We start from the raw sequence: 288,358 nt of genomic DNA, 5'->3' as shown, positions 1-288,358 counted from the left end.
CAATACAACAATTAGGATTTTATTTTAATTCAGTTTACTTTACATTTTTAGATTTCGCAAGAAAAGAAGTGCCACCTAAAGCAGCATGTGCAAGGAGCGGCTCATAAGGCTAAAGCTCAGCAGAAAAATCAACTGCAACAAACTTTACTAACACAGCCTACTTCATCCAATCTCAGCAGCAATTTCTATGCTGATTTAACCAGAGCGTTTGTTGCTGCTAACATTCCCTGGAATGCAATTGAAAATCCGGTTTTAAGACAGTTTTTACAAAAATACTGCAAACAAAATATCCCATCTGAGTCGACCCTAAGAAAAAATTACTTAGACAGAATATACAATGAAACTTTAGCTTCCATTCGGGAGGATATAGGTGATTCTTACATATGGGTCTCTGTGGATGAAACCTCAGATCCTATGAATAGGTATATAGCAAATATGGTAGTAGGAAAACTTAGTCCTCATGGACCTTCGATTCCACACCTCGTATGTGTTAAGGAACTTTCGAAAGTGAATAGCCAAGCCATTGCTTATTTTGTAAATAAAGGCCTACAGTCTTTATACTCAGGTAATATAGACGATTCTAAAGTTCTGTTGTTTTGTACTGATGCTGCCTCATACATGGTTGCTGCAGCTCCACTTCTTAAAACATTTTATCCTAACCTCACGCATGTAACCTCTCTAGCACATGGCCTTCACAGGGTTTCTGAAACAATCCGGAATGAATTTCCTCTTGTCAATTCGTTTATTTCTAACACAAAAAAATGTTTTTTTAAAGCCCCATCCAGGATTTCAATATTCAGAGAGAACTTTCCAGATATCCCACTCCCACCTCAGCCGGTTGTTACACGATGGGGAACCTGGATTCAGTCAGTGGTGTATTATTCTAAGTATTTTAAATAAGTGGTCACAGTTATTGATAAATTACCTGAAACTGATAGTGCAGCGTGTGTGAAAGCAGTGAAAGATTGTCTGAATGACTCACGAGTGAAAAACGATATTGCCTACATAACATCAAACTTTTCTTTCATACCTGCAAGCATTGAACAATTAGAACGTGAAAAACAATCTCTTTGTAGCCAAATAGCAATAGTAAAGGAAGTTGAAGTGAACATACATTCTGCTTTGGGCGAAACTGGGAAAAAAGTTAAAAATAAGTGGGACAACGTATTAAATAAGAATGTAGGATTTTCATTGTTGGAAAAAGTATCAAGAGTGATATCGGGGGAAAGTGTAAATGTTCCAGTAAGTATTGATGTTTCTATTGTACCTAATTTAAAATTTGCGCCTCTCACATCAGTTTCGGTTGAAAGAAGTTTTTCTGCTTTCAAAATGATTCTCAGTGACAAAAGGCAAAGGTTAACTGTGGAGAATTTAGAAAAAATTCTGGTGGTGTACTGTGCAGATAATTATAATAAAGCCTGAGCATGGAACTGAATTTCAATATCTTAAAATGAGTAATCTTGATATCAATAATCATTATTTCATTAGTTTCAATATATTAAATGTGTGCAGCTCTGTTTATAAATATAATATAGTATTCTTTTTTAATGTTTAAACATACTTTTTTGTGCGTATTTTAGTGTATAACTAAAAATTTCAGTGAAAGAAATAAGTATGATACCTTGATGTGCCTAAAATGCCTATTTTCATTAAAATAGAGCCTAATTTTACAAATTTTGAGCTTATTTTAGGCGCCTAAAACTGCAATTTTTAGTGCCTAAAAATCCGATGTCTATTTATGACTTATGAGGGAAACGTTTCATCACTACACAGTCAACTGCCACCATTTTGAACTTTGATAAAAATGTATAAACATTGTTTTTTTTAAAATCGTAAACAAATTTTTTTCCATATAGCAGAAGGACAGTGTTTTACACATACCCGTTTTCATTATTGTACATGATACAGTAATGGAGGAAAAAAAAATGTTAAATAATTCCAAAAATGTTACTGCTGTAAGTTATATCTAACCCCTTAAGATACATTTATTAGATATTGTTGAAACGCGTGTATTAAAAGCTAGAGTCCAGAAGTTCAATATTTTAATGCGTTCGTTGTTTTTTTTTTTTTTTCATTTAAAAGCTTGTTCATACGTGGATGCATATTCCTGACACACACAAGCAAAATCAGTTTCAAGCGATTAAATTTAGTTTCCAATGGTACCTTAGTTGAAAAACATAGGTAAGGCATGGCGAAAGAGATTAATATTTTAAAAATCCTGGAACTAAATTTCCGTATTCACTTCTACGGCCAAGCAAAGACTTGCCTAAATGTTCCAATGTAAACGACAGATAAATTAAAACTACAATTTTAATATGTTATCAGTTCATATTCCGGTAAGTTTTATGAGTTTTAACTGGTATCTTTGCGGCTGCAACAACGTTTTCAGAAAATTGAGATTTATAGGGTGGTCAAGAAGTATTAATTTGGGGGGGGGGGGAGGTAGCGCGGCCAAAGCGTTTGAGAAACACTTTAATAGATGTTTAAACCAATGCGGCTTAGACCTACTTGTTAAATTTTATTTCTCAGGTCTATCTCTTTACTTCTGGTTTCTAGCAAATAATTATGTAGTAGTCTATTAGTTCTTGTGAACTATACGACTAATCATATCTTGTCCTATTGTCCATTTCTGTAACCTTCAGTATGAATCTTGTGTACTACTCCATATGTGCTTTTGAGCCACCGATGTACGGTGAACATTTTTGAGGGAATTAAAAAATAATCATTTAATACAAATCTAGCTTTCAAGTAAAGCTTTCTGTGAAGCAGACTTCAATAAATTAAAGGAAAAAATTGTTTCGAGGCCGGGTATCGATCCAGAGACCTTTTGCTTAGCGCACAAACCCTCTTCGATTGAGCTATCCAGTAACTTCACCCGACACCATCTCAAAAAAAAAAAAAAAAAAAAGGAAAAGTTGAGACGGTGTCGGGTAAAGTTACTGGGTAGCTCGGTTGGTAGAGCGGGCTGGTGCGCTAAGCCAATTTTTCCCTTGAATTTATTCATACCATTTAATACGTTTTTAATGTGAATATAAAGAGCATACACAAACATTGCAATTTATATACAGCTTTACGGTGATACATTTCTCAAACTTATTAATTTGCAGGATGATTAAACTTCGCTTTTTTCCTTCGAAAACAATTTATACAGAGATGTCCTGGTGAATATTCAGAAGTGATAAGCTGGTAAATGGATGTTACCCCAAGTGTTTCTGAGATAACTTTTGAGCCTCATCAATGAAGAGAAACTTCGTTCAATTTCTGATTTGAGGTCCAATAAAAAGCCCTTCTTTCAATTTTGATTAAGCCTATGTTAACTGTGGAAATACGCAAATCCACTACCGTCCTTGTTGAGTGTCTTAAAAAAAATTCTTCATCAGCCCAAGTTTTATGTGTAAGGGAGGAAGAAGAATCTTATTATCCTGAACCAATGATGTTTCTTTTACATTACTTTCTCCCGGAACATATGCCTGCCGCTTGTCACACTGTTGTATCACATAATGTTTCTCCGTAGCACGGCTGTCCCACAAACTCAAAAAACAACAATATTTTGTGAAGCCCCCTTGCAAACCAAATACTTTAAGGTCACCACACATCTTCCAACAATGAGCCTCATATTTTAAAACACGCACAATCTTAGCCATACTTTCATAACTTTCTTTAAGACCTACAGAATTGAAAGCCGGAACAGATGGAAAGTCCACACCTGTGGAGTAACGGTCAGCGCGTCTGGCTGCGAAACCAGGTGGCCCGGGTTCGAATCCCGGTCGGGGCAAGTTACCTGGTTGAGGTTTTTTCCGGGGTTTTCCCTCAACCCAACACGAGCAAATGCTGGGTAACTTTCGGTGTTGGACCCCGGACTCATTTCACCGGCATTATCACCTTCGTATCATTCAGACGCTAAATTACCTAGATGTTGGTACAGCGTCGTAAAATAACCCATTAAAAAAACAGATGGAAATTCATTATAATTATGAAGTAACACTGCTTTTAAGCTAAACTTGGATGAATTTATAAACAAGTGCCAGTCATCTGGGTTATACTTAACCCCTAGTTCACTCATTAAACCATTAACGTCTACATAGAAACACATATTCTCCTACATAGCAAAATATTTTTCAAATGTCTGATGTGTATTTCGGAACTCTGTAATTTTTGTATCAGGTGCAAGTAATTTCCATTGTTGTAGCCTAGAACCTAGAAGTTCAGATTCTTCTTTCGACAAATTTAAATCACGTGCCAAATTATTATTTGCTCTACAAAATATCTTTCACTTTCAGAATTATCTGGTTGAAAGTCATGATCTTTTGAAGTAGAGGCCTTTTGCTCAGGGGACAACTCAGACCGGGGTACACTATTTCCTTCACCATTAATATCACTACTCCATGTCTTAGGAGGTACAGATAGAGGCAGTTCCTCGCTATGTGGAACAGATCGCATGGCAGAAAGTAGCTATATCTGGATACTGAATAACGTGTTTACTTTCTCTAGCCAGATATATTTGTCATGCAGAAGTAACAACCATTAATATGATTTGTTGGCTCTCGCCAAATTATACGTACAGGAAATGGGAACGCTTTTAGTTTGCCATGCAATCACAATCTAAGATTTGTCGTACAAGTGATACAACATTGATGAGGTGACCATTGTTTTTCCTGGTCACCAATTTTACACCCAAAGTATAAGGAATATGCATGTTTATTAATCTTATAATTTTTTCCCTCTGATTTTTGGAAGTCCACAAACGTAACAAAAATTATCCGGATTATTTCTGCACTTCCAATGCGAACTAGCCCTTTGCATTGCACCACTAAAAAAAATACACTAAGTGAAAAAGAAGCTTCACAATATACTACAATGCTGTTAACACATCCACAATGAAACTGACAGTTCGTTTAACAGGTGGAATACGCGTATTTTTAACTAGTAGGCGACATCACCACCCAAGGCAGTATATTCAACCTCCGACTAACATAATGTATTGTCCTGAAAGAATAAGATAAACTATTTTAATTTACCGACAAATTTCCGGTTCTGTTTTTAGTAAGCAGAAATGCGAATAACATAAGTTATAACAGTTCTTTGCGGGAAATAATATTACTTTACAACCCGATTAGAAATATCAGACCGGTCACTACCTGGGTTATTCTCTTTGAAGTGTCTACTTCTAGAAGAAAAGACAAATTTATTACCGATATCCTGATATGTGATGGTATAACAAATAACACATTTTCATCTTTACATTTTGTAAGTATGTAAGTAATCGTGTAGGACAGGGGTAGCCAACATGACGCATGTTACCAGGTGGCACGCGAAGTAGTTTTCGATATAGAATATTTAAAATATCTAAAAATTGTGACGTGATGTGACATTTTAAGCATTGTTTTCAGAATCTACGGTTGAAAATGGACTAAAAATATGTATTACGGTTACGGAGATAAATTTCATGCTGGGTGGTGTTATTGTTAATACATCACCAATGTTTTGACAAGATTCTGCAAAGTCATAGTTAACTTTAGATCTTTATGAAGTACAGCGTACAAGAAAATACTTTCTCAGTGACGATGATACCTCTAATTAGAAGGGTAAGAGAAAGCAGAAAAAGAGATATTCAGGTAGAAATGTTGAACACTCCACTTGATGATAATAAGGGATCTCATAGGAAATCTCAACATTTTTCTGCCAACTGTTATTCATCATGCTGGATTATTTGTAACATTACGGTTAGTGCATGTTTTTCGTTGTATTTATTCACCTTTCTTACCCTTCAGTTATTGACATACAGACAACGGTAGTTGATGTCCTGAGTTCGATGTGTCTAGATTAGAAACCTCTTCTTAATTTTTCCAGTAGGCTCTATATGATGAATAATTGATATATAGTTCCCTAAATCGTATCAGGTATTATGTTTTGCAAAGTCATTGTTTCACGAAAACACATAATTTTCACATAACTCTTTCCTGGAATATTGTGTACGTAAGAATACAATTTTTAAGGACATCATTCTTTGAGTGAGACATTAAAGGAACGTCCTATATTCAGAATCCTAAAGAGACAATTTCGAACAGCGCTTCAACGAATAGGAATGTACTAGATTTAGATACAAGATGGGCACTGATATACTCTTACAGAGCTAAAGGACACTTTTCTCTCACATGAAGTTCTACACCAGTCTTGCGATGGAGACTAATAATTGCGAGCGAGAGCTATTTTATGTCCGCTGCGCGCGCGCGGAGCTCTTTACCTGTAAACATTGCTAAAGGATGTACAGATCTTAGAACACAGCGCATCATGACGGAACGGAAGCGCTTGAAGCTTTCAAGGAAGAGTGGCAGATACAATATTTATGCTTCGAACATGGTGATGAAGTCCAGTGTTTGTTGTGTAAAAAAAAATATCATTTGCAAAAAAAGTAACATAAAACGGCATGATGAGACGCAACATGAAAAAAATGTAGGTATTATTCAGGAGAAAAGAGAAATAAATTCATTTCGGAATTGACATCGAAGATAAATTAATTTACATTTGGGTCAGTAGATAGTACCTAGATTCCTTTTATTTCTTTATTTTAAATGTATTGTTGATGTTTTATTTGTTGCTTGTTTCTGGATATTTGCTTTTATTAGACTACGTGTTTCTTTAATTTAGAAATAATATTTTATCTTTGATTGCACTTTAACTTATACTATTACTAAACTCAAAATGTTAATTCACTTTTATTCCAATAACTATTTTCAGGATTTTTAGAAATATGAACTAAACATTTTGAAAACTTTGATGCAAGGAGCTTTTTTAGTAACGTCAATATAAAATATACTTAAAAATATAATTTCAAAACTATTAGACCTAATTCCACCAAATTTTGTACAGATGATATTATTATAGATCTGTTTATATAGTTTAAATTTCACCAATTTTGGCCGAAATTGTGGAAGTTTTAAAAGTCGTACATATCCCCTTAAATGATTGACCCCAAAAATTACGATGGCTCTCAGTATCTTAACTTAATCAATTTGTTTTTTTTCGTGTTATGTGCATCTCACAAATCACTCTAAGAAAACTCATTACATAATCACGACTGGCGAGTAAGGACTACATTTTCACAATCACACAATCAATATACTCTATTTCAATCAATATTGTCATTATTATTTTTTCAACAAATACTCAAAAGTGCTTAGAGATCATACACGTCGAGCAGGTAGACCCTATTAGTTGCTCCTAACCAATGAAGTGAAGTATTTACATAATAAATAATTGCTTTTAACAATAAAATGGTTTACATACAATTAACTTTTCCTGTTTCTCTTTTTGTTTCTAAAAAACACTTCCCTTTGCAATTTGTTTATAAATGTACATATATATTAAATAACTGAGTAATTAGCCGTATTACATAGCCAGAAATTTAGTAATAATTGAGGGCTTTGCCGGAAGAAGGGAGGATAGACCTATACCCCCTTCTTCGGGAAAACGGTTTAAAATGTAGTGAATAATTATAGTAGCGAAATTTTGTTTTGATTGTACTGTACATACCTGCAGGACAGGGCTGCTTGCGTATATAAAATTTTATTCAGGTGCGTTTTAAAATCTTAGATTGGATGTTTCTCAATTCGCCATATTGACGTATACGCCCTTCTTCCGGCAAACCCCTCAATTGTAATAATTGCTGCCTTTATTCGCTGCATGTGCATGTACATCCCTATTGTCTACGTTACAGTGGATGCGCTATGCGCTCGCGATCAAGGTCGAGCTCTTCTACCATGATTGGGAGCTAATATCGTCTCATCCCTGTTCTACACCATACGCCACCTCATGAAACTGCACCATCACTAATGATTTTATTATTATTAACTTTCCTTGAAAGCTTTTCCTTGTTGAATTGACAATAAAATGCAACCGTAGCCTACTCTGTCTGTACAGGTCTTCCTTCAACCACAAATTTTTAATGTGTTCATGTATTTCTCGAAGTTAAGTAAATAACTAAATCTTGTTCTTCCCGATGGCTTTCGTTCAAGTGTTAATTTTTCCAGAAACTTATTGATTTTGTTTCCTTTTGAGGTGTTTACTTGAAACGCATTCCACTTAGCCTTACTTTAATTTTTTCATCTATGTCGGGCATCCTGTAGGGAGTATCAACTTCTTTATTTGTTAATCTTCTCCATTGTACAATGAATAGGCCAAATAATGTACCAAACATTTCCCTAAAAAAATATACGTTTCAGTACTCTTAGATTCTGTTTACTTCTTTTATAATTTCCGAAATTTCAGAAGCGTAAATCAGTATAGGAGCTATCAGCGTTTTATGTATAGACTAATTGAATTTTCAATCTCTTGAAACTTATTTACTCTTCAGTTAAGACTCAGTGAAGCATAACAGCATCGATTTCCATTTTGCATTCTAATGCCAATTTCTTCTCTTACGCCTATAATGGAATGTATTTACACTCCTATTTATGAAAAATGTTCAGTTATTTGAAATTTATTTGTGTTCAAGTGTAGGTGAGTGCAGTAAGGAGGATTCCAGCAAACTGTTGCATATTTTGTCTTGCCAGTATTCATTTGAAAACCAGTTGTAGTTATAGCATTGTAGAGGCTTATAGTCAGAACTCTGACGTTATATTCACTTTCTCCCAACAACATTTAATCATCAGCATAATTAAGCTAACAGTAATGTATAAATTTTAATTTATAATTTTACTCCAGTATTATAATTCTTATTTGATCAAATTATTTTTTTTTCTAATTTTATGTTGAACGGTACAAGAAACAATGTGTCTCCTTTTTTAATTCCTGAATTTATGTAAAAATTATCATAGATTGACTCCCATTTTACTTCAAATTTTGTATAGATTACACATATCGTTGTTAAGCCAAATATTTTCTCTGGAATCCTAAATTAATTAGCTGTTGGTCATACGCATTTCTTATCAGTACGGTAGATTTCTATGTTAAAGTGAATAAATATCATGTGAAAATTCGTATTTGTTCTCTGATATAATTCTGATTTCAAAGATGTTGTCTATTGTAGATCGATCTTGTAAATCCTTACTAAACATCACCAAAGATATCCTCTGTGTACGGCGAAAATCGTATCATTTTCCAATATAACATACCGAGTTAACTAATGGAAATCGTCTACAAATATCAAATTGATGAATTTCTCCATTTTTATGAATAAATACATTATAACACCTTCACATTCTGTTGGTAACTTCTTTTCTTTCATTTTTTGCAAATAAGCCTATGGATTTTGCAAATGATTCTAGGGTTATTAAGTTTTCATATCCCTGATGATAAGGAATCACTTCCAGGAGCTTTGTAATTTTTAAACATTTTTATTCTATATTAGTTTCCATGTTTTAAGTCGACGAAACTGGAAGTAGTTCTATGAGTACGGACTAGTGAGGTAGCTTGTAGGCCTACAGCTTTGCCACATTGTATGAGAACGTATATTTTCACTGGAATTTATAATGCAAACATTCGTCTGCTAGCGAGAAACTGACAATACCAATGAGCTACAAAAACAACATAGAGAGGCTGTCTACGAGTTACAGCGCTCCGGGTGGCAGCAATGAACATTATTGGCCGCTATGTTTTCTAACGTTATACAGCAAACACTGTTAAAGTACGTGTATTTATGACAGAATTACGACTGAAAGTATTATTTATTGTACATCTTGCCCAGTGCATGTTCAACGTACAATTGTAATAATCAGATTGGTAAAACAAATGACATCATATTTTAGGTAATTATCAGGAATGTTTTCATTTAAGATATTTGGATCTTCAGATGTCAACCATTTTGTTTTTGTCCAGAGTTTTACTATGAAAATGTGGTAGAATACATTTCTGGATGTGTTATTAGGCAAATATCTATAGTACATTATGCAACGAGCCTATAATTACCATTATAGGCGAGTTTCATACGACTTTTTATGCTCGACCATATTTCTAATTTGAAATTATTCATTTTACTTGTATCTAACTTACCTTGAGGAATACCTCGTAAATTGTGAGATGTGCGCAGACGCGAAAGTATTGATTTTTTCCGAGGAACAGATGTCCACATTGACCTTGATAGCCTATAAGAACCTACAGAGTAAACTAAATATTAACTTTGATATAACATTGAAATTAAATTAGACATTGAAAAACGAGGTGACAAATTGAATTTATTTGAATATTATTTACAATTAACGCTAATTATTATAGTAACAGAACATACCCTTCTGCGACAGTATTGGATTTCCAGCCTCCGTGATTTTTCGCTAATTCTCATTCGATTGCATATCCGAGAATAATCGATACTTGCGGTTTTATAACGGTACAAAGCTGACTTGTCATTGGCTGAGGTTTTATAACGGTACAAAGCTGACTTGTCATTGGCTGAACACCTGTACTTTAATGAGTAGGTGTACTTTTATGACATGCATTAAAGGACTGCTGCCAGGTGTATAATTACTACATTTCGGCATGGTCGAGCATAAAAAACTTAAGTGTTTAGGTTGTTTATAAGTTCTCCTGTCTCGTCAAACTGAAAGAAAAACAGGATTAATTAAAACAAAAGATGTTAAAAAGTCTGTACAGCCCAGCTGAAGATATAGTCATCATCATCATCATCATCATCATCATCATCATCCTTCACGAATTAGGCCTCTGTAGACCTGTTTCGGCCCCATCTAGCAGTCTTCTAAAAGGTCTTCCTGGTCGACGATGTCCTCTAGGTTTATATTGCATCATAATTTTTGGGATTCTTGAATTTTCCATTCTTCTTACATGATCTAGCCAATTTAATTTGTATCTGTTGATATTTTCGTCTACTGACTCTACTTCTAATTGTTCTAATATTCCTTCATTCCTTTTCGGTCTAAAAGAGTATATCTTGCTAACCTCCAGAAAAATTTCATTTCCGTTGCTTTGATTCTGTTCATGTCTTTTTTTCTTTAATGTCCAAATCTCGCTTCCGTATAAAAGGGAGGGTAATGCTAGTGTATTATATATTTTTATTCTTGTAGATTTTTGTACTAATTTAGCTTTTAATGTATTGTTTATTATTCCTAGAATTTGTGTAAGTTTGGTAATTTTCTTGTTCACATCTTTCTCATTTTGATAAGATATTTCACAACCCAGATAATTGAAATTTTGTACTTGTTCGAGGCATTGGTTATTGTGTATTATCTTACTTCTGACTGGGTCTTGTCCTAAAAATGCCATTACTTTTGATTTTTGTGCTGAATTTTCCATCCCAAATTCTTTTAATATTTTATTTAATGTATATAATCCTCTTTGTAAATTATCTTCTGAAGATAGAGTAAAGTTGTTTAAAGTGGCAGCGAGGGTGTTAAGGAATAATAAATGACATGTTGATAGGGAAGAAGAATTTGCTCTTGAAATTCTATGTAGATGTTTTGAGAATGTTGGCACATATGGCTGTTTTCTTTACTGGAGTTGACCACCTAATGGTTTCATCAGAGTATGGGGAGGAATCTCATTATAATAAAGACGTTGTTAAGGCATTGTTTTAATTGTAGGTTGCATCATTTGTGCAGAACTAAATCAATGGAAGGAAGAGGGAAACAAATTAGACATAGGCATACAAAGTTATTTTCGTTTAAAGACCAATTAATGTTTTGCAGGCTCAGTTGAGTCGAAAACGTTCAACATTCATAAAAAATGTGTTCAAATAATGTTTAGGTGAGGGGTTTGGACTTTTTCCATTGCTGGTTGTCATAATCAAAAAATTAAGACACAACATGTTCAAATAACTTTTAGTTAATTGTTCCTAATTAGATAAGCATAGACGATCCCTTATGTTTAACTTAATAAGAGAGCTTATCGGATACTCACTATGGCTTTTAAATTTAATCATCACCTCGGCACAACCTATCATCCCTTTGAGTATTTATTTATTTATTTATTTATTTATTTATTTATTTATTTATTTATTTATTTATTTATTTATTTATTTATTTATTTATTTATTTATTTATTTATTCTTTCTTTCTTTTTCCTCTCCTTTTCTTTTCTTTTCTTTTCTGTCTGTCTTTCTTTTTTTCTTTCTTTCTTTCTTTCTTTCTTTCTTTCTTTCTTTCTTTCTTTCTTTCTTTCTTTCTTTCTTTCACAGATTGATAGCTACTGCCCAGCCATAATAAAATCCATTTTTCATGCATATTATATGTTCAGAATCCATTCGGCGGATAGACATAAAAGCTTCAGACTTTGCACTTTCTCGGTAATTCGAAGTTCATAACAATCCTGAATTTATTATAGGCCGCTGCAGTATTTTACATAATAACAATAAACTTATAATTCCTGCAAGACGACATCGAAATGTAATTAAGATGACAATTAAAACAAACGTGCTGCCGTAATTACGTCTTAAAAAAAGAACACAGATCAAATAAGCGCAATTGCGAGTTTCTCGAGGAAAAAAAAGAGCACTTGTCACCGATTTGTCGTTTAATTTTGCTGCAGTTACTGGGATAGTTATTGCACCTATAAAACACACGACAAGTCCGCGGTCGTGTTGTCATCAAGCTAATGAGATTACGCTCCTAACTGGGACAGCGGTCTTGAGTTACTCCTCTGACAGGGGCATGAAGTACAGAGCTCTGTCTCGACAATAAAACGCGGCTTCCGACCGATGAGAACAACAATGACACAACCATCTTCGCACCATATACCGGGGAATGCTGTTTTTTATCTTTTAAATAAATGCAGACATTTTTCTTTGTAGAGAAGTAGACAACATTTCACTGAATTGACTTTACTTATTTTATGCACAAGAAAATAGGTTACAACTAATAGTATGAAGCTATTGTTAGCTAAATTGGATTGTTCCATAATACATTATAATTTTAAACTCTCATAAGAACATGCATGCAGTAGGTATTCTAATGCTTAAGTAACCCTTAGTTTTTTAATTATTATTGTTTTACTTAAAAGGCCCGTTAACATCCATGGCACCCTTATCATGTTGTTTTGTATTACGGAATATTGTATGTATGTATGTATGTATGTATGTATGTATGTATGTATGTATGTATGTATGTATGTATGTATGTATGTATGTATGTATGTATGTATGTATGTATGTATGTATGTATGTATTTATGTATTTATTTATTCACACTGCAATGGGTATATACCCGGTGGCAGTGGTAACTAATTACACTCAATAATGACAATAATAAACTTATTAATTAAAAATACAGTTAATAATAATACCAATAATTAATACAAATAATTAATACTAACAATAATTTATAATAATAATAATAATAATAATAATAATAATAATAATAATAATAATAATAGGCAATATCCAAAATTAAATGAAGCACGATCACTTAAAATAACATTTAAAATAAATCTAATTTTTAAAATATATCTAATTTTTAAAATAAATCTAATTTGTAAAAGAGATGAGTTGAGCTCAGGTTCGAAACTGTGACCCCTTACATTAAAGTCATTCACCTTACCACAACGCTACAGAGAGCTATTGATAACAGAACAGTAATTTTACTGGAAAATTGATTACAAAGGCTTTAAAATGACAAAATAATTATTTATAAAATAACAAAATTAAAATTAACAGTGATAAAGTTCGAAATAAATTCAAAATATCAATTAGGTACATGTAAGTAAAAATTAACACAAAATATAAGGAAAAAAAAATGTAGAGTCGGTACCGGGTACATAAAAATAATAAATGAAAATGTAGAACGTAAGGGATCCCGGGTTAAGGTTTTAAAAATATTCTCTAGGCGCTTTTTTCTGGGAAAAAAATTACGGTTATTAAAAATACGTATCTTCCAGACAAATATGTATTAGAGATTGATAAATGGGCAACTTACTAGTGTTATATATTTAAGCACGTGGGCTTACAGTTGTTTCGGTATATACACCATCGTCAGAACCTACTGGATCATAGCGTCATCTTGACATCGCTGCCTGTTGTAAGGGTGTGTTTGTGTGTTGTAATGTGGCGTCAAATATTGAGTGTGTTCTGAAATTGATCTGTGTGTTAAGAATTTGATTTTGGTGTGTCTTAGTGTGTCTGTATATTTCATATTGTTCTAGTGTGTTGAGTTTTTGGTTTTTGGGTTGAATGTGTAGGATTTCCATTCTGTACTTATGTTATTGTATGTATGGTTATATTAGTTATGTGTTCGGCATATGTAGATGTATTGTGTCCCCTTGATATTTCTTTAATGTGTTCTTTGTAGCGTGTTTGGAAAGATCTGTCTGTCTGTCCAATGTAGAACTTGTCACAATTATGACATGTGAGTTTTTATACGCCTGTGTGGTTGTATTTATTTGTTTGTGTGTTGAGGTGTCTTTGTAGTATGTTGTATTTCTGCTTTCTGAATAAGGATGCGATCTTATGTGGTTTTTTGTTTTCGTATGTTAGTGTGATGTATTTCTTGTGTTCTTGTGTTTGTGTTGTGTTTTTGTGTTAAGTTTTTGTTTTGTCTTTCTTATGATATTGTCTATTATATTTGGATTGTAACCGTTTTCTTGTGCTATGTATTTGATTGTGTTCACTTCTTCATTGTAGTGTTGTTGACTCATGGGTATGTTAAGTAATCTGTGTACCATTGTCCTGAATGCAGCATATTTGTGTTGTATGGGGTGATTAGATGTGTTGTGTACGTGTGTGGTGATGGTGGTTGAGTTTATGTATATTTTGAAATTGTGTTTGTTGTCAACTTTTGTTATGGTGATGTCTAGGAAATTTATGGAGTTATTGTTTTCAAGTTCCAGTGTGTATTGAAGTTTTGGGTGTATTTTGTTTATGTATTGGTGTACTTTGTGTATTTGTCGTTTATTTCCTTTGTATATTATAAGTATGTCATCTCCGTATCTGTGCTAGTGTATTATGTTGTCTGCATATTTGTTGTGGTTGTTGTTGAGTATGTGTGTTTGTTCTATGTTGTGTAAACATATCTCTGCTAGTATGTTATAAATAGGTGATCCCATGGGCAAGCCTTCGGTTTGGGTGTAGTTTACCCATGGAATCACCCATTTCTAGCATACTAGCAGAGATATTTTTACAAAACATAGAACAAACATCATACTTCTTATCTTCTCCCTTTACCCTAGTAAGCTGGATCGTTAGTCCATACAGTAAAATATTCGAAAAGTAAGTGTGACAATTCTTCTGCTCTTTATTTATTTAAACAATCACTGTAAGCACAATTTTATAGTTTTCTGGCGCAAGAACGTCTCCCTAATATGTATTTGTGAAGTGGGTAGATACCATTCTGTGGCTGAGTGGTCACGCAGACGGTCCGGATTCGAATTCCGGTCAGGCATGAGATTTTTCAACGTTGCAGTTGAGTTTTTCTCAGGTACTCTCGTTTCCCCACATTAGGCATATACATCATTCCGTCACCATTTCTCCATTTCCATTTCGTTATTATTACAGCATTCCCCAAACACCGGCTGGCGACGCACGGAGAAGGCTGGCCTAGGGACGAATGGAGTTACCTGCTCGAAACCTGGGTACTCAGCGAACGCTAGTGTATTCAGCCGATGTGTATTTGGGGATGCGCCTAGCTTGAGGTTAGAACATTAGATTTTGAAAGGTCGTAATGCTCTCCGTCTCGAAATTCATTTTCATTTCAGCGGGGGTGGATGAATTGTGCATAATTTGGATACATAAGGAACTATAGAAATTACCGTATTTTCAGCCGGAATTAAAACTGTTAGGCTATGTGGCTCTTATATTTAATCGGGAATAGCTCATGAATTACAGATGTCATACATATTTATCTGGTTTGATTGTTCTGGCTCTCAAGTCCATCCTTCAGGTTTAATACTTTCTTTTGTGTCTGTCTTCTTATATGGAACTGTATGATTTTTACGTTTCCACTTGACCTGCAACTAGACGAACACATGCTGCCACTTCCACGAAGTGAGACCAGAACAACTCCTGTGTCCATCTATGGCAGCTATGTCAAATTGATGTCCACATTCGCCAGATCGCGCTTTAGAGCTCCGAATGGCCAGAGCTATTATCAGAAAAAAAGGAAGAGAAAGGCAAGTGAGTTAGTGAACTCTGCACAGGTTTATGCAGAGTTATACAACGCGTACATTATGGATGAAGATAAGGAAAAGGATACGTTCAGTGAGTTTAATCCAGACTATAGCATTTTACTTTTGTGTAAGGGAAATGTTGGGGACACCCAGTGCATATTATTTAAAAACAATCAGTAAAAATTGTGACGTCAAAAGACATTGTGAAGCGCAACATGAAGAGAATTGTGAAGTTATGAGATATCTTATGATATGATCCCCTCCTGAGCACGAGTCTTACTCATTCAGGAGTGGAATAGTTTATCTCACATTGTATTAACTTGTACTCATTTCAAACTTACTAGCAATAAATGAATGAATGAATAAATAAATAAATAAATAAATAAATTAATTAATTAATTAATTAAGTAAATAAATAAATCAATCAATCAGTCAATGAAAGAAAGAAATAATTGATTAAATAAATAAATAATTTATTTACTAATAAATAAATTAATTCATTCATTAATTTGCACAGTAGTTAGTTACGATGTGCCTTCAAAATTTTTAAGAAATATCGTTTCTGTCATAGATCTTGCATGAAGGACTGTATTACAGATGCTGTGGCCAAGATATTTCTCACTTGATGTAAGTAAATAGTATGAAAAAAATACGTTTGTCAAGAAATTCTACAGCCAATAGACTACGAGAACTAGCAGAAGAACTAAGAACAAACGGATGCCTATAGTAGGATACGGAATAAATTTGTTTTGTGAGTATCTTGAATAGAGCACGAATGTGATACTTTACAGCTTGTAGGTTTTATTAGTGATGTAAATAAATACCTCGTGGTTACAGAAGAACTTTCACATTTAATTCTCTTATAAGAAACAACATCAAAGGACATTTTTGCATAGTTACGTATTGCATGGGAAAATGGGGTTATCTGTGAGAATGGAGTAGCTATGGTTGGTAGGTCAAAAGATTCGAAAGTTTGCTAAAAAAAATGGAAATACAGTGGATTTTTTTAATTTTATTGGGTTATTTTACAACGCTGTATCAACATCTAGGTTATTTAGCGTCTGAATGAAATGAAGGTGATAATGCCGGTGAAATGAGTCCAGGGTCCAGCACCAAAAGTTACCCAGCATTTGCTCGTATTGGGTTGAGGGAAAACCCCGGAAAAAATCTCAACCAGGTAACTTGTCCCGACCGGGATTCGAACCCGGGCGACCTGGTTTCGCAACCAGACGCGCTGACCGTTACTCCACAGGTGTGGACGAAATACAGTGGACTCTTCTAAGTTCGACAAAACAAAATTGAAAGTTCAGTCCAATAAGTGTATTGGGTGTGGCAGGTGAATTGAATACAAATTCTTATTGGTTATCCATCAACGAATACAGTACTGTACTTGCATTTCCTGCCCGCCCCCAGACTTGTGCATGCGCTTCTAGTACCACAGTGAGTTTCGACAGTTCCGTCTCACAAACGGCACAATTCTGAAATGGAAAAAGAAGAGTTCATTAATTTAAAATCAGTGATTATTATGGATGTCCTAATCAATAAAATATTCTGTTTTCCTGTGACAAAAGTATCACTACAATACACAGAACCAATTCCCATTCAAATGCAAACCCATTTCTTAGTGCCCGTATAGGGGCATGTCTAATTCTCCTACGAACTATAGGATGTCGAACTTGATTTCTGTCAAACATACAAGCTTCCACTGTACCTAAGGCTATACGTATGTGGAAATGACAAAAAAAAACTCTATATACTTGTCGTATTCATTAAGATACTCTTCAGTAAGACTTTCAAAATAAATGTTTCCGATATCATGGCTAAATGAGTCATTTTCATGAGATCTTATACTCTGAACAATATAACATTTGAGAAACTCATGACATCGGTGAATACTGAATTTACAGACATATCTTATAGTTGTGACGTCCATTGGCTGAGTTGCGGGAAAGCAATGAAGAGATTTGTCTATGTGAGAATGTTGCTGAAATCATATCAAGAAAAAGTGAAATTACTCTATTATTCATTGATGTTACGTAGTTAAAAGATCTAGCATTTGTTGTGATATTTATAAGCCATCTTAAAACACAAACTGCAAAGATACGCTTATTTGCTATTTGAATAATAGCGGTGTAATTTTCAGTTCAAGCTTTGAAGTCATATTGAAAATAGTAAAGGAACAGCTTGTTGCTTAGTATTAGGAAAGCACAAGTTGTTTCGAAGCAAACTATATGCTACATCCCACAATCATATTCCCTTAATATTAGTGTTGAAGTTAATATATCATATTTTGAATGCTCTCTTAAAGGAGTTCATTACAAGATTTACGAACTAGAGTTTACTTAAACATGGGCTACATTTTTTACATGCTTCATTTTGCCGATCCCGAAACTATCCTAGTTGAACTTAAATTACCATTGGCAGATTTATGCTGTGATTCAGGCTTTAAAATAGTACTAACTAATAATAGTCGTTTTAGTTTTCAAGTTCCTAATTCACGGAAGTACTCAGAATTTCGCGAATTTTCTGCAAGGATAGTGTGCATATTCATCATTACCTACATCTATGAACAATTCTGTTCGTTATTGAAACTGACCCTCCTCTCAAAGCGAGGTTAACTGACAATAATTTTTATGTCAGTGTTAACATTCAAATATGAGAAATTGGTGGAAAAACTACAACATAGATAATATTAGTATAGGCTATAGCTACGTTTTGTACTTTAAAATTATTGTTATTTATTTGTTTATTTTTCATTTGAAAGTACACAGATACTGTATGTTGTCCATAAAGGCACATGTTTTCGTATAAATAAATAACTTTATTATAGAAATAAGTACTAAATATAAACAAAACACATTTCCTAGCGTAGAATTTATAATATGTACAATGAGAAATCAGACTGTAACACCAGAGAAAAGTAAGTACTTAATTAGGCATGTTAGAATAACCTTCTTTTTTAATTCATCATCTCTAACACCACTCAGAATTTATAATACATAATTATTTTATTTTATGGGGTAGGACTTGCGTGGTTACTTTGGATTTCACTAGAATGATTAAAGTAGGATCAATATTACTTGAAATTTGTGACGTTTCGAAGAGTTTTAAATATGGAATATGAATTCGTGTGTAAAAGAATATATTTCTCTATATTATACATTCTTGTTCTGTAAGGTTGTGAAACTTGGACTCTCACTTTGAGAGAGGAACAGAGATTAAGGGTGTTTGAGAATAAGGATCTTAGGAAAATATTTGGGGCTAAGAGGGATGAAGTTACAGGAGAATGGAGGAAGTTACACAACACAAATATGCACGGATTCTATTCTTTACCTGACATAATTAGGAACATTAAATCCAGACGTTTGACATGGCAGGGCATGTAGCAGGTATGGGCGAATCCAGGAATGCATATAGATTGTTAGTTGGGAGACTGGAGGGAAAAAGACCTTTGGGGAGGCCGACACATAGATGGGAAGATAATATTAAAATGGATTTGAGGGAGGTGGGATATGATGATAGAGACTGGATTAATCTTGCTCAGGATAGGGACCAATGGCGGGCTTATGTGAGGGCGGCAATGAATCTCCGGGTTCCTTAAAAGTCAGTAAGTAAGTAAGTAAGTATATTATATATTCATTCTGAAGTACAAGTGCAAAATTACACAAATATGTGGATACTTGTAACTCTTCACGTAAGTTATATGTTATTAATGTAAAACACAACAGTAATGTCATGTCTACAAAACTGATACAGTATAAATACTTGATCTTGTACATGCAATATAAAACGAACAAGAAGAATAAAAATGTAAGAAAATTAGTTTATATTCACTTTCCGTTCACAGTTTGTGCTTTCCTAATACTACTGCAACAAGCTGTTCCTTTACTATTTTGAATATGACCCAAGTTTTTAGTCTAGCCTCAGGCCCGCAAATGATTTCAAAGTCATAAAATGCTCTTGCTATTACATCGCTGACCTGACGTGACACAGGACATCTCATTAATAATAAATAGATCCATTACCATAGATTAGATTCGAACCGTTGACATAGTCTCTACGTGTAGTTAAAACATCAGTGGTTTACTGTAAAAAAATACTGGACAGCGACGAATAACATTTTCAGACTTCAACCGTCGGTTATTTTGGACAATTATCAACTTCCGCAGACAACATTGCAACATCTGTCTTGGATTATTGAAAAAACTTGTAGCTTCACAGCGAACACTCCGTTGGTCATGTGGTTATTTGGTTGAACTATTGATTTTCCTATCTCTACAATGCACTGAGCTATTTGCCTCCAATCGCAAATAAATATTGAATCTCTTCAGGGCCAGTTCTTGGAAGTAACAGCCACGCCTTTCTTTCTACGTCGTTAAATTAACTTGACTGGCAAACCTCATACCTACCGTTTTTATGGGTTTTCGATATTGTAAAATTTGCACTTCCTTTACGATGACATATAATTTCATGAAAAAACTATAATCACTCTCCCTTTATTTATTTATTTATTTATTTATTTATTTATTTATTTATTTGTTTATTTATTTATTTATTTATTTATTTATTTATTTATTTATTTATTTATTTACTTATTTATTTAGTTACTTATTTACGTATTTATTTATTCATTTATTTATTTATTTAACTAGCTAGTGAGTACAAATTAAAATTCTAAAACAAAAATGTTTCTAGCCACTATCGTAACAGCCAGGCTTGTGTACGGTGTGGTCTTAGTCAATAATATAACATAAAATTTACAAGGACAGTTTACTAAATACAGTAAGTAACTGAATTCAGACCAATAAATAGCACAAAAGAGCAAAGAAGAAGAAGAAGAAGAAGAAGAAGAAAGATAAAAAGACACATTTAATATAAACTGACAATCAGACAGAAGACAGTGATATTTAATATTAGTACATTATGCAACGAGCCTATAATGGTAGTAATTAAGACGCGAGTATGTTTGGTTATGAAACGAGCGCAAGCGAGTTTCATAATTTTCATACGAGCGTCTTAATTACCATTATAGGCAAGTTTCATACGACCTTTTATGCTCGATCATATTTCTAACTTGAAATTATTCATAAGTATTCATGTTATGGTTATCTAAGTGAAGAGCGGAAATGACCTTCTAAATTGTGAGATGTGCGCAGACGCGAAAGTATTGATTTTTTCCGAGGGACGAATGTCATTGACCTAGATATAATCTAGAGAATAACATGAACATTAATATTGATATAACCTGGTAATTGATTTAGAATTGGAAAACGAGATGACAAATTGAAATTATTTGAATATTATTTACAGTTAACGCTAATTATTATAGTAACAGAACATAACCTTCTGCGACAGTACTGGATTTCCAGCCTCCGTGACGTTTCGCTAAATGTCTTTCGATTGAATATCCGAGAATAATCGATACCTGCGGTTTTATAATGGTACAATGGTGATTTCTCATTGGCTGAACAACTGAACTATAATGAATAGGTGTACTTTAATGAAGTGCATTAAAGGGCTACTACCAGGTGTATAATTACTACATTTCGGCATGGTCGAGCATAAAAACTTGAATACAGTCGACAGAAATAAAATGTAAAAAAATACACACATTTGTTAACATTATATATCATGAATAATTTTATAAATTTCTTTTTTGAAAGCTTCAATTTTAAAATATTTCAAATTTGGAAAATGGTTTGTAATTTTATTATAAAGTCTTGGGCCGAAACTAACGCCATGCTTAAGAGCTGCACTTGTATGACATTTAGGCTCAATTAATGGGAAAGTAGACTTTTGTCTTCGAGTAAGATAGTCATGTCGATTAGATTTATGTTTTATTTGCTTTCTGTGGTAGTAAGTTAGTAAACTATATTTTTAAATTTCATGAGTATGCAATACTTTAAAATCTGTATAAATTAAATTTGTTGTGTAATCCATATTTTTGATCAGACAAATTTTTATTAATCTTCTGTGTAATAAAATTAATGGATTAAGTACAGATGATGCTACTCCACCGCAATTTATTATACCGTATTGTATTAATGATTGTGGGCCTACTAAAGCAAAAATATTATTCTCAATGCCTTCTTAGTGATAAAATTTCGAGTTATTATGAATTTATAAATTGTCTTTCTTATACTTGTACACATAAAATCAATTTTTTTATCCCAACGTAAATGCTGATCTATAATAAATCCTACATATTTGACTTGTGTGGAAGGTGTTAGATGTGGGCAATTACAATAATTATTTGTTAATTCATTACATGAAATGTTATGTATTACTAAGTGATAATTATTCATAGGTGGAGGTAAACCTTTCGTTGTTAAAGAAAAGGAATAGGTGTAAATTGACCATTATTTGAATGCACGTGACAAATAAACACTAATGTCAGGTTTCACAAAGCTTTTTTAAATCAGCACAAACAAATTATCAACAAACGGTTCGTTTAATTTTAACGGGATCTTTAAAAGTGTTAATTTCGTACTGGTATCTTGCATGTTATATTTCTCATACGACCGCGGCTTCGAAATTCGAATTTAATTGGTTACATATATTAGGTCGACTTTTTTTTTTGCATGAAGGAGGAAACAACCTCAGCGGTAGTTTAGCCCAACAGATTATTCTCGGTTTAAGATTTTATCTTACGGGAAGTTTTGAAATAGTAATTGGTGGTATGAACGGGGTGTCAAAAGCTATTTTGTCTATGACACCGATAAGGCATCACTCATGCGTCAACTAAGCCACGTGATAATATGGTACGGTGACGAGTTCCTTTCCCCTTCCATTCCATACATCGCTGATTAGTAATATATTATACTAATCAGACTTCCGATTTATACAAATAAATAATTATTCTCAGCCATAACCTCAATCAGACGTAATTCCATAAAAAAGTAGGTTAAGAAACTGACTTGTGAGTCTTCAGTAACGGTCATCAACGGACACCAGATCGGAAAAGGAATCAGCCCTGTAAAGCATAGTGTCTCGCTAACTAGGCACCGCCGACTCTGATCGGTACATTATTGTGAGACACTTGTAACAGGATAACTTACTGTAGTCTAAGCGCCAACTCTGAAATCGTGTCGGAGGAAGTGGGGAGCGGGAGGACGTGACTTAGCAAGTACTATAGTGCTACAGCCCATACCGCGTTCCTGCCGCGGTTTCAGAGCTGGCGCTCAAATTAGCCATTTTGATGTTGTATCGCTTAAGCTAAGCTCTTGTTGCATATAGTGCAATATGAAGTGAAATGATGTCTAATAGAGTTAAATGAAAATTATTTATGGACTGGACTTCGTAAAATTGAGGGAAAGGAGAAAAGTCCTGAATAACCCTTCTCTTATGACCTCCGTGTTCACAAGTTTATATTTGAATGGCGAGATTAGAAAAAACACATATGGATGCGAGTATAGTATATGGTACTGATCAATCATAGACGTTAATATTTCCAACATAATTAGTCTCCCTTAATTAGAGGGAACGAGCTGGGGGATGACCACACGTAGCCCGCTTGGGTGGGCCTATTGTACTACTCAGAATAGAGAGTGTACCAACTGCGCGCGAAAAGGTTTACTGTTTGCCCAACTGCGCGAGAGCATGTTTAGCATTACCTCAGCAAACAGGTTGACTGCGCGAGATGAGGAGTATGCTGTAAATAAGTCGACTGCGCTCGAGTGTTTTATTTGCGACTTGGTAATGTTTGCACAAAACTGTTGGCAACACTGTTATCATTAGTCAGGTTTTGTGAGAGTAACAAAATTTTTGTTGACGGTACCTTCGACTACTGCTGTAAATTTTTTTTGTCAGTTATTTACAATTCATATTTCAAACAATGGTCAGTATAATCCTTTAGTATTTTGTTTGTTGCCAAACAAAACAGCAGTTTTACGTACGAAAAAGTATTAACTCAAATCGTAAATGCTTGTGGTGATGTGAATATTAAGTTTCAACAATCAATCATTGTGTTTGAATTCGAAGTAGCTATACACAAAGCAGTTAGTCAGGTGCGGCCATTTTCATCAATAGTAGGTTGTAGATTTCATTTGACGCAGGCCTGGTGGAGGAAAATTCAGGCGTTAGGGCTATCTTCCGATTATAAAGATAACAACACTGATATAGCTAAATGGTTACACTGGGTGTTTGGTTTGGTTTCTCTCGTTCCCGACAAAGTTGGGGATGCTTTTGTTGAAGATTTAATGAACATTAAACCCGACAGTGAAAATGTTACCTGTTTTGCTGATTATTTGACAACGAACTTCATAAATTCAGACTATGGGTTTCCGCCCCAAATTTGGGCTTCCAGTACTATAAGTTCTGAAAAAACAACCAATGCTTGTGAGGCATTCCACAGGGCTTTCGGCCTTAATTTTCACAGTATACACACACACACACACACACACACACACACACACACACACACACACACACACACACACACACACACACACACTCTCTCTCTCTCTCTCAAAATTTTGTTGACACTATCATTCAAACTCAGAGAACCACCTACATTAAAATGAATGATACAGATAGACCTCACCGATCTAACAATAAACTTGAAATATGCAGTATATACAGGAATTGATGTTAAAGTACAGAAATGGAGCTACAACACTTTTGAATTTTTTTTAAATGCGTTTCTTCTTCTTCTTCTTCTTCTTCTTCTTCTTCTTATTATTATTATTATTATTATTATTATTATTATCATCATCATCATCATCATAAGAAATGAAAATAGTTTCCGTGTCTTTTTAAATACCTTGACGAGTGCCCCATTATGGGCACGAATATATGACGAAGCATTTTTAACCATACCTATGACTGGTTTAGCTTAGCAGTCGTAGAGAGTCTTAAGTCTCTGAAAATGGGAAGAAAGTGCTGTACTGCGAACTTAACTTGTGTTTTCCTCCGCGCGCAGTTGACTTCACTCAAAAATTCACCACCGCGCGCAGTTGAAACATTTCGAAATGTGACCGCGCGCGCAGTTGACTACTTCAGAGCGGGTAAAATTTTGGGTCTGCGCGCAGTCGAACTCCCCTACAGCTTGCAGATATCCTTTTACCTTTCCAAGTAGATATCACCGCGGTCCTTCAACCCCGGCCCCATGGGTTTCCATGAGCCCAGGGCAGAGCACACGGTACATAGCACTATCACCAGCAATTAACAATCGCATGCCACGGGCTCCAAGTTCGGTGTGGCTCGCAGCCGATTCTACAACGAAACAATCCCGAAATATGGGTTAGAAACTGAGAAGATGATGATGATGATGATGATGATGATGATGATGATGATGATGATGATGAAAGAGGGAAATGTAATTAAATTGTAATTGCGAAATGAGTCCGAGGTACAACGCCGAAAGTTACCGAGCAATTCTGCTTCAATTGGTTAAAGGAAAACCTCACATAGAACCTCAACCAGGTAACTTGTCTCAACCAGGATTTCAACCCGGACCACTAGTTTCACGATCAGGCATGCCTAACCGTTACTCCACAGCGGTGGGTTCAGTGTAATACTTCTTATTAATGTACATAATACTTCAATGCAGTCGAGCTCATCGGAAGTGTATAATAGGAATAATATTACATAAAATTCCGGTGTGTTCAAATGGCATCTGGAGAATCGGATAGAACCATGAATTATACAGAGTGTTAAAAAAGTATTCAGTATTTTTGGAGATGTTAGTATGCATCAAAACAAGAAAAAAAGTCCACAAACATGTGTCCTACAACACAGTTTCTGAGATCTAAACATCTTGTTCATAGGAGGTGCTCAATGTGACGTCAATTCATGGCAGTGCATTCCTCTGCCTTCGACGTAAGGAATCACGCACTCTTTGAAATTGATCTGGTTGTTCTTGATAACCAAAAGTCTAGGGGATTTAGATTTAAGGAACGAGCAGGCCAAGGTGTGGGGCCTCCCCAGTCAATCCAGCGGTCCTGAAATATCAGCGTCAGGTGTTCACGCTCATTGCGGAAAAAATGTGCTGGTGTGCCATCATGCATGAACCACATCTGTAGTCTTTGCTGACATAGCACATACTCCAGCAAGGTAGGCAATAATAAGAAAGTCGTGATAATGAGCCCCAGTTAATCTCTGGTAGCACGTATGGCCCTTAATCTATCGCCAAGAACGTCTGCCCATACGTTGAATGAGAATCGGTGCTGATGCCTTGTTTCTTCCATTATATGGGAATTTCCATTAGCCCACACATGCTGATTACGAAAATTCACAATACCATCTCTGCTGAACCCCGCTCATATCCGCAAACAAACTTTTCTTTTCGGTATTTCTTGCCAGAGTTGTTAACTACGGTATGGTTATCTGGTAGTTTGCTGTATTGTAGGGCAGAAAAATGCATTCCCTTAAATGGACGTCACATTGAGGACCTCTTATGAACAAGTGTTCAGATCTCAGAAAGTATGTGTTGTTGGACCCATGTTCACTAGACATTTTTTCTTATTTTGATGCATAGGGTACTATCACCTCTTAAAATATTGGATACTTTTTTAACACTCTGTATACCTTGTATGATGATGTGGCATTGTCAAACTTATTTACGCATCAGGAGATTACAATGGGGTGGACACCTCGTTAGAATGGAAGAGGGACGAATACCAAAGAAAGTTCTGGAAGGACACTTTGCAGAGAAGTGATTGGTTGGAAGACCCAGAACCCGATGGGAAGACATGGTTGGAAAGGACGCTGTGATCCTGTTCCATATAAAGAAGTGGAAAGCAAGAAATAGAGAAGAACGGAGGAAAACAGTTGGGGAGGTCATGGCCCGAAAACGAACCGAAGCGCCATTGATTGATTGGTTGATTGATTGATTACATTAAGAGGTTAGGTACAGCTTACAGCAGTAAAATTTTTGGAAATATTCAACATTTTTTTCTTCCATTACTGTATCTTGTACAATAATGAAAATTGGTATGTGTAAAACACTGTCCTTCTGCTATATGAAATATATATTACGATTTAAAAAAATATATTTATATATATATTTTTTTCAAAATTCAAAATGGTGGCAGTTTGCTGTGCAGTGATGAAGCGTTTCCCTCATAACTCATAAACTTGTTAACTTTTTCATGTTCTCTCTCTTATTTTATTGCTGAAGCCCATGTTTACAATATCATGTTCTTTCAACTACATTCCTTAATAAATAATATATTTTTTTTAATTTGTGTTAGAAGAAAATACTGATATCTGACCATTTTTAAATGAATTTATTTTTTTATCAGACAATCTGTCAAAGGTAGAAAAGTGAGCTGGCATCATAGTGTAGATATGAAATGCATAAATACGCACAAAAAGTTTAATCACAGAATATTGTTTAGTTTTTGAGTTATGTGAGAAACATTTCATCGCTGCACAGTGAACTGAATTTTGAAAAAAAAAAAAAAAAAAAGTAAATAATTTTTTTTAAATCGTAAAAAAAAAAAAAAAAATTTTTTCATAGAGCAGAAGGACAGTGTTTTACACATACTAATATTCATTATTTTACAAGATACAGTAATTGGAGGGAAAAAATGTTGAATGTTTCCAAAATGTTACTGCTGTAAGCTGTACGTAATCCATTAAATGAATTGCGAAATTTTCACAGCAGTATACATTTTGAGCATTTGTGATTAAAAAAACTGTCTGTCTCTGTTAAATTGTTAATCATAAGCGATAAAATTTATTGACTAAATAAGACTTCAACATTTGCTGAACCGTTCGCTATAAATTAGGCAGGAAGTGTTAATTCACTTACTTCGCTAGGACGTGAAGTATTTATTCCTAAACAGGTCGGCTGACATGACAAGCTAACTAACCTCTCTCACTAGGATGGCATGTCAGCGTTTCTTTCTTATTTGGGTGTTCCGCGTGCTTCTGCCGTGAATCACACGGCCGTGATCCTCTTGCAAGCAGGTATTGACCACGTGTGACCTCGAGGAGACGAAAGCTGCTACGATTTAACTCTATAACGAATATTCTAATAAATTATATAATGATGTCATACAATATAAGTAGCCGTGACAGCAGCTAATGGACCACCTGTCTACGAACTCTATTACAAGCTATCTATAAATTTAGTCATAGGGTCAGTTCTAAGACATTTATCTGCCCGCAGCAAAATAGCAAGAGTGATACATCGTACAACGAAACAAAATGACTAACAACGTCAGAGACTTATAAGAACATATCTTCATATTTACATAATAATAATAATAATAATAATAATAATAATAATAATAATAATAATAATAATAATAATCCGTGGCGCCACAGACCAACCGGCTGCTGGCCTCACGTCCACTTCCACGTCCATATAATATGATATGCGAAAAGTAATCACTTTGTGATTTAAGACGGCGCTTATTCCGTCGGATCCCGGCCACTTAGTCACTCATAATGAGTGCACCTCTGCACATGTGTGGACATTGTGCCACTGTCATACATCTGTGACGCAGTGCATGAGGGTAGGCCACTAGAGGGAACCCAAGAGGTGGAACTTAAACTAAGAGGATTCGATCCGACATCGGCATGGGAATCCGGTGTGGCTTAGTGGATAGGGCATCAGCACGTAAAGCTGAAAACTCGAGTTCAAATCCCGGTGCCGGAGAGAATTTTTTTCTTTTCCACTCATCCATCATCATTTTGACATTTATGTTGAGAACTTTGGAACAATGTATTTCTAGTTCTTTGATTTTATACATATTTGTTACTTTAATATTGTAAAGGAAATAATCTATTTCAACATGTTTGGTTTTGTTTCAAAATTCATTTAGATATTAAATACAGAAAATGATATATAAATATATATTTATTCCAATTTAAGGGATAGCATTCCTAACATGATGAGCTTTCGGTGCTGGATCCCGGACTCATTTCACCGGCATTATCACCTTCATCTCATTCAGACGCTAAATAACCTGAGATGTTGATAAAGCGTCGTAAAACAACCTACTAAAAACATGATGAGTTGATCAGTTATAATTGCTAATAGTACTTACAAAATACAATAAAATAACGAAGAAGAAGTGCAACAAATATTTGTAGTTTTCTTAATATAAAATTAAAAGTTCGCCACTGCAACTCTTCATACTCGCGGCGTGAAGGAAAGAAGTACACAGTCCACACGAGCGCTCTTGATGCTCCACAAGTGCAGGCGAGATGAGCGTCGCTGCTCTTTTTAATACAACTGCAGTAAGAGAACACAAATCTGTTTGGCAATTACGACGCATGTACATATAAAACACACATTTCCATTCGTGTTAGTCGATACTGTAGTTAATAAAATTCATTCATTCGTTCATTCATTCGTTCATTCATTGATTCATTCATTCATTCATTCATTCATTCATTCATTCATTCCTTCGTCCGTTCGTCCGTTTGTTTGTTTGTTTATTTATTCTGGTGGAATTAAGGCCATGAGACCCCCTCTTTTAACACCATCAGAAATATATTACGACTACAAGAAAAAATGTACACTATAATTTATTACAGTATATGCAGGTTCGATTAGTGATATCACGGCAGTAAAGAAATCCAGTAACATTCATAATGCTAAGTACCTATTGCTTTCTCCATTTTAAAGTGCGTAAAAAGTTCATTTGGTTTCTTTATCACTCTTAGTTCTCCGATTTTTTCTGTTACTTCATTGGTTAAACGTTTATTAAATACACGTTCAATTTCTGGATTATCATGCAACCTTTGACCGGGAAAAAATACAACTGTTCACCTGGAATTCTGAAAACCTAATCTCTTTCAAAGTAAATTTGAAAGACATGGTGAGGACCGATAAGCTAATACAGTGAAATTAGGAATGGTCAGGGTCCGTCAGTGCTTATCTGCTTAACAAATATTAATTATTAGAATACTTATCACATTATTTATTCAGTTTAACGTTTTCGGCTTAAATATTCAGAAGAAATTATGCTTAAAAATACATGAATAGAATTGGTACATGCGTGTGTATAGTACAGTATGGATAAATTAGTTAATTATGAGTCTCTACCGTGACAATAGTGAACTTAAATTAATTATATGAGCCATGGCTCATAATAATCTATGACCTTGGCTCATATAGCCCTTGTTTTAACATTTTAATCCATTTAAGTTCACTATTGTCACGGTAGAGACTCATAATTAACTAATTTATCCATATTGTACTATACACACATGTACCAATTCTGTTCATGTATTTTTAGGCATAATTTCCTCTGAAGATGGCTTATTTAAGCCCAAAACGTTGAACTGAATAAATAATGTGACAAGTATTCTAATAATTAATATTTGCTAAGCAGATAAGCACAGACGGACCCTGACCATTCCTAATTTCTTTTAAAGTAGTCTTCTTGGGACTACACACACTTCTCCCAGCGGTTCCTCCACTGTTGGAAACATTTCATATGATGATATAACGTAAGCCTACTACGACATTACATGTAAAGTAGCCACGTTCAATTAGTAGGCTAGCGGTGTCAAAGAGGACGGAAGCTTTGTAGTTTCAATAATTTTAATTATGTCGCGCTGTCCATTGTCGTCGTCAAGTCTTTTGAAGGCCGCTCCAATACTCCACGCGGAGTGTACAAACCAGAGTTGCAAATTTTAGCAGTGTGTCTTGTTCTAGGTCACAGTGAAAATTAATTATATTACAGTTCTTTAAATAATTAATTTAAAATAAATAATCTAAATAATATAAATAATCTTCAAATTAACTCATGCTTTGAGCAATTAAGCCTAGCCCATATCCATGTTATATTAATATATAGCAGCAACAAACAAGACGTGACGTGACAACGTCGCATTTTCATTTTATTATCGGTGCATGCAATAAAGACCTACAAATCTTAAAAGGAATGCCGCTGCCTAATAATTAAACGAGGCAACTATACAGTATGTTATCTGCAAACGTCAGCGATAATGTGAAAACCGATGTATATTCGATATTTCCAATTAGAGCATTGTAATTACCAGGCGTGCGTACGTCTCCTCCGCAGTTTAGCTAGTGGTTGCCCTTCGTTCCACTAGATACGAAATTCGCGATTCCAACCGCGGCTGAAGATGATAAAATCCTTAAAAAGTCTTCTTTCGGAAGCAACATAAATTTGGAAGTGCCATGTTGTAGATTCGTGGCACGTAAGACACCCTGTCTATGATAAGGGGCTCAGGAATAATTTTCAGACTAATTCTTACCAGATAAAGAATATAATGAGGCAATGAGGGAAGAACTGAACATGTTTAATTTAAATAATAAAAGCATATCAAGAAAATTATTATGATCATGTGTCACGGATGCCAGATTCCCGTATTCCCGAAAAGATGTAACAATATAAGCCTAAAGACAGAAGAGAGAGAGGAAGATCTATGAAGAGATGGATGGATCAATTTCTTTGAGAGGACTGAACAGGTCGAAACTTGGGTGAGCAGCGAACCTTAGTAAAGTCAGCCGGTGTGGATTTGGGAATGTGCCTAGCTTGAGGGTTAGCGCAAAACATGGTAACAGGTCGCAGTGCCGAGCCATAGTATCCTCCTCCCGTAAATTCCATTCCATTTACCAGAAATATTATTTGGTGAATATTTCTACCTTTCTTGTTCAAAAATTTGCTCAAAATGATTCATACGTCACTATTTGTCGTGGCGAATACCCTATCTGTAACAGTTTCCAATGTATCAGCAATTAATTTTTCTCCTTGCGATGTTAAAACGGTGGAGTGAGCTGAATTTCCTGGGTAATCATCCCATATTTTGTATACAAAGATAGTTCAGTTTATGTTATATATAGACAGTGGATGCGGGATGACTTAAGGGAAAGTGAATTTTTTTCGTATCAGAGTATATGGCACGTGCCGCGCCGTCCGTCCTCTGTGTACCTGGCGAGTACAGCAGCGTACAAAACGAAGTTCATAGTAACATTGCAATGCAATGTGTGCAGCTGTGTTATCCTGCCCAAGTATTTAGTATGCGTTGAATATGTTGTGCGATCCATTCATAATAGAAAAACGTTAAATTCGCTCAGAGATAATAAATACAATTAAGAAGTATGAGAGTGACATTTTATGTATTAACGAAGACAATATCGTGTGTAATGTATGTAAAATTGAAATAAAAACCAGAACAACTCAGGCTATAGAGAAACATTGCAACAGTACATCGCACAGGAAATGCGTTGAAATGAAATCTGAGGAACCATCTACATCATCATCATCATCATCGTCATCATCATCATCATCATCATCATTTAGTTGTGCGGGTCTAACGACACGTGCAACATGATGCTCAGTACAAATATTCCTCTAAAGAAATTGAGTGATCTCCATTTTAGAGGTTTTCTTCAGAAATTCTCTCGATACAAAAACTGTTTAAGCGATAGGCGAAGACGATTCTTCAGCTTCGACAACTTACGAGAATATATCGTCGTTTACTGCAACGCTGGTAATTGCATCAATGATGACGAGGACTGAACCTTGCAAGGTATGTACTACAGTACTACAGTACGTTTTTTTCTTTCCCTTCTGACTGTACGGAGATACAGTAGCATGTTCAGCCAATGGTCTGAATGAAAAAAATGTAATATATAGTAAATGTGCACTTACTTTCAGCGATAAGTCATCCCGCATCCACTGTCTAGTTATATATTTCCGCCGCCTTCATTACTTATTTCCTACAGCCTTTAAAGCTTCATCGAAACTTTCCCTAGTAGGCCTATAGGTTTTGTATCCTCAACTTCCAGGCTTACTTTTATAATATCGAACCACTGTAATTTGGGAAGACGTTTCTGTTAACTTATTTATTCAATGAAACTCGACCTAAAATCAGCATGTCAATATAATATTGGAAACAATAGCAAAGACCCCAACTGCCGATATAATTACGCACAATAATAACCAAAGCTCGGAACTTGGGGACTTCTGTCTTTGAACGTGGCTAAGCGACCGGACTTCAACGTCAACAAACTCCCGCTTCCAGCACAGAGGTACTGTCAGGTCTGCTATAAAAGTGGTTCCTGGCTGGAACAACATAATGATAATATTATGGTAGGTTGAAACAAGTAATTTTAAGCATATATATAAACAAACATGCAAAATACATCAAATTTACAGTTCTGCTCTGTATATTTTATTACAGTGTATGACTACATGCATTCGAAGATTTTCGAACCCATAAATTCTTCGTCTGTTAATTAAACATGATTTGAAACGAAGGAAACTCATTTCCACGTCACATGAAGTGACTTTAATTTTTTGTTTTATTTATTTTAACTAGCTACCTAGTGAGTACAAATTGCATTTATAAAATAAAAATGTTTCTAGCCACTACCGTAAGAGCCAGGCTCGTGTACGGTGTGGTCTTAGTCAATAATATAACATAAAATTTACAAGGACAGTTTACTAAATGCAGTAAGTAACTTAATTCAAACCAATAAATACAACACAAGAGCAAGAATAAAGCAGAAAGAGAAAAAGACAGAAAAATACACATTTAATATAAGTTGACAATCCGACAGAAGCCAGTAATATTCAATAAAAACATGAATATAGTCGATAGAAATAAAAGGTAAAAAAAGTACATTTGTTACTAGTATATATCATGGATAATTTTACAAATTTCTTTTTTAAAAGTTTCAATTTTAAAAAATTGAAAATTTGGAAAATGGTTTGAAATTTTATTATAAAGTCTTGGGCCTAAATAAAATACTGAATATTTTCACTGTCACTGTTTCCTGTTCGATTTTCAGCAGATCTCGTATCTGAGAAATATAAGTATATCCTAAATTTTTCTCGCAAATAGTTTTCAATTAGTATATCACTACTAGGGAAGGTCCCTCTACGACTTGTTCCATGGCTATGGACAAATTTTCCATCAATTTAAAGGACTGTAATGTCTTTCAATGAATGCCCGTTTCCAGCTCTAGTTTATGTGTGGCACAACTTACAAAATATAAACTCTGCATTAGAAGAAAATAATGTATCTCCTCAGAATTCCTCCACGAAATTCTGTATCTGAAATTTAAGAAATGTATTTTCAAACTTCCATAACACCCATTCGAATAACACGTATTTTCTCATTCCTTAGACAGACCATTTACCTGTAATTCTCTTAATGTCATTGACTTCGACATGACACAGTTTCTTCGTTCGTCTTCTTGCCATTCGATGTGACCACTTTCTTAGTACATACGACTGTCCCTGAGCACTTGCAGCTTGAGCTTTGTATACGTTGTACCTGTAACCTTACTCATGCGCACGACACACAAGTCCCCAAGTTCCGAGCTTTGATAATAACATACGGGTAACCTACTCGTATAAGATAACTATTATTCCAGAAGTTGACAGTTATTCGCATACTGCACCAACAGCACTATATTAGCAATAAAGACAATATTTGATAAGCACAGTGTCAAAGTAACTCCGAAAACTGTCAAAGTAACCCGAAAACCAAAGTAGCCCTGGTTTACCGTGCTTCCGAGAGATGCACGGCAGACACGAAAACTTATAACTATGGTTTGGTGTCTTTATTCAGCTATTTATCCACATCTCAAGAATTTCGTTTTCTAGAATTCAGAAACATCTAGTAGCATCGGAAGAGGCATTGCGTTATAAAATTTCATATAGAATATGTATTCATGTTATACATGTTTCATGAAAACAGCATGTTTGTAATGAGTTTCATATTAAGTGACTCGGAAGGACTTTCCGGCTCCTGATATAATCTGTGGCTATTTGTGCAGGTGTTGTAATTCCATGTAATTGCTTCTATGTAAATGATAAATTATAAATTGTACATTACTTTGAGCTCTTGAATATGATGATGCATTATGAATATATGAAGGAATAACAGAAAATATATATGAACTTGTTCCAACCCTGCTTTTATTCACGAATTGAACATGGTACCACCGGCGCGGAAAAGCGATGTTCTATCCGTTCGGATAACGTGAGCCCGACATGCGGAAAATGGATCAAATAATTTCTGCTAGTGACAGGTGGATAGAATGAGCTAAATTTTCACTGTACTATGTATATTTTGGTTCATTGTCTTGTTTAAAATATCATGCTAACATGACTGATAAAATTTCCTATATGAAAAGAGAGCAATAATATCGTTCACAGAGTTTGCTCTTTCTTCTTCTCTTCCTTGATGTCGAAGATAGAAGTCTTCGTTCTGCTTTTCATCCTGCAGTTTTCTTCCGTTTCCAGCCACCTTTTGTTTATTCTAATTTATTTGTTTGTTTACTTATTTATTTACTTATTCATTCATTAATTTACTTATTATTTATTTATTCATTCACTCATTAATTAATTAATTAATTAATTAATTTATTTATTTATTTATTTTTATACTTTCGAAATATATTTGATCATTTTTTTTTGTAGAGAGGTAAAATTGAAAACTACTTGTAAAGATTAGATCTTGTTCTCTACGAGCCAGAAGGAAAACGCCTCTTATTCCCAAGTAAAATATACAGAATGTTAAAAAAAGTGTCCAATATTTTAGGAGGTGATAGTATGCATCAAAACAAGTACAAATGTTCCACAACACATGCTTTCTGAAATCTGAACACTTATACATAGGAGGTTCTCAATGTGACGTCCATTTATGGCAGTGCATTTTTTGTCTTAAAATACAGCAGACTACCATATCGTAGTTGATGGAATACTGATACATCGCAAGGAATATTGAAAAAAAAAGTTTCGTTTCAGATATAAGCGGGATTCAGCAGAGATGGTGTTGTGAATTTTCGTAACCAGCATGTGTGGGCTGATGAAAATTCCCATGCACTTGAAGAACCAAGGCATCAGCACCGATTCTCATTCAACGATGGGTAGGCGTTCTTGGCGATAGATTAAGAGCCATACGTGCTACCACAGAGATTAACTGGGGCTCGTTATCATGACATTCTTATTAACGTATTGCCTACCTTGCTGGAGTATGTGCCATGTCAGCAAAGACTACAGATGATTGCACACCAGCACATTTTCTCCGCAATGTGCGTGAACACCTGACGCTGACATTTCAGGACCGCTGGATTGATGGGGAGGCCCCACACCTTGGCCTCTTCGTTCCCCAAACCTAAATCCCCTAAACTTTTGGTTATCAAGAACAACCAGGTCAATTTCAAAAGGTGCGTGATTGCTTACGCCGAAGGTCGGAGGAATGCATTGCCATGAATGGACATCACATTGAGCACCTCCTACGAATAAGTGTTCAGATCTCAGAAAGTATGTGTTGTAGGACCGCTGTTTATTAGACATTATTTTCTTGTTTTGATACATACTAAAACCTCCTAAAATAGTGGATACCTTTTTTAACACCCTGTATATTAAAGAAGGGATCAGTGTAATATTTCAAAACGAAATTTGGAAACTACCTAACAACAGGAATTAGTGAAAGTTGGTTCACTGAAATTCAAAACTGTTTTCAATGCATGTAGTAAATCAGATTCGTTACTGACAATGACTACCATATTCGAGACCTCCATAGGCTGAATATCTTCTCTTCTCCCAATTTCATCCTGTGTGATAGTGAAGAGAAAATGAATGCTGACATATGTGACGTCATCTTAGAAAATTACTGCATCGAAAAACTGGAAGGCACGACCATTTATGATTTTTTTAAATCCAATTTAATAAACCCTATTTCACTCTGAGGTATATTAGGGTTATAGTTGGCATCAAAATACATATTTTATAACCAATAAACAATAGTAAAGCTATAATATAAAATAGTGGTCACAGTTACAATTCACATGAATTATGTATAAGAATGCATCTTCATGAAAGAATGGATCCTGTTAAAGAGTAATGAGATGTTTTAGGAATAATCAATATAAAAGGTACACAAGAATGTCTAACCGTTTCAGAGTAAATACATGACCTTAAAAATATAATCAACAGTAGATTAATATAACAAAGTTTGACTTTCACTTTCAAATTAATACTTAATTCATGAACAATGGAACAGTTGAGAGTAATGAAGGGATATTACAAGCAATGATTTACGGTTACAAGTTACATACGTGATTCAGGAACAAGTACAATAATCAAAATAATAAGACAATTAATGACTTAAACTAACGAATAACGAAATTCTTGAAGGGCAAAATACATATAATAGTAGGGGCAATACAAAAGATTTAGAAACAAATGTAAACAGTAAAGGAATAGTAGAAAAATTGACTTAAAATTACAAGTTAAACACGTTATTTTTAAAGCAATAGGTAACAACAAAGAGATACTAATAACAATACACTGACTGTAGTTACAGATTAAACACATTATTTTAAAAACACACAGGCAACGGATCAATAGCTATTTTTAGGCTTTATATACAGTAGCATGCAAATTAATCCGAACAACGTAATTACTTATGCAAAAACACTCAAACGGGATAAAAAAAAAGGATCTAAGACATACCTCAGTAATCTATGTGGCCTCCCTTGTTCCTAATAACAGTTCTGACACGATTTGGCATGGATTCCACTAATTTCCCACAAATATTCTTCATTTCTTCATCTCGAAACCATACACCAATGAGGGCAGAAATCATCTTCTCCTTTGTAGAACAATCCATTTTTTGCATTCTTCTTTTGCAAATTGGCACAAGTTCTCAATGGGGTTGATGTCGGGTGAGTTGCCTGGCCAGGGGAGTACCTGAATATCCTTCTTGTTGAAGAATTCTGTAGTTTTTCGAGACGTATGGCATGGTGCCAGGTCTTGTTGGAACACACCTCTGCCATCCGGAAATGATTTTTGCAGCTGGGGTACGATTCTGGTTTCCAATAAGTGAATATATTTGTCAGAATTCATCATTCCCTTGATAGGTATTAATGCTCCAGGCCCTTCATGTGTAAAACAACCCCAAAACATTACTTTAGGGGGGTATTTGGGTGCTTGTTGGAGATGAACTGCTGTTACTTTTTCTGATCCTTTCCGTACGTAAGAAACACGGTGGTTGTGGACCTCGAAATGAGACTCATTGGAAAAAAGTACATTCTTCCAGTCATTCACTGTCCAGTGTTGATGTAATTTTGCCCACATTAAGCGTTTTTTGCACATAACAGGGGTTAGCAGTTGCTTCTTAATAGGCTTACGAGCCCTTCGTCCAGCTTCCAAAAGCCTACGCCGCACTGTTGTGACGTGAATATTCGCCCCAGTGGTAGCCATTAACTCGCGGGTTAAGTCGACAGCAGTTAGTCTAGGATTTAATTTACTTTTCCTGACAATTAAACGTTCATCTGCAGGTGAAGTCTTCCTTTTCCGGCCACAGTTTCCTTTTTTCTGGGGTGTGATGGATCCAGTCTCCCTGTATCGTTTTATGATCGAATTAACAGTAGCCAAACCGATGTGACATTCTGCAGCAATTTGCCTCTGTGTCATAGAAGAATGCTCTGCTAATGTTATAATTTTAGACCGTTTTCGTGGAGTTGTATCCATTTGTGAAGACGACAGAATGTACACAGGATTGCAGTATTAAGTCTTCAACACAACCTGTAATGGTTATAGGAAGAAATATATATAAATAAAAATAAAATAGCTATTAAACACATTATTTTAGAAGCAATAAATACATAGCTAGCCTATACTAAGATATGACTAAAAAAATTTACGATTTCAACATGCAATGCACCTGCCCACATCTTACTGTCACTATGCTCAAGCGATTTTTCTGAGAGTGATTTAATTGTCCATTTACGATATATTTTATAGCCTATATTGAAACATTGCGCTTCCGCGAAACAGGTTCAGGAATTAAGTCTCGCCCTATTCACCCCGACGTTGTTGATTGATCTATGGTGCGAATTACAGAGAGACTTTCCTCCTGATTAGTCACCTTCAACTGATATCACGAGGATCATCGCGGGTCACTCTGTTTCATAATTATGCTGAAATGATAAGAAATCAAAACAAAGGCAGGATTAAATGGCGATGAAATGTACGACGTGGAGAGGATTGAGAGAACCTCAAGGAAAAGAAAATCATAATTCGTTCTTATTCATCACAACTATAGGCCTAACTTCAGTCAACGCCTAATACAAAGAGAGGGTTGGGAAAAAGGGTAGGTTTATAATCTGCAGAGAGGGCTGCATCATAGAGGAATGGGATGGGTGTGGGATAGAGGTGATAATAACAGGAGGAATATATGGCGTAATGTGAAGATGCGATTAATTGATATCGAGAGGCAAGAGATTGAGCTCCAATGTTCGGAAAAGTCCTCACTAAATTTACAATCAGATCTCATGCTTAACTGGGGAAGGTGTGACTACATAAATTCTTGTAACAAAGACAGTAGTGCAGGTTTAGCGTGGCTAAGATTGGGGGCATGGAAGGGTAATAAAATTGTCAACGAAGAAGCAGAGCGCCTTTGTCCCCTTTGCAGAGAAAAGGACTCTTACAGACATATTTTATTAGTGTGTCGAATTGGAACAAGTACGGAGAAAATATCTACCATCCTCGATGCTAAGTCAGAATAGGAGTTCGCTTGCATGTCTTGACCTCATGGGGAATAGAGAATACGAACAAAAGAATGGATTGTTTCTCTTGAAGGCGAGACAGGTTAGAAATGCAGTAGTGGAAGTTCGTGATACGAACTGACGAAGGGATGATGGTATCTACCGAATTATACATTTGCATGTCTGTTTTAGGTTAGGATATATTATGTAATGTGTTTTGTTGTGCCATTTTAATTTTAATATGTATGTTCTCTTAGAGAGTGATTGTATATAATCATAGGTGAGGGGAGTGAAACCTACAAAGTACGACTTGTTTTAGGTACAAAGCACGTAACGTCGGAAGACCCGTGCAGTGTATTTTAGAGAAAATCACGATAATATAACATCTGTATAATATTACTCAATAAATCCATCTATCTATCTAAAATATCGAACCAGAGTTCTAGCACTGAGTTACCTAGGGACAGATAGCCGAAAATGACAACTTTTATTTCAATGGTTTTGTTGCTTCGGTAGGAGGTACGGCATTCGGCATAGTTGGTGTTCATTTGTTCTGTTTTTATAATATAGGGTCATTTGGGAACATCTCGACAAGCTAAGAAAAGATGTTAATTTTGGGAACAATGTATGACAATTTAATTATAATTATTCCCCTAACATGTATGAACATGTTTTCCGTACATTTTACATATCTGGTGCCAATGAATTCATTTTACATCACTATATTAAAAATATATATAAATCAATACCGAAGTGTCTGCTTCTCCCATAATGGGAGTGATTTCGACATAGTATGACAAATATAGGAAACACTTTAAAACCCAACATTTACAACACAAATTTTGCTCTTGAAACATTTCTGAATATTTTATAGTACTATTACTCGCGTTGGTCACATGTGAATTTTTCATCGGTGACATTTTCCACACATGCCTTGTCAAACTTTTTTTGGGTTTCTCCAACACACTGCACACAAAGTTCTCTAGTATTGTCAATGTAGTAATACCCATTACAGCTCGATTCCACGATCTTGGCCCTTGTCCTTGCTTATTAGAATAGTGAGCGAGCTATGTTTTGCATCACAAGGAAGAAATTTAATCACAAACGTGCATAAGAGGGGAAGAGGAAAGAGAGAGAATGAAAATAATATGTGCTCATAGCTGTAGGACACTCCATGTCAAGAAAATATAAGTCATTATGACATTGTTTAGTCAACAGACGTAGTTGTTAGTAATGGGACGCTTGAAAGAATATTGTTTTTTTTTTTTAAGACGGAGTGTACCGCGACATGATCAGACAGTGTTTTGGATGTTATGACTGTGCGGCCAGACCTGTGCGACCCAGTTCGCCAGTAGTGATGAGTAACTCGCTCTTAGTCTATCTACTTACTTTTTGCAAGGGCCAAAATCCATGAATCAAGCTGTACAAGCGGCACAATATGTTTTTTTTTGTTTGTTTGTCTATTCAGATTGTTTTATGAACTAGCTCCCTTCCCCTACACGACGAGTATTACGATGGCTTTCTTCTGTGGGAAGACCTAAGTATTCTTTGCTATTTAGCCTCCTTCAACTGTTTCCTATAGTTTTCGGACGTTATTACGTCTGAGTCTTGCAGTTTTCTTACTATTTTCCACCAGAGAGAAATGTCAGCAGCGCAACTGGCGACAGTTCCTCAATGAAAGTGTCAGTAGATGAGGAATTAGGCAAGCCTAAATGTCCTTGTGCAGATGGTGTCTGCGGAGTTCTTAGGGAAGTGGTAATGTCTTCAACGCAAATTTCACATCAATTTTCGGCTAGAACCAAATCGTATTCAAACGTGTTATCCTGCAGCACGACAATATGTCAATTCTCTTAAGTCATTAATTAATTCATATAGCCTTTAGAATCAAGGCGAAAAATATGCTGAACTTACTGATCTTCCGTCTTTCTATCGAGAGTTTTTGCCTTTTCCTATTTGTCCTTTATCAATGAAAATTAATATATAACATTTAATTGAGATTGGTTCAATTGAAGATGAGTACTTTCATGCATATAGGCACAGAGAGAGAGAGAGAGATGTACAAAATGGACCTAAAGAGCTCTATGAAGAATTGAAAACTTTCCTGAAACCAGAAACACAAAACAATCTAAGAAGGACCACAAGCAAAATCCACAAAACCTTCATTCAAAAGATGACAGTACACCCGAAAAAAATAATTTGAGGATATATACGTTGGAGCCTTTATTAACCTGTAAAATGCATACACAGTAATTTGTGCATCTCTGATATCACGAACATCCACTTACAGTACAATAAACTAAAGATGGTATATTATATTTCATGACCGAAAAGAAAAGGATAACTCACATTCATTGTGTTTATTCTCTCTGTGAACGTAAAACCTGTCTCGTATATACAGTCTCGAAGCTCAATACGTAGTAAATATGCATCCATAGGTAGTTGCCAACCACTAGGATCGCTACTATCACCTCATTACAGACAATACGAAATAGTACCTGCACAGTCTATTGTTCCTAGTACCCTCCAGATTCAAGCTTCGTGACTGTTTATGCAGGGACATCATTTTATTGTTACTTCAATTCTTATTGTACCTGAGTTTTTAAATGTACTTCACTCCCACCCCTTATACTAATGAAGTTCAACCGTCCTCCACACAGATCCAAGACTGCATATACAATCATAGTAGCCAGTAAACAGTACGTTCCAAAAATATGTTCGCGTTTTCCAGTGACGAAAGAGCTTTCAATATTGAATCATTTTCGCACAGGTACTGTCATCCATTTGCCTACGTCATTCATTCATTCATTCATTCATTCATTCATTCATTCATTCATTCATTCATTTTATTCCATAGATCTTACATGAGCAATGAAGCTTTAAGATGTGGAACATGTCAACATTTTACAATATTACAATTACAATTTTTACAAATTTTTATAGTTTTACAATTTAATAATTTTCTACAATTTTTACAATTTTGTACAATTTTTTTTACATTTTGGCGAGATGTAGTGAGATGAGATGAGGTCCGAGGATTCGCCAAAATATTACCCGGCATTTGCCTTTTCGGTGGGGGAAACCTCGGAAAAACCCAACCAGGTAATCAAATCAAAGGGGGTAATCAAATCAAAGGGGTTGATGCCAAGGACTCGCCATAGACCATCCGGCTTCAGTCCCACGGCTGGGGAAAACCTCCGTACCCCGGTTTCCCCCAGCAGCTTTTATTCGCCAGCTAGTGGCAGGGCTGTCTTAGCTCTTTTCTGAGAACATTAATTCCTGTTAGAAATTGGACGTCTACGTAATATTATGTAATATTATACAACTGTTTAAAATAACTTAAGTAAAAGGGCCTCGTTAAGTAATTAACTGTCACGTGATTTCCCTCCTTTCTACGATCCTACGACATAACCGCTTGGACGGACAGTAGATAGTACGTCTGAGTAATTTTATCTTTTCGGATCGAGCGGAAGTGAAGATTGAATTTACAGTGCGTACTCTTTTGTAGAGTAAGTACAGAGTTATTTCAACATGAGTTACTAATACGAAGGACGAAACTGGTAATTGGGATTAGGTACAATAGTTTATAGTGCGATAATATGCACATTAGAACTGAAGCCTGTATTGAAATGAACGGCCACCATTTAAAAAAATGTGTTTAAATATCCATATTATGATTATTTTTCAATTTAACTTCATTCTCTATATTGTACGCTAATGTGCTGTAGACAGTATAATATACACTGCATAACGAATAGGTCCACATGGACAGCTCAGTTGGTGAGTAAAAACACTCATTGTTAATACTATACTGTATTTTGATTAAACAAAAACCTAATGAAAATGATCAAACTCAACAGCGCAGTATTTCCTATTTTACGTAAATGGATGAACTGCTTTTCTTCCCTCCTATACCTAGTAAAGTGATTTGTATGTATATTACGCCAGTATCATCGAACTCCAGTCGTGGAAGGGGGGTAGCAAATGGCGTTGATTCAGAGGTATACGCAAGTTAATATTACAAATGTTAGTAAAAATAAAATGATGTCCCTGTACTAGACTGTGGTAAAACACAAATTGAAGCCACGAGATTACTTACACAGAGATTAAAAACACAGTCAACACAGATCTCGTATAGTTCCAACTTTTTCCGTTACCAACAATGGCTACTTTTCATAAAAGTATCGAGGTCTCCCAAAACGACCCTAATGGTATCTCTATCTTATATGACATCTAAATTGTAGACATCTTTATTTATATTATTTTGATGGTGTTCCATATAGAATAGTGGTTTTCATTAATGTGTGCAATAAGAATATGAATAAAAATAAGAATAGCCTGTTGTGTCCCATTAAGGACAAAGGCCTCCCCGAGGGGGTAGTAGCTGTTTAGTAACTCACGCGGTGAGCTATTCCACGTAAAGGATACGTCTTAGAATATGACAGTTGCTTCACCATAATCTGTGTACTGTTTTGGTACACCGACAGATTTTTTTTCAATGCTTAACAATATATATATATATATATATATATATATATATATATATAGAGAGAGAGAGAGAGAGAGAGAGAGAGAGATGGAGACAAGAGCTGTCAGGTATTTCATACCGAAATCTGACTTAAAGCGTATGAAATGTGCACCGGCCTTTGCATTTTGATGCATGTCAACAGGATAAAATGAAAAAGATATAGTACCTATAACTGCACAAATGAACGAAATTATGAGAAGGCTCGACATTGTCCTTTGCTTCAATTCCAAGTTCTACTTACACCGAACTCTGTGAGAAAGTAGGCCTAAATAATACACAATTCAGTGTTATTCTTTAGTCTTGTTACAGACACGTGTTCCACTGTTGCATTGCAAGTGTAGATTCACGTGTGAACCCAACTTAAGCCCCATATACGTACGCGACTAAATAATTCTATTGTTCATCCGCTCCATAGCGTCAGAGACATAAGCTGCGGCACGTACAATTTTATTCTTTATTATTCAAATTTATCCAGGCGCTAAAGCCGTGTTAATCCCCAACATGATTACATTTTTTGTCTCCAAATTTGGCCGGTTGTAAATGTCCCATGATCTCAGCCGAGCCCGGGTTCCGTGTAGTGTCATGTAATGGAAGCATGGCAGACCAAACGTGACACCTTCCTACCATTTATACGCCACCTGTTTTAAATAATGCATGGTTTGTTTAAAGTGCATGTAAGCACTCACAGAGGTTGCATCTGGTTGACCAACCATGCATAGAAGGGTCGGTGTTCCACTCAGAGGCACAAATGAATTGTTATAACGGCAGTAATCAAGTTTCATTCAGGGAATTCTGCTGGCCAGCCTACATTCCTGACTGGATGTGGATTCAAGAGTCTCTTGATACGTGACCTCTACGCTGTGCTGTCCAGGGACGAAACCGTTGGCGTTGCTTAGAACTGTTCGTTCATGTTTCAAGTTCCGGCGGTCATCTGTTACATTGATATTTTTAATCCTCCTACCAACGCTTCGTCGAATTTGTCTCCTCGTGCTTTCCTCCCATAGAGACTTGCTCCGCCGTGAATATTTTGACGTCATTGAAAACCACAAACATGAGGATATCGAGAGCATAATGCCAGAAGGGCGTATCAACAGAACGGCAAGCTTAGATTAAAGCCATTTAAATATAGAATAAATTTTTATATCCTTGTCTACTTAAATCTGATTCTTCCTCATGCCCATTCTAATTCTCAAGCGTTTCTTTTCAAACATATTATATAGGTTCCATTAAAATAATTTCAATAACATTGCATTTGTTGAGATACGCTCTTCTGGTATGATCCCTCCATATATTAGACTCAGTCTAGTCGCATCCTGTATTTATAAGAGTGCATGGGAACCTTCATGACATAAGTTGAAATAATCAGGAGGCTTAGGAACAAAAATACCCCGAAAGGAATTAAAATTACAGGATTAAATACTACCAAGTGTTAAGTGAATAAAACGGCGTTCTCATTTAATAATAATAATAATAATAATAATAATAATAATAATAATAATAATGATAATGATAATGATAATGATAATAATGATAATGATAATGATAATAATAATAATGATAATGATAATAATAATAATGATAATAATACTGTAATAATAATAATCCATCATCATCATAATCATCATCATCATCATCATCAAATGCTCTTCGAATTAGGCCGCTGGGCCTGTTCCGTCTCCTGGATTCAGCTGGTCCCTCCAACGCTTCTTCGGTCTGCCGAGTTTCTCCTTCCTCTTGGTGTGTAGTTTAGGATATTTTGTGCTATTCTTTCTGGGGGCATTCTGATCACATGGTCGTACCAACTTCTTCTGTATGTATCTACAGTAGAATTGTAGTTACGTTTTGTATTTTTAATATGTTGTGAATGTCTTTGTTTCTTTGGTGGTCAAGAAGTGTATAACCTGCTAGTGGCCTTAAGAGTCGCATCTCTACTGCTAATAATAATAATAATAATATTATTAATAATAATAATAATAATAATTTTTGATCAACTGTCTGAAGACAGGTTTGAACCTCATAATTGACACCAATAAGACATCACTCATGAGGCAACTAAGCAAGGAGATAATGAGTTTGGGTGGTTAGTTCCTTTCCCCCGCCTTTACATACATCGCTGACTACTTACATATTACACTAATCAGACTTCAGATGCATTCAAACAATTGTTCTTCCTCTGATACATATCGTCAAGTGAGGTGTACTGCCTAATAATAGATGTACAGATCAATCAGAGGTATAATAATAATAATAATAATAATAATAATAATAATAATAATAATAATAATAATAATAATAATAATAATAATAATAATAATAATAATAATGATGATAATAATAATAATAATAATGCGTGCCGCTACAGCCCACGGAGGGCCAAGATCGACCAGCCGGCTGCTGGTCTCACGGCCACATGCCGAAGCAGAGGTGGACGATCATCCAACCAGAATGGAGGTATCGTGTGGTTAGCACGATGAACCACCCCCCCAGCCACTATAGCTGGCTTGCGTAACCGGATTTCACTACCTATTGTAGCTCCCCAAGTGCATCACGATGCTGGATGAGCACCGGTCCCATACAGTGGCCGAAATTTCATGAGAAAATTTCTTCCCCCATGAGGACTCGAACCAGCGCGCATTCCGTGACGCGAGTCGTAGGCAGGAAGCCTTAGTTCACGACGCCACGGCGCGAGATATGATAATAATATTAATAATATTAATATTATTATTTTATTAGTATTATTATTATACTTACTTACTTACTTACAAATGGCTTTTAAGGAACCCGAAGGTTCATTGCCGCCCTCACATAAGCCCGCCAGCGGTCCCTATCCTGTGCAAGATTAATCCAGTCTCTATCATCATATCCCACCTCCCTCAAATCCATTTTAATATTATCCTCCCATCTACGTCTCGGCCTCCCTAAAGGTCTTTTTCCCTCCGGTCTCCCAACTAACACTCTATATGCATTTCTGGATTCGCCCATACGTGCTACATGCCCTGCCCATCTCAAACGTCTGGATTTAATGTTCCTAATTATGTCAGGTGAAGAATACAATGCGTGCAGTTCTGTGTTGTGTAACTTTCTCCATTCTCCTGTAACTTCATCCCGCTTAGCCCCAAATATTTTCCTAAGCACCTTATTCTCAAACACCCTGAACCTATGTTCCTCTCTCAGAGTGAGAGTCCAAGTTTCACAATCATACAGAACAACCGGTAATATAACTGTTTTATAAATTCTAACTTTCAGATTTTTGGACAGCAGACTGGATGATAAGAGCTTCTCAACCGAATAATAACACGCATTTCCCATATTTATTCTGCGTTTGATTTCCTCCCGAGTGTCATTTATATTTGTTACTGTTGCTCCAAGATATTTGAATTTTTCCACCTCTTCGAAGGATAAATCTCCAATTTTTATATTTCCATTTCGTACAATATTCTGGTCACGAGACATAATCATATACTTTGTCTTTTCGGGATTTACTTCCAAACCGATCGCTCTACTTGCTTCAAGTAAAATTTCCGTGTTTTCCCTAATCGTTTGTGTATTTTCTCCTAACATATTCATGTCATCCGCATAGACAAGAAGCTGATGTAACCCGTTCAATTCCAAACCCTGCCTGTTATCATGAACTTTCCTAATAGCATATTCAAGCGCGAAGTTAAAAAGTAAAGGTGATAGTGCATCTCCCTGCTTTAGCCCGCAGTGAATTGGAAAAGCATCAGATAGAAACTGACCTATACGGACTCTGCTGTATGTTTCACTGAGACACATTTTAATTAATCGAACTAGTTTCTTGGGAATACCAAATTCAATAAGAATATCATATAATACTTCCCTCTTAACCGAGTCATATGCCTTTTTGAAATCTATGAATAACTGATGTACTGTACCCTTATACTCCCATTTTTTCTCCATTATCTGTCGAATACAAAAAATCTGATCAATAGTCGATCTATTACGTCGAAAACCGCACTGATGATCCCCAATAATTTCATCTACGTACGGAGTTAATCTTCTCAAAAGAATATTGGACAAAATTTTGTACGACGTCAACAAAAGTGATATTCCTCGAAAGTTACCACAGTTGGTTTTGTCCCCCTTTTTAAAAATAGGCACAATTATGGACTCCTTCCATTGTTCTGGTACAATTTCCTTTTCCCAAATAGCAAGTACAAGTTTATAAATTTCGCTATATAATGCACTTCCACCCTCTTGTATTAATTCTGCTGGAATTTGATCGATACCTGGAGACTTGTACTTTTTCAGATTTTCTATCGCAATTTCGACTTCTGAAAGTGTGGGTTCGGGTATAAATGGCTCAGCAGTTTGTATTTCAATTTCGTCCCGATCATTTCTATTTGGCCTATGTACATTTAGTAGTTGCGCAAAATAGTTTTTCCATCTGTTTAGGATTGATGGAGAGTCTGCAAGCAAGTCACCATTCTCATCCTTGATCACGTTTACCCTTGGCTGATATCCGTTCTTAAATTCCTTTATACCCTTATATAAATCTCGAATGTTTTTATTCTTACTATTTGTTTCTACCTCATTCAGTTTTTCCTTCAAGTAACCTCTCTTTTTATTCCTAAGTGTACGACTTGCTTCCCGTCTTTCATTGAAATAATTATCTCTCTTCTTCTCAACTGGATCCTGTAAGAATTTCAATTTTGCCTGTTTCCTTCTTTCTACTACCATGCAACAATCTTCATCAAACCACGGTTTCTTTTTCTTAGTTTCATAATAACCTATGCTCTGCTCAGCTGCAATTTTGATACTATCTCTGATATTTTCCCACACGCTATTAACATCTAATTCTTTCTCAACTTCGTCGGAACTTTCTAAAGTGGCAAACCTATTCGAAATTTCGAACTGATAATTTTGCTTAGCTTCCTCGTCCTTTAATTTCAAAATATTGAATTTAGTAATATTAACTTGCTGCTCTACTCGCTTGGCTACTGATAATCTTTCTCTTAATTCTCCAATCACCAAATAATGGTCAGAATTACAGTCTGCACCCCTGAAAGTTCGAATATCTACTATACTAGTATGTCTCCGTTTATCTATCAAGATGTGATCTATTTGGTTGTGTGTCAATCCATCTGGAGAAGTCCAAGTATATTTATGTATATCCTTATGGGGGAATGTTGTACTTTTGACAATTAAATTTTTCGATGTGGCAAAGTTGACTAATCTAACTCCATTGTCACTACTAATTGCGTGTAGGCTCTCTTTTCCAATAGTTGGTCTAAAAATATCCTCCCGTCCTACTTTAGCATTGAAATCCCCCAATAAAATTTTCATGTGATATCTAGGGAACTGATCAAAAGTATGTTCCAATTCCTCATAGAAACTATTCTTTATATGGTCGTCTTTCTCTTCTGTAGGGGCGTGAGCATTTATAACTATGATGTCGCACCATCTACCCTTAAGTACTAAATATGATAACCTGTCACTGATAAATTCGACCTTTTTTACTGCTGATTTTATTCTTTTATGAACAAAGAATCCTGTTCCTAATTGGTGATTATTGTTTCCTTCCCCATAATACAACAAGTAATCTCCTATTTGTGATATGCCATTCCCATCTAACCTAACCTCTTGTACTCCTACGAAGTCTATTCTATATCTAGCTAGTTCTTTTGCTACTAATGTTACCCCTCCTGTTCTATAAAGACTAGTTACGTTCCAAGTGCCAAATCTCAAAACCTTATTTCTTTGCTGTGGTCGTGCCAGAGAATCAGTCCTATTCCGAGGCTTATTATAGGGATACGTAACAAGCTGTTTTTTACGGTGATGGGTTGTTAGCCCTTCGCCCAACCCCCAAGCTGGAGGACCACCCCTTATCGGCTGTCCACGACTGCTTATTCAATATATTCGCAGCTACCCTCCATATCTGGAGGCCGTCTCCTCTATCCGCAACCTGAGGACGCGCCATGCCGTGGTGATAGGGACCCACATTACATGGAGTATTATTATATTATTATTATTATTATTATTATTATTATATACACAGATTTCTAATGTTTACACATCTTTCTGTGCCTAAAGTCTGAAACTCTTATTCTTGTTCTCCACTCTTCTCTATCCATCCAATCCATGTCGTTCAGTCTGCAGTCTCTCATCCCTGTTCTGATCTCTTGTAATCATGAATTTCGAGGTCTCCCTTTCCTTCTTCTCCCAGGCGGACATAATTCCAGCATCATTATAGGTAACCTTTCTTCTGGCATTCTTCTCACACGCCCATACCAGGTCAACTACTTATATCTCACATAATCCAAAAGATAATGTTGATTGTTCATTTCATCTCGTATAACTGTATTTATAATTTTTTTTGTTCTAATTTTGAATGTCTCGCGGATCATCTTAAAAAATCCAATTCCTTTGTCATGAGTTTTGATGCTAACTTTTTATTAAATTCTCATGTTTCAGCACCATATGTAACAGTACTTTTGACTATTGAATTATATATTTGCAATTTATTTTCCCTTGTTATATGTCTGTCCCATAGAATACCATTCAACATTGATGTTACTGTTCCTAATAACAGCTTTTTGTCTATCTTCTTTACCTATTCGAACCCCCAAATACTCAAATTTTTCACAGCCTTTAATACAACCTTTTGGATCTTCCATATTAAATCCCCACTTTTTATTCCACATTCCATATAAAATGTTTTTTTTTTTCAAACCCCATTTATCGTATTCTTCTAATATAACTTCTCGAAACATAATTTCCATGTCTTTATATTCTTGTGCAGTTACCACCAGATCGTCTGCAAATAATAATGTATACAACGTATTTATTGATTCATCTACAAAAGGTATTCTCAATCTTGAACATTTCATGGTCCAGTTTGACAATGCTCTCTGTAGAAATATATTAAATAATGTAGGTGACGTACTACACCCTTGACGAAGGCCCTTTGTTACTCTAATTTATTTTGACATAGACTTCCCTGTTTTCACTGTAGATACAACATTTTTATATACATTTTTATTTAATTAATAATTCTTGTGTCAGTTTCTATATTAACTAATTTTTCCCATAATTTTTTTAGTGGTACAATGTCATAAGCCTCTTCTAAATTTACGAATGTAAAATGAACCTGTTGTCCCACATTAATAATAATAATAATAATAATAATAATAATAATAATAATAATAATAATAATAATGGAACGGTAGTTATCTACCATACCTACAGCTAATTGTTGCAATATTTTGTTTTAACGTGACTGTTAGTTAAAATAAAAAAAATAAATAAATTATGTACTTATCCATATTATTCCTCTAGTTTTAAAATCATAAATTTAATTTTTGCCACCAAACATAAAAACATATCACACAATTGTATCCTTAACTTATTTGTCAAAGTAAATTATTAATTTTAATCTTGTTTTATCATGTAGCCCTCTGTACAATCATTTTTTCTGTTTGTATTATGTTATAAATGGTCACTTCGATATGAATTCATTTGTTTAATAGTATAATATTTCAGTAGTTATAATTTACAAGTCTTTTTGAAGGCGCAATAAGCGTTGTAGATTTTAAAAGATTGATGGATACATCAAGATTCTAATATTATTGGACACAATGACATTCGTCAAGGAAGTTCTTGCCGTGATGCGTATTTTACGTTGAAATTAATAATCCAAAATCACAGAGAGTTAAATATTATGGAAACATATAGTTTTAGGAAATTTTAAAAAGGTTTTTATATATGTGATCGTAGCTAATTCTTGCAGGTATTTGCAAAATATCAAGTAACACAACAAATTATAAGAGACATTTTATAACATCTACGAGTTTAAAACCAATTTGAAGTAATACTCTCAGAAAATTTATAGTGAACTAGGACAAGGGTGTGGCCTTTCAACAATTCTGTTGATTATATACGAGTTTGTAACATGTGATTTTGCCAGGAAGTCAAAAAGAGGATAGCAATGAGAAACGAAGTTCTGAATAGAAAAAAAGAGCATCTTCTGAGGATCTCTGATAAAGGAAGAGACTAGTGAAGTGCATTATATGGAGTGTAGGCTTGTATGTGGGCAGAAACACATTACGACGAAGTGGAGATAAACAACTAGAAGCATTTGAAATGTGAATATGGAGAAGAATGGAGCGTGTGAAATGGACATACAGAATAAAAAACGAAGCTGTGTTGGAAAGAGTGGGTGAAGGAAGAATAATACTGAAACTGATCAGGAAAAGAAAAAGGAATTTGCTGAGTCACTGGCTGAGAAGACACTGCCTACTAAAGGATGCACTGATAGGAATGGTGAACGGGAGAAGAGTTCGTGGCAGATAGACGACATTAAGATATATGGATCATATGCGGAGACTAAAAGGAAGGCAGAAAATATGAACGACTGGAGAATGCTGAGTTTGCAGTGTAAAACCTACTCATGGGAGAACACTATGAATGAATGAATGAATGAATGATTGAATATACGAGTTTACGAGCACGATTATTCAGCAATGCAAGCAATTCACGAATTCATCTCAATCAATAGAAACTTACAGCCTAGATCATATATGTAACAGATAGGTCATCGCTATGTTAAAATCGTTTGCACTTTGAAGAGAACAACCGCCAGGATCGCCACCCGTCCGCCGTAAACGAACACGAGATGGCAGTACAGTCGCTAATGCAATTCAAATGGGAATTATGACGTGACTCCTTATGTAACAACTAGATGGTAGCGTAGTACACCTGACAAAAGTTGTTAACGTCAAAGCCTACAAGGCCGACCTATCTGAGGTATATATGATCTAGGCTTACAGATTAACACTTTTCTGTTTGTAAGTGATCTTCCCGTAGCTCTTATTGTGTCTATTGAATGTGATGCTTAGTATTCAGTGTACAATTTAAATATTGTTGGTGAATAATATGGTATGGAAATAAATACGGAAAGAAATTATGGAACATTTATGAGCTATAGCCTATGTTGTTTTAAATAGCTTTGCGTAAAATAAGTAATAAGAGTAAATGATTTCATAGTACATATCTCGGATATAAATTACAATTTTTGATGGATTAGATATTTCTCATAAAATTTATAAATACAGTAAAGCAGGCATGCTCACAAGCAAACAGTAGGGGAAGTATCTGGTGCCCCCAACCCTTCTTAGGCCTATATTACACTATCAAATTTCTGTGTCACAAAAGTTTGATCAAATATATATGATAAAATCTTTTACAGTGTAATATAGCATCTTTGATCACATCTAGTTGTGACATAGTTCTGTGATAAAAGTTATGGTCATCGTCATACCTTTGATAAAATCTTTGACTAAGAAGAAATAAAATGGTGGACATTAAGTAAATATGGTCTGTGTGACAGAAATGTGAATGGCCATCAGCCACTTGGGATGCTGTGCTTAATGACAATAAATCATAGATCATATCATATCATATGTATCATATCATATATCATATCATATATCATATCATATCATATCATATCATCATATCATATCATATCATATATCATATCATATCATATCATATATCATATCATATACTATATGGTCTGTGAAATCACATGACTTTTAACATCACATCATGAGTCACATGAAATGTTACGTCATCCATTCTTAAATACTGAATATAGGATTTTACATCTTCACACTGAAGTTCTCTCAATAGAGTTTGATGGATTCCATTTGTATCTCTTCTCCCTGCCCAATCTCTAACCCAAATATGTTTTTTTCTTTTATTTATTCTCCAGTATTAATGCAATAACCATTACTGCACTTAGAGTTGCAACATGCATAGAACTGTCGTGGATTGATTGTTAGAACTGTGATGAAAGATATGATAAAAGCTTTGATATAGTGTAATATACCCAAAATCAGACATTTAATCCTATATATTTGATCAAAAATGTTATCATATTCTGTGACACAGAAATTTGATAGTGTAATATAGGCCTTATACGTAGCAAAGCAGCCGCTTACTACTTGAAGAAGACGACGTAGCTATCAGTGGCGGAACTTTGGCTATAGGTTTAACATGCACAATTTTTCTTTTAAGGTACATAAGTATAAATAACTTCAAGACAACAAATAATAGTTTAATCTTTCAAACTCAAACAGATGATGAATTGATTATAAATTTAATTTCTGCATGATTTATATTTTTGTCGTAAAATTTGTAGAGTATCATTTTTTTCAACGTTCAGATAGCATATCAGTGAAGAAGGTCATTCTGGATCACTAGCAAGCTACGTTCTCACACTCAAGTAAGCACTGGACATTTTATATAATCTGTAAACAACAGCGTGAGTAAATTCAGAGAAACTCCTCCTTTGAAGCCGACGGGAGGTAAATGGAGCTTGTATTTTGTGCGCGTAAATAGTTCGCCTTATTGGCCGTAGAGGTACTCAGATCACCACTGGGACGTGAACTTCGAGGCAGTGTTATTACGCATCGCACAGCAGCTCTGTGTCTGTTTTGTGCTCGGAGGTCACAACTTGTACAACTACGATGTCAGTTTGTCTCGGAACCCTTCTGCCATTATGATTCCCGAGATAGGTTTCAGAAATAGCCAGTATAATTATTTGACAATTGGGAATATTGTAGCATGACCTCTACTATCTGTGGGCTTCGATGTTTTTGTATACCACTTCACTCAGCCTACATACTGAATGCGATGGACACACGGTGGAAATCCCGTTTTGTAGGACAGTCTCAAAGCAGGGCCTTTAAGCCACCGGTGTAGCTCAGGCGGTGCTGCTCTTCCTGCTGATCTGGAGTTGCGCTCGGGCGTGATGGCTTCGAATCTCGCTTAGGCTGATTACCAGGTTGATTTTTTCCGAGGTTTTCCCCAACGGTGAGGCGAATGTCAGGTAATCTATCGGCTTCATCTCGCCAGATACCATTTCGTTATCACCAGTTTCATCGACACTATCAATTCATAGTGTTCTGCCCAAGGGCAGGTATTTCACGGCGAACCGATCTTGTATGGGTAAATATGCTTTGAGTTTGCAGATGTGAAGAAAGTTTGTGATATTTATGGGCTAAAGAAGATGGATCAAGTGTAGAAAAAAACTACACTTCTGACATATTCTTCTGTTTGAGTTTAAGGGGAGACAGAGGTGAATATTTCAAAATCCACCAAATTTATCCGATTTGTTTTAAATTGATCATGGATACTAAATATGTTATTAGTAATGGACATACCAAGTTTCAACTTCCTAAGTACAATAGTTCTGTAAATATTAATAATTTTATAAAACTTTATATCGTTTGATATAATATGCTCCATGCACCATATTGTAAGAAATTTTCAATATTTCTTTTTATTTATATGTTCAGAGAAGGTATATAAATAATGATAAGTATTAGTTTATTATGGGAATAATAAAGTAGTACAGTTATCTTGGTTTTAATTTCATACTTTAAACGGAACAAAATCAAAAACTAACATCGGAATATGAAAATATAGTGTATAAAAATAATAAAAATGGAAAAAACCAAATTGTCTTCAGTTTTGTTAAAAATTTCACCTCTGCCTCCCCTTAATAAAGGAGCAAAGGCAGCGGAGGCGGCTCGAAACATTTGTGCCGTGTATGGGGAGAATGCCGTCGGAGAAAGCACTGCAAGAAAATAGTGATTTTGTTTCAACACACAACTCCCAGAACAAAAATTACTGTCCACCCACGGAAGATGATGTTATGCGACTCGTGAGATAAATAAGGCGTCGTGTATTGCTAGTTACTTCCCAGGAATGTAACCATAACTGCTGACATTTATTACCAACAACTCAGACGCCTTGCGGCCGTAATTGAAGAAAAACGACCGGGAAGGCTGCAACAAGTGCTGCTGCAACGCGATAATGCTCGCTCGCACTCTGACAACAGGTGACAAGGAATCTCCCTGTTTAACTGCAGTAGTAACATTGAAATTGTTGGGCATACAATTCTGTATTTTGACTTTATAGTTGGAATTTGCTATAGACCTACACAATTTCAGTAACTATATATAAGGTGTACAATCTTACAAGTGAAAGAACAGAACTTTAGTTAAAGTCGTATTTTAATACCCATCTGAAAAATAAAGACAGATAAAACCAAAGTCAGCTTATGTTTTAAAAAAAGTCTAAGTAACCACTATCGAAAAGTGATCGAAATATTAGGTCTAGCCTTTGTGATTCATAAATTCGTCAGTTCAATGTCGTACACAAAACATGATGCCGAATTAAATTAAAGATCCGAAAGAATCACTTATGTATAGTTCTCAAGAATGTAGAACTTGAAAATTCAGCGGTTTGATGGTTTAAATCAGGCGTCTCAAGGCCAACGCATAAAAATTGTTACAGAGAGCAAGTGTAGATAGCGTAGTCAGCTAAAGAGATGAGCGCAATACCCTAAGATAGCCGATCGCTGATTCATGTCACACGCAAGAGCGAGCTAAGTTGCAACTGTCGCGGGAGAAATTCCACAAAGCTGCACTTTTGAGTTGTACTGTCATAATAGATAGTTGTTTTCGGAAGGAATAAAATTTCTTAAGTAGTTTGCAGTAATAATAATAATAATAATAATAATAATAATAGCCTAATAGTAAGGATAATGATAATAATAATAATAATAAATTTATTTTCTAATTATATATTAATGAGTAAAAAGAAATCTGAAGCATGAACAACCATACATGTTACGTAATTAATTAAGCACAAGGAACTGGCAACCTTACCACATTATCTCTTGGCCTAGTTGCCTCATAACTGGTGTCTTGTTGGTATCACTTGTGAGGTTCGGACCTTTCTTCGGACAGTTGACTAAATAACAACAATACTTCATTTCTAGTAAATGGTTATTGGTATGCCTTTTTTTTAAGTTTATACTTTATTTATTAAAATAAAATTAAATTTAATAGTAATAATAAAATTACAATTAAACATGTTGGTTGTTAAGGTACATATTCTTACGATACGTCAATATCAATATAATAATTACAATAATAGTTAAATAATATGTTTCGTAATGTATTCAATAATTAACAATAACCAAAACATCTTAGAAATTCACAATTATTTTAAATTAGAACTATTCAAATCTTAAATCTGGTCTCACATTCTTTTCTCAAGTCCTTCAGTACTTCATTATATTTGTTACTGGTCTTGATTCAAAATAGGTAACAATTAGATTAATTAAGTGGTAAATTGACTCCCACAATTTCACTTTCTGTATGAAAGCTTTTATTTTTTCATATATTTGCGGTAATTAGGACATTCTTTCTCGGAGATGGAGACAACATCGTAGAGGTTGCAGATGTCTATTCAAACGTCGCGGTCAATGACGTCATCCGGAGATACACGAACTGTTCCCACATCTTGTTCCACTCTTATATTAAAAAAGAGAGAGAGGAGGAAGTGCTCCGAGACGGCCCTATTGAGACGTCTGGTTAAAATAATTTTAACAGTTAAAATTCGGTTGTATTTTGGAAAATGATGTGTTAACTGTGTTAGTCTTACTTATGTAGGTATGAATAAACATACCGGTAACTCATACACCAAAAACAGAAAGATGTTTTACCGTTATTACGAAAACACTTCTGAAGTAAATGTGTTAATTTTGTTATCGTGGTTAATTTGATTTACTTTCACCTAAAGGAAGAGCGGACTTTAAACTTTCAGTTTCATATGAGGAAAATACTTAAAAATGTGCTAAAGGGCGAGGTTTCAAAAGGGTGTGAGGCACAAAGTAATTATGTTAAAAACGTGTACTCAGTGGTAATGTAGCCACTGCGTTAACAGCCTGGTGTGGAATACGTGTATGGGCTTTAACATTTTATGTCCACAAAGTAGTAATGTCAGAGGATGTAAATGAACTTCAGAATGTGAGAGCGACACTCGACTTGGGTCGTCACGTCTTCTCTCAGACTCCAATTGTAGTTTTAAAGCCGACGTTCGACTGGCTTTGTTAAGTTTGAGCTTTGTGCTTTACGTTTGCGCGATATTGAAGTTTCTTCTTGTAGTCACTGACTCCAAATGTTGAAACTTCCTAAATTATGTATTAGACAGATAAGTTTCTTAATCAATTATTGATAAGGTTACAAATAACATGCATTGTGAGGCGTAGTGGGATTAATTTCAATGAATACGATTAACAATAATAATAATAATAATAATAATAATAATAATAATAATAATAATACTTACTTACGTAGCATATTATGCAAATAACAAGGAAAATTTTCCTTGTTATTTGCATAATATACTATTATAGGTCCAGATAACATGTTTTGTTATATCTGAAGATGCCCTAAACGGCGAAAACGTTCATATATTGTTATTAAATAGCAAATAAACATTTGCAAGTTTATATGCCTTAAGATTGAAATTCATTAAATACTTATTAATAATTTACCAGGCATATTGATATATTAAAATGAATTGTTCTATATCAGGCCTGCACAAGGTTTGCGCTCTCCGAGCCGGCTCACAGCTCATGAGCGGAATGCAGATATTAGCTGCGCTCTGTATAGGGTGCACTGGAAGAAGGGGTGATCTCGTTCAAAATATACACAAAGGCAAGTACTATTACGAGGTTCATGAAATGAATTCCCGTTCAGTGTTTGCAAAACTATCTTGGACTTATTAATTAATACAGAAATATTTATTTTGCAGAAATAATAGAAATTTTATATCTACTTAAATGTACAATATCATTTTGTTATATTTTTATTAATCAGTACATGAAAACGGGGTTTTATGCTGTTGGCAGCTGAAAGAAACAGTAGCCTACTGATCGTAATGAAACATCAGTTACAGATGTTCGATGCCTGCCTTTCTTAATGTTGATTATAGAAAACAGTTACTCACAAATATAAATGTTGAGCCAAACATAGCAATCATTTTCACAGTCAACCTGTGTAGTCGTGGATACTATTGCTAATGTTTAGTCTTGTAAAACTCAACCAGGCTAGTAGTATTATTCAAACGATCTTTAGCCCTTAGGCCACATTGAAGATCAATAAGTCCGAGCTCTAAATCGTTAAATGTTATGTTTTATTTAACGACTCTCGCAACTGCCGAGGTTATATGAGCACACTGAAATGCAATCGACCTGGCCCGGAATCGAACCCGCAACCTTGGGCATAGAAGGCCAGCGCTATACCAACTGCGCCAACCAGGCCCACCTGTAACTTATATGACACTGTTTCAACTGGTGTTGAAGGAATTTATTATGATAATTTTAAACTTCTTTCCAATTAAGACAAGATTTTTAATAGGTTATTTTACGACGCTTTAAGAATACCTTATGTTATTTAGCGTCTGAATGAGAAGGTGATAATGCCGGTGAAATGAGTCTGGGGTCCAACACCGAAAGTTACTCAGCGTTTGCTCATATTGGGTTGAAGGAAAACCCCGGAAAAACCTCAACCAGGGAATTTGCCCCGACCGGGAATCGAACCCGGGCCACCTGCTTTCGCGGCTAGACGCTCTAATCGTTACTCCACAGGTGTGGACCTTAAGAAAAGATCTTGGAACCTAGAATTAAATTCATTTTGAATTTCAATTCATATTTGCACATAATCGTTTAACATGGCTTAATCACGAGCAGTTTCTATCGTTCGAAAGTAAGCCATATTACCTTCCCGAAACTTACTTACGAAAATTGTAGGTTTACGACTGAAATCCCGTAATTTATTCAACATATCAACACTGAGCTGGCCTTTGCCTGAAGAGAGTTGTTGTTGAATATTAATATCTTTAGTATCTTTACGTCTGGACTCGTAATGACGCATTATGTTATGTTTCTTTCTACCTTTCAAAATGTTGTGGCAAATAAAGCACTGAGTATTTACTCCAGCAGCTATGAAAAAATAAGCATTTTCCCCTGCAACATTGAAAGAATTTGCCTGATCACCACTTTTCCGTCTTTTAGATTCCTCCATACTGTACTATAGCAGTAGGTAAGCAACGTGAAACAGTTACTGAGAATACGCACTGCACTCCACTAGATAGCTGAGTGGTCGTTTCCCTCTCTACCTACAGCAAGTCTATGTCATTCTGACGTATCTTCCTCTTCGATTCGGCGAGCGGTAAACACAGCTCTCCCGCTCCGAATGAGCGCGCGCGCTCGTTGAGCGCTGTTTGTGCAGGTATGCTATATATGCATTTCTGGATTCGCCCATACGTGCTACATGTCCTGCCCATCTCAAACGTCTGGATTTAATGTTCCTAATTATATCAGGTGAAGAATACAATGCGTGCAGTTCTGCGTTGTGTAACTTTCTCCATTCTCCTGTAACTTCATCCCTCTTAGCTCCAAATATTTTCCTAAGAACCTCATTCTCAAACAACCTCATTCTCTCTTCCTCTCTCAAAGTGAGAGTCCAAGTTTCACGGCCATACAGAACAACCGATAATATAGGCCTAACTGTTTTATAAATCCTAACTTTAAGATTTTTTGACAACAGACTAGATGACAAAAGCTTCTCAACCGAATAATAACACGCATTTCCCATATTTATTCTGCGTTTAATTTCCTCCCGAGTGTCGTTTATATTTGTTACTGTTGCGCCAAAATATTTGAATTTTTCCACCTCTTCGAAGGATAAATCTCCAACTTTTATAGTTCCATTTCGTACAATATTCTGATCATGAGACATAATCATATAAGCTTACTTAGTCTTTTCGGGATTTACTTTCAACCCTATCCCCTTACTTGCTTCAAGTAGAATTTCCGCGTTTTCCCTAATCGTTTGTGGATTTTCTCCTAACATATTCACGTCGTCCGCGTACACAAGAAGCTGATGTAACCCGTTCAATTCCAAACCCTCTGTGTTATCCTGAACTTTCATAATGGCATATTCTAGAGCGAAGTTAAAAAGTAAAGGTGATAGTGCATCTCCCTGCTTTAGCCCACAGTGAATTGGAAAAGCATCAGATAGAAACTGGCCTATACGGACTCACTAAGCTTCACTAAGACACATTTTAATTAATCGAACTAGTTTCTTGGGAATACCAAATTCAATAAGAATATTATATAAAACTTCTCTCTTAACCGAGTCATATGCCTTTTTGAAATGTATGAATAACTGATGTACTGCACCCTTATACTCCAATTGTTTCTCCAATATCTATCGAATACAAAAAATCTGATCAATAGTCGATCTATTACGCCTGAAACCACACTGATGATCCCCAATAATGTCATCTACATATGGAGTTAATCTTCTCAAAAGGATATTCGACAAAATAATAATAATAATAATAATAATAATAATAATAATAATAATAATAATATTCATCATCATCATCATCACAACCAGCGCTTATACTGAAAACACAAACAACATAACCTGAATGTATTAAATATATAATAAGGAATTATTTTTTATTTCAGTCAGCAACTTATGATTAATACAGAAAACAATTTCTGTAAGTTTCACATCATTTTACCCACAAATATTTTCGATTTTTAAAAAATCACCATCAGGTGGAGATACAAAATATACCAATTGATCATAGGTGAAGTACAGAATATATAAATATACACACATTATTAATAAAGCTGTTTAAAACTAACATGATATAAAATTTGTTTCCAAAGCATTTCTATATAATGAAACATTTCATAAAATTTCAAGGTAAAAAATCATTCAAAGTGATAAACACACTATTTGCATCTCTTGATGTTATAAGATAAGTTTCAAATATAAAATATGTGTGTTGATAATTAAAATTTAAAATTTCAAAGCCATTAGTGATGCTGTGTTCAGACGAAGGTTACAAATTTTGGTGTTCTATAAGTTTATTAGTCACTCGAATCGATGAGGTGAGTGTGACATGATGTTAAGAGGAAGACACAGAGTCAAATGTCGAGCTCATCTGATCGAAATACCACCAATCACCGAAAGTACTCCCCCCCATCGAGACTACTATATATATAGGAGCTCGCAGACTATCTCCTTAGCCACTGCTCTGAAGATGACCACAACACAGCGGTCGAAACGTCAGCCACCAACACCAAGACAACGCGGTAGAAGCCCCGAAGATTATCCACAGACCATGTACACCAGCCACGGAAGCCTACGCGAACACTTACTATTTTTGTCATTGTTTCATTGCGTATTTCACTTCTGGTAGTGTGGAAGAGACGTAACTCCACCAGAATTAAATAAATAAATAAATAAATAAATAAATAAACATAATAACACATTCGTTACTGGAGGTACGTTAACAGAAAGCCACAATTTAAGTCACACAAGTATTTGTGTGCACTCATAGTTGAGTTCTGGCGTCTTGTCAGCTCATGTGAGTTTTGTGGATACAAAGGAAAAATTGTGACGGTGTCGTGTATAGTTCCTGGGGTAGCTCAGTCGGAAGAGCGTTCGCGCGCTATGCGAAGGGTCCCGGGATCGATACCCGGCCCGGAACAATTTTTCCTTGAAATTATTCAAATAAACATCATAATTGGTAACATTATTGAAAACAGAAAACATGGGATAAGCGAAAGAAAAAATTGTGTGAATTATTGAACATTCAGTGTGTGCACTGCGAGACACAGAAATCAAAATAATTCTTAAGATGGTTTTATAATGTGTGTGCACCTTTTCATTCATTTCTTGGAACAGCTTACAAATTCATGCGATTGTTGACAGTTTTCGTGTGTTATTAAGCTATTATTAATTAAGCATTGGAAGACTATAAGATTAAACACAATACCACAAATATTTTACAAGTTTAATCTGTAATGGAAACAATTAAATTATGTTTTATTTAACGACGCTCGCAATTGCCGAGGTTATATCAGCGTCGCCGGTGTGCCGGAATTTTGTCCCGCAGGAGTTTTTACAAGTCAGTAAATTTACAGACATGAACTTATCGCATTTCAGCATCGACCTGGGCCGGGATCGAACCCACGACCTCGGGCATAGAATGCCAGCACTATACCGACTGCGCCACCCAGGCCGACAATGCGTAATGGATTGCTGGTTTAAACGTCATCATAATAGAGACGAAGATATGCTTAGAGATTGTTTTCCAGTTTTTATTTCTGGCACAATGTGACTTCAAAATCAGCATGGAGACTAAAGGTGGAAGATTAACTTGATGGGTTATCTTGTGGCACTGTTTGGAAAAACGTTTGAATATCAACTTTTTGTTTTTTTTTGGCTGAAAGTTCATTCCGATGAACATACTTTAATTCACCGGATAGTTATTGCAGGAAGAATTTAATTCATGTGGATTATATCGACATGAATTAACGGTATTTGAAACATTGGACGTTCATATTACAGACATTTTCCAGTGGACATTTTGACACCGTCAGCGCCATCATCTTCAAAGTGGTTGGTAGCATAAGATCTCTCTCTCTCTCTCTCTCTCACAACATTTGTTGTACCGAGCGAGTTGGATCAGACGGTAGCGTTTGTGACTCGTATTCCGGAGGTTCCGTGGTCGACTAATCTGACTGAGTTTCCCTCAGCCAAGAAGGCAATTGCCGGATTGGAAATTTACATATCATGATTCATCACCGCCTGAATCACCATTATCATAAACATTAATAAAATTATAACATCAGTTACATCAACACAAGCCATCAGCAACACACAACAGAAAACAGTAGTTCAACAATAGTCAAAATTGTCTACTGGTATACCCACAGATCCTAACACGCGATATGACCACAGATGTTAAAGCTTCGATAAATAAGCTTGAAAATAAAAAAAAGGTAAATCTATTCAGTCTATACATTTTAGACCCCGTAATCGTTTTCTGCAATTTTTACCAAATCCGTAAATTTCTCCGCTGGAAAACACGCATGATTTGTCAGTTTAAAGAAATTCATATTCAAATAAATAAATTAACCCAAAGAATTATATCCGAGTTCATAAGGATGGATTAAAAAATCTCTATAATTTATTGTTTTATAAAATTATTAAACTTTTAAAAATTCATACTTGTAAAAACTAATAAGGTTTCTGTAGTTAAACAGGAACATCTGGTATTTCACAAATTTGTTTCAAGTCATCCGATTTAATCAATTAGATATGTTAATAGAGAGCATTATTATTTGAAATAACATTCTTTGGAAATTCAACCCATAATGAATGTTTGCTAAAATAAACCGTCTCAGGACTATAAATGTTAAAATTTATAGCTTTTCTGTTCCGAATGATTTAACAGAAAAGAGACGAGGGACTGAAATGGTATGTTATTTCATCGAAGTAAATAAAAATTGATAGAAAAAAAAAGGAGATTGTATTTACAACAATGTAGGAAATAATTCGATGGCAGTTACCACAAATATAATGTTCCTGTTGAAATTAACTGTCAGCTGTTCCTTATTGATCTTTATGGTCATAGTCGCGATTCCATTTAACTCGTTACGGGAAAAAATTTGTTCTCTTTACTCTCCTAACACAAAATAATTGTCAGCTATGGAAATATTACAGTAGAACCTACAGCCTTTATCCACATTTTAAATTAACACTATATAAGTATAATTTATTTTCAAAATAATATAGGCTATATTTGGAAACTATTTATGAAAGATCAAGGTGAAAATGCTTGATCTTTCCTCTGTATTTATTAATATAATATAATGTAGACTAACTGTAGTTAAAACTCTCTAAAATGATATTATATAACTTATTGATATAGTATTTTTAAGAACAATTAGGTGATTACACTGGATTTGAAGTCAAATTACAATATTTTTAATATTAAAATACCACATAAGTTTAAAAATTAGATTTCATGGATATAGTGTGCATCAAAGTACTCATTTAGGTATTAATAAGCGTTCAGTAGAAAAAGTCAGTCAATTTAATTATATGTGATTTAGAAGTCACCCATAAAAAAAACTTTAGGATACAAAGAATTGACGCATTTCAGTACTAAAGGGAAATATCTCAAAATTTAAAGTTTTAAGAAAACTGTATTTCAAAGTTTCATATTGCTATGAAAAATTCAACAAACATTTAATTTACTCCACATTCTGTTAATGATGTTTATTATGCACTATAAGTTCCAGTTACAATGATGTTCATTGGATTTCTCATTGCAATATGGAACTTTAAAAGTAAGTTATATAAAACTTTGCATTTTGAGTTTTTTCCCTTTTGAACTGATACGTCGGTATACCAATATGACGGGTACTAAGTAAGAAAGTAGTTTTTTTTTTAATTTATAGGTTAATGAAAATTATTGTATTGGTTCATAAGTGACAGAATAATGAAAAAAGAAACAATTTGAGCACACAAAATATTTGCGACGTCCATGAGAAAGTACACACCCAAGTGGCAAGAGTATAGTAGAGGAGACAAGACTGTCCTGTGACCGCACCGTAGCCAGATCACCAGTCAGTGGGTTCATTAATTCATATTTTTCTGCGCAACAGTAGGTCTTTCACTGCAAACTCATCTTTCTCCAATCATTCCTATTTTCCGCCTTCCTCTTTGTATCCGCATATGATCCATTTAGCCTATCTTAATGTCGTCTATCATCAGATATCTTATTCTGGTCCAAACTCAACTCCAGTTCACCATTCCTTCCGGTGTATCCTTCAGTAGGCAGTTTATTCTCAGCCAGTGACCCAGCCAATTCCTTTTTCTCTTTCTGATCAGTTTCAGCATCATTCTTTCTTCACCCACTCTTTTCAACACAACTTCGTTTCCTATTCTGTCTGTCCATTTCAAACGCTCCATTCTTCTTCATATCCACATTTCAAGTACTTCTAGTCGTTTCTCTTTACTTCGTCCTAATGTCCATGTTTCTGTTCCATACAATGCCACATTCTTACTTCTTTTTCCAGAGACTCGCAGAAGATATTTCAGGTTCTATTAAAAGCTTCCTTTGCCATTGCTATCCTTCTTTTGACTTCCTGGTAGCGGCTCATCTTGCTGCTTATAGTACACCCCAAGTATCTGAAGCTGTCCATTTGCTCTACTGCCTCATATAGAATTCGCACGTTTACTTTCTTTATTTTTCTTCATATGACCATTATCCTCAGCTTGTTTGCATTTATCTTCAGCCCATACTGCTGACAGCTGGCATTTTGCTCCACTAGCATAAGGTAAATCACGCAAATATAAGCATCATAAGGGATTTTACTCTGTATCTTGCACTTGTGTAATGATAACACCTTGAAAACCTAAAACATTTTAGAGTATATCTATTTTAAAAGGTATAACTCATTCAAATGTTAAAATTATTTTTTATGTCGCATATGTGCTTTTTACAAAAACTTACTAGTGCCCATATTGTCTGTACTGTAAGTATATTATGGACACATATGTTGGTAATTTGGTCAATATAGGAATTAAATGCATTTTAAAGTATCAAGCATATATTTAATACAAAATACATGTATTTAATGCTTTATACACTAACCATTCATAGAACAACATTATTGGTGAAGTAACTGAACACTGAGTAAATGGAAAAAATAATAAATAAACACTGTGACTACATTAAAAAAGTTCATTTAACACATTCAATGAAGAAGAAAGACTATGAAAAATACTTTAAGTAGTGACAAATGTTATTTCAAATGGTATAAATCTCTAAAAGACTAAGAATAAAAGCAAAAATAACCAAAACAATGTTCTAAATTTATTTCATGAAGTCATCGTAGAAAAATGAATCACTTTCCATCTCAATACATTCTTCATTGTACTATACCATAAAGCGCATGATCCTTCACACTGTACTCACGTTTCTCCATTTTTCTTAGTATAAAAATATCCTCCACATGCGGAACAAGTACGAGAAGCATTCGTTGAAGAAGATGCGATCGTATTCAAGCAACTTCAAGTTGCTAATTTTCTAAATTTATTGAATCCTGTTGCCACTCTTTTGGTAACTTCAGACAAACAAATGAAAACAAAGAAAAATATTCTAGCTTTTATAAACTAAATTTTGTTATAGCAGTGAACATAAACAATTATTATACGGCTGTCCTGGAATTGAGAAGGAAGTTATAAAATCATCGAATGTTATTTTTTTTTAAATTGGAATGAAAAGTTAAAGTAGGACTTAGTATTTGACAATAATTTAGATAATTAAGAGTATACGAGTAAATTTCAATTATATAAATTACATACTGTACCTCTTAAAATTTAATTCTATAGAAAAATATTAATGATCTATTTAAAAAATAGCATTCAATGCTATTGCTCATAATACCCTGAATGACAGTGCTTATATTTGCCTTAGTGTATTATTTCAACAGATGGCCAGTCTGTCCAGCGAGTATATGCTTCAGAACCTCCACCATATGGATTACTGTTTTGTTTAAATCTACTATTCCTGTCTGTAAAGTTTTTCGGTACTACTCACACATTTGTGGCAGTCATTCCTAAAGTAAATCATGTAAAAATCAACAACAGCACTATTTTTGCTATGCTTCAAAGTGTACTCACATACATAATTGTATTTCTAGCGTTCACATGTACAGCAGCGTCAACACCATTCACACTACGGTTCGTCACCTTAATTCAGGTTTACCAACATACTATCTGATGCTTCGTAACTCACGAAGTATTAGGGTAACGTGGGAATTACCTTAAAAGTGCCCATATTATCCGAATGCCTATATTTTTCTGATTTACCCTATCCCTTATTATGATCTCCTCTTCTGCTAACAACGCCATATCATCAGAAAATCTTATGCACTTTATTCTTCAACCTCCTACAGTACTATCACATCTCCCATGTTCTGAAAACAGTCACCAGTGGGTATGAAAGGAGAAAATAACCTTATTGAATTGAATTTCCGTGTAGGTATATTCGTGTAATATTAACCAAACTGAAACAAACTTTCTTCTGACCTCCCATCCTTTCTCCACTCGCGTAGCTCACATGCCAGGTTTCGCCTCTTGGTCTGTACATACTAACAACTGAAAGATCACATTACTAAAAGTGGTAATGAATAGAAAGCTAAAGACGTTGAACTCTTGACTCCCAAAAAAAAAAAAAAAAAAAAAAAAAAAAACTGAGCAATCATATTTATTTACTGTGATAAACCTTCGAACGTAATACAATATGTGTATTTATGTATTTATTCACACTACAAACGGGTATATACCCGGTGGCAGTGGTAACTAATTACACTAAATAATGACAATTAATAATAAGGATAGGGTAAATTAGGGTCTGTTGGACAGTCGGGCATGTTGGACACTTTGTACTTTAACATGTTACCTCGCCACTTGTGGGCACCACATTATGCTAGAAGTTAATGACAGAAGTAGCCCCACTCGTGGCTACTCCGTCATGGACTTCTAGCAGAATGTGGTGCCCACAAGTGGCGAGATAACACGTTAAAGTACAAAGTGTCCAACATGCCCGACTGTCCAACAGACCCTAATTTACCCTAATTAATAAAAAATACAATTAATAATAAATTAGTAATGATAATAGTAATAATAATAATAATAATAATAATAATAATAATAATGATGATGATGATGATGATGATGATACAGGGAGCATCCTAAATTAAATGAAGGACGATCACTTAAAATAACATTTAAAATAAATATAATTTGTATCTTAACCCTGAGTTCGAACTAAAACCCGCGAGTATGATATGTTCATACCTCCGCAAGTACCTTTCAACACTACACTCATTTCGCCGACAACTCACACACTGCACTCGAACTACGATGCATTTCACTGATTCTATCCTGATTTCACTATACTTTGCACTGCCACTATAACCTATAAAACTTCACTGACAGAAACACATTTCACTTACACAACACACTTCACTGACACAACACACTTCTTCACTGATACAAAACTTCAAATAACAAAATATCAATTACACCCTTTAAATAGCATGTAATATACTACCATCTATTAGTAAAATCCTTAAGCCTATTTTTAAATACATTTTTGGTATTGGTAAAGCCTTTAGTAAGTCTGCAGGTAAAGCATTCCAGTCCCTGATATATGTTTATCACCAAGATATAATAATCGATTGTTTATTTCTGGCCGTATGTACCTGAACGGTGTACCGAAACCTTATGTAGGCAGAAATAGTGTATTTAATAGGACCTTACAGCACACGCGAGATTCATCTGCATCGGTTAAACATAACACAATTTATGATTACGTCATGGAGTAAATTTTACACCTAAGTTCTTTTAATATTTCCGCAACATTCTACATTACGTTTAATAACGGTAATGCATGGCACCTCAATTTTTCTAAAATTATATTGAAATTATGACTGTTCATAAAAAAACAGCTCTTTCAAAGCACTCGCAGAAATAAATCGTTACATTAAACGCTGCAGTTCGTAATTGAATCAGTAATTTCTGCAAGGAATTCACTATTTTATTAATAACTTATGGATGAATGTTTTAAACATATAACAATTAAGTAAATATTAAAAAACTCAAAACAAGTCGTCAGATGTACGCTTGATGGAAGAAATTTCTTTTAAATTGTCCCATGAGTATCAGCTTATTGTATTAACACTTAACGGCTTCCCATCAACAGCACCAGTAGACAGTTATAATTCGTGAGCAACTTGCGAGATGAGTCCGAGGATTCTCTTTAGGGTTATCAGACGTTTGACTTCTAGTCTGAAGAAAACCCAAGTAGATAATTAGCAAAGTGGAATTCGAAACGACGCGACGCGTCGTGACGTACGACCACAGGACTGTCGCAATATGAACATTAAAAAAATTACTACTACTACTACTACTACTACTACTACTACTACTACTACTACTACTACTACTACTACTACTACTACTACTACTACTACTACTATTATTATTATTATTATTATTATTATTATTACTATTATCATCATCATCTTATCTTTTATTATCTATTTGTTCTATTTTGTTTTGTATGCTTTGTCTAATGGCAGCCTCTAATTTGAGGAAGCTCTGGTAAATAAATAAATACATCTCTATAGCTTACATTAAACAAACTATACTGAACCTAACATCACATTATTATATGGCGAAGATTTTTAAGTCCAAAAACATTCGATAGTTTATCTGTGTATAAGCAGATCTTTGTGAAACAAAGTTAAGTTGACAACAGTCCATTGCACAATAGTCACTGTTTTTCCCCGCAGTAAGATGTATATACATTCAATATATTGTATGTGCTTGTGATCAAATAAAGAGTTATTTTGAAAATGCCCTGAATATCGTACAATGTTCGCATTTATAAATCTCTGAAAACATGCACATGCTATGGTGCGAGTTAATAATAGTAGTATTATTACTTACTTATGACTTTTAGAAAACCCGGAGGTTCAATGCCGCCCTCACATAAGCTCGCCATCGGTCCCTATCCTGAGCAAGATTAATCCACTCTCTATCATCATATCCCACCTCCCTCAAATCCATTTTAATATTATCCTCCCATCTACGTCTCGGCCTCCCCAAAAGTATTTTTCCTTCGGCCTCCCAACTAACACTCTATATGCATTTCTGGATTCTCTCATACGTGCTACATGCCCTACTCATCTCAAACGTCTGGATTTAATGTTATTAATTATGTCAGGTGAAGAATACAAAGCATACATTTCTGTGTTGTGTAACTTTCTCCATTCTCCTGCAACTTCACTCCTCTTGGCCCCAAATATTTTCCTAAGCACCTTATTCTCAAACACCCTTAACCTCTGTAACTTTCTCAAAGTGAGAGTCCAGTTTCACAACCATACAGAACAACTGCTAATATAACTGTTTTATAAATCCTAACTTTCATCATTTTTCGAGAGTAGACTGGATGACAAAAACTTCTCTTGAATAATAACAGGCATTTCCCATATTTATTCTGCGTTTAATTTCCTCCTGAGTGTCATTTATATTTGTTACTTTTGCTCCAAGATATTTGAATTTTTCCACATCTTCAAAGGATAAATTTACAATTTTTATATTTCCATTTCGTACTATATTCTGGTCACTAACATAATCATATACATTGTCTTTCCGGGATTGACTTCCAAACCTATCTCTTTACTTGCTTCAAGTAAAATTCCTGTGTTTTTCGTAATAGTTTGTGGATTTTCTCCTAACATATTCACGTCATCCGCATAGACAAGCAGCTGATGTAACCAGCTAAATTCCAAACCCTCTCGGTTTGTTAGTGGGTTATTTTACGTCGCTGTATCAGCATCTCAGGTTACTTAGCGTCTGGATGAAGTGAAGATGATAATGCCGGTGAAATGAGTTCAGGTCCAGCACCGATAGTTACCCAGCATTAGCTCGTATTGGGTTGACTGAAAACCACGGTAGAAACCCCAACCAGGTAACTTGCCCGGACCGGAATTCGAACCCGGGCCACCTGGTTTCGGTGCCAGACGCGCTAGCCCTTACTCCACAGGTGTGAACCCCTCTCTGTTATCCTGGACTTTCCTAATGGTATATTCTATAGCAAAGTTAAAAAGTAAAGGTGATAATGCATCTGCTTCCTTTAGTCCGCAGTGAATCCGACAAACTAACCTATACGGACACTGCTGTACGTTTCACTGAGACACATTTTAATTAATCGAACTACTCGTATTTTCTTGGGAATACCAAATTCAATAAGAATATTATATAAAACTTCTCTTTTAACCGAATCATATGCCTTTTTTAAATCTACCACCCAACACAACACAAACAAGCTGCATTCCGAACAATAGTACACAGACTACTCAACATACCAATGAACCAACAAGATTAGAACGAAGAACTAAACACAATCAAATACATAGCACAAGAAAACGGATGCAGTCCTAACATAATAGACAACATAATACGTAAGACAAAACATAATCACAAAAAACATAAGAATACAACAAAAACACAAGAACACAAAAAATACATCACACTAACGTACGAAAACAAAAAAACACACAAAATTGCAACCTCATTCAAGAAATTAAATTACAACATCGCATACAGAACAAATAACACTCTACAAAAACATCTCAACACACAAACAACACAAACAAACAAATACAACTACACAGGCGTATACAAACTCAAATATAACACCTGCAACAACTTCTACATAGGACAGACAGGCAGATCATTTCAAACACGTTACAAAGAACACATCACAGCCATAACAAAATTACAAAACACCTCCACATATGCAGAACACATCACAAATGCTAACCACACCCACAGAGACATCAATACAGACATGGAAATACTACACATCCAACCAAAAAGCCAGAAACTAAACACACTAGAACAATATGAAATATACAGACACACGTAAAAAAACACCCCAACGAAATTCTCAACACACAATTCAATTTCAGAACACACACACACACTCTTTGACTCTACATTATACCACTCGAACACACCCTCACAGGAAACAAAACAAGAGGCGCCAAGACCAACAACGACCAGTTCTGAGGATCACCCACAAATAGGTCGACACATGTAAACAAGGTACGTTAGAATTTAACACAAGAAGTGATATTCCGAAGTGATACAGTGTTAAAAGTTGTGTAATCAAGATGTATCTATGAATAACTGATGTACTGTTCCCTTAAACTCCCACTTGTTTCTCCTATACCTGTCGAATATAGAAAATCTGATCAATAGTTGATCTATTACGCATAAAACCACACTGATGATCCCAAATAATTTCATCTGTAGTTTATTATCGTAATGAATTGTTTGTAGGAATGAGGGAACTGTGACATCATCTACTGTTGCACTTCATACCAGGCATCGGATTAATGACCGTCGTGGCCGTCATCTGCCACCATGTGATATTTCTTGTGCAAACATGTGCTCAGCTTGCTCAGGTGCCAGTTGTCAATGCTTGTCAAGATCCCGCACACAGAGAACATAAATTATTTATAGCTGGACTATTTTATTAGCAAGTTGTTCCAAGGAGAAAAGTTGTAGGCGAAAATTTTCCCAGTTGCTACTTCCTTTATTAATGGTGGTTGCAAGTTATAGAAGCCATTCATGAAGTGATGATGTGGCGATATTGGTAGAATAGTTAACAAGCAAAGCTCGGAACTTGGGGACTTGTGTGTCGTGTGCATGAGTAAGGTTACAGGTACAACGTACACAAAGCTCACCCTGCAAGTGCTCAGGGACAGTCGTGTGTACTAAGAAAGTGGTCACATCGAATGACAGGAAGGCGGATGAGGAAACTGTGTCGTGTCGAAGCCAATGACATTCAGATAATTAATTAGAGGTAAACGGTCTGTTTGAAAATAAGAAAATACATATTATTCGAAGGGGTATTGTATACGTTTTAAAATATATTTCTTAAAATTTAGGTACAGAATTTCGTGGAGGAATTCTGAGGAGATACATTATTTTCTTCGAATGGAGAGTTTATATTTTGTAACTTGTGTCAAACACAAACTAGAGATTGGAAACGGGCATTCATTGAAATACATTGCAGTCCCTTAAATCGGTGGAAAATTTGTCCATAGCCATGAATCAACTAGTAGTGGAACCTTCCCTAGTAGTGACATAGAAATTGAAAACTATTTTCGAGACAAATTTAGGATACTTATCTTTCTCAGATACGAGATCAGCTAGCAACTACTGAAAATTGAACAGGAAACAGTGACAGTGAAAACATTCAATACTTTATTTCGGCCTAAGATTTATAATACAATTACAAACTATTTTCCAAATTTGAAATTTTTTAAAATTGAAGCTTTTAAAAAATAAATTTTTAAAATTATCCACAATATAATATTAACAAATGTTTTTTTTACCTTTTATTTCTCTCTACTATATTCATGTTTTTATTGAATATCACTGGCTTCTGTCGAATTGTCAATTTATATTAAATGTGTATTTTTCTCTCTTTTTCTCTTTCTTCTTTATTCTTGCTCTTGTGTTGCATTTATTGGTTTGAATTAAGTTACTTACTGTATTTAGTAAAGTGTCCTTGTAAATTTTATGTTATATTATTGACTAAGACCACACCGTGCACGAGCCTGGCTCTTACGGTAGTGGCTAGAAACATTTTTGTTTTATAAATGTAATTTGTATTCAGTAGGTAGCTAGTTAAAATAAATAAAATAAAAAAATTAATTTTGCTCCCGTCACTTCATGTGACGTGGAAATAAGTTTCCTTCGTTTCAAATCATGTTTAACTAACAGACGAAGAAGGTATGGGTTCGAAAAATATTCGAATGTATGTAGTCATACACTAATAAAATGTACAGAGCAGAACTGTAAATTTGATATATTTTGCATGTTTATTTATATATATGCTATAAAATTACTTATTTCAACCTACCATAATATTATCATTATGTTGTTCCAGCCAGGAACCACTTTTATAGCAGACCTTACAGTACCTCTGTGCTGGAAGCGGGAGTTTGTTGACATTTAAGTCCGGTCGCTTAGCCACGTTCAAAGACACAAGTCCCCAAGTTCCGAGCTTTGTTAATAAGGCAGTATAAGAGGAAACCCAAAATGAAACTAATGACTACAGTGCTGGATTTATAGCCCTGTGAATCCGGGTTCAATCCGTGGCGCACTCCCGATTTATAACTAGTATTGGGCAAGCCTGTGGTCCAGGTAGCACAGGGATTTCCTCCGGGAGCTCTCTATCATAAGCTCGTCTCGTCACGAATTAGCGTAGGCCAGCCTGCTGTAGCGCACCCTGGGCATTGACTCTGTCTGTAAATTGGTTAGACAACGGGCTTCGTATGGATGAATGCCGAAAAGTCAAGTACTAGCCATTATACAAATATATTAATTTTTGCATATTTGAAATATGCATTACGTTTTGTTTGTAAAAATTATTTCATTCTTATCACTGATTAATCTTTTAAATATTTATGAAATTGAGACAGGGAGATCAAAAACCCAGTAACTCCAATTTTTGACAAATTGAGTTATGAACTGGATGATGCTGTTTAGTTTGTCCCGCATGCGTGGAAGGCAAGAATACACTAATATCGACATTCATCTGCATTCTGGGGGCTGTTTTAAAACTCGTGGAAGTCAGAACTCCACTTACTCCATGGAATAAGAGAGTTTTTGCATTCCAAGCTTAATTTCCCTGTAGGTGGCAACATTATCGCTCAACCAGCTGAGTAAAGTGATACGATACCATATTCAGAATGTCACAAAAATCTATGAAATCCATGTAAGACTATTAAAGGCACAATATCGAGTCGATTAACTTCCAGAAACCCAATACAGATGCATCATTCCCGAGTCAATTAAAGTACAATTCGGCATTTCCATTGAAAGAAGAAAGCAAAAGGACTTGCAAAATTTAATGCAGTTTATTTCTGAGGAAAGTAGGATGAATTACCAAACTCTGTTTGCGGACAGTAATAATCTAGAATCTAGGTGCACAGGAAGAACATGAGAGTGAGAGAAAAGAACAGAATCTGTAACATGAATGAGACTGTGTTAACATTTTAATATTGTTTGTGGTTTTATTTGTGTATTTTGATGTGCTTTATGGTAATTTATGATTTTCTGTCTCATATATTTGAAATTTTAAAAACATGTAGCAATGTTAATCTTAATAATAAACTTCCATTTTCTCGCTTATTCCAATATTTCATAAGAGAATTATGATATACTTATATTTATTTCTTCACATGGCTCATATTTATTCACTTTTCTTAATTCATACACTGTGGAAGTCAGAAGACCACAACTCCAGCAGTGTTTATTTCAAATTGTAGCGTAAGATAATGTAAAAATTTAGGTTTTCAAGTATTTAATTAATAAAGAATGTAATTTTACACAATATTAATAGATGAATGTATAATATTTAAAGTTAGTAAGAGAAATAATACGTTTTTTTCTCTCTCCTGTAAAATTTGGTTTATTGGAGTTGGGGAGTTTTTGATTTCCCTGTCTCAATTGCTTTTGATAAGCCATAACCCGTATACGAGTAGGTTGTATTAATGTTAAATGAGGCATTAAACTAAGTAGGACATTAATATGAACACAAAATATATCAATATGAACATTGTGCATTGTGCATTCATGACTTTCCTCACAATAAAGGAAATTATAGTAATGTCAATTATGAATGGTGATGGAGAGAGAATGAGGAACAACAAAGTGCATAGCCTGTGCTTTATTTAATAAAGCACACCCAGACAGACATAATACAATCAACGATTCGAAAATTCATATTACCATTTGTTACCATCGTCCTTGTTACAATTTTCGAACTGGGTATGGCATTGAAAGGAGTTGTAACTTCATTTAAACGCACTTAAAGAATTTGAGGATTTCGACGGTTCAGATTATTGACGTTCGGATTATTGACACTCTACTTAATTTTTGTATTAAAGCATAATAAGATATAGTATTTTATGTACTTGAACTTTATTTATTTTCTTTAGTACTTTCTGGAAAAAAAATTGAATTGACTGGACAAGTGAGGGTTTCTGCAATTTACGACCAGTAACAATCATTTAAGCTATTTTTAGGTGAAGAATACGGAGAAGGACTATTATTTTTTATCTTATAAAGAACTTTAAATGTATATTTAATCCAATAAATTGAAAAAAGTACATAAACATATGAAAATGCAAAATTATGTAAATAGCACATTTAATATTATTCAAAAGCTTAAAATTCCTTTAATTCTATAAAAAGAAAAACAAAGACAAGCAAACTCAATATCTTTCAGTTTCTAAAAAATTCCACATGCCTTGGATTTGCGGTGAATGTTTCTACAATTTCCTATAATTCTGTGTCACTTATTGCTGCTGTGAAATATACACTGAGCACTGGACGTGTGGGATTTCTGGACCACTTGAAAGACCTACATATGTATGAATTAGAGATGAACAAAACCAGCCTCTCGCTCGCTGTATTCGTTGCACTTGTCTTTCGAGTCTCGTCTCGTAACTCTTGTGCTCTTCGAGTCTCGCTCATCATTCTCGAAATAGCATTTGGTCCATTTGGAAAGATTTCATAACTTTGAATAATATGCATAATTGAAATAAATAGCATTAGAGATGTTTAACTGATATAAAAAGACAAAAGAAAACAGTATCACAGTTGTCAAAATATTCTTGTTGTATTATCAGATATTACGTATGGTTATATGAATAAAAAAAATTCTCAAATAAATTTTAATGTCTAAGAAATATAAAACATAGCGTTAAATAAAGGTTTTTTTTTTTACTTGCGATTGTATACTTGATCTCAAACATATGAAAAAAATGTCCTAGTCTTTCAATCAGGGCCAAGTAAATAAAGATTGGGGAACGGATTACGAAACTGAAAGGTAGAGATGATGTTCCAAATAGGCTTCTTGACTCTTTATACATATATAACAGTTCCTAAAATAGATAAAAGTTCAGTCTGGTATAAACAACTGTGACGATTCAAGGCTGCTTGACATTTGAAAGTTGATCACTCCCGAAGTTCCGATGTTTTGAACGATTGCTTACAGTCAACAACAGGAAATGTTGTCGTGCGGGTTTTCGGCTTTGCGGGCACTGTTAGTCTTGCATTCTCGCTCGTTGTTCATCTCTAGTATGAATATTACAATCATAAGAAAGGTGAATTTGAGAAAGATTGTGACATGTGGTGTTTCTTCAATTCACGATTCAACTGGCCCTAGGTATTTTAGCCTAATCTTATATGTTGTCCACACTTGTGGAGTAACGGTTAGCACGTCTGATCGTGAAACTAGGTGGGCTGGGTTCGATTCCTGGTCGGTGCAAGAGGTTTTTTCCGGTGTTTTCCCTCAACCCAATATGAGCAAGCAATTAGTAATAGAAACCGTACTGGGACCAAGATGGTGGATACTTCTTAGGTTAGTTGTAGCAGTAACCGTGTGTAAAGATAATTTATATTAAAGACGTTGCGGTTGAAGTAAGTGCGTTTTGAATTTTGTATGAAGTGTATTAAATTGTGTTATACGTGCGGTATTGTTCAGAATTCATAGACAGTTTTCCCTTTATCTGTTTTGAGAAAATATAAAGTCAGTTTCCATGGCTTGTTCAATATGAACCCACTCTCCCTCTTCTGGAACGTACATTAATTTCAACGGCCCCTCTAATTACACGTTCGCAATTGCCTAACTATCTAACTACACATAGTAGTGGTTTTATTAAACAAAATTCGGGATTCCCAACTGATGCTGTGTTCCATTGCAGCCCGGGTAATACAACCTAATTTATCGAGAGAATTCCTTTTACGTCTTCCAATACTACGACCCTGCGACCTTCACTACATTCAACGACATTTGATAAATTCTATAAATGTCCGTTATTTTGAGTACTATTCTGTGTCTCACGGATTTTAAAAAATGTCTTATTTTCTATGTGGATATGTAATTCAGGCAGGTGATGAATTATTTTCTCTGAAAGGGTAACTAGATTATAGGAAAGTGTTTCTAGATCAAAGGTCTCCAAAACGCGTATCGACATTCGATTCTGCCCGCCGAACACAGTGTGCTGTAAGGCTAGAGAAGGGGGAGAGACTCGTACCTCAACAGATGGGAGCGATCATTGGGGGATCGCGGCAACGGTCTGCTTATGGTTACAAATAATAACATCAAAAGAATAAGAAATATCATACGTTTGTATATTATTTCGACATATATGAAGCTGGAGCCCTTCTGTTGCTATTGACACAAGCCATTGCAAATTCAACCTCTTCTGTTCTATGGTGCTTTCAGTACCTGGAAAAGATCTTCTCCAGTTGTATTTTGTAATTACATCTAGAAGACAATCAGACACAGAAAATGTTCATTAACTCCTCGGATGAAAATAGCTAGGTGAGCTTTGTCATTTCTATCTGTGCTTTCGTCCAGTGCAAGTGAGTAAGCTACAAACTGATTAAATGTGGTTTCGACTTCAGATTCAATTACATTTACAATCTTGAAATTCCTTCTCTGAACTGTAATTGGAAACAATTAAATTTTCTTAAACGTTGACTTTGTTCTGGACACAATATTTTAGTAACGTCCTGTATGCACGATTTTACAAATGATGCTTCTGTAATGGGCATCATTGATTTTCCAATATTCCAAGCTAGAACATAGCTATCGTGAAGCTTTTCTTTGTGTGATTTGTGTTTATATTTTCTTGTTTTATAGTTATCAAAATATTTTTAGGCCTATGCATTTCACCTAAAATTAAACTAAAAGCTATATGTTTTTCATGCGGAACTGCGTGTAAACGTTTTGTAATATACTGATTATTATGTATAACCAACAGTCATACAGATAGCCCCAAAATAAATTATTTTCACATGTCTAACATGCCTGTAATTGTATGATATTCTTTGTGAAGAGTCGAGTATTGTCGTCGCATGTTGAATTTTAACACACCCTTAAGAATTTTCGAACAAATTAAGCATTTCACATTCTCCCCACTAACACAAAAAATTTTCTCATCTTAGTCATCCTTGAATGTACTACGTCCATGATTAGAAGACATTGTGAAACGGTGGAACACTCCGATCAACACAATGATAATGGCAGTCCACCACTGCTCTTCGTTTGCGCATAAACATTGAGTACAGTACAGGTGGGGACGGGTGAGACGGAGCGCGCTCATTACGTACGGGCTTCGGTTCCGTTCAGGGGCTTACTCGCGAGTACGCCTTTGGTGACATCTGTTCTAGATGAAGCAGACTGATTGGTTAGGTATTTATGAATACTACAGTTATTTCTCCTGCTAGTAGCCTCCCACTAATACTTCATTTTCAACATAATGTCATCTCGTCGATGAAAGGTTACTTCAGTAATGTAAAAGAACCGTAAAATAGAAAATGAGCATTCTGTACACAACGGCAGACGCGCAAGATTAACGTTCATTACACGACACTACCTCTGACTGCGCGAGCGAGTCAAACTATTCTAATATTGAAAATAATAAATTCTTTAGTATGTGTAATTTAATTAAATTCTAGATTACTGAATGACACTATAAATGAAATTATAATTGACTATTGATAAATTCACGCTAGGGGAGGTCCACAAATGTGTCATTGTCTAGCATGTCTCTACAAAATCGTACCGGCCTCCCCTACAGACATTTGTATGTAAAGCCTGTAACAGGGGAGATTAAACGGTTAATAAAAGAAAGTGTGTTAGTACAATATAAGAAATTACAAAGAAATTTCTGTAGTAACAAATGTTTTCTGTAAGATATAGGACTGGAAATATATAATTATTAGAGAAGATTTTCATGTTTTATTAAATGCACGTAGTTCTTCCTTAAACCCTCGTATTTCTCGCGCACACTATGCAAATGAACCATCTCGTAAAATTTATGTTTACCGTACATAAAAAAGCTAGACTCATGGACAGAGAGACGATATGTTAGAAGGTACTTTTTATTATAAGGATGCTAAAAACGTGCATTTCTGTGAAAGATTCGAATTTCCTCTTTTAGCATCCACATAACTTCTGTATACTTCCTACAAGTGTATAGTAAATAGGTGAAAAACTATTTTCTTGACATTTAGAACCAGAAAACTTTGAAACATAAAGGAAACTATTCTGAGGAATCCCTTAGTGGAACCGTTGCGAAAATGTGATCGTGCGCCGAGCCACTGTGTAACCTGCAACGTGCATAGCACCTATGGAAGGAGGCGGACACCCGAAGGGGAAGTGAAGCAACTGTCGGACTTATTAACGGATTTCATTTTCCTTATGTCAAGCACTTAAATATAATTATATACAGTACAAGGTTACAAACTGATGTTTAGTACGTGTAACAAAAAGAAATGAACAAGAAAACATATGACACATTATCACAACCTAAAGTTAACTGTCTTCAGAATGTCTCTGCGACAGAGTTTCAAAATCAGAAATTATATCACTTAGTATCAGTCGTAGTTGATCACGAAGGTATTTATCTGTCAGTCGTGATCTAAATTTGGTTTTTACTATTTTCATTGTTGAAAATAATTTTTCACAAACGTAAGTTGTAGTGAATATGGCTTCAACAGATCTAGCGAAAGAAGGAAGCTTCGGGTATTTATTTTCTGGGAAAGATTTGAAAAGTTCAACATTTGTCAAGTCCTTACATCTAGCTTTCATTTAACATCACATTGTAAATCTATGAGTTTAAATTGAAGATCTAACCGGATTATTCGTACATCTGCTGAAAAAGGATCGACGTACAGAAATAATAATAATAATAATAATAATAATAGTAATAATAATAATAATAATAATAATAATAATAATAATACTTAGCCATTTAATGTTTCATGAGTGACATGTAGTGTATGCCGTTTTATGTTATACAACCGTTTTCCTCATAATACTTGTGAATAAATCATACATTTAATATTCTCATCATATTGGGAGCAAAAAAATGCGTCCTCCCTTCTACTTGAAACTTCGAGAGAGACTGCGACGATACGAGACTCTCAGGTCAGAGACAAATAGAAATGGAACGGAGTTTGATTCCAGTGAGTGAGAGGGTGGGATTGGAGGAGGTAGGAAGCAAGAGAAATGCATAGCTATCATTGCGAGCCACAATGTTCTCGCGAGTCACATTTTCGCCACGGCTGCCTTAGTGAAATAATAATAGTGTTAGTGGTAACAATACTAATGACAGTAGCAATGACGAGCAGTGACCCAAATTGTAGGTGAAGAAATTGCCTAGACTATTAGGCCTATTATTATTATTATTATTATTATTATTATTATTATTATTAACATCTTTTATATATTATATAACTACTACTGTTATTACTACTACTTTATTTCATATTAATAGCAACTGTTTGTTTGAGTGACAAAAATTGACTCAACTGTGCTGCAGTATCAGTTCTATCAGCAGTTGAACTCCATCGTTCTTTCTTGCGATGCTAAGACAGTGATGACTTTATCAAAGAAATCTTGAGTATTTTTCATGTTCTCCAGCAAACTAGATTCTGTTGAAATGATCGCTAAATATTCAAGTCTCTTTTCTCCTGTACAATTGGCTGTTGCGCGCTTGTCTCTATTCTTTTCAGCGCCGGAAGACTTTTCTGCAGTCGCTGTGCCCAAGAGAATCGTACACACTAACCAACAGCATTAGTTGTGGAAAACTGGCACTGAATGAAATAAAAATAAGATTTCTCTTCCGCTCTCGTAGTTATTAAATTAGGATATTAACTTCGGCTTCACTTCCGCACTGTTTGACACAAAAACAAAAACTGAGAGCATTTTTCTAATTTTCTTAGATTTTAGAATGCAATTTTGGATGGGTATGGAAGAGGTGACAGATTTATAATAGGAAACACAAGGTTTATTGCTTCCCATCCTGTTCAAGCCTTCCTCCTAAGCTGATAAATGTAGTGAGGGCAGTGTAATTTCCTACCAGTCGCTAGCTTCACTTGAGTATTCAAAACTACCAGTGTAAGCCCCTATTTCTCCTTCTCTTTCTCGGCTTCTGTGTTCCCTTTCTCATTCATAGAATGCCTGCTAGGACACTCATGTGAATCGACCTTGAGTAGCAATGTGAAGACGCAGATCTTAATTAATAACTAGGGCTAGGAAGTTAATGTCCTAAAACCTACTAAATATGCATGCAAGTATGCCTTCAATATACCAATAAATATGCACTAATAAAATTCTATATTTCTTGATATCACTAATAAATAAATAAATAAGTAATAATAATAATAATAATAATAATAATAATAATAATAAATGCAATAACCTTATAGGTCAAACTAGACGAGATTAAACTTATATTTATTGTTGAGAGCGGCACACTACTGTGGCGTGAGATTCGCTAGGTGTGCCGTGAAACTTTCAATACTTATCTGGTAAAAATAAAATTGCACTCAATACCAGTTTTAAAAAATAGAATATGATGCTTTTATTTTAAAAATCCAAACTATGCGTTTTTATGCACCGCTTTAACCCTTTCTTACCTATAGATACCATATGGCAATAATTAACTTTATAGCATTTATATACTTGTGTGTTACATAAGAAGGTAAATTTTGCTGGATAACTTCTATTTCAATACATTTTCATCAATATAGTTTTGTTTCAAGTGTTGCCACTCCCGTAACTTGGTCACTGAATTGGTCCTAATACAGCTATTTGTTTCAACATGGATTGCTTGTAAATTTAATTTGGGTTAGAAAGGGTTAATGAGCTTAAACCTACGCATTACTCTGTGAAAAGATTTATTAAATCTACATACTTAGACTTCAACAAACAAAATTTGATAACAGAATCTCAAAGGAAAAAATGGAACTCTCTGTATCATAATCCACAGTTAATTCCCGACTTACCACGCAAATCCTCTGTAGCTGCATTTAGATTGACAACAGGCCATGACTGTTTGGCCAAGTACCTGCATAGAATTGGAATATAACAATCCCCTAAGAGCCCATTGTGCAATTCAAATCAAGAAATGGATTCGGAACACCTCAAAATCTGTGCTTCAGTGGCTGACCATGACAATATCTTTGAAAAATACTGGAGTGAAAGAGATCAAATGACTTTATTGTTAAACGCCTGGCATTAGAAAACAACAACAAGAGCTTAAACGCGAAAATATGCCAAAGTAATATAAATATCATGAAATATTATGCATTTATAAAAAATGCCAAAATTCAGATATATGCAACATAAAATTTGGTTTGACAAGCTTAAATGTTGTTAATGCGTGAAGATAATTAATCAGTAATTAATTACAGCCAATGGAAAAATATATGCAAATGCATGAACTTCCTGGCCCTATTAATAACCAGTAGCTACGCGCAGTTTCAAATATACAGGGTGATCCGTTTGGATATGGATAAAATAATAACACTGTTTAAACATTTACTACTGAACTTTATTTGTTGAAACTTTGTATATACAGCATTGAAAGATGAGACATTTCTCAGAACTCTACATGACCCTTATTGCGCACAACTAATAACGGTGATTCAATTCAGCCCATTCCCGTTGTAACATTAGAGGGGTGATTTGTTGGAAAGTTTGAGTAATTTTTATCCTCAGATCATCAATATTCCTGGGTTTCTGTTAATTGATAGTCTATTTAACAAAACCCTATACGAAGAAGAGTCAGTGGGTGTTAGATCTGGAGAGTTTGGGGGCCAAAAAATTGGTCCATCACGACCACATCACATACTATTGAAAATGATGAACCTTTCATGCCCAGTGAGGAGTGCAACATCTTGCTGGAATACAGTGTTCATATTGTTGTCTTCTTCGAGTTGTGGCAACAAACAACTGCAACATATCCAAGTAAGATCGATAGCGTATTGTCTTTTCTGCAAAGAAGAACGGTCCACACACTTTATTGCGGCACACTCCACACCATACTTTAGCTTTTGGACTTTATCTTTCAAGCTCATAGAAGACATGCAATTGTGTGTGTTTCCCTCTCGCTGACTTGAAAAGTCGCTTCATTTGTAAATAGCCATTTGTTTAAGAAGTCAACTTCTGCAATTTTTTGGCACACCATGGATGCAAAATTTAAACTAGATGTACGTTTTTTTAACACAGAATCACAACATTATGGAATCGTATTTAGGTACATTACGCATACCATACTCACGTCGAAATTCTCTTTGAACTCTTTTAAAACTCTCAAAATTGTGGCATAACAAAGAACACATTGTGACCGCTATTGATTATTTGTGATAGCCATTTTAAATCGTTTACGATTTTCATTTCACATTGTGCATTGTTGATTTAAATTTTTGCCATATATGGAAACTACCATCTTTTGAACATAATATTACCAGCAAGAAATGTTTCATACTATCATAATATCTTTACAATATAAATTAATATTATCCATGCCCAAACGGATCAACCTTAGGAGAAACTCGGCAAATTCCGCAGTACGGGTAATTCCGCAGTAGTGCATATATGATTTTACTGCGGCTTTACAATAGCGTGGACTTAAGTTTTGAGAGGCTGTCAACAGGGGGCATGTCCTCTGCAGTGCTATAGAAAAAAAACCAAGGATATTGGTCGACACCTCTGTCGGCAATACAGTGAAACATCGAAAGTTGGCTGTTTTTCGTGTTTTGCTACATAGCTGTGAAGAAAGTGACCATTGCTATATATAAATTGTTCCTTTTATGTTACTTTCATAATGTATTTCATTATTATTTACTGCTGCAGAATTAGCTAATTCCTATTGCAGATTTATCCGCACTGTTGCGGAATTACCCGAGTTCTTTTTCAGCTGTAACGTATGTACAACTAAATATATTTGCATTTTAATTGGTGTCTTTATCTCATTTGGTAATGAAAAGTTTCGTCTGTCTACTCGTAGACATTTCGTTTTTCAGCATTAACTTCCCATGATTGTACGAGATTTCGAAGAGAACGGCAGTTACGTAGACCTTCGGCCCCCCTACTACCAATAATGCATAGCACAATGTCAATACGGCGGTTGCTGTCGCCTGCGATACATCGAACTTTTCCGTTGATTTTCGAGTTCGTCATTTTTTTTCTGGTTATTATATGCTTATTTAAATTGTGTTAACTCTCGCTAGTGGTTTTATATTTTATTCTATCCGTGTTAGTATTTATTTTATTATTGTAAATATTTTTGTTTTATTATTATTATTATTATTATTATTATTATTATTATTATTATTATTATTATTGGTACTATTATTTCTATCATCAACATTATCATTGATCTCTGTAAAATGTATGTAGACTACTGGATTGTACCCGAGCACGAGCATATGCTCATTTCGGGTATATATTCATATGTATAATTTCAAGTGTAAATTGTGAATAAATTTGAATTTGAATTTGAATTTGAATGTCTACATACCTTGATAATATTTTTCAATAAACATTTTGATAAAAATAATACAGTATATATTTACTTCTTAATATTGCAGAATTAGCCGAGTTCTTTTTCAACTGTAATGTATGTTTCATTATTATTATTATTATTATTATTATTATTATTGGTACTATTATTTCTATCATCAACATTATCATTGATCTCTGTAAAATTTATGTAGACTACTGGACTGTACCCGAGCACGAGCATATGCTCATTTCGGGTATACATTCAAATTGTGTAAATTGTGAATAAATTTGAATTTGAATTTGAATTTGAATGTCTACATACCTTGATAATATTTTTCAATAAACATTTTGGTAAAAATAATACAGTATATATTTACTTCTTAATATTGCAGAATTAGCCGAGTTCTTTTTCAACTGTAATGTATGTACTACTAAATATATTTGCATTTTAATAAGTATCTTTGTCTCATTTCGTAATGAAAGGTTTCGTACATGTCTACATACCTTGATAATATTTTTCAACAAACATTTTGATAAAAATATTATAGATTTACTGTTTAATATTGCGGAATTAGCCGAGTCTCCCCTATATAAAGTAGCTTTTGACAATGTTTTTAGTATTTAATTTATGTATTTAGCAGCAAATATAGTGAAACAATGGCTTCATCCGAGTGCTCACTAGTGGGTAGTAGTAACAGCAGCAGCAGTAGTAGTGATGGTGACAATATCATTTATTTAACTACGATTTCAACTCGTACATAGGTTACTCATCATCCAACTTAAATATGGACGACAAACGGGTAATAAATTTTGCCTCAGAGCTATGAGTGGCAAAGTTACTTTACGTGCCGTAAATCTAGGACATAGAACCCACAGCTACATTTGCTTTTCAGAGGAAACCATGCTAAAATATTTATCTCGCTTTAAAATATTCATCACCGGGCTTGAACTCGCGAAACTCGATCCGACGGCTAGTATGCTAACCACAACATCGAGGACGACTCCGTTGGTATAGCTGAATCGAGTTCCTTTTCGTCGTCAGATATTCCTCATTTATACCTCAGACTTACTGCTTTTATACGTGCAGGTGAATGTTCAAAATTTAATTTTCACTTTCGAAATTTCAGTTTGAATTGTTTACTTTCACAGTACTGTTGACTATTCACAAAGTAATGTAATTAGAACATAATTTAAAAGTACTCGTAAGTTACTTTTAATATTTTTGGTATTTTGAGAACAAATATAATTAATAATGTCTTATTAGCAGTTAGCAGTTAATGAACCGTAAGTAATGTTATTAATTTCAGGGGGTTGTCATTTTAGATATTTGAAACAAAAAAGTTTAATACAATTTTTCTTGTTTTTGCTTCTTTTCGGAATAAAAAGTGTTTTATGTGAAATATTCCACAGCGTGTTTTGGGAAAGCCATTGATTTAATTCCCAATATGCTCAGTCAATTTAAGAGACCAAAGTATTATGATATGATTGAAGGAATTTTAGTTCTATCCTTTAAATACGCAGAAATTTGACCAGAACAAACATAACTTTTTGTTCTGAAAAGGATATTTGAAACCTTATATTTATTCGGATCAAATTTCTGCATATTTAAAGAACAAAACTAAAACTCTTTCAATCATTTAACATCATAACACACTGTTCTCTTAACCTGACTGATAATATTGAGAATTATGTCAATGGCTTTTCCAAAACACGCTAAGAAATGTTTCATATAAAACAATTTTTATCTCGGAAAGGAAGCGAAAACGAACAAAATAGTAGGCCTATTATAGTGTTTTGTTTCAAATATCTCAAAGAATAGCACCCTGAAATTATTGACCATTACTCCCGGTCATTCTGTATAACTTTCTATTAATTCGTTTAAAATCAATTACGTGGGCCCAAATATTATTAGTATGGTTTTTCATATTTATATCTAAATATTATGTTTTTAAAATCATTGAAACTCAATTACGCATCTTAATGTAACATTTGACGACTGTTAACGAAAGAACCCATTCACTGAAACTTAGTTACTGCAAAGCGATAGTGTAATTCAAATTTATCCAGGCACAGATTTAGCCTATAGAATATAGTTGGATACCTGTATGGTCGTGAAACTTGGTCTCTCTCCTTGAGAGAGGAACAGGAATTAAGAGTGTTTGAGAATAAGGTTCGTAGGAAAATATTTGGGACAAAGAGGGATGAAGTTACAGGAGAATGAAGTTATACACAACTGCACGCATTGTGTTCTTCACCTGACATAATTAGGAACATTAAATCCAGACGTTTGAGATGGGCAGGGCAAGTAGCACGTATGGGCGAATCCAGAAATGCATATAGTGTGTTAGTTGGGGACCGGAGAGAAAAAGACTTGTGGGGAGGCCGAGACGTAGATGAGAGAATAATATTAAAATTAATTTGAGGGAAATGGGATATGATGATAGAGACTGGATTCATCTTGCACAGAATAAGGACCGATGGCGGGCTTATGTGAGAACGGCAATTAACCTCCGGGTCCCTTAAAAGTTGTAAGTAAGTAAGTAAGTAAGTAATATATTTGCAGAAAGTGTGCTATAATTTATTTTTACAGTTGACGAGTAAAGTTTCCTTGGTTCCTTGAAGTTTCTTTTTCTTTCTTTTTTTTTTTTCAGAAATCACTGCAATTTTGATACTATTTTCATTCAGGATATTATCTAATTCTTCTTTCTCACCTAAGCCTCTAATGTTCCATGTAGCATATTTGTAACGTGAAACCATATTCCTTGCTTTCTCGTCAACTGAAGACCCGCTCGGCTTTTTATTTTGAGATTTACAGTAATTTGCCAGTATTTTCAAATGACCAAATTCTCATCTCCATTTCTGAAGATAATTTACAAAAATCAACATACAAACTTAACAAATTAATACAAGAATATAATTTAAGAATGTCGATACAAAAAAAAACAATGGCATTTAAAGGCCAAATACCAGTAAGAAGTAAAATTGTCCTAAACAACCAAATCATTGAACAAGTGAATAAATTTAGATATTTAGGTAACATTTCATACGAAAATGAATTGGATATAATGACAAGTAAAATAACTTTATTAAGATTACTGGCGTAATAAATAATAGGCCTATATTTAATCCAAAACAAACTTCAACTGAAAGCCGAATAAGATTATACAACGTGTTAGCTCTTCCGACCTTATTATATGGTTGTGAGAATTAGAGAATCAAAACCAAAGATAAATCTAAATAACTGTAGCTGAAATTAGATGTAGAGTGAATCGGGGGGAGATGACTATCGGGGGAAGATGCTTATTTCTTTGTAGTTTCACATTCTTCCAAGAGAGAACGCCACGCGCATGTCTTCATGATCACTGAGATAGTTGAATGTCTGTAGAGTGGAAGCTAACTCATTTTGCCACGTGTTCTTGTTGTGAGAAGAAGAAAAGCAAGAAAACAGCTCATTTTTCTGCTATAAAATAATTTCAAAGGTATGTTTAAAATTTAATACATCCTTGAATTCGTAATAACTGTCAAAAGTTTGTAATGGATATTGTAGTTAGTAAAGATTCTAAAGTTTGTACTGTTAACAACCAACGACCTTGTTCCGCCATCTTAGGTTGCGTCACAGCACTAGGCATATTCCCCCGATACTTGGGAAAGATGATCACTTTTTTTCGAGGTAAGATGATAACTTGTTGCAAGAGTTTTATTTTTTTTTTTTGTTTTATTGCAGGGAATGTGTAGACATTACGTCAGATTCCCTGATAGAAGTCAACTTGCGATGGAACATGTTATAACAGAGAGTATGAACTGTTTTAAAGCATTGCAAATATACGTTATTCCTTACCGTACCCATAAACGCCGCCTAAAAAAGATTGATGACAAAAAATGTACTGGATTGAATTCATTGTGTGCAAGAAGTGATTTCACGGGTCTTGCACACGGCAATAAAATCTGTGCAATGACTGTGTTGCTAAGTAGTTATAAACGAGTGAGAAAGTATCCATGAGCTTTACATTAAGTCAATTTTGTTATAGACATGTATCAAACCAAGTTCAGGTAAAATACGCATATCAGTAAATGTGTTAATTTTATTTGCCATCTTACCCGACTATCGGGGAAAGATACCTACAGTGCAGGCAAGAAGAAAACCTGTATCTATAAACAATGAAATTAACGTTTTCTGTTTTGTACTAAAAATATAGTTTCAAAATAGCTTTCAGACTTTGATATTTCAATATGAAATTCAAAACTAAATGAACAGTATCTTAAATGTTCAATCGAAGAAAAAGTCAGGTATCTTCCCCCGATCCACTCTATGAGAAAAACATTAGGTTATAACTGGTATGAATTTAAAACAAATACATACATTTTAGAAGAATTAGGAGTATACCCAGTTCTCGAAAAAATCCGAAATTAGAAATCCCGATGGATACAAGATTTGAACAGAATGTCCACAATAGATTGCCTATATTACTTAAAAATTACATCTCATCAGGCACAAGAAACCAAAGAAGACCAATGAAGGGAGACTTCGATATCTGATTTGAGATCGGAAAAGTGGCCTAACACCTTGAAAGCTACATGATGGTGATGATGATGATGATGATGATGATGATGATGCCGATGACGATGACGAGTAAAGTTAAACGTTAAATGTTGTTATATAGCTATACTATTTTCTTCGGCATGTTTTTCTCAATAGTACATTTTTATAGAACCATCATTAATGAATGTACCCACCCACTGCGTGGTTGATACAACATGGAGGTCTGAATTATGTCAAACTTAATTAGTACCGACGGAAATTAATATGACCTCTCTTATTTTCCAATTCAAACTTTTTAAAGGGTGTTTGTTCCATTAAAGAGTAGAATAAAAACATCATAACGGGTGATTACTTAATAATAGAGTCAAGGGTGTTTCCGCCTCTGATTAAATAATTTGTTTTGAGACACGTAATCGCATAATTGCTGTTCTCACAGCATCTTGAAAACATTTTCACGGAATAGAGGGAGCCCGAAGTTACAAGCAAGAATTCAAATCTGGTTTCAAAATAGTAGTTATCGCACTTCAGGTGATTGGGGAAATTATGTGTAAATTATGGCCTACAGTAAATTCAGAGAAATATCACACACAAATACTCGTACCGTTCTTTTAATTGTTGTGAGGTAATATGAGACAAAATGCATATTTTCAAAAATATTCTGTCACGTCACATAATGAGAAACCTCCTTTTATCATTTAAGTTGTAGATAGTTCACAAGACCGTACAGTGTTGGACTTTTATATGTGGAGTTCTCTATTTTTATGAGTCTAGAAGAATAACCCTCACACTGTAGACGAAATTAGAGACAATATAAAAGAATAATTCTGTGGTGTTTGGGTAAAGGGAGATAAGTCATAAAAATGAGTTCGGAGATAAATGAAAATTAAACTTTGGAACCCTTATTACAAATAATTTTCTATACAAATAAAACACATCAACTGCTAGTATTCTTTGATTTTTGCACACCCACTTGTATATTTTAACTTGTGTGTTCATCTGGGGAGCAAAATTCCACCTGGACAAAAAATGACTTATACCCCTTTACCCGAACACCACAGAATTACGGAAGGAGAACTTTTGCGGGTGAATTATAATTTTATCAAAATATGTTAGGAATGTGTGAGTTCAGGCGGACTCCACGAAGAACTCCTGTAACACAGATCAGTACTCACCATGAAATAAAATGTAATTGTATGCATTGTGTTGTTAATCAAGCTTACATGACTGGAAATATGCCGGACGTTATGGATCGATAATGTCTGAAATCTGACTGGAGGTAACGTTTTTCATGTAAAATCGCTTTTTTTTTACGTCATATTGTCAACACAAAATGTTACGCTCTTGGTTGCATGTAGTGAGTTCGAAGAAATCCTTACAAAAGTGCCCTTAGAAAATAATGACTTTTGACCATATTTTTTCTTGTGAACCCAAATATTATATGAAACCTCTAGATTCAAAACTCCATAAGAGCATTTCGTCTATAATTGAGTTATGCCCACATATTGCTTGCTAAGAATGAATTCAAATGATTTATATAGTTTGAATTCGAAACGTTTATTAAGGGGTTAGGTACAACTTACAGCAGTAAAATTTTTGGAAATATTCAACATTATTTCCCTCCATTACTGTATCTTGTGCAATAATGAAAAGTGGTTTGTGTAAAATACTGTCCTTCTGCTATATGAAAAAAAAAATAGTTTTTACGATTTAAAAAAAATACTTGTATTTCTTTTCTCAAAATTAAAAATGGTGGCAGTTCGCTGTACAGTGATGAAGCTTTTCCCCCATAACTCATGAACTTGTTAACTTTTTCATGTTCTCTCTCTTTTATTTTATTACTGAAACTCGTATTTACAATATAATGCTCTTTCAACTACATTAATTAATAAATAATATTTTTTTTATTTTGTGTTAGAAGGTAATACTGATATTTGACCATTTTTAAACGAATATTATTTTGTATCAGACAATCTATCAAAGGTAGTGGAATGATCTTGCATCATATTTTTGATATGAAATGTATAAATACAAAAATTCATCACAGAATGTTGGATAGTTTTTGAGTTATGTGGGAAATGCTTCATCACTGCACAGTGGACTTAATTTTGAAAAAAAAAATGTAAATAATTTTTTTTGAAATTTTAAAAATATTTTTTTCATATAGCAGAAGGACAGTGTTTTAAACATACCAATTTTCATTATTGTACAAGATACAGTAATGGAGAAAAAAAATGTTGAATGTTTCCAAAATTTTACTGCTGTAAGCTGTATCTAACCCCTTAAAAATTAACATTAGGTTGAAAATTCCCAATATTTGCTACCAGTTACCTTAAAAATTCTTCCATTCATGAAAGTGGACATGGGGATTTTCAATCTAAAGCATCCAAATCTTGAATCCTAATGAGGTAAAAAAAGTTATGTAATTGTTAGAGCATATAAAGTCTTAGAAAGACCTGCACACCTCTACGGAAGCAAGGTTGGACAGTAAAATCTAATGTAGGAGAGAGCTGAAAGAACATAAATTACATTTTTACAACGGGCAAATGACCTTCGATTAGTAAATAATGAAGCCCAAGCAAACAAAGAAACAACTTAAAATAAATTAAATAGTAAATTGAACCTAACGCTACAGAGCAGACTAAATAACCACATCAACAAAATGCAGCCTTCAAGGTTATCCAGAAGCCATAAATATACATTACTCTAATAATTAGAAGACAAGTTTCGGCTCCCTGAAAAATGAATAAGGCCAGAATAGGAAGTTTTGTCTAAATCCTTCACTGGGTGACTGTTGAAGTATTACAACAATGCAACATCATTAATTAGAACATAACAACTATCACGTACTACAATATCAATTGAATTTGACAATTCTGTGATTTTCCTCACAGAGTATAGAGCTTGCATTGGATATTGCAAGGCCAGTAACTCCTAATTTATTGGGAATTGATCGTAAAATAGCATATACAAATAGGAAATATCATTCAGGTTTATATGTTAATTCTAAATTTTTAGTTTCGAACCTATAGGTATTCTTAACTTTATGATTTACATTTGACATTTCGGTGAATGGTAACCTATATGGAAATTGAATAAGATGTAGATCTTTGCAATTTTAGTTTGCATGATTTATTATTTATCTAAGAGAATGGCTGTTGTTGACAACAATATTTGGGTATTTCTATTTTTATCCTAAGTGTATTTCAACTGAATAAAGAGATAATTTGGCATTGAAAATCAATTAAAGTACTAATTATAAAGTTTCGTTCAAAAAGCATGAAATAATTATTTCGAATGTCTTATGTAATTCAGTCCCACTTAATAAGTCTTACAACATCGATCTGAAAATTGTAATACATTTTACTTCTTACAAATGGCTTTTAGAGAACCCGGAAGTTCATTGCCGCCCTCACATAAGCCAGCCATCGGTCCCTATCCTGATTAAGATTAATCTAGTCACTAGCATCATATTCCACCTCATTCAGATCAATTTTTATACTATTCTCTCATCTACGTCTCGGCCTCTCAAAGTGTATTTTCCCCTCAGGTCTTCCAACTAACACTCTATATGCATTTCTGGATTCGTCCATATGTGCTACATACCTTGCCCATCTCAAACGTCTGAATTTAATGTTTCTTAAGTATTCTAATTTTCTTGTAAGTGAGAAGTGAATATGATATATAGTGCACAAACAAACTGTTAGCTCTGTTCTCTAAAAATTATAAAATTTTCTGCGAAATTCTGAAATTTTATGAAGTCCTTAAACACTCTTCTATAAAACCCGGCTTGAGTTTCTTAAAACTTAAAATTTGGGATTTCATTGTATATGTATAAGTTTGCTTAAAATTTGTTCAAGCATATTTAGAGTATATAATTTGTTGTAAAATGAGTTCAGAACTATCCGCCTGATATAGACTACACTCGGCAAAGATTTTCCTGCAAATATTGAATCGAAGTTTATATTCTAAGATGGAAGGAGAGTTGAAAGAAGAACAGTTTGGCTTCAGGAAGGGGAAAGGTACAAGAGATACAATTGGACTGCTACGAACAATCGGCGAAAGATATCTAGAGAAAAATAAAGAAGGGTATGTAGTATTTGTGGACCTGGAAATGACTTTGACAGACTGGATTGAAATAAATTGATGGGGATCTTAATGAAAATAGGTATGGATTGTGAAGAGAGGAGGCTATTCAGTAACCTTTGTATGAAGCAACGAATCAAAGTTAGGATGGGAAAGAAATGTCAGAGGGAAGTAGAATAGGGAGAGGAGTACAGGAAGGATCCCCTTTATAACCTACTCTGTTCAACATCTACTTCGAAGATTTAGTAGACAGTAGGAGGAAGAAGAATAAAGCGCATAAGAATTTCTGATGATATGGCGTTGGTAGCAGAAAAGGAGACGCTACTAAGACCATACGGAGCAGAAACATGAACATTTCGACGGAGTAAAGAGAAATGGCTAGAAGCATTTGAAATATGGATATGGAGAAAAATGGAAGTTGTGAAATAGAATAAGAAACGAAGCTATGTTGGAAAGAGTGAGTGAGAAAGAATGATGCTGAAACTGATCAGGAAGAGGAAAAGGAATTGGCTGTGTCACTGCCTAAAAAGGAACTACATACTGAAGGATGCACTGGAAGAAATAGTGACTGTGATAAAAGTTATTGACAAAAATATAAAATGATAGACAAGATTAATGAACATGGATTATATGCGGAGACTAAAAGAAAGGCTGAAAATTTAAAGATTAAAAAATTCTGGGTTTGCAGTGAAGGACCTTCTCTTGGGAGGAACACTGTGAATGAATGAAAATACATAGTGGTTTCTTTCCTTTTCGAAGAGCAAACCAATGCACCGTGTAATTCTGAGCTAGCACTGTATAGCATATATGTTAAAACATATGATGGTTAGATCTAATCACATTTCCAAGGTACTTAACTGGGTGTATGGCTATTGCCGCATGTTACATATTCTTTCATTATAAGCCATATTGGTTCTGCTAATAGCTGTTGCCTTGAAGCTCATGTGTTGAGCGGAACAATGGATTAAATGTTCTCGACCTCATATGGTGGAATCCATTGTTATTAGAGTACCGTAATGATAAACACAGTAACTGCATTGTCCATACGTGGCTCGTTATAAAGATTTCGGTTGTATAATAGAGATGTATGACTATAAGAGACTCTTTCCACAGTCGTTTGAACTCTTCAATCAAAGGAAAACAATGGCGGGAGTAACCGGAAAGACTCCTATTGTGAGTTTGCTAGCCCGATAAAAAGCACTTGATTATTTTATGCACGAGTATAGGATGGGTATACTTTCAAGTACATATTGTGTTAGTGATAACGCTAAAACACAGTAGGAGTGTAAGTATCGTAAACTGACTTAGTATGCATTTGCGAAAACTGGCATTAATATGGATACACTAGTCACAGATATTCCATTTACTGGAACAACTAACTATTCATATTAAATTTCTTGAATTTAGTCTCATTCGTTATGTTCTGAAACCAAAAGCCTAGTAATAGATTAATCTTCATCACTTAGGTATTTGGGGTCTCTTCCTATGTTCCAATTTCTTTATAAAGGTTTTGTTATACTATCATCACAGTCTAGTATATACAGTCACGAAGCTCAATACAAACAGCTTATTCCGAATCTCACCGGACCGGTGGACAACAATGACGTCACGCTGCAGCGAAATAGGAACAAAACTGCTGGAAGGATCGATGGCTGTCATGGCGGCTGTACAAGTTGTTGTTGTGCTACGCTAGCAAAATTTTGCAAAATTTCTGTACTGCAATCTCGTTCAAAGAAAAGAGAGCATAAACAATTTATTTCTTGAACCGGTAGTAATAACTGGTCCGTTGACATGTTCGCTCATAAGTCATTAGCATATTGTTTCACGTTGAGCTCGTTATAAACAATACAGCAGAACTAAAGCAGAACACACCGCCATGACAAAACAGTGCACGATGTCATTCGTCTGCTAATTCCCGCTCTATGCAAGAACCAATCAGATTCACTGATGGCAGTTGATGGGGACTGCCACCACCTCTGCAAGCTGATGGCACCGGTGCGACACCGGTGGAGCATCAGTGAAGCCATCGGTGAAATTCGGAACACCGTGATGCCATCAGATAGCTAGTGCTGAGATTCGGAATACGCTCATAGTAAATATGCATCCGTTAATAGTTGCTAACTACTAGGATCGCTACTATCGCCTCATTACAGACAATGCGAAATAGTATATTGTTCCTAGCACCCTCACAACTCAAGCTTGGTGACTGTATATACTAGACTGTGCTATAATGTCATAATGTAACAATTGCCTATCTGTTTATAGAATTGAATGACATATTTTTGTTGCACTGAAATAAAACAATTGAAGATGAGTGCGGCGAAGTAAGTTTGCATAAATACTTTTCGGCACTAGGATACATTGCAGCATTGCTTTTTAAAATACTGTATACACAAAATGACATTTTACACAATTTTAGTGCAGTCAGATTACAGAACTTGGATAAGCCTATATCAAAATTATGACTAAAATTTAGCGATCATTTTAACATTGAATAAATGGACCATAAATTTTATTAATTTAGATTTTTCTAGGAAATACGTCAACAGAAAATGTTATGTTGGCGCATTTCCTACAATAATCTTTTATTCCTTGACCAAACTATGAACAATTGATATTCTGTGTAATTTTGTTGTCTAGATTTTTCAGGAAGAAATTTATTTCTCACAATCTCCGCTCCTTGAGCGATATCGGGTGGAATTCAAATTATTATTATTATTTTTTTTTTCGTTTATCGTTTTCTGCATTGTCGTTCTGTGGGCAGGTCACCGTACATCTATTCCTTTATGGTGTGTAGTCGAATCATACTAAAGTTCTAAATTTTAATTCAAATGGACAGAATAATGCTTACTTGTAAATTAACCTATTTGTTTTCGAAATGTAGTTAGCCAGGATACATAGGCTATCGGTACCTTTAAGAAATTAACAATACGAATATTAAATAAATAACATTTTAAACAGATGAATAACAGGAATATTTATGCCCACCTTTAATTTCATTACCATCTATGTTCTTTAATCTACAATATTACTATACTCTGCTTCTTGGGAAATGAAGTACGGAGTCTGGCGTCTTTTCCAAGACACGTGGTCAACAGAACAGTGTTCATCATCGTCATCATCATCATCATCATCATCATCACTTGCCCTACAGCCCGAGGTGAGCCTTGGCATCTTCAACAATTCTTCTCCATGTCTCTCGCTCCTGTGCTTTCCTTCTCCAATTCCGAATTCCGATCCTCACCAAATCTTCCGTCACTTCGTCCAACATCTAAGTCTCGGTCTTCTTCGTTTTCTGTATCCCCCTGCTTCATTTCATAAAAGTTTTTTGGGTGTTTCTCTTCCATCCATCCTCATAACATGTTCCAGCCATCTTATTCTTGAGGATTTTATGATGGCAATTATATCATGGTCTAAAAACATTTCGTATAGTTCGTAATTATATCTCCTTCTCCAGTTACCTCTATCATTAACTGGGCCATAAATTCGTCTAAGTATTTTTCTTTCAAAAGATGCAAGAGAATTTTCATCAGATTTTAACGTCGTCCAAGTTTCTGCACCATAAGTCAATAGGCCTACTGGACGAATCAAGGTTTTATACAAGCTGATTTTGATGTTCCGCGAAAGGAGTCTCGATTTTATAAGTTTTAACAACCCAAAATAACTTTTATTTGCTGCTATCAGTCTTGCATTTATTTCCGGGGAGATGCTATTATTCTGTGAGATAATAGATCCAAGATACTTAAACTGGCTTACACTCTGAAAGGTGTATCTCTGAATTACTATCTTTTCGGGCATTGGAGTTCTCGTTTTACCGGGAAACATACTTTGTCTTATTCTCGTTAATTGCCAGGCCCATTCTACCTGCTGCTTCCTCTAATAAAATGAAATTCTCTTTCATTGCTGACATGGTTCTACTGATGATTGCAACGTCTTCGGCAAATGCCAAAATCTGGGTTGATCTATAAAATATAATGTTACTGGTTTGAGTCCCAGGAGACAAGCCAATGGATCACCTTGTCTTAATCCCTTGTTAGTTTCAAATGGCTCTGGAACTTCAGCATCAATTTTCACCGGACTTACATTGCTTTCCATTGTTTGTTTGACTAGTCTTATTAGTTTAATTGGTATTTGAAACTCCAGTATAGCACTACATAGTTCATCCCTTTTGACACTATCGTAGGCCGCTTCAAAATCGAGAAATAATAGATGTAATCCAATATTATCTTCTCTACATTTCTCCAAAATGTGCCTTATAGAAACAGAACAGTGTTCAGTCACATTAAGTTATGTCCACACACTCTTTTGTCCATTGTATTATTAAAGCTCATTTTTTAGATCATCTCATATCAAGTAGCCTATATTTTTGCTTTCTTCCACAGTTTTATGTTCTGTAATGTAATGTCCTTATTCTACATATAAGCATTTTGTAGCTTATGCCATATTCATATTCCATACACATTCATTCTACTCTGGTGTAAAAAACCATGGAAACAACGAGATGAAATTATTTTAGTAATAAGTGTTAAATTCTTAAAATATTCATTATGGTGAACGAATGAGTGCTATTTCATTCAAAGAAAGGAATACATTTTTTTTTTCTAGCCTATTACCTAAAGTTTTGTTACCATCATAATTCCTACAGTTGAGGAAAAGTACTGAAGGTGTGAAAACACGGACATTTACCACGCACGATGTCTCATAAATAGAGGTGTAAAAGATAAACATCCAAGTCGCTAATATTGCTGAATAGAGATGAAAATTTTTAAATTGTGGTTTATTTAACAACGCTCGCAACTGCCGAGGTTATATCAGCGTCGCCGGTGTGCCGCAGGAGTTCTTTTACATGCCAGTATATCTACTGACATGAGCCTGTCGCATTTAAGCATACCCGCAGTCTCAAGCACAGAAGGCCAGCGCTATAACAACTGCGCTACCGAGCCGACTGAATTGATATGAAATGAAGTATGTTGAAAGAATAAAACGTAGAGCTGAAACACACGCGAACGAACCTCCATAATCTATCATCGTTGAAGAACTTTCACAAGTACTATTGTATACATACTACCAGGAAGAAAGTCATAAAAATTACCAATTTATTTTTTGAACTTTAGGAATTATGAACATTCTAATATTTGAGCTTATTTGAAGGGTTCAGAGCCATAGTGGGCCAAGCGCCATTTATTAAAAACGGACAAGGCAAGGGTTAAAGTTAAGTGAATACCATACTTTAATGAAGATTGACATATCATTTAGTTTTAATGTGTATACTTGATATTACTTGCTGTATGTTTCCTTTGAATTATGGTAATAACTTCATTTTAACCCTTGTTATCTACGGTTTTAGTAAATGGCGCTTGGCCCACTATGGTTCTGAACCCTTCATTTACTCTGAACATTTAAATACTGGACAAATAATATATGGAAGTTATGAACAATGGGAATTGAACTTTTAAAATAGATCTCTAAGGAAATAATACTGAAGGTAATCATTTTCGACATCCATATCGTTTATGGAATGTTCGCTGTCTGCATCCATCATCGTACGACCATATTCCGATATAAGTTGTTCGATTAAGATTTTCTTCTTTACTGCAAGGCTTGACAGTTGATAGCATATATCTGATCTTCCAATGTTGGTAGGCATAAGTACAAAGTACTATATAGCCTATGCTTACACACTTTCATAAAGATACAGTCAGTCTGTCAGGCAAATTCTCTCACTCACTATCTGACAAAGCCTCTCTTAGGTTACAGTCTATTTTCTCGCTCTCTCTCTCTCTCACACCGTTTTATGCACGCATGTGATTTGTTCTGTGTTTCTTTTGTGGTGACGTTAAGTTTATTGAGCAGCTTGTGGTTATGTTCTGTGTTCAAAAGTGCCTTAGGAACTCTTACTGATCCAATTCGTAATTACTCTTTCATACGATTCATGAGATAAGGTCAGAATTACTACCCACGTCGCGTCGTGGGCATTGTTCCTTTTTCAAATACGTACGTTATATTAAGAAGCAAACAATAAATGCTACTGGTTCACGTGTTTTAAGAGGTCTGTCTAGTAACTAAAAAGAGAAAAGAAGAGGACCACTGAGCTAGTTGACAAGGAAGCATTAGTGTTCACGATAATTTTAAGACGGGGACTCCTTCATTTGTCTTTCGTCCCTTTTAAAGCAAATATTATATTCTGGACACATTCATAATAGACTTGTGTTATGTGACTTGGTGGTTGCCAATCTTTCCATTTAATTCGAGACTCGCGAGTTTTGGATTAGTCGAGGGCGATAGATTTTTACAGGCTGTATAAATCCTCAACATGACTTACTTCGAAAGATAAATAAAACTGGGAAGCTCATAAAAGAGTCCTGTCTCTGAATGAGAAGGTTCTACACTACATCCAACGACTATTTTCCTCCCAGGTCAAAATCTGCATGTGGCACAACGGGTCTGAGTGGTCAATGGTTTGAACCATCTTCCACTCGTAATCATTGTCAGTACAGTAAGAACACTTTCTGAAGTGAAATGGGAACATAATAACTTAAATTTAATTATTATTAAGAGCATTTAAGGGGTTAGGTACAACTTACAGCAGTACAATTTTGGAAATATTTAACATTTTTTCCTCCATTACTTTATCTTGTACAATAATGAAGATTAGTATGTGTAAAATTCTGTCCTTCTGCTTTATGAAAAAATATTGCTACGATTAAATTTTTTTTTTTTTTTTTCAAAATTCAAAATGGTGTCAGTTCACTGTGCAGTGATGAAGCGTTTCCCTCATAACTCAAAAACTGCCCAACATTCTGTGATGAAATATTTTGTGTATATTTATGGATGTCATATCTACAATGTGATGCAAAATCACTTCTCTACCTTTGATAGATTATCTGATAAAAAGTAAATTCATTTAAAAATCAAATATCAGTATTTTCTTCTAACACAAAATTAAAACAAAAATTAAGGAATGTAGTTGAAAGAGCATGGTTTTGTAAACATGAGTTTCAACAATAAAATAAAAGAGAGAGAACATGAAAAAGTTAGCAAGGTTAGGAGTTATGAGGGAAAAGCTTCATCATTGCATAGTGAACTGCCACCATTTTGAATTTTGAAAAAAAAATATATATATACATGTTTTTTTATCGTAAAAGTATTTTTTTTCATGTAGCATAAGGACAGTGTTTTACACATACCAATTTTCATTATTGTACAAGATACAATAATGGAGGAAAAGAATGTTGAATATTTCCAAACATTTTACTGCTTTAATCTGTACCTAACCCCCTGAATTCTTGTACTTGTGATCGTTCTTAGAAACACAAAACAATGGAGAGTGTCGTTTTGGATGATGGTTTCCGTATCGCACAGGATAGGAGCGTATCAGAAAAACACAATCACAGAAGGAACATAAATCACTGGGTTATTTGAATGTATAGTTAATTTTATTTATGAATAAAAGCATTATCACAGAAGAAACATAAATCATTGAGTTATTTGAGTGAACAGTTCATTTTGTTTATGAATAAAAATACTATAACTGTCGAAGGAATGTAGAATTAAATTGATTATTCCTATACTTTATCTTATAGGTTTTAAATCATTGAGTTATTTGAGTGAACAGTTCATTTTGTTTATGAATAAAAATACTATAACTATCGAAGGAATGTAGAATTAAATTGATTATTCCTATACTTTATCTTATAGGTTTTAAATCATTGAGTTATTTGAGTGAACAGTTCATTTTGTTTATGAATAAAAATACTATAACTATCGAAGGAATGTAGAATTAAATTGATTATTCCTATACTTTATCTTATAGGTTTTAAATCATTGAGTTATTTGAGTGAACAGTTCATTTTGTTTATGAATAAAAATACTATAACTATCGAAGGAATGTAGAATTAAATTGATTATTCCTATACTTTATCTTATAGGTTTTAAATCATTGAGTTATTTGAGTGAACAGTTCATTTTGTTTATGAATAAAAATACTATAACTATCGAAGGAATGTAGAATTAAATTGATTATTCCTATACTTTATCTTATAGGTTTCTCTAAATTTAAATAAACATGTACTAGTCGTTAAAACATAACTGAAGAATATTGCTGGAGAATCTTTTAAGTGTAGTGTAAATATTCGTTATTTCAATATATATTGTATTGATTAAGGCTGGTTGAGTGGAAGGCCTTATGGCCTTAACTCTGCCAGCGAAAATAAAACATTCTATTCTTTATTCTTATTCTATTCTATTCTGTTCTATGCTATGCTGAAAACCACTGCACTCTGATTTGAAATGAATATGCGTAGCAAGCTTTTGATAGGTTTTATGTATGTATTTGGTCTTTTTTTTTATCCCATAACGATCCTGTAAGACGTACACTAGCATTAATGATTCTCTAAATGTCTAATCAGTCCTTCAACTTAGATAGCTGACTTTGGTTCTCTTAATTAACGCTTCATTAGTGAACTGTAAATAAGCTATAATAGATTCGCAAGTTAAACCTGATAGTACCAATGCGCATGCGCTAGACTGGGAACTCACGCCTTGTTTCCATTCGCACCAATAATCAGTTGACGTCCTTAATCGGAGTCCTAGTTGCCATGTAGTTCATTGTAATGTTAACTTCATAACTGTAAAGGTAATTACAAAAAGCATTGCAGAGCGCTTGCGTTACTGCTTTTATGAGGTGTGGTAACACTGTACGCCTTGCTTCTGCAAGCGTCTGACAAAGTGCTTCAGCACGCTGCAACCCAACGCCCGTAGCGCGGCCTGATTCCCCCTCCTTCTCCTCCTCTGCCTCCCACTTCCACTCATCCACTAAACCCCGCCCTTCACTACCAAGTTTAAGTTATCGGCATATACCAGCTACCGAAAATTAGAAGTAAAAATTGGATTCCTCGTCTGGAAGTTGTTACGAAACAAATTGAGAATTAATAATAAATCATAATAGTACATTATGCAACGAACCTATAATGGTAGTAATTAAGACGGAAGTATGTTTGTTTATGAAACGAGCGCAAGCGAGTTTCATAATTTTCATACGAGCGTCTTAATTACCATTATAGGCAAGTTTCATACGACTTTTTATGCTCGACCATATTTATAACTTGAAAGTATTGAAAATTAGGTCTTTTTATGGTTATGTGCGAACTGACCTGAATTGTGAGATGTACGCAGACGCGAAAGTATTGATTTTTTCCGAGGCCGAATGTCATTGACCTTGGCACAGAATAAGAATGAACATTAGTCTGATATAACCTGGAAAATGATTTAGAATTGAAAAACGAGATGACAAATTGAATTCATTTCTCTCCCTGTATTCCTATTTCTCTCTTTTCTATCCCTCTCTCTGTCTCTCCCCCACTACTAAGCAATTTTGAGCCTTCTTGCGGGACAGTTTATTTGCACTTGCAGTCCAGTGTTGTCAACTCAACATCAATACTGTAGCACGGAGTGGTGAAAGAAATATTATGAAGCAAGTAATAGCATTTTGCATAAGTCAATCAGCGTCATTAGACCTACTTAAATTAAATTATGAATAAGTAATAATTAACCTTAGCAATATTCAAGAGACATGACACTGTTTGACGGAAGTTTGGCAACATCCCTATTCGTGGCCTGCTGTTTGACGTAGTGGGAGAGAAACGGGTGGAATGGGGTGAGTAGAGGCGTTAACTTTTCCAAGAACGACGACAGCGCTGAAGGGGCATAGATCCGATGGTACGACAATATACATTCTAGTAATACAAAGAAATATAAACATTAAGAAGTATTAGGTACAGAATTAGACTTATTACACATAATAGATAAATATAGTAGTGGTAATAGTAGTAATAATAATAGCGTAATAATGATACTAATTATATTTTCATATTATATGCGGTATCCATGGAATACCATACTTAAACGGACAATGACTTTTGTCTTATTTTCCAAAATTCCTTTTCATTCACGAAGCAACTACAAATATGTAGAATCTACATCGTAGACCTACCAGTTCATGCCAAACATAGATTAGGTACACATTTCATTGTACAGTACCTATATTACCTCATCCTACTATTTCATCATTCAATATGAAGTAAAAAATGACATTTCATCTGAAATTAACACAATATTAGCCACCGGCGTGGTTCAGTCGGTTAACGCTTGCCTGCCGGTCTGAAGTTGTACTCGGGCGCGGGTTCGATCCCCGCTTGGGCTGATTACCTGGTTGGGTTTTTTCCGAGGTTTTCCCCAACCGTAAGGTGAATGCTAGGTAATCTATGGCGAATCCTCGGCCTCATCTCGCCAAATATCATCTCGCTATCGCCCATCTCATCGACGCTAATAACCTCATAGTTCACACAGCGTCGTTAAATGAACAACATAAAAAACACAGTATTTCTCTATCTCACTTAAACTTCTCAGTTTCAACTTTACACCAGAAAATATAAATTCATTTGGGGCAGAAGAGTTCTGCCATTTTTCTGTCATTTGTCTCAAGCACATTGTAGACAATTATTGTATTACTGCATAAACTTATAAACATTAGGAGTTAAAAACACCGTTAGAACCACAATTTTCAGTTTCTTTAGGTATCGCATTCCTTTCTTGCTACGGTCCCGTAAATCCATTTGAATTTTCACAATGTGTGCTAAATCTTTACGGTAGTTAAAAACATACCACATAAATTTTTAATTGGTCGCTATTTCCACCCGCAAGCTGAAGATCACGACTGTTTTCTCCTACTTTGTACATGCCGTTTTTTAAGTCATTTTAATTTCCTCAATCTTTCTTTCCTAGGATTGTGAGCTGATAAATCAACTTCACTTCCAACAGAAATAGATACACTTTGCAGAAATTTCAGGGTTGATGCAATTACTTGCTTTTCCATTTATATCTTCAACCTAGAAAATAAGATATAAAATTATTTAAAGACATGTAGTTCTGATATCTAGGTTATATCAGGTGGCTTTCTACATAAGTAAAATATGCCTACCTACTAAATAACTGCATTTAGCTTGGGTTGACACATAGGGTTTTTAATAAAAGACCAACGCCCAGAACTATAGTTTAGTCTGATAATAAGTCCACATGAACTTAGAGTGCATTAATAGTACATTATGCAACGAGCCTATAATGAAGGTAATTAAGAAGTGAGTATGGATATTTATGAAACGAGCGCAAGCGAGTTTCATAATTTTCATACGAGCTTTTTAATTACCATTATAGGCGAGTTTCATACGACTTTTTATGCTCGATCATATTTCTAACTTGATATTATTAATTTTAATTGTATCTGACCTTCAGCAATGTTCCGTATGTTGTAAGATGTGCGCAGACGCGAAAGTATTGATTTTTTCCGAGGAACAGATGTCCACATTGACCTTGCTAGGCCATAGGAACCTACAGAAATAACATTGAAATTAAATTAGACATTGAAAAACGAGATGACAAATTGAATTTATTTCAATATTATTTACAATTAACGCTAATTATTATAGTAACAGAACATAACCTTCTGCGACAGTATTGGATTTCCAGCCTCCGCGACTTTTCGCTAATTCTCTTTCGATTGCATATCTGAGAATAATCGATACTTGCGGTTTTATAACGGTAGAAAGCTGACCTGTCATTGGCTGAACAGTTGTAACCTGAGTCGTCATTGGCTGAAAGACCTGACCTTTAATGAGTAGGTGTACTTTAATGACATGCATTAAAGGTCTGCTACCAGGTGTATAATTACTACGTTTCGGCATGGTCGAGCATAAATATATCAGAAAGATACCAAAATTATTTAAGTATAGTAGGGTGTATCTATCTACTCGTAGTTTCTAATACATTAATATATTATTATTAGGTACTGTAAACGCTATGTTAAACTGGTTTGCTATACACCACTGCTTTGATAGGGTCTGGCGTTGCGGTCTGGTCTGAGAGTCTATGTGTATTGCTACGAGAACGAGAGAAACTCGCTATGACGTCACAGAGCATTGAGTTGGAACTGACTGCTACATGGACAAGCGCGATGAAGAGGGAAGTTTGCGGCATTTCACACTTACAAAGTAGCTTAGTTACATCCTTGTAGTCTCCTACGGTGGCTCAGTGGTCAGACCTTCAGTTTGTCACGCAGGAGATCCCGGTCAGACTCGGGAGTTTTCATTGAAAAAATACAAAATAACACTTGTGGCGCACAAGATTGCAATTGGGTTTTTTTCGGCGTTTTTCCGTTTTCTCCATATTAGGCATCTACATAATTTAGTCACCATTTTTCATTTCGTCATTATTCCATAACATTCCCCGATTACCGGCTGGCAACGCACGGAAGGGGCTGGCCTAAGGACAAGTAGGGAGATTTGCTCGAAACCTGGCTACGTAACGAACCTTAGTGTAGTCAGCCGGTGTGGGCTTGGGAATACGTCTAGCTTGAGAGTTACCGCAAACAGATCGTATAAGGTTGCAGTGCTGGGTCGTAGTACCCCTTCTTTCGAAAATTTCATACTGTAACTTTTAAAATTCAAACAATAATGTAACTTTGTTGTTTCAACAATAATCACTTTCTATAATTGAGTTTAAACACTTCCGTCAACAATGGGATTTCCACTCCACACCGCAACCCAGTATTCGTTATTGCACTCCATAGACGACAATGACAATTCACTTGGCTTATTGAGAACAACAATGTACTGCTAATCTTAACTAATGTTCACAAAGCACTATTTACAAAACAGAATTGTCAGTTCTCAGTTCACAGTTCGTTGCCTTGACTAGTTCCTCTAGCTCATTCACTCAAGTTTACAGTATATCGAACCCAAGCCTTCTAGAGACAGTCCACTGCACTCGAACTCAGGCCTTCCGGGGACAGTCCACTGCACTCGAACTCAAGTCTTCCAACTGCTCCCGCCTGGACCCTCGCACAGTCGCGGACAAACACTCAAGTTGAACTCCGGTCTCGAAGCTGGCTTCACTGCTACACACTGCTTGCTGACCAAAAACTGACAACTCTCCTCTCCTCGTGTCCTGTATTTATTACTAAACCATAGTTTCGAGAAATTACGATTTCGCGATCAATCTACAGATGCCGGGAAGATGGCGCCTATCATGACTTCTCTGGATTTCTCCCCTCTCCCTTCGTCACAGCACATGCCCTAGGAAGTAGATGCCTGCGCAACTTCATTTGCCGCGCCCAGGTACCGCCGACCTCGCCCTCCTTCTGCCGGTCGCGAGATCGAATCTCACGTGTCTGTCACAATATCATACCATTCCATTCCATGCATCCTATGTGTAGATACTAAACAAAACAAGTCGTACCTCTACGTTAAATTTCAACTCAATTTACGTTCAATATAGGCTACCTTATGTTTAAAATAAAGAGATCGACGTGCATGATATATCCGAGAAAGACAGAGGAATTTCCCTCCGTGTTCGTCTCGTTTCTCTTATCTATACTCTAACCACGACGTAAATACCAGATCACTTATCTGTGGCACGCTAAATATACCTCTTCATAGAACATCTTGTTATTCCTCATCTTTTACAATATCCACCTCGCGTCAATGGAATTCCTTGTCACAAAGTATTAGGGGCTGCAAGACAACAAACACCTTTAAGAACAGCTTAAAAGATAACCTTATTAGCATTTCACTCCAATCATACTGATTTAAAATATTACTGACTACACTGTTGCTTTTTCTCTTTAGACATCATCCTGATTGTGCTGCATTTTCAAAATTGTCTCATAATAATCTCTTTCTATTATCTAATATAATTTGAAATATATTAACATTCTATGTATTTTAGTTTAATTCTGCTACCCAGTTTATTTCAGTGTTTAATTAATAGTTCATAGTATTTTGTTGTTTAATTCGTAAATAACTCTTGTATACATGTAACTCTCATCTAAATCAAATTGTTGAATTCTTTGTAAGTTCATGCATATGTATATACACTTTTTGCTGGTTGTGTGGAAGAGAAGGCCTTACGGCCTTAACTCTGCCAGCTAAAATAAATCATTATTATTATTATTATTATTATTATTATTATTATTATTATTATTATACAAAATCTTATAAAAGAGTTGTATTACCTGTTGTTCTGTATGGTTGTGAAACTTGGACTCTCACTTTGAGAGAGGAACAGAGATTAAGGGTGTTTGAGAATAAGGTTTTTAGGAAAATATTTGGGGCTAAGAGGGATGAAGTTACAGGAGAATTGAGAAAGTTACACAACGCAGAACTGCACACATTGTATTCCTCATCTGACATAATTAGCAGCATTAAATCCAGATGTCTGAGATGGGCAGGACATGTAGCACGTATGGGCGAATCTAGAAATGCATATAGAGTGTTAGTTGGAGCAGGAGAGAAAAAGGACTTTGGGGAGGCCGAGACGTAGATGGGAGGATAATATTAAAATGGATTTGAGGGAGGTGGGATATGATGATAGCGACTGGATTAATCTTGTTCAGGATAGGGACCGATGGCGGGCTTATGTGAAGGGGGGGGGCAATGAACCTGCGGGTTTCTTAAAAGCTCTACGTAAGTAAGTTATAAAAAATCGTTACTGATGTAACTTTTTCAACTAATTTGGGGACTTTTAAAACGCTATATTTATATGTCTTACTTCTATAGAAACTAATGAAAGATTGACAATCTTTATTTCCATCACACTAAATCGTTTTAAAATAATGTTGGATTGGGCGATGATTGTCAGAATCATTGGTTAAAGTGCATTGCAAAGATTAAATGGTGGATGGAACTGAATTCGGATCTCATTTTGCTACAGTTCAACGAGTTTCCTAATAAACTATATAATATTGTCTAGTCTACGTGAATACCCACGTTGTGCCCAAGAGGGCTTTATAGTGATGAAGAAGTAGGCTATATTAGTCAGGTACTGAATTTTAGGAATACCTATTGCTTTTACTTTTATTAAGGTGAGTTTTCATTGAATAGTCTCATACCTCCTTATCTCAAATTCTTTATATAAATACTTTTACATTCGTAAAGTGAAATCTTCACTAAGATATCATCTGCATTCTTGCAATCCTTTTCATGAAGCGAGAAAATCATTCATGTTCTAAACCCTCTTTTAAGTTATTTATTTCCTGCTGATTTTACGTGTCATGAACATTAGTTTACTAGTTATAATACCTTTCCATTTAATCAAGCAACCTACAGTTTAGAAAACAGCATGTTGCTACAAAGATGCCGTTTATTCCAGAAATGCTGTCCCTTGTGATATTATAGCTCAGTTTTTTTAATGTAGGCCTATTAAGTTATTCGTTTTTGCTGTACTGTAGAAAATGCTTGTTATTGTCATTTACATTACTTCTTATGTGCGCTGAACTTTACAGTACAAGCGGAGTACTTTTTAAAGAGAAATAAAAAGACCCAGCCGTGACATTTCTCATTAAGGCCTGTCGGTCATGCTGAGTTATGTGTCCCTTTAGCGTGTCTTGGCGTCAGGATCTCATCCAGTCAAGACTTAAGTATATGTGTAACAGTGATCTAAGAAGAAGTGAAATAAGCAGAAGTGGAAATAAGTTTAATTATTTTCTTTCTACGTGCATATGAGTGCTCTAAATGGAAGGTTTAGGCGTTCCTGGATATACCTATTTTAAATGCGAAGTTACAAAATACCGCTAAAACAATAAATTGACACAAATACAACACAAACACGTTCAGTCAAGCAAGTCCTAGGCAGGACGTCTTAAACGGAAACATAATTATATTGATACTACATAAGTGTCGTGCACTTAAAACAAAAGTTGCCTTGTAGTCTCTACTATATGCGATAAAAAAATGAAGTCTCTAATTACATTTTTTACGGAACGGCAGAAAGTCTGAAAATTAGCGTATAAGTTTAAAGTTATTTTTTCATGATTCTCTGATGCACAGAGGTAGGGACTTCAGTCATATTTTCCTTCACAATTTTTAGATTTATAAGCTAGTAAGAAGGAAAACTGCAGCTTTTATTTGGTATTACGGGCTTCTGTCTGTGTGGAATACAAGTAATAGGGCCTAAATAACATAATAAAATTATCAATTTGCCTTAAGCCTTATTTTCTAACATTTTGTCGGTATTAACACTTTATGACGACATACGCCCTTAGTATCATTAGTATGTTATAATATATTAGAAAAATATTAAGTTGAGTTAAGAACTTAATATTACCCAAAATTTTACATAAACTAACAGGTGGCAACACTTTTTCAATGAAGAAGCTTGTTTTCATTTCATTTAATGTATTCCATAGCGCTAGGGCCCTCTGAGATCTTTTAAGATGCGAAAGAGTGAGTGGTGTGCGGAAAGCTACTGCATTTATCTTTCCCAAGAAAAACTACAAACATGTGGATCGTACGCGGAGACTAAGAAGAAGGCAGAAAATAGGAAAAAATTGTAGAATGCTGGGTTTGCAATGAAGGAACTGCTCTTGAGCAGATAGATCTTACATTAGCATTGAAGTCAATAATTTACAAGATAACAATGAAGCAATAAGATGTGGAATAAGTCAATATTTTACAAGATAACACTGAAGCAATAAGATGTGGAATAAGTCAATATTTTACAAGGTAACATTGAAGCAATAAGATGTGGAATAAGTCAATATTTTACAAGATAACATTGAAGCAATAAGATGTGGAATAAGTCAATATTTTACAAGATAACATTGAAGCAATAAGATGTGGAATAAGTCAATATTTTACAAGATAACATTGAAGCAATAAGATGTGGAATAAGTCAATATTTTACAAGGTAACATTGAAGCAATAAGATGTGGAATAAGTCAATAATTTACAAGATAACATTGAAGCAATAAGATGTGGAATAAGTCAATATTTCACAAGATAACATTGAAGCAATAAGATGTGGAATAAGTCAATATTTTACAAGATAACATTGAAGCAATAAGATGTGGAATAAGTCAACATTTCAGAAGATAACATTGAAGCAATAAGATGTGGAATAAGTCAATATTTTACAAGATAACATTGAAGCAATAAGATGTGGAATAAGTCAACATTTCAGAAGATAACATTGAAGCAATAAGATGTGGAATAAGTCAATATTTTACAAGATAACATTGAAGCAATAAGATGTGGAATAAGTCAATATTTTACAAGGTAACATTGAAGCAATAAGATGTGGAATAAGTCCATAATTTACAAGATAACATTGAAGCAATAAGATGTGGAATAAGTCAATAATTTACAAGATAACATTGAAGCAATAAGATGTGGAATAAGTCAATATTTTACAAGATAACATTGAAGCAATAAGATGTGGAATAAGTCAATAATTTACAAGATAACATTGAAGCAATAAGATGTGGAATAAGTCAATATTTTACAAGGTAACATTGAAGCAATAAGATGTGGAATAAGTCCATAATTTACAAGATAACATTGAAGCAATAAGATGTGGAATAAGTCAATAATTTACAAGATAACATTGAAGCAATAAGATGTGGAATAAGTCAATATTTTACAAGATAACATTGAAGCAATAAGATGTGGAATAAGTCAACATTTCAGAAGATAACATTGAAGCAATAAGATGTGGAATAAGTCAATATTTTACAAGATAACATTGAAGCAATAAGATGTGGAATAAGTCAATATTTTACAAGATAACATTGAAGCAATAAGATGTGGAATAAGTCAACATTTCAGAAGATAACATTGAAGCAATAAGATGTGGAATAAGTCAATATTTTACAAGATAACATTGAAGCAATAAGATGTGGAATAAGTCAATATTTTACAAGGTAACATTGAAGCAATAAGATGTGGAATAAGTCCATAATTTACAAGATAACATTGAAGCAATAAGATGTGGAATAAGTCAATAATTTACAAGATAACATTGAAGCAATAAGATGTGGAATAAGTCAATATTTTACAAGATAACATTGAAGCAATAAGATGTGGAATAAGTCAATAATTTACAAGATAACATTGAAGCAATAAGGTGTGGAATAAGTCAATATTTTACAAGATAACATTGAAGCAATAAGATGTGGAATAAGTCAACATTTCAGAAGATAACATTGAAGCAATAAGATGTGGAATAAGTCAATATTTTACAAGATAACATTGAAGCAATAAGATGTGGAATAAGTCAATATTTTACAAGGTAACATTGAAGCAATAAGATGTGGGATAAGTCCATAATTTACAAGATAACATTGAAGCAATAAGATGTGGAATAAGTCAATAAACATTGAAGCAATAAGATGTGGAATAAGTCAATATTTTACAAGATAACATTGAAGCAATAAGATGTGGAATAAGTCAATAATTTACAAGATAACATTGAAGCAATAAGGTGTGGAATAAGTCAATATTTTACAAGATAACATTGAAGCAATAAGATGTGGAATAAGTCAACATTTCAGAAGATAACATTGAAGCAATAAGATGTGGAATAAGTCAATAAACATTGAAGCAATAAGATGTGGAATAAGTCAACATTTCAGAAGATAACATTGAAGCAATAAGATGTGGAATAAGTCAATATTTTACAAGATAATTTTGTGGCGAGGTGAAGTGAGATCGAGGATTCGCGATAGATTCCCTCGCAGTTTTCTTATGATTCGGGAAGACCTCGAAAAAAACCAAACCTGGTAATAAGTCCAAACGGGAATTTATATTTCCATTGTTGTTACACTCTGGAATATGAGAGAATAACATTAATGAAATATTGAGAGTGATGTAAGATTTTTCTCGTAGATAGAGAATGGTTCTATCACGAAAGCAAGTTGACTTTGGCGAAGGTAGGTAAATGCTTTAATAGGACTATTTTCTAATGGCATTATTTTTTTTAATACGGGAACATCATTTTATTTTACTAACATTTCTAATAATAATCTGGCTATACCTTTGGATTAACGGTTGAGAACCGGAAACACTGTTTGTTACCCCCTTCCACGACCGGAGTTTGATGATAAATACAAGCAAATCACTTTACTAGGTATAGGAGGGAAGAAATGTAGTTCATCCATTTACGTAAACTAGGAAACATCACGATTTTAAGTTCGATAATCTTCATTAGAGTTTTCTTTATTCAAAATACAGTGCAGTATTAACAATGAGTGTTTTTACTCACGAACTGAGCTATCCATACAGTGTATATTATACTGTCTACAACACATTAGCGTACAATATAGAGAGTGAATTTAAATTGAAAAATAAGATCATAATATGGATTATTTAAACACATTTTTGAAATTGATGGTAGTTCATTTCGATAGAGGCTTCAGTTCTTTTGTGCTTATTATCTCACTATAGGCTATTGTACCTAATTCCAATTTAAAGTTTCGTCCTTCGTACCAGTAACTCATATTTAAATAATTCCGTACGTACTCTATAAAAGAGTACCTTACGTACTGTAAATTCAATCTTCACTTTTGCCCGATCCGAAAAGATAAAATTACTCAGACATGCTATCCGTCCAAATGGTTATGTCCCAGGATCGTAGAAAGGGGGCAGGTCACTTAACGAGGTCCTATTATTAAAATTATTTTAAACAGTTGTATAATATTACGTAGACGTCCAGTTCCTCATAGAAAATATTTTCAGAAAAGAACTAAGACAGCCCACCCACTAGCCTTTACAGAGGGGCGAGCAGAAGCAGGTGGCGGAAACCAGGATGCGACGTAAGCAAACGGACGCACAGTACCTGTGCGAAAATATGATTCAATAATAAATGCTCTTTCTTCACTGGAAAATACGACCATATTTCTGGAACGTACTATACTCACTAACTCACTGACTTTGACTGCATATGCGGCCTTGGTTCTGTGCGGAGGACGGTTGAACTTCATTAATAGAAGGGGTGAGAGGGAAGTACATTCAAAAACTCAGGTACAATAAAAATTGAAGTAAAAATAAAATGATGACCCTGTACAAAGTAGGTACATTGAGTCACTCTATAAGTTCAAATGGAAGTTACATTTTATCACGTACCTTTGTTCTGTCTGTGATGTCTACTAAATATGGTTACGCCGTTTATATAATTCGTCCATCGTTGCGAGGTAATGGTTGACATGTCTGACCGAGTTCAAATTCTGGCTGAGGCAAATTATCTGATTGAAGTTTATCCCCGGGTTTTTTCCTCAACCCATTAAGAGGAAATTGCTACGTAACTTTCGACTGGACTCATTTCACTAGCATTATCACCTTCATTTCACTCAGATGTTAGATAAGCATCACAGTTGATAAAGCGTCGTAAGATAAATCAATTGCAGTGTTATCTATTTCACTTGCAAAGCTGAATAAATTTGTAGGCCTACTTGGTGCACAGCGTCTCTGCGACTTTTAACCATATGAAGAAGATGAATGATGACAGTTGGATGACAGTCCGGAAGAGCTTGCAGCGCCGTACCTGAGTGACCCATTCAAGTCAGAAATGAATTCGAGCGTAAATATTAATCTCGGAGTTACTAGAGAGGAAGCGAAATGGCTTGCGAACTTACGAATACATTCCAATACGTCTAAGTTTACGTAATGCATCAAGTACGTTTTGAGTTAATGCGAAACGTGTTAATAATGTCAATATTATAACATCTGTTTACTTTTTAATTATGCTAGTGAGAAAAGATTTTATGCGACGGTGAAAAATTACCGTGTGACACAAAAAATAATTGCCAGATGGTGAAAACAATATTTTTTTTGAAGTGATAAATTAAAACATAACGAATTATTTTCCTTTGTACAAATCCCATAATAATCAAATTTTACAATGAAATCCCGTACAGTACAACATTATTACGTTCCATTACCCTGAGATAAACATGACTAGGTTTCTATGTAAAGGTTACTATTCTCAGTGCAACTGCACAGTGCACTAATACAAATGTTCAAAGTGTGTTCCATTTACTTATAAAACAATGTCTTACTCGATCCTGACATTCCTCTGCTACTCTTAAAAGTAATGCTTGTAAAATGTTTTGGATTACATGGGTGATTCTTTGTTTCAGTTCATTTATAGATGCAGCCTCTGTCTGAGAAACATATTAGTTTTTGTAATTATATACTCATAGGAAAAAATCTAGAGGTGTCAGGTCTGGTGACCGTGGAGTCCATCACTGGTCCACCTCGTCCAATCCAGTGCACACCGAGCATGTTATTTAATGTCTCAGGAACCAACATAGCATATTGTGCTATGGTCTTATTTATCTGAAACCCCATTCTCATCCTCCCATTCAATGATAAATAATAGAGGAAGTCCATTGAATTGCTGTCCAAAATTCACCAAATGTGTACTGGTTCACATTCCCATCAAAATTTATTCTTCCACAATCTTATAACCTAGTATTCCACACCACGCCATTATCTTTTGAGCACTAGGGTTATTGGATTCAAGCACCTCGTCGGTTTACTAGCAAAACACATTACGTCAAAATTATTATCTATGAGAAAATTTCGTTTTTCTTCTGACGAAACCGAATCCTCAAAATAGTATTATTTTCAGTGAGTTGTTTTTCTTTAAGTGTATTTCATTTTCCAATCCTAAGTTTATAAATACACATTATATACATTATGATATGCGTTTTTTTTCTCAGAATTATTATTTTTAATTAGTGTGTTTTGTTTTCAAACCGACTATTTATTTTGGATTTTCTTTGGACCCATATGATACATTTTGTGTATGAGCACCCATTCAGAAAGAATAGGCATTTGTCACTGAATAAAACATGCTGAAATATGGATTGGCCAATACGCAAACACTTTCTGATCCAGTTCCAGCAAGCTCTCTTCTCCCAGATCTTTTTCCACTGTGTGTACGTACATAGTACAATTTGTATGGGGAGAAACGTGCCGATTTTAACATTCTGCAAATAGATTTTCCATTAATATCACTGTCTCAAAGCCACATAGTGCACTAACCTTTTATGACTGACCGACATCTTTGCAATCACATCAATTGAAGTTGTTCGTCGGCAGCCGATTTAGGACAAGCATTTATTTCCTTGTCGAGCGCACAAAACGTTATTTTAAATTTATGTAATAAATTAGCTATACGTTGGTGCGATGGTTTTAGAATGGCTGGATGACGACGATGAAACTCGTCTGTAGTTTCCCTTGCTGCTCTGTGGTTCTCCCCACAGAGTAGTATTAGCTCCACTCGGTGGTCAAGAGGCAACATAAATAATCTCTGCTTCAACTCTCAATCAATATCAATAATTAGGCCCTATAACTCAAAATAATAGTGATCCCTCCTTCAGGTCTCGGATAACTCAGGTAATGAGCGAAACAGAACACGAACTAGCGGTTTGATATATGATATGATATATGATATGATATGATATGATATATGATATGATATGATATATGATACGATATATGATATATGATACGATACGATACGATATATGATAAGATATGATATATGATGTGATGTGATGTGATGTGATGTGATACGATATGATATATGATATGAATGATATGATATATGATATGATATGATATGATATGATATGATATGATATGATATGATATGATATGATATGATATGATATGATATGATATGATATATGATACGATACGATACGTTATATGATATGATGTCCACACCTGTGGAGTAACGGTCAGCGCGTCTGGCTGCGAAACCAGGTGGCCCAGGTTCGATTCCCGGTCGGGGCAAGTTACCTGGCTGAGGTTTTTTCCGGGGTTTTCCCTCAACCCAATACGAGCAAATGCTGGGTAACTTTAGGTGCTGGACCCCGGACTCATTTCACCGGCATTATCACCTTCATATCATTCAGACGCTGAATAACCTAGATGTTGATACAGCGTCGTAAAATAACCCAATAAAAAATTAAAAAAAAGATATGATATATGATATGATATGATATGATATGATATGATATGATATATGATATGATATGAATCCCGTACAAGTAACCAGTCGATGGCCGGGGCTAGTTTAGCACGCTCGTAGCACGGGCTAACTAAATGTCTATGAAGAGCTAACACTGGTTTAGAATACGAAAAACGTTAGTTCGCTGATCATCCACCAGAAGACCGCGCTAAGAATGTCTATGAATACGGCCCGTACAGTTTAGAGTTAAATAAGACAATTTGGATCAAAGAAAGATGAATATAATGAAGGAAAATTGATATATTAACAATAAATATTCTACAAAAGTAGGCTAATATTTGAATAAAGATCATATTCTAGAGACAAAAAGGAGTCTTTCTGACGATCGACTTTTCAAAGTAGTCAATGTCTGACAGCCCTTTACATTATGTACAGTACAATGCTACTTTCACTATTACAATATCATAAAGACTGAAGACTTACATGATCAAGTCCGAAGACAGGTCTGAACCTCACAAGTGATACCAACATGGCACTACTTATGAGGCAACTAGGCTAGGAGATAATCGGGTAGGGTAGCCAGTTCCTTTCCTTCTCTATTTCATACATCGCCGATTAACTGCATATTTCACTAATCAGAGTTCAGATTAGTAGGCTATAGTAGGCCTATTATGAAAGAAAACCTGTACATAAGCTTAATATTGTAAATTATGTTTCTTCAATGTAAGACTACATTCTTTAATATAGTGTGCATAGTAACAATAGCGAATTCTAGTGTATATAATGTAAATTGTAAATAGTAGTAATTGTTATAGTGGTCCATGTTTTGCTTGGCCCACTTTACGAAACAAGCGTCGCGTGAGCCATCAGTCAAGTACTTCGTTTTCTAGAGGCACGAGCGTCGTCCACTTGAAATCTCCAGTAATAATACTTAATCTTGTAGCGTCTTGGGACAAAGTATGTCCATAATAATGACCGTAATTAGTTAAATGTATAAAAATGCAATTATAAATACCAACTATATATAAATATTGGTAGATTATATCCTCTTTTTATTAAGTTGCAAAATGTTATGCATTCTAACTGTACTTTAAACTGCTAGTACTTTTACAGCCCTGAATTTATTTTGATTCGATCGTCTCCCTTTTCACCTGCACATTACACACACTCATACCTGAGTTTGTTGCTATTGTGTATGCCGATGATGAAATCCACAAAATATAGATTGTGAGCGTTTTAATGTCCTAGGTTTTCATTGCAGTCAGAATGACGTATCCACGGTACTGTTTCTTTTTATGATGTTTTGGAAGCACAATCTGTGCACTTGTATAATGTATTGTACCAATCGGTGAAAACTGAACCGAAACAAACCGTAGACGGTCGCTTCATTCTTTGTGATTCATGGTCATTATTTCATGTACGCTGCGTCAGATCATGATAGGTTGAATGCTGCGCTAACGCATGAGAGTTTGATGGGATGCACATCAGCTTACTTTGTCCTCCATGCTTACACCAATAAATAGTCGCCGTATCATTTCCAGTATCTCATTCTTTCTACAGTTCATAATATGTACCTACCTTAATTTTGACATATTTCGGCTTCATGTTTCGTTCTTTTTTATGATATGCACTAAATTAAGTTAGGCTATGCATTGTATTTATTTAAGGGGAGAGGATGGTATTTTTTTTTTTACTTTTTTCCTATTTGGTGTAAAATATTAATTTTTTGTATGTAGAGAGCTCATAGCTGTGGTAACTCAACCAAATAAAGATATTTTGAAAAGAAAATTATTTGGGGGCCCACATTTGAAAAAAAAATATACCCAATGCAGGATTGTACTAAAACCGATATATGTAAACCGTTTTTAAAGATAGATTCAAACAATTTTTTGCAATGTATTTGCAAAATAATGTTCTATAAACTGTCTGTAACAGAATTTTGATATTAGTCACTACGTTTGTAAAATAAACAATTAAAATTTAATAACAATTTTCTGACTTCCTTTCTTGCAAACAAACGGACGTATTTTTTAAATTAAATCAAGTAACAAAATTCTGTTACACAAGAAAGTTTCCGAATAGTCTAAAGAATGTGTTCTAAATTTCATGCATGGATCTTTAACAGTTCAGAAATTATATCCATTTTTGTCTGACAATGTAGCAAAAAAATGAAGTTAATGGAAACCGATAAAAGCGGGTGTGTGATTTAAAAATCCCTAGCGCAGGAAGTTTAAAAATGACGTCTCAACATCCGATAAGGGCACAAATACCCACAAAATGTTATGCAATGCATTCCACACATATTAAAGGGTATTTTAAAGGAAACAATTATTTTTTGAAAATTTAATTTACCGGAAACAACAATAAAAGTGGGCGAGTGATTTAAAAATCCATAACGCAGGATGTTTAAAAATGGCGACTCAACATCCGATAAGGGCACAAATACCCACAAAATGTTATGCTATGCATTCCACACATATCACAGAGAATTTTAAAGAATGTTTTTGTTTTTTGAAAATGTACTCATTTTTACGAAAAAATACCATCCTCTCCCCTTAAAATGATTGAGTCAAGCACAGTCGTATTGACTAATTTCTGAAGGAAAAAGGCACAGCATTCGATCCAAATGTACCCAGTTTCATACATATAACTTATTTGTCATAAACTGTAAACAGGAATTTGAAATACTTCCTCCTTCATTTGGTTTTATAGTAGCCTACAGTTGTTGTGTAAAGATGAATAAAGGAGTTATCATTTTATTATTTTGATCGATTTGAACGGAAGTGAAGTATCCTATGATATTCCGTTTTGTTCTCATTTGTTTTTTGATTTACTCTAATTTTTGCTTTTCCATTTTCATTAAGTAATTTTAATCCTGCTGTTTGCATATTGTTTATTATTTATTGTTAGTAAAATAACATGTACAAAAATACAGTCTTAATTCTTCCCTGAAGGAGTAAAAACTCGTGCTCAGGGAGTTATCTAAACACATACTTAACACAAACAAAGATAATTATTTGACACAAAGCGGGTCAAGAAAAACAAATATCGGAATAAATTAACTTTAAAAAATACAATTTCAATTTTAATAATTTAAATCATACAAATGCATACACATATTAAATCAACATATATTCTTTAATAATTAAATTCCTAACGCTATTTTTGAAATTTCTGATACTAAAATTTTCCAAATTTGGATATTTTTCAATTATTTTATTGTATAACCTTGGACCAAAGTAGGTACTATGGCTAAGAGCTGTGCTTGTGAAACACTTTGGTTCCTCTAGTCGTATAAAATCGAATATTTTAGTTCCATATTTATGATGATACAATTTGAATTTATTACGACTTTATGTATGAAGTTTAATAAGGCAATATAATAAATCTGTTTAATTTTCAAAACATTAAAATCAGTGAACAAGCTCAGAATTAAGTATTCGCCAGATTTTTACTTTCCAACAGTTTTAATATTAATTTATTACAAAATAGAATTCTAGCTATGGAAGGAATAGAATGTGTGTACAGACCGATTATTTAGCCCTGACAGCTCAGCGACGGGAAAGAGGGGAAGTAATAAGAGTAGTGGGGAGAGCTCCGGAGTAGAGTTAAGGGCGAGCGGTCGGCAAAGGATTGCAGTACGGCTCAATTGTACTAGAAACATACTGCTCTACCGCATACATGACATCCAATCCCTCCGATGGCAAGCGAGTTACTAACCCAAACACCCCATGGCGTAACTAAATGGACTCGCCCGACTCAGGCGCACATCTCCGGCGACTGTCAGGTCTAAATAATCGTACTGTATGTATGTGTATCTAATGCCTACCCACTTCACTTGCGTGATTCGGATTCCGCATACTGCGAATAGATGGCAGGACTGTGACCCATTTTCAAGTTGCACACCACTTCAGCGGGCCACGTTATGCATGATGTGTGTCTATGAAGAATTGTGTCGTGCACTAGGGTGAGTGTATGTGTAAGTATAGTGTAGGGAATGGGTGACTATGATGATGGTGAGGAAGGGAGAAGAGAAACCCGGTGCTGACACTTAGCTTACTCTTTACAAATACAAACAAAGAGGCAGCCAGGCTTGTCATCCCCATCCGACGAACGAATCACTATCAACAGTGACAAATTTCTTCTCTTCATATGCACTGCGGAGAGATTTTGAATTTAACACAGGCATATTGGTGCACAATTTAATGATTAGAAGTTGTGCACCGCCATATCTCCTAGTCCCGAGGTATAAATTTTATATGAGCATTTTTTTACCCCGTCAGGAATCTAACCCGGACCGGCCATTCTGGGGGCAAACGCGTTATCACAGAGCTCACTCGGCGAACTAGGAATAGAATGTAGTTCTTATTAATTACAGCTGATATTGCTGCCAGAATCCTAGATTATGAAATAAATTTAAGTAAATATATTTGGTTCAAATTGATAAGTTTTGAGCTAATTATTTTTATTCATGTTGAATTTTTTGAAATTATTTTGACTTTCCACATCATCTGCTTGCATGCTGTACTTCAGGAATGTGTCCATATTAAAGTGAAGTAAAGTATATATATACTAGTGGCTTGTGCAGCAAATGCTGCTGCAAACTAAGTTCGTTAGACGTTCAAATAAACATTTTTCAGATTTATTTTCAATGAAGAATACTTGTCTTTTTGATAGTTATTTGCTTCCATAATAATGAAACATACTCCCTCTGAATAGATTTTTTTTAGGCCAAATACTTTTTCTTGAACCTATCCAACTTCAGTTTTTGAGTTTGAACGCGAAAACGCAAGTATCAATGTCAGCACGATAGCAGTAGCTATTTCAGGTCATTGTGGATGGTAGGCGAAAATTAAAAAAATGTCAGGTTTGCTAAGCTTTCGAACAATAGCATTTTCGTATAGCTGCTGCATGTAGAACTTGAAATGTAGAGCGTAAAATCATTTTATCCTACTAAGAGATCTTGCTGAAATGATCTGGAGACTACAAAATTTTGTAGGTCTCTTATTTTATCAGTAAGTAATACCTTTTGATCTTTCCTTAGGAACAGTAATTTTTGCGCTCTCTCGAGCCAATATTGAAGACAATGACACATATCAATATCTACACTACACCGCCATTAAGTATATGAAAAAGACCCAACCTCTCTGGGTTAATAAGTATAAAAATATTTGATTTTTAATAACAATATTATTATCTTACTTAAGTTTTGTAGTTATATATAGCAGCCACTCAGTAAATTACAGAAATGGAGATTTAAATTAAGATATTCTCTACATTTACTTACATAACCTCAAAACGTTTCACTTTCATGTCATCAATATAGCATCAATATTATGTACAATTAATGAAAAATAGATGCATCATGATATTAACTATAATAATATTTAATTTCTAATGGTAATAATGTCATAAAACCCACCTCAAGTTTCTTAGATTTGAATATCCAATACTCAGCTGTACTCAGAAAATTATACACTGCAGAATCAGTTTTTAATAACAAATTGAATTGAGATCTAAATATGTCGGAAATCCTGCAGGTCATGGCCTTCGTGTAATCGCCTATTGTTTATTGTAGTGTGTGTTTTGTTCTGATATTCAATCAAGTCTGCCATGATTCAATAAAATTAGTTCTCAAAACTGACAACAGATAGATTTTGGAAAATAGGAAAATTATGTAGGAAAATTGGCATTTCACTGAAAACTACTATTTTTCCGAAAAACTTTGGATGCCAGGCATGAAAATGAGGGGTCACTCATTGAAATCCGTTCAGCCGTTTTCCCGTAATTTCCATTACCAGTTCAAATTACATATACCCTATGTACAGAGCCGTTCATAAATTGTTTTAGGCATCATGTACAACACGACTAGGGATAGACACTTTTCGTCGTTGAAATTCTCTTAACTCGCAGCGCTTTTATTTTAGTTTCAATACTGATTGAAAACAGCTAAAATAATAAATATGTATAAACAGGTTGACTGATTAATATATTGATTCATACGATGCGTTTAAGTAAAGAACCATTAACTTATATTACGGGGATCTTTCATGGTAAGTTAATGGCTCTCAGCTAGAGTAATGTGTTGTCTAAATATTTCGACTACCTCTAAGAGTTCACTTCTCGATCTTCTTTTCGTACTCTTTAATATCGAACTCCGATAACAGGTGATTCTAGAAGGTTCTAGTAAATACTACTTTAAAACGAAAATATGTAATAATCGATTAAACATCTTACGATCCATAATTTTCCATAGCGGTAGCCATAAAAGCTTCCATTCTGCCCTCGGTAATCATTCACGATTCGAATCTCTGAAAGTCATGACAGCAAAATTGAATGATAGCGACAGAAGAATTGAATATGAGATATTTCAGCAAGCAGTATACGTCAACATGATTCAGATCCGTCCGGGTTGTCATTGATCTCGTATGCTGTAGACCAGGGATGGGCACAATGTTCCTGCGCGGGCACTGTATGCATCACCTCTTCATTTCTCCCTCCGCAAATATTCTGTCTGCGTGCAGGTATACAGCAAGCAGAGGGTGAACTTGGTAGCATAGCATTGTAATCAGGGGTGTATAAAGTGATGGAATATGGCGAATGTATTGTAGGTTTCGTTTTAATTTCCAAGAAACGTAGGAATAAGACTATTTTGTTATTATGAATAGAGGTTTATGCCTCAACTGTTCAGTTGAGATTTATGTAAAATATTATAATTTCAGACTGCATTTCGAACTTGAACATAAGAAGGGTTTTGGCAAACAAATGTATAGTTAAAAGTTTAAATATGATTGTTAAAAATAGTTTATATAATATATATTAATAAAATAGTTGTTACACGCGATAAAGCAGTGTGTTATTTTAATGTCATTTGTTGTGCAGGTTGAAATAGTGAGAAAGTTTTCATGAATCTACAGGAATAATTTGTTAATGGAAAAGCCAACCCACAATCACTACTGGTTGAAAATGCAATCCGATCAATTTATCGCATTTCAAACAAGTAGGAGAGTCATAGAGAACAATACCCTTTTTGAAATGTCAGATAAAACCAGCAAGAAATTGTATTAATTATTACCTAATAACAAGTCTCCTAACCTACGTAATTCCGCAGCTAATTGAAGGGTTCAAAGTCATAGTGGGCCAGCCACCATTTATTAAAAACTGAGAAAACAAGGATTAAAGTTAAGTGAATACCATAATTTAATGAAGATTGACATATCATTCAATTTGAATGTGTATACTTTATATTACCTGCTATATGTTTCCTTCGGAATATGTATGATAAGAACTTTCTTGTGTTAAATTTTAACGTACCTTGTTAACATGTTTCGACCTATTTTCGGTCATCTTCGGAACTGGTCGTTGTTGATCTTGGCGCCTCTTGTTTCCTGTGTGGGTGCGTTCGTAGTGTAGAGTCAAAGAGTGTATGTGTTTTGAAATTGAGTTGTGTGTTGAGAATATCGTTGGGGTGTGTTTTCATGTGTCTGTATATTTCATATTGTTATAGTGTGTTGAGTTTCTGGCTTTTTGGTTGGATGTGCAGTATTTCAACTCAATTTCAAAATACATACACACTTTGACTCTACACTACGACCGCACCCACACAGGAAACAAGAGGCGCCAAGACCAACAACGACCAGTTCCGAAGATGACCGAAAATAGGTCGACACATGTTAACAAGGTACGTTAAAATTTAACACAAGAAAGTTCTTATCATACATATTCCGAAGTGATACATTGTTAAAAGTTGTGTAATCAAGATGTATAATATGTTTCCATTGAATTATGGTAATAACTTCATTTTAACCCTTGTTTTCTAGGGTTTTAGTAAATGGCACTTGGGGATCATCAGTGCGGTTTTCGGCGTAATAGATCGACTATTGATCAGGTTTTTGTATTCGACAGATAATGGAGAAAAAATGGGAGTATAAGGGTAGATTTCAAAAAGGCGTATGACTCTGTTAAGAGGGAAGTATTATATGATATTCTTATTGAATTTGGTATTCCCAAGAAACTAGTTCGATTGATTAAAATGTGAAACATACAGCAGAGTCCGTAAAGGTCAGTTTCTATCTGATGCTTTTCCAATTCACTGCGGGCTAAAGCAGGGAGATGCACTATCACCTTTACTTTTTAACTTCGCTCTAGAATATGCCATTAGGAAAGTTCAGGATAACAGGCAGGGTTTGGAATTGAACGGGTTACATCAGCTTCTTGTCTATGCAGATGACGTGAATATGTTAGGAGAAAATACACAAACGGTTAGGGAAAACACGGCAATTTTACTTGAAGCAAGTAAAGCGATAGGTTTGGAAGTAAATCCCGAAAAGACAAAGTATATGATTATGTCTCGTGACCAGAATATTGTACGAAATGAAAATATAAAAATTAGAGATTTATCCTTCGAAGAGGTGGAAAAATTCAAATATCTTGGAGCAACAGTAACAAATATAAATGACACTCGGGAGGAAATTAAACGCAGAATAAATATGGGAAATGCGTGTTATTATTCGGTTGAGAAGCTCTTACCATCCAGTTTGTTGTCCAAAAGTCTGAAAGTTAGAATTTATAAAACAGTTATATTACCGGTTGTTCTGTATGGTTGTGAAACTTGGACTCTCACTCTGAGAGAGGAACATAGGTTAAGGGTGTTTGAGAATAAGGTGCTTAGGAAAATATTTGGGGCTAAGCGGGATGAAGTTACAGGAGAATGGAGAAAGTTACACAACACAGAAATGCACGCATTGTATTCTTCACCTGACATAATTAGGAACTTAAAATCCAGACGTTTGAGATGGGCAGGGCATGTAGCACGTATGGGCGAATCCAGAAATTCATATAGAGTGTAAGTTCGGAGACCGGAGGAAAAAAGACCTTGAGGGAGGCCGAGACGTAGGTGGGAGGATAATATTAAAATGGATTTGAGGGAGGTGGGGTATGATGATAGAGAGTGGATTAATCTTGTACAGGATAGGGACCAATGGCGGGCTTATGTGAGGGCGGCAATGAACCTTCGGGTTCCTTAAAAGCCATTTGTAAGTAAGTAAGTAGGGCACTTGGACCACTATGGTTCTGAACCCTTCAATTATAAGAGGAAGCCAGAAAAATAGGAAAGAATGGATAATGCTAGGTTTGTTGTAAAACACCTGCCCTTGAGCACAACACTATTAATGAATGAATTCATTCATAGTTTTCCGCTTAACAGCAGGTCTTTTATTGCAAAATCAGCAGTCTTCGCTCTTCCCTATTTTTCGCTAGGAAACTTTATAAGAAAATGAAAGATAAAATACAGGACTAAAAAAAGAACTGAAGGAAGCTTTGATTTCATATAGTACATGAAAAACCGGAAGCAACGAATGACAGACTGTGGACATGGAGTCTCAAACAGGAAGTGCGTGGAGTGAATTAATTCTACTTTTGGCCGAAAGAGAATTATTGGTTCAAATATAATAGCCGAGCGAAACGCACACATTTATACAGGGTGTATAAAAACGTATTCAATATTTTAGGAGGTGCTAGTATGCATCAAAACAAGAAAATAATGTCGAATAATCATGGGTCCTACAACATATAGTTTCTGAGATCTGAACACTTGTTCATAGGGATGCTCAATGTGACGTCCAATCTTGGCAATGCATTCCTCTGCTCCTCGGCGTAAAGAATCATGCACTCTTTGAAATTTGTTTTAATACGTTAATAAGAAAGTCCTGATAACGATCCCCAGTTATTCTCTGTGGTAGTATGTATGTTCGTATTAATATAGGCCTATCATCAAGAACGCCTGCCCATAAGTTGATTGAGAATCGGTGCTGATGCCTTGTTTCTTCAACTGTATGGGGATTTTCATCACCCTATACATGCTGATTACGAAAATTCACACCACCATCTCTGCTGAACACCGCTCATATCCGCAACCAGAATTTTGTATTCAGCATTCCTTGCGACGTATCATTATTCCATGCCAGGGGTGTCAACTACGGTATGATTATCTGATAGTCTGCTGTATTGTAGGGCAGAGAAATGCATTTTCATAAATGGACGTCACATTGAACACCTCCTATAAACAAGTGTGAAGATCTCAGAAAATACATGTTGTAGGACCCATGTTTATCAGACATTATTTACTTGTTTTGATGCATACTATCACCTCATAAAATATTGGATACTTTTTAAACACCCTGTATAGTACACCAATTCTTCTCTTCTTTACATCCGAAATAGTATTAAGCATTGTCTTCTGCGGAGAAACGGCGGAGACTAAGGTTTGCGTGTGTAAAGAGTTAAGTAGCGAGCTCATGTTTCACTTAATTTATTAAATTGTATATATTGCAAAGAGGGCTATCTGCCATAACTCATTTTACGATACTCACTCCATTTACTCTTGCGAATTTTCATTTCAGTGGTATGTAGGCGTTGTTCAATTGTGCCGTTCCTGCTCTCAGTTACTCAAGCTAACCGATGAAATGTTAAGTTTGTTTCTTCCTCTTCACCCTTACCTGTACTCTCCCTCTTTCTTTCTCTCTGTTCCTTTTTTCCTTCCTCCTATTCGTTCCTGCCTCTCTTTCCTGAAATCATACACATTACACATACAGTCTACATTAAAGTTGCACTCATAATAATTTCATCTGACCTGTTACTCGAACTGCTGTAGCATTCATATAAACCGCACCTTAACATTCTCGGCTACGAGAGTCTTGGAAAGTAAATTGAGAATTGTTATACTTAGCATTGGGATACGTATCTGAAAGTTAGAATTTATAAAACAGTTATATTACCGGTTGTTCTGTATGGTTGTGAAACTTGGACTCTCACTCTGAGAGAGGAACATAGGTTAAGAGTGTTTGAGAATAAGGTGCTTAGGAAAATATTTGGGGCTAAGCGGGATGAAGCTACAGGAGAATGGAGAAAGTTACACAACGCAGAACTGCACGCATTGTATTCTTCACCTGACATAATTAGGAACATTAAATCCAGACGTTTGAGATGGGCAGGACATGTAGCACGTATGGGCGAATCCAGAAATGCATATAGAGTGTTAGTTGGGAGACCGGAGGGAAAAATACCTTCAGGGAGGCCGAGACGTAGATTGGAGGATAATATTAAAATGGATTTGAGGAAGGTGGCATATGATGATAGAGACTGGATTAATCTTGCACAGGATAGGGACCGATGGCGGGCTTATGTGAGGGCGGCAATAAACCTTCGGGTTCCTTAAAAGCCATTTGTAAATAAGTAAGTAAGCATTGGGATACGTAATAATTATCTATGTAATAATTCTGATGTCATAGAAGTTTTTCCAATTCTATAGACTTTACATTAATACTTACTTACTTTAAGACTCAGTGTCCAGAACCTCGTTCATTAAAACAGGTTGCACCATGGGAAGATGAGATTGGGATTTAAGTAGGAGAGGTTATGGAATACACTACACTACCCCTTACAACCCTTTAATAATAATAATAATAATAATAATAATAATACATTATTATTATTATTATTATTATTATTATTATTATTATTACGAGGCGCATCCAGAAAGTAAGTTTCCCGATTTTTTCCCCTTGAAAGTAAACGTAATTAGCCGTGTCAATTGCGCATGCGTAACAGATTAGATGACGTATCAATCATATGCCAGCCGGACAGGTCCCGCCTGGTGCCAGTAGCGTGGCACCAGTGGTCCGAAGTGGAAGCTCTTATTCCTTCTCCCGCCGCCTGCGAGGTTCGATCGGTGATAAAGTTCTTTAATGCACGAAGCATTGCGCCAATTGAAATTCATCGGCAGCTCTGTCAGGTCTATGGGCCGAACATCATGAGTAAGCAGATGGTGCGTCGCTGGTGTAGGCAGTTTTCCGAAGGTCGTCAAAGTGTCCATGATGAAGAGCGCAGTGGGCGACCGTCCCTCATCAATGATGATCGTGTTGAGCTGGTGCGGCAGTGCATCATGGAGAACCGTCGCTTCACGATTACGGAGCTGAGCAGCCATTTTCCGCAGATATCGCGATCCTTGTTGCATGAGATTGTCACTAAGCACCTGCTGTTCAAAAAAGTGTGTGCCAGGTGGGTGCCGAAAAACCTGACACCCGAACACAAAATGCAACGTTTAGGAGCAGCACTGACATTTCTGCAACGGTATCACGATAACGGCGACGAATTCCTCGACAGGATCGTCACGGGTGATGAGACTTGGATTTCGCACTTCACCCCGGAAACCAAGCAGCAGTCAATGCATTGGCGGCACAGTCGATCTCCGGTCAGGACGAAATTCAAACAGACTCTGTCGGTACGGAAAGTGATGTGCACGGTGTTCTGGGACAGGAAGGGCATTCTGCTCATTGACTTCCTTCCAAGAGGTGAAACAGTGAACGCTGACCGTTACTGTGAAACACTGTGAAAATTGCGACGTGCCATTCAAAACAATAGGCGTGGAATGCCTACTGCAGGTATTGTGCTCCTCCATGACAATGCTCGTCCACATACGGCTCGGCGCACAGCAGCTGTTTTGACGGAATTTGGCTGGGAGTTGTTTGACCATCCACCCTACAGTCGTGATCTTGCGCCCAGCGATTTTCACGTTTTCTTGGACCTCAAGAAATTCCTGTCCTCCGGTGAGCGTTTTGGCAACGACGAAGAGCTGAAGACGTCTGCCACACGCTGGTTCCATTTACAGGCGGCAGAGTTCTACGACAGAGGGATATAAAAGTTGATCCCACGATACGGCAAGTGTCTCAATTCTGATGGGGGCTATGTTGAAAAATAGCTGAAACATTGCTGTACCTGTTGCCAATAAATGTTTTGCTGAAAGTGTGTTCTTTTTTTTTAATAGGGAAACTTACTTTCTGGATGCGCCTCGTATTAACACTTTATTCCCATCAGGGAAGCTATACTGTTCAAAATTTTGAAGCCTATCCAGAATATTTCAAGATGATATCTCCATCACTGTTCTGCCTAGCTTGAAACCAAAAACCCACATGTGGAAAATACTGTTTTATTTTATATAAAATATCAGTAAGCATATTTTTAAACATTTGACAGACGAGACGACGCTAATTTGTTTACCGATACGGGTCACCTTGTCTAGTCCATTATTACGTCTGGTTTTTGAAAGCGACGACCTTGTTTTTTTGCATTTATTATTGATTCCTTAATGGTTCTCTATTTTCATTAATTTGTGTACGCAAGGATTGGCTCATGTTTATATAATTTTTCCTTTCGATTCGTATTAAAATTGAATACAAATATGATTGCGAATCTGTAATTCTGCTCTGTCATAGTATGCTCCTGAACTAAAATGAAAGATATAATAATAATAAATTGGGCTAACCGTCTATACTTATCTAGTTTGTATTTGGATTAAACATTAACGTTTTCGGCACTTATGTGCCATTTTCAAATGTATGGAAATTGCCTATTACATGATCAAATAGATACACCTTGTGTGTGATATACGTGGTATGTACCCTTGATGATTTGCCATCGTTTACAACATATATACAAAGTAAAATTAAAACACTTATTAAATTTAAAATCTATACTAATCTACATCTACAATATAGTCCCTTGTTTTATGTAACAATGTGGTTATCTTGAGGTTGTTATCACATGTAGTTCCTATGTTGTTAAAATGTTTTTGAGTTGCACTGTGTTGCACGTATTAAAATGTTAAAATTCTGTTTGTTATATATTAACACACCAAGGATTCATGTTGTTTCACTTACACAATTCGAAGCACTGTACTATGATGAAATGTTGCGCAATATCAGTTACATTGATGTTTGTTGTTTTCCTTCGGTTTGCCAAGGTTAGATGTTACAAATTCATCCTTGTCACCATACGATTTTCAGTTAAGCCTTTTACACTGCGAACATAAATGTTGTTGTTACGTATGTGAATATACTGGTGGTTAAATGCATTGATTGAAATTATTAACTTAATTACATTGGTTGGATGTGTTGTGTGCCCAACGTTGGTCAGGCTGTTACTGAGAATCGTTGGGTGCTCACAATAGTTCTTATTTTAATTAACGTCTCGCGGAACCGGAAGTGATGTGGGGGTAGGGGGATGTGACGTAATATTATGGGTTGATGTCCGGTTTTTCGAAATTAATTTAAATAAATTGAATAGTGGGTTATTGGGATTAACTATTTGTTCATTTAAAAGGTGTTTTCCTTCATTGAAATTCTTTGCAATATAAAATTGCTCTGCAATGTCTATTAAGGGTCTGTTAATGGCTTTTATAACTTTTAGTGTATCTGTTATATTACATAAGTAGCCGTACCCGTGCGCTTCGCTGCACCCGTTAGAAATAAATATAAAGTAATTACATAATTAAAATAGGACATTTGATCCAGGGAACACTCGTGTTTGATAGAAGGATAAATCGTTTAATATGTTACTTAATTTAAATTGCATCCAAATAAAGAGACCACTCATTGGTGCAATGGCAATTCCTTTAACATGTTTCTAATTTTTATTACATGCAACCATAGTTTAATGAACATTAACATCATTTAGATTTAATGTGTGTACTTTATTTTACTTGTTATAGGTTTCAATTGAATTATGGTAATAACTTAATTTTAACCCTTGTTTTCTACGTATTCAGTAAATGGCGTTTGGCCCACTATGGTTCTGAACCCTTCTGAAACTACACTTTCCAATGGTGAAATAATAATTAATTATACAAATCGGTTAATTTAGCTTCCGATATTACTTCATACAAACACAGGCTACCTTTCATAGCTTTCGATTGTTGCTGTCCAAGGCCCCTTATAGACGAAGTCATTTGTTTTTTATTTCATTATACAGTCTTAGATGGCAGTTATTTTAATTTTAAAACTCATTTATCTCATTAAATATGTCCTATCAAAATTTTTCGAGGAGTAAAACTTATCGCAAATTCTTTTTAAAGAAACTTTTGTTATGTAACATTTTTCACAAAAATGAATAATAAGCGAGATATTTCGATTTATTTAATTCAGGCCTCCTTATAACCCCCCTTTTAAATAATGTATTTTGAATGCCATATAGCCTAAAATCTAAGTTACAACGAACTTAATTTATATTCCAATTTTCATCGAAATCCGTTCAGCCATTATCGCGTGAAAAGGTAACAAACATACAGACAGACAGACATACAAACAAAAATATCAAAAAAGCGATTTTCGGTTTCAGGGTGGTTAATTATATATGTTAGGACCAATTATTTTTGGAAAATCGAAAATTACCAGAAAAGTTTCGGCTACAGATTTATTATTAGTATAGAATCATGTCCTTCTTCTATGAGGTGATGGGCATATTTCGACTTGTTTCTATTGTATTTGAAATCTGTAACGTGTTCTTTATATCTTATTTTAAAATTACGGCGAGTTTGACCGATATATAATTTGTTGCAGTTTTTACATTGCAATTGATATATACCTCTGTTTAAGAGGGGTTCATTATTATTGGTTTTATTGGGGATTATGTTAGGAAGTTTGTTGTTGGTTTTGATATTTTGCTTTTTGAAAAAATTATTAATTTGATTGGAAATTTTCCCGTAATAAGTCATGGTTTGCCATTTTTTGTTCGGTTCTGCATTTTCTGGTTCTAATGTAGTATGTTTTTTCTTAAGTAATATGGCTTTTCTATTTTTAAGTAGTTTATGAATTAAGTGTTTTCCATAGCCATTTTCTTTTGCAAGGTTCTGAATATAATTGAATTATTTTTTGTAGTTGCTCTTGTTCATGGGTGTCGTCAGTAAACGGTCAATAAGGTACCTAAATTTGCTGATTTTATGTGTTGTAGGATGGGTGGAATTGTCATCGATGGCATGTGTGGTAGCTGTTTGTTTTCTGTGTATATTGAAGTTTATTTTGGGAGGTTTTACAGTAATATTTAGGTCTAAAAAGTTTATACTATTGTTAACACTTGCTTCCATTGTGAATTTTAAATTTTGACGTAGGTTATTAAATTCTTGTAGTATCATTTTATCCTGATTAATGTTTTCCTCATAGATAATTAGAGTATCGTCCACATATCTGGTGTATGTGACGAAATGAAATTTATTACTTAGGGTACTCATGTGTTCTTTTTCAATATGTCGTAAAAATATGTTAGCTAAGAAACCCGATAAGAGATCTCCCATTGCCAGTCCTATAAGTTGAGCGTAAAATCTATTTTGAAATTTGAAATAATTTTGTTTTAACGACACTTGTAGAAGGTTTGTTAATTGTTGTATTATATTATTATGCAATTGAAGTTCATGTAGTTTATTGGCTATGATGTCTATAATTTCATTGAGGGGGATATTTGTGTATAAATTGGTTATGTCAAGTGATAATAATTTCGTATATTTTGTGATTTTTAATTTTCGTAATTTGTCTATTAGTTGCCTTGTGTTTTTGATGGTGTATTGGTTCTCTTGTATAATGGTTGTTTTTAGGAAATTATATAGAAATTTGTTGAATTTATGGTTAGGTGCTTCTTTGCAGTTTACTATTGGTCTCATGGATAGTTCCGCTTTATGTGTCTTGGGTAATGTTTTTAACGTATGGGCTTTGGGGTTTTTCATTATTATTGTATGGCTATTGTTTGTCGGGATTACGTCTGGTGCATTTTTAATAGCTATTTTAATTTGTTTCTGGTATGTTTCAGTTGGGTCGGTTTTTAGTTCAGTTATCTGATTATTGTTAAAGAAAGTGTTAGTTTTATCTATATAATCAGTTTTATACATTAGAACAACGGCGTCATTCTTATCTGCTTTTATATGTGTTACGTTATTGTCTGCCAGTTTTTGTTTTAATTTCTTTATTTCATGTAGTTGTGTTTTGGCTGTTTAAAGTTCTTTTTTAGTGTTAGGGTCCGTGATGCATTTCTCAATTATTTTGGCTGTACTATACTGTAAAAATTCTTTATTTTCATGATTACTTTGTGATATTATATGCTGGGTCTCAATTCCTAGTGTATCAACTATATTCTGTATGTTGCTTGGAGGAAAATTGTGTTTATAGCCATTTTTAAGTATATCTACTTCTGGATTATTTAGTTGCATGTTTGTTAAATTTATTATTTTGTTGTCTTGTGTTGTGTTATTGTTACTAGTTCGTTGTTGTGTTTGATTGGTTATTAGGGAATTTAGTTTCTTCTTTAATGTTTCATGTTAAACGTTAATGTTTAATCCAAATACAAACTAGATAAGTATAGGCGGTTAGCCCAATTTATTATTATTATATTACAACTTGCTTATCGGAGAACTACACAAAATGAAAATAAAATGAAAGAGGCTTTCAGATATTAAGTGTTCTATTCCATTGGGAGTTTACAAATATTACATGTGGCTGTTTTAATTAGACCTATTAACGGAATTTTATTTTTACTTTTGGTTTCCGTGTTCATTAACGAGTACACTACTACTACTGCTACTGCTACTGCTATTGATATTATCTTATTCCCGATGTTCGAAAACCGAAGTTTCCTTTTTCCTGTCTTTTGAAAAGTATACACGCAAAATTAATAGAGCGGCATACCTGTAGCGCAACTGTAGCTTTTCGCTTCACATTCAGATAAAATAATACACGTATATTTTTCCCGAAGTAATAAATATTCTCTGGGCCTGAAATATTACTTTAAAAAGACATGTTATGGTTTTGAGAATGACTCTACAATTCACACCACTTATAACTCACTTCTGCCATTTTCACCTGGTTTAGCTGTATTGGCAATATTAATGGTCCGGTGTGTTTCTATGGTTTTATAAATTAATTGTGACGTATTTTATATGGTTTTATTGTTTTTTTTTTCTGTTACTGCGGTTCGAGTGGAAACTCTAAAGTCGCTACGTTATATTAACAGGACCGCGATAGTGTGATTGCATTGAAGGCTGTAGATACATATAAATATCAGTAATGTAGCAGTAATTCGAGAATTTGTGACTTTTTGACACCCAGTACAAAGGAAGAGCTCAGAAGACAAACGAGGAGCAACTAATCGAAACGTAAATTGTCACATAAGACAAAATTTTCAGGAGAGATAAAAAAATGCGTACTTTCCGAACTATTTGTGGTAGAAAGATGAATAAAATTTTGTTTAAATCTATTATTGAAGGTGAAACAACCAGATATTTCAATATGAAAGTTATAATGCTATTAAACTCGGATATTTAACGAATTCATGCAGCCGTGTTGTGTTGGCGATTAATTTTTCTTGTGTTGTTTGTCGGGTAGATATACCACAGTTTGTTACCTATTTTGCTAATTTGCAAACATATTATTATACTATTCGTATTTTTTCTTCAATTATTTGATTGTCTTCTTCTAAATGAACTGATAAAATCTTGGAGAAGGTTAGTCGTACATTCATAATCTCTACTATAAGGCGAATGTTTGTATAACTGTGTAAAAAATGGATGGGATAGGTTGCGATTTGGAGAATGTTGTTGTTGAGATATGTACACTTGGTCAAAATGAAAGTGGCCGGCGTCTGAGAGACTAAGTTCGAATCGGGTATTTCCGTGAGCGCTCGGGACAAGCAGGCTTTGTTCAAAAGATTGCGTATATTCTTCTACTGCGTGTTCAGTTCAAAGTGTGTTATGGCTCGCTGTATGTCGTCATGTGGCTAGCCGATGAGCCTAGAGAATTCAATCTTCCTACACTTCCGCAGAGGCGTAATACCTAAATGCGAGAGAAGTTGCCTAGCAAGTACAGCGTTCATTCTGAAGTACGCAGAGTCCGTGGATAGCCACGGACTCTGGAAGTACGTACCGATACGTGCGGTAACGCTGGTAGTGGCAGGAATGTTAACTGTTTGGAAACACGTACTGAGGTGAGTTTTTTTCTTACTGTCGGAAAATGGCGAGAGGGTTAAGACGATTACTTACGTATTTGTTGACATTAACTTGGACGGTCAACATGGACACGGAGCATTTGATTTGTATTGTGGAATGTTGCGGTATGCAACGGATGATAACAAATACCCTGCGTACGACTTGCCCGCGCAAAACACAGTTCGAAAGAGGTTATGGTAGCACGCAGACCGTACAGACCGCCATCTGTCGCTACGACGTTCAAGTTATATCGTACATGTTCTCAAGTTCAGATTGAACGCCTTGATTAATAGGCAACTTCTCTGACATCAAAGCTGAAACTCTCTTCAAATCGCTGACCACAACAGTGGCATCATGACACACTTTGAAATGAATACCCAGTAGTAGTTATAATGGGGAACACAACTATTAATCACTAAAATCTTCCTAGAAAATAATTCATACACGAGATTTAAAACAGGCAGATCGTTCAGAGTGTTTAAACAGTGAATATTGTAAGACAAACACTATATACTGTATAACAGGTTCTCAAGTGGAGTACGACCATCGCTCGTTACAATGCCATTTTGACTGCAGTAAAACTCTTAGCGTAGTTGGTAGAGCTAAGAGTTCGTGAGGCTGCAAGTTCAAATCTTCGTGTTTGTTTAAAAATGCATCAGTGAAAATATAACGGGTTTTCGTCATTTTTTTTATCCTTAGAATACTTTTCGCTTTATTTTTTTTTCGTGTTAATAGAAACTTTTGACGCTAGATGGAAGTAAGACTAAAGACGACAGTTAGGGGCTTTCATATTAAAATGCTGTGTTAGTTATTTTATTAATTCCTGCTGCTTTGTACTCTATTGCTTAAGTAACATTCAGTAAATACGTTGACGGTTAAATAATTTACGGTAATTAATTTGAAAGTTGTGCTACAGGGAATATGATTATTATACGAATCTAAATCCGTGACCATCAAGGCCATAGAAAACCCATAAAATAGTTGCAGCAAGAAACTATGTGATGTAGCTTGTTTCTTTGGAAAGCTTTCAAATTACTTTCCAATTCTTTCTGTTCATCAGTTTTGAGCTTTGGATTTGTACAAAGTTGTTATAATGTTTATTTTGTGAATTAGCGTTTTCTAAATAATTGGTCTACGATATAGCACTCCTACTATAAAATGAATTCAAGTACGCGTAAATAACTTGCGTAGCATTACGACCAGCAGTGTGTAACGCATATTTACGTACAGGTAAAATCACCAAACCAGAAAGTGTACAGACATTTAACGTGAAAGCCAATATTTCAGCAAAAATCTCGTTTATCTAGGAAATTCGTTTTATATGAAAGAGCTTGCAACTTTTTTATTTGATAAATGTATCATAAATTTCTCATGCTCTCTCCTCTTCGTATTTTGCGTTCTGTTATGCTTACTGTACGTTCTGATTGACCATAATAAAAAGTGAGTTACTACGATAGCAGACTCCTGCTGTTATTCCTCTAACATAGTCGACCCAGTCACAATAAAGCAATGAAGCATGACATGGTCCGGATCATGATATAAATCCTCATGCAAATTGGGTTTAACAGGATCACATACGGTTCAGACGGACATTCGGTTTGTAAACTGGTCTCCAACTTCATTAGAAATGACTGCAGTAGGTGGTCTGTTCGAGAGAGAAATGTTCCGGCATTTAGCCTGTAACCTTTAATTCTGTGATCTCGTCTTCTTCCTTTTACTTGAATAATCTAATTAGTTCTTCAGTTACAACTTTCGTGATTTATACTATCTAACTAATTAGGATTTTGTATGAGGTTCAATAAAATTTGAAATCCTTGAAAAAGGGAAATCCTTTGTTCGCATGTTAGTTAGGCCATTAAACATGAAATGCTTTATTAAAACGATGTGTACAACACCATTCTGTCGTCGTGATTCGATTTATGTGACCATTACGAGTATATCTGACTATTGTACCTTTATACTAATATTACTAATCGTACTATCAGGGACTGGAATGCTTTACCTGCAGACTTACTAAAGGCTTTACCAACAACCAAAAATGTATTTAAAAATAGGCTTAAGGACCTTACTAATAGACGGTAATTATACGCAGTATTTAAAGGATGTAAATGATATGTTGTTATTGAAGTGTTGTATCAGTGAAGAATTATGTTGTGTCAGTGAAGTGTGTTGTATCAGTGAAGAAGTATGTCGTGTCAGTGAAGTGTGCTGTGTAAGTGAAACGTGTTCCTGTCAGTGAAGCTTTATAGTTTATAGTGGAGTGCATAGTATTTGAACAGTGAAATGTTTTTGAAGTGTTGTGAAATCAGGATAGAATCAGTGAAATGTGTCGTAGTTCCATTGCAGTGAGTGAGTTGACAGCGAAATGAGTGTAATGTGAAAGGTACTTGTGCAGATATGAACATATACTCGTGGGTTTTAGTTCGATCTTAGCTTTAAGATACAAATTAGATTTATTTCAAATGTTATTTTAAGTGATTGTTTCATTTAATTTAGTATATTCCCTGTTGTTGTTATTATTATTATTATATTATTAATTATTGTTAGTATTAATTATTAGTATTATTATTAATTGTATTTTTAATTTTAAGTTTATTATTGTCATTATTGAGTGTAATTAGTTACCACTGCCACCGGGTATATACCCATTGCAGTATGAATAAATACATACATACATTTATACGTATTTTTCAGATACCACCTCTATGGTATCTTTCTTTGATGTCTTAGTAGAAAATCAGTAAGATGGTATTAAGTATCATCAGTTCCTGCAAATATCTGTAGCTCATATTCATAATTGAATCGTGAATTGCAGAAATCCCACATATCCATTTGAGTAAATTTTTCAAGGGACACACAGAACTAATTGTCTTCAAGAGCGTTTGGTATTTTGAAGTGACTACTACTTTTTATATAAAAGCATAATAATGATAAGGAGTTCTAATGTTTGACGTAGTAGGCTACATTAACTTCATTTTTTTTCTTTTCTATTTTCTGGAAAAATATCTGAATTGCCTGGACATATGGGGTTTCTGAAATTTACGACTAGTGACAATAATTTTATTTCTTTAAAACAATTTATTTTATATTGTGAAAAACTTTAAATGTAACTTATAATATGTAGGATACTATGATATGTGAAGAAAGCACACCAACATACAAGGTTTCAAAATTATGTGAATAACATATTTAATTCTTCAAACTCCTTTTATCTCATAAAACCAAAGAAAAGCAAACATAATATTTGTTTAGTTTCTAAAAAATTCCACATGTACTGGATTTCCGGTGTTTCTGCAATTTTCTTCAATTCATTGTAACTTATCGCCGCTGTGAAATATACACTGAATATTGGACGTGTGGGATTTCTGCACCACTTAGGCTAAAAGGCCTTTGTATGAATATTGCAAACATATGAAAAGCTGAATGTGAGAAAAATTGTGACTTGCGGGGTTTTGCAATTCATGATTCAATTGCAAACGCGATACTTAAATGTATTTTCTTTCTTTCTTCTTTCTTTCTTTCTTTCTTTCTTTCTTTCTTTCTTTCTTTCTTTCTTTCTTTCTTTCTTTCTTTCTTTCTTTCTCTGTTTTACCTCCCCACAGACCACTGCAGTGTAGGGAAGGGAGGATGTTGTCTCTGAGTCAACAGTAGATATCTACACTTTGCAGGCCTCCCTAGATGTTGGGTTGTCACAACGCAGGGCCACCGCAGAGACATCACAGGACAATCACAAGACATCAGACAACCATCCAACCCGTAGACTGAAGATAAAATGTCTTTCGTTACCTCCGTCGAGACTTGTATCACGGACCGCTTCATAGTGGTACATTTTCCGAATTTCATTACGAAAACCTCCAAAATTCGGCTAAAAACTTCAAAAGAATCAGGAAAAGGTTAAAAATGGATCTAAAGGTAAGTTGAATGGTTGTAAAAATGACCTTTATGTATCCTTTTATTTATAAATTTTAACTTTATTCATATTATTTCAAATAATAGAACTATTGTCAATATACATAGTGATCCCTGTATAATGTCATTGAGATATTTTAACCAAAACTGGTTGATACAAATTTGCTGCTTTTTGCTTCCCTTTCGAGAAAAAAATTGTTTTATATGAAACATTCCTTAGCGTGTTTTGGGAAAGCCGTAAAGGTACTCTTCTTCAGAGTTGTATTGGATGAAAGCGATATGAAAAAGAATGCGAGCTGAGAGTTAATTTATTTTTTGTATAATATGTCGCAGTAATGATTAATGCAGTGTTCATAATAAGGGCTGAGTGGCATCTCTACACTCGTAGACAGACTCATGAGGTCGGTGAGGGGATGAGAACGATTTTAAAAACTGAATCTTGATAACTATACTCAGGAAAAAGTATTACTATCAATTCACTATGCTACACAGTAGGCCCTATAGTTGCGAGAGAGGGAAATAAGTTTAACAATTCATGCTAACAACAGTGATTCAAGTAAAATAACTCATTATTAAGTAGGTATCTACTTTTATTTTTTGTGTTGATTAGCTATATAACAGGGCCGGGCATGAGAGCGGCTCCATTTAGTCGGCCAGAGCTGCTCTCGCTCCGCAAGGCACTTCAATTCCAAGCCAGAGCAGAACGCTCACGCAGTGGCGGACTCACATTACAGCTACCTTCCCTGCATTAATATAACAAGAGCCACGGTTGTTCTATCATTCAGTCTGTCAGTACATAATAGTTTATAAGGATATTACATCAATCCATTGTACATTACGGAATTTATAACACTCTTATTCATTTAATGAAATAAACTTCGCTCTATGCACATACACAAATCATTAGGCTTATTTACATAACCCATACGCACATACTGCAATCTCCTCACCACGGTTCTACGAGACAGGCGTATGGCTTCCACTTCCCCTACTTGCTGTGGACAGAGTTCATCTGCCAATATAATTAAACATCGCTTGATGAATTTACCTTCGTTGAATATTTTCAATTCCTTTGCAATTTCGTGGCAAGTTTTATAGCTAATTCTCATAGCCGATTCACTAAGTGCATTATTGTCATCCTGTTAATACATAATATATAATATATAATATAATATAATATAATGTAATATAATATAATATAATATGTGATATGATATGATATGATATGATATGATATGATATATGATATGATATGATATGATATGATATATGATATGATATGATATATGATATGATACGATACGATATGATATGATGTGATATGATATGATATGATATGATATGATATGATATGATATGATATGATATGATATGATATGATATGATATGATATGATATGATATGATATGATATGATATGATATGATATGATATATGACCATAAATTAATACAATTTAAAGAAAATGTTTCTCAGGTACATTATATTAGAATATCTATTCGATATTTATATTGCATTATAAGTTATTATAGTACATTTAGTAATATATAATTTTAAATTATACAAATATTATGATATATCATAGTAAAGTATATTACAGTTCATGATATATGATATATGATGAACTGTAAGATATTATACTATGATATATCATAATACTTGTATAATTTAAAATTATATATTACTAAATGTATAATGACTTATAATGCAATGTAAATATCAAATAGATACTCTAATATAATGTACCTGAGAAACATTTTCTTTAAGTTGTATTAATTTATGGCGTTCATTACCAACATATTTGTCATATTCAGTAGCATGTTGTAAAGAATAATGTCGTTGGATATTGAACTTCTTAATAAGTTGGAGTGTTTTATGCCAAATTAAACACTTTGACTCCACTGCTCTTTACCAAAAAGAATTCCCCCTCCCATGATACATTAAAAGCATTGGGAGTAGCGGGACGCTTTAGTGTATGAGCGGAAGCTCTGTCTTCAAAGTTCGCCATCATACTGCAGAGCCACCACTGCACCGTCACTGAATGACGTACAGTACGCATATGTCAGAGCGCTCGCAAGATCCGCTCTTTAAAGCACACAGCGCTCATCTCAGAATCACGTAATGTGCCCAGCCTTGCTATATAAAATGGATTTACATTTCTAAAGATACAAAGATTAAAATTCCCAAATTTACCAATATCCTAGGTGCAATCAATCAGGTTTTTAAGGCTTCTCGTGTGCTATTCATAGACATTTCGCTAGCCCACGCTACGAGCGTGCTAAACAGGATTCATATCATATCATATCGCTGACACTGGTTTATGAATACGAAAAACGTTAGTTCGCTGATCATCCACCGAAAGCCCTCGATAAGAATGTCTATGAACACGGCCCTTAAAGTCCAATGACATACTAGACTCGGGGTATATCAGACTCTTGCTTGACCATTCTCATATATAAAAGCGAAGCCTGAACCATCAAAAAGGCTGACTAGAGGAGACTTACAACAGCCGAAATGCGATTTATGAGAAGAACTGCTGGTTACTCCCTCCTTGACCATAAAATAAATGAAAACATTCTTAAAGAATAGAAAGTAGATTCAATTACCCAATACATAGAACGATACAGACCGAACTGGAAAGAACATGTTGCTAGATTTCCTCCAATCATTTGCCAAAACTGATCTTACGATATAAGCTACTCAGTGGACCGAAGAAACTTGGAAAGATGTAGGAAGCGCTGGATAGAGTCCGTAACGAATCCTTAGGTGTAATATGTGAAATTGCTATGATGATTATGATGATGATGATGATGATGATGATGACGACGACATTTGTGAACTACTAATAATAAGATAAATTAATAATCATAATCATAATCACAGGCAGGGTTTGGAATTGAACGGGTTACATCAGCTTCTTGTCTATGCGGATGACGTGAATATGTTAGGAGAAAATACACAAACGATTAGGGAAAACACGGAAATTTTACTTGAAGCAAGTTAAGCGATCGGTTTGGAAGTAAATCCCGAAAAGACGAAGTATATGATTATGTCTCGTGACCAGAATATTGTACGAAATGGAAATATAAAAATTGGAGATTTATCCTTCGAAGAGGTGGAAAAATTCAAATATCTTGGAGCAACAGTAACAAATATAAATGACACTCGGGAGGAAATTAAACGCAGAATAAATATGGGAAATGCGTGTTATTATTCGGTTGAGAACCTCTTATCATCCAGTCTGCTGTCCAAAAATCTGAAAGTTAGAATTTATAAAACAGTTATATTACCGGTTGTTCTGTATGGTTGTGAAACTTGGACTCTCACTTTGAGAGAGGAACAGAGATTAAGAGTGCTTGAGAATAAGGTTCCTAGGAAAATATTTGGGGCTAAGAGGGAATAAGTTACAGGAGAATGGAGAAAGTTACACAACGCAGAACTGCACGCATTGTATTCTTCACCTGACATAATTAGGAACATTAAATCCAGACGTTTGAGATGGGCAGGGCATGTAGCACGTATGGGCGAATCCAGAAATGCATACAGAGTGTTAGTTGGGAGACCGGAGGGAAAAAGACCTTTAGGGAGGCCGAGACGTAGATGGGAGGATAATATTAAAATGGATTTGAGGGAGGTGGGTATGATGATAGAGACTGGATTAATCTTGCACAGGATAGGGACCGCTGGCGGGCTTATGTGAGGGCGGCAATGAACCTTCGGGTTCCTTAAAAGCCATTTGTAAGTAAGTAAGTAATAATCATTGCCTATACCTATTATTTATTTCTGCAATGATATCTTTTTCGTCTTTATGCATATGCGTTTTTTTAATATTATCTTGAGCGCGATTCATGTTATGGACAATATTTCTAATTAGTATTGAGTAGCGAGTTCTGCATCGAATCTTGCTAAGCCTTCAACAGCAGCTGGCAGAGTTCGACCAAACATTATCTGTATTGTATTCAATGGCTACATCATTCAATAGTTCTTGGGATATTTTGATTACTACGTCATCGTCTGAACCAAGTGACCGAATCGGTTCCTTTACTGATGGAAATTGTCACAGTAATGTTATTGAAAGTAATCAACAACGTTTGCCATTGGATAATGATTGGAGATGGAGGAATAGATACTCAGGCACACTTTTTTTAAAAATCAGAAAGAATATACGGTGCCTTAACAAGCACCATTTTGCATTAGCCATTAGTCTCTCAATGTCAAGAATTGTGCCTTCGATGAACAGCATATAGGCTACATAGGTATCACTATTTGTAAGTACTTTAAATTCTGGTCTTCAACACACAACTTCGGCCTAAGATATTGATTTCTTGTATGAGCATTTTTGTATAATTCATCCGTTGAAAGAATATTGCATCAGATGGAATTCTATCGTAAGTAGGCTATACGATTCAGCGATAGTAATTTCAGAACGGTTGATAGTCCTTCGCGCTAATCAATTGGCCATGTGCAATAATTTGTTAAGTTGTTAGTTTGTGTGAAGACTCTGGAATTCGGAAACATAATCTCTGAAATTGGACATTTTTGTTCTTTACATGTGTGTTACTACCATGATGACTTTATCCATTTAAGTGATCCTCATCAAGTTTTACAGCATTATAGACTACCCGGGTTTTAATGGTTATTGCAGTGCTTTGTATGGATTATAGCTTAAATTGGCGTTAAGGGATATTAGTTGGTTCCTCTCCTATTGTTGTGAAATGTGAGAGAGTTCACACCCCTCCCTCGTGGCCATTTAAACCCGCACACGAGCGACACACTGTATGCCTTATTATTTATTCTGAAGGGGAGCGCAGACTCTAGCGCCTCATCCGTCTAATGGGCGGTTTCTGGAACGTCAGATATCTATTCGATAGCACTATTTTTTCGCTGAGTGTTTCTGAAATGTTGAATAGCAGTTATTTCCTACATAAAACTTCATCTATTATGAAACTGCAAGTCTTCAATTTTGCATACTATAATATTGTACTATTGGTTTTAATTTTTATTTTAATTAGGTATTTGATTTCTAATTTTGAGCCATTTCCTGTAATACCTCCTTATTGCCAATTGTTGTTACTAATTAATGTGTTTAATTCGTAAATTTTAAGTCATCTCTTAGTATAGCTATTTATTGCTCCTAAAATAATATGTTTAATAGCTATTTTATTTTTATTTACATATTTTTTCTTCCTATAACCATTACAGGTTGCCATTGACAAAGACTACCATGATACAATAAATATAGAGAAATGCCTTGAGGCTTTATGAAACATATTTTTGTTGTTACAGTGAAAAATAACAAATTGAAATAGATTGAAACACAAAATAATATACGAAGTAACTTCAAGAAGATGTGAATTAAAGTCATGGTCCATGTATATAATGCCTGAAAATAGCTATTGATCCTTTGCGTGTTTGTTTTTAAAATAATGTGTTTAATCTGTAACTACAGTCAGTGTATTATTATTAGTATCTCTTTGTTGTTACCTATTGCTTTAAAAAGAATGTGTTTAACTTGTAATTTTAAGTCAATTTTTCTACTATTTCCTACTGTTTACATTTGTTTTTAAATCTTTTGTATTGCCCCTACTATTATATATTGCCCTTCAAGAATTTCGTCATTCGTTAGTTGTAAGTCTTTACTTGTCTTATTATTTTAATTATTGTACTTGTTCCTGAATCACGTATGTAACTTGTAACCGTAAATCATTGCTTGTAATATCCCTTTATTACTCTTAACTGTTCCATTGTTCATGAATTAAGTATTAATTTGAAAATGAAAGTCAAACTTTGTTATATTAATGTACTAGTGATTATCTTTTTAAGGTCGTGTATTTACACTGAAACGGTTAGACATTCTTGTATATCTTTTGCATTGATTATTCCTCAAACATCTCATTAATCTTTAACAGGATCCATTCTTTGATTAAGGTGCATTCTTCTACATAATTCATGTGAATTGTAACTGTGACCACAATTTTATATTATAATTTTACTATTGTTTATTGGTTATAAAATATGTATTTTCATGCCAACTATAACCCTAATATACCTCAGGGTGAAATAGGGTTTATAAAAGTGGATAATAAAAAAAACTTCCAATAACTTATTTGAAGCTAAATGGTCAGATAACCGCTTACGTATTCGATAAATATTCAATATGGCGACTGAACAGCTGATATCCAACCCAGAAAGTCTTGATTTACACAAGTTTATGGTGTTCAATGCAGCTTGAAGGACAATAATTAGGGCTAGGATTTTGATGAAATTACATTTTTTTTCTAGCAAGCCAGAAACATTGCTGCTTTAGTATTTACCGGTATATGTTTGTGATAAACTGAGTGTTTAAAAAATATTTTTACGACTTTTTTGCATTTTCTTACCTCTTACAACTCATAAGAGCATTTTTTGTTTTATTCGGTCATTTTTGGGGTATTTTCATTTAATTCTGGCCATAAATCCCCATTATAAATGTAAAATATTATTTATTTCCTTTGATATTTTCTCTACATACTTTTTCAATTAATACCCATTATTTTGTATAATTTTTATTCGTTTTTCTACACAAATATTGTCATTTTAACGTAGTACACTCCCACGTAATGGATCAGTCTATAGACTCCTAGTTCCTGATAAGAGTGGCCTTGTGGTGAACTACATGGAATGACATCAGATAAAATAATTAATTAAAGTGTAAAATTAAATAAACTTGAATGTTGGTACCAGAATTTAATTTAATTACTAGTCTAAATATTAATATTCCTACTAAGCCAAATATGTAAGATCAATTTTAGGGAATTTTAAGGGCATTTTTGAAAGATTTTTAGTTCATAAATCCATTGTTTTTAGAACATTTTTTATGATTTATAGATCACATCCTTGCCCTAACTATTAATAACTTACATGCTTTAGTTAAGGAGTAAAATCACATTTCTTCTATTTATATTAGACAGTGACAATAATTACATAAAGTTAATTATAATTTCAGTAACATTGAAGAATAATGTCGGATAACAATAATTATTACCCCGGTATATTCCATTATATTTCAAAGGATTATCTTAAAATAAGCTAAGTTTGATCTTTGGATATATCACCCGAAAACCCTGTCGAATTGACGTCAATTTTCAAGATTTTAGCTTTTGAATTTTTTTTCATCCTTATAAAGTTGTAAGAGGCTATTAAGAGGCTGTAACCCTAAACGTTCCGTAGCTTATTGGATAACTTGTTAAACAATATCCATAAGGTCATTGGGTCGAGCAAATGCATTTCGTATTTTTTCTTCTAGTTTTTTTTTCTTTCATTGTATCACTGTATTCTTTCATAGTTTATACTTTTCTGTCAGCTCTCTTTATTCCTACATCTATTTTACTATCGACAAATCTGATGATATCCTTTAAGTACATGCAAACTTCAATGCATTAATACACGACAACCTTTTTCTAATAAAAATTCTTCAAATATAAGAACAGAAAAGTGGAAGTTGTGAAAAAAATATTTCCATAACTAAATTCATTAAAAAATTGTAGATATTTCTTCCACGTTTGGTTTTAATTTTTACAGCTAGTATGGTATATGATATATTTATTTCTGCAGCTCTTATTTAGTAATGGGTCGCCACCACATCTCTGTATTCCTGCTTCCCATTACCTTCTAATTACAATAACACATACAAACTTCCATCGACGCGTGCAGTCATCTCATTTTACCTTTACTACCCCTATTACTGTAATCCTCAATTTGCTCTCTAATCTCTCACTTTGTAAACTTTTCCTTCTATCTAGTGATCACCTCACCACTTTTATTGTTTATTTATATTGAAGTACTTCCTATCATCTAAAATTTCCCTCATTTGTATACTAACTTTTACTAACGCTACTTAATCATAATAATTTAGTTTCATCTCCAATTTACAATCAGTTTTACCTCTCCTCACTTCCCTATTACTTCACTAGTCACTGAATCACATGTTTTTTTATTCACTTTCACCTCCGATAAACTTTTCGTTCGGCATTATTTTGTAATATATTATTTTAAAGTACCGAAGTACATATGATATTTCCATGCAGATATTCTGCGTCATCATACGATGAAAGAGTAATGGAGCGGAGAAAAATTCTCTCCGGCACCGGGATTTGAACCCGGGTTTTCAGCTCTACGTGCTGATGCTTTATCCACTAAGCCACACCGGATACCCATCTCGGTGTCGGACAGAATCGTCTCAGTTTAAGTTCCAACTCTTGGGTTCCCTCTAGTGGCCTCCCTCTGCACTACGTTATAGATGTCTATGAACGTAGGACTGAAGTCCACACATGTACTGAGGTGCACTCGTTATGAGTGACTAGTTGGCCGGGATCCGACGGAATAAGCGCCGTCTTAAATCAAGAAGTGATTTACGCATATCATATATATTATTTTAATGTACCGAAGTACATATGATATTTCCATGCAGATATTCTGCGTCATCATACGATGAAAGAGTAATGGAACGGAGAAAAATTCTCTCCGGCACCGGGATTTGAACCCGGGTTTTCAGCTCTACATGCTGATGCTTTATCCACTAACCCACACCGGATACGCATCTGATAAAGCATCAGCACGTAGAGCTGAAAAGCCGGGTTCAAATCCCGGTACCAGAGAGAATGTTTCTCCGTTCCATTACTCTTTCATCGTATTATTTTGTAAGTGAATGCTCAACTCAACCTTCATTTGTAAACTTACATGAAAAACTTCATATCTTCTTATAATTTCAATTTCTCTGATTGAACACTAAACTTAGTATTCTCTTCCAAAATTAGTAACATTCCACTACCAATTCCTATTATTAAAAACTTCCAATTTTCTCTTATCACTTCCCCTTTATCGTCTATTTTTTCTCTGGACACAAGTTCACTTATTCGTTCATACATTTTCCCTCCTATTATATTTATAGTTACTTACTTAATTGTTTCTATGTCTTTTGCCACTCTTTTATCACTTTCCCCCCTTAAGCACCAACTTCTTAGACTGTAGTTCTGCGGTCCCTTATTCCCTCCTTTCTTCCCCTCACAAGTAAATGGACTACCCAAATCTTCTTTACTTCCCCTCCTTGTTGACTCAGAAAGTTTTCCCTTACTCTCCTTCTCAACCTATTTACAGCTAGTAATAACATATAATCAGTGATGGCAACTCCAATTCGTGGAAGTCCTTAAAGAAACTGTCCTCACGCCGTTAAATACTCAATAATCGATGATGGATATTATGTTTTTGTCCAGTGAAAAGTTAAACTTCTATATCAACAGTACTAAATGTGTAAAAGTCTGTAACCAAATTGAAGTTCAAATTCACTAAGTTTGAAAAATTACTGAAATCAAAATATAAGCACATGTCAGCAACTAGCGCCCAAATTTAAAGCTTGCTAACGAATACATAGCTATTGGATAGATATATTTGCTTTCAGAAACTGGCACAGAGCTATCTGTTCGATAAAGTTATGGAACAGATAGCTATGGAATAGATATCTCGAGTTTTATGCAACCAGGCATAATGAACTATGATACTCACCCCAATTTAGACGCATTCAACCCACAGTACCTGACAGTGCTAAGATTCGTTGTGCACTCTGGTTTCATAAAGGTAAACCACACGTTCCTAACCCAACTTCCTCCGCATTTCCCTGCTTGATGGGAGAAATGCTATGGGTGTGGTAATGGAATAGAGTACGGACGGAATCGTGGGAAAATGGGAGAACGCTGACGAAAACCCCAAATTCGATTTTGTCTACTGCAAAATTATAATGAATTTTTTCAATAAAAAATCCTAGTCTCGACCAGAACTCTTCCGCGTGACACGCTGATGGCGTAGACCAGTGTTCGGCAACTTTTTTTACTCACGGTACACCCTAGACAGGCCTAGATTCAACACGGCACACCAAAATGTTAATCCCCTAAAAATATATGCTGTTGACTCTCTTAATATAATTACGTAATGTAATCGAATGTATTATTATTATTATTATTATTATTATTATTATTATTATTATTATTATTATCATTATCATTATCATTGTTATTACCATAAAACAGAAATCGACTCTTGCATTTATTAACAATTTATGAACGTTAACTGTAGAAAGTACACATTTTTATTACCAATATTAAAATATATAACTCCACTCACAATTTCAATGTGATACTTGAACCTGCTTAGCAGCACATAAGTGGCTGATTCACGGCGGAATTGTTGACAGTGCAAGCCTGATTTCTTCATAGATGGATTTGAGTCTCTCCATCCTTAATGTTTTAATTTCAGTTAACGTTGAGAAGCCCAGTCCACACACACACACACACACGCACACATACACACACACACACACACACATATATATATATATAGTTGAAAATGGCAATAACATATCAACTTTTACTACGTCGTGCATCACAATTTTCAGAGAAGATGGCAAAGACTTAGCAAAAATAGCTTCGCAGTGAATGAGACAATGGTCGCTCCATATGTTAGGATATACGTACTTTAGCCACGAATCCTTTCAAAGAAGTGGCTCCATCTGTAAAACGCTAACGCAATCCTCCCATGTAAATTCATTACGGACCACATATTCATTAGCTGTACAAAATATTTCTTCACCGGTTCCTCGCTCGAGCACTTCTTTGCACAAAAAGAAAAAATGCAATTACATCCCCATGAATGTAACGAATGTAGGAAAGAAGTTGTGTGTGACCGCTAATATCGATGGACTTGTGGATCTGAAGTGAGAACTTCTGGCTGCTCTTTATTTTCTCCTTCATAATGTCTTGGGTGTCACTGAACATATCACCACAGTCTACTTTATACAGTCACGAAGCTCGAGTTTTGAGGGTGCTAGAAACAATAGACCGTGACGGTACTATTTTGCATTGCCTGTAATGAGGCGATATTAGCGGTGAGCAACTATCTAATGTTTGCATATTTACTACGTATTGAGCTTCGCGACTGTATATACTAGACTGTGATGTCACTATCTCGCGGCTAATTGTGTCAGCAGAGAGAGGAATTTAATTTTAATTAATTTCATTAATATTTTACAATAATAGGTAAAAGTTCACCTTTCACCTTGTGGAGGCACACCGGTTGCGGAACACTGGCGTAGACCAGTGGTGACCAACTTTATATGAACTCAGGGCCATATTAATTGAAGAAACATGACGGCGGGCCAGAACTCCCATTTTATCCAAAATCGGACGTAATAGTTTTTCAAGTAGTACCGTAATATACAAGATTTATGTATCCAGGTATGTTGAAAACTTACAGATAATATTTCTTGTATACATATCTAAGACTATAGCAAAAATATTACGTGAATTACGGTAAGAATACTTGTATCTACATATGTTAAGGGGACACTCAACTATATTTTGGAACTTTTTTCCTATTTCACCAATCTTTTTCAAATTTGGAGAAACAGTTTAATATGCACATGGAAAGTAACATGCAAAATCTCAGCTCATTAGATCCAATACTTTTCAAAATAAAAAAAATATTTCAATGTTTAATCAATCATTAATTGAAATATCACTTTTAATTATCATTTTTTATTTTTTGGCTATTTGCATTTGTCTGTGACTTCTCAATGAATAGCGGAAGAATTCTGCTTATAGATTTAGTTCTGTCACGTAAATTAGTGTAGAAATTTAATTTTTCATTTCTATGACAATTTTTCTCCAATTTTTAAGTTGAATGTCCCCTGAAAGGAATTTAATTTTCTTACCTTGAAGATATAGCCTATCGATAAAATGAGCTGATAATCGGACATAATCCCTTATTTTTCCATGTTCTAAGACCAATAACACGGATTCCAACTATTTGTTTGGAATCATAATGACGGCATTGTACCACGTGCCCGCAACATCCAATCGAAAACGATACGTCCAATGGCCACCTGTTAGTAAGAATACCCTATCCGTGTTGCTATGCAGTGGTAGGACGTACAACTATTACGATATGTTAGCTGTTAGCATAGATTAGAAGCAATGGCATAGGTTGGGCCATTTGAAGAAAGGAAAAGGAAAGAAAAATGACAATATAACCTAACTACTATTTATTAAATATCAAAAACCGGGAATACTACGGGGGCAACCACTGGCGCAGACCGCGCAGCCGCCTCGGGGTACTGCATGCCTTAACTACGCGATGCACTGCGCTTACAAGTTGCTCAACCTTTAATGCTGTTCTTTTTGAAGGAAAAGTACAGAACTATTTAGAGCTGTTGGATTGATAATGCAGTAGTGGTAAACCGAACAACTAAGTGAACATATTTTACAAAGTTTTTGCCAGTTTATCTCGATAAACAAGTACAGTAGAACTTGGTTATAGCGACCTCGTTTTGTGCGGCACTTCGCCTATAACGTCAAATATTCTGTGGTTCCAACTAATTCCCCATAAGACACATGCTTTCCTACCTTGCTTAATACGACAAACGTATATGCGTCTACCTCGCATATAACGTCATTTTTAACTTCAGTTTAGAATACGATTTTCTAAGAACCAAAGTATTTTAAGAAATATTTTGTTGAAATCTATACTAAAAGCCAGGTTATGAACCGACTAAACCGGAAGCAACGTCCTGTTGGTCTCTTTCTGAGCTCTGTTGCCACATAGTGGGGAGAGATTCAAAGCGTGTTCAGCGTTTGTCACCGATATGTTTAAAATAACTACTGTATATAGTTCTCGATAACACTATCTACAATATTAGTAATTAAAATTACTGTTTTTAAGAAAGCACGAGCTAATGACGCTGGTACGAAATGCGACTCGTAATGCACGTGGTACTGCAAATGAACTGGCTACACTGTCTCCGTGATTCCGTTGCCAGATTTTCGTTAGCAGACGACATTTTCACGCGAGGTCCAATGAAAAGCTCCGTTCTCGTTCTCCCCTCCATCCCCCACACTCAACGTGTCATCACTGCACAGGCTACCCCTCTAACCCCCACTTTCCTCTCGCCCATCCAACTACTTCCTGTTTCGTCGGTTCATAACCTGGCTTTTAGTATAGTAACCTGGCATATTCTTTACTCTCTCCTTCCATCATAGATTTCTGGAAGACAGGCAGGTTCCCCATCCCATTGTAATCTGTCCAAATTCATGCAGTATTAACGGTATCTGTGTGCGGTCAGTTTCGACAGGAAGTTTTCACTAAGGACACGCATTTTAACGCAGTATGACACTAAAAGAAAAGTTTTAACATTGGAAGAAAAAGTTGAAGTAATTCATCAAATGGAGAATGGAATTAAAAAAGCTTACGTCTGTCGTGGGTTTGGCTAATTAATTCCACAGTCAAAATGATTTGGAAGAGCAAGGATAAAATTGTTGCTGCATTTGAACACAATGGATCGAAGCTAGGGGAGGAAGCAGTGAAATTGTAGCTGAAATGATGAACATACTCGTAGAACGTAATTTAGAAAGTGTGTATTGGGCAAGTAGGAGGCAACAGAGTAAACTGACTGATTACTTCACTCCTAAGTAAAAAAGTTTGATAAGTACTGAACAAACTATTTTAATACAGAATACTGTATATAATATAATTTGTACGTGTATTTTATTAAGTTCATGGTAGGCTTAAAAGTGATTACATAAATCTGAAATAAGCCTATTTAAATTTGTAATTTTTCATTTTCCACCTCATTAGACTAATAATATGAAACTCGGTTACTACGACACTCGTTTATAACAACATAATTTTTAAGGTCCCTTGGATGTCGTTATAACCAAATTCTACTGTATATTAAAAAATAATTCGGATGAATGCACAGGTCTTGTAAAATGATGCCGTTTTTCAATATGACGCAGTCCTCACTGAGAATGTTGAAACAGTTCAAATTGATCTTCGTCTGATCTATTTGATGAAATAATTGAGGCACTGAGATAAAAAACGGGACTAGTCAAGAGACATCATTTCGAAAAAACACAGACAACTACACGAACTGCAATGTACTTGCTTGAACCCATTGTTTTCGGTATTCTTATCTTGCACTTGGTCAGAATTACTTAGCTCGCAAGAAGTTATTTTTCTTTTAGAACATGTAGAAATGTGTGCTGCCATGCCCTCTTTTCGATCTGACGAAACAGACTTTTCCTTAAAAAAAAAAGAGGTAAATAAATTAGAAATTCTGCAATGCTTGGGAAAAGTGGCATAAGTCAGTTTCCACAAACATTTTTTGTTAATTTATTGACAACTTACGGAACATCTGCTCGCTTGGGAAAAGAGACATAAGTATTTCTCCCATTACAATAATTCATACAGAAGAAAATCAAATAGACATAAACCAGTGTGAAGACGTTTTTCCTTCTCCTGTAAAATTAACATTTTTGACTTATGCAACTTTTCCCGAGCACTACAGAAATTGTACCGTAGTCATTTTTTGACATTATAATAACAATAACTGCCTCCCATTGGAGGTAGCCCAGAAGGACTCAGTATACTCTCCTACATGAATTTTACAATATTAAATGTTTACATAAATTTTATAGAAAGAAAATTAAAATAAACATATATGAATTATAAAGTGAAGAAAAAAATTAAACAGAGTGAATATGATAACTCAGAATTTGGCAAGAGCGTTTCAAAACTGAAGTTATGATGTCAGCAGTAAGTGTCTGTGGTAGTTCAAAAGTTTTTACGTAAACGTTAAAACACATAATTATATTTATAAACAAGTTGACATCTCAGTAACTTACTATTCTATTAGGTCATCTCGACGTCCCACAACTGTCTCCCATATGGGATGCTGCGAATTTTTGTTCAACACTAGAGTCTCTAAGCGCGTGAAACACTTCGAAATCTACTAATTACTATTTGTTCAGTACACTTACTTAGAAAAGTTTATTCTCTGTTTAAGTGAACTTCACCATGGTTTTAATTTGTAATAAACCTGTATTGAGAGCGATACCGGTATACATGTTCAAGAATAAAAAGTATAGATAATATATTTGGAAACAGGAAGTGTCATATCCTAAACTTACTTAATTATATGGCTTTTAAAGAACTCGGAGGTTCATTGCCGCCCTTCCATAAGCCAATAACCTGAGCAAGATTAATCCAGTCATATCCCACCTCCCTAAAATTCATTTTAATATTATCCTCCCATCTACGTCTCGGCCTCCTCAAAGGTCTCTTTTCCTCGGGTCTTCCAACTAACACTCTATATGAATTTCTGGTTCACCCATCTGCTACATGTCCTGCCCATTTCAAACGTATAGATTTATAATATATTAGATAAAAATTACAATGCGTGCAGTTCTGCGTTGTGTAACATTCTCCATTCTCCTATAACTTCATAGCCCCAAATATTTTCCTAAGCACCATATTCTCGAACATCCTTAACCTCTGTTTCTCTCTCAAAGTGAGAATAATTCAAAGGGTAAATTTCCAGTTTTTATATTTATATTTCGTGCTATGTTCTGATCACGAGCGAGACATAGGTAGTCATATCCTATATCGGAATATTTTGAGAATATTAGGCCTACTTGTACGTTACAGCACCGGGCTTCTTCTTAGATAAAACAGGAAATGTCGCTTTAAACGTCAAGTTATTGATAAGTTTTGTGTTGAGGATACACAAAGTTAGAGAATCGTGCTGAGTAATTGTGCTTGTCACACTGCAAAGGAAGAAATGTAGACAGATGCAATATCCGTGAAGACGGGGCAACTAAATTCGTATCTTGCTTAACGATCGCTCTGTCAGCACATTATGAGAAAGGCAGCAGATCCCGTCACTTTTAACAAATTATAGCGCGATCTCAAAAGTCAAGAATTTCCTTCTTCAAATAACCAGCGAGGGTGGATCGAAGACTTAAAATGTCATAATTAGACTTACCATTAAAAGTGAGTAGCCCGTCAACATCTCGAGTGATGAATGCTTTCCACGTGTTCCGTGTTCTGTTATAATCCTTCTGCAGATGAAAGCCTCAACAACTGCTCGAATATTGGACTCAGGCCTATTATTTGTAGTAATGTCACGAGAGGTGAGAGATTTATCCGGCAAATCTAAGACCTCCAGTGACATTTATTAGGAATTTTTCGTGAATAAAATAAAAATATAAATAATGTATCCCTAAAATTCGCTCACAAACTGTTAATAATTATTGTATATTTACGAATACTTAACCTATTCAGACATTGTGAAGTTCAGATAGATTGAATCACCGGCCAACAAAAAAAATTTTTTTGAATGTTTCTTGCACTTCATGAGTCAATTCATACTAATTTTGGGTTGAGAAAAACGAATATGACAATGAAAAATTTTTCTTAGCTCTAGTTTCTGTGATACACAATAGGTGGAAGTATTTCAGTTTAACTTTAATTACATATGCCAACAACATTGAAAGTGCATTTAATTTTTTTTAAATGGCAGTTACATTCTAAGAGTTCTAAATTTATGGAAGAATACCTGCAGATGGTTGGGTCTGAAGAGAATCATGTGTGGCTTCATGAGATTGTCGTATTTTAGCTTGCCTTTTGTGAGTTCCGGAGCATCCCTACGCAAAGACAGCAGTAATCCGCAAGCATTGTTTCATTCCAGCGGCCCTGATATCTTTGTTCCATAACAGAAATATCGTGATGGAACTTTCCTCCGTGTTCATCACTGAAAGCTCCACAACTAGGAGGGAAAAAGTCTAGGTGGGAGTGGAGAAAATGGATTTTAAGGGACATTTTGCATCCGAGTTGATGGTATTTTTGCAGGAGCACTGTCACCAACTGAGTGTAGTTATCATCTCTTTTGTTGCCTAAAAATCCATGAATAACTCCCTTGAAGGCTTCCCAAAATTCCTTTCCTTTCCCCGCCAAAACTTGATCAAATGCAGGATCCTTTACAAGTTCTCGAATTTGTTGCCCGACAAAAATACCTTCCTTGACTTTGGCATCACTTAATTTCCGAAATTTCTCTCTTACGTACTTAAAGGCCTGTCCTTGCTTCATACCTATGAAAAAATATTTTATCAAACCCAGCTTAATATGCAGGGGTGGAAGAAGAACATCTTTTGGGTCCACGAGAGGCTCGGCAACAACATTGTTCTCGCTAGGGTTATGATTTCTTGCAGGCCAGTCTGCCTGAATATAATGTGATTTCCTATCCCTGCTGACCCACATACATAAAAAGCAGCAATATTTTGTGTACCTCAGTTGCATTTCTAAGAGTACAGTAATGAGTTTTAGATCACCACAGATTTTCCACTTGTGTTCATGATATTCGATTGAGTCGAAGAGGGTTGTCATATTTGCATAAATCTCCTTCATGTGAACTCCATGACCAACAGGAATAGAAGGAAGACGGTTGCCATTGTGAAGTAATACAGCTTTCAAACTAAGCTTGGAGGAGTCTATGAATAGCCTCCATTCAATTGGATCATGGTTCAAATTCAAACATTTCATCAAGCCATTAATGTCGCAGCAAACAAGATTGTTTTTCTTATAAAAAAAAAGGGGAAGCAGATCCCTGTGACGTTGTCTGTACTGTGAGACCCTGACATCACGTTCGAGAAGATTCCATTGCTGTAGTCTAGACTCTAGAATTTCTGCCTTCTCCTTTGACAGGTCAAGGTCTCTAATGAGATCATTCAATTCCGCTTGACTCAGTCTGTGCTGTTTATCATCTTTTTTCCTCAAAATCAGGGTCCTGGGATGTGGAAGGCTTGTTGGGTTCTTCTTTCTGTTCCACACTGTCTTCATTTTCTACTTCAAACACACAATTTTCGTGGCATTTTTACAAATTTTACGCTTTAAAAACACTTCCAAACCAGAAATTCTGCATTAATTACAGCAGAAGCAATATGAAATTCACAGTGACAGCAACAATACCTATGTTTGTAACTTACAAACAGCTGAAGAACATTTGTGTTTTGTTATTTGACAGGTGTGCCAACTCCCAAAACAAAATTTCCCCCAAACTGAAAATGTTGACTCTAAAAAATGAAATATCACTTTATCTACAAAGCAAGAGCTAATATGTCATTTTTATGGTGATTTTTTAATTCAGCAGGTGGAAATACATAAGAATGAGCTATTTTTGAGGAAGAAACATTTTCATTGTTGACCAGTGATATCGATTACTGCAATAATAAATGGGATGTTATTGAGTAATGTTAATTGCGAAAAGCGAAATATAGGTTTAACAATGTTAATTACATGTACTGCACTTTTCTCTTATTATAACAGAAATACGTTTTCATTATCTGCTGAAATCATAATATAATTTAAATATTTTATAATATAATTACAAATAACCTGATTAATACATTAATTAAATGAAGAATTTATTGTTGAAAACGCAGTTATCAATTCTGAATGAAGGAGTGTAACTTTTTTCAGATAGCCTACAATGAACATGGAATTAGAAGATGAAATGTGGAAGTAGAATTTCACACTTTATTTAGTACTTCGTCGTTACATTACACACTACACCGAGAACTAAGAACTATGTATTGTAATATGGTGTGGAAACAGCTATATAGCAATGCTTATGTATTGACACTACAATGAGACATATGTTGCTGAACAGTGAAGCCAGCTCTGTATAGATAATTAAAACACGTATTTTATTATGCTATACGGAAGGCAATTTGATAAAGACCTTGTTATTGGGTTTGATATGCGCTGATGTTACATAAATTTGAACATCTGACTTTCTATTTCTATTAATTGTTTAATTTCATCCAAGTAATACACATTTTATAGGTTACAATTAGGTTAGTTACCTGTGGCGCGGGACCATGTGTCAGCTGTGCCTTATTTCGACATTTACTCCGTGCTACAGGAAAGCATTTTCCATAGATCGACAAACGCATTCCCGCTTTAGTTTGTAACGGAACTGAAGTTGCATCTACACAGTTCAATTTTCCATGCGCGTATGCATGCAGTCTGGGAAAAATATTGAAATAATCAAGTTTAAAACACATGTTCAATTAAGAAGCATGAAGATTTTGTGTCTACATGGTGCACCGTTTTGAACATCGTCTTCAATGCGTAAATTTGAAAGACCAGTTTAACCATGTATATGCATCTTAATGGATCCATGCTCATCAATTTACGGGGAAACAATTGGCGACACCGACTAAACAAAAGAACGACCATGCGATACATTGAGAGCGATAAATCTAGCTGCAAAAATTATCGCGATGTTTGAATTCAAAATTTCATTACACTTCATTGGTCGAAAATGGAATGATGTCATATAAACGAAATAGTGAACATATTGTAAATTTATTTCAACTCAACAATAGGATTTTATTCTTCCAACAATAATTCCTTTCTACAATTCACCTTAAACGCTCTCGTCAACAATAGAATTTTCACTCAACACAGTATTCGTTGTAGCACTCCACTGACGGCAATGACAATTTACTTGGACTATTACGAACAACAATGAACTGTTAATCTTAACTAATATTTACAAAGCACTATTTACAAATCAGAACCATCAGTTCTCAGTTCACAGTTCTTCTAGCTCAGTCACTCGAGTTCACAGTATCTCGAACCACAGACCTTCAGAGACAGTTCACTGTACTCGAACTCAGGTCCCTCCAACTGCGGTCCACTGCACTCGAACTCGGGTCCCTCCAACTGCGGTCCACTGCACTCGAACTCAGGCCTTCGGATGCTGACACAGTTGCGGACGCACACTCGAGTCGAACTCCGGTACACAAGACTGGCTTGCTTGCTCTGGCTTGCTCACTGACTGGCTGACTAATCAACTGAAACTGCTCAAGTTCGCTGGCGTTTCTTCTTTTATAGCAAAATCATAGTTGCGAGAAATTTCTACGGGTGTGCAGAGATAGCTCTCTCGAATTATATGGATATCTCCACTTCGACGGACTTCTGGAAGAGTCGGGAGGGTCCGTCCCCCCTTCACTCCGTACGCAGCAGTTGCGCGCGCACTCTCTTCTCTCCGCCGCGCACCGTCGCTCAGTGCTCCGTGAAGCCCGCGCGATCTGCTCTCTTGCGGGACGCTGGTCGTGAGTTCGAATCTCACGTCGCTGTCACAGTATATTCATTTCTTTGTCACTGCTTGAGAAATTGGAATTTTCTTTCGAGATATGACCATTCTGTTTTACTTTCACAGTGTGTTAATTTTCTCTTCTTTATACTTAGGCCTACGTTTATTGTGGCTATTGCATAGATTTACGAAGATTTTCTAAGAGTTTAGATTGCGTGACACGCCGAAATTAGTAGTTAATACAAAGTACCATATAAGTTTTTTTTTTTTTAATTAACATAGTGATGTATAAAAAGTCGTTAATTTTTATTAGCAGCAAAGTAAATTATTATACAAGGGATAAAAGTGAGAGAGTCAAAAATGATTACCTGGTATGTTCGTTTTCCACAGAGGAGATCAATTCTCAGACAGAAGCGAATTCAAATAAAATTTTTGATGGACAAGAACGATATCTGAGTCAGATTTTCGCGGAGTACCCCTGTTGCCCCAGTTCCCCATTATTCGGCATCAATATTATCGTGATAACAAGTGCATAACCACCGGCAGAGCTCAGCTGAGTGAGACGCTTGCCTGCCGATCCGGATTTGCGCTCGGGCGTAGCTTCGATTCCCGCTTGGGCTGTTTACATGGCGAGTCCTCGGCCTCACCTCGCCAAATACCATCTCAGTATCACCAATCCCATCGACGCTAAATAACCGAGTAGTTGATACAGCGTCGTTAAATAACTACCAAGACAGTGGCGGCTCGTGATAAAATGTTACGTGTGTTCACAATTTTGTGTTCCAAACCGAAGAGAATTTGAAATCGTACGTTTAGCCTAATATGAAATTCATGATCCCAATGTTTCACTGTTGAAAAATTGTATATAAATTCAAAACCTACAATAATAATAATAATAATAATAATAATAATAATAATAATAATAATAATAATAATAATAATAATCAGGGAACGGATTTATATGGACTAAAAATATATGAAATATGTAAATATATATGTAGTTATTTTTACCAAAATATGGAATTAAATATGGATTTTTACCAAAATATGGAATTAAATATGGACTTAAAATTATAAAAAAATGACTATGTACGTTAAATATTGGTACATTTTAATCAAACTAAACAAAAAATATAATGGACGTACCTTATCTTCCAATGTAGTTTCAACAAAACACAATTTTTATTGTCTGTTACCATAACAATAGGTTACAAACATTTCTTTCAAGTGCTGAAAAGTGAATCTTCTTCTATTGTCTCTGAGGATAGATTTATACTGACTAAAAGAGCGTTCGACGTCACAAGAAGTAACTGGTACATAATTCAATTTCACAATGTCTGCTGGGGATAAGTCCAAGTTAATCTTCACTGTTGATTCACCACTCATCACAGCAACAACCTTTTGTAGTTCTTCATATCCAGGGTTTTTTGAAAGTACAGTGTCCACCTTAGCTCTTACTGCATCTGCAACTTTACCTCTACCACGATTCAGTTGTTCCACAGTACTATTTATAATTTCAAAACTTTCAGATAGTGAAAGGTGCCTATTTTGGAGACTTTTGAGCGTTTTTATGATGCATGAAAATGTATGCTGAATGTGAGCTAAGTCATTCTTCACACTTATGTCACAGGTAACTGTTTTCGCAGTATCAATTGAGACTGCATCTTCAGAGTCCAATGCAAGGAGAACATTGTTAATAGAGTCTATATGTTCGGCATAATATTCAACTGCTTCTAGCCATGTACCCCATCTAGTTAAAATTGGCTTTGGTGGCAATGGAATTTCAGGGTACATTTCTTTCAACACGTTAACTCTACTGGGAGCTTTGAGAAATACTTTTTTCACTGATGAAATCAACAAATCTACTTTAGGGAAATTGTCTCTGACCACTTCTGCCACACGATGAAATGCATGCGCCACACAAGTAAAATGAGTCAATTTAGGATATACAACAGATAATGCTTGTCCAGCTTTGACCATATAAGGGGCAGCATCGCTAATAAAGAATAACACATTATCGTACATAATACCCTTTGGCCACAGGATACCCATAGCTTCGTTGAACAGTTTAACTATAGTTTTGTTATTGCACTTTTCTAGAACATCACAATGTAAAAGAATTCGTTCAGAATATTGTTCACTTAACAAACCGATAACTACATTACCAACAAGTCTACCTTCTTTGTCGGGAGTCTCATCAATGGAAACCCAAATTGAACTATCTTTAATTTCATCTCTTATCTTCTGTATTGTCTCATCGTAGATGGATGGAGCATACGTCTTCCTAAGTGTTGACTCATCCGGGATTGTATGTTGAGTATATTTTTCAAGGAATTCCCTGAAGACCTTATTCTTTAGTTTGTAGAGAGGAATATCAGCAGAGATGAGAGAACGGCACAGGTCGATGTTAAACTCAGATCTTACATTCGATGTTGTTGGTTGTGTTAAAAACAATTGTCTCTGCTTGGAATTTAGTTGTTTGTTGGCCTGATGTTTACTAGTTGTAATGTGTTGTTGCACCAGGAACTTTTGTGTAGATGATACTGCACACTGACACAAATTACAAAATAATATTTTATTGTCAGTTGATAAACCATCTTCTTTAAATTCTGAAATGTAACTTGTTAGTTTTGATTTTAAATTGACTGAATGACGTACTTTTGGCATATTTACCGTCTTTATAGTATGATTTACAAAACTGAACCTATGTGTACTCTGACTGGCATTTAACTGTTGAGCTGCACAACTGAAGTCTGTTAAAAATTTTAAATTAAATTAATACAGTTTTGTAACTTACTTTCCCATTGTTGATAGGACTGCTAATTTTCAAATAACTCTGATGTTAAAGGGATTACTGAACATGTGTTTAAATCTCTATTGTTGAAATGTATTTTTAAAAGTTAATGGAATTTTGTTTTGTTTTATTGTTAAACCTAATATAATATGGACTGTTTTATATGAAATATGGAAAATATATGGAAATTAACGAAAATATGTACTAAACTCTAAAATATGGAAAAATATGGAAAATAAAAGTAGGATTTTTCAACCCTACACATTGTGAAACATAAAGATAATGCAAAATATAAATTATATTAGCTTTATAAGTAAATATGTATTTACATATAAATCCTTTCCCTGATAATAATAATAAAACCCAGTCTTTTTATTTCCAATTTTTCTTGGTAAGTAAGTTTACCCAGTTTTTTACTGTTCAAAATAGCTTGAACAGAGTTCATTGTTTGCATTTGTTAAAAATTAATACATACCACAGTGCCGTTATTTTCAAAGCGTGTGTTCAGTAATACATTTTGGTTCACAACACACTGGTACATTATAACGTATACCAGTACTGTAATCCCATTCGCATAGATTGATTACTATAAATACATGCCAGTAAATATTATTCTTAAATAATATACACCACTATACAGATACTTAAATTCATACCACTATCATAGTCAGCCAGCACGTGTTTGAAAGCCAAACTATGCTATTATGCTACCACTAAAGTATAGTAATTCACAAACTACACTCTCGTAGCAGCACTGTATACATATCCACACAAAGTAAACGTTCCGACAGTGAGAAATGCTGACACCTACAGGCTAAAATACAGACTATTAAATTTCCTCCTCGAGATGTTTTTGCTCGAGATAAAGCACTTGAACGATAGGCATCGATGCACCTGACATCTGTAGGATAGATTCACTGTTCACTTAATGCTTTGTGCTCTTGACGAGTCATAAGCGACCAGCGAAAGACAATTTACTCCCGCACATGCGTGAAATTCCTGTAACCTTCTTATAAAGAGCACGGCTTGTACGTGAACGCATGTTGCCAAGTTTACATAAGAAGTTTATGCAAGATGCGGGAAGTTTAAAATACTCGATTCTGATATTATACTACATCTCCACAACGTCAATACTGTGTTATATAATAAAACTAGTCGTGCATTAATGGAAACAAGGTGGTCACGTGTTCTTGTGCTCTTATTGACGCACCGCCACTGCACCAAGAAAAAAGTACATTTGCTTCTGTGGTACACCGTGATCAACATGTCTGACAATTAAGCGATTAAAAATTGATGCGTCGCCTCTGGAAGAAAAACTAGAGATCACTTGATGAGAGTGAAAGTACCCGCTGTTGTATAAAAAGGAAATCTTGCTTTTATACAGTGCGGGTTATGGAAACCTGACGATTTTAACATACAAAATTAACAATGTAAGATACAAATGAATGCTGTTATATAATAATAGTTTATTGAATGCCATTTGGGAATGTGACCTCATTTTCTATATAGCACACCTCTTAAATGGTCCCCATAACTTAAAACACGGTCATTGCTGCAGTCTGTCACGCAAATTCTGTATCGCTGATTGCACCATGTTGTTTGGTATGGCTGTGATTTCCTCCTGTACAGCCTCTTTGAGTCCATTGATGTCTCTTGAGATCGATTGCACGATAATGTAGCTCTGGAGTAAGGAAGACCACTAACATCTGTATGTATTGATCAGAAATCACTGTGACAGCTTTATCATTCTCTTCAAAGAAATAAGGACCTTTGATTCCAAAACTTGCAACGCCACACCAGACTGTCAGATGTGGACTATGAAAAGGACGCATATGAAGCTGCTGTGGATTTTTATCAGATCAACAACAACAATTTTGTTTGTTAACTTTGCCATTTAAATGAAAGTGTGCTTCATCACTCATTAACAGCACCATTTCATCAGTAAAGACGTTGAGAAAGTTTTCACAGAATGCCATTCTACAGGGCGTTTAAAAAATAGAGGGCATAATTTCAGGTATGTTATCCCCATATGTAGACAATACAAAAAGTTCATTACATGTGTCCGGAAATGCTTGGTTTCCGAGTTATGGCCTTCAAAACAGTGTTATTCACCGGAACGTTTTTCTTCCCATAGGTAGTTGCCGTAACAAAAGATATTAACAGAGGACACTCTGACAGTTAATTCCGAGGCGAAGGGTAGGGTAAAGTTAACTAATGCCGTGATACACCTAATCCCGTGATAGTTTTTTTTTTAACTGAATATCACTCTAAGCTTTGCAGTTCAATCATAGCGCCAGACATCTTTCTCGAAAGAGTGCATCCTGCACTTACTTTTGAGACAACGGTGAACTTCCAAGCAAGATACCCAATCCCGTGATAGTCAGTGAAAAAAAAACGTATCACAGAATTAGGGGTATCACGACATTAGGCAACTTTACCCTACATTGAGTGTTGTGTTTGGCGTTGTACTGTGCGATATGTACTCAAATCATGAGCTGGCAGAAGTGCACTTCTTGTACGGTAAAACGGACGGTAGTGCTGCGCTGGCTCGTCGTTTGTACCGGGAGAGGTACCCTGATCGATGGATAGGTAGAGGTGGACCAATTACTTAGCCTCCGCGCTCACCTGATTTGAACCCTATCAATTTCTACTTGTGGGGCCATTTAAAATCATTGGTGTATTCGTCTCCGGTGCCTGACATGGAACCCCTTCGGAATCGAATTGTGGCAGGTTGTGAGGAAATACGGGATACTCTTGGAATTTGGGATCGTGTTCGCAGGGCCATGAGACATCGCTGTGAAGCCTGTATTCAAGCAGAAGTTGGATATTTTTAGCATCTGCTTTAAAGGAGGCACCTGCGAGAAGAAAAACGTTCCGGTGAATATCACTGTTTTGAAGGCCATAACTTGGAAATCAAGCATTTCCGGACGCATGTTGTAATGAAATTTTTATATTGTCTACATGTGGGGAATACATAGCTGAAATTATGCCCTCTATTTTTGAAACACCCTGTATTATCTTTATCCCGATAACAACTCTTGAGCCGCAACAATCTTGTAGGTGTGAAAATTTAAATCTTTATTCAGAATTCTTCTCAAACTGGTAGCTACGTGATAAGCAACATGTTTACTGGTTGAGCGACGAGGACTCTCACTATTGTCTGATTGACTCTTTCGATGTTTCGCGGTGTTCTCACAGTGTGTACAGGACCTGGCGATTTCTTCTTCGTTACATACGCAGTTGATGTGTCCACAACTTCATAATGTTCCTGCTACAAATGTCACCATGACGTGGAACATTAAAATGTCGACGAAATAATCGTTGTATAAAAACATCTGACTCAGCATTTTTTTTAATGTTTCCACTACAAAAGCACGATCTTCAGCATTCCATGGCGCCATTTTTACAACAATGACATGCGATGAGCGTGCGCATAATAACCCACATACTGGCTTTTATGTCATTGTTGCCAACTTATTGTGAGTTAAAATTGTCAGATTCCCAAGGCCCATTCCGTATTAAATTTGAGACACATCATTGTATATTGACTTTATACAGGGACATCATTTTATTTTTACTTCAATTTTTATTGTACCTGAGTTTTTGAATGTACTTCACTCCCACCCAGTGTACTAATGAAGTTCCAACTCCACACAGAACCAAGACCGCAGATAGTAAGCAGTACTGAGTTACTGAGTATAGTACGTTCCAGAAATATGTTCGCGTTTTCCAGTGACGAAAGAGCTTTCAATATTGAATCATATTTTCGCACAGGTACTGTCCGTTTGCCTACGTCGCATCCCGATTTCCCCCACCTGCTTCTGCTCGCCACTCTGTAAAAGCTGGGCTGTCTTAGCTCTTTTCTGAAAACATTAACTTCTCTTAGGAATTGGACGTTTACGTAATATTATACAGCTGTTTAATTTAACTTAAATAAAAGGGCCTCGTTAAGTAATTAACTGTCACGTGATTTCCTCCCTTTCTACAATCCTGCGGCATAAACACTTGGAAGGACAGTAGATAGCATGCCTGAGTAATTTTATTTTTTTCGGGTCGGGCAGAAGTGAAGATTGAATGTACAGTACGTAGAGTAGGTACAGAATTATTTCAACATGAAACTGGCAATTGGAATTAGATGCAATAGTCTATATTGCGATAATATGCACAAAAGAACTGAAGCCTGTATCGAAATGAACGGCCACCATTTTCAAAATTGTGTTTAAATATTCATATTATGATTATTTTTCAATTTAACTTCTTTCTCTATATTGTACGCTAATGTGCTGTAGACAGTATAATATACACCGCATAATGAATACGTTCGCATGGATAACTCACTTCGTGAGTAAAACCACTTATTCTTAATACAGTACTGTACTTTGATTAAAGAAAAACATAATGAAAATTATCAAACTCAAAATCGCGATATTTCCTAGTTTACGTAAATGGATGAACTACTTTTCTTCCTTCCTATACCTAGTAGAGTGATTTGTGTTTTACGCCAGTATCATCGAACTCCAGTCTTGGAGGGGAGAGCAAGCGGTGTTTCCGGTTCTCTAAAGGTACAGACAGGTTAATATTAAAAATGTTAGTAAAAATAAAATGATGTATAAGTTCCTAATGTATTGTGAACATAGTTGGACATCTTCTGTAAGTTTTAACGAGATTGCGGCACTGCGTTTCACAGACCTGCCGAGACATCTGTTCACATAATACAACAGAAAACTTGCGATCACCTGTCGACTGTCGACAAGTGCATAGCTTTACTGTGCTGCATATGTGCTGTATAGTACTACAACGCACAGTGATCCTTTTACGCTATTTGGCCAAGCAAAATCAATTTAATATTAAAATGATGTAGAAACATTAAAATAACAATTTGTACGTATGTTAAACATTTTCCTTATCCATATCGACGTGATTTTAATTCAATTTAGGCTTAATATTAACTCTCTATCACAGATATAGGTATTCTATAGGCAACAACCCTGTAAAACTTTATGTCTTCACCATTGCATGTACGAAATATACAGGTTGATTTCGTTCAAAGTGTACAAACTGCGGGAGATGATTCCGGAAACGATAAAGAAAAAAATTATACAGGGACATCATTTTATTTTTACTAACATTTTTAATGTTAACCTGGCTTTACCTTTGAATTAAAGGTTCAGAACCGTAAACACCGTTTGCTACCCCTTCCACGACTGGGGTTCGATGATACTGGCGTAAAATACAAACAGATCACTTTACTAGGTATAGGAGGGAAGAAAAGTAGTTCATTCATTTACGTAAACTATAAAATATCGCGTTTTTGAGTTTGATAATTTTCATTAGGTTTTTGTTTAATCAAAATACAGTACTATATTAACAATAACTGTTTTACAAACGAATTGAGCTATCCATTCGGACGTATACACATCTCCTGGCGAGTATGCCGGAAAACCTGAAATGCTATTTGTAGAAGTCTTGACAAGCTTTCAGAAATGCCTTATTTGTGTAATTTACCAACCCCCGAAGATTAACGATATTGTAGAGATCGAGAGATCGTTGTTGGAATTCATCACAGATTATGAACACGTCTTAATAATGGGTGATCTTAACACAAATTTGTTAGCCTCTGATTCGAACTACACTAGACATCTATTGACCATGTTCCAGGCTCTTGATCTAGAAGTCCTTCCCCTTGAACCAACCCCCCATACCCAATCTTCCGAATCCCTATTAGACTTAATTATTACGAAGAATGCAGACAAAGTACAAAAACATGGACAATGTGTGGCTTTGGGAATTTCGTACCACGATATTATTTATCTAGTATATTCTTTGAAGTGTCCCAAGCCCACACCTAAACTCATAAAGTACCGTGACTTGAAACGTATTGATGAAACCCAACTACTTGAAGACGCAATAAAGATTCCTTGGGACTCAATATGGACCTTACATACTGTTGACGAGAAACTTGTTAAACTAAATGATTATATTATAAATTTATATGACAAGCATGCTCCTATCAAATCTAAACGCGTAAAAAGGACACCAGCCCATGGATGACTGCTGACATACGTAGCATGATTACGGACAGAAACGCTGCATACAAAACGTTTAAACATGACAAGACAGAAATCTCTTATAATTATTATAAACTCTTACGTAACAGAACTACTCAAGCCATTAGAAACGCAAAACTGAGACATTTTCATAACATCTTGAAGGGGAGAGCTGACCCTTCCAAACTGTGGAGAAACTTACGGACAATTGGTTTAGGAAATCCCAGGACTCAGGTAGACAGTGTGCCAGTTTCTCTTGACGAACTAAATGACCATTTTGCAACTATACAGTCAATAACCTTGGATACGGTCGACAAACAGCAGACAGTTAACGAATTACAAATGACTCCAATTCCGGATAGAGAAATATTTTTCTTCACTTATGTCACAGAAACTGAAGTAAGAGCGGCAATAAAACATATTACTTCTAAAGCTGAAGGCGTGGATAATATTAGTATAATATTATTGAAGAAAATATTGGACATAATACTGCCGACATTAACACATATATTCAACGCCTCACTCATAACTTCTACCTACCCGAACCTCTGGAAGAAGGCCTTTATCCGTCCGATCCCTAAAATTAAAACCCCATTATGTGCAAATGATTTCCGTCCAATTAGTATCGTTCCTGCCCTATCAAAAGCTCTGGAACATATTGTTCACAAACAACTAATGACCTATCTAACAGAACATGACTTACTGGACGAATACCAATCCGGGTTCAGAAATGGACATAGTACGACTACAGCACTACTAAAAGTGAATGAGGATATACGTGAAGCCACAGATGAACGTAAATTAACATTACTGACATTACTTGACTTCAGTAAAGCATTTGATACAGTTGACACGGACCTTCTATTATGTAAATTAAGACTTCTGAATCTTTCTGAAAGTTCTGTTACTTGGTTTGAATCCTACCTTCGCGAACGTCAACAATGTGGCATTGCATGCAATTATTCTTCAAGATGGTGTGTCGTGAAATCTGGAATTCAACAAGGATCAGTTCTCGGACCTTTACTCTTCATGATCTATATTAATGACGTGACTAAAATGATAAAACACTGCAAATACCATATGTATGCTGACGACTTGCAAATTTATTTGCATTTCCACCCTGACGAGACTAGTGACGCAGTAAATAAAATAAACGAAGACTTAAATTCGATTTCACTTTGGTCACACAAATTTGGATTAAGGTTAAATCCAGAGAAATCGCAAGCAATCGTAATGGGACATAATCGTCTACGAAGTACTCTTGATAGTGGTACTATACCACATATAACATTGAATGGGATTATTGTTAAATACAGTGAAACAGTTAAAAATCTTGGCATTTTTATGGATAGCGATCTAAATTGGAACACCCAAGTAACACACACTTGCAAAAAAATATTTTCTCAACTTCACTCTTTGTTTCATATGAAAGAATTTCTACCACTTAGTCTAAAAAAGAATCTTATTCAGACGCTTGTAATGCCCCATTTTGATTATTGCGATTCCTTACTAACTAATGTAAGTTCACTCTTAGCTGAGAGACTACAACGTGTTCATAATGTGTGCATACGATTCATCTGCAATACTCGTAAATTTGACCATATAACACCTTCCCTCCAGTTACTTTCATGGGTGCGTCTGAAGGAACGAAGAACAATACATACACTGTCTCTTCTATTTAGAATCATGCATACTTCTACTCCGAATTATCTCTTATCGCGCTTTCAATTTCGTACAACTCTTCGAAACCGATATCAAGCACTTCTTTCTATCCCTCATCATAGAACGTCTCTATATTCATCCTCCTACACTGTAGAAATACCTCGTATCTGGAATTCGCTACCTAATGATGTCAGGGACTGCCGGACTTTATCAGAATTCAAAATTAAATTGGAAAATTTTGTCTTGTTTAATGCTCTTTAGATATTGCTAGAAGTGTTGATTTGTGTTTTTTTTTACTCCAGATTAAAATCGCAAGTTTCTTGTTTATGTTAGTTAATTAGGATACAATTAATTATACTTAATCACTCATTTAAAGTTTGTGTGACTGCAACCTGTGTATATTTTTGTGTGACTTTACTTCGTTTATAGTGGTTTTTTTTCCTTTTTATTTCTGTTATTGTATTTGTATTCCTGGTGTTGTGGAAGAGAAGGCCTGATGGCCTTAACTACACCAGAATAAATAAATAAATAAATAAATAAATAAATAAATAAATAAATAAATAATATTAAATATTCATTATGCAGTATATATTATACTGTCTACACCACATTAGCGTACAATATAGAAAATGAAGTTAAATTTAAATATAATCATAATATGGATATTTAAACACATTTTTGAAAATGGTGGCCGTTCATTTCGATACAGGCTTCAGTTCTTTTCTGCATATTATCGCACTATAGACTATTGTACGCAATTCCAGTTACCAGTTTCGTCCTTCGTACTATAACTCATGTTGAAATAATTCTGTGCCTACTCTATAAAAGAGTACCTTACGTACTGTAAATTCAATCTTCACTTCTGCCCGATCCGAAAAGATACTGTCTGTCCAAGTGGTTAACAGCAGGGTTGTAGTAAGAGGGGAAATCACATGACAGTTAATTACTTAACGAGGCCCTTTTATTTAAGTTATTTTAAACAATTGTATAATATTACGTAAGCGTCCAATTCCTAACAGAAATTAATGTTTTCAGAAAAGAGTAGACAGCCTAGCCACTAGCCTTTACAGAGAAACGAGCAGAAGCGGGTGAGGGAAACCGGGATGCGACGTAAGCAAACGGACGACAGTACCTGTGCGAAAATATGATTCAATATTGAAAGCTCTTTCGTCACTGGAAAACGCGAACATATTTCTGGAACTTACTATACTCACTAACTCAGTAATGCATACGCGGCCTCGGTTCTGTGTGGAGAACGGTTGGAAATTTACTAGTAGAGGGGATGGGAGTGAAGTACATTGAAAAACTCTGATACTATAAAAATTGAATTAAAAATAAAATGATGCCCCTGTATAATGAACGTAGGTCGGGGAATGCATGCTTTCCTCACTAGAGAGCGGTGCTGTTCCCCATGACGGTAGCATGGATAAATATATAATAGGATGGGAAACTTAATGAGTTTCCCGTAACACATACTAGAGGCGCTGTTGTAGAAATTGATCTTGCTGCCATCTATTTCTGGGAGGGGCGTTATTACATCTATCAGCGCACCAAGTAGCGAAAAGAGTAGTTACTCCATGCATTTAACAGCGCACCTGGTGACGAAAAAAATGTTAAACTGTGCAGAAAGTATTCCCTCCCACCCTAATCGATATTGAAAACTGACCCTATTTAAAATAAAACATTTACGGTTTTATTCCTCACAGCATCTTCTACTGAAAATTCTTACCGGAGCCAACAGGAAGATAAAAGAGACGATGTGTTTTACACTACCCGATTAAAATATAACCAGACAGAGACAAAACTTAAAGCAAAAGGTTAGATAATTGGGATTGTATTCTTTGGGTATGGAAAAGTCTGCAAGAACTACTTAGATAGTTCAATTTATTACATTACTATTACTTTACAATACATTCAACAACACTGTTTTTACAACGTCCATAAACATCACTGTTTAACATACACTGCTTATAAACACACGTATCACTTTATGTTCACTTATTTGCAAGTTTCAGTCCGCCATCTTCATCTTCGACTCTCCCGTACAGCAATATCTCGAACGGATAAATAGAGAACTCTTGGTAATGTACCCAACACGTAGTTCTAATATTCACCACCTACGACGTTGGGCGCTGATCACCTTATTTCAAACCCCCAAATCCAGATGGTGCTGACCGCAGTTTCGCATCCTATTATATATTTATCCATGACGGTAGCGAGCATTTGTATCGGTAACATTACGTAGACATCCGCTTCAGTGGTAGTGCCAACTAAACCTAACGTGGACGTGTTTGTGTAGGTAGTGCAGCGCTAAGTTATGATGGTCAGATACACCAATCGCGAGCAGGCTGACATGGTATACATATATGGACATGCACATTGCAATGGGCGGGCGGCTGCACGGCTGTACCTGGAAAAGTACCCCCGTCGACAGGGAAACTGTACACTTTGATCCGGAAACTGCACACCGCTTTTCGAGGGACCCACTAATCCTACCCAGATAATGCACACTGATTTACGAGGGTTTTACTAATCTTACCCGGAAACTGCACAATTTACAAAATATTTTTCTTATGCATTTGGCTGACTTTACATTGAAACTTCGGTTACTTCCTTCAGTGCTTTCCAGTTTAATACTATGTCTCAGTTTGTATGTCCATATGTTGATTCACGAACTTATACAATGAAAGATTACTGCTGTAAAAACTGAAATTAAAATGGGTGTGAAATGATTCACAGCCGTTTGTTGTGCGAGGGGTCGATGCAGTCAGGGCTGCCCAAAAAGTAGGAGAGAAAATTGCATCTTCGGAGATGTAAGTTTTTAGTAATCTAAATAACCTGCAAATTTCTCAAGTCTAGTACATTTCGGTTTTACCTCAACCAGTTCCTTAGCGAAGAAATCCCCGACTTCTTGTCATTGAAAAGAACGAAATCTTCGCTTCGTTTAGTACGTAACAAGTTTAATTGACTCAGTCTGTCATAAACTTCGGGTTGCGATTTAGGTAGAATAGGTTGAAGTTTCCTCCACGATTTGTATGTTATCTTTTATTAGAGATTCGTCACGCACTTCTAACTACATTGATGGCTTTTCTTTTTGTAGCTGCATTAATTATTAGGCGATTTAATATACTAATGTCCACCACATGTTATGCCCACCGCGTTCTCTAATAACTTCCAAGTTGCTCAGCAAGCTATAAATTTTCCCATTGCATTTTCTAACACAATACCTCCACATTGCTTCATAGTTTTTCAACTCCTTGGATTTATAAAATTTACAGTCGTCATATACCAGTACTAAATTACTCCGTTCAATTTCAGATGTAAACAGACGCTCCATTTCGAACAAAATTAAAACACTTTGGTAAATTAAAACTATCTATAGTATTGGCAAAGCAGGTAGAAATATTTAGGTGTGCAATTTCCATATGGCCGTAATCCAGGTAGAAAATTTTGGTGTGCAGTTCCTATATGACCAAAATCCAGGTAGAACATTGAGTGTGCAGTTTTTGACTACTGGTCGACAGAACCCCCAACATACAGAGTTTGCAAGAATTTTTCGAAGTTTGGGTGAGACAGGCTCGTTTACGGGACTGGGTAACCATGAAGAGCGGGTGCGCCAGATATGTACCCCAGCCTTGGAGGAAGATGTGATAAACGCCGTGGAACAAGATTGCCGTATCAGTACCAGGTAAGTGGTTCGCCAATGTGGGGTAAGCCATACTACCGTGAGTAGCCCTCAAAAATGGAGAGAGAGTGGATAATTTCACGATGTTCTTAAATTAGTTACCGACTGAAAACAAAGTTGTAACTTTATTCGAAAGTTTCTCGAGTCTGGACGTAGATGTTGATACACGCAAGGAGGGGCCACGAATACATAACAGGCAGGAAAAGAACTTTCGTGCAGAAAAGTTTACATCTGGAAGCAAATTGCAGCCTATCTTGTGAAATATGCGTGTTAAAAGGCGGAAACATCTGTTTAGAAGATCGAAGTTCTATATTCAATTTCCGGTTTCAAATTAACTCTTATGAAACTTATATAATAAGTTCATTTGATTGTAGTAGAAAGCTATCAAAGGCAGGAACTAATGTTGGAAACTCGAGTGCTCGCATACCAGATGGTAGAATTTAGAGTTCGTCCTAATTAACAGTTATTTTTAGGAACTATGTACCGCTTTCCAGACACTTCACTGCACAATCGTACACAAGACGAAAACAAACATGAGTTTGTACACTATATCTTTAATTATTTGAGTAAAATAAAAAGTACATATTTAAAAATAATAATTAATCATGTCTTTATTCCCGATGAGGTCATGAATTTCTCCAATGATATAATTCTTCCGGCCTTCCTATGGCCCTGGAGTCTACGCAGCCTCTAACATAATGAGTACTATAAGTATATGAGTACTATAAGTACTGTGAGTATAATAAAACTATTATTATTATTATTATTATTATTATTATTATTATTATTATTATTATTATTACCAGGGGCATTTTCTTCAGTATTAAGACGGCGGGGATCTATAATTGTCATCTCTACTACCATCAGGCCTACCTTTGAACAATCATCTTAAGAAAATGTCATTCTACTTTTCCCATACGTGTGTTGAAAGAAACATGGACAAATATCTGGCCTCTCCTCTCTACCAGCTGTACCTTACCCATAGTTGTATTCCTGCCTTCGAATTTATGAGAGTGACGTTTTTCCTGAACTTCTTTGGTTGAATATGGATTCCTATAAATCTTAAACTATTCTTTCTGCTTCCACATTAATGCATGTTTTAATTTGTCCTACTGCTGTATGATGTTAGAAGAGTGTTGAGCATATCCGTGTTGCTACTTTATGTGATTCGTCTATTAGAAATCCTTTCTATTTGTTATAAATTATTTATGCTATTCTGCACTAGTGTATAATTTTTGCAGTTGTTATATCAACATGAGTCCTGAAATGCTTTATTTCTCAGTTATAAGGCTTGTAAGTGTGATCATAGTGCTCCCCAGTACGTTTGTAAATGTTTATTTTGAGATCAACGTATGCTAATTTTATTATAATTTTTCCCCCTAATATGTATGGTCATGTTTTCCGTACATTTCATATATCTGGTGCCAATGTGCTCATTTTGCATCACTGTATTTAAAAACATAAATTGGTGACGAAGCGTCGAATTTTATGGGGGAGATTTAGACATAATATTACAAACGTATGAAACACTTTACACCTCAACATTTACAACACAAATTTTGCTCTCGAACTATTTATAAATATTTTATAATACTCCTACTCGCATTGGTCACATGTGAATTTTTCATCGCTGTTATTTTCCAAATTGTGAAACAACGTTTGGTAATATTCAACACACTGAAACCAAAGTTCAGTAGCAAGGTCTTCGTAGTAATACCCACTAAACGCGGCACAATAGGCTCTTTTGGATTGTTGAGAATTTTTGATGAACTAGCTCCGTTCGCCTATACGCACAGCATTAGACGGTTTCCTTCTTTGGGAAAACCAAACTTCTTTTGTTGTTTAATCTTCCTTAACTGTTTCCTATAGTTCAGACGTTGATAGTCTTAGAATGAAGTTTTCTTGCTCTTTTACCACCAGATAGAAGTGTTTGCAGCGGAACTGGCGACAGTTCTTCAAAGGAAGTATCATTAGGTGAGGAATTAGGCAATCCTAAAATGTAGGACATTTAATGTCATTGTGCAGATGCTGTCTGTGGTGTTTTTGGGGGAGTGGTAATGTCTTCTTCAATGCGATTTTCACATCAATTTTCGGCTAGAACCAGATCATACTCAAACATGTTATCCTGCATTACGTCGGGATGTCATTTCTCTTACGTAATTAATTGTTAAGTCCTATATAATTCAGAATCAAGGCGAAGGATATGCCGAACTAATTTATCTCTCATGTTTGTATCGAGAGTTGTGCCTTTTCGTATTTGTCCAATATCAATTAAAATGAAAATATAAAGTTTAAATAAGATTGGTTTAGTGGAATATGAGTAGGTTCAGATATGCAGGCAGACACACAGATAGATAAATATGTCCAGATCTCCCAAAAATACACTGTTGAAATCTCTTCGAGATATACCTTCATTAAAAACGTAACAGCAGACTCGAAACAAAGAAAACATTGTTAGAGTGTAATCACTTTGGCGCCTTTACTAATCTGTAAAATGTATATACAATAATTTGTACATGTTTAATATCACGCAAAACCAGTCAAAATACAATAAACTAAAGATGGTAGGCCTATATTATATTTCATGACCGAAAAGAAAAGTGTAACTCACATTCAATTTTTTGAAGTAATGAGATTCACTTACACAGAGATTAAACATACAATCAACATAGAAGTAGTTCGACTTTTTCACTACAAAACAGTGCTCGTAATTGCTACATTCCTTAAAAGTGTCGAGATCCCCAAAATGTTAAGATCTCCCAAAATAACCCTACTTGAACCAATAGGTCTAGGGATGTCAGATATACAGTAGGTACGATCTTAGACACAGTATTGGATTATCCTATTCTGTAAAATAATTATTACCATGTAACAATTTATTTCATCGGCAAGGTAAAGAGTGACGTGTATTTGATGTCACTGCATGCTGTGTTAGGGTGGTTCTTATTTTCGAAATTGTTAAATTTTATTGAACTACCCTTGAAAATTGTGAACTGATGTAAAATGAATGTCTGTAAAATTTTACAAAAATGAAATCATTCTTAGAGGTCGCTATCATGGTTCAAAATTATCAACAGTAATCTCACTAGACGATTTGATTTATCTAGAGAAAATCAAAACTCGAGTGGGATTTAATTGACTATTACACGATTAGAAGAAAGTATATAAAGATTAGAAGTAACGAAGTACTCCAATACAATAAAATATTGACTTACGAAAATAGGCCTACAACTGTCTTCAAATGTATTATTGTACCATCTCAACATTACAAATATTACGCTAGATGCATGCTAGATGGCAGTAGTGAGCAATGCCTTGTCGTCGAGAAGTTCTCGATCTATTATACACGATGGCAATGTTACTAGTCAAGAAGGCTTTGTTGATTCAGTTTCATTTTTATTAAAATGCAACATTCCACTTCAATTATCCGAATCCCAGTAATCAACGTCACTTGACAGATGATTTTCAATAAATCTTAATATTAAACAATCTCTGATACGTGACTATCCATAATATCATATAGCAAAAGCTGTAACATAACCTAATATACACAAGTGTTAGAAAAGTTTTAATTAACGACGATGACATAAAAAATAAACATGAATAATTTTAAAAGGAATAATTATTGAATGTACAATTTTCAAATTTGAATGTGGTTGGTGGTTCAATTGATGTTATATTGGACGTGTGCGTAATAGAAGTGGAACTCGTTGATTTAGGCCTACATGGTGTATTCAACTTATTCAGAATTTCCGAATGAATAATTTTAAAAGGAATAATTATTGAATGTACAATTTTCAAATTTGAATATGGTTGGTGGTTCAATTGATGTTATATTGGACGTGTGCGTAATAGAAGTGGAACTCGTTGATTTAGGCCTACATGGTGTATTCAACTTATTCAGGTTTCCGAATGGTGCTCTTCATTTATTTGTAAATCGGATTTTAGAAGATGCATAGGTAAGATCAGTGATTTTTATTAATTCTTGTTCTTGAATGCCAATGCGAGTCATATTTGAAACTGCTGTGCATCGACTGGAGTGGTTTGTAATTTTATATATACTGTATTTTTGACGTCCAGACCAGCGCAGTTTCAAATGTTGGCAAAGAAAGAAACAAATGCTAGGGACGCGATAAAATTAAACAAATGCTAGAGACGCGATAAAATTAAACAAATGCTAGGGACGCGATAAAATTGTGCTATAAGCAGCCATGATTGGCTGAAATATGTCCTTTTGTACCGTTTTATTGGTCAAAAGTAGTATGACGTAGTAAGAGTGTAATTGTCAATGTAACGTATTAGTAAACATTTTCAATTATCCACAAATAAGAAATAATTATTATATATTTGGAATTCTTTGTCTTTAAATGTACTTAATTTACATTTATTTGTTTGAATTTTATCTAAAAACAAAGGTTGACTATATTGTCTTATGTTGTGGTAAACCCTGCCATTTAGCAAGTTTTGGCAGACTGTGAGAAGATATCTTTTGTTATTAATGTATTGCTATAAAGGTGGAGTGAGGTAGATTGTGATTGGGTTTACTGCTTGTAACTGTTTAATTCAGAAACAATGACTGTTGTGATTTCAGATTATTATTTTAAAGAATATGACTACTAACTCATAAACGGTTTTAAAAGTTCAAGGACTCCATAGAAAAAACAAGGTTCTCTCCTTTGATGAACAAAACAACATTTCTTACTAATATGTATATCTCAAGAAATTCTGAAATATATCGAAAACATGTTTATAACCAGCAGCAACCAAGAGATGATTACAGAGAACTTCTGGAGTTGAACAGTATATTTTTAGGAGAAACACCAACAAGACTTCGTATCATAGCCCCCGGAGCCATTCATCATGCAAGGTGGATGTCGAAAGCTAAATATGCCTTAAAGATATTCTTGTTTAGAGAACAGTTTAAGCTTACTGCTAATCGAGATGAACGGTTGAATGAGATTTTGCAAATTTGTGGCATGGGTTTACGTAAAAGCTTGGTTTGAAGCCACGTTTGCTATTTCAGCGCCCAGGAACGATATTTGTCTACTGAAGTTTCTCCATGAATATGAAGAAATTGATCCAGAGGTAGAAAATGTACCAGAAACAAGTTAGTACAACATCTTTGGTACCTATCGGAGCAACTTGTAGGGTTTCTTTTTTTTTTTTTTTTTTTTTTTTTTTTTTAATAGAAATGTCCCATCACAAACCAAGCGTTTGATAGTTGAAGCTCTACATAGTAAGAGAAATAGAAATCGTGACACTAAAGCTACCATAAAAATTGACAATAGCAATCAGTTTGAAATAAGTGACTGTTGGTTCTAATACTTCTTTCTTTTTTGTGATTTTTGATATCAATTCCAAGATATTACTCTCAAAGGACCGAACTGAATAGAAAGATACAGAAGAATTTATCAGTGCTGAAGGAATGTTAAAAACACAGTTTTCCAACGACATTGCAGAGCGATGTGTGGCAGTAATTCAAGAGTTCAACTAACTTCTTATGGCGAATGAGGAGCAGAAACAATAATAATTATGGTGATGAAAGAATATAAAAAGAGGATTCCTGATGCAAAGAAGAGCACAATTTTAAAATACCTTGAGAAGAAAGTTTAAAAGTATTTTTTTGTTTAATGACCAATATTTTTTCGTGTTTAACATATTTTATTATAGAGATCTGAAAATTCAACCCATGACAGCGAACTCTAAATTTCTTTGTATTGTAATAACATTTTACACAGTTCTTTTTTACGTCATTCCTTATATTTGTGAACCCCTCAGACCATTAAAATTTATTAAGTTTAATTTTTACTCTCCTGATAAGGACCACCTTAATGCTGTGTACTATTGGAAACTTACTTAATAAGATGTTAAACGCCTGTGAACATATTACGATGTGACAACGTATCTACTTGTTCTAAGGGAGCGTCATTTAATAGTCTTACGCTGTTTTTGTTTGTGTAATTACGTTTTATTTTTCTTCCAAGTTAAGAAGACTGTAAAGATTTCATTTACAGCCAGTAGTGCGTGTATCTCAACCACAAATGACAAACAGTAGACATTTATTGCTGTCAAGCAGATTGCAACTAACGTTTATTGGACGTTCAATTAGAGTGAAATGATTTATGCCTATAAGTATCTTTAAGGTTTTCTCAGTTTCACAAGATTAATGTTATTCCCAGTGTGACGTCTATTTAAAATGCATCTAAACAAGATTTTTCCCTCCTACACGTCTTCGTCGCGCGGTGTGTCTTCTCGGGGAGCAACGAGTCACGACATAGAGACAGCGAACGCGTTCTCGACGTCTCTTTAATATCACCTAATAGGATAGTATAGGTTTAGCCTGTTTAGCTACTTTCTCTTCAGTAATACGGGACGTGAACAGGAAAGATATATTTCTAAGCATTAATGTTTTATGGTGTTGTAATGAATTTTATTAGGTACTGTATATATACGTACACGATATAAAATTTTACATAATGACAAAACACTAGCACTGAATCTTACAATCTGGCAAATAAACCAAGCATAATGATGAAAATCAATTCTTATCTATAAAAGAACACATTCATATTATATAAAAGATATAAACGGTCAAGATCTGCCTAACAGAGACTATGAAAATAATCTTTGAGAAGCCTTCTTAATTGAGATCACTGTTGCGGTGTATCCAAAGAAATGGAGATAAAGTTCCAATCAGTTACTAATTTTCAGATTAAAGGAAGCATGACATAGGACCAGATCAGGGAAACCAGATGCACCATCACCTCATGTTTTGATATTTGGCCAATATTTGGAATTTCAAAAATAAAATATTTCCTCCAAAGTCGTGTTTGAGGAAATATCCTCATAACACTGGCAGTATTCCCTCGCTTGATAGCAATAGCGATTCTTTGCCTCAGTAAGTCAGTCGACCTGGAATCTCCATTGAGCGCTTGCAATTTTTCCCCGATGTCTGAAATCAGCATTTTAGCCTCTGAGCACCAAGGTCCCAACGTCTCAACAGCAAAAACTGAGAACAAGTATCTGTCCTGGAGATCCCGATACTTATTCCTTTTGATGTTTACTTCGGATGTGGCAACAGAAACAGCGACTTCGGAGGTTACAGGCAAATGAGATGGTGCTAAGGTGCCGGCACAAGTGGCAACCTATAGCGGAGACTTTTCATGAGACCAGGGTATCAAGGTCAATCCACATTGTCTTTCTCCATCAGAACGGCTGATTTCAGTATGTTCCAGGATTGATAAAAACCAGGCCTTTTGATGATTTAATTTAATTGAAAATCTCCCGGTATTTTTGGGGCCGTTGTGACCATAAGCATCAACAATAGCTCCACAAAGATATTTATGTGGGAAGCAGATCTTGCACTCGAGTCTTAAAACCACAGCAATCTTAAAGGACACATTGTTCATTAATGTGTCACTATATAATTGGAAGATGGTATTGTCTTAGCCAAGATTCTGATCCTTCTGACGTATTGCATGGTATCTAGCTTGATCGACCACAGACGATGAAGACGCTAATAGAGCCTGTTGATATCAGAGGCATGGATTGATTCCATTGTTTTTTTAACAGCATGAGAAACTGGAAGGTTGGTGTTACCTGTTAACCATTTCTCCAAAGTCTCATTCACATAACAGATCCCGATATCGTCACCGTTAATTGAGAGAATGGACTTACGAAATCAATTACTGCATATAGAAGCCAAGAAAGCAGGCAGACAAATAGGCCTATCACTCGCATTCCGAATTCCAAGACTTCTAAAGGCAATATCTTGAGTTACTAAAATTCACTTGTTGTCTTAAAGACGTATGTATATTGAGAATCAATTTCAGACAGTTTTTCAGTAGATCCTAAGTCTCTTGATGTAGGGATGGAAAGGCCAAAACGGCCATAATTGAATTGAATAGAAGTATAAGTTTCACTATTAAAATTTGGGCTTTTCTGTAGAACGCGTGTTCATTTTGAAGTGTTCTACATATTTGTTTCACGTGTTAAATAATCACTTTTAGGTTACCTACACCGATGAATTCTTTCTCATTTTTATCTATTTTATAATATGTTTTCATGTCAACTGACGTCGTATATGAATCCTTCACATTTCAATCTACATTCACTCTGAAAATTATACCATCTTTCGTTATAAAAACCTTCAGTATCGCGTCCTATGGAAAATAAGAGAAAAATTAATAGGAAGAACATACCAGCTGATGGAAATTACAAGATAGTTCCCAATAAAAATAAAACAGTAATTTAAATATGCATATAGTAAAGGTTAATTAGAAGTTTTTGCCGCGTTTTCTAGTTTATCATATTCTCTGTACTAATTAGATCAAGTAAGCATAAAACCATTCTTTCGACCTCATCCTTAATCAAATCGCTCTAAAGTGATGCGTGTAAAAGTATCTCGAATCTGAAAACGAGAACCTCGTGAGATCGTAGGATCCTACATTGAAGACTGGACATAAAAAGCTATAAGTACCAAAGAGACAAACCGTAAAAAAGAGTTTTCTTGTGTAACTACAGTAGTAATGTATTAATCATACGTTTTGCATATCTATGGTAGAAACTAGGGCCTAAATAAATTACAATGGGATTTATCATTTCTTTTAATGGATGTGAACCAGGGACATAGACTTTTTTTTAGAAAAACTAAATTCCAACGATATTGGCACTTAGTCTTTTTGTGCCGAGTCTTCAACCCGAGCGTATTAAAATACAAGATCTGGATAATTGATGCAAACTGATTTGTATTTCTATAGGAATTAATGTATGTACATTAATAATAAACTAATATTTCACTTTTATTTATAGTTTTAACTTTTCGTTCTACTTCATGTTTCTTCAGAGAAGGACTGAAATTATCGGTTCTCAACATGCTTTAGTGTTACATAGCCATTTTCTGAAAGTTTGTTTGGTAACAAATCTCTCCAGTTCCCGTTCATGAGTGTGGAAAATGTATTACAGTGTTCACAACGTCTAAGGGAAGCATATATCAAAATATAGAGAGACCAGTTAAAGTTTGCAAGCTAGCCTACATGTTTTAAAGCAATGGGCAGAAAAATTGAACTAGAAAGCGAGCGTCGGACTTACACATCGAAATGTTGATTAAGGAACAGCTGTTAACAAAAAAGTTTCCCTTGAATGGCTGTTAAAACCGCTTACTGTAAGAAGGACTTTAGTCCCCGTGTCCATATAATTTCTACATAGGTACTAGTAAAGTTTTTTTATACAATTATGCCACGTCTACAATAGACAATAAGTAAATATTATAAAAGAATATGACATGAGTGGAGATGTTATCCCAGGATAACACTCCAAAAGAAAAATAACAATGTTTTAAATAGCTGTAGTAAAAATGAATGGAAGGTCAAGAGCATTGGTCCTTTTAAGTCTTCTTATTGTTTGACTATTATCCAGCAAATTTAATGCATAATGATTGGGATGTTGATTTAATCGGTGCAGGTATTTTTGCTGAACTTAGAGATTTATTCTTTTACAGTTGAAATGTTAAGATCATGATGAATGACATCATTTCGTACATACCATGGTACAGTGACAATGGAACGTAAAGTTTTGGACTGATACCTCTGCAGTATTTCAATGTTTGAGTTACTAGCAGTTCCCCACAGTTGAATGCCGTATGTCCAGATTGGTTTTAGTATGGCTTTATAAACAAGAAGTTTATTTGCTAATGACAGTTTTGATTTAGGTCCCAATAGATTTTTGATGTTTTAAAATTTAATTTTTTTACGTTTAGTTTCAATATGTTTACGCCATGTTAAGCGGCGATCTAAATGCATACCTAAATATTTAACATCGTCTGCTTCAGGAAGTTCTTTGTTGTACAGTGTTACAGGAGGACACTAGTAAAGTTAGATGCAAAACAAAAAATGTTTCCATGACATCCACACATTGATGCTTTTCATTTCGAGACTGCTACATTTAACAAGGTTATTCCTTCTTTCTTCGCGTAACTGTTTCTTCCTCTAATCTACTGTACTACAAAGTACGATTTCGTTCACAATATGTTCAAAAATACTCTACGAAAAGTAAGTAGAACGTTCAGTTCTGATTGAGATCGTGTATGTATTTTCTTTACAGTAGTAGTTATAAAAATTTTAGGTCGTCATATCAATTTGTTTGTTAATTCGAATATTGCTGTCTGATATAATATTTTATACAAATTTCAACAGAAGAGTTCAGGCATTGAGCTTTACCTTTATTCATAATAACAAACTAATCATGTCACCATCCTTCTTGGAAATTAAAAGGAAACATATAATTTATTGGCCATATTTCACAATTTTACACGGCCCTGATTAGAATGATGTAGTACCGGGTTCAACCTTCGCTTACTATACGTACACAAAGACAGGTAGAATGTTTGTGGAGGGGAAAATGAAGGGGTGGTGTAAACGCTGCCCGCGCAGGAACATATTGCCCATGCTTGCTGTAGAGGCATATGCTTTTCATTAAGGATTTAATTTAATTTTATTGGGTTATTTTACGACGCTGTATCAACGCCTCAGGTTATTTAGCGTCTGAATGAATTGAAGGTGATAATGCCAGTGAAATGAGTCCGGGGTCCAGCACCGAAAGTACAGTATGCATACGTCACAGCGCTCGTAAGAACCGCTCTTTAAAGCACACAGCGCTCATTTCTCAGAATCACGTAATGTGCCCAGCCCTGGTCTAGACGATGGGCGCCCAAACACTGTCAGAAGAGGGAAGAATGGACTCCCCTCCTTCTACTTATTGGAAGACAATGAAGCGTTCATGCTTCACGTTTAAAAAATCTCCACTAATTTCTTTCTTTTAGTATGGATGTGCAGGTTTCAATGTCATTTGTGATTTATGAAAAGGGAACAATAGCCCACATACACTTTTGCCTCTTTTTAATCTAGCTTAAATTTCTTGGGTTGGCTTTTATGGCATGATTTACGTTTAACCAGTTCATCAACATTTGTTTCAAAATAAGAAGTGTAGAGCCTCAGAAGATGAACTACAGTAGAGCGTCTCGTTTAGGCACAGTGAAAACGTAAACAAAGTGCAGGTAACGTGTGGGGGGAGGACGAGCCGTACGATAAACACGAGGGATGCGCAAGGTTTTAGTTACAACATTTATGGCGGAGCATTAATTGAAATTATTTTTTCCGAAAACACACAAAACAAAAGAACACAACTTGCATAACTTTATCATATACACATTTTAACAAACAAGCAATAAATTCAGGTATACCTTGAGAAGGGATAATTATGTTTAGGAAATAGTGTTGTCACTTCAGATCAGTATACTGTAATTTTGTCAATTCGGCCACAGAAGACGTGATATTATGTCAGTCCTACAGAGAATGGAATTCATGACCGTAAACATTGCTGCTTCAAAGCATCATCATATAAGTAGAAAAATTTAATTTGTTATATTGAATTATTTCAACATTACAATTTTATTGCTTGTTTGTTAAAATGTGTATATGATAAAGTTATACAATTTGGGTTCTTTTATTTTGTGTGCTTATGGAAAATATAATTTCAATGAATGCTCCGCCATAAATGATGTAACTAAAACCTTGTGCATCCCTCGTGATTATCGTACGGCTCTCCTTCCCCCACACGTTACCTGCACTTTGTTTACGTTTTCATTGTGCGTAAACGAGACGCTCTACTGTATGTGATTGTCACTTAACAAGCTACGATATTCATTCTTAACGTACTCGTAGTTCACTTTTGGAAATATTTCTTCGTCGAGGGCAAGAGAAAAGTAAGTTATTGATTTTAGTTTTTCCTCTAATCGAGTTTCACGAAAGACTTCTTATTTAAACATACCTACTAAATGAGGGCATGCGCACTTCCTCAGCTCCTATTATGAAGCAGTCTTTAATCAATTCTATTTCACTAAATCGCTTCATAATTTTCCCAATTGAGGTCCGCAATTTTATTCTATAGGAAAGCATTATAACATGTTCAATATTAGAAACATAATTAGTTTGTGGTTTCAAATCTTTAACTTTCTGTGATCTGACTTCGTCTTGAAAGAAACAACTTTGAATAATAATAATAATAATAATAATAATAATAATAATAATGCTAATCATCATAATCATAACAATTTACAGGTTATTTTAAATTATGTTTTATTTAACGACGCTCACAATTGCTGAGGTTATATCAGCGTTGCCGGCTTGCCGGAATTTTGTCCCGCAGGAGTTCTTTTACATGCCAGTGAATCTACTGACATGAGCCTGTCGCATTTAAGCTCACTTAAATGCCATCGACCTGGGCCGGGATCGAACCCGTAACCTAGGGCAAAGAAGGTCAGCACTGTTCCGATTGCGCCACCCAGGCCGAAAATTTACAGTTTAACATTGCTGTTTACTTACCGGAAAGAATATCTTTACCATAGTCAATATGGTGGTATTTATTGAAATACCTTGCAATGTTATAACGGGAGACACATGATAAATGTTTATTCTAAATAAGACACTTAATACTGTCGCAATCTAGAATATAGAAGTATTCTTTTTCCCATTCTTCATGCTGAAGACGAGATTGTCACCCATTTACGTCCGTCACTGCTCTTTCGTTTGGAAATTCAAACATGATGGCAGCTCTCTAATTGCCTAGTGCGGAGGGAGGGGTGAAATTACGTTTTATGGGAATTTCACTCACGGGTCACAAGTATGCACTGCTGCTATAGACGATTTAAACATTTCAGTTGAGCATGTTCATCTAATGCATAAAATTCATATAATAAGTTAGATTTAGGCCTAGAACTAAGGTGCAAGTCTGTTTTCTTTAGAAGGTCACAGTATGCGTAATAAAGTTAACGCACTTCCATGCCTTTCGCAGTTTTAACGACCTCGATATACAGTAGAAATCTTCCGAAACTTCGCAGCAATGACGAACTGATTTATAAGCTTACTATTTATTTTATAATTCGATCATAAATATCGCAGCAGTCCCATATGCCCACAAAGAGTTCTATTTGCGTGAAGCAATAAACTGAGGAGGAAGTGCTGTAATATGTCTGTAGCCGCCCTTATTTGGCCACGAATAGATGTCTGCTGCATGCTGTAAGCTAAATCTACGAAAAAAGCTTAATATTCTAACTTTACTTCCCTTCCGAAGGAAACCATATTAAGGATTGTATCAACCTTCAACATGTACACCTTACTCGTCTTCTTCTGCTACAAACATACAGGGTGATTATTTAAAGTCTCGATCCATTTTCGAGTTAACGTTGGAATTTGGTTTCAGGCTGATATACTAGTATGTTGAGTATTGAAGAACGGGCGGCTGTTGTCGGTGCTCGATTGTGCCGTTTAACTGATGCGCAGGTGCAAGAGAAGTTTAGACGTAAATTCCAAAAACCGACGCCAACACGAGCAAATATCATACTCCTGGTCAATAAATTTCAGAGGACAGGTAATGTCGCCGATGGTCCACGTTCCGGTCGACCTGCCGACCCCGAGGAGACTGTGGCATAGGTCCGAGAAGCCATCTAAAGATGTCCTCAAGCATCGACTCGTTGTTTAAATAACGAGCTAGATGTATCCAGAGCAACTGTGTTGGAAGATTTTGAGGTTTAAATTGAAGAACCGTGCTTATCATATTCAGGTGTTACATAAATTATGCAGCTCGTAGGGCAATGTGTTATGACGTAATGGAGGATGTGAACAACAAAAACTTATTCCAACATATCCTGTTTAGTGACGAGACCACATTCCATATCTGTGGTAAAGTTAATAAAGACAACTGTCGCATATTGGGGAACGAGTCACCACACTCCATCTATGAATGGCAAAGGGACACTCCAAAAGTGAATGTGTGGCTTGGCTTTACAGGATCCAGTGTTTACGGTCTTTTCATGTTCGCAGAAGGTACCATTACAGGCAACACTTACCTAGACATGCTGACAGACTTTTTGGAACCACAGCTAGAGCAGGATGGCATTGTTGACAGTGTTGTCTTTCAGCACGACAAAACACCACCGCATTTTGCGTTTTTTAGAGCGTACCTCAACCAGCGCTTTCCTAACAGATGGATTGGCAGAGGTTCATCACGAGTATGGCCATCACGTTCACCTTACCTGACGCCGTTAGACTTTTCCGCCTGGGGGTTAATCAAGGCAAAAGTGTGCAAAACGAAAGCGCGAGATCTAAAGAACCTGAGGAATCGTATTCGGGAAGCATGTGCAGCGATTACAGGCAACATGCTGACGATTGTCTTTAGAGCTACAGGTGAAAGATGGGGACAGTGCTATGAAATGGATGGCGGACATGTTGAATTACGATGAATTTCTGATGTATCTACTATCACGATAACTCCATATCGATTTCATGTCCGCATGACCATTATTTCTATAAAATGGATCGAGATTTTATAATCACTCTGTATTATGTTTTTAGTCTTTCTCGATTCGCAAACCGTTCTATCAACGCAATCTAGGTTTTCTAATAGAGCATCGACTTTGTGAAGTACATTGTTTTGTTGTCGGTCTCGAAGAGTCCATGAATAAGTTTAGCGTGGAAAACATTTTGGAATTTGAAATTCATCCCACAAGACAAAAACATGAGCACTAAACTAAAATTAGAAGTTCTCGCAACTTATGTGACCTTAATAATGTTGTACTGATGACAAGTTTGGACCCTGACAGAGCAACAGAAAAACCTGCTTCATGTATTTAAAAGAAAATGGAAAAAATAGTCCTACAGCTGAAAATGCAAGACAGGATAAAGAACACAGACATCAGAAGAAAAAGCTATATGCAGGATGGAGCGTCTCAAATGGAAAAGGGGGTGGTCATCTGATTGTGAGTAGGATAGACTGCAGCAGGTGGACCAATGCCTAGACCATGTGGGACCCGCGTATTGGAAAAAGGAGCAGGAGACGTTCAAGGAGAAGATGGTCGGATGTTTTCCGGAGAGAGACAGGAGTGCAGTGGACGAGGACAGCGAGAGACAGAAAGGCATGGAAAAGGCTGGAAGAAAACATTATGAAGACTATGTAAATTATGTTCAATTGTGTATAGAGTATGTTTAAGAGGAAACAATGTTTAATTTGTATAATATGTGTGTTTAGTTTGGAAATAGTTTAACTAAGCTCTCTTAGACTGGCTGAACAAGTGAACAGACTTTCTAGCTCACCCTACAGCAGCCGTGACGAAAATGTCATCGTGCGCCGAGCCACTGTGTAACCTGCAACTTGAATAGCACCTATGGAGGGAGGCGGACACTCGAAGGGAAAGTGAAGCAACTGTCTGACTTATTAACGGATTTTCGTTTTCCTTAGTTCAAGCACTTAAATATAATTTTATACAGTATAAGGTTACAAACTGATGTTTAGTACGTGTAACGAAGAAAGAAATGAACAAGAAAACATAGGACACATTATCACAACCTATTAATTGTCTTCAGAATGTCTCTGCGACAGAGTTTCAAATTCAGGAATTACGTCACTTACTACCGGTCGTAGTTGATCACGAAGGTATTTATCTGTCAGTCGTGATCTAAATTTGTTTTTACTATTTTCATTGTTGAAAATAATCTTTCACAAACGCAAGTTGTAGCGAACATGGCTTCAACAGAGCAAGCGAAAGAACGAAGCTTCGGATATTTATTTTTTGACAAAGACTTGAAAAGTTCAACATTTGAAATCCTTACATCTAGCTAATAATAATAATAATAATAATAATAATAATAATAATAATAATAATAATAATAATAATAATAATAATTCACCTTTTAATGTTTCATGAGTAACATGTAGTATAATGCCGTTTTATGTTATACGATCGTTTCCTCGTAATACTTGTGAACAAATCATACATTTAATATTCTCATCATATTGGCAGCAAAAAAATGCGTCCTCCCATCCTACTTGAAACTTTCGTTTCTGTAGAGGTACATTTTCTGTTGAGGTACATTGGTTTCGAGAGAGACAGTGGACGATACGCCACTCGCAGTCACAGACAAATAAGCAAATGGAACGGAGTTTGATTCCAGTGAGTGAGAGGGTGAGGGTTGGGAATGCAGGAAGTAAGAGAAATGCACAGCTATCATTGCGAGACACAATGTGCTCGTGAGTCTCATTTTCGCCGCGGCTGCCTTACAGTATTCGCATTCATATTATTAATATCAGTTTTACATTTTTATGTAAACTTCCGAGAAATACCTAACTGTTCTTCTTAAGAGTCTATTATTGTGTAACAGCTCTACATAACTTAGATGTGAAATAATATACTATTATAATACTTAAAGTTCCTGAATAATTCCCACTATCATCATCGTCATCGTCATCAGTATCATCATCACCATCACCATCATCATTATCATTATCATTATCATCATCCTAACAGGTTGTCGTCCTTTGAAGAACTGTTACGGTCTACCAAAGTTTTCTTTCCACCGTTTTTGAAGACGCCCTAACGACCTTTTCCCTGTTGGATTATAATTTAGGATTGCTTTTGATATTCTGTTATTTTACATTCGATTTACGTGCTGGAGCCAATTGGTTTGATATTGATGTAGATGAGCCACAACAGGTATCATTTGGAGTTCGTTCAAGACATCTGCATTTTTTTTTTCCTGTTCCATTTCGTGTAACCTGTTGCACGACGCATGAATTTCATTTCACTGGCAGTAATGTGATTTTGATCACGTCTCCGAAGAGACCATCAATTCGCAAGCTTTTAAATATAAAACTATGTAGGCACGTTTGTTTGTACTTTTATATATCGGATATGTGAAAAATATAATTGAACAGCCATGAGTGATTTGATTACGACTTCGTTTATAATATAAATAATAAATCCCTGTTGAATTTCATTACGAAGAAATGCCTTTAGCTTATATAAAATCAAGTTGTTTTCCCTCCCTATAGACAGTTAACAATCTTCAGTTTGGATAAAAATGGTGTGCGTGGCTGTACATATTTTCGTGCCCCAGCCAGTGCGAGTACTCGAGGCTAGCGAGAGTCTTATTTTGCCAGAAGTAAAGTTGTTTGGAATGCAAGTAACGAAAATGTTTATATCTGTCTTGTTCCCCGCGAAGCGCAACCGAGCCTGTAAAGTACTGTCAGGGGAGGCTTTTACGGTCTCTGATGTGAGTTGTTAGTTGGCCCCTGGACTTTAGATAAGGTGCACTCCCTTTGCTGTAACTGTTATCTGGGATGCTTCAGAGGTTCAGACTGAGCGATTTTAACGTGCCTCCTGCTCTTCCTTGTACACGCACTGACTTTAAATGTAAACGAGTGAAATAAATGTTAAAGGCTGCTGATAGATATCCCAACTCAATCAGTCTACGATCCAGTCTCCGAAAACAATAACATATGTCGTAGTTACAATATCTGGTTTTAACTCGATTTCGTATTTTCATATTAGAGTAATGGAATTAAGAACAAATTTGTAGCTTATTGTTATACTAAAGGTAAGAATTGTACATTATTTTAAATTCACAAGATTAACAATAAAAGCCAGGTCCTTTTATCGAAAGAGTTGGACACCACCAGCACCACCACCACTATCATCATCATCGTCAGTAAAGGGGAAAGGAATTGGCCACTCTACCCCATCGTCTTCTGGCCAAGTTGCCTCATGAATGATGTCTTCTTGGTGTTACTTGTGGGGTCCAGACTAGTCGTCGGACAGTTGATTAAACAACAACAACAACAATGTCAGTAGAGAATTAGGCAAAATAGTAAAAACTTGTGTCGACTGCATCGAATAGTCTTTAAATAAAACTTTCCTTTCACTTGTCAACTTTTGGTTCTTCAGTCTACTGTTGCCATAAATAGTCTCAAAACATATTATTTACAAATATATTTACTGGTTGTATCGCACTGTCAAATGTTAGAGAATTTCTTCATTTGTCTTAGGGTCCAAAGGTGTGTACCGTATCTTAATGTTTTAAATTAATTTTAACTGCGATTTGTTTGTGTCATTTTGTTCCAGACTTCATACTTCTCTGCCATTTAACAGACTACGAACTGCTGTATAGCGTACTTGTTTCTATAAAGTTGTTAGAAACGTAAGTCTTAAAGTATTGTTTAGTATTCCTCAGTCAATATATATATATATATATATATATATATATATATATATATATATATATATATATATATATATATTGGAATTGGATAATCACTTGATGAGGAAAACACACATAGAATATATTATTCTTAATTGATCTCGGCCTTTTATGCATTATGATTCTTATCTTCTATTGGCGATATAAACACTCTTAAAATCGAATAATTTGCACACTTTCATTTTATAATGAAATAGAATTCACGAAAAACTCATCTGAAACTAAACAATTACCTTCTTTCTTTTTGCAAAAGAAAGCTTAAGAATTATGATAATTATGCATAACCTTCTGGGTCCTGGAATAGTATACTATACTTCATACATAGGCTACGTGCATTTACTTTCAAATTTGCCACTAGGTGGAATCTTTATCGATCACTTATTATCTGTACTTTTCAAGCGTCTGACATCTCTTGGAACTTACAGGAAGCTCAAGAAGATCGATTCAGTCATTGCGATGCGTGTTTAAACTATTTTTAAATGAAATTTGCGACCAGCAACTCAACGCCAAGGCACCGTAGGACATGCTTTCGAAGTACACAGTGAACTTTATATTTTAGGAGTAAAAAGTATGATGTAAAATGTATAGAGACCCGAAATATAGTAAAATATATCTGTATTTGTGCCTTAACTGTAACTCCAGAATTTTGTTAGCACCTTTCCTCATTTCAGTGGCAATTTTTTTAAATGTAGAATTATATGGAACTTTAAAAAATAAAAAAGTCTTAGAATTCGGGAGGATAAAAGATATTATGTAAAAAGAAATTTTCAGATTTTAGACATATTGACCTTAAGTTGTGAGTACACTGTTTTCCACGTGGTATCTTATGTTAAAATCTGAGCTATATTTCATACAAATCAAAACATTCATAATCTTAGTACAAGACACAAATCTCAGTCTATCCTCTCTTAGTATCCAATGTTAGAAAGAAAAGGAGTTCACTACTATTCATATATTATTGTCCTAATGTACAGCCTAATTATCTTAAAGCTTTGAAGGGCCAGGAGAAAAATTCCAGAATATAGTTTAAAAAATTTCTCCATACTCATACCTACTACTCATGTGATGAACTGTAAATTGAAATAATGTGTTTGCTATGTATTGTATACATTTTTGTGCAAATAAAGCACTGATGTAAGATCTTTGGAATACAATAAGTTAAATTAAAATGAAACGTAATATTGTGATGACGTTGAACGTCAACCTCGTAAGTAAAGAAAGAACAAAATGAGATTTCACTTGATTCCAATAAAAAAAAGTCTTCCCGAATCATCTGCAAAACCATCTTATGTCAAGGGATGGATAGCCTATAGTCTTTACAGGAAAAGATTTAAATACTCTCTTATGTTAGATTTTTTAGCTATCAAGATGTTAAAATGTTTTTCTACTTTCCTGTAAAGTAGAATATTTTGGCATACGAGGTTGCAATTCAACACCATCGATTTATACCAGTGGTTGCCAATTGAGTCGACGTAAGGAGTCGGTCTCTGTTTACGAGAGTCCTGCTACGACGCTCTGGGAGGGAGAATACAGAAAATAAGTGAGGTTAGCAGTGGTGTATTAACTCAATATTTTTCCTGTGCGCGTATCTCCCACTTACTCTCTTCCTCTCCCCTCAAATACTCATTTAAACACTCGTCATATTAATTCAATCTTTAATCAATATAGCTACATGCGAATCACAGTAGTAGACGCGCTCTCAAAGGTACAATGTCAAGAGGTTCTTATGTGTCTTCAAGGCTTCCGTTAACTCCCTGAATAAAGATGGCTAATTGGACAATATCACCAATGTCGGTACTTTCATCAAGGGCGATCGAATAACATATGAACTCATTAGCTTTCTTTTATAGTTAAAGTTTGAGATCTTGTACCGTATCTTAAACTCTACGGGATATAGTATAATTGAACAAAGCCTTGAAAATAAACCTCTTATTATAAGCAATGGATCTACATCAAATTGGTTTAAATGATTCAATGGTGGAGATCTAACTACAGACCGATTATTTAGTTCTGACAGCTCAGCGACGCGAAGGAGGGGAAGTAATAGGAGGAGTGAGGAGAGTTTCGGAGTAGAGATAAGGGCGAGCGGTCGGTAATAATAACCCAAACACCCTTGGCGTAACTAAATGGACTCTCCTGTCCCAGGCGCATATCTCCAGCGACTGTCAGGACTAAATAATCGTACTGTAAGCCTTGAAGATAAACATCTTATTCTAAACAATAGATCTGTATCAAACTGTAAATGATTCAATAGTGGAGATCTAACAAAGCTTTTAAGATAAACCTCTTATTCTAAACAATGCATCTATATCAAACTGGTTTAAATGATTCAATGGTGGAGATCGAACTAAGCCTTGAAGATAAACCTCTTATTCTAAACAATGGATCTATATCCAGCAAAATGGAAAAAGCAGCTAGTCGTCATTAGCAGTGAATTGTCAGCAATTCTTGATGTTTCTAAGGACACAGTCTGTCCACACAATCTTCAACTTAGGATTCTGTCTAAATAGCAACGATTAGTGGTGGCGAAGGTAAAAGATCTGGACAGCGTTATACTATTATTGTAATGTAGCTGAATTCATGTATAAAGAAAATTTACACCAAGATATTAAATCGCAACAGGCATGTGTACGTACACTTAATAAAAAGGAGTGATAAAATGCGCTCTAAGTGGTTTGGTCATAGAAGAGAAGAATATGAAATCAATATTCCAAGAAATTGGAGTGGCATTCCATGAGATGAACCGTGACTTCACCTTGTTACATCTGTCGAGTTACAACCGAGAAATTTGATGAATGTTCTATCTTCTGCTTCACCTCCCCATCCTTTGAGGATACATTTCATTAATAATGTGAATAATTCTGCTGATTTTCGCTGAATGAAAGCCTAGAAAATGGCAGTCGTAATTCCGCGACTCAGTCAGATGTTCATGCATCGCCGGTTGCCTTCCTTTCAAGGTTCCTTACTTTTGAACGGGTCGGCGCGATGCACTGGGATTGAATGAGAGAATTCTGTGATTAGAAGTGGAGAAAGACGGAATTAAAATAGATAGAAAATGCACTGGCAATGTGCTCGGAGAGATCGAAAGGGGCGAAATGAGACGAAGGAAAAAAATCGTTAAAGTTGTGTTGCTCGAGAGCGGGTGTGGTGTCAGCGTCAGACAATTGCTCATTACGATCAACAGGACGAGGAGCTCGCGCCCCAGCGCCCCTCAATGTGCGCCCTCGTGCGTTCCATTTCGTTCCGCCACTCATAGCCCATGCATGCAACGAAGAACCGCGGAGTTCATTGCAGTTTTTGTTTGTCAGTTCAATACAGCTACAGGCCTACTTTTTTGACATTACATTCTTTATGCGTGCAACCGAACGTTGCGGTTTAGCGGTCAGCTGTTTTTTTCAATCGAAATTCGAACTGAAGTTTAATAAACAAATATTTTTCCTCGGTTACCATAAAAACAAACAGAGTATTATTTTTTATGTGCAGGGAAGCAACCAATCGTCGTCGCCGTCAACATTAGAGGACTACCACCACTATCACCATCGTCACCATTATCCATTTGATGAACTTCAGTCATGATTAGGGAAAGCAAGTTCATGCATTTGCATATTTGTTCTCTATCGTTGTGTGAATATGCTGAATGACTATCTACATGAATCATAAATTTCTAAATACAATGATATTACTTTTATTGTGCACTAGCCGTACCCGTGCGCTCCGCTGCACCCGTTAGAAATAAATATAAAGTAATTACATAATTAAAATAGGACGTTTGATCCAGGAAACATTCGTGTTTGATAGAAGGATAAATCGTTTAATATGTTACATAATTTAAATTGTATTTAAATAATTAAAATGCGATCATTTTGGTCCAGAGAGCAATCATTAGGTGCAATGACAATTCCTTTAACATGTTTCTTAATTTTTATTACGTTCCTCCATACGTTAATGAAGACTGATATATCATTTACATTTAATGTGTATACTTTATTTGACTTGCTGTATGTTTCCATTGAATTATGATAATAACTTAATTTTAACTCTTGTTTTCTACGTATTCAGTAAATGGCGCTTGGGCCACTATGGTTCTGAACCCTTCAAATAACTTAAATTATATTATATTATATTATATTATATTATATTATATTATATTATATTATATTATATTATATTATATTATATTATATTATATTATATTATATTATATTATATTATATTATATTATATTATATTATATTATATATTATATTATATAAAAATGTGTTGATAACGGATGTACACCGATAAGTAAATTTTTAATTTGTTATGGGGGCTCTTGAATCTCAGGAGGAGCAAATTTTATTTGACAACAGCGCAACATAATCTGCTTGGCTCATTACCCAATTTTTTTGCATTGCATTTAATGCATATGTATTTTATGTATTTTAACACGATTCAATTGAACATAGTTAAAATTTGGATTATAAAATAATGGAATGCTAAGCTAACATATTATTACTGCATATTAAATCAATACACTCTTGTGGTTGGTTAATTCTCTGAGATAAACATTATTTTAAGAAATACAGGAAACGAATACACAGAATAGCCTATCAAGTTGTTTGTGCATAAGAAGCTATTTTAATCTTACCTGTCCTCAGTTCACTCCGAAGTTACTGTAATAACATTATAGCATTATGTCCATATAGAGAAACTACACTTTCCAATGGTGAAATAATAATTAATTACACAAATCGGTTAATTTAGCTTCCGATATTACTTCATACAAACACAGAAACATTCTCTGTAGGCTATGATTCATAGCTTTCGATTGTTGTTGACCAAGGCCCCTTATAGACGAATTCATTTGTTTATTTCATTACACCGCCTTAGATGGCAGTTATTTTAATTTTGAAACTCATTTATCTCATTAAATATCAGTCCTATCAAAATGTTTCAAAGAATAAAACTTATCGGAAATGTTTTTTTAAAGAAATTTGTGTTATGTAACATTTTTCATAAGCTAGATATTTCGATTTATTTAATTCAGATCCCCTTATAACACCCCTTTTAAATAATGTATTTTGAATGTCATATAGCCTAAAATCTAAGTTACAACGAACTTAATTTATATTCCAATTTTCATCGAAATCGGTTCAGCCATTATCGCGTGAAAAGGTAACAAACATACAGACAGACAGACAGACAGAGAGACATACAAACAAAAATTTCAAAAAAGCGATTTTCGGTTTCAGGGTGGTTAATTATATATGTTAGGATCAATTATTTTTGGAAAATCGAAAATTACCAGAAAAATTTCGGCTACAGATTTATTATTAGTATAGATTACTTGCTATATGTTTCAGAAGTTACTGCAATAACATTGTAGAATTATGTCCATCTAGAGAAACTACACTTTCCAATGGTAAAATAATAATTAAACAATTAATTAGCTTCCGATATTACTTCATACAAACACAGAAACATTCTCTTAGACTATGTTTAGTAGCTTTCGATTGTTGTTGTCCAAGGCCCCTTATAGACGTAGTCATTTGTTTTTATTTCAGTAGAGCGCCTTAAATGGCGTTGTTATTGTAATTTTAAAACTCATTTATCTCATTAAATATCAGTCCTATCAAACGTTTGTATAGAAAAAATCTTATCGGACATTATTTTTAAAGAAACGTTTGTTATGTAATATTTTCCATGAAAATCAATAATAAGCGAGATATTTCGGTTTATTTAATTCAGGTCCCCTTATAACCCCCCTTTTAAATAAAGTATTTTGAATGTCATATAGCCTAAAATCTAAGTTACAACGAACTTAATTTATATTCCAATTTTCATATAAATCGGTTCAGCCATTATCGCGTGAAAAGGTAACAAACATCCAGACAGACAGACACACACAAACAAACATTTCAAAAAAGCGATTTTCGGTTTCAGGATGGTTAATTATACATGTTAACACCAATTATTTTTGGAAAATCGAAAATTACCAGAAAAATTTTGGCTACAGATTTATTATTAGTAGACTCTAGATAAAGTTTCATATTTCGCCTTTATTTATAAAATCATCATATTTTAACATTTGTGCAGGCAAACTGTACATTACTTATGTTTATTTGTCTTTCCCTCATTTTTAAAAGTGTATAATCTTGTAAACACGACTAATTTATGTTTATGAATTTTGAACGTAACGATGACGCCCTCTCAAGTTAGCACTTAGTATTCCATTACTGCAGTCTTTAGCAGATTTCGATAGAACAATATCCAGTTTAACATCTGTTCCAGAAAATTTAGGATATAAAGTGAACGAGAAAACAGCAAATAAGCTTTCCAAAAACCCTAGCTATTATCAACTTAAAGAAATTCAAGATATTCTCGAAAGAAAAACACCCCAAAAACCAATAAAATTTTCTATAGAACAGCTCACAGCTTTTGTGCAAGCCCCCTCTTACTTCTTGTGACGTGGAACGAACTTTTTCGCGCTACAAAGCTATGCTGAGAGACAACAAGCGAAGAATGACAACAGAAAACATACGTCACTGCTTAGTTGTGAACTGTAACAGCAAAAATGAGCATTCAGCAGTGAGGCAAGCACTTCAAAATTCATACACTAAACGTAAGTTACCTATACCTTATTATTCTGTTAAAATAACCTTAGACTGATAATTCATATTTTGTAGCATATTTATCTATTTTTACGGCATAAATGCATACATATTCTTCACGTTTTTAGGGTATGAACTTCCTTTTCCTGGTCATGATCTACACTCTACTTCCATAATCCTTCCATAATTAAAAGGTGTCTGGCATTTGTAGTTTGCTATTTCTGGGGACATCTCTGTTGAAATTCTTAAAATATGTGTGTATTAATATTCGTTTTGTTTTCCTATTTTCTTTATTACATTCTTCTTTCATTCTGACTCGCCGTAAGAACCTCATTCTTCGTGATATATTTACGTACGTTTCTTTGATGTTCAGTCCACGTTCAGCTATGTCTTCATAGGCTCTGCAGCCACCTTGTTAAATTTTATTTTCGGTATTCTTCAAAATATTGGATTTCTGTATTCTTCATATTGTTTCACAGCTTTACGCCTATGTCTTCGTATAGATAAGTAGTATCACACAAAGTTTTGCAAAAGTTTTGACGTAATTGTCACAAGAACATAGAGATAACTGATTAGAAATCTCTTGAACTGGAACCCACGTCCAACAAAACTACTTTAAGTCATCATGAGGCATTTAAGTTAGCTATACCGTATACGATAACGTATGTTACATAACACGACACATCTACTTAGGCTCTAACTTATTACTACATTTTAATTGACTGATAGCAGATTACGTAAGGAAACGGCTGGAAGCCAATGAAATAACCATCTCTCTCAATTTGTCAATAGAAAAAGCACTATTCACTACACACTCAATTACGCAGAAAATAAGTGAAGTTAAGCAAGGGCACGCTGCTCGAGATTCCATGTCACTTGGTATACAAAAATTGGCATATGGACATTTGACATACTCAGTTTTAGCATACTTTATTTTCACCTACTATTCTTTCACCTACTCATGTTTAGCCTACCTAAATTTGTTGTACGGCATTTAGCATACTCAATTTAACTTACTGCAGTTTTTATAAGAAAACACTTTCAGTATTATATTAATAATTTAAAAAGAAACTTCCATATGATACCGAGACTCGAACCCGGGTTACCTGATTCGTACTTATATATCCATTGATATTGCGGAACAATTTCCATAGGATATTAATAATAACATTCTCCATTTTCTGTGTTGCAATGAAGCCATAATTACCTTAATGTTGTAAATTTTCCAGTATATTAGTTGTTTTCTAACAATTCATTCATTCATTCATTCATTCATTCATTTTATTCCATAGATCTTACATGAGCAATGAAGCTTTAAGATGTGGAACATGTCAACATTTTACAATATTACAATTACAATTTTTACAAATTTTTATAGTTTTACAATTTAGTAATTTTCTACAATTTTTACAATTTTGTACAATTTTTTTACATTTTGGCGAGATGTAGTGAGATGAGATGAGGTCCGAGGATTCGCCAAAATATTACCCGGCATTTGCCTTTTCGGTGGGGGAAACCTCGGAAAAACCCAACCAGGTAATCAAATCAAAGGGGTTGATGCCAAGGACTCGCCATAGACCATCCGGCTTCAGTCCCACGGCTGGGGAAAACCTCCGAAGAAACCAAAGTCCAAAGGGGGATCCAACCCAAGCCCGAACGCAGCTCCGGATCAGCGACCCGGCGAGTCTGCCGACTCAGCTACATCGATGGCTCTACTAAAAGTATACAATACATAGCCAATCAGATTATTAAATTTACAAACGCAAACGATCATTCATAAGTTGAGCTATATTATAATACAAAACAATTTAATTAAATTTAAGGCATAAACAATTCAACCAGTTTTGATATACAGAAATTGATAATACATATCATGCAAACTACTTCAAATTACAAACACAAACAATATCAGTGGAGCTATATAGATTACTATTCAATTTAAAGCATATACAATTCATCGGCCAAAACTATACAAATATATACAATACAAAGTAGCATACTTTCATTAAGCTATACAAATTTGTGCAATTTATATCAAGTAGAGTAATTCAATTTATAATCATAAACAATTCATTAGTTGAGCTATACATATTACCATTCAATTTACAGTAGGTCTATATACAACTCATCAGTAGAGCTACACACTAGTAATCATTTTAAGAACATATACAATTCATCAGCCAAACTATACAAACATATACAATCAAATTAGTTCAATTTACAAACTTATTTTCGTTAAGCTATACAATTCATATGAAGTAGATTAATTCAATTTATAAGCTTAAACAATTCATCAATTGACCTATACAGTATACTATTCAATTTACAGTACATACAATTCATCAGTTATGCTAAACAAAAAATACAATACATAGTAAACAGATTAAGTCAATATAAAGACATATTTTAGTTGAGCTATATAAAATTGTACATGTCATTTAAGTAGAATAATTCAATTCACAAGCATAAACAATTCATCAATTGTGTAGAAAGTATGAGTATGTAGAAATTTGGTTAATTCTTTTCTGAACCTTTTCTCGTTGTTCTTCAAATCTTTAAGATAATTAGGCAGTGCATTGAAGACTGTTATACATGAATAGCGAACTCCTTTTTTAAAACAGCTTAGGCTAACAGAGGGTAGATGAAGATCTGATTTATGTCTTGTATTAAAATGATGAATGTCTTGATTAGTACTGAATTTATCTTCACTATAATGGCGTATGAATTGATATATACTTCTAAATACGTTTTCCAGTTGTCTTATGCAGGGAATTTGTAGACTATTATAAACAAAGAACCATTAATAATAATGGACGCACATTGGATGCAGGGAGGAGGATAAAGGATCCACAGAGAAGCTTTACACCAGAGTAAATAGGTGGCTAAAGAATATTTCACTGAATTACCAACAATACAAGCAAAATAACAGAATTCTAGATTATTTAAGTGCTTGCGGTCATAACTTTTAATCTATGATTAATATACTACTACTGCGCCTGTATTTCGGACCATATTAAATCATTCTACGTCTGTTTGTTAAGGTATAAGTTTACCAAATTTATTAAATTCATTCTATTTCTGTTTGTTAAGATATACCAAATTTAATTGTATACCAGATTTTTATTAATGAAAACGTAGTATGCCAAATAAACGTATTCCATATAAATGTCTCTCAATTTTGAGCATGTCAAATATCCGTATGCCTATTTTCGTATGCCATGTGACTTGAAATGCTGTTCGATTATTATTGTCACTGACTTTAAAAGCTTAGATTTTTAGCGCCTTATTAGAACAACGACGGTCTTGGCTTTCTGCTCAGAAATTATTATGATCAATTTACCCTCTGTGTTCATTATGTTTGGGTTTGATATTTTCTCATCTTCATTGTTCTAAACGTAGGTTCAACAGAATTTTGTAGTGCTCTATTACAGTATTATTTGAAGCCATTTTATATTATTTATGTTTAAATGCACAATTCAGTAAATTATATTTTACTATTACAATAAATCGATTATCTTTCACTCCTCTTTTCTAAGAAGTGTTGCGATATCACACCGACGCGACGGACAGATGTCAGGGAGCACGTACGGGCTCGAAACGACATATGACAGGTCATCACTTAAGCTATGAATAAGGATGAATGCAGTAACCGGGATTACAGTCCCTTTCTGTTACCTTCTAACTTTAGAGCTCTCTTTCACATAATATTTCCATTCTTGTAGAGAATACACTTATTTAAAAATGTTTAAACTGTTCGTGAGTACAAGAATTTCATAAATGTTCTCATTTTCTTTCGACAACTCTCTCCTTTCTCAAATATCGCTGTACATTCCTACGTCGTTATTCTTAACGTTGAAAAGCATTATGAGGTACAGTAATTTGCCTGCAGTTTATTGCAAACTATGCTTCCATTACTTTATTCGCCAAACTTACCACCAGACTGAACTGGCAAAGTATACCTAACAGAATATAATAATTTAAATAATAAAACAAGAACACAAATACAAATTTAGAGTGCATCTAACGTGTGTATAAATCATTGAAATTATGTGCTGTTATTATAATGAATGACATTTAAAAATTTAAATAGATGACTGAAGTGCTATGACCGCAGTTTCTTTAGAGATTGTTCTTGGTAAATTAAATTGTCTACAAGACTTACAAAATAATTTGTTATAGTTCCTCGACTTCCAATAAAAATAGGCACATAATTTCAATTGTCTCTAGATGAAAACAAATTTTTAAAGAGTTAGGTACAACTTACAGCAGTAAAATTTTGGAAATATTCAACATTTTTTTCCTCCATTACTGTAACTTGTACAATAATGAAAATTTGTAAGTGTAAAACACTGTCCTTCTGCTATATGAAAAAAAAATATTTTTACGATTTAAAAAATTATTTACATTTTTTTTTTTTTTCAAAATTCAGTTCACTGTGCAGTCATGAAGCGTTTTCCACATATCTCAAAACTATTCAACATTCTGTGATGAAATTCCCGGCTACAGCATGCATCCTTATTCGTAGTTCAAGTGATGATCTGTCATATGTCGTTTCGAGACCGTCATGTCATATCTACAATATGATACAAGATCACTTCTCTATCTTGGGTGGATTGTCTGATAAAAAATAAATTCATTTTACAAAATCGTCAAATATTAGTGTTTTCTTCTAACACAAAATAAAAAAATTATTTATTAAGGAATTTAATAGCAAGAGCATGATATTGTATACATGAGTTTTAGCAATAGAATAAAAGAGAGAGAAGATGAAAAAGTTAACAAGTTTATGAGTTATGTGGGAAAAGCTTTATCACTGCACAGTGAACTGCCAATTTTGAATTAAAAATATATATATATATATATATATGTATATAAGTAATTTTTTTAAATCGTAAAAGTAATTTTTCATATAGCAGAAGGACAGTGTTTTACACATACCAATTTTCATTATTTCACAAGATACAATAAAGGAGGGGAAAAAAACGTTGAATATTTCCAAAAATTTTACTGTTGTAAGCTGTATCTAACTCCTTAAAGAATCCGATGTTGGTTCATGAATTTGCATCTTCTCTTTGTCTGCTTCCAAACGCTGTCACTGCAGGTCTCAAATCTTATAGTGAGATCCAAGATGTGTTCTTATTGTGGTTAATAGCAACTATGTCTACTCGTCTATGACTGTCATTACAAGCGATATATTGAATTCATAAACCTATAGGTTTCTTTTGTTGATCTTGATGGCAGATGCTATTTTGCTCCTTATCAAATTATGATTGTTGCTTCGAAGGAGCTCTCCATAGTGACAAAAGCCAAGGACATGAGGGAGGGTTTCGCGCTCGTTACAGTGTCTACAACGGAAGTTGTCCTGTCTCCGTCCATGAAGAGCTCTCACAGGAGCAAGATTTCCCTGTAGTTTGATAGCTTCACGCCATTCTTTGTTGAAGAGTCACATTCTGAATTATATACATGAATTAGCAGGTGGTATTGTGTGTGTGTGCGCGTGCGTGCGTGTGCGTGTGTGTAACTAAAATGTGTGTCAAAAACTTTAGGAACATAGTCCTATCATAGAGGATGAAAAAATATTCTATGAACATTCGTCCTTGTTACAGCCCTTTCTGTAAAACTCTGCTTGCATTGTGCGATGCGGTACATTATGAAATACAATTAGCGTACCACTTGGAAATCTGTTTTACAGGAAGTGCTCAAAAAGGTTCCTGTTAACACGGATACATTCATCAACCCGCCGTTGCATTGAATCCCAGGCGCGCTTATGTATCCTCGAAGAACGTTATATTGTCTCGTCTTCCAAAATGCAGGCTCGAAGACACTCTTCATCTTGCACTGGGATTCCATGAGCTCTTTTAAATGACTCCACGAATAAAAGCATAATGGATTTAACCTATATACTAGCTAGAAAGACGTGCCCTTGGATAGAAAACTATGAATGAATGAGTACCCGGCGTTACCCGTTTTTTTTTTATTTTGCTCAGCAGTTACTCCATGCGGTGCCATGGTTAACTAAACTTTTCATTTTTTCCGTACCAAAGAGTCTGTCCCCCCACCTCACAAAATAGAAAATATACTCTTTATCGGTCGTATCCTAGAACCAGCGGTTACTGCTTTTAGTGATCGGAAATGAAACCATGGAGGGGGTGTTTTGTCATTGGTACTGGTCAAAGCGTCCCGCGCCGTGGCGTCGTGGTCTAAGGCATCCTGCCTAGGACTCGCGTTACAGAATGCGCTTTGGTTCCAGTCCTCATGGGAGAAGGAATTTTCTCATGAAATTTCGGCCAGTATATGGGACCGGTGCCCACCCAGCATCGTGATGCACTTGAGGAGCTACGATAGGTAGCGAAATCCGGTTGCAAATGCCAACTATAACGGCTGTGAGGATCATCGTGCTAACCACAGGTACCTTCATTCTGGTTGGATGATCGTCCACCTCTGCTTCGGCATGTCGGCGTAGGGCCAGCAGCCGGCTGGTCGGTCTAACCTCTTCAGGGCTGTAGTGTCACGAATTATTTATTGGTCAAAGCGTGTAATTTGTATAGAGTTCATGCATGCAAACATACATATAATAATAATAATAATAATAATAATAATAATAATAATAATAATAATAATAATAATAATAATAATGATAATAATAATAATTCTGTATTTAGACTGGCAGAGTTAAGGCCATAGGGCATTCTCTTACACTCTACCAGGTTACATACATACATACATACATACATACATACATACATACATACATACATACATACATACATACATACATACATACATAGTGTTCTGCCCAGGGACTGGTCTTTCACTACAAAGTCCGCGCAAACCCAGCTTTCTCCGGTCTTTCCTTCTTTATGCCTTCGTCTTACTCTCCTCATATGATCCATATATCTTAATGTTGTCTGTCATCTGATCTATTTTTCTGCCCCGAACTATTCTCCCGTTCACCATTCCTTCCAGTGCATCCTTCGGTAGACAGTTTCTTCTCATTCAGTGACCCAACCAATTCCTTTTCCTCTTTTTGATCAGTTTCATCATTATTTTTATATCCACTATTTTTAGCATATTTTTATTCATTATTCTGTCTGTTCATTTCACACACTCCATTGTTCTTCATATCAACATTTCAAGTGCTTCTAGTCGCTTGTATTCACTTCACCGTAATGTCCATGTTTCTGCCCCATACAATGCTACACTCCACATAGCGCACTTCACTAGTCTCTTCCTTAGTTCTTTTTCCAGAGGTCCGCAGTAGATGTTCCTTTTTCTATTTAAAGTTTTCTTGGCCATTCCAGGCAGCAGCTTATGTTACTGCTTGTTAGTATACCTCAAGTATATACATGCTTATATATATATATATATATATATATATATATATAAAATATAGTTTTCTTTCCTAATTAATATTGTGTAATCATGTAAATCGTGTTTATTTTATCACTTAACAGCAATATGTATTTCACTATGTTGTTGTTATTATTATTATTATTATTATTATTATTATTATTATTATTATTATTATTAGTCTATTATTTTTTTATTGTGTACATTTTATTCAATTGTCGGTTTCTGGTTTAATTATGTGAATCTTACTTACTTGTAATCTAATACTAATATGTATTCCAATATGTTTATTTTTATTTTTACTGTGTACATTTTTTATTGAATTATCGTCTTCTATTTTTGTATGATTCATATTTGATTCTAACAACATTAATATGTATTCCACTATGTTTATTTTTATTTTTTGAGGTAAATTTTTATGTAACTACCTCTTTTGATCTCATTATGTACCTAAATCGTATCAGTATGTAATTACTTATATCCGATCCAGTTGTATGTTCAACTATGAAAGCAAGTTTTAATCCTGGTTGAGTGTAAGAGAAGGCTTTACGGCCTTAACTCTGCCAGGTTAAGTAAAGCCATTATTATTATTATTATTATTATTATTATTATTATTATTATTATTATTTTATTATAATATGAACATTAAAATGATACCTTTAATTTGTTTGTAGTCTCTTAAAACTTTGCAACACATTATCTCAGCTACTTCTTTGTTCGTTAGGAAGGATGTGGAGGCGAAAAGTACAGTTGTAAATCTGGGAATTAAGCTCTGGTAGCTTTCCAAATACACAAAGTATTTCGGTCGAAACAGATAAATCTTCGCCCTTTCTCGAGGATCAGAGTATCCAGATAATAACTATATAATTCAGCCCTCCTGTGCACTTTAGAGTTTAATTAAAGTTTAACCTGCTCTCTCAAAGTCTTTCCTTTTCACTTTGTCTTTGACGCCACTCCTCTTTCTCTTTGAGCATTTTCATTTGCCTAGACCACGTTACAATTCGCAATGAAGAACGAAAGTAGGTATGTGGGTGCTTTTTGTGAAACTTTGATAGTATTTTTGTTTGAAATCCTGAACTCTATTTTTTTAAAGATATTTATCTGAAAGAGTATTGAAGTGAAAATTGATTCGTTCTCTTATTGAAAAGTTGCATTTAGGGATGAGAAACAAGGAGAGAGAGGCATACTTTGTAATAAACTGTATAATCTACCAGAAAAATAACGTTTCTAGCGTTTATTGCTTTCCAGTGGACTAGAAAAATTAATTGTAGTTTTGCATTTATAGGCCTCCATATTTTTTTTAGAAAAAAGCAGTACTACAATCGCTACCATTATTACTCTTTTCATACTATATATTTACTTACTTACAAATGGCTTTAGAGAACGCGGAGGTTCTTTGCCGCCCTCACATAAGCCAGCCATTGGTCCCTATCTTCAGCAAGATTAATCCAGTCCATCGCAGCATATCCCAACTTCCTCAAATTAATTTTAATATTATCCTCCCATCTACGTCCCGGTCTCCCCATAAGTCTTTTTCTTCCAGATCTTCCAGCTAACACTCTATATGCATTTCTGGATTCACCCATACGTGCTATATGCCTTGCCCACCTCAAGCGTTTGGATTTTTATTTTATTGGGTTATTTTACAACGCTGTATCAACATCTAGGTTATTTAGCGTCTGAATGATATGAAGGTGATAATGCCGGTGAAGTGAGTCCGGGGTCCAGCACCGAAAGTTACCCAGCATTTGCTCGTATTGGGTTGAGGGAAAAACCCGGAAAAAACCTCAACCAGGTAACTTTCCCCGACCGGGATTCGAACCCGGGCCACCTGGTTTCGCAGCCAGACGCGCTGACCGTTACTCCACAGGTGTGGACCAAACGTTTGGATTTAATGTTCCCAATTATGTTAGGTGAAGAATAGAATGCGTGCAGTTCTAAGTTGTGTATTTTTCTCCATTTTCCTGTAACTTCATCTTAGCCTCAAATATTTTCGTAAGCACTTTATTCTCGAACACTCTTAACCTCTGTTTCTCTGAGAGCATATCACACACGGTATATTTCAATTCATATTTTTTCAACTGCTTAAGAAGTGCTATTTTAAATACATATTGTCCACACCTGTGGAGTAACGGTCAGCGTGTCTGGCCGCGAAACCTGGTGGCCCGGGTTCGAATCCCGGTCGGGGCAAGTTACCTGATTCAGGTTTTTTCCGGGGTTTTCCCTCAACCCAATACGAGCAAATGCTGGGTAACTTTCGGTGCTGGACCCCGGACTCATTTCACCGGCATTATCACCTTCATTTCATTCAGACGCTAAATAACCTAGATGTTGATACAGCGTCGTAAAATAACCCAATAAAAAAATTAAAAAAAAATAAATACATATTTGTAGAAATATTGTGATCTATGATTTAATAAAATGGTTTTAATTTAATGTGACATTAATAAATTAAATTAATTAAAATTCATATAAAATTAAAATTACCTACATAATATTACGTAATAACGAAATACATAACGATTTAAAATTCATTCTGAGCGTTTAAACGTAAACATTTGTGAACTCCACCGTGTCCTGGAAATCTCCAACATTTCGGAATTATACACAGGTTCCATCATCAGGGCAAATTGGTACAACCTGAAGGGTCACCTACTGTGTTCAATCCGCTATGCTTGGCTGTTCCAAACAAGTGAGCAGTGTTCCCTGTATTCTATAGAGTCGGCTCGCAACTGACTACGGGAGACGCCAGGAAGAGCATGAAAATATATTATAATATGTAAAAGAATTATACATCATTTGAGGTGAATAAGTGACCGCACCATGTGGAAAATTCACAATCTTTCATTCAGACTTAAATAAACCCAAATTGACACAGTCTGGTATATTGGTTACTTTAAATTTAATAGAAAATATTTTAGACCACAATAAAATAAAATAATTTCATAATGTCTTGATGTCTTATTTCTGCTTTGTAGAGAATTATTATGAAGAGGCGGGCTGTATTGCCAATTGTATTTAATTTATCCATAGAACATTTCGAAATAAAAATCTGTTATTAATCCATTAGGCATTTCAATTGCCCAGGCGGAGAAACTTCCGAACAATAGCTAAAGGAGAACAGACTCCTAAACACCAAGACAACATAAAGACAGTTATCTGCTCGACAGTTCTTTCTAAGATTATACGAAAAAAATTGGACATTGTCATTGCACAGAGCATAAGTGAATTTAATATGGGTTGTGAAGCTTCCCAAAGAATAAAAAGAGATCGTCACTGGAGTGAAAATAAGCCCAACAGCTCTAAAGTTTGACACGACTTGCCTCTTTTTATGAATTCTTTAGTTGTTAATAAGTAATAACTAGTACTAAATAATTTAGTTACTTTTTTACCCTGCCGTCAAACGTACGATAGGGTCGATAGTCTCATGGGTGAGGTGTGGTACAAATGAAACACTCGGAATAAATGATAAACTAACTGTTTACATTTATTAGTAAACACTTCCGGTAATCAGAAAATAAACAAAATGGATGCAGGGGGACTAAAGTCAACTATAACTCTACTAATCCTTCGGGTCTGGCTTGCCAATTACTCGTCACTCAACTGGCATTCCTCATTACACACAATAGTGACACAATCTGTAATAATAGATTATAAGTATAAGTTAATTGGTCGACAATACTATACTTCTTGAATGCTGCAGGAGGTACCAATATGAAGGTAAACACATCTACTATAAAATATACAATTGATGAAATTCCAGCGGATACTTTAAATCAAAGTGAATTACACAATTCCCAGTATGAGAGCAAATATACTTATGTTACTCAAAAGAAACATACAATTACTGATGTTGAAAAACCTGTCATGATCGTAGGCAGACCAGCCTCGAAACCAACCAATAATGGTCTCTCTCCAACTATCATGCCACCATCATCACACAACTCTAACACTCCACAGCCCGGTCACGCTTCCACACATAGTTAGGGACTATCCCAGATCGAGTCCCGACTACAGCAGGTCCTTCATCACAGATCACCGCCAAACAAAAACCCCAACTCTCAATGGTTGTCCCACAACCATTCTCTTCGAGCGTCGACCCAAGACACTCCGCGACCATCGTCCACCATGCTTCACCGGCGAACTGACGCTAATTAATAATTAATGAGAACAGAGCCAATGAAATTCGAAAGCCCATATCACGTGATAACTAACATTCGCTCCTTATACGTGAGAGTATCAGACCATGAATGGCGAAAAGAAGAACAAAGCCATCTATGAAAAGGAAGAATGAGACCTAAAATGGCGGATAGGATGCCATCTATGAGAAGTAAGGTAACTAACAACAGTAAAATGACATGAATAAGGAAGAAAAAAAGAAAAGAAAGAAAGAAACACAGAGTGTCGAAACTAAAACGGTACAAGTTGTTAGTCGCCAGAGATAGAGGATCGTGGACAGCATCAGGAAGGAATCGAAGTCATATCAGTCTCGTAGGAAAATGCTCAAGTTCCCCAAACCAATGCTGAAGAAACTGTGAAGAAAGCTGAAGGTCCTACATATGATGCAGGGCAGTTTCAAGCAGGATTTTAGGTTATCATTATGTACTCAAACTGTCAAATGAGTTTTTCTGTTTTTACTTTTGGACATTTTCCAAACTTTAAAATGCTTCTTTCGACGCAATTTTAAAGCTATCGCAATGAAATTTTTTGACTAGTCTCATCAATGTACGACAATTGGAACTTACTATATATTCATTGCTCTAAGACACATGCTCTTTTCCGTTGAACTGGTTAAAGCATAAGTGTGCGTAGGATTTAAAGAAAAAATAAAGCAGTCACAATTTTTTTTTAAACAACATCCTTCCTTTTTGATAATTATTTCATAGCAAGTTTGTTTAGTTGCGTCATAAACATTATGAATATGAATTTTCAAGAGAAAATAATGAAAATTGCATCGTAAGGAGCATTTTTTAGAAAATATTTAAACATTATTTTAAAAAATCATGACTCGGAAACCGCTTCACTTATGATCTCCAAAATTTGTAGCAACACAACTTTAAACACACCTAATAGATGATAAAAAGAATTCAAATGATTCAGTTAGCAATTGTAATTTTTTTAAATTTCACCGATCGGTCTCTGGCGGCTTTGCAAGATGAATGAGCGATATGTAACTAGTTTAATTTAATGCTTTTTGTAGGTATTAAAATTTGTCAAGAATTTTCGGAAATAAAATCCCAATTGCTATGTTGCCTTAAGTGAATATTTCATACAAAAATATTAAAAGTGGTTATTATTAAATTCATTCTCGTATGATTTAACACCGATATACTTATTTGATTTTAGCAAGAAAACTGCAAGACTCTCGTGATATTTTGGTCCTTATCGTTACTTTGCTGTTAAACGCGTAAACTTCTTCTTCTTCTTCTCCCTTCAAGGTTTAGATGATATCACCTGTTCCGGTCTCTATCGTCCAGCCACCTCTTGCGAGGTCTACCCAGATCCCTTTTCCCGATCGGGCGATAATTCATTATCTTCTTTGGTAGCCTATTCTCTGCCATTCTGTCAACATGATCTTTCCATTTTGTTTTATTTTCTTCTACCATGTCGTGTACTGAGAAAATATTTAAATCTGATCTTATTGTTTCATTTTTTATTTTATCGGCTTTAGTGCATCTTCTTACGTATCTCATAAATTTCATCTCTACGCGCAAACTTATGGACAGAAATTAATATTTTCAAGAGAATGTCTTATGATTATTGTTTTATTCAGGTCTAGAATTACAAAGGATATTCTCAAAATTATATTATTTCTAACTCGCTCATTGCTTGGTAAGTGGCGTAGTGTATAGGTATATAATTATATAACGTAATCTGTAGTGATTTAATATATAGGGTATTTAAAGTCAGTTCAAACATTAAACCGCTATAAATATTATAATATTTGAGATAGAGAAAAAACAAAAACATTACAGTCTTGGGCAAACAACGGGGTTTACAAAACATTGGGAAGATGTCCGCCATTCTCTTGTTCAACGTACAGCATTATGTTTTCCATATCGTGATTCCTCAGTCTAAGGATAACGAAGTTCTGTAACATGCTGTAGCAGCGCTCCCCGTTTACTGTAAGAGTCTGTCTTATTCCATTATTGTCTTCTTCGACCAAAGCCTGCAATTACGCGTGTTAATTCCACCATTATTTTTAATAGGTCATTTTACATGCTTTATCAACATCTTAGGTTATTTAGTATGTGAATGAGATGAAGGTGATAATGCCGGTGAAATAAGTCCGGGGTTCAGCACCGAAAGTTGCCCAGCATTTGCTCATATTGGGTTGAGGGAAAACCCCGGAAAAAACCTCTACCAGGTAACTTGTCCCGACCTGGGATCGAACCCGGCCTCCTGGTTTCCCGGCCAGATGCTCTAACCGTTACTCCACAGGTGTGGAGAATAATGAAATAAGACAGACTGTTACAGTAAACGGGGAGGGCTACTATAGTATGTTACAGAACTTCGTCATCCCTAGACTGAGGAATCACGATATGGAAAACATAATCTTCATGCATGATGGTGCTCCACCTCACATCTTTATCCCTGCAAAACAATTAATTACGCAGATGTTTGACGATCATGTCATCAGTAGGCACTTTCCAAAAATGTGTCCTCCGAGATCTCCAGATCTCAATCCGACCGACTTTTGGTTGTGGGGTTACCTTAAAGAACGAGTTTTCCTGACACATCCAACAACTCTACTGCAACTGAAAGATGTCATCTCGTACAAGAAATTTCCAACATTCCAAGACATTATCTGCAAAATGCTGTGCATGGTGTCTCCGACAGAATGCTGTACGTTGAACAAGAGAACGGCGGACATCTTCCCAATGTTTTGTAAACCCCGTTGTTTGCCCAACACTGTGATGTTTTTGATTTTTCCCTATCGCAAATATTATAATATTTATAGCGGTTTAATGTTTGAACTGACTTTTGAAACACCCGATACTATACTATAATGAACTCATTTTGATTTATTAATTCATTTTATGCTGTTATTTGTTTTGATTGATTCTTCGATATCCTACCATTCCACACACGGGACTGATATCTGATTTCGTTTCGTTATTTCATTATAAAATGATAGTAAAAGTAGGAATAATTTTTGAAATATACATGCAGCGTACATTAAATGTTAATTATTTCGTAATGTGCACATTTTTAATTACTTAATTACATATTTGAATGAGGCACTGTAATGACATTGTATACTTAACGCTTATTTGATCTACTATTTTTCTACATTTTATTAAGTTATTGATTTATTTATATTTTGTTTACGGAACATAATGTATTTTTACGAGTGTTGTCCTAAAGACGAATGTTTTTCCTGGACCAAAAGTACAATGTCAATGAAGTAAAAATTAGTATTATACCGTAGGGCTCACTGGAACACAGTGGAGCTGTTCATTTTCATTTTCTGGAGTCTCGGAGTCATTTTACAAAGTACTACGAAATGGCGTTCCTATGTTCATCATTTACCCACTTTTTTTCTGTGTTCCTTAAAATAATCTTTGTATGCCATGTTAATTTTCATTCGTCTTTATTTACGTAAAGAATGATGTGCAATGGACTCAACATAAAAATTGTTTTTCGTACATAAGCCACACTATATTGGCATTGGTTTGGAGTGATTTATTAAAGAATGTTAGAAAAATGTTAAACGAATTATCCTTGCTGATGGTCCCTGAACCAAATAATCGTATCTTCAATTAAGAAACATGTAAAAGGAATTATCCTTGCACCAAATGTATGCTCCCTAGACCAAAATGATATATTTCAATTATTTAAATATTGATGGATGAGGTGTAATGCGTAAGGGGCTTTGAATTCGATTTGTGCTTTTTTCATTTTAGTGAATAAGTACAAGTTGAACATTAAGAGTACTATTCATAGACATTTCGCTAGCCCGCGCTACGAGCGTGCTAAACTAGCTCCGGCTATCGACTGGTTACTTGTACAGGATTCATATCATATCATATCATATCATATCATATCATATCATATCATATCATATCGCTAACACTGGTTTATGAATACGAAAAACGTTAGTTCGCTGATCATCCACCGGAAGCCCGCGCTAAGAATATCTATGAATATGGCCCTAATAGGCTAATAGTAATCTCTGAAAAAAGTTCTATATGTACGTTAGGTAGAGAGGTCTATTAGTTTTTACATTATACAGTGTATTATATTTAGTAAAGTTATGAGCCACATTATTGTGGCATTTTCATCTTTATTGTTCAAAATGAGTTCAAAACAATATCTTAAGTAATCTTTAAAAGTATTATTATTACATTGTTGTTATTTCTTAGTTGACCAGGCATTCTGTGTTCATTGTTAATATCAATTATCTTGCAAAGTTGTCAGTTCACTTACGACTTATTCCATAATACAATTTTCAAACATTACTAAAGCAAATAGCCGTATCTACTGTTTCTCACATAAAAAAGTGAAATTTTGTTAATGTATTACTATAGCTAAAATTGTCTAAAAGTATTATATTAAAAAACGAAATCACAAAAAAAAAATAACATTCTTTTTGTGGATGGCATAAAACTAAACACAAAATGTTCTCTCCTGACAATTTTACTCCATGTCAGATACGACATTTTGATCTAGCAGGGCAACATAGTTCTCCGCTATTTTTCTGTAAAATTCATGTGTTCTCGTATTTATTTTGCTTAGTAAAACAATTACATTAATGGTGATATCGGCATTACATGTAGGCTAAAACAGAATTGAATATTTTTGGGCGAAATCTACTACTCTTCTGTAACACGAAAACGTTAGGTCTGACGACATTTTTACAAACATTTTCGTGTTTAGGAGAGTCGATTTAGTAAAGGTGACATCATTTTGTCCATGTTATAAACAAAAAGTTGAAATTTGTCGACCAGTGTAATTAGGTCTATAACGATCAGTTCTTTTACATTCTAAGAGGAAATTAACTCCTACTTACATTAGAGTAATACTTGTGTCGACCTCCAGAGATCATTTTAATGTTCGACGTTGGCGTCGGTGAGATAAATGAAGTGACATATTCTTGCACACTCTTGTGGAGAAATGGATTGTAAATATCCTATTTTGAATTTTACTACTCAACCCTTTTTTGCTGGTTTCGATGGTTTATGTTTCGGAGAGTTTAAAAGAGAACGAAATGCTGTGCATAAACTGCGGTAGCTTTCAACTGTCCGTATTTAGTTCAATGACGTATTATTTTAACATATTAATTAGAATCTCTGCTTGTGATAGGTTGCAGACCGAAATCATTGCCCTGTGTTGTCTCTAGATGATAATTACTGCATTTTGTGTGTCACAACGACCTCATACTGCATTCGTCCAAGCGCCGCGCATCTATCAATAACAGAGTGTGCGGTTCGTTGTACATTTTATCACCTACGAATACACAGCTTGTCCAGTCCTGCCTCTTTGGGACGTGCTTATCAGAGTAACAACACTGAAACTAAAGGGAGATGATATTGTTTAGGTTAAAATGCAACAAATGTGGATCATACAAGGTGTTAAGAAAAAAGTATTCAATATTTTAGGAGCTGCTAGTATGCATCAAAACAAGAAAAAAAAGTATAATAAACTTAGGTCCTACGACACATACTTTCTGAGATCTGTATACTTGTTCATAGGAGGTGCTCAATGTGACGTCCATTCATGGCAATGCATTCCTCTGTCCTTCGGCGTAAGGAATCACTCTATGAAATTGACCTGGTTGTTCTGGATAACCATAAGTCTAGGATATTTAGATTTGAGGAACGAGCAGGTCAAGGTGTGGGGCCTCCCCAATTAATAACCTACAGCAGTCCTGAAATATCAGCGTCAGGTGTTCACGCTTGTTGCGGAAAAAATGTGCTGTTGTGCCATCGTGCATGAACCACATCTGTAGTCTTTGCTGACATGGCACATGCTCCAGCAAGGTAGGCAATACATTAATTAGAAAATCCTGATAACGATCTTCAGTTAATCTCTGTGGTAGCACGTATGGCCCTATTAATCTATCACCAAGAACGTCTACCCATATGTTTATTGAGAATCGGTGCTGATGCCTTGTTTCTTCAACTGCATGGGGATTTTCATTAGCCCACACATGCTGATTACGAAAATTCACAACATCATCTCTGTTGAATCCTGTTCATATCCGCAACCTAACTTTTCTTTTGAGTATTCCTTGCGACGTATCAGTATTCCATGCCAGGGGTGTCAACTACGGTATGATTATCTAGTAGCCTGCTGTATTGTAGGGCAGAAAAATGCATTGCCATAAATGGACGTCACATTGAGCACCTCCTATGAACAAGTTCAGATCTCAGAAAGTACCTGTTGTAGGACCCATGTGTATTAGATATTTTTTCTTGTTTTGATGCATACTATCACCTCCCAAAATATTGGATACTTTTTTAACACCTGTATATTTGGGAAATTTAAAGTAACTTCAACAATTTTCATTCACAATGAATTCCTCAGCACAGAGAATCTAATTATTGCCTACCATTACTGACAAATGAAAGTATTGCCGTGTTGGAACAATATTCCACTATTTGAACGAACAGCTATAACGTTATACTGATTTTCTCGCTCGAGAAATTACATTAATTTTATGAAAAGTGAAATATGTAAAAGGGTCTAACAAGGAAACCGTCCCAGGTCGTGTAGCTTGAATTTAACGAAATGTATATTTAACCTAATTTTCATTCTTAAGGAACATGGTGATAGTCGTTCGTTTCACTTTTTCCTCGCTTACGAAATATGACTTGTAAATGGATGCTACTTATGCCAGTTATAAATTTTATTCAAGTCCGTTTGAATAGCATCCACATCTGAACTATTTCCAGTCTTTCTATAGACAATGCAGTCGTCTGCAAATAGCCCCATATTTGATGTAATATTCTGACATAAGTCATTTACGTATATTATAAAGAGTAATGCCCCAGAATACTACCCTGTGACATCCCTGAACTTACATTCCCAATTTTCGATGTTTCTTGACCTACTCTAACTCTCTGGGTTCTACCTTTTAAGACTTCTTGGATCCATAGCACCACTCTTTTATCTATTCCTAGCCTATTTAACTTATCTATTAATATTTTATGTGGCACCAGATCAAATGCTTTCGAAAAATCAATCACAACTACATCGATTCTTCCGCCTCTATCTCTTCAGCTAGATCCTGAACCAGCGACGTAATTTGACTATCACATGAGAAGCCTTCTCTAAAACTATGCTGGTTGCAGTAAAATCAGTCTTTCGCATTTAGAACACGAATATAATCCGACATCAAATGCTCCATGACTTGACATACGATAGATGTAAGGCTAATCGGTCTGTATTTTCCCACATCTACTTTATTTCCATCACTATAGCTGATTTCCAGTCACATGAAATAGCTGCATTGTTTATGGAAACATTAAATATACGCATTAAGTATGGAATTATGGCCTCGGAACCTAATTTAAGTGTCTCTGTAGCAATACTATCTGATCCTCGAGACTTCCGATTTTTTACTTTCGTTATTCTCTCTCTATCCCCTTTGGAGGTTATTGTAAACGTCAATTTAGCTTCACATTCACACTTTGTGACACAACCACCCGTGTGAGCAGCATTATTATTATTATTATTATTATTATTATTATTATTATTATTATTATTATTATTATTGAAAACCGAAATAAAATAAGAATTTAATAATTCGGCTTTTTCTTTGTCATCCGTTATACTTTCTCAGTTTTGATTTCGTGAAAGTACTACCCCTTTATTTTTTTTTTCCTTTTGTCCTGCGTACATAATTATAAAACTGTCTCCAATTGTTACTTTCATCTTCTTTTAAAATATTTTTTTTAGAAAATTTTCCTGAGCTATCCTTTTTTCACATTCAAGTTTCTTGATCCGACATATTTATCCCAAGCTCGTGGCTTCGGTTACGTTTAATAAATGCGCATCTTGCCTTTTTCTTTAGATAGGGAATATAATTAGTGTAATATTCTGGATACGGATTTTTCTTAATTATTTTACAAGGTACACATTTTACTAATGGCTCGAAAATTCTACTCTTAAATTTATGCCACACATTCTCCATAATTCCTTCAGTACTTAGAAAGTCATCATGCTTCTGTCGTAGAAACGTTTACAATTCGGTTTTGTTGAAGTTCCAACATCTTTATGATAGGCCTAACTTATTACTGGACAGAAAATCGAATAGATAAAATAAATCTGTATTAACGGAGATGAGGTTCTTACATTGATGACAAAAATTAGGAATGAAACTGAATATATTCTCCTTAATAAAATGAATAGAATACTATAAGCAAGACAAGCACTTCACATTGCAAACTGGGAAGTTTCGGAGATGTCGGACGTCTTGTGTGTAGATGGAAGATTTAATTTTCTTTACGTTGGGAATATCTTGACATACTTCTATACATAATTATGATGAAGATATTTGACCGCGGACCTGAGTTAAAATCTCGGTGATGGGAGTTGTATTTGTGGAGGACAAAGCCAAAGGTGCTGTGAGAGTTTTTCTCGGCGTTATCTCGTTTTTCCTTCGTCATTCCACCGGCAGTCTCCACAATTTATTCCACTTTGACTAACTTTTCAGTCCCAAAATCGAATCGGCCTATCGTCACAATTTTATTGGTGTTCCTCGAAGTTTCTCCGAAGATTACTGGATGGCGAGTTTGGTGAATTCTAGACACAGTCCGTGGATCTAGTGGATATCTACGGACTCTGATCCTAGACAGGTTCTTGCTTGCCTGACGATTCGTAAATACAGTACAGTACTTACACAAAGTTGAAGGGTATAGTTGTTCATAACTTAAGAGGTAAATTGAAAAAAAAATTCTAGTAACATTTTTGTTTGTTTTCATCCTACTTTCGTCCGCCGCTATGGGTCTGAGGTAGCGTACGCGCTGTCCTTTCGATTCTCGGTGTAGGCAACGGAAGAAATTTATCTTCCGTCTACAGGACTGGAAGTTTCTCCGTTGTCCTGCGATAGCTCTGCGTTCGGCCTTCGTTGTGTCAATTCCACAAAGAGAAAGAAATAAAGAGATAGAGAAAGAAAAAAGAGAATAAATAAAGAGGAAGAGAAAGAAAGAATCAGCATCATCATCACCAAGGTTTGAGCCATTTGGTCTTTTCTTTATCAGAGAAATTGATCTTCCCATCTATTATAAGATCTGCCTATACTCCGTCGTCCAACTGGGTATAGTTCAAAAGTAATTTTAGGAACCTGTCTTCATGCATTCGTTCAATATGTTCTTGCCAGACTTCTTTACATTGTAATAATTTATCATTGAGGTTAAAATCTTAAGTTGAATGATCTAAGAGAGTAAACCCCTCAACCGATCTCAAAAATCTCATCTCTGCAGCCTCTGTCTTCCTTCTGTCTGATTTATTCAAAGTCCAGTTTTCGCTGCCGTATGTGAGCATAGGGACTGCCATAACTTTATAAAATTTAAGTTGTGTGGACTTCAAAGTTTTACGACCTAAGATCCTTCTTATAGTAACTTATTTATAAGTTATATCGTTTTTCTGGCAGTATGATACATTGCACCCTACGTAATTGAAGGAGTTAACTTGTTCGATTATTTTGCTCTCTATGACTATTTTAGTTCTTAAATGGTATTTACCTATGAAGGCCATAGTTTTGGTTTTGGCTGATGATATCTTTAAATTATATTCTTTTATTATATTTATAAGTTTATTTGTTGCCAACAGTCTTCCGAATCATTAAAAATGACCAGATCAACAGCAAGCAAAATAGTATATAAATGTGATTATTAATAATAACATTCTTAAAAGGTATACTTTGCCATTCACGAATGACTGCGTCAATATAAATGTTAAAAAGTGTTGGGGAATAAGGAGAACCTTGTTTCACTCCCTTATTTACATATATTTCGTTTCCATTTTTTTCAGTTTTCATACTTACGGATTTATTTACATATAAACTCTACACAACTTTTATTATATGATTTGAAAATCCTTTATTTGTCATTATGATCCACACCTTGTTTCGTAATACTCTATCAATCGTCTTTTCTAAATCGATAAAAGAAAGAAATAAACAAAGAAAGGAAGAAAAGAAAGAAACGAAGGAAAGAAAGACAAAAACAAAGAAAGAAAAAGAGAAATAAACAAAGAAAAGAATGGAGGAAACAAAGAAGGAAAGAAAAGAAACAGGGAAAGAAAGAAAAAAACAAAGGACAGAAATAAAGGGAGAATTAAATAAATGAATAAAGATAAAGAAACAAACAAAGAAACAAAAGAAAGATAGAAACAAACAAACAAAAGAAAGAAGGAAAGATATAAATAAACAAACAAAGAAGGGAAGAAAGCAGAATAGAAAGAAAATAACAAAGAGGGGGAAAAAGAGAAAGGAAAAGAAAAAAGAAAATAAAGAAAGGAAGAAACAAACCAACAAAGGAGGAATGGAAAGGTAGTTTCTTCATACACAGAGTTTCTCAGAATTTCTGAATGTGTTCGGTTGTCTGTATCAGGATAAGGAGCAATATATTTGTTAATTTGCTAAATTCTACCAAAAGTTTCTGCATGCTCTTTGACATTACTCCAAGATTTTGCGTACACAGGACTAAGACCTTTCTCGTTGCTGCCCGTTATCTTATCGGTCATCCGTCAATTTGTAATTTCTTTATTGTAATCTTTATGTTTGGAACCTTATTATCTCCATGGAAGGATTGGCTTCTTACGTCCCCATAAGAATTTAAAAGACCAACACTAGGTATCTGCAGCTAGTTGGTCTCATATCGTGTAGTTACACATCATTCAAGTCCTCCGCTTGAAATAAGAAACGGAACACACATCTAATCAAGACAGAGAGAAATTTTACTCTCCTTACTGTAAATGGTGTCTGTTATTTTGGCTCCCAGCAACAAATCGTAGCGCATCTCATTACAGAACATTCCCTTGTAATTTAATATCGCAAGCTCCATATTAAAGTGAATGAAATTTCAAATATAAAACAGCGTAACGGCAGTGGCATCGTCTGTGCCGGCGTGGCAGTGCACACAGAATGTGCAGGTATTCTATCATTTACAAGTACAGGAAAGTCACTGCGCTTTGTCCTGAAAATAAAATGGTCTGCTGCATCGCTAACTGAATGTTCGAACGAGATGCTCATTGATTTCATTGCAAAATGTATGACGCTTTTAAGTAACAGTGTACTACAAGAGCAGTTCTTTAAAATTTCATTATCCGCCGTTTTATTAGAATCCATGCGATATTCTGACTAGGTTTAACAAATAATTTACATAGACCTACTGCACTATCATGAGGTCTGACCACGCTACAACTCGAATAAACATGTAACTATTTTAAAGTTGTGACGATACGTTATTCATGAACATTTCTTATTGCCAATTAATCTCTTTTTAGGAGCACTAATAAGTAGATACGTACGTTAAAACGTATCCAATTATTTGTATAATAAGATTTATAGGCGTATCTCAATTATCGTAAAAGTATTTATTTCAATCACTGACTTCACAGCATATGTTTAAGGTGCTACACCTTTACATTACATATTTAAAAGACTTATGAACGTTTTCGTTGGTCTACTCCAACATCATCAGATACGAAGTACATTTCAGCAATATCAGTGCTCTCTACATAATATCTACAAATACAAAACATATTTAGTGGCATGCAGAATGAGACATATTAAAAACCAACATTGCTGTGATACACATTGACATTCTATATGACTGCCTTGATAGTCACTTGCTTAAAATACACGTATAGATTACAAAAAATATTTATTTACATATATATATATATATATATATATATATATATATATATATATATATATATATATATATAAATGCAAGTCTTCACATATGAGATAATAAAATGACATAATTTAAAAGTGATAAAAATAATAAAATATAAAACTAAGATAAAAAGTATTATGAATGTGAAGAGTTGCAAAATTGCAGTAATTACATTTGTTATATTCCTATTTCTGTTTCACAATATGTACTGTAATTTTGCAACACTTCACATTCATAATACTTTTTATCTTAGTTTTATATTTTATTATTTTTATCACTTTTAAATCATGTCATTTTATTATCTCATATGTGAAGACTTGCATTTATACAGGGACATCATTTTATTTTTACTAACATTTTTAATATTAACCTGGCTATACCTTTAGAGAACCGGAAAAACCGTTCGCTACCCCCTTCCACAACTGGAGTTCGATGATATTGGTGTAAAACACAAAAAAAAAAAAAAAAAAATCACTTTACTAGGTATAGGAGGGAAGAAAAGTACTTCATCCATTTACGTAAACAGGAAATATCGCGATTTTGAGTTCGATAATTTTCATTAGGATTTATATTTAATCAAAATGCACTACTGTATTAAGAATAAGTGTTTTTACTCACGAACTGAGCTATCCATGCGAACGTATTCATTATGCACTGTATATTATAGGGTCTATTGTCTACAGCACATTAGCGTACAATATATAGAATAATGAAGTTCAATTGAAAAATAATCATAATATGGATATTTAAACACATTTTTGAAGATGGTAGCCGTTCATTTCGATAGCCTACAGGCTTCAGTTCTTTTGTGCATATTATCGCACTATAGATTATTGCATCTAATCCCAATTACCAGTTTCGTCCTTCGTACTAGTAACTCATGTTGAAATAATTCTGTACATACTCTATAAAAGAGTACCTTATGTAATGTAAATTCAATCTTCACTTCTGCCCTACCCGCACAGATAAAATTACTCAGACATGCTATCTACTGTCCGTCCAAGTGGTTGTGCCGCAGATTCGTAGAAAGGAGGGAAATCACGTGACAGTTAATTACTTAACGAGGCTCTTTTATTTAAGTTATTTTAAACAGTTGTATAATATTGCGTAAACGTCCAATTCCTAACAGAAATTAATGTTTTCAGAAAAAAGCTAAGACAGCCCTGCTTTTACAGAGGGCCGTGCAGAAGCAGGTCGGGGAAATCGGGATGCGACGTAGGCAAACGGACAGTACCTGTGCGAAAATATGATTCAATATTAAAAGTTCTTTCGTCACTGGAAAACGCGAATATATTTCTGGAACGTACTATACTCAGTAACTCAGTGCTGTTTACTATAAACGGCCTTGATTCTGTCTGGAAAACAGTTGAAACTTATTAGTAGAAGGGGTGGGAGTGAAGTACATTAAAAAACTCAGGTACAATAAAAATTGAAGTAAAAATGAAATGATGTCCCTGTATGTATATATATATATATATATATATATATATAAATCAATATTTTTTGTAATCTATACGTGTATTTTAAGTAAGTGACAATCAAGGCAGTCATATAGAATGTCAATATGTATCACAGCAATGTTGGTTTTTAATATGTCTCATTTTGCATGCCACTAAATATGTTTTGTATTTGTAGATATTATGTAGAGAGCACTGATATTGCTGAAATGTACTTCGTATCTGATGATGTTGGCGTAGACCAACGAAAACGTTCATACGACTTTTAAATCTGTAATGTAAAGGTGTAGCACCTTAAACATATGCTGTGAAGTCAGTGACTGAAATAAATACTTTTAAGATACAATATAGACTTCTCTGAAAATTAAAAATGAATTGCAAAACTATCTCAATAAGCTGAATCTGAAAATAACTGGAAAGGGAAGTTCAATACATACGTCTCAAGTCTACTACGTAACGCCACAGATCAAAGTCACGGTTTTTTCGCGCTAATATAACTTATAATAAATATGGTTATTATTGATTTTAAAAAAGTTTAACTCACAAAGCCATACAATACCTGTAGTGTAGGTCCAGCTTTTTTTTCTGCGTACCTCAGGCGGTAGCGCGTTTGTCTCCTGATCGGAGTTGTTCTCGGGCGTGAATTGCATTTCCCCTTGGGCTGATTACACTGTACATCAAATTTTTACTTTTTGTCTTGCTCCGAAATAAAAATAGCTAAATATTACTAATATGTGTGCCCTAAATCTGAATTTAAAATCCAAATTGCCCCATTACGTACCATTTTCCGGTGAAAATGAATTGAATTTTTATGACTATTACACTTTTGACCAATAAAACGGTACGAAAGGACGCCTTTCAACCAATCATGGCTGCTTATCGCACAATTTTATCGCGTCCCTAGCATTTGTTTATTTTTATCGCTACCCTAGCAGTTGTTTCTTTGTTAGACAACATTTCAAACTGCACTGGTCTGGACGTCAAAAAACAGAAAATTACAAACCACTCGAGTCGATGCACAGCACTTTCAAATATGACTCGCATTGGCATTCAAGAACAAGAATTAATAAAGATCAATGGTCATATATGAAGAGCACCATTCGGAAATCCTGAATAAGTTGAGGGATACACCATGTACATCAACGAGTTCACTTCTTTTACGCACACGTCCAATATAACATCAACTGAACCACCAACCACTAAAACATTCAAATTTGAAAATTGTACTTTCAATAATTGTTTCTTTTAAAAGTATTCATGTTTATTTTTTATTTCATCATCGTTAATTAAAACGTTTCTTGTTTATTCCATCATCCCTAATTAAAACTTTTCTAACACTCGTTTGTATTATTTAGTTTATGTTTGTTATAGCTTCTGCTATATGATATTATGGATAGTCACGTATCAGAGATAGTTTAATACTAAGATTCGGTAAGATTTATTAAAAATCATGTGTCAAGTGACGTTGATTACTGGGATCCGGATGATTGAAGTCGAATGCAAATGTTTTAATAAAAATGAAACTGAATCAACAAAGCCTTCTTGACTAGTAACCGTCCACAGAGTTCTATGAAGATTCCATAGTTGGCAATTGATAACAAGAAAACATAATCATAAAACACTACTTCCATCTAGCATAATGTTGAGATGGTACAATAATAATTTGAAGACAGTTGTATTTTCGTAAGGCAATTAATATTTCATTGCATTGGAGTACTTTGTTACTTCTAAGCTTTATATACTTTCTTCTAATCTTGTAATAGTCAATTAAATCTCACTCGAGTTTTGATTTTCTCTAGATAGATCTGCTCGTGTTCCACTTGCAGATTTATCGATAAAATCAAAACCTCTAGTGAGATTACTGTTGAGAAAACTTATTTGTTTTCCATTTTTCGCTGCTGCTGATAAAATTACAAAACACTAGGGATTCAAAATTCCTCATAATACTTTTAAAATGTGTGCTGGATACAAACATGATGTTGTATAGTTTAAAACACAACAACAATAAAAAATATTTCATGCGTGTAATGAGAAAAATCTCGGAATTTGAACTTACATATAAAAGAACTTTCTGGTTGACTTCTATTTATAACTAGACCCGGGACTGTGTTTTACAAGGAACCAACAATACTCTGCAAGCATGCTGGATGATGATCTTCGTTTATATCGCCTTTCCATTTCAGATATTTCTTGATGAAATCTTTCTCCATGCTTGTCGCATACCGCTCCAAAGTTAGGAGGAAAGAAATCCAAATGATAATGTAAAAAGTGTATTTTGAGAGACATATTATACTCCATTTTGTCATATGCACTTAACATGGTTTCCACAACAAGTTCTATGTAGTTCTCTGCCCTAGAATTTCCAAAGAAATTTGAGCAAACGTCCTTGAAAGCGCGCCTTGCCATTCTTTCTGTAACGGAAAGTTTTTCCTCAAACAAAGGGTCAGCCATAACTTTATGTATTTGTGGACCGATGAAAATGCCCTCTTTTAATTTGCCTTCACTCAAACTGGTAAACTTTTCCTTTAAGTACTGAAAACCACACCCTTGTTTGTTCATTGCGTAGACCTCACTTTGAACTGTTATGAAATTTAGGCCTACTTAATACAAAGGAGCAATATCTGTTTGTTTATTAGAAGTAAAAAAAAACATGACAACCATAAGAAACCGGAAATAAGTCATAAACTCATAAAATACATTAGCTTTTGTTTTTGTTTATACCCTCAAACCGCGCCAGATGTTTCCTGAGGGAGCGCTTATAGAAAAGTGAAATCATAGTAAGTTATATCTTAAAAACCTTACGTGAAACGAAGAAAAGAGATGCATTTTCGGATTCAGCGCACATCAAACAATAAGGTACACATTGTTTTAACTCGTAGCAATATTCCTGTTGTTCATTGTTATCTGGTTGGGTTTTTCCGAGGTTTTTTTCCAACCGTACGGCCAATGTCAGATAATCTATGGCGTATCCTCGGTCTCATCTCGCCAGATACCATCTCACTACTACCAAGTCCATCGACACTAAATGACTCAGTAGTTGATAAAGCGTCGTTAAAAATAAACTTATTCTCATATCTGGTTCTCCATCTGCGACTTTCTTTCTGGTACCTGCATTAATTGTTAATTTCCGGAATATTAATATAGGTGAAGAGGTTTTGTTTGCAATTACTGACATGAACTAGCGATGAAATAACATAATGAAAAATAATTATTACTGTGCCAGTCGGGTAAGTTAGTTTCGTATCTGTTGTATCGGACCATGGGTCTTAAAATTAACATCTAAGAAATCAGCAAAATGTTTACCGTCGCTGTAAGAACAGTATATCTTCTATTGTGAGCTCTTGAGCAAGAAACAAAATAATGTTCTTTCTCAATAGAAACGAAACTAATACACAGTGACAAACGTTGCATTCTGTTGCCTCATTATTTTGTTTCTTGCCAAAGAACTCACAGTAGAAGATAATATGCTGCTCTTACAGTGATGGTAAACATCTGCTCATTTCTCAGAAGATATTAATTTTGGAGCCTATGTTTGTTAGACTATTATTCCTTGTTTTTATGCGTATTACCGCCTGTCTAAATATAGAAACTTTTTTCCAGAACACCCTGTATAGTAGTCTGTTTGCATCTGTTGGTGTTTTCATGAAGGTATATATTGGACCTAGTTGCGCTTGGAGGGCTTGATATAATTATGGAATTTCTGTTGCTGAAAGAGACTCGTAATAAAATCTGATTTACATACTACATAATATTTCCTAGAAATATTCTCCTTTTATTAAAAAGATGGCCGTTAGCTTAGATTACTATTATGAGAATATGACATATAGCGCTACATACATATAGCACGTACTTCTCTCCGACGTTGACTATGACTCTGTTATGAAATGATAAAAGTGTGCCAGATTTTAATACATTTTCTTTTGTAACACAACAATTTAATTGACCTAAGATACATTATTATTATTATTCTTATTATTATTATTATTATTATTATTATTATTATTATTATTATTACTACTACTACTACAGACTGCCTATTCACTTTCACAATACATATATCTAGAATTGGATTACATAATACAGGGACATCATTTTATTTTTACTTAAATTTTTATTGTGCCTCAGTTTTTTAATGTACTTCACTCCCACCCCCTCTACTAGTAAACTCCCAAACAGTCCTCCACACAGAACCAAGGTCGCGTATGCAGGCAAAGTCAGTAAACAGTACTGTGTTAGTGAGTACAGTACGTTCCAGAAATATGTTCGTGTTTTCCAGTGACAAAAGAGCTTTCAATATTAAATCAAATTTTCACACAGGTACTTTCGTCCGTTTGCCTACGTCTCATCCCGGTTTCACCCACCCGCTTCTGCTAGCCCCTCTGTAAAGGCTAGTGGCTGGGGTGTCTTAGCTTTCTTCTAAAAATATTAATTTCTGTTAGAAATTGGACGTCTACGTAATATTGTACAACTGTTTAAAATAACTTAAATAAAAGGGCTTCGTTAAGTAATTAACGTGATTTCCCCCCTTTCTACGATCCTGCGACATAACCACATGGACGGACAGTAGATAGTATGTCTGAATAATTTTATCTTTTCGGATCGGGCAGAAGTGAAGAGTGATTTTACAATACGTAAGGTACTCTTTTATAGAGTAGGTACAGAATTATTTCAACATGAGTTACTAGTACGAAGGACGAAACTGCTAATTGGAATTAGGTACAATAGTCTATAGTGCGATAATATGCAAAAAAAGAACTGAAGCCTGTGTCGAAATGAACGGCCACCAGTTTCAAAATTGTATTTTTCAATTTAACTTCATTCTCTATATTGTATACGCTAATATGCTGTATATACTATAATGTACACTGCGTAATGAATACGTCCAAATGGATAGCTCAGTGCGTGAGTAAAAACACTTATTGTTAATACTGTACTGTATTTTGGTTAAACAAAAATCTGATGAAAATTATCAAACTCAATATCGCAAAATTTCCTAGTTTATGTAAGTGGATGAATTACTTGAACTACCTTCCTTCCCTCCTGTTCCTAGTAAAGTGATTTGTTTGTACTTTACGCCATTATCATCGAACTCCAGTCGTGGAATGGGATAGCAAACGGTGTTTCCGGTTCTCAACCGTTAATCCAAAGGTATAGGCAGGTTAATATTAGAAATGTGAGTAAAAATAAAATGATGTCCCTGTATAATTAGTGGTAGTGTAAACGTAATTCATTGCAAGTTTGCGTACTTAGCACTATAAGAAAATGGTTCTATCGTTTCAACACAGAAAACACTGTACAAAAGTTAGTGTCCATCCACAGAAGATGATGTTATGCATCTGGTGGGATGAAGAAGTGCGTCATGTACTACGAATTGCTTACCAGGAGTGTAACCATAATTGCTGACATTTATTGTCAACAATCAAAATTCCTTGCGGCTACAAATTGAAGAAAACCGACAGGGAAGACTGCATCAAGCGCTGCTGCAACATGACAATGCACGCCAGTACTCTGCTGACATGACGAAAGCAGCTATCCAGAAGCTTGAGTGAGGGAGATTCTACATCTCCCATTTCCTCCTGATCTTATTTAACTCCAACCAACATATTTCTTCAGACGCTAGTAGTAAGGAAATGAAGCTGACGTCAAGGGTCGGAGGGTATGGAGGGTCGGAGGGGGCGTGGCCAAAGGAGGGGTGGGGAAAGGGGGCGTGACCAAATGAGGGGTGAGGGGAAACGGGGTGTGACCAAAAGAGGGATAGGGGAAAGGGGGCGTGGTCAAAGGAGGGATAAGGGGAGCTGGTTTGTGATTGGTGAATGGGTATTTGCAAGCGAGCGGTGTGGAAAAGCGATTGACGAATGAGCATGGAGAGAATGTGAGAGGGAGGAGTTTTGGTTCCATGTCAGAGTGAAAGGTGTGTTACATAAGATCCAAGGCCAACCTCTCGACATGTGTTGAAGTCCGTTGTTTGTAATTCACCTTGAACCAAATGTGAAAGTGGAAGCGCGACGTGTTGGCACATGACAAGGTGAACAACACCTCGACACGTGTTGTGTGTTCGGCGTACACCGGCTGACCTTCCGCAGCCCAGCCGGTTGAAGAGAAAGTTCAGTTGCGACAGAGGTTTTTGCTCCATATCACTGGTATAAAAGCGGAAGTATTAGGGCGTGATGAGGAGTCATGGACAGTAACGCTTTGAAGAACATTCCACTAATAACAAAAGAAGAACATTGGAAATTGCCATTTGAGGTAATATATTCATATCCAACAGGTATGAGAGATGAATGGTTGAATGAGCCGCACCAAATCGTTCGGAAGTACTACATAAACAACTCTAATAAAATATATACGGAGGTGAAGAGACTAATACATGGAGAAAATCAGTTACATACTGATTACTCATTAGTGTTACCATGTGGTAATACGGAAATTCTTTTTTTAAATTCAATTTCAACACATGAGGATACCTACCACAGCAATACCTGCTTAGGTAATGGCGAGCACCTGATTGAGTGCAGCGATCCTTGCGAGTCACATTTACGCGTCTGGCGGGAACTGTGCGATCCTAGCTGCCTCACTTACAAAGAGGTGAGTACAGTGTGGTTATTTCTTTTACTAATTCTAATATGATATACATAATGGTTATATTTCTTATTTTGTTTTTGTGCAGAAACCAGAAAGTGTGGATGTGGTTGTGAAAGCGGCAAGAAAAAGATTTCATCGGGAGAGATGTGAAGACACATGCCCCAACTATAAACCAGTAAGTGTATTTCTTTTTTATATGAAGTACAACTGTATTTGTGATGCACAATGATTATATTTGTTATTGTTTTGTTTAACAGAAACCTGAAATTGTGAAAGTGGTCGTTGATGAGGAGAAAAAAACCAACAGGAAAAATAGATTTTGGCGGGAGAATTGTATTGAAACATGCCCTAACCACAAAGCGGTGAGTGTATTTTTTGTTATTCTTTCATCAAATAATGTAGTATGTATGTGTGACTAACTTACATTATTATTTTCAGCAGAAAAGTAAAAGAGGAGAGAAGAGGAAACGTGAAATACTGAATGAGGCGACGGATGTGGAAGGGATTATTCAACAATTGACCGCATAGAGAAGAAAAAAATGGAGAACAAATGCAACATTTGTGACAAAACATTTCCACATAAATGGAGATTAACAGCACATGTGAAGGACAAACATAGTGCAATAGGGTACAAATGCGATATTTGTTCAAAAGACTATTCATCCAAAGACAGTTTAGCGCGACACAAAAAAGAATATCACAACATATCCAGGTTCAAGTGCAAACTATGTGGCACAGTTGTCAATCTCGAAAGACATATGGTCCAGCATGTGAAAAACCATAATATGGTAAGTATATAAATATAAACACATATTAAGTTTGTTTAATACTTATGGCAATATTAATGATTAATTGTATATCAGGTTACAGATGTCAAAGGGGCTTATGAGAAAGTGAATAGAGATGAAAACGCTGCACCTGTGATGAACACCGCACGGGTTGATGTTATGCCACCATCTACCCCTGCATCCGAGATGGTTACGTCACCATTCTCGGGAGCGGTTGCTATCCCAACAGCAATATCTGGGATGGTTCCACAACCGACCTCTGGAACGGATGCTGTCCCAATGGTGGCGTCAACATCCAATCAAGTATGTTCTGGATCTGTGTTTGCGTTATCGGATAGAGCTTTCAAAAATCGTTTGAAGACTTATATTGCTCTAAATCTGACAAATCATGAGAGTGAATTGAAAGATATTTTAGAATGTGTCACGAATGAAATGCAAGACATTTTAAAGAGACATTTAAGCGAGTATTCTGCTTTAAAATTTAACATATTTGTTGAATGTATGTTTGCCAGTGTTCACAACGAGACAATATTTCATAATTTTAAAAGTAAAAATGATGTGTTATATCAGTATTCGGATATCAGGGAATTTATCAACAAACAAAAGGAAAAGATTCTGAAAGAGTTTGAAGAATGTAGTACGAAAGGTTCGGGTTTATTTTATGTCAAATTACATAAATTAGAATTGCGAGTAAATAAATATACACCATTGATGGGCGGAAGTGCATATATAGAACTTCCTCGCAGGTACAAAAATTCAAAATCTTTAGTAAACATTGCCAACAGTGATATCTATTGTTTTAAGTATTGTATACTATCGAAATTTCTCGATAGAGACAAGGACCTTATGTTGAGCTATGAGAATAGACCAGATTTAGAATGTAAATATGATTGGTGCATTGACTTCCCCGTGGGAATTAATGACATTGCAAAATTTGAAAAACACAATGATATTTCAATAAATGTGTTTGCACTTGATGAGAATGATGATGTATTTCCTCTTAGAATGTGTGAAAAGGAATTACCAGATCATAGGGATTTGTTATACATTAGTAATGAAATCACATCACATTACTGTTGCATAACAAATTTCAGCGCACTCGTACGGCCTCAACTGACAGCTGCTGTTGGTAGTCAAATTGCTGTTTGTAAACGGTGTTTTGCATATTTTCGACATAATGAGGTTAGGTCATGTGCAGAACGATTGAAGGATCACGAGAGCGTATGTTCGCAATTTAGTGCTGTTAGATCAGTATTTCCGTATAAAGATTACCTGTCTTTTGATCATCCCGAGTTTTCACAGAAGGTGAGATTTGTTATTTATGCGGATTTTGAGTGTCTACTAGAGCCCATTGAGAATTGTCATGGGAATCCAGACTCTAGTTATACGGTGCAATATCAAAAACATACACCGTTTAGTTATTGCTATGTTCTTAAGGATAGTCAGGATACGTACACAGACATGAAATTGTACAGAGGGCGTGATGCAGCAAACCATTTCGTACAAGACATGGTGATGGAGACGAAAAAAATTGAACAAATACTATTTCAGGATATTAAAGAAATGATTCCACTAACCAGTGAAGAAAATGATGCATACTTGAAAGCAAATATATGTCACATTTGTAAAAAGGGTGATTTTATAGGCGATAATTATAAAGTTCGTGATCATGATCATTTGACGGGGAAATTTCGCGGTGCTGCTCACAATGAGTGTAATTTGAGGTATCAGCATCAGCACTTTATTCCAATTGTACTGCATAATTTGTCATCTTATGATGGACATTTTATTGTGAAGGAATTGGGTTATGATGACAACCTCATTCAAGTTTTACCAAACACGCAGGAAAAGTACATTAGTTTTGTTAAAAATGTTCCTTGCATGCACAGAAGAAAGCGTTATATGCAAATGAGATTTCTTGATTCTTTTCGGTTTATGCCATCCAGTTTAGCACAATTAGCAGACAACTTACCCAAAGATAAGTTTTCGGAAACGAAAAAAAACTTCAATGATAAATTTGATCTTGTTTGTCGTAAGGGTGTTTTTCCCTATGACTATTTAACAACGTCAGATAGACTAGAGGACAACTGTCTACCACCGAAGAAGAACTTTTTCAGCAAATTAACTAATGAGCATATCACCGAAGAGGACTATAATCATGCAAAATCTGTTTGGGAGACATTCAATATTCAGACGCTGGGGGAGTATTCAGATTTATACTTAAAATCCGACACTCTCATCTTAATGGATGTGTTTGAAAATTTTCGCGAGATGTGTCTCAAAGCATATGATTTAGATTGTATGTATTACTATACAGTGCCAGGACTTGCCTATTCAGCAATGTTGAAATTAACAGGTGTTGAATTGCAATTGATTAAGGATATGACTATGCTATTACTTTTCGAACAAGGAATACGTGGTGGAATCTGTCAATGTGTGACTCGTCATGCAGTTGCGAACGATCGTAAAAGCGACAATTTCGATGATTCTAAACCCCCTTCTGCAATTTACTACGTGGATGCGAATAATTTGTATGGATTCGCCATGTCTCAAAAATTACCATACGGGGGATTTGCATGGCTAACAGATGAGGAAATACATCATTTTGATCTTCAAGCAGTAAATGATGATAGTGAAATAGGTTATGTTCTAGAGGTGGATATAGAGTATCCAAATCATCTGTTTGAAAAACATAAAGAGTTACCATTTTGTGCGGAATTTGCAAAACCGCCAGGTGGAAAGCATAAAAAATTGTTGACAACACTGCATTCCAAACAAAACTATGTGACACACTACAAACTTTTGCAACAGGCAGTGGATCATGGCTTGCAAATTGTGAAAATACATCGTGCTATAAAATTCAAGCAATCACATTGGTTAAAACAATACATTGATTTGAATACTGAAATGCGTAGAAATGCAAACAATGATTTTGAAAAAGATTTTTTCAAGCTTATGAATAATGCGGTATTTGGAAAGACAATGGAAAATGTTCGAAAAAGAACACATTTCAGATTAGTTTCAAATGATGAGAAACTGAAAAAACTCATTTCCAAACCATACTTTCTCGACCGAGTAATTTATGCTGAAAACCTGGTGGGTATTCATTTAAGACAAACTCAAATTTTGTTTGATAAAGCATTGTATGTAGGTATGTGTATTTTAGAACTTTCAAAAGTGCACATGTACAATTTTCACCATCGCATTATGAAAGAACAGTTTGGTGACAAATTTAAGTTGTGTTACATGGACACAGACAGTTTTATATATCTTGCTCAAACAGATGATTTGTACCACGATCTGCAAAATGTACGGGATCATTTGGATACTAGTGTGTATTCACCAAATCATATTTTATATTCACTACAGAATAAAGGTGTGCTTGGGAAGTTCAAGGATGAAATTCCAAATTCACATATTGATGAGTTTGTAGGTTTGAAGGCTAAAGTGTACGCCTTGAAGTGTTCCGATTTTGAAATAAAAAAGCTGAAGGGTATTAAGAAAAGTGTAATTAGGAATGAAATCACGTTTGCAGATTATGCATCATGTCGTGAATCTGGTATTCCTACTTACTCAAGAAACAATTCTATTAGATCATATTTTCATAATGTGTTTACAATGTGTGTAAATAAAGTGATTTTAAATTCTTTTGACGACAAAAGAGTAATATTACAAGATGGTGTTAATACACTGCCACATGGATATGATGAACCTCCATGTAAAAGAAGACGTGTGCAAGAGTGTGTTTAAATAATAAGAATATTGTATTTTATATACGTTTTATTAACTCATAATAAATTTACAGTGCTTGTGCAGAAACTTGTTTTTATTTCAATACATCACCCTCATCAATCCAACTGTTCTTTGAGTTAGGAAACCCATACCACTTCACATACACCTTCCCAGCCTTCCTCCTCAAAATTTTTTCAACCAAATAAACATCTGGAAAGTTTGTCTCTTGAAGTTCCTCGGTGTAGAACGCTCCTAAAATGGGTGCACCTTCTAGATCATGAAGTATGTAAGTCGTTGGCTGAGTCTGTTGCACTTTTTTCACTTCGAATATTTCAGTACTCCACGATGGTAGGTAGCCCTTGGTAAACAGCTTCTTGTACTTTGATATTCTCACTAAATCACCCATTCGAAACTTTTGTCTTCCTCGTCGCACTGGTTGTTGCTCGTACACTGTATGAAGGAGTTGATTGTTAGTAACATCCATGGGTTTCATCTTTGTAGTTGAATGTACGGTGGCATTGTACTTCTCAATCAGCTGTGGCAATAGTTCCAACCATCTGTAAGATCCACGCGCCGTAAACTCTCGAAACATGTGTGACTTGAGTGTCCTGATGAATCTCTCGGCAATACATGCTTTTGTTGTAGAAAACACCGAGTAGTGATTGATGTTGTAATTTTCCATTAGCAATTTAAAATGTTTATTGTAGTACTCTTTTCCCCAGTCTGTTTGCAAATTTTTCGGAGCCTTTGCCATTCCGCTTAGCAATGAGTGCATGACAGTTGTCACTTCTTTACCGGTTTTATTTTTTAGTTCTTTCGCCCAAGCATATTTGGAATATACATCTATTACTACCAGTATATATTTAAATCCTTTATTTTGCTTAGCATAGGGAATGAGTTCAATGAGATCGCTTTGAAAAAGGTCAAATAAACCTTTAGTGATGACATGACGTCTTTGAAAATTTTTCCGAGCTGGTTTATGAAGTTCTTGTGCAATCCCCTGTTTGCTCATTCTATGTATCCACCTTCACGCAATTCCTCTTCTATAGCATAGATTTCGTTATCCACACCGGTATTTCCAGCGTAGCGTGATGACATGAGAAGGTCAAGGCGTTCAACTAATTCATTCGGATCATCCCAATGCTTATATTCTATTTTATGATTTGGTAGAGAAACTTTCCAACTTCCACCACGCTTCTGAAACAATGGAACAATAATATCGTAATACTTCTTGGTATTTGCTCTCCTTAGCTTCTGTTTCGGATCATAATCAACACGATGTGCGTTAGTGGAAATTAAAATATCTTTGTATTTATATATGTCTTGATCATCATAACTACCATCCGGCGGGTTGTTGAGAAACAGTAAATTATATAAACCAGAGGTTCCCTTGTATCGTATATTGTTCACAATTACATGATCTTTGTCAAATTTAATGGGCGTGTTTCCAATCACCAATTTGTTATTACTAAACTGAACACCATATACCTTATCATATGCTTTATGTTTTGTTCGTTTTGAGAGATTGTGTATATGCATGCTAACAATGGGGTTGTGTTTCTCATCATTATCTTCCTCCTCCTCCTCTTCCTCCTCTTCTTTCATATCCTTTTTGATGTAATCTACCTTCTTTCCTCCATCGTCTGCATATTTCTTCGTATTCTGCATTTCATTTATTAGCATATGTAGAGGTGTGGTAATTGGCTGGAACGCTTCACCGAGTGCATGCTGAGAGCTCAATTGTCCCTGCTTCAAGGCTATGAATTTGCGTTTTACAGCTTGAGAATGTTTTATGATATTTCTTTTCAGTTTGTCTCGAGATGCTGTAGCAGCTGACATCTTGCAATGCAATGGTGAATATTCATGCTACATTCACTATTTTATACACAAGTTCTATAGTTGCATTTAACTGCTGCTTGCGACCAGACATATGAAACGATAACTTATCACGTTTGGAAACAGACGTTCCATTTTTGAATAGTTTATCATTTAATTTCACGATTATATCAGCTGGTGTTGTAGTAACAGTTACTACACCATTCATAGGAATTTCAAAGTAATTCAGTCCACTGGATAATTTATATACATTCGTATTATCATGTTTTGGAGTTGAAGCAATATGAAAAAATGTAACACCTTTGAACTTGTTTGTCATTTCATAAATTTCTTTCTTCAACTCATTTGCTTGAGTCACTTTTTCAGCAATGGCATATAATGCACGATCTTCATCATATTTCCGTAATTTTGCATCCCATTGTGCTTCCTGGTGCTGCATACGTTCATGCACATGTTTCACTGTCTGTTCATTCGTTTCATTAATATAGTGTTTAATTCGCGTTTCAAAATTGCTACTAGTCGTGTCAACAAGTGTTGACGTGTACGTTTCCAAAGACGATTTAATTTTATCATCATTTTCGATGGCATATCGTTGAATTTCCTTAATAGCTCTATCCACGTATAGTTTATTTGCAGCGTCCTCCGGCTCATCCGGTGCTTTGACACCTTTTAGTTTTACGTCGCCAATAAGATAGTTTTTATCACTATCGCGTGGGAAATCTTCTCGAAGAATTATTTTTTCTCTTCTTCTGTAGACACTCCGTCCAAATTTGTCAATACTCATACTTTCTCAAAGTCTCGATACTAAGTAAAGAGAATAGTAATCATTTCCATATTATATAGGAATCTATTCCTTTGCGATATCTCCCCTTGTGTAATTCGCTTTCTAAATTCATGATTAAACATCGATCACCACTATTCCAACACTCGGAGCACATTTCTTGAAATCGATCAAAAGTCATGTCTGGATTGACAAAATTGTCAAATATATGCTTCAGGTTCATACTGTCCTGTTTGAAAAGAACAATTAAATTGCAGTTGTCTCGAATGAGGTGCTTGGGAATCTTTGCATAAGTCTGTCCGAGATAAAATAAATCGAGGTTTTTATGTCTTCCCATACTAAACAATTTCGATATTGTCTTTTGTGAATCAGTCATTATGTCGTCAAAGACAAACACAGAGTTTGCTTTTATGTCTTCAAATGGTACAATATCCTCGCTGGCATTATATCTAAAAAGTCCTATTTCTGGCACTTTTTCCAATACTTTGGCTAAATATTCGTATTTTGGCTGGAATAGGGATTTTGAATAGATGTAGATATTTTCGAATTTTAATCCAGAGCTATGAAGAATCCAATTTAACAACAAGTTTGTTTTCCCAGCATTGCTTGGACCACATATGATACATCGCACGTGATTGGGAAATAGTGCACTGTGTCGTACATAATTTGTATCGTTTCCACTTTCTCCTATAACTTCAATTGGTAACGTTTGTGTTTGCTTCACAACTTGCATGTTGTTTGATTGTTGCCAAACACTGCAGTGATAGAAACAGGTGTAATTACAACTGTTAAATACTTTAACATGAATACAATTTTCGACATATATGCAACAAGATATCATTTTCAACATATCGATGCTTTAAAACAACAAGGTATTATTTTCAACCATTTGTTGCTTTAAAACAACAAGGTGTTATTTTCAACCATTTGTTGCTTTAAAACAAGGCATTATTTTCGACCATTTGTTGCTTTAAAACAACAAGGTATTATTTTCGACCATTTGTTGCTTTAAAACAACAAGATATCATTTTCGACCGTTTGTTGCTTTAAAACAACAAGATTTGTTGCTTTAAAGCAACAAGGTACCATATAATGTTACAACCATATGATTTTCGTATCAGTTGCAATTATGAACGCTAAGAAATTGGATGTGCGACTAACGTGTTCCCCGATTATATACGATAGCAGAGAATCCCGATATGATTGCATGAATCATTGGGTTCAATATATCCCATTTAGAGGGAGAAAGAGATGTATGCAAAAAGGGTGTAACAGCATTGTTCGAACACAGTGTTCAAAGTGTTTTGTTGGATTGTGTATAAAGTGCTTTTACAAATATCATAACATTATAGAATAATACATTATATGTATATAAGGAACACCTTTTTATAAATTATTTTATAGTATGCTTGTCCACGGTGGGGAACGTACCGTAAGAGGACGCGGTATTTTAAATACAATTATCAACAAGCTACCAGTGGAATTGCATCTACCAGGCTATCAGTTTTGCGGACCTGGCACGAAATTGCATAAGAGAATTTTTCAAGGTCAACTGGGCGTCAATGCTTTAGACGAGGCGTGTCGAGAACACGATATTGCATATGCACAAAGCAGTGATCTTTCATCAAGACACGCAGCTGATAAAGTGTTACAAGACAAAGCCCGAGCACGTGTAACTGCATCTGACGCCAAACCGAGTGAGAGGGCTGCTGCTTTTTTTGTCTCCAAAGTGATGGGTGCTAAACGTTTCTTTGGTGCTGGAAAGCGAGACATGACACTCTCCAAGTTGAAAGCGGCAATGAAAAGAAAAAACAATACGCATAAGAAGAAGAAGAAGAAACCTCGAGTCATAAAGGGGCCCAAAAGAGGTGGAATTCTCCCTCTGCTCCCAATATTCGCAGGTCTCAGCGCATTAGGAGCTCTCTCCGGTGGTGCTGCACAAATAGCGAAAGCTGTAAATTCTGCCAAAAGTGATAAAAAGCAACTTTCAGAATCTATGAGACATAATAAAACTATGGAGGCTATTGCAATGGGGAAAAAAACTGGTGGTGGGCTACCTCTCCCTTTAATATTGGCTGGTTTACAAACACTTGCAACAGTTATTTCACCAAAGAAAGCATCGGCAGGAAAGGGTTTGTATGTGAGACAATACAAGAGCGGTAAGGGAATGCGGTTAAAAAAAAAGCCCTAAGTGATGCTGATATTCTTAATTATGCACGATTTCTTGGGATACAAAATTTTCGCGGTGTATTTATGAGAAATGCTTTGCCAAGGAAACCATGGTATAAAGAAAAATTAGTAATTAATTTAGATTCTAATGAGGGACCCGGAACGCATTGGGTCGCGCTTAATAAAATTAATAACAATGAAGCATTCTACTTTGATTCGTTTGGAGACCTCCCCCCACCTGTAGAGATAATTAATTACTTACGGGGTGTAACAATTAAATATAATACTAACCGTTATCAAGAGTTTAATACGGAATTATGTGGACAGTTAGCTCTTCAATTTCTGCTATAAATGCAAACGTAACAATTTGTATGCTGTCACAATGTCTTTCACGGTGACAGGTAACACATCAGAGATATCTTGTAACTATCATCCACCAATCACATTGGATGAAGATTCAGAGTATGAAATTGGCCTCGTGAATTTTTCAACATATAACACCATACCCAATGTTAACGATGGGAATAACAAATTTACATATATTACAAAGTCAACGAAGGAAAGTAAAACAATTACATTACCCACGGGAACGTATGAAATCGATGATATCAATAAATATATATCTCATGCAATGATGATCAAAGACAATCACACACGACCCATCGCCTTTGAATTAGTAGCAAATAATAACACATTACACACACAAATTTATTGTCAACATGAAATTGATTTCACCGCTCCCGATTCAATAGGTAAAATACTGGGATTTAAATCGAAAAAACTTGAAGCTGTCCATAAACACATATCCGATTACCCAGCTAACATATTTCCTGTCACTCTTATAAGAATAGAATGTAATTTAACTGGGAGTTCATTTTTAAACAGTCAATCAACACATGCAATTCATTCTTTAATTGTAAATGTTGACCCAGGTTTTCACTTGTCTGACAAGCCATTCGACATTCGATATTTCAAAATAAATACTAAATATATTGATAATATTACTATTAGAATACTGGATCAAGACGGAAGATTGATTGATTTTAGGGGTGAAACTATTACTCTAGAATTACATCTTCGAAAAAGATGGGATTACAATTCCCTCAAAACTTCTATATCAGGACTAACACATCAACTGAACACGTTAGTTCAACTTCTGAAACCAAGAGATTGACATCTCGCTCAGTACACTTACTCACAAAATACGGATATAAAGTAAAGCGACGATGGATCCCTTAAATGTTACTAAATCGCCAATATTTGAGGAGAGAATAGTGAAAAAAGAAACGCATTCCTTTCTCCCACAGAATCCTTCAGCCATCAATGAAAATGACTCAATCAATATTCGTATTAAAAGTGAAAATTTATACATGCTTCCTTGTGAGAGTTGTATTGTTATTGAAGGTAGCATTACAAAACCTGAGGGTACGCCAACTAGTGCGAAATTGGTTAACAATGCTATGGCATTTTTGTTCGAAAGTATACGATTGGAACTTAATGGGCAGCTTATTGACAGCATTAAAAACGTAGGCATTACGTCAACGATGAAGAATTTGATTTCTCTGAATACATTTGAATCTAACATGCTTGGAAATAGCGGTTGGATCCATCCCACTAAGGATGTTGATATTGTCACCAATACTAAATTCAACGTTTGCGTCCCTCTGAAAACTCTTCTCGGATTTGCTGAAGATTTTAAAGATATCATAATAAATGCACAATTGGAACTCATACTTGTACGAGCAAAAGACTCTATTAATGCTCGAATGGGTGAGAATTGCAAGGTGACGTTAACAAGAATTCATTGGAACATGCCTCTAATTACAGTCTCTGATTCTGAAAGACTTCGACTTTTAGAGATACTGAGAAGTGATAGACCGCTTAGCATTCCATTTCGCTCATGGCAGTTGTTTGAATATCCATCACTACCTGCAACTAAACAGATTATGTGGAATATTACAACTACTACCAAACTTCGGAAACCAAGATATGTTATAATTGGATTTCAAACAAACAGAAACGGGATTGACAAGGATAACAGTGTCTTTGATCATTGTAATATTACTGACGTGAGAGTATATTTGAATGATGAATTCTACCCATACAATAATCTAAATCTGGATATTGAGAATGGTAAAGTGGCTCTATTATATGAATTATACAGCAAATTTCAAAATTCATATTACAACAAACCAAACAATCCACTGCTATCGAGAAAAGATTTCATCGAAAAAGCGCCACTTTTCGTCATTGATTGCTCTAAACAACACGATGAAGTAAAACTAGGAGCAGTAAATATACGTGTTGACATATTGGCAAATGCTAATATAGCAGCAAATACTGCTGCATATTGTCTTATTCTACACGATTGCCTCGTAAACTATACACCCCTCACAAACCTGGTGCAAACAGTGGTGTAACAAAAAAAATGTAAGTATGTGTTACTTTTCTCCGTAATATTATACAATTTACATTAGCTCTCATTCTACACTGTTCTTATTTTGTTTCAGGATGTCCATTATGATAATTGATGTACAAGGTTTCCACGAAGCCGGGACGAATAATGTTTCTGTAAAGGAACTCACCATCTCGCCGGGAATGTGCAGCTGTTCAAACCACCTCCTCACGTCATACCATCAAACTCGTCGAATTGGTTGACAGCATATCATCATGGACTATTGTGGAATAGTGGTTATGTTAATTACAATGCTTAGTGGTTATGTTAATTATAGTGCTTTTAAGAGATATCACATATGACTGATTGTGAGTGTGTTTGTGGAAAAGAAACAATTCATTTGGTACTGTTTTCTGGAACTGTATTTGTTGCATTGTAATCAATATATAACTATTATTTGCTTTTATTACTCTTTTCTTTTACCCCGATCCTAAGTCCCCCAAGATGGAAATAAGGACAGGTTTCTTGCTCAGTGATAAGGAATGTGATTTCACTTTCTAAATAATAACTCATTATATTCAATGTTTTTTTTTTTTATTCAATCGTAATTGCGTTACATTCACCACAGGAGCATGCCTGTTCGCTTCCCTCTTCCCCAATCCTTCTGTCCATCTCCATGTGCGGCGTCTCAGGCCGGAGCATCTGTGAAAACAGCAAGTCATTACATAAAATAAATTAGTTGACATCTGTGAACGTAATTAATGAAACCAGGTAAAATTTTGATTAACAAAAATCAGATAGGAGTGGTTTATCGCATTGGTAATTGAGGCGGTGATGACATGTAAATTTCCAATCTGACAGTTGTCTCTATGGTTGACCACGGAATTTGAACCCATGACCTACTCAATGCGAGTCTCAAACTCTGTCGATTCTGCATCATTGTTTATGTAAATAAAATAAATTAAAATGAAATTAGGTACATAAATATTAGTTTAAGAAACATTGGGAAACGAGTAGTATGGGTAAATTATGAGCACAGGAACGTCATGTAATTACAACAATTAAATGAAAATAAGCCCACAATAAAGTAACATTTGTTAGAGCATGAGCAACCGCTCAAAAATATTTAAGTGTGATTAACATATCCATTGAACTTACATGATTATGGCGAGGCATCTCTACTGGTGTATTGTTTGGAGGTGCCTCTGCTCCGGCTGCCATCTGTGAAAATAATTAATACATAAAGTAATATTTGTTGAAGCGTGATTAACACAACAATTAAATGAAAATACTATCTAGTTAAAATTTGATACATGGATTTATATCATTTATCGGAGTATTTCTATCGATAAAATAAAAACTTTTGGAGGTGTCGGTTATCGATCCCGGAACCTTATTGTTAGAGCATGAGCAACCGCTTTAACATATTTAAGTATGATTAACATATCCAATGAACTTACATGATTATGGCGAGGCATCTCTACTGGTGTATTGTTTGGAGGTGCCTCTGCTCCGGCTGCCATCTGTGAAAATAATTAATACATAAAGTAATATTTGTTGAAGCGTGATTAACACAACAATTAAATGAAAATACTATCTAGTTAAAATTTGATACATGGATTTATATCATTTATCGGAGTATTTCTATCGATAAAATAAAAACTTTTGGAGGTGTCGGTTATCGATCCCGGAACCTTACACTTTCTGAGCGAATGCTCTACCAATTGAGCTACGTCGGAGTATTTCTATCGATAAAATAAAATCTTTTGGAGGTGTCAGGTATCGATCCCGGAACCTTACACTTTCTAAGCGAACGCTCTACCAATTGAGCTACGCCCCCCCAGTTATTAAATGAGCGCATGTTAACTGGTAGCCGTCTTTATGGTTGGTGATGGAATTTGAACCCGTGACCTCCTCAATGGAAGTCTCAAACTCTCTAGGTTCTGCATCACTGTTTATGTAAATAAAATAAGTGTACTTTGATAGGAATCATGCGTTAGATTTATGCATCACATTATTAATAACGCTATCATGAACAATGAAATAATAACAGTAAAGTAACATTTGTTAGAGCATGAGCAAACGCTGATTAACACGCAAACACGGAAATGAGGTCTACAATCTAGTTAGAAAAACATGAATGAATTTACATCGTTTGTCAGAGTAATTCTTATGTAAATACAACAATTAAATGAAAATAAGCCCACAATCTAGTTAAATGATTACAAAAAACATAAATTTGATGCATTGATTAATGTAATTAATGATGTACACTTTGATAAAAATCATGCATTAGATTTATACATCACATTATTAATGATGCTATCATGATAATCACAACACAAAAACATATAAATAAACATACACGAGATAATGAAACAAAAATAAGTATTAATTAAACTATTCAATGAACTTATATTGGTTCTGTGTATGGTAAGCAGATACATGTATACAAGTACGTTAATGAAGCAATAAATATGAGACTTCGATGATTAAAATATGTAGTGTACTTACATTCGCCTCCAACTGGTGTAATCGATAGACATAGCAAGTTGGTGCACAGTCATAAATTTGCAGTCCTAGTTCCAGCACTCCTGGATTTATACATCGTATTGTGTGAATCGTACCGTTACATATTTCGTTGTGATATAACCTGCAATGAACTTTAAAATCCATTCTTGCACTGTATTCCTATGAAATGTACAGCATCCTATTTATACGAGTTTCCTCCACGTGTTTCGGGGCTCATTCAAGGTTAATCCCCAACTCTCACCCAGACAGGTATTGTTTTTTTTTTCTCCTAAAATAATTCATCTTGTACCTCTAACAGCGAAGGGGCTCCTGTCCTGTCTAACCCCCTTAAGCAACATATTACCTAACTACATTAGTACGCGTGTCCAAATACTTTCGCTTTTTTCTCACCTCTCTCGCACGCACGCAGATGCAGGAGTTCACGCATTGCCTGACTTTCACCTAACTTAAATTTCCACACGTGTCTGTTCCATGTCAGGGTTAACCATTATGTTGTAAGTAATTAGATTCGTAGTTCCGAGACATGTAGCATTATCTCAACACATCATCCATATCTCATCATATCAACTCAACATTTACAACTTATTACCTAACTTAAAATGGTACATATTTCTAACACACTTGGTGATACTAACATATTTGTATAATCGTATTCATTTCTACTCACCTCTCCGCTATTCACTTCTTTTGAAGTCCACTTTATGAATCGTTTTACTCCCTCCGCCAATCGGCACCAACCCTCGGTACACCAACAATATCTTTGAATCAGACGTTATTTCATTGAGAACCGCTTCAGATAGGTTCGTAAACCGTTTGGGGAGGAAAACAGATAAGTCTTCTAAATCTGCCACTATCACCGGACCGTTTATAGTGTTTAATTTTCTTAGCTTTTTCAAAATATACTCCTTGTTGGGAGTTAACGTCCCAATATTGCTTATTCTTGTGTACTCCCCAACACTAATGCTTGATAATGTAGCTAATGGATCCATGATACAACTATATACAACCCGAATTCTTCCGCTTTTATACCAGTGACATGGAGCAAAAAACTCTTTTGCAACTGAACTTTCTCTTCAACCGACTGGGCTGCGGAAGGTCAGCCGGTGTACGCCGAATACACGACACGTGTCGAGGTGTTGTTCACCTTGTCATGTGTCAACACGTCGCGCTTCCACTTTCACATTTGGTTCAAGGTGAATTACAAACAACGGACCTCAACACATGTCGAGAGGTTTGCCTTGGATCTTATGTAACACACCTTTCACTTTCACATGGAACCAAAACTCCTCCCTCTCACAGCTCCACTCCATTTCAACATTCTCTCCATGCTCATTCGTCAATCGCTTTCCCACACCGCTCGCTTGCAAATACCCATTCACCAATCACAAACCAGCTCCCCTTATCCCTCCTTTGACCACGCCCCCTTTCCCCTATCCCTCTTTTGGTCACACCCCGTTTCCCCTCACCCCTCATTTGGTCACGCCCCCTTTCCCCACCCCTCCTTTGGCCACGCCCCCTCCGACCCTCCATACCCTCCGACCCTTGACGTCAGCTTCATTTCCTTACTACTGACGCTTATTCTAAAAATAATTAATCCAGCATTGGCAGAGTACATAATGTGTGAGAATAACTTATATTTTATTTATTTGTTTATTTTATTTATTTATTTATTTATTTATTTATTTATTTATTTATTTATTTATTTATTTATTTATTTATTTATTTATTTATTTATTCTAGTGTAGTTAAGGCCATCAGGTCTTCTCTTCCACAACACCAGGAATACAAATACAATATTAGAAATAAACAAATACACTATATACAAAGTAAAGCTACTCAAGAAATAAAGAGAAAGAGAAAAAAAAGTCTATAAACAAAGTAAAGCCACACAAAAATATACACAGGTTGCAGTCATACAAACTTTAAATGAGTGATTAAGTATCATAATTTGAACTGTGGCGGAAAATTTTATGAATACTATACGTCCTGTGAGGTTGTGTGATGCCTCAATCGAAAGCTAATAATATTAATATTGCGGGGAAATCTAAATGGTTTGTAGCGAAGTTCATAAAAATCTTTAAATGGAAAAAAAATATGTATGACCGTCGCAGTAAAGCGTATATCGTAGGACATCTTGCAGTTCGTTTCGTAGTGTTGTGCAGAGGGCCGTGGTTCACGTAATATACTTCATCCTCATTTGAGTTATTAACACAGCTGTGTTAGGGCTTTTGAAGGTCATGAATAGTATCAGTAATGTGGGACTTTGTGTATAGCAATTTTATTGCGATTTTCAATCTCTATCAAGCAGCAGTTGCTTCTACAAGCCACTAGTTATTTATTTATTTCTGTCTCCTATTCATCTGAAATAAACACTTTTGTCACAGCGAAAAAACTCTATAAACTTCTGCATCAACCCAATAAGCTGTGTTCAGATATAAATTAACAACCCAAGCAATATAATTCCTAAAATTGAAATTAATACCAATCTGAAAACTCGGCGATTGACTGAAATTGTTATATATCACGTGTAGCAGTCTTCCATCTCATCGTTATCTTTCCGAATCGGACATAGATTCTGACAGCAGAACCTTATGGTAAGAGATTTCTATTTACATGGTGATTCCAATTAAACATGGCAGAGCATGAAAGTCATGGTTTTTGTCAATTATTTCTTCTTGTGCTCCAGACCAGACCGAGTTCGCTCTCATGTGCACTAGTAATTAATTTTGTGTCGAGCATTTTTATTATTGACGATGTAATGACAGTACGTAGTCTGGTGCGGACATTCTGACAGACCTGTCCGCATCAATAATTTGGGCACCTTGCGTTGTCCTCCCGGGATTGGGAATCGAACTCCAAAGGTCACACAACTCAAAAGGTCACACATAACTAGGAAATACATTCAAGAGGTGCATGCTATGCAGTTGTTAGAGCAGGCAAGCATGTTAGTCTCAGTCGGCGTGTACAACTGCGAATAGTATCTTTACGTATATTGGAACTGTTATTTTGAGTGAATATATTTTTGTGTTTTTGTTTTTTTGTTTTTTGTTTTTTTTTTTTTTTTTGGAAGGGAAGGGAACTGCCACGAACTGTTTGCTAAATACACTGTATTTACTGTACAAAACGCTATTTAAATCAGCACTACCCACTTATGGGGTGACCGTAATATTTTGTACTGAAAACTGTAGATCGCAAAAGGACGATTTTAACCACCCATCCCTCTATTTCATATTAAAACACTATCATTATTTGTTTACTTCTTTGTAAGAGGAGCGTCCTTGTCTGCTTTGCAGAGAAAAGGACTCCTATAAACATATGTTATTACAGTTTGTCGAATTGGAACATGTACGGAGAAAATATCTACCACCCTCGATGCTGAGTCAGAATAGGAGTTCGCTTGTATGTCTTGACCTCAAGGGGAATAGAGAATGGGAACAAAAGACTGGATTGTTCCTCTTGAAGGCGAGAAACATTAGAAATTCAGCTGTTGAAGTTTGTGACGCGAATTGAGGAAGGGATAATAGTAGCCTATCTATCCAACTGTACACTTTTATGTCTTTTAGGTTAGGACATATTGTATAATGTGTTTTATTGTGCCATTTTTATTTTAATATGTGTGTTCTTTTAGAGAGTAGTTAGATATAATCATAGGTGGGGGGAACCTACAAAGGAGGAATTGTTTTGGGTACAAAGCACGTACGGTCAGAAGACCCGTGCATTGGATTTTAGAGAAAATTATGATAATATAAAATCTGTATTTATAATATTACTCAATAAATCTTTCCATTACTCAATATCACTTCTTTGTCACTTTTCTTATGTATTATCTTTCATTGTCTGTTTATTTGTTTCTTATGTTCTTTGGTATTTTGTCTAATGACAGAGCCACCGGCGTAGCTCAGTCGGCTAAGGCGCTTACCTGCCGATCGGGTGTTGCGTTCGGGCGCGGTTTCGGTTCCCGCTTGGGCTGTTTACCTGGTTGGGTTTCCCTAACCATAAGGCAAATGTCAGGTAATCTCTGGCGAATCCTGGACCTCATCTCGCTATCACCAAACCCATCGACGCTAAATAACCTCGTAGTTGATACAGCGTCGCTAAGTAACCAAGTAAAATAAAATCTGATGACAGCCTCTGATTTGAGGAAGCTTTGTTAAATAAAAAATAAATTATTATTATTATTATTATTATTATTATTATTATTATTATTATTATTATTATTATTATTATTATTATTATTAAAATATAACATGAAATTAAAAATTACAAACAATAATAAATATTAAATTTTAATTAGGAAACTTAGCTCTTTTCACTAATTATCCATTCAAATACGTTCAAAATAATGCATTATAAGTTCATTAAGACTTACAATTGAATTTCTGACCTTAATTGAGCATCAGGTTGATAAAAAATGGTGTGGTATGTATTACGGAAAGTAGCATCTAAACTGAACAATGTTACCAACTTACCCGGGTGAAAGAATGAAAACTCTGCGAACGCATTTTTGGCTTTAAGGAATACATCGACTCTATAAATGTCAGATTTCTTCAAAATTTTGGTAAAAAAAAGTTATTGCCTCATCGCGAAGCTCATTTCTTCTAGGTCTCAAAAATATATAATCTGTACCCATTACCTCAACAATTTCATAATTATTTGGGCATTTCTGATACATGTATAAGCGCACTATACTACTTTCTATAACCTTGCGCCATCTTGAGTGTCTGTTTTCTCCTATTTCACATTTTTCGACTTTTTTGTTATCATTCTGACGCACGAAAAGTACACTTCCAATTGGACGAAAGACTTCATTAAAGTATCAAATTGAAGCTTAAACATGTGACTATGGTGTAAACAAATAATTATTTTCAATCGATTATATTTTATCCCATCTTACAAATATATGTATGTACTCGTCTTTATTTTTTCTAAAGTGCTTATATATGGTGGCATATTTTTGAATGGTCAAGATAAATAATTTTGCTATGTAACATTCTCCATACGTAAATGTTATGTTTTATTTAACGACGCTCGCAACTGCAGAGGTTATATCAGCGTCGCGGATGTGCCGAAATTTTGTCCCGCAGGAGTTCTTTTACATGCCAGTAAATCTACTGACATGAGCTTGTCGCATTTAAGCACAAGTAAATGCCATCGACCTGGCCCGGGATTGAACCCGCAACCTTGGGCATAGAAAGCCAGCGCTATACCAACTCGCCAACAAGGTCGGCTTTCTCCATATGTAGAGGATCATTTTCGTGAAAGAGGTTTTACTCAGGAAAAATTTCTAATGGAGTTAAGTCTGTGCAAAATTTTATTAATCTTTCCAAAAGGAAACAAATATCAAGAGTCCTTCAATAACTGTCTATAAAATTACAAAATATTACATAGGTTACATGAACATATTCTGACTAGCGCTTTCGCTATAATAATAGCATCTTCAGGTCAGACTTTTGCGATGTTATGCTTTTCATATAAAGACATGGATAGACAAGTAACGTCGAAAAGTGTTAAAGTACATGACGTAAAAATATAAAAATATAAAAATACAATGATAAGAGAAATAAAAAGACTTATAAACAGTCTGATATATGGTAGTAAAACCTTCATGAGGTCTCAAAAAATACATAAAAGTATATGACATGTGTGCAGGTGATAGATCACAATTTGGTAAAAAATATGTACCCAAAACGACAATTTAAAGAAGCCAAATTAATCCATCAGAAAATTACTGCACTTAATAAAAAACTCAAACATAATAATTTGGTCCACACTAAAGCTGATAAGGGCAATGCCGTTGTAATCATGGAAAAACCTGATTACGTTAATAAAACATATGAATTCATCGCTAAAAATAATATCGAAGAAATTAATTCTAACCCCATTGATAAACTCCAGAAATCTATAAAATCAGCCATAAAATCTGCTCCGGATATCATAAATGAGAGAGATGCACACAAATATATTGCTAAAAATCCTAGTCTACCAACCCTCAAAGCTTTACCAAAAACCCATAAAAAGGATTTATCTATGCGTCCGGTTGTCAATAGCGTAAATTCACCTAACCACAAAATTAATAAATTTTTGTTGAAATATTTGAAAGAAATACTTAAGATGGATAATAGGTATTCATTGAATAATTCCCAACAACTTATTGAAAGATTGCAACGTTTAAGTATTAATAAATCCACTAAACTTGTCTCTTTGGACATCGAAAATTTATATACGAATATCCCACTTGATGAAACTTTAAAGATAATTTCAGAGAAATTGCGCAAACTTAACACCGAAGAAAAAATCATCAATCAACTAATGCAGTTGCTTTCTGTTTGCACTAAACAAAATTACTTCCGTTTCGACAATAAATATTTCTTACAAACTCGAGGTGTAGCAATGGGTGACTCTCTTTCCGGTTTTTTAGCCGACGTATTTCTACAGAGCTTGGAAGACAAACATATCGAAAAACTTGCTGCTAAACACAACATCATTTCTTACAATAGATATGTTGACGACACCTTGTTAGTTTTTGAGAGTCATGCTGACACCCATGAAGGTATCTTGCAATCTTTCAATAGTTTACATCCTAACTTAAAATTCACCATAGAAGTTGAATGTAACAAATCTATAAATTTCTTAGACTTGAAAATTATCAGAAAACATAAAAGTTTTGATTATGATATCTTTAGAAAACCCACAAACACTACCCATACTATTCACTGTCAATCCAGCCATCCCCAGTCTCATAAGCATAGTACTTTTGTTTTCTTAATTGATAGATTGCTATATGTCCCTCTTTCCAAGAAAAATTATTTAAAAGAATATAAATATATAGTAGGACTTGCAATAGAAAATGGATTCAACAAAAAATTGATAGATAAACTTCTTTCTAAAAGAAAGTCTCATTTACACAAGAATTCAGATATTACGCTCACGCCCTTTACTGATACTAAAAAATCTAAATATTGGAACACAATGTCTTTTTACAATAATGTATCATACAAGTTGCATAATTTTTTCAAAAAAGAAAATGTAAAGGTCTCTTTTAGAACAGGTAATAAACTTAATAATGTTATTTCAAACAATATTTGTAACTTTGATAAATATGCCAGTGGTGGAGTGTACATGCTGCATTGTAAGAATTGCCCAAAAAAGTATATTGGCCAAACCAAAAGGAATTTTAGGACTAGATATTCTGAACATAAAGCAGATTTTCGTCACAATCGTAATAAATCCAAATTCGCAACCCATTTGATTGAGAACGGCCACGAGCTTCAAAATATGTCCGACGCTTTACAGATTTTAAAACCCATCAGTAATGGAACTTTTAATTTAGTTGCTGAAGAATTTTATATAGCTAAATCGCTTAATAATACAGTTCCACTAATTAATGAACAATTACCTAGTTCCGGTAACCCCTTATTTAAATTAGCCAATAGAAACTCTTCTCACTGCGGCACGTACCCCCCTCCACTTACGTCATGACGTGTCTCTCATACCGTGTCATTGCACCAGTCACCACCATGCCACAGACCAGACAACATCATTTTCTTTTATTACGCCAAGACCAAAGACCTTGTAAGTATTTTATCGTCAATTCACTTCTTTTTCTGGTCCTACACTGATCCCTTACTAACTACTTATTATTGATTTTTGCAGATTTTACAATGTGCTGCTACGTCGTGGTGACTGATCCAAAGCAATATTTTAATTTATTCTTTTTATTGTCTGTGTCGCTATTTTAAGCTGCATATTTTTTACCAAATTGTGATCTATCACCTGCACACATGTCATATACTTTTATGTATTTTTTGAGACCTCATGAAGGTTTTACTACCATATATATATATATATATATATATATATATATATATATATATATATTTCAGACTGTTTATAAGTCTTTTTATTTCTCTTATCATTGTATTTTTATATTTTTATATTTTTACGTCATGTACTTTAACACTTTTCGACGTTACTTGTCTATCCATGTCTTTATATGAAAAGCATAACATCGCAAAAGTCTGACCTGAAGATGCTATTATTATAGCGAAAGCGCTAGTCAGAATATGTTCATGTAACCTATGTAATATTTTGTAATTTTATAGACAGTTATTGAAGGACTCTTGATATTTGTTTCTTTAAATTTGTTAACTTGTCGGACCAACATGCCTTTCAAATTTTCCAAAAGGACTTTTTTTGGGCCCTCAAATTCGATTTTTAGTCTGAATTATATAAATTCCTTACTTTGCTCCCAAGAATCATGTCACAAAAGTTTGGTAGACATTAAGAGGAAACTGTGAATTTTTGTCCTAAGAGTGGATGAATACCTTAAAAGAAAGTAGGCCTACATTTTATTAAAGAATAAATTATTATCCTACTATATATATATTCTTCACCTGACATAATTAGGAACATTAAATCCAGACGTTTGAGATGGGCAGGGCATGTAGCACGTATGGGCGAATCCAGAAATGGCTATAGAGTTGGGAGGCCGGAGGGATAAGACCTTTGGGGAGGCCGAGACGTAGGTACAGATAATATTAAAATGGATTTGAGGGAGGTGGGTATGATGGTAGAGACTGGATTAATCTTGCTCAGGATAGGGACCGATGGCGGGCTTAGGCCTATGTGAGGGCGACAATGAAACTTCTGGTTCCTGAAAAACCTTAAATAAGTAACATATACACACACACACACACACACACACACACATACAGGGTGAAGTCGGCCTGGGTACCGCAGTCGGTATAGCGCTGGCCTTCTATGCTCGAGGTTGCGGGTTCGATATCGGCTCAAGTGTGCTTAAATGCGACAGGCTCATAACAGTAGACTTACTGGCATGTAAAAGAACTCCTGCGGCACAAAATTCCGGCACACCGATGACGCTGATATAACAATGACAATTGCGAGCGTTGTTAAAAAATAATCCATAATTTTTATACTGAGTAAACCGTAACTAATGTCAATAATTCTGATGAGTGATTCCTTGAGTAAATTGCAACAAAAAAGTCAAATACTATTTTGCTATATTTTGAATAGTTTTCCAGGAAAACGTGCATTTTAAAATACATAAATTATGAGAACTTGCAACGCTGCACCTTACAAGCAGGTGGAAGATGTGTTACTCTGAACAAACCCCTCCACCTGGGTTGAAGGTCAATGCCATAATGCCATGTACATTGCATTTAAAAATATACAGATGATATACCGTTTAATTTTTTTGTTTAAACTGTGTTAGATAACTAAGAATGAACATGCTTGTTTCAAGTTAAACAAAATCTTGGACATAGAAATAGTACATTATAGTACATTATGCAACGAGTCTATAATGGTAGTAATTAAGACGCGAGTATGTTTGTTTATGAAACGAGCGCAAGCGAGTTTCATAATTTTCATACGAGCGTCTTAATTACCATTATAGGCAAGTTTCATACGACTTTTTATGCTCGACCATACTTCTAACTTGAAATTATTCATAAGTATTCATGTTATGGTTATGTAAGTGAGGAGCGGAACTGACCTGAATTGTAAGATGTGCGCAGACGCGAAAGTATTGATTTTTTCCGAGGCACGAATGTCATTGACCTTGATATAATCTAGAGAATAACATGAACATTAGTCTTTATGTAAACTGGAAATTGATTTAGAATTGAAAAACGAGATTACAATTTGAATTTATTTGAATATTATTTACAATTAACGCTAATTATTATAGTAACAGAACATAACCTTAAGCGACAGAATTGGATTTCCAGCCTCCGTGACTTTTCGCTAATTGTCTTTCGATTGCATATCCGAGAATAATTGATACTTGCGGTTTTATAATGGTACAATGGTGATTTCTCATTGGCTGAACAACTGAATTATAATGAATAGGTGTACTTTAATGAGGTCCATTAAAGGGCTACTACCAGGTGCATAATTACTACATTTCGGCATGGTCGAGCATAAAATAAACTCTTTAGCCTAATTTTAATTAAATGTTGAGAGAACACAGGCAATAAGACACTTTTCTTTCAAACTAAATGGATAAGATTAAGAAATATTTCTACACTCCGATTTCAATTGAATATTGTAGAGATCGTGAACAATAATGATGCATATTTCATATTATAAACACAAAATATTAAAACATTTAAAACCATAAAAGAATAAAAATCCGATAGGCCTATGTTTATTTCACGTTAAGTAACGAACAAAATTAAAATAATAATATTATGAAACAAGTGTATAATGTTATAGTTTATTACATGAATAAATGTTAAGAAACGAACGTAGTGACTTTCATACTTTTTTACGAATGTAATAATTGTATAAATGAGTTTCATACGCTATTTTTTTGTACGACAGTATTATAAAATAATATTAATAAAGAAATAGCATCAGATTTGTAATGATATGTAGTTTGACATCATGGTCTGAAAAAAGAGGTTCCTATGACAAATTTGATATATTAAATATTATAGCACTGGCAAATCGTTTCATAATGTTAATTTTATGAAACAAGTTATGCCTTCTTAATAGAATTCATGACGTGTTAGTTGTCATGGTCTTATTTTACGGCACTAGTACGATAATATTAAGCAAGATTGTCATTAACGATAAAGACTGTTTACAAAGCTGATGTACAAACAATTTTATTTTCAAACTCTCGCCTTAATTTTCATTATATGTTCTGTGAACACAGCCAATAAGAAAAGCTTATTTTACATTATACAAATGTAATTGTCGTACTACGAGCTTTTTCTTCAGCCAGTTAAAAATATATATTATTTTAATGTACCGTAGTACATATGATATTTCCATGCAGATATTCTGCGTCATCATACGATGAAAGAGTAATGGAACGGAGAAAAATTCTATCCGACGCGGGGTTGTATCCGGTGTGGCTTAGTGGATTAAGCATCAGCACGTAGAGCTGAAAACCCGGGTTCAAATCCCGGCGCCGGAGAGAATTTTTCTCCGTTCCATTACTCTTTCATCAGTTAAAAATAGTTAACTCCCACTTTAATTTCTAAAGTAGTTAGATAGATAGAACTTTATTGTCGAAGACATAATATATGCATAGACATGGTCAAATATATACAATTACAATTTAATTTAAAATAAGTAAATATAAAACATTATTCATTTCGAGGGTCCATGCGTGCATCCTCAAGATTGTAGGGACACAGTTTTGTTAGTTTCGTTTTTATATCATTCCTTAATTTGAGAGAATTTTTTGTATATTTGATGTCATCAGGCAAACTATTGTAGATGTTGATTCCAAAGACCATATAGGTTCTACTAGTGTTTGTAAGATGGTGAACTGGAATAGTTTCAACTATTTTTGTTACGAGTATCGTAGGTATGGAAGTCGCAATTAATCGGTCTCAGTCATTCTTTCCTTACATACGCGAACTGTATCTGTCCAGGCAGCTCTACAGTACTGTCACAGTGCTTTACTACCGGCAGCTGTGATTCATTTTAATATTACGTGAAGAAAATAATTATATCTTCTTTCTGTCGGTAAATGGTATAGTACAAACTGTCATATATTTTTAAAACAAAACGTGATTTATGTATATATGTACGTATATTTTTGTGGATGTTTAATTATATTTTTGTTATAAAAATTAGCTGTCCTTATATCTGAATAAAAAATTCACAAGTTTTTTTCTAAAATCCATACGCATCTAAAAGCATGAAGGGTTGGGTGGGAAGGGTAGGAGAGACCAGCAAGCTTGAAGGGGTAGGTTCGAGCGGGCTGGATAGATCCGCTTCTTCAAAACAGACTTCGCTTGAAAAACTTGAACTGAACATAGCACTTGACTAGCACAACACTAGTTTCTACGGGTGCTATGCATAGACATTTCGCTAGCCGGCGCTACGAGCGTGCTAAACTAGCCCCGGCTATCGACTGGTTACTTGTACAGGATTCATATCATATCATATCGCCAACACTGGTTTATGAATACGGAAAACGTTAGTTCGCTGATCATCCACCGGAAGCCCGCGCTATGAATGTCTATGACTATGGCCCTACATCTTGGGCACAGTAGACAGAATAACCAAACATCTCATATTATGTGTACATTATTTATACATTACAAGTATTAATATAAATCACCATAGTAACATATGCACAGTATGCAGCGGCTTGCAATAGACATATTGGTTATTATTCAGTGAAAATATAATTTGTTTTGTAAGGCACTAGGGGTGCTATTCATAGACATTTCGCTAGCCCGCGCTACGAGCGTGCTAAACTAGCCCCGGCTATCGACTGGTTACTTGTACAGGATTCATATATCATATCATATCATATATCATATCGTCCACACCTGTGGAGTAACGGTCAGCGCGTCTGGCTGCGAAACCAGGTGGCCCGGGTTCGAATCCCGGTCGGGGCAAGTTACCTGGTTGAGGTTATTTCCGGGGTATTTCCCTCAACCCAATACGAGCAAATGCTGTGTAACTTTCGGCGCTGGACCCCGAACTCATTTCACCGGCATTATCACCTTCATATCATTCAGACGCTAAATAACCTAGATGTTGATACAGCGTCGTAAAATAACCCAATAAAATAAAAAAATATATCATATCATATCATATCATATCGCTAACACTGGTTTATGAATACGAAAAACGTTTGTTCGCTGATCATCCACCGGAAGCCTGCGCTAAGATTGTCTATGAATACGACCCTAGATATTTTTGTTATGGACGTGTCTTCGGCGTGTTTGGATATTTTCGTTTACTTCCTTTTTTTTCACCGAGGTTTCGTAGCGATGTCTAGTTCTCTAATTTTTGTCATATCTGTTTGTGTAAAGAATAACGGTTATGGATTAAAGTTTTGTAATAAGGCTTTTAATTTGTGTAAAACGTGACTGAATAATTAGAAGGATTTAAAGAGGTGTCATTGATATAAAATTTTCCCCAGACGGCAATCGACAATAACAATAATAATTATTATTTAAGTTAGTTGCCTTCAATCTTTTCGTAGACAAAGGATCTATTGGAATCAAGCTGGTAGTATAATTAACGTGAAAGATATTACGAAAGTATGCAAATATTTTACTTTAAAAAGGAGAAAATCTTTAAGCTGTTCGTATAGCTTTATTTCTTTTATTATAACTATGAAATGTATCTTTTAACTAGGCCAACAAAATTATCGAGTAGCTAATTCTGATTATGTAATGTTTCATTTTACAAGTTCGGAACGAGAGCTATACGTAAGCTAAAAACCATTCTTTTGATGGAGTAATTTCATTAACAGTTAAAACCTCTGTTCGATACAGTGACATTCCAGCTACCGAACTATGCAGGTATGTACATAACCTTTGAGGAAATGTGTCATTTCTCTCATCGTGGTATATGAATGTAATTAAATCTTTGACAATTTTTATGAATAATGCAATGAACTGATATGAACGTATGGACATAGGAGCTCTGTAATGGAATGACATCGATAACAACTTCTAATAATAAAATTAGATATTTGTTATAATCAATGGAGTGGTGTAATTTGATGTCACATTAGTTCCTCAATAAATTTCGCTTGACCTGAAAGCAGACCGCTGTTACTGCCAATATCCCACCATTATTTTAATTTTTACTGCCCATTAAACTTCCGTATTTCACGGATATGATATGGCTCACTACCAGAACGTGATGGACATACGGATTCTATTATGGTTGTGCTCGTAGAGTTCATGTCATGGTTCGTAAGTGGAATTCTATTAGCAATCCGTACAGATAATGTTCGACCGATATACAATTGCATCAGCAAGGAATGCAAACACATTCAAGAGCGAAAACCCGAACTCGCAATTCAATAATTCTCAATTTGTCATAAAAAATATTGCAATTTTACAGCGTGAGTTCAAGTGAATTGTAGTATAAAATATAAACATTTAGTGTATAACACTTTTATTGAGCCACCAATGCTTATCTACTAATAATTAATAGTCATTTACATGAATTAGTTTTTCACATGAACGTTTTCGATACCATTTTTTGTATCATCTTCAGATGCATATGCATTATACTTAAAAATAACAATTAAAGTTTACAATTGATTGAAAACCTAGCCCATTGGTGTGTGTGTTATGAACTTCCTTGTCGTGTTTTTGTGCGTGATATGTTTGTACATGGTTGTCTATCGTAATATCTTGTCTGCTGTTAATTAATAATATTAAGCCTTCATAATCTAATCAATGTCTAAAATACAGTAAAAATATAATGTGAAAAAACAACAATATAAAAACAATTTAAAACACTTGTTTACACTTTATATTGATCTATCATTTAAGTTCTGTGACATCACGCCGTCGAACGAGGCGAATGTAGCTGGTCTCACTTTGTTTTACTACGTATTGTTTTTATGTAGAACTTTAGATGATAACATTAAGATCTTCAGAAATATTAAAATCATTGTCTAAAATGCAATTTACGGAGCACTTGTTTAAGTCACTTAGTTTTTATGTGTCGTTGATGTATATTACGATGTAGACTGATGCGATTTAAATGTTTCACTTTTTTGCACTGTTTGTTGTTGTTATATAAACCTTTATCTACTTTTAATTTGTCAACTGATCCCATGCTAACATTACCGTTATTGAAGTTCACTTTGTACAAAATTTTCGTATAACATATTTAGTTACATTATGGTAAGATGTCGAGCTCCGTATTCAAGTAAAGCCGTGCATATGATCCAGTTTTTCGGCGTGTTGTGTTCTTGTCCGCTGCGTGGCTTAAACATTTAGGGTAAATTGATAGGAAGAGTGCCCATGTAGTATGACGGTTTTGGTGTAAATAATACAGAAATTTCTGTTCTTTGGTCCAGGGCAATGTATTTGAATGCAAAAAAGAGAAATTATTTATTTGATTTGTGCCTCAAATTGACGACTGATTCGTTCACACCTGTGGAGTAACGGTCAGCCCGTCTGGCCGCGAAACCAGGTGGCCCGGGTTCGAATCCCGGTCGGGGCAAGTTACCTGGTTGAGGTTTTTCCGAGGTTTTGCCTCAACCCAATACGAGCAAATGCTGGGTAACTTTCGGTGTTGGACCCCGGACTCATTTCACCTGCATTATCACTTTCATTTCATTCAGACGCTAAATAACCTAGATGTTGATACAGCGTCGTAAAATAACCCAATAAAATAAAAAATGACGACTGATTCTCAACAAAGAAAGCATGCGTCCTGGAGCAAATGAACGAAAACCGAAGGTGCTTTTGGAGTTTTGGAACCAAGGCAAAATGTATTTGAATGTAATGAAGAAAAATCATTTCTTAAATTTGTGTTCCGGACAAAATAAGAGAAATGTAATGTAGTTTGTGTATTATTTAAAGCAAAATCAACATAATTACACCGAATACGAATTTACGAAATAGATAGGTATTTTTTTTTTATTTTAGTTGGTTATTTAACGACACAGTATCAACTACTAGGTTATTTAGCGTTGATGAGATTGGTGATAGCGAGATGATATTTAGAGAGATGAGGCCGAGGATTCGCCATATATTATCTTGCATTCACATTACGGTTGGAGAAAACCTCGGAAAAACCCAACCAAGTAATCAGCCCAAGCTGGGATCGAACCCGCGCCCGAACGCAACTTCAGACCTGCAGGTAAGTGTCTTAACCGACTGAGCCACGCCGGTGGCCAGATAGGTAAATGAAATCAAACTTTTTACATGTTAAAATTCTATGAGAGAAATCTGCAGTAATTTGAAAAACAAATATGTTTCTTTAGTTTTAGGTCTTTCAAGATGCACCATTTTCACAATATATTGCCTCAGCCATAAATATATAATTTTAGTAAAGTGTTAGAATATATTTTTGAAAATTGAGACATAAAATTGAATCGACAGTTTTTTGCGCAGTTATTTAGAAATTATGCAATATTATTCCTTTCTAAAGCATTCACTATAGCTTTTACACACTCGGTACTGGGCACACACTGCGGACATAAACAAAGGTAGTACTGTCTGGTTATGACTGAAAATAAAGTACATGAATACATACCTTATACAGGGACATCATTTTATTTTTACTTGCATTTTTATTGTACCTGCATTTCTGAATGTACTTCACTCTCACCCCTTCACTAATGTCCTTGCTCCCGTCAGACACACAAACTTACGGCCGCTGTTGCATTCGAAGTCTTCAAGCAGTGAAGTAAACACTGCAGTGTATAATGTGTTTCAAAAATATGATTGCGTTTTCTATAGAAGAAAGAACCTATATTAATAATATCGTACTAAAAAATTAAATTCAAGAAACGATAAATTCAATTTCAGAGAATATGCTTCAAAATGTTTTTATAATATGCGTAAAGAATTGAAGCCTGCATTGTAATGAACGGCAACCATTTTCAGCAACTTGTTTAAAAATTCAGATTAGCTTATTTTGAATTGAGGTGGTTAGAAGCAAAGGAATGCTAGTGACATTTGTAATAACACGAGTTAAGTGCATCCAGTGTAAGCTAAAGTATCTAAAATTTTAGTGGCAAAGGGAATATTTTAATCTCATCACACATTAAAATTTAAATAAAAATTTCACCGATTTTACGATAGCTTAAATATTTAAACCCCATTTTCTCAAAAGTAACTTAAGTGCACTTACAGCCCTTTACTTATGAGCCCTCAATTTAAATGCACTCTCTATATTGTATGTTAACACCAATAATTAATATGCTAAATAAAGTAGACATTACATAACGAACATAGCCGCCTGAAAAGTTGAGTTTTTGAAAAAAAAAATGTTACTACTCCACTGTATTTTGATAAATTGCATAAAAGTGATGATCAAATTGAAAATCGTAATATCGTATTTCCCTACAACATAAATGGATACACTACTTTTCTCTCCTCCTATAGCTAGTAAAATGATTTGTTTACATATTACACCAGCAACATCAAACTCCTGTAATGGAAGGGGGCAACAGTGTTTCCGAGTATAGCCAGGTTAATGTTAAAAATGTTGGTAAAAATAAAGTGATGTCCCTGTACATGCAAGGTTCCGTCTTCTTCGGTTTCGTTGCCGGTATTACAATGAACAACAAAAAACATCCGAATATTTGCGAACTGAAACGTCCTGCGGCGATCACTCAAACAATTTTTATATTTTGAGAGTTTTGTCGGATCTCCCTCATGTGTTTGTACGAAAGTTCACATATCTGTTGCTTGCACCTCACAGTTTCTTCGATATTTGCATTCTTAAATCTTGGGCCTATTTTTTTTTCTATTTTCAATCGTTGCCCCAACACTTCAGTTGCTGTTTTAGAGATAACGTAATAATCATTAACCTTTTCCACTCTCTGGACCGATTGGGTCATGGTGTTGACTTTATCTTCACCTTTAGTAATAACCTGAAGGTCGGCATTTGAGCAGTTTGCAATTTCTTTGCGGTCTCTTATTTAAAATTCAGACTACGTCATTTTACATAAAATTCCATTGCTTTGGTACTATTATGGTAGTCACATTATCGTATGTATGTACTCCCATATGTTTTTCAGAGTACATTTTTATTGTTCCAATAATTACCTTATGTTTTGCTTGTATTATTAATTCAATGTCATTTTTCGTGTTCTGATAGTATATTACCAAAATTATTATTCTATTATTAGTCCATATGTAGCTATTTTCACCCACTTAAAACACTTTTCCACACATTCACACTGATTAATTTCTTCTTTTTGTCATTAGAACCTTCATGTGTTATTGTTGGGCATTCGTAGTTAATTCGTATGTCAGCCTTATACCACATATCCGCATGTAGGAGATGCATAGTATTTCTGTTATGAGAATAAGAACTGTGTGCGTGCGTGTGTGTGTGTGTGTGCGTGCGTGTGTGTGTGTCTCCCCCTTAAAAATGAAGTTCGAAAAACTTTAGGTCTCACCCCTCAAGTTGGTGCCAATTATGTAGAAAACACATTATGTGAAATATTTTTTGAATTTAATAATATTTAGGGGTAGCCCTTTGTGTTGAAAGTTTTGTACATTAACGTCAATGTGCTGTCATATCGCGCTATTTGTTATTTACTTTTTACTAATGCTAAATGCTTTCAGTGGGTCTAGTGGACCAGTAATATTTAAAGGCAAGTGGCAATCCATTGATTAAAAGAAAATCCAAGCAGCAAATCGGTGGAAGTCTTAGTAGTTGAATCTCTTGCTAATAACCTTTTTATTTGCCAATCAACAATTGATCAGAGCAACACAAAGGGAAGCAAACTATCCTAACAGGAGTGTCAGTACAGGAAATCAACTGACTACAGGGAATTTGTTGAACTATCCATAATTTCCCTTGGAGGCGTTCCTGCTTGTGGTATCCACTTCCAAGCTCCACGTGCCATGTATCACGCTCGATGGATGTCTAAGGTCATCTGTGCCGTTAAGATGTGGCTTTTTCATAGTCAGTTTGAAATGACTGCATCAGAAGAAAGAGGAATTCGTGATCTGGCTGCTTTTACTGTCCTGATATATCTTAAAGCCTAGGTGACAACACTATTAGCTGATGAAGCTCGTCTAAATGATTTCAATCTCATGATTACACTCTTGAGATAGTCACATGCTGCTATTTCTGTTGCAATAAGCACAAAAGTCGTCTTCATCTGTGGTACTTATGCGAGGAACTGGTTGTGTTGGGTCTTTTTGATTCCAGAGTGCCTTATGAGATGAAGAAACTGATGGTTGCAGCAATGGAAGAAAAGGCACTGGAACATCCTCCAGAACGTCCCAGGGTAAAATCTGATGTGTTTCTTGGAAATAGAGGCATAGAGCAGTTTTACACTGAAAATTCGAAGACATTGTTCAAGCTTGTAGGAATTTCTGAAGTATTTTTCTCCAAAGGTCCTTCTGAATGGAAAGATGATGAATCATAAAAGAAGGCCTTAAAAATTGTGCAGGGATTGGCAGTCATAAATGACAGGGCAGAGAGAGGTGTGTCCCTTATCCTCGATTTCAACAAGCACTTAACAACAGAGGAGGAACAACTTCTCCTTCAGTTGTCAATGATCATCGACAGCGATTTCCAGATTCTACAAAGAAGACCATTTTGGCAAAAACTGTGTAGTGTGTGTTGACAGAATATTTGAATTTGTGTAATAAAATTGTCTTAATTACTAACGGTTGTATTTAAATTATTTGTACTTATTTCTTTAGTCATTTAGTGGTCGTCAGCACTCGCTGAAATGTGCAAAGGGTAAGCGGGGCCGTCCCGCGTGCACCGTCGTGCAGCAGGAAGAGGTAGAGAGCATACCCGCTAGCAGCTACGAGAGCACCATGGTGCACTGTGTTTTCCGTTAGCCCCAGGGTGCTCTGCGCTGACGACCGCTGATTTACACTATTAACATATCTATATTGAAAACCTTTATTACGGAGCAAAGAGTGTCAAATTGAAACCAAGAGGACTAGCTCTAAATATTATTCTATGGGTATTGCGAAGATATTTGATACAGTGTGTTTTCTATATGAATGAAACCAATTGAAAGGGTGAGACGATAAGAAATACATGTTTTGTTTTTCACTCCGTATGCTAAGGGCCACCCTAATGTAGCCTATATATAACAGCTTATTATAATCACATACAATCCGTAGCAGTGTTAGGTTATTTTCTCCATACGAGATGAATGGAACAGCGGGGACTGGGTATATTTAGGGTATTTTAAATTGTAAGGTTCTGCGTTTTCATTTGTAGTTATTATTATTATTATTATTATTATTATTATTATTATTATTATTATTATTATTATTATTATTATTATAAATTGGCCTATACACGTCTTTTAGATACACCGTACTTTGCTAGAAGTAGATTAATTTGAATGTTAAAACTCGAAGTAAAATAATTTATAGTTAGCGTTAGTCTATATTGATTTTATGTTAATACACAATTTTTTTAAAGCGGAGAGATTTTTATATGACTGAAAGTGAAATCGTTTATTTGCAGTCCATTTCAATTAAGCTGATCACAAATAGTTTAAATTAAAGAGAGAAAATCCATTGTGAAGTTAGCTGCACTGAAAGCATTACCACAATGTTACAGCTTACTATTTAGTCCATTATAGTGGATAATAATAAAAATACTCTATAAATAAAAGATTAAATACACATTAACTTTTTTAACATGAATATGAATAATGCGGCTATCCTCATATGAACATATTTTTTATTTTTTATTTAAGTCGAGTCATACAAATTGTTATCCAGTATAAGCAACGAATCGCATATAATTTTAAGACCAGTGTTCTGTAGAAATCCACTAAACACATTCACGGTAAATCGTGTGATTGAACTAAAAAGAGGTCCAAGACTTCCCAATTATCAATACAATATTTTTTCTTCATATAGGCTTAATCACTACTTGGTTCATAATGATACTTTTTTTTATCAACCTGTAGAATTTGATCTGGAGATTTTTCAAAACGTATTATAGGATCTAAAATGTAATCCTTTTTTTCTCTCTTTCGATGACCACAATGTCTGTTCTTTGAGTTGATCCAGTGGTAGTAGTGCAGGTTACCTCTTCATGGGCTTCATACTTCTTAGTGTATCTGAAGCAATTATAAATATAACTTCTCATTCTATGATGCCTATTATTCCGTAGAAGTCCTCCTTTACGGAAAAAAAAACAAGTATAACAGACAGGGTTTCTGTCTCATTGCATACTATGCAATTATACATAAATACTACCAGGGATGTTTCATTCAGCAGCTACGTTGTAATTAATTTTATCGCATTGGTCAACTGAAAGGTAGATCGTATTTTTTATTAGATGTTCAGGAATTAGAATTCAAGAATTCAAGAAAAAGTATAACCCCTTATCCCTTTTGTGGAAGCTGTTTCCAGAGATTTGAATCTGAAATCTCCGGAAGGATATTTTGTTTAGGGGTGTAAATTCGCCTGTGTTCTACTCTCTTAACTCGTTAAATCTTACTAAAAATCGATTCAGAGTATATAATTCGAGCAACAGAAGGGGAATGTAGGGATAAGGTTGCTCTGGAGATCCAATCGATTATCAATACAAATTGGGGAACCGAGTTATACCTCTATGGAGGAAGCAGAGAAGACAGACTGAGTTTAACCTGGTTTCGTCTAGGAGCTTGGAGGGCACTTAAAATCGTTAACGAAGAGAGGGCGAGGATATGTCCTCTTTGCGGTAGAGACGAGACATCACACCATATTTTACCGGAGTGTGAAGCCACAGAAACTCTGAGGAAACGATTCCTGCCAGAGCCGTTCATTACATCTAGCAGGGGACACTTGGCGACGATATATTAAATAACGATAAATGTTGTGAGAGTGTGGGAAAATTTATGGAAAAAGTTCGACAGCTGAGGGTGGAACTGGCCGAGGGGGAGGGGGCCGAGGAAATAAGGGGAAGAGTTATTTATTAGTGTTGCAATGAGTAGTATTAACACTGAGCGAATGAGATAATTAGGGGATAATGTTCTTTTTGTATTTACTGTGTTTTTTCTGTTTGCTTGTTTTTTTATTGTGTGTATATGTGTTTTTATTTATTATCCTTATATTTATTACTTGGATTATTGATTGCAGTTTCAATAAGAAATTGAATTGAATTGTTTATATATATATATATATATGTTTCATTTTGTTTTTTCTTTCATATCTTACATCAAACTGTGCATAGTTATAGCACAAATGGCTGTACGGGCGCGTGCGAAGGATCTTGTGTACATGAGTTTGTATAATTGTGTATCAATAAATGCACGTCATTCATTTATGCATTCATTCATATAATTCGAGCACAGACCCCCAAGTATTATTCTTCTGTCTGTAATAATTATTAACTTCAAATATGTTATTTAATATGGTATAATTTTGTTTATAAATCAAATTATGTCGATAAGTGAAGCATTTTTTCCGTTGTAATGACTATTTGCATTCATTTCAAATGTGGATGGCTTTTATTGTGGCTGCAGCTGCTGACTTTGAATGAAACGTGTCCGACCGACAAACAGTGCAGCGCCGCGTGCCCACCAAATTACTGTACCTCGTTGTGGGTACGTGATGCTGGTCGGATTTCAAATTGCATGACACCGTTGAGAAAGGACCGCGGAGACCACTGAGGACGTTTATAAATTACTGTGGTTGCAATTCATTTAGAATATACGCTTTTCATGTTTATTAAGCAGAAAACCAGACCTCCAAATCATATTTTTATATACCGGATGTTCTTTCTTCTCACTCAGTGCTAAATATATCTTATAATCTTGTTATAATTAAATCAGATAGTCTGTGACTATTATCTGATCATCCCAAGAAAGATAACGAAGGTAATTCTGTTTACTGATCTAAGCGTTACTTCGGCGCAGAGACTGCAACGTGTTCATAATACGTGCGTCTGTTTCGTCTGCAATATTCGCCGGGCTGATCACTTAACATCATCCCTCGAAATGTTGTCCTGGCTCCCTCTAGAAGATCGTAGAAAAATCCACTGTCTTTCCCTTCTCTTTCACATATTGCATTTCTCCATTCCTGTCTATCTTGCATCTCGTTTTCAAAATTTATCCACCCATCATAACCTAGACACACGATTACAACACTCCTCAATATTATCCATTCCCCCCCCCACCGAACATCCTCATATTCATCTTCTTTCACTCTGGCTGTTCCTCGACTTTGGCATTCCCTACCTAGTAATGTCAGGGACTGTCAGACATCAAACCAATTTGAGAATAGACTAACGAAATATTTTTCTAACAATTCTTGTTAACAATAATAGCTCTATAAGGTTTCTCATGTTTAATGATATTATATATATATATATATATATATATATATATATATCTTACTTACAAATGGCTTTTAAGGAACCCGAGGGTTCATTGCTGCCCTCACATAAGCCCGCCATCGGTCCCTATCCTGTGCAAGATTAATCCAGTCTCTATCATCACACCCCACCTCCCTCAAACCCATTTTAATATTATCCTTCCATCTACGTCTCGGCCTCTCTAAAGGTCTTTTTCCCTCCGGTCTCCCAACTAACACTCTATATGCATTTCTGGATTCGCCCATACTTGCTACATGCCCGGCCCATCTCAAACGTCTGGATTTTAAGTTCCTAATTATGTTAGGTGAAGAATACAATGCGTGCAGTTCTGTGTTGTGTAACTTTCTCCATTCTCCTGTAACTTCATCCCGCTTAGCCTCAAATATTTTCCTAAGCACCTTATTCTCAAACATCCTTAACCTATGTTCCTCTCTCAGAGTGAGAGTCCAAGTTTCACAACCATACAGAACAACCGGTAATATAACTGTTTTATAAATTCTAACTTTCAGATTTTTGTATAAAAAAACCATTCCGAGGCTTATTGTAGGGATTATTATTATTATTATTATTATTATTATTATTATTATTATTATTATTATTATTATAAATATTTCTTACGAATGTTTATTATTGTCACACTAACATTAGTTATCCAACTTTCATTAATTACTTTCATGTTGTTTTATGGTCTAGATATTAATGTAATAACTATGTAACCAATTGCATTTTATTAGAATTAGAGTCTGGCTGGGCGGAAGAGAAGGCCTACTAGCCTTAGCTCCGCCAGATTAAAGAAATAAATTATTATTGTTATGTTTTGGGGGGAAAATGCCTGTAAGAAAGAAATTGTAATAAATAAGTCCACAGCCTTTTGTCGAATCAAGCAACATAGCCCGTTGCCGTGCCTTTGAAGATTCGACTAGCTTCAGTCATCCAGACAGCGAATGAATAATTTATTTTCGTAGAAAACTAGTAGATGCATGCAGGCAATATAATCATCATTAATGTCAGCACTATCACTGTAAAAAGTTGCTATAAATTTCGCTATATAGTACTTGTGGAATCAAATTACTTCATAAATGAGCAAAGAATAATTGATTTTACCCCATCTTACATTCGATTACCTTCAACTTTCAGTCACTAATGAATATGCCATGAATTCATAATTGTTTATTGACAGTAAATTTTCAAGGATAAGGGACGTGTTTATATTAAATTTAAATATATTTAATTACCGGTACATTAATAGTTATTAATTTTTGTCTAAATTCACCGTCATAAAGAGGTAGTTTTTTCTCATTTAAACATAATTAGAGTTTGTCCGCAATTCAAATATACAACATTTAAGTCGTTCATAAAGTTTGATCAAATTATGTTAGATAGAAAAAATAATTTTGTCTAAATTCACCCCCTATAAAGAGGTAGTTTTCCTTAGATAAACGTAATCAGAGTTTGGAGTTATATCAAATGCATTACCTTTCAGTTTTGTATAAAGTTTCATGAAAATATGTTATAAAGAAAAGAAGTCATTAATTTATTCTAAATTCACACCCCACGAAAGGGTAGTTCCCCGCACACAAACATAATCAGAGTTCGTAAATATATAAAATACATTACCTTTAAGTTCTGTTTAAATTTTCATGAAAATAAGTTAGAAAGAAAAGAGGTCATTAATTTCTTCTAAATTCATCCCCTACTTAAGGGTAGTTCCCCTCACACAAACGTAATCAAAGTTGGTAATCATATCAAAAATGTTACCTTTAAGTTCTATATAAAGTTTCATGGAAATCTGTCACTTAGAAGAGAAGTTATTAATTTTGTCCAGCTGGATTAAGGAAATTGCACACTGTGAGCTGGTCTGAAATACTAAAAGGACACATTGAATTAAAGTTAGAAAGGAAACGATTTGAAAATTTCATAAAGTACTTGTCATACATACCATCATTAAACTACGGATCTGAGGTTTGGGTTGTAACTGAAAAACAAAAGGAAAGAATAGAACCTCCAGTAATGAGGTTTCTGAGAATGGAACAAAATCGCATCACGCAAATAATATATCAGTATAGACCAAGAGGTAGAGGAGACCTGGTCGACCTAGTAAGAGATGGAGTAATCGACTTTAAATTTTAATAGATATTAAATCATATATGAAGACGTAACAGGTCTTAAAGCCTAAGCCGTTTTGTTTATGATGATGAGGATGATAATGATGATGATAATTATAAGTCTGAGCATGATGATTATGGTGTTTTATTATTATGTGCATTGAAATGTCGTCTGCAATATACACAACAGATATGGGGCACAGATTTCAACTTACGTGAACTCCATGCTCATTGGTTGGAAACTCCGGAGTTTGTAGATTCTGGAATAAGGTTAGATTAGCCGTTAATTCCCTATGTAAATTGCGGAGCATACTTATGACGGGTGCACGTCAATTACGGAGTAGAAGAGAGATGGAGGTGCATGTAAATTCCGGAGTAGGGAAAGGAAACTATGAAAATGTTGGGGGGGCACTGAAGCTAGATTAACAGATTCCTTCCCACTTTCCTAGATTTAGGACTTGTAGATTTCATCAGAAACCTTTTGTGGTTAAACTTGCTGTACTAGTATTTAGCAATATTGATGACTTAGGTTAGGTTAGGTTAGGTCAGGTTAGGTTAGATTACGTTACGTTACGTTACGTTACGTTAACGAAAATTTCATGACTGTAATTTCGGTCATTTCGAATTAGAACGGTTGTACCCCTCCCTGTTATGTCCCTAAGCGGATGTATACGGATAACTACGACTAGGAATGAACTGTTCAACTCTTATAAACAGCTTATGAATGAACGTCGCTGTTCTTTTCATTTGTGTACCGCCACTCCTTACTAACAACTAATGAATGAACGTCTCTGCGCTCTTCACTTGTTTACCCCCATTCCTTTCTCCTCGTAACTTCACCGGGTTCATTCTGGAATTTACGTGTACCTTTGTAGTTCATGACGAGGCCAAAGATAATAAACGTGTTTTTATCCGGAATTTTCGTAAGCTCGGAAACTCATCTAAATATCAATATGTTTCCTCTGTCAAAACATAGCAGGCCTGATGTACTTTATCATGCGGAGATCTGACGTCGTGAATGTCAGTAAGAATGCATTTAGTATATATGTAAAGTGAAATTTACGAAACATACTAAAATAATAATAACTAATATCTTTGATAATTCATATCCATAAATGTGGACACAAATTAAGCTTGTTACAGACTATTTGAATCCTCTAGATTCAAAACTCTCTAAAGACCATTTTGTTCAGAACAGAGTTATGCCCACATACAGTATATTGTTTGCTAAGAATGAATTCTATTGATTTATTAGTTTGAATTCAAAAAGCCACTAAATTTAAAGCAAAAGGTTTGTTAAAAGTCACTGTTAGGTTTAAAATTCCCTCTATTTGCCACCAGTTACTGACAAAATCCTTTAAATTGTGAAAGTGGATATAGGGGATTTTGAATCTATAGGATTAATTTAACTTTTGGCGCAGCTACCTTAAAACCTATTTATGCCCGTAACTTTTTCTTGTTGAATATTTTCATAATTTTCGCACCGCCACATGAAACTGAAATGGAAGTTAATTATTGTGCTGCAGGCTCCTTTGATTCTTCTAGTATACACAGCAATGGAATAAAAGTTAATTTTGTAATTCATTCCTTTGCATTTTTGCAGAAAATAGTTAATGCAGACTGTTGCGAAAACGCAACACTAGGCAGATATGGGTACAGAGATATTCTGTAGCCACGTGAGAAGATTTTCTCATAATCTCAGATTTTTTTACACTTCCACCTCATTCTGTTAATTATGTTATTTTTAACACACAAATTCATTTTTATTACTTGCATAAGCCATGTAGATTTTGCGAAATGTTTCTCCAGCTCCATTTTTATTGAATTTGTAACTTCATTTCTGTACACCACTCTAAAAATTAATGAAACACACGAGCGAACTGAGTTATGCTGTTATTAACATTTCTAGTTTTAAATAAATATGCGTTACTGGTCCAAGAAATATATTCTTTAGCCTTATTAACGAGTAAGATATCTAACAGCTATAGCGTAGATGTTCTAGAACGTGGATTACGATTCACATGTCAGTTAAGTTCAAGCGCAATTTGTAATGGGTAAAGGGCGATGTTTGGAGTGTTTGGAGATAGTTAACACAAGGTACTTCCGTCTCCTCTGTAACAATTTCATCTTTTCTCCAATAACTATTATCATCCTTGGTGTGAAGTGTAAAGTAGATATCGGTAATCTTGAGATCAAATGATTAAGATCCTAAGTCACTGTCGATGAGAAAAAGAGTAAAAAGAGTATCAGTAAGGTAATATATATCTTTTGATACACTTAACGAGTTTTGTAACAATTCAGTTCGTTCATCATATTTTCAACGATATTATTGTTTCTAGTTTAGGTCTTTGAACTGCAATTTAAAAGACAGACAAATGAAATGAAGAGTTTGCGGGAAAAACCATGAATGTCACAGTTTTCTTAAGGTTGATGTCATTATCTTATTCAATGGATCACTGCGAAATTTAATGTTGTTCTTATGAAAAGTGGTTAAAAGGAGAATTATCACCACGAATACAGTAATCCTTTCCTTTATTTTCTATAGAAACAGCACTACATCTTGCAGTTATAGACTCAATTAGATCATTCTGTAATCCTTAATAGAAATGTGACATTCATCGTTTTTCCCGCAGGCTCTTCAAATCATAACAAATTCCACAATTTGGGACATCTGGCCGAAATCTACGGCTGACCTCTAGGGTCCGGAATACAAAGCAGAGGTTAAATGAAAAATACAATATGATTGCGGAGAGAATACGGACCAATGATAAATTTAAAAATAAAGTACAATTTGAGTTCGGAGAAACATGAGATGAAAATACATTGAAGAGTAATGAGATGAAGTGAAAAAAAATTACATACTATTATGCAAGTGACTGTGTAAAATGGATAATGAATCTCTCAATACCATTACACAAATTTTGTTAATGTCCTCATTAGAAAATTTAAGAGAAAGGAGAATAGTTTTGGTTAACTTAAATGAAGTTACCCTAGCGCCAAAAAGAAGTCCTTTCACTTCCCATGTATTAATATTCATTTTGTATCTCTCACTGAAGTGAGGAATACATGGGTTGTAAATAGACTTCTTTTCATTGTTAACGTTATTGGCTTGTTCATCATCCTTCTCAAAACGGACAGTGTGGTCAAGAATGAGGCTTCTTTGATTCCGGCGATCGATGGCTATAATGTCTGCTCTTCTCGTTTACCATTCTCAGCCAAGTAGTGCACTTCTTCGCAAACCTCCCACTTTGCCTTCCGAAGAGTTGTTGCGATGGAGCTTCTCACTCTATGGTGGCGATTGTTCCTCAGTTGTTCTCCTTTAGGGCAATAACCCGAAACATGCCCAAGGGTTTACCTAAAATATAAAGATAATAATATTTTTACATTGGTTACTTGTGAAATACATTCTTTATAATCTCCAAAGTAAAATAGGGTAAACATGGGTAATTTCGTGGCAGTAATTATTTCGTGATACTTTTTCTTTGCTCTTTTGTGATCTAACCAGTGGTGTTACGAGATTCAAATTTCCGCCAAGGGATTGCATATGTTGTCCAGTTTCCAGAAACATACAGCTACGCTTTGTGTGACTATTGTAGTTGCTTCAGTGAGCTTTTATGTTTGGAGAGAGCAAGTTTGCGTCGACTTCTCAGGCGTACAAATTTTGTGGATGTTTGTAATTACATTACAGGCTTATTACTAAAGGTAAGCATATGATATTTGGTACAAAGACTTACTGTATCTTCATGAAATTTTAGGAAATGTTTTTGGAATTTTAGATACAGTTGTAGTCGCCATATAGGCTTAGCTTTACTGATAGAAATCTTAGCTGTTTGAGGCGAAATTTTGTTGAGCATTAAGCGTTACATTTTATACTATTTTAAAAATTGTATTACAATACGAATTTTATAAATCTGAAGATAAGATGTGATAACAAAAAAGAAAAGGGAGAGTCAATGGGTTCAGTGTAGCTTCTGTTTGATTTGTTATCATGCTAAGTGCCAATAATAAGTGCTAGGTGATTTACTTGCAAGAATTGTGACAGAAGATGAAACATGGCTCCACCATTTTGGACCGGAAACAGAGGCAGACAATGGAGTGGCAACATGAAAATTCACCAAAGAAATATAAATTCAAAAGTACACCTTCGGCAGGAAACGTTTTGGCTACTGTGTTTTTCGATTCAGAAGGACTCTTGCTTGTGGACATCATGCCACACGGAACCACCATTAATTCTGACGGGTATGTTGCAACTCTCAAGAAACTTCAAGTTCGACTGAGTCGTGTTCGACGACATCGGGAGAAGCAGTATGTTCTGCTATTGCACGACAACGCACAGCCATATGTCAGTCACAAGACCACAGACCAGATCAGAAAATTCGGATAGACAACACTGAAATATCCGCCTTATAGTCCTGAACTGGCACCGTGCTATTACCAACTCTTTGGTAAACTGAAGAATCCCTACGCGGAACGAGGATAGAAGATGACTCCCTTGTGCACGGTGCTAAAAGTGGCTCAGACGTGTTGGTCCAGACTTTTATCGTCCTGGTCTACAGGCCCTCGTTCCTAGGTTACGTAAGGCAGTTGAAAGGGACGGGGATTATGTGGAAAAGTGACATTTTGTTCCTTAAGGATGCATCTACATTCTGTGAAAATAGCAAAGCTGCAGGATAAAAATATAATTTTTAAACAAATGTTATGCATTACATTTGAGTTACCCTAGCAGGCTATAGTAAAGTCCGTAATAAAAGTGTTCACCCTTTCAGGGCAAAGAAGATCCCTTTTCAATTTCAATTTTTACTTTGATTTCATTCTTATTATGTGTTGATATGTATTTCTATGTTTTATTGCTATGAATATTAGAGGGCATTACTATGTTTGAAGTCTTGTAACAATAAATGAGAATTTCATTTGACTTTAATGAATTTTTCCACAATTCTTCCACCTCTCACGAAATTAGCAATGCAATATCACGAGAGCGTCAAGTATTTATATCAGAGAAGGTTAGATAATTTATTTACAGAAATGCCTGTCAGTAATAATATCAATTTGGAATGGGAAACACTAAAGACGGTAATACTCCAAGCAGCGGAAGAAGCTCTTGGAATGAGAGTCAAAAGACATAAAAAAAGAGGGTTAAGAATATGGAATCAAGAGATTGCAGACATAATTAAAAACAAGAAGGACGCATATTTACGATATTTACAAGACAAATCCATAGAGAATAGAACTGAATATAAAAGGAGACGTGCAATTGCTAAGATAGAAGTAAGAAGGATACATAGAAAAAGTTGGGAAACATATGTAAATGAATTAGAATGTGATTTTCATGGAGCTCAAAAATATGCATATAAAGTCCTAAAAATGATAAATTCTGAGGAAAAAGATAAAATACAATTGAATCCAATTATAGAAAGTGAATGGCTGGAATTTTACAAAGAATTATGGACTCAACCCGATCAAGAAGATGTCTACATAAATACTGAGGAAACAAATATAGACTATATAACAATGGATGAGATGATAGAAGTAATAAAGAGTAGTAAAAATAAAAAATGTCCTGGTATTGATAATATTAATATTGAACTGATAAAACATGCGACACCAGCTGTATTATATCGCCTCCTTAATTTAATAAATATATGTTGGAGTCATGGATACATTCCAGAAGAATGGAAAACTGCTGTCATTGTACCAATCTTCAAAAGAGGTGGAAGAAGCAATTGCAATAACTATAGAGGTATTAGTTTACTGGGTACTTGTTATAAGATATATGCAAAATTAATAACAAGAAAATTAAATAGAATTACAGAAGTATTGTTAAAAAACGAACAACATGGATTCCGGAAAGGACGATCAACAACAGATTGTATCTTCACCATAAACCAGATAATTGAAAAAAGAAGACAATATAACTTAGAAACACACTTATTATTAATCGATTATGAGAAGGCTTTTGATAGAGTGAATAGATCAAAATTATGGAAAATAATGGAGAAAAGAGGATACCCACAACATCTGATAAGAACATTACGTAGCATGTATCTTAATACCAATATTTGCATTGACAAAGGGAAAGGTCCAGGTAAATTAACAACAGAAATTAATGGGGGTGTTAGACAAGGGTGCCCACTATCACCCACTTTATTTAATATATATGTTAACGAAGCCATTGATGACTGGCTGAATATTTTAAACTGTGATTTTATCTTAGATGAAACACCTGTAAATTGCCTACTTTTTGCAGACGACCAAGTGGTGATTGCTGATACAGAATACAACCTCCAAAGGGCAGCTTATAAACTGAGTCAAATAACCAAAAGCTATAATTTAAAAATATCACACACTAAAACAAAAACAATGGCTTTCATAGGGACCCAGCATAAAAGGTCGAAAATAGTTATTGACTCCAAAATTATTGAACAAGTTAGCAATTTTAAATATTTAGGATGCAACATTTCTTATGTGGAAAAAAGAGATATGGAAGAAAAGATGCATAGATTTCAAGGTATATGTGGAACAATTAGACGGAGCTTAGGAAAAAGAACAATGAAACAAACACAGTTAAAACTCTACAAAACAGTAGCCCTTCCAGTACTACTTTACGGAGCAGAGACATGGACCTTAACAGAAAGAGACAAAAGACGACTAGAAGCCTCAGAAATGAAATTCCTAAGATCAGTGGCGGGATATTCTTTATTACAGCACAAGAGGAATGAAGATATCAGAAAAGAATTAGGGATAAAGGGAATAACACAAAAGTTAACAAATCAACGAAATAGGTGGATGGAACATCTAGAAAGGATGGAGGATCACCGAATTCCCAAGAAAGCTTTCCAGTATGCTCCAAGAGGAAGGAGAAATGTTGGTCGTCCTAGGTTTCGTTGGAGAGAACAATTCTAATGGGGACGGAACGGGCCTACCGGCTCAACCCGTGATGTTGATGATGATGAATATCACGAAATTACCAAGGTTATCACGAGATAACCACCCTTTCAGCTTAAGTTGTAAAAGTGGTTTTTGACAGATATTCAAGAACGTGTCCAATCTTTTATATCTCCAGATTTGTACAGCAAGTTATCATCTTTTAGATGAAAAAATCGGAATGAGGATATATTTACACATTTTCATTTTAAATTAGTTTTTATGAAATTATCACGAAATTACCAATGTTTACCCTATTATATAGCTTATCTTATAAATTATAATCGTATGTAAAATTAATTTTGCACAAATTTACATAAAGCAACTACAAATGTAATCATTATTAATACCTTTTTTTTCTATTTAAGAAAGTCAGCATTTACAATTATTGTGAATTCTAAAATATATTAGCCTGCTTGTTAATAATTTTGCTCTGTAGACAGAATCTTATTCGGTTCACTCAAGCTTAACATCCTCGCTGATCGCAACTGAATTTCCTTTAGATCCAATTTTTCATTGCTGGTGATCGAAAAGAAAATCACAACGATCAAAGATTTAGGGTCGGAAGGGATGTATAGTCGTTAGATCCGCGTTACAAACAGCTAAATCAGCTTCGGTGTGGCCAGCCGATTAGCTGTTTGTAACAGCCTCAATTAGTGGCAACCCCTTCTCACCTCATTTTCGATCACCTGGAAGATAGGGCCGAATTTCTAAATGTTGTGTCACCAGCAATGAAAGAAGTTCAATGTACATTTTCTTCTGACCAATTCACTATTACTTCCTCCTCTTTAGTCCTGAGATATTTGTTGTTTTATTTTTAAAGTTGAATATAATTCTACACTTCAAAAAAGTCACTCACATCAGGAAAAATGCTGAAGAAATTCTGCGGGTTACAGTTAGGACACAAATGCGGGTCTCTGCACATACATTCTATACATAATAATGTATTAAATGTGGTATAGTATATTATAATCCCAGTATTCAAGAGGCTGTATTCCTTTAAAAGTCGGGGGCAATAGGCAATATGAACCTTTGCAAACTTGTAAACAAAACGACGCTTGAGGATGATAATAGTAGCAATAATATTAATACACTGTAGTAATAATAAGTTTACAAAACGACGCTTGAGAATGATAATAGTAGCAATAATATTAATACACTGTAGTAATAATAATAATAATAATAATAATAATGATAATAATAATAATAATAATAATAATAATGATAATGATAATGCATTTCTATTGAAATAACTTTTACCAGAGGACACTAATTCGTCTGTCTCGTTTGTTAGTTTATTTATTATCTATAATAAAGTCACAAAGGAAATCGTCTGACAATTATTTACGATGCAAGTCATTGTATCCTTTAACATTCAAATAAGAACCCATTAATATATCACTGAAAATAGGTGACCTTCAGGAAAAATTAACCCATAGGTACTAAATATAAGCAATGTTCGCTCAGTAGTTTAGAAGATATTTGCTGTATATAAACAGATGGACAGACCACTTTCTTGGGTAGATCTGTGATGCTGAGAATGATCCACGAAAATTTTGAAAACTAATTTTTTCAGCACCACAACTCTTTCCCTTTGTTCTTTGTATAATTTGAAAGTAAAATGAAGTGTTCATCAAATTTAATCATTCTTATCTTTCCTGTATTCAGCTGCTTCGGGAATATCATTTCTTCTATTTTTCCTTCACTAACAAAAATGTATGTATAGATTTCAAATTTCGTAACATTTATTTCAATTGTTACTTTTTCTTGCTTATTAAATCTATAAAAATGACACTCTTGGAATAAAGTTTTGGGGATCCTGAAGTAGATTGGTGCGGATTGACAAGAGATAAGGATGTTCTGTAACATTTATATCAAAAGAGTCAAAGTCAGAGTAGGAGTAGAAATATGAGAAGGAAGTAAATTAGGGAGAGGAGTACGACAAGGATGTCCTTTATTACGTACCCCGTTCAACATCTACTTAGAGGATTTAATGAAGAACTGTTTTTAGAACATGGGAGGGGTGATAGCAGAAGAAAGAAGAATAAAGTGCACAAGATTTGCTGATGATATGGCGGAGTTAGCAGAAGAGGAAACGATACTGAAGGATATGCTGCAGGAGCTAAATGACAGCTGTGAGCAGTATGGGATCAAGATAAATGAAAACAAAACGAAGACCATGGTCATAGGAAGAAAAAATAAACAAGATAAACGTGCCAGTTCGAATTGAGGCAGTAAAGCAAGTGGACAGCTTCATATACTTGGGGTGTACTATAAGCAGTAACATGAGCTGCTGTCAGGAAATCAAAAGGAGCAATGGCGAAGGAAGCTTTTAATAGAAAAAGGAGCATCTTCTGCGAATTTCTGGAAAAAGAACTAAGGAAGGGACTAATGAAGTGTTCTGTGTGGAGTATAACATTGTATGTGGCAAAAATATGGACATTACGACAAAGTGAAGAGAAGCGAGTAGAAGCATTTGAAATGTGGAAATGAAGAAGAATGGAGCGTGTGGAATTGCACAGACAGACTAAGACTGGATGAAGAAAGAATGATGCTGAAACTGATCAGGAAGAGGAAAAGGAATTGATTAGGTTACTGGCTGAGAAGAAACTGCCTACTAAAGGATGCACTGGAAGGAATGGTGAACGGGAGAACAGTTCGGGACAGAAGAAGATATCAAATGATAGACGACATTGAGATTATGTAGAGCACATGCGGAGACTAAAAGGAAGGCAGAAAATAGGAAAGATGGGAGAAAGCTGGGTTTGCAGTGAAAGACCTGCCCTTGGACAGAAAACTGAATGAATGAATGACCATATAGGGCTATTATATATAGATGATACGTTTATCGCTACGACTAAAAATCTTAGATTTATCTCACTAACGTCATATAATGTAAAATTTTCATTTAGAAATTAGATGGAAGATTTTCACAATTTTATTTCGAGATAATTGGTACATATTCATAAATGAAATAACATGTACTTGTTTCTTATAAACTTCGAGTTAATTTACATATGCTCAATATGTACTAGAAAATAGAGTCCTGGTATGCAGTTTCTTACCAGATACGAGTCAGCATATGCCCATCTTCCTTTGTCACTGAAATGTTGGTTCGTTCCTGCAATTGAGATCTGATCTGCAGAAGATCTGCAGGGTATGCATCGTTTTTTCACAAATCTCTACAAAAAAAAAAAAAAAAATATGCAATGGAGTGAGATCTGAAGACCTTGCGGACTATAATACTGCACTCTTCTAATCTATTGCAAGAGAATATGTTTCACTTTTACTTGATGGTGGAAGTGGTGAGGTGCTGGAAAATCACAGAATCCTCTCTCCCTTCTGCAACTAATCCAACCTGTCAAGAAACACCACTCTTGTGACTGTGTTCTCTGGAAAATGAATAGCCGTAAACTTAATCTTTATTTAAGGTGTAAAATTTCGAGTTCATCCTCTAATATTGTTTGTAGTGGGTTTTCTATCCTCCGTTTCGTATATTATGTTGGTTAAGAATCCGGCTTAGTACAATGCTCCTAGTCACTGAAGACTTTGTCCTCCAACAAAAAGCCATTTTTCATCCTGTAAAATACGTCATTGCAAGGAGTACAGGTATATCAAGCCTCTTTACTTCAGGCATTCTGCAGCAGCTGGATCTGGTATGACTTAACCAGCATTCTTCTCCTGAAAAATCGCTTTTGAAATTTTTTGATTCTTGGCTAGTTCGGCTAATAGATATTTCTTTGGGTTTACAACATAACTCACCTACACTGCCCGAGAGTTCCTTTGACACATTTTGTTCCTTGACTCTCTTATTTATGAGCAACTCATTCTTTCTCTGAAAACTTTCAGTACCAAGTACGAACGATACCTTACTTTCTAGTAGTTCTACCGAATGTTGTTTGAAACTATCGGCGCACCGCTGTGTCAATTTGCAAGTTCGACTCACAAAATCCAGCTAATACTATTCTCTTCTTGTGTATATTTAACAATTGGAAATATAAGTTTTTCTTGTTACTACTAATATTTTGTGGGAAATTCCCTGTACCAAGTAAAATCTGTTTGAAAAAATAAAATAATAGAAAGAGTAAATACTTTCACTTACCTTGGCTATACACTATCACCTTATGAGGAAGTAGATATTGCTGAAAAAATATGTAAATATTATAAAACAATGGGGATCATTAATAAAATCATGAAACCTTCACTAGTACAAAGACACACAAGACCAGGCTTGTATAAAACCTTAGCACAGCCAGTATTAAGCTATGGTAGTGAAGCGTGGACTGTGAAGAATAAAGACGTCAGTAGAATAACAGCAAGTGAGATGAGGTTCATGAGAACAACAGCTGGATATACTCGCTGGGATCATAAAAAAATGAGGATATAATGCAAGAACGTCAAATAGAACCCATTATGCAATTCATCAGCTAATATCAACTTCAGTGGAAGGGTCATCTCGAACGAATGGATCGATGCAGAATTCCAAAAGCACTATTTCATTACCATCCGCATGGCAAAAGATCTCTGGGTCGTCCAAAGAAGAGATGGACTGAAAATTCTAGTTTGAGATCGTAACAGGCCACTCGCCGTAATACTTGTTATGAAGATAACGACGACTACTAATATAAATGTTATCTACTAGCTAGGTAAGGCATAATAATGGCACCACACTCTGCCTGGAAGATCATGAAGTATCTGTGATTGCATGCCGTTTGCATCCATGATTTCCTTTAGCTCTGTTCGTTTTTCGTTATCTGAAGCAAATCGTCAAATTACTACTAATTCTGGGGCACGTGATTATATGCACATACTTAATGTATGTGTGATGGAGTAATAAAGAGCTTTTAGACAGGAGCTTGTTAACTTTGCAAAATGCATCTATATAATGGAAAATGCTTGTAAAGCGTGTGACAATGATAAAAAGTTATTTATATTAAATCGATAGAACAGACGATAAACATATTTCTAGATCCTTCATTTTGGATACACTTTTTTAACACTTGTATAATCATTGAATAAGTTATAACAAGGCTTCGTATTCCAGCTACCTATAAGCTGGAATGAGGTTGCCTGATTCGAAGTATATGTGACGTCATTGCGCAGGTATAGGTACGTTCATATACAAAATAGTTACGCATCCTCGGCCCTCTTCTGGACGCAGTCATAGTGAGTAGTCTTATCGATCACTGCTCTGACTAGTCGTATTATTTAAATACCTACATCTTTGTGGCTGATTGAAGGTTCATTGCAGAGGTAAAATGCCATAGATAAGACCTCAAGCGTGTAATATTGCAGGACATAGTTCAGGATATTTGAACGTAGACCTATATTTTCACTGTCAATATAGACAACATTACATATAAATTGTGTAAAATAAACGTATAAGTAACAAAAACAGTGCGCTGAAAAAGACTACAACATCAAAAGTCGCAGAAAGTGTGTTAAACATAATCCAAAAGAACCAGTACCATCACATTCTGAAAAGTATGAAGATATTAACTCGACGTTTAGCATGGATTTGTGTAGCCTAGCATGATGTTCATTGCCAACATCTCAATAATTAATAAATTAAAAAAAAACACATTTCAGGGAATTTCTAGAAAAGTAGGCCTACATCGAAAATTAGTGGTTTTCTGTACTGCATCATGCACCAATAACGTCGTGTGCTGTGGAAAGAATTTCTTGCAATATAAAATCATTCACAGCAAAGATCACAACGACAATGAACATCACGGCTCAAGCATGTGTTTACTAGTATAGTTTCAGAATGCCGGGAGTTGACTGTACTCGACGAACGAACACGCAGCGGCGACCTGTTTGTTTACATCCTTATCCGTTGCATTACCTGTGTTCGGCGTACTACATACCCAATGTGTCTTTAACTTCAGTCTTTAGGTAGCTGGAATACGAAGCCTAGTTATAACAGCTTTACTGTGTTAATGTTATGGTAAATTACTTGACGGACTAGTTTCGACGTGTTGTCCGTCATTGTCCGAAGCCTAGTGTTATCTTCTGGTTTCCTGTTGTGGTGCTGTGTGTTCATTATCATGTCGAAAAAGGTGTGTGTCTTAAACACTCTTGAGCACTCAACTGAATTTCAAAATACACCCCCTTTTCGACACAATCATGAACACACACCACCATAACAGGAAACCAGAAAAAGCGGTGTACCTCACAAGGCTTCGGAAATGACGAACACCACGTCGAAACTAGTCAGCCAGGGAATTTACCATAACATTAACACAACAAAGCAGTTATTTCAAAAAATTGAAATTGCTGACTCATTACCTTTCAGTTAGACATTGGTACGCAAGTGTAAATTGACGTTTGCTATCTAATGAAGGGTTACATACTAAACTTCAGCCTAAAAATTCATTACTGTTGTACAGTCCATCACTTTGAATGACTGTCGTCCTAACTTTATAGACATTGAGATTAATGCTTTTCACAAGTGTAAAAAATGTCACTACTCATGTAGTCCATTGATATTTCAAAATTTGACATTTAGCTTCAAGAAATGTTTCGGGCAATAACTGAAATGCTCATAGCACAAAGAGTTGTTACTGCACAGCTTGAATTTTGTTTCGAAAATTCTGCAGAAAGTATTTTTTTAAATGTCGCATATTCGTCAGAGATTGTAAAAGTGTTACGCCTAAACCATTACGGTAGTAGAGTTTTTCCGAACAGCTTTGAAAGCATCAGAGGAACATTTTTTCTCTAATTAGTAGACTGAGTAAAAAAATTATATAAAATGTTACACGGAATGTCTGTGTCATCACAAATTAGGGAGCTAAAACTTTTTTGTATACGAGCTTCAAAATTGTTTAATTTTTTCTTGACGCTTCTTATAATGTAATCAGTACAATTCATATTAAAAATATTAAATAAAATGTCTAAGTAAATATTGTCGTTGTTGTTTAGTTAACTGTCCGAGACAGATCTGAACCTCACATGTGATACCAACAAGGCACCACTTATGAGGCAACTAGGCCAGGAGATAATGGGATAGTACGGCCAGTTCCTTTCTCACTTCATTATCGCCGACTAGCTACATATTACACTAGTCAGACTTCAGATGCATACAAACAATTGTTCTTCCTCTGACACATATCGTCAAGTGAGATGCACTGCTTGATAATATATATAGGCTTACATATGAGCCAGAACCTCAATCAGAGGTGATAGTGGATATTACCGAGCAATATTTTATATGAATTGGAAAATTTGTTTAACTTCTCAACTTTTTTTTGGTGCTTCGTATAATGCAAGAAGAGATTCATATTAAAACAAATTTTATTCGCACAGTATAAAAGATTTACAGTACTCATGTGTACTACTTTTCAAAGTTAATACAACTCATGTTATTACTGGGAACGGATTTTTAGATGCTGAAAAAGATAGATTTAGGACTTAATAAAATCCAATTTAGGACTTTTAGGAGTTTATATAAAATTAACAATTAATAATTTTAATTAAAAAAAAAAGAGCCGTTGAGAGCAGAAGTGGTGTAAGTCAAAAACGAGTAATGAGGATTAAAGTAAATATTCTGTAAAATACAGCGCAAAGTAGCAATTAATATTCAGTTTATTTAAACTATTAGTAGTCAGTGGATAGCACGAAGAACATATAAATTGCTACTTTGCGCCGTCTTTTACAGAACTTTTACTTTAAAACTCATTACACAATTTTAACTTACACCACTTCTGCTCTCAACGGCTCAAATATTCCATTTTAGGTGGAATATATGTACAAAGAACTGGTGCTGACAATGAGTGCTACTGAACTGAATAGTCAGAGTATATCAGTGAAAGATACTGATTCCTGATTGGTCAATTTCATTTCTCATAATGGGGGTGTATTAACGGGAAAACTAATTTGTGAGCTCTCGTCTAACCTGAAAAACTTAGCACCTTTTTATGCTAAGATGGACTTTTCTGAACGAACTTGAGTCCAGGAAATTAGGTAATATCTTCTTCCCTCCCCTTCTAAGACCAATATGGAACGAACTTGCCAGACCAGTGTTTGTTTGCAAGAGACTTTTCTACATTTTAAATAGCATTTTTGTAGTTTTTTGGTAATTCTTAGTGGCGGTATTTTTATTTTAAATGTATGCAAAATATTAAAAATGCTCTTTTTAGGCAAAAACATAGCCTTTAGGCATTTATAGGAATTTATTGTTCATTTAGGCGTTTTAAGCCCTATAGAATTTTAATAGAGGGATACTGTTTAGATGAAATGTAGAGATATCTGAATAACATACGTCTAGAGGACATAGCGAACAAAATGGGTACGTAGCTAGAAATCCGTTTCCTGTTTTATTACCCTTATATAGTCCGGGAGGCCTTTGTCTATAATAAATTTTACTTTTTAATTTTTGTATGTTAGTACCGGTATGGATTATCTTGGGTGTAGAGTTGTTGGTGTAAGGGATGCACACGATGCCGGGGGACATTCGGACATAAAGAATATTTCAAAAGTGATGGTCAAAAACATAAAATAAAAAGTACAAACTAAAAGAAGCAAAAAGCTCCAATAAACATTGGTTCGAAAATTAACCGTTCATGCGAATGTTCTTAAACAGAGGAAGGCTTGTGTCGTGGCCTCCTACATCACCGTATTTCAATCCGATTAGATTTCTGTTTTGCGATCATGTAAAAGCCTGGTTTGCTCTTCTAAGGTCAGTACACTTCACGAATTGCGGTTTCGGATTGAATATGCCTTATGTAATATAGTAAGGCCAGAACGACCCGAAGTGTCGCATCACGGATGCATATGGTGATAAACAATACGAGTTGCGATCCATTTGAATAGCAAAAGAGACTAGTTGAATCCTGCAATTATTAAATAAATCGCTAATACAGATCTTTTCCCCCGGGGGGACGAGTGGTACTGTGGGACCGCCAAAAAAAGAAAATACATCTTGATTACACAACTTTTAACACTGTATCACTTCGAAATATGTATGATAAAACTTTCTTGTGTTAAATTCTAACGTACTTTGTTTACATGTTTCGACGTATTTATGGGTCATCTTCAGAACTGGTCGTAGCTGGTCTTGATGCCTCTGGTTTTGTTTCCTGTGAGGGTGTGTTCGTGTGGTGTAAAGTGGAGTCAAAGAGTGTGTGTGTTCTGAAATTGAGTTGTGTGTTGAGAATTTCATTGGGGTGTGTTTTTGTGTGTCTGTATATTTCATATTGTTCTAGCGTGTTTAGTTTCTGGCTTTTTGGTTCAAACACGTTACAAAGAACACTCACAGCCATACCAAATTTACAAAACACCTCCACATTTGCAGAACACATCACAAATGCTAACCACACCTACAGAGACATTACCACAGACATGGAAATACTACACATCCATCCAAAAAGCCAGAAAGTAAACACACTAGAACAAAATGAAATGTACAGGCACACAAGAACACACCCTAATGAAATTCTCAACACACAACTCAATTTCAGAACACACACACTCTTTGACTCCACTTTACATCACACGAACACACCCTCACAGGAAACAAAACAAGAGGCATCAAGACCAGCTACGATCAGTTCTGAAGATGACCCATAAATACGTCGAAACATGTAAACAAAGTACGTTAGAATTTAACACAAGAAAGTTTTATCATACATATTCCGAAAAAAAGAGAAACAATAATTCAGATCTTATTTAACAACAACAGAGGCTGTCTATGAGAAAAATGAAGTCAATTTAAGAAATGAAGTTCTTATTCGTTTATATTTCCTTTAAATATTACTAAATATTAATATGGGCAATATAGTCATTAATTTTAAAATATTCAAATTGGTTTGTAGAACATTGTGAATGTGAACTATCCTTCTGTGTAAAATTGTCACATAAAGCCGGCCTATGTATCCTATTTACATAAACCTCCTAAATTCAGTACAGATAGTAATGAGCGGTGTGGTAGAGAAGGCCTCATGGCCTTAACTCCGCGAGATTAAAAAAAATAAATATAATAAAATAAATAATTAAATTACATGAATGCATCTTTCAGTGATTTTACTAAAGTATTTAAAGGGCACTGATATCAATACTCCACCTTGGTTTTGAAAAGCTTCGAGGTCATTTTTAAATGCATTTCACACAGTTTATAAAATACACCACCCCAAGTACAATCGAAATGCAACCAATCATATTTATGTTCCCATCGTTTTTTATATTTTCATTTCACGTATCATTTCATTCATTGACTCACCACTAACGGTACTAGATGAAGGTAACACAGATTGTATTACCGGTTACAGATTTCACTTTCACTTATAGCCAATTGAGAATTTTCTTCATTAAACGATATAGATACACTTTCCATTGACTCCTTAATACGTCCTTTCTTTTTAAGAAAAGTAAACATGCTCCTTATTCTGCCACCGTACAGTGAAATATTTATATTTATTTATATTATACAACTATTTAAGTAAACAAAATTATTATAATATTTGCTAAACAAAAGTAAAAGAGGAAACCACGTCAATAAAAATATAGCTTATCTGATTTCTATAACAGTAACAATCAAGACTGAAAATTCATATGGTTCAAATTTCAACCAGTCAAAATCGGCCGACAGACTGAACTATGCGAATTTTGTCGCCAACTAGTCTTTCCTAAAATCTCCTTACTTGCTTATAATTGGCTTTTAAGGAACCCGGAGGTTCATTGCCGCCCCTTACATAAGCCCGCCTTCGGTCCCTATTCTGAGCAAAATTAATCCATTAATATTTCAGGAGAGAAATTCGCTCCGGTGCCGGGGATAAAACCCGGGTCCTTGGTTCTATGTACCAAGCGCTCTGACCACTGAGCTACGCCGAATTCAACCCACAGCACCGGACCGAAACCTCCTCCTTCAATGTTTCCCTTTGTGGCCTGACTCCAAGTTAGGCATATATGTTGACGTATATGTCCAATGTCAACTGCCATTATACTAGGAGCGCACTCAGTTGAGTGACTTGTTTGGCCGGGATTCCGCAGTTACGTGCACAGTAATCTGTACAAATATATGCACTGCAGCTATGAGAATATTATTGTGTAGGACAAATTAATAAATTTATAAAATTAATCCTGTCTCTACCATCATCCCACCTCCCTCAAATCCATTTTAATATCACCATCGCTTCGGCCTTCCCAAAGGTATTTTTCCCTTAGGTCTCCCAACTAACATTCTACTTAACGCTCTTTGTCTCTACTCTTTCGAATTCTGCACACTTCAACACCAAATTATCTTTCGTCTCGTTTCTCTTATATATACTCTAACCACGACGTAAATACCATATCACTTATCTGTGGCGCGTTAAGTATACCTCTACATAGAACATCTCGTTACTCATCATCTTTTACAGTATCCACTTCGCGACAATGGAATTCTCTGTCACAAAGTATTAGGGGCTGCAAGACAATAAACACTTTTAAAAACAGCTTAAAAGATAACCTTCTTAGCATTTCACTCTAATCATACTGACTTGAACTATCACTGTCTACATTGTTACTCCTTCCTTTAGACATGCATCCTGTTAGTGCTGTATTTTCAAAATTGTCTCATAATAATCTCTTTCTATTATCTAACATTATATAAAATATATTAACATTCTATGTATTTTAGCTTAATTCTGCTACATAGTTTATATTTCAGTGTTTAATTAATAGTTCATAGTATTTTGTTGTTTAATTCGTAAATAACTCTTGTATATATGTAGCTTTTATCTAAATCAAATTGTTGAATTCTTTGTAAGTTCATTCATACGTATGTACACTTTTTTCTGGTTGAGTGGAAGAGAAGGCCTTACGGCTTTAACTCTGCCAGCTAAAATAAATTATTATTATTATTATTATTATTATTATTATTATTATTATTATTATTATTATTATTATTATTATTATTATTATATGCATTTCTGGATTCACCCATACGTGCTACATACCCTGTCCATCTCAAACGTCTGGATTTAATGTTCCTATTTATGTTAGGTGAAGAATACAAAAAAATACCAAAATTCATTATAACAACTACATAAAAGCTACATTAATCTTAGTTACTGAAAAGTCGTATTAAATTGAAATATAATATCGTGTGAATTATTTTGTTTAGTTGATAAAGTCTGAAATCTCCGGGGGGATATCTTGGAATCCGGGAGTGGGGAAATTCCCTTCAAGACCAAACTCTAAATAAATTCATCACTGCTAACGATGTCTGTCTGATGTCTTGCCTCAAGAGATAGTTGAGTTTCCATACGGGTGTGGTGTACATACATTCCTGTATGGTTAGTTATTCATGTTGATGGGGAGTGAGAGTAAATCTTACACGCTCTTTTACATCTTAATCCTCCTCCGCGAGGTCTCTGACATAAGAATTACTGTCTTAAATACTTGGAGCCGTTGAGCGCACAAGACACGATGAGTTTTGATTCTGTGCTAGGAGGTCCACGTTTAATGA

At 35.0% G+C, this 288,358-nt stretch overlaps 1 long non-coding RNA gene across 1 annotated transcript; it reads left to right on the top strand.

Annotated features, from left to right (window-relative positions):
- The first annotated feature begins 230,084 nt into the window (after nt 1-230,084).
- LOC138710040 (uncharacterized) lies at nt 230,085-230,908 on the top strand. Its single transcript, XR_011335032.1, has 3 exons — nt 230,085-230,237; nt 230,317-230,663; nt 230,739-230,908. It is a non-coding gene; the product is annotated as an uncharacterized lncRNA (long non-coding RNA).
- Nucleotides 230,909-288,358: the final 57,450 nt, after the last annotated feature.

The sequence above is a fragment of the Periplaneta americana genome, chromosome 12 (assembly GCF_040183065.1).
Source record: "Periplaneta americana isolate PAMFEO1 chromosome 12, P.americana_PAMFEO1_priV1, whole genome shotgun sequence".
In the NCBI taxonomy this organism is placed as follows: Eukaryota; Metazoa; Arthropoda; class Insecta; order Blattodea; family Blattidae; genus Periplaneta; species Periplaneta americana.
This window is presented reverse-complemented; position numbering and strand designations above follow the sequence as displayed.